This window comes from Haliotis cracherodii, unplaced genomic scaffold (assembly GCF_022045235.1).
Source record: "Haliotis cracherodii isolate W230 unplaced genomic scaffold, xgHalCrac1.p SCAF_2, whole genome shotgun sequence".
NCBI classification, from domain to species: Eukaryota; Metazoa; Mollusca; class Gastropoda; order Lepetellida; family Haliotidae; genus Haliotis; species Haliotis cracherodii.
Window position 1 is genome coordinate 17033097 of NW_027266275.1, and position 259203 is coordinate 17292299.

Below are 259203 nucleotides of genomic sequence, written 5' to 3' on the forward strand. Positions count from 1 at the left end.
AGAGGATCTACATTATCTAATAATTGAGAAAAAAGTTTATAAATTGTCATAAAAGTTATATGATGTATTCATATGAGTTTGAACACGGTTTTGATCATTTCAACAGTTGAAATGCAGATGTAAGAGTAAAATGTGTCAAGGAGCTAATATTTGTATATGAGCTTGTCTTTGACCCAGAAAATGTAGATAAAAACAGTACCGATATGTGGAAGATAATGAACTTACTTATACCTAGATTTTCATTTGAAGTTTAAAACTCAAGAAAGTGTAAGACGGAAACAAAGGTTTGAAGTCAGCCATTTGAAAATGTCTTAAGTTGACATTTTCAGTGAGCAAAAATGACTCTTTTCCTACCCCTTTCTTGGTATCGCTATTTAAATCTATTTATAACTAAAAAATATCAATATATTCCAGATCTGATATACTAATCATAATCCGGTAATGATATGTTTCTTAATCGTGGGGAAATCCAAAATAGCGGACATGTTTTCGAGCGTAAAAAGTTATGAATACATCGAACATATCTCAACAGTCCCTTGGAGTTCGTCATTACAATGTTTGTATGTATATGATTCAATGTATTGACTTTCCATACAGTTAAGTCTGCTGACAATGCAAACAAAGAATTTGGTAAAAATATCCTGTACCAAAAGGATGCACACAAAAGCAACCGGCACATTTGCATCAATAGTCTTCCAAAAGTCGAGGAATACCAGATGCTACAATAGTGCAGGGGCGTTGGGTTAACCTCGTGAGGCATCACAAATAGTCGAAAGTTATACTACCACGAAGGACCATCTATCACACTATTAGAAAACGAAAGACAAAGTATAACAGCGTACGTAGATATTCAAATCAGCAAGGGAAGGCTTACAACATCACGAACGTACGCTATTTATTTGAGAGGGAATGCATAAGCGGTGAAGGAGCACTTTTATGTTGAAAATATATCGGGGGAACGCTGTGTTTTTTCCATCCTGGAAGTCAACTGTTTCCGTCCTCAAGCACATAATTTATCGCCTTCATCACAACAAAATAGACAATTTATGGATAATAACTTCTTTATTTTACTGTAATGGCGACGTGTCAGTATAGATCCTATTCCATATTCACGCCTTCGGCATGCGTTGTCGAAATTGTATCACTGTCGTTTATCTGCACGTTATCTAACAATCAGAAGCAGATCCATCCATCATTCTTCAGTTTCTACAGGCTGCCCTATACACATACGAATTCATGGGAACGGGTGAAAAGGCAATTTAGACAAGGGAGCTTGCACCATCAATATGAAAACTACTCATTTCGAATGTCTTAACGATTTATGTTCCTGTATAAGTTTAAATATGAAGGAATAACAAATGTTCTAATTTACTTCTCCGATATCAAAACAACTGTAGCTAGTTTGTCAGGCAACGTTTTATAGAAAGTAAGAGCATTTAACGGCTAACATAAAGTTGACATCAATATACTTTTAAGAGGCTATTAGGTTTTTAAGCATAAAATATTGTTTTCATTGACACAGCTTTTCACAGATTTTGAACTACAATCGACCATGCTCTTTCTATGATGATTTTGAAGAAAGTCAATCAAGTCCTGCTCAAAGGTTTTTTGATCGGGGTTACAGCATCGATTTACGCAATTGGGATACAATGACTTGCATCAGTCAAGTCAGCGAGCCTGACCACCCGATCCCGTTAGTCGCCTCTTGCGACAAGCATTGTCGCTTTTACGGCAGCCATGGGTTGCTAAAAACCTATTTTAACTCGGATCTTTACGGGAATCACTGAACAACTGACTTGCCTTTACATGTGTTTGTGACTGGTGCTGCACGTGGGGCATACCATCACCTTTTCGCGAACACCTGATATCATCACTATTTGATATGTTCTGAATCGGACAATGGAGACTTTTTATGGTTAATTGGTCCTTCAGGGAAACACATCACATACGTTAATGCAAAAAAACCAACCAGCATTGATAACTAGGAATCATTTAGGGAATTGAGCTACCGCTTTTTAGCCAAGGCAAACACCTTAACTACTGGGCTTCCCAAGTGATGTACGTTATGATAAAGAGCATTACATCGTAATACGTCGGGTTGTAAGATCTCTTTTTAAGATTATGCCAGATCTTGATGTAGTTCTCAACTAATGTAATGGAAATGTGTAACAGAATCCCTCATAGAATACTTCATCTAATACGTCAGTTCCCGATTGTTCATTCCTCTGAATCTACAATATCAAATGACGATGTTCCTTGTGGACGAGATATTCAGTAAAATTTTATTTTGTATTACTATCATGTCATCATATTATACTTGTTAATACCTCATGAATGATACGATGGAATAGGGTTATTTGAATTTATTCTGCCTATAACCCCCCGAAGGAATCAATATTTATTTGTGTTGATTGTAGTGTGTTCCAAATTTAAATGAATGATCGACAATATGATACCATAAGACATGTTCTGCGCGAGATTTATGGAAACATATTTCCGGATTTTCTAGGATTTTCGGTAACTTTGTGCTAACAGTGTCTGGCAGCAACTATTTAGATATTTTTGTCCACATTCTCAATGTTATCAACCATTTGCTTGCCTATTTATTAATATTTTGTCAATTAGAGTTTTGCTAACTCCTTATTCATATAATGCACGATTTACATCAGAACATAAAACGAGGAAGGGTTATGCCTTATCCAAAGGACAGGTCGTTCTGTTTTCTAAGTCAAATCACGGTTATCATCATTACTTTTTGAAATAGAATCAAATTAAAGTACATATTTAACTCATTTGCTGTATCAATGGCTATGAACAAAGATGACTCTTCATTCCCATCATTTCTGGAATTGGAGGACTGTAGGAAGTGTCTGTCGAATTGTATACCGAAAAATGTTTAATTTCTCATTTGACGGCTTATTTTCAGAAAAGATAAATTCCCAATAAATTTGAATAAACAACAACATAAAAACGTTTCGTATTATTGAATTTGTTGCTTTGATTTTTGTATAATATAATATTTAGTGATATAAAATTATGACATTTAGTTTTAAAACATACCATTTCATATAATTAAGTATAATTAATATATCTGTATGATTTTCTCAAAAACTATAATCGTCAGTGAAATTAAATTTTTCACACTGGTGTTACTAGTCACAATGAGTTCGAAAATTAGTGTCTTAAATTATGTTTAGACAGTTACGGCCCTTGCTTCATGCTTTCCAATTTAGTACATAGTGCGTGAAATGGGGAAAAAATTCTTAAAAACTACTGACTTTACGTGATTGAAAGTTTGCATGCTTAGCTAAGAATTACTTGACATGATTGAGTTCGAAAATTGGTCCGTCAATTATGTTTTTACACAGTGAAGGCACTTGATCCAGTGGGGACAATTTTTTTCAGAAACTGAAACGTTGCATGCATACCTAAGGGATACTTGTCAAGACAGTGTTCGAAAAAAGGTGCCATAAATGTTATTTTTGTCCGTCTTTAGATTTGGAGCATCATAGTTACGGCCCTTGATCCATTTATTTTGGTTAATGCTTTCTGTCTGCAATGGGGACTAGTTTTCTCAGAAACTACAGAAGTTGCATGAATGAAACTTTTCAACCTCAATATCTAAGGGATACTCATAAAGATAGATCGAACCTTGGTGTCATTAATTATTTTTTTCCAGGGAAGGGACCTTTTTTTTTTTTTAATTTCACATTTAAATCATTTTTTCTCATAACATAAGCCACCCTAGTGCCTATCACTTCTTAAGCATATATAGGACCCATGGGCGGATACAGAAAAAAATCTTTATTTCTGTATAAATTACCACCAAAGACAATAAATAGATCTTAGTTGTGCACCCCCCACCACCCACCCACCACCCTTTTCAAAAAAGCTGTATCCGCCTCTGGGACCCTTTTTATAGTTTTTCTATTATTAACATCTATGTTATTCACTACTATATGAACAAACAGAATTCTTATGTGCCCCATGGCGGGGGGTAGTGATAACGCTGTCTTCTTGTTTCCTTTTACCTCTGTAATCGACTCCGTGGTGATTAGCCTCTACCCAAAGAGCGGAAGGTTTATGGTTCGATCCCCTGGCCGCGCCACATCAAAAGACGTTGAAATATGGTATTTGTTACTATGGTAATAAAACAAGGGGTGGCTGGCTTAGAGTCAATCTTTGGGTAATATTATATCTGATTTGCACAAATCTGCACTAATATATGCATTTTATGCATAAGCACACACACACACACACGCACGCACGCACGCACGTACACACACAAACAGAGTCATCTTTAGCATAGTCTCATGCGACGCATAACATAAGTATTTGTGTCGTCATAATGCCTGACGTAACGTAGTCATTGGCGACCGCCAAAATTATCATCTTTACTGCGGCAGTTCATGTTGCTTTTGACAGTAATTTTAATTAGCAGTATTCGATTATTATTGGGCACATCGAGGTGTGTGACATTTTGTAACATTGATGGTATTTGTATTTTGTGTGTGTTTAGATATGGACAAGGATTTGTTGGACATTTCTCGTGATGCGTATAAGTTTACGCTTAGATGAACATTTGTTTCAGTTTTACTTTGCTGTATTATTGGAAGGTTGGTTTTAGAAGGGGTATAATTTTACAGTTATTAGGATTGTAGAATGTCCGTGTCTGTATCTGTTTCTTTTGTTTTCATCAGCGTTTCTCGTGGGATTTTCTTTCTTTACAGAGTCTTCAACCACTCCACATTGATATCCTTGTACCTGTAGATAAGCCTTTAATCCTTCTCATTTTAGGTTTCCTATGACTACATCCGAAACAGTGCACACTCTTCTTGCCATCGAATATGGAATATTTATTTAAGTTTATTTAAGACTCCCTTTAAGAAGTCACTACCACAGGAGTAAACGACTTTCCCTGAAGTTTTGGTAGCAATAACAGGTCAATTAATTGGTCAGTGTAGAAGTTAAAACATTCACAAAGTCTCTGTCATTGTGTCCCTTCCACACCGAGTGATACCTGGCTGTTTGGGTCCAGTATACTTGTCTCAAAGTTCAGTGATTTCTTACCACATGTACTTGGTCAATATTCGATTTGTATAGGCCGCCGTCATATGACAGGAGCGCTGCTGTGCGTCCCCAAGCAACAAACAAACACTTACTTTCTTTGCAAATTGTGTGAGTGGCGGGTACTACCGGGAGGGCGGGACATGCTTACCATTTTCACGAAAACCCTTTGACTCACCACTCAATGTCAATGATGTATTTGATTCCGGGGGTAGAATAGGTACTTGCCATAAAAGGCGACTATGCTTGTCGTAAAAGGCGACTAACGGGATCGGGTGGTCAGGCTTGCTGACTTGGTTGATACATGTCATCGATCCCAATCGATGCTCATGATATCAATCACTGGATTGTCTGGTCCAGACTCGATTATTTACAGACCGCCGTCATATAGCTGGAATATTGCTGAATATGTATTCATATATTTTTCACTGATATTTTGCCTTTTACGCACAGTCGTATCTGTTTTGGCAGATAATCGAAACGAGGTATTCCCTGACGTTGACGTTCTATACATATTTGACGGTATACATTTGACGGTCGTGGTCTTTTTTCACTTAGACTTATTGAATTGGTTCCGTCCTTGCGGACGTTTCTCTACGAGTTGGCATTTTGCAAAATATTGTTGTGTATCTCACTTATTGGTGACTGTAGGGTTTTTAATTTCACAGTGTGAATGACTATCTATAATCACCAGAAGTGTATTATGCTGCAAGTTTTACGTGCTTTACACTGTTATCCCAGTTTCCTTTTGCATGCTTTAAACATACTTATAAATACTATGAATAACCCATACATCACTTTACTTCCTCCTAATGTATATGGTACCGGAAATGGTCCACTCAAAACGTCAGAGCACTCGTTGGTCGGTAATTGGATACGTTTAAACTTTACTTCCTGTTTTAGAGTTGTTACACACCCAGCATCCATTACAGGAGAGACTAAATAGTGGGATAATCAAACAAGACTTTACTGAAAGGCAATGATCTTAATGGATGCTTTACGTAGACTGGAAGCCGAGCGAGATCGTCGCGTCGGAAATGTCATCGTACTACCTTTGGGCTGTTCAAATAATGACAGCGTGCCTCGTGGAATGATTCATACTTTCATGTTTCACTTTAACATTAATGAACTCCTTTCAGCACGTTGTGTGAAGTAGAAGCTGGTTGTGCCTGAAGGTGTCTCTGTGTTCTGTAAGTTCTGATGCTATCGGTGGGTGGTATGTTTCATCCAGACGACCTATACGGTTTGATGGCTGTTTTGCCCACAATGTTACATGATGTCTCCCGTCTAAGGTGAGTGGGCATGGAGTGTCCAGGATTGTCGCTGAAAGTTGGTTATAGGTTGACAATAACAAAATATGCATTGTATCTACCAATAGGGACAGAACTAAGTTACCCTTACACTATTCGCGAACACCTGGTTTCATCACTGATTAACGTGATTCATTCCTATCATTTTCACAGCTATCTTATCTTTTGCGTCCAATGCAATCTGTCATATAATTGAGACTGGTTATTCTCTGGAGTTGACAATTTATGTTTTTATTTTACATCAGATGGAAGTCCTTTGCCTGCACATTCTACATCTAGTTTACAACGCCTGTATTATTCCTTTGTTCTGACCTTTCTAACTATTCGTTTTATATAATATTTTTTATTGAAAAAGGTTAATGTTAAAGACGAAAGACTATATTATATATATATTGCCATCCTCAACTCATATCCTGGGACTGGTATTTAACCACAGTTTAACCGTAGCAAATAATAAGGGAAATTCCTGTTTTATTATTTCGCAATCAAAAGAGATAAAATGCTAGAATAAAACATATTCGCATTATGGTGACAAAGTAAGAGGACATGACGAAATCTGTTAACAGAAGTCATAGCATCTTTGTCATCGACCTTCCAAGGATCACTTCCACCAATTACAAAAACAAAACAATATAAAAAACTCACAGATAAACTCACATGCCAAATGCCATCCACGAGAAGAATAACTAATTTGTGTTAGGGGAAGACAAAACTCAGCTGTACTGTTTTTTCTCGACGCGTTGGTATGTCGAACTGGGACAATCAAATGAATAAAACATGGTTGCAGTGATCTCATCTACGGTTTGTTGAGAAAAACAAGACGTATATAAATCAAGGAAGAAGGATATATCAGTGACAGGGGGTGCCCCGGGACAGCCGTGTAATTCTTTCGAAAACAACTATTTTTTGCCTAACCCCTCAATACAATGACCAAAGAGAATGCCAAAATAGTTAATGGTCTGAGTGCTTGGAGTGTGCATATCATAATTAATTAATTTATTCCCTGTTCTTTATTAAGGTTGTTATTCATGTCAAACTTGGATGATTTAGTATCATCACTATTTTATAGGGCGGTCGGGTAGCCTAGTGGTTAAAGCGTTCGCCGTGATATTGCTGGAATATTGCTAAAAGCGGCGTAAAACCATACTCACTCACTCACTCACTCACTCACTCACTCACTCACTATTTTATAAAGATTCATAAGCACATGCTTATGCTATAGTCGGAATCGTACAATCGACACTGTTTTTGGCAGATATTTCTAAGAAAATGAAAAGAGTTTTGTCGCTATCCTTTTAACCACTGTTCGAAATGAAAGTAAATGTGCTAAATATACTCAACAAAGACAGAAACTATACACTGTAGGAATGTTAAATTATTCAATTGTCAATGTATTAGCCGAAAATTATTTTCATGGCAATTTGGAAGATGTCACGCAAGGACACCAGCTACTACTGATAACATCCGAGGTCACGAACATCGGGGCGTGTCGACTCACGTACCCACAGTGACAATTCCACCGAACCTAGCCCTCGATATAGAGTTTCGTCGAATCATGGCGTTCGACCACGAGTGTCTGCTCCGTTTGTCTTGGTGGTTGAATTCCTCTGTACCCACATCGAACATGCTGGCTCTGGCATAGCATTGTCATTGTGGAGGAAAAGAAGCAGGCACAGGGTGTCATCCCAACGAATTTCAGGTTCCTACGCAAATTAAACAATGTTGCCTCAACAACGAATCTACACAATTCCATGATGCAGTAATGAATATACCGACTGCAGACTCTACATTTAATATCGAGTCATTTTCGACATTCAAGTTTCATTGAATTTCTTATCGTTATTGAAAAGCACGCCAGACCACTGCAATCTGGCCTGAGATGTGACTTTTGAAGACGTGTCTCAGGGCGACGTTGGGTCTAACTGGGACACTTTACTTGACGATTAACTCTGATGTGGTCCCGAAATGGGCTCAATATGGTCTTGGAGTCGCTATTGAACTGTCTGGCTAGGGTACTGTTTGGTCAGAACTGTGACGAAAATTATGATGGAGATATAGCGAACTTGCGATGGACCAATCACCCTTGGGTTTGCCATTGCTGAGATGATCACGAATGGTTGTAATTGTGTTCTGTTGATCCTGGGTTGTTGCTGTAAGGAACGTGAAGACGTCGGCTAGTAGTCTGGATCAGCATGCCTGCAAATCTATCACGCTTGAATTGTGTAGAACGTGGCATATGATTGCCCACCGTCTACAGCGTTAGGACGAAGCAGTGGGACTAAATGACAAATGACGTCAGGCAATGCACATGCATGATGATGTGTGACAAGTGTATGTAGACACATGTATGTATATGTGTGACTCACTGAGTGTCAATAGTCGTGAATAAAAGTGAATAGTTTTTGTTGTTGTTGAGAAGTATTTGTTAAATTTCGACCAAAGGCACTGAGGAGCAGCGCTGTTTTCATCACTGAAGTACACAAGTTGAGATCTTTGGGGTTTTCCTAAGCTGGACAACTTGACAAGTTGAAGACAACTGTAATTGGAAGGGATTCAGCGACTGGGCTCCAATGCACAGCAAATTAAAAGTAAACACCCCTTGACAATGTAATTAGGCGGTGATTGTGTAAACTCTCCACGACTCAGTGTGCAATTAGTATTCATATTGCACGTCTGTTAACTGAAATGCTAATTTATTACTGCAACTTTAAGCGTGACAACGGAACTCTCATGGAAGGGAATGACTTGAGTGATAATGGCGTAATTGGAGGGAAACAGTGCTAAGGGCAGTACCTTTCGAGTCAACAAATAATGCCTTCTAAAATAAGTTAAAACCCTTTCCATATTCATGAGAAATATCTGGTGAAAGCAGTCATTTGTACTAGTCCAACTATGTCATATAAGCACGTGTTTATGGGATCACTCTCAAATAGTGTTGATACCAGATGCTGGCGGAAAGGTGATCGATTCCTTCCCTACCCTCACTAGTTTTATGGTTCGCTCGACATGACAAAGGCCCGGGTTCGATTCCTCATATGGGTACAGTGTTAAAAGGGGTTGGTTGTCTGGTTTGTTTACAGGTAAATACTTACTTTTTTATGCAAATTGTGTCAATAGCGGGTGCTACCGGAAGGGAAGGACATGCTTATCCTTTTGCTGGTGTCATCACTGATTTTCAGTGGTATATGATTTTCACAGCCTTTTGCCCTTTACGCCAAATGGAATCTGTTTCGGCAGATAATCTAGACTGGTTACACTCTTGCATTGACAATTTATATTTTGTTGAACTTGGTCGGACTGAAGTCCACGATTTTCATCATAAGCTCAGTCGTATATATTTATGTTGAGTCATCTACAATATAAATGTTTTGGCCGGGACATTAAAAACTACTTTAAAATACAGTAGTGGCGGTTTGAGACGACTTCGATGACAACCAGCGAGAGAAAGTCCACGTACAGCATGCAGACAACTGAAGTAAGGTCAAGTAATATTAAACACCCTTCATCACCCACACGTTTTCTCAGAAACTACTGAAGGTACATGAATGAAAGTCTACAAGCTTATCTAAGAGAAATTTATCAAGAATGAGTTCGAAAATTGGTGCCATAAAATGTGTTTCCCCAGAGCTGTATCACTTGCTGCAAGTTTTTAGATTTTCAGCTTACACAGTTACAGCCCTTGATTCATGTTATTTTACTTGGTGCAATGTGTCTGTAACGTGGACAAATTTACCCAGAAGCTACTGAAGTTACATGAATGACACGTTGCAAGCTTATATAAGAGATAATTATCAAGACTGAGTCGGAAACTTGGTGCTATGAATTATTTTTTCCACAGAAGGGGTCTTATGTGTGCATTAATTTCACATTGAATTGTTTTTACCCGATGACATAAAGCGACCCTAGTGCCTATCTCGCCTTAAGGCTTTATATGACTCTCTTTTCATAGTTAACATTAACATTCTATTATTCACTACTATATGAACAAAGACCATTGTAATGTGCCCTATGGCGGGGGATGGTGATGACGCTGTTTTCTTGTTAAATCGTAACCCACTTCTCTGACAGATAAAAGGGTGCTCAAAGTCGTATACCATTACATTGTGACCATGCAGTGACCATGATGGTGACACAATCCTCTGAACATTTTGACGTTCTGTTATAATGCAGATATCAGAAGAATGTTTACTGTGAGTGGCAAAATAAGTGTTTCGGATCAACACAGAGTGAACTGTTAGCATCTGGTCTGTAAATCAGAGAGACATTATTTGTGTTATTTATGCTAGAAACAGAATTCCACTTTTGGGTTCCAATTATATTATGCATTGCGAAAATAGGTGCTTCCTGAATATATTTGCTATATCTCAGTCGGCATTAACCCCGATATTTACATAAACAGTCAGACGACCACTAGTTAGACCATGGGGAATAACGAACTTACACTGTATACTCTCGTGAACTGTCTCTCATAACCATTCAGCTCAAATTGTGGAGTGCCACCCACTACTGCGAGCAAGTCTAATAGCGAAAAGAGCTACACGACAAATGGCTCCTTTTTCTAATAACCCCCTTCGATCAGAGACCTTATTATCATTCATCAGTCGCAGACCTAGCTAAACTCGTCCGCCACACATAATCCTATACCTTCACACTAACCAAGCTGTAACGATGAATGGTTTTCGTTGTGTTCGCAAATCAGAGAAGCAACAGATAGAGTTAAACGCACTGCACGTACCAAACTGTTTGCTGTGGCCTGAACACATCAGTGTGATACATACAAAGTATGATAAAGATATTCCCATTTGGATGTCCAGTTCAAAGGAACATCTTTCTTTTGCAGTAATATTAACGTTCGCTAGCGCTGGTACTCAACCACACACTTATTATGTATTATGTGTCAGCAACTGAAGCCATGCAACTGTTATTCAATATCCTCCACAAGGCACAGACGTGTAAGTAACTATTTGTCAAGGCTCCAATGCCCTTGATGGAAAGACAAGCGTCTGTGTCTGTCACTTAGGATTGAACGCAGGATCAGAAGTACTTGATTAACTTATGACGCTTTACCCATTGATCAAATGTCTCTTGTAATTGATATAAATTATTGTTATTCATTAAATTTGTGTGTAGTCATCAAAGGGTCAGAATACCTAATTTGGGAGTAATGTAAGAGATTGATTGTTTGATGTTTAACACTCCTCAGCATTATTCCAGCTATATGACGTAGGCCTGTAAATAACCGTATCTGGACCAGACACTACACACGTACACATACGTAGCTATATAAGTGTAATACTTTTGAAATCGACGATAAAACCCCATTTCATCTCACCTCACCCCTTGTCAAAATGAAGGTATATCATCACAGGTAGGTAAATGTTATGTTGCATACGGGTCGCTGAGGCACCACAAAGCGCTGTGAGACTTGCGTCCTATTGTCGTGCCAGATAAGTGTTGTTTTCATTCCACGTTTGCCATGATAATGATTTCATTTGTCAGCGCCATAATCGTGATGAACGTTTAGGATCAGCATGTTCTGAAATACTGTTTAATATGGCTTGAAAAACTCACTCAGTGACTCACTCTTATGTTCAGTTAGGGAAAAAAGACATGCGTGGTTAAGGTATTTTTTACGGACAGTTAACAATTTTTCAACGTGTGCACCGGTTTTATAATAACGGTTTGTTCAGTCTTAAACTTCGTGCAGAGATCGAGGTACATACAAATGACACTTAAGAGTCATATTTGGTTGTTTCCTTGCTTTCCAATTTCGGAGGGGCGGTGGGGTGGCCTAGTGGTTATAGCGTTCGCTAGTCACGCCGAAGACCCGGGTTCGATTCCCAACATGGGTGCAATGTATAGAGCCCATTTCTGGTGTCCACCGCCGTGATATTGCTAACAGCGGTGTACAACCATACTCACTCATTCACTCGAGTTTCAGAACCCGTGGGGAAGAATTTGTACCCATTTGACTGTTTACTTAATTGGCAGAACGTGTGACAGGGGAACATTGCGCATGCGTCAAGGTGTGAAAGTGGTGAAAAGTCAAGTAATACTTAATCAAACTTCATATTATAGCGTGATATGACTTTGTGAGTTGATATTGCCCACTTTGTGTATATAATTCTTTACTACAAGTCGAGATGGTGCTTGTAAGCGCAACTGAAGACAGGTAGACATCGAATTTTGAATTCGTCAGCCGTGCCCCGCCCTTCACGTGCGGTCATGGGAGTCACACTACAGTGTTGGTGTGCTCGCATTGACACATTTTTACCCCAAACCCATCAATCAAAGTTTAAAGTGAGTAAATAGACTTTATCAGGAACATTTTTACAAAGACAATTTTGCTTTGTACTCATCTCTGTTTACTTGTGTACATGAGCGGCCGACTCACACCTGATTGTGGGGACAGGCGTACCGAGCAGTACAGTGAGAAAGTCTTCAAATTCACATGTGACAATTCTGATACAAATTGTGGTAGCTTTGAACATTTATTGCAAGACTGTTAAAAGTTTGTTGCCAAGGCATAGGGTATATAATAGGGTATATAATAGCAATCAACCTTGACTAACGAGGGAGGCTACGATTTGAATGACGATAGTGATCATACCGAGGAAAATGAAGCGGATATTTTGAAAAGTATCAGGTCGGAAATTTCAGGCTTGAACAAAAAGTTTGATAATGTGAAATCTTAATTCAATAAGGAATTTGATCAACTGAAATCTGGAAATAATGAACTGAGGAAACGTGTGACAGAGTTAGAGCATAGTGTTGATAAGGCTGAAGCACAGAGCAGACGCAATAACATTATAATTCAAGGCATTGAAGCGTCTCCGGGTGAAACTTGGGATCAGCCTGAGGAATTAGTGCGAACTTTTGTGAAGGATGATTTAGACATCGAGGATGCAGGTTCAGTTCCTATTGAACGCGTACACCAGTTAAAAAGCCAAAATAAACCAAAACCTATCATATGCAAATTCCTCTCTTACAAAGACAAATCCAGAGTGTTTTCAAGTGCTAGAGATAAGTTAAAGAAGAATGAGACCCTACGAGTGGGAGAAGACTACACGTCGAAGACACGACAGACCAGAGCCGGACTCATCCACCACATGCTGGACACTAGAGGTGAAGACAAGACACCCCACTTATCTTATGACAAGCTCATCATAGGAGATGATATTTTTGTATTAGACAGTAATGGGGGATTACAATGGGTGGGCAGTAAACGAGGTAAAAACCTATCGACCCGTAGCAGACCCCGTCACCATTCTCCTGCGGACAGGGCGGATAGCCCACCCGGCCCCCAGGGGAGTGGTGAAGGGAGACGCGCCGAAGGCCCTTTTTCTCGCCCTTTTCTTTCTTCTCCTTCAGACTAGGCCCACTGAAGTACCAGCCCGAGTCACGTCAACTGCCCCGTCAACAGACAACGCCTCTCAGCTCGACATTGAACATAAATGTCTGCGCTTGGAATGTGCAAGGCATTCGTTTACACATTCAAGACACAGACTTTTTTAACCTTTGTCAGAAATATGAAATATTTTACCTGATAGAGACCATGCAACCTGTTACTGACAGGATAAGAAATATTTTCCCAGACTTAATTTGTTTTGCATCACCTGCCAGGAGATTTTCAGGTGGAGTGGCTGTTAACTCACTGTTAAATTATGTTGAACAAAGTCATCCAGACTTTATATGCATAAACACACCCAGTAAAAGGTTAATCTTAGGCTATTTATATGTCCTCCCAGATAAATCCCCGCTATGCGGATACTGATAATAATGGTATTGATGACTTGGACTTAAAGTTAGCCATCTTCAAATTAGAATCTGACGAAAATGTAGATATCCTGCAGTGTGGAGACTAAAATGCCAGAGTAGGAAATAACGATGATTTTATAGTGGAGGACGAAACCGACTCGGACTATATTCCACTTGGTTATACGTATATATTAGATATATTATATTATATTATATTTTGTCCAAAAGGTCTACGCAAGACAGTATTGTAAACAGCTATGGGTTGTTACTTCTCGAATTATGTAAAAGCTTCTGTATACATATTGTCAATGGGAGATCAGTTAGTGACAAAGAGGGAAGTTTTACATGGGTCAGTAATAGGGGCATAGCCTGGTAGACTACTTTATCGCATCATCAAACATGTTCCAATATATCATAGATCTAGCTGTTCACTCTAGACCAGATTCTGATCATCTACCAGTTTCATGTCAGCTAAAACTTCGATGCATTTCCCATTGTGCGCCATATCACAGGCAGACCGATCTTGATTTCGAAACAATACACAAGTTCAAATGGTATGATTACGGTAATGAAGTGTTTAAAAGTCGATGAAACTCTGATACGACCAACAGTAAACAGTAAATACATACAGTAAATGATTTTCTTGATGTTGTACGTACGAATGTAAATGCAGCGACTGCTAAAATTGTCGAATTACTCCAATATGCTCGTGATCACTTTAAAGTTATAAATAGAAATAGATCATATGATAGAGTAAGACAACCTCCATGGTTTGACTCTGAATGTTTATGTACCAAGAGAAAGAGATATATGTTTAGATTTTCTAAGGAACTACAGATCTGGAGAACATTTTGAAAATTACCTGGCAGCAAAGGAGATATACCGTAAATTGTGTTATGAAAAGAAAAATAGCTTTCAAAATGTCTGTCGTTCACGAGATTGAATCTGCTGTACAGTCAAACGACTGTAAAATGTTCTGGAGAAAGATCAAATCCTTGCTGCGCTCTAACAGTGGTCACAACAGTGTATCAAGTTCTGATTTGTACAACTACTTAACAAATTGCTAAATATTAAAGATACAAAATCACATAGTGATTTTGACATAAATGTGAAAGAGTTTATTATCAAACATGATGATGATAACTGTGACTATTGTAATACTACAGATATACTGCCCGAAGCCATAACTGACGATGAAATAAGGGCAGCTATTAGAAGTTTAAAGTCTGGTAAAGCACCTGGTATTGACGGTGTTCCTTCTGAACTTTATAAGAAAAATGCTCTTTCCATTGTGTCATATTTAAATATACTTTATAATTCTGTAAGGAAAGCGACTTTTCCTGTGTAAAATATGATAAAGAAATTCCCATCTCTCCCATTTTCTATTGCTGCTAAAATATTTGATTCAAAGATTGCTCCTGATCTTTCATATATTGTGTCTAGAAAAATCATTGGAAAGGTTCAGAGTAATTTCTTTACAAGTGTTCATTCCCTTGGTAAAAGAACATCAACAACTGCAATTCTAGGAGAGCTGGGAAGAACATCACTGTGTACACGATTACAGTCGTTGTATTAAGTACTGGTGTAGACTACTTAGACTATATGAAACAAGATAATAGTCAAACTAACTGGGTTTCTTATATAAGACAATTATTGTTTCAAACTGGGTTTTCATATGTGTTGTTGTCTCAGGATTGCGGCGATATGAAATGCTTCATGGTTATATTCAAAGAAATATGTAAAGATATAGAATTTCAAAACTGGCATTACAAAATCACAAATTCTTCTTTCCTTGATATTTATTCATCTTATAAAACACTACTCGAACCAGAAAAATATCTGTCTACTTTAGCATGTGAAAGAGATCTTCTTAGAGCTTTATGCAAATTCCGTTTTATAAGCCATAATCTAAATGTACAGAAGCCCCGATTTAATGCAACCACATAGTCATCGTTTAGTTTATGTATGAAATGTAACGGCTTTGGAATAGAAAATGAATAACATTTTTTGTTAATTTGTCCTTTTTATAAAAGTAGTAGAGAAAATTGTATTCCAAAATGTTATCATGTGCAACCATCTGTCCCAAAATTGATCAGTCTTCTATCAGAAGAAATGATTGTGTTATTAAAAACCTGTCCATATATTTAAAAAAACATTTACCTATGTGAATACAAATGTAAAAAAAATTGAACGTTTGTCGTAAGAAAATTTGTGCATGTGCATAGTATATATTATTCCTATAAATGAACTCTGGGTCATGTGGGCTTCATTCATGAATATACTTCTTCTTCTGAACGTGTGACAGGATCTTAAATACGCCTATGAAATATCTAAGAAAGTCGAAGCCTTAAACTAACACATTATTTGAAGCATAATTTATCCTAAAAGTCAAACGCCGTATCCATCACTTCTTGTTTTTCTACCCTTTACTGTAATACAAGTCGAATTATTTTGATTTCATTATCCACACATAGAAAGTTAAAGTTAGATCACTGACTTATCTTAGTTTTGGAATAAAGAATATCAGCTTCTTAGACTTTGTCTCTCTTAAGGGACTCCGGGTTAGAATTTATTTAAATTCCTAAATCAATACTTTTCGTAAGAAGCGACTAATTGGATCGGATATAGACTCGATGGCTTGGAGTACGGCGTGGTGCGTTGCTCATCGCATCAACTGAAATGAATGGTTAGTATGATCAAGACTCGATTAATTCCTGGCCACCGTGGTACAGCTAGTATAGTGCTTTAAACGACAAATAAAGAAAGTGATACTTAATCGTTTTCCAAAAACCTACGTGTATATAACGTTTCTCGGTAGTAGCTACTCGCCACCAACAAAGAACAAATTAATTGAAATCCTAGCCCACACACCAGGCACTGTAATTACACCGTGTGTGCAGAGGTGATTGTTTGTGCTCTTCCTGGAAGTTCCCACCAATAAAGGATGTCAGATAGTCAAGACGCAATAAGACACTCCAAGATTACAATTTGTTTGTAAACATTAATTGCAATCTGTTTGAATAATACTATAGTCTCTGCCAATTGATTTAGTCGGGGTTTCTGGCTGATCCTCAATAGTTTTGGGTTACTTTGATTGCAGGATTTGTCTGCATAGCACCAGAGTTCAGAGAACTGTAACTGTTCCTTACTAGTGGTAACTTGTGCATTTGAAAAGAGACACTGTGACGTCATTTCGATGTGTGGCGTTACACTAATAGCAGAGATTATCAGATATTAACAACAGGATATGATTTCCTTCAAACTAAATTAAAGACATTTGAAAACAGAGGTCGTTTTTGATGGAAATGCAACGATTGAATAGTCTATATTTGTTTTAGTTTTCAATAGAGCATTGCGTAAAAACGTGTTCTGGGCCAGAGTCTTGACGTCGAGGACAGAAAGATACAACATTTGTGTGCGATAAATGTTTCTATTCCAATGGCACACACACACAGCGAAACTGTAATCTTTAGGCACTTATTCTGAATCTGCCATAAAATACATTCAGCTGGTGCACGATTTTTAAACACAGCAAAATTCAATTACCATGGTAGAACCTTCTGCCCAGAGCCATGCTCTTTTTGTGATATACAATCCTTTGACAATACTATATTATCCATTCCGTGAAGCAAAACATTAATGCCTTTGGGATATTCACTTTTTCTGGTAGTACACGTTGTGAATGACGACTGAGGTGACTTTTCAGTTCGGCCCGGTAAATATCCAATGCCAGGAAATTCTCTCTCAGTTTATTTGAAAAAAAGAATACAAGATCGCAAATTACCACACTTTGGATGTACACTGCAGACACTCATTGAAGGCAATAGGAATTGGCAATCACTGCAAACTCTCTGGAGAGTCGATGATCACCCAGCAGTATATACTCAAAGTCATTCGTAACATGGTCCTATTTATCTTATTTTGTTGTTTTTTTTCAAAATGTTAAATTGGGATGATGGCGGATCTAATAGACTTTCTAAAGTGTTCATTAATTTGTCTTTAAAAGCGTTTAAAGTATGTGTTAGAGGAACACTAGTGTCATAATACCATGTTATTGATGTTACATTTCAGAATAATACAGGAAGAACTACTTCTTTTGATTGAATGAGGGTTGAATGACTACATACAGGATGTAATGTATCTTCACGATGTTGCTGTTGTTGGAAATCAATCTTGTAAAGGCGTGATATTATTTAAGTTAAGTTCAACCATGTACCAAAACAACTTGCCCATTCGACAAAATACATTGCCTAAGCTATAGTAAGTCTGCTGGTGTGATATAGCAAATTTCGGAAAAGCTAGACTCGTCCAGCCTTGTTATGGAAAATTCAGGAAGCTAGTTGGACTACTAGTATATGAGGGGACGAGTGCATACCTATCACATCTCTCATTACACCTAACATTACATCAAGACTAGCGGTTGCGCGAGGATCACTTTTAGCCCCGGATATCTAGTCTAGGCCTATATTGGCAGCTTGACCACCGTTGCTGCGAGGTGAATATTATTTGTCCTTGTCATTATTGTTATAATCACAATCATATATTACATTTGTATTTGTACTACCTTGGAAATTTGTACTTCCGTTCTATTGTCTAATGCCATTGTAATTGCTGTGCAGGTATGAGTATTGACTTGTAAACCTGGCTCATTTTATAATACAATGGTGGATTGTATACCATTTTTTTTATTTTTTTTGAATTTCTGAGTTAACTTATTGTTTCAGTCATGAAATGGACACGTACCAATGTCTACAGCGAAACATTCATCTGTCGGCACGAGTCGGTATTACCCTTGTTTTAAACGTCCATGACCTGTGTAGATAAAATGATAATGGCACCACGTAGGAAGAAGCTCATCAATTTGAGAAATAAGCAAAACAAATAAATTATACGAAAGTGCAAGAACGTCAATGTATTTTTTCCGGCTGTTTTCGCGGAACATTAGAAGAACTACCCTTTTTAATGCTGACAACATGAAGAACAAGTTCTGTGATTAACTCTATAACCGTCATGGTCAGTGGCATGTGATGCGGTGAGTAAGGGCGAAGTACCAATAACCCTGTAGGGCTTACACGAGTATCCAGGACTTGGTAACATAATTATCTTACTTACTTATCTTATCTTACTCCGATCATAAATCGGAACACCGCAACGTCCTTTCACGGAAAGTATATTCCGTTTTGAAGTGTAGAAGTCTTAGGTATCGGACCGGGAACAGTCAAAACATCGTTGGATAAACATTATGCTTAAGAATACGAATTTCCAGGATAATGTAGAGGTCACCGCGTTCTCTATTCCCGTACTATTTGTATAGCCCAGTTGTTGCTCGCTCATTGTGATAGTGCTACATGCGTCATAAAAGTGAATTCTTTCATCACCCACGCTCCTACCCAGGAAGTCACGCCTCTCTGAATGATTGGATATTCCAGTCGCTTAAACTTTTCCTAACCTATTATTTTCGCTTTGAGAACCACATGACAATGTGTGGCAACACCTGGGGATCCGGGGTAAACTAGGTTTTCAGCAACCCATGCTTGCCGTAAAAAGTGACAAACGGGATCGGGTGGTCAGGCTCGCAGACTTGTTTGAATCATGCCATCGTATTCCATGACGACTGCCGTCATATAGCTGGAATTTGTTGCGTTGAACAACAAACAAACACACGAACGTTCAATGTGTGCCCTCAATGAACACAAATGTAGTTTAAAACTAGATTACAATACGCATACAGACGAAGTGTGTTGACTATATGAAGCTACAGTTGTGTATCCAAAGTGATTAAGAGGTTGGGTTTCTAAAAGAAAAATTAATCAGTATTCCAGCAGCTCATCCGCTAAACGGACAGTGCATCAGTACCATCAGTCAGACAGTTAGGAAGAATTAATTTAGATTTGATGGATATATATTAACTCTCTCTCTCTCTCTCTCTCTCTCTCTCTCTCTCTCTCTCTGTTGAGTCTTCTGTAGACACTGTCCTTGGAGACTCAATCTTCATTCAAATTGAGTCTGTAACTCAATTTTGCTTCTTGGCATAGCGCATTAAAAAGAAGTAACTGTCACAGACCCTTGATTTAGTTACACGGTATGTTTGTATATCTTTGGAAATAGTGGTAACAGCTCTATTTGCTTTACAGTCTTGTCGGTTTGAATTGATTTTAGTGGGACACGTGTCAGTTATTGGGCTTAGGTGCCGTCGTGAAATATCTTCTCAATTGCAACCAAACTGACGACTGTGATGAAACCTTGCATGCACGTCCCCAAAATTTATACTTCTTTCTATTTACTACTTTCTGCAATGAAATGAAAAATATTTTCAATTAACAAAACTATTTGAATAGTTTTCCCCTGAAACTTCAGAAAATTAACAAACCTTTTTCCCACAAAGCATTTGACTAACGAAACTGATACCTTGCATGCGTGTTAAGTACACCTCGATTTGTTGGAGATATTCTGGTCAATGTACTAATAATTCTTTTGATTTTTAAAAATCTGTTTAAACGATTATTCTGAAACGTGGCATGCATTTTTATGTTAATGACGGCTCAGATATATTATATTTTCACACAACAGACGCTTGCTTTCGTCAAAAACATAATCTAATGACAAAGATGAATGCCAATTACAGCTATGAAAAAAGTAAGTTCTTTGCTACCTAACGCTGCTCAACTTGCATTACTTTTTCGTCTATGGAAATGGAAAACTCAGCTGCAAATAATTGCAAGATTTAATATCTTATCTGAGGTGTCTCTAGTCCCCTTGGTGGTTTTTCAGCGATTTGTGAACTGTACATTTGAGGATCACTTGTTGAGGATATAAGCACGTGAGGAACAGACATTACATCAACATTGTTATATGGCAGTGAGTGTTAATGATTGTAACTTTGTTACATTGTTTGTGTTGAGATTCGGTAGACGCTCATTACATTGAATTTGGACTTTAATTAGTCGTCAGGAATGTAGTACTATTTGATGTAAGCCGCCGTCGTCGTTTAGATGCTAGTGTGGTGTGTAAACTTCCGGAATATTGCTGGCGGTGATAGTGTGTTATAGAAACACTTGGAATGTTCTTTGTTGTGAGGACGCTTTTTTGTAGAAATTTCCAGAAGCTACCCCTGCTTTTACAGTTTGCACTGGCTCGGGCAACCTGACCATACATATATGATTTCTAAGTTTTACCATGCGGCATAAATGTTTGGTCAATCCTATCCATGTCTTGTACACGCGTGTGTGGTGCTTAACGGTAATAACTATACTTAACATCCATTATCATTTTCTGACTTGAAATCATGCTGCCGTCATGCTTGTTCGCCGAGCAGATCGTCTCTCCGGCTCCCCTACCCCACACTCAACCGAGTTTTAACTGGTGATGTTTAAAATTTGTGGTCAGGCTGTTACGAAAATTGTTTATGTGCATATTATCGTTTCTTATAACGTTTCTCGGTGAAAGCTGCGCCCGTTATTGCTGAACTGAAGAGGTCAGTCTAGGGTCGCATCATCTGCGAATCTTGTATTCATATCCCAGCCTTAAACAAGCGTCGACTTTTTTCAACGTTAGATTGTGTGCAAAGTTTAAATGAATAATAAGTTAGTAATTATGCACTTCCCCGTCAGATACCGTTATAATACAAATCGTGCATTTTATACTTCGCTTGCATTAGTGTATATAGACACACACGCACTTATTCATCGATTATTCAGTCGTGTCATCATGAGACTGAAATGTCTTCATATTTGAAACCGATGCTATTTTTAGGAGTAGGTCAGCATGCCTCTTATGACCTACAATCACTTCATCGATATCGCATCATGGAAGAAACTTTATATAAACGTTTTTGTGGTCCACGGCCTGCAGCTGATCCTGTTATTAAAGTGCAATTATCCACACTGTTCCGTCAGTCTACCCCGCAGTGAATCGTGACTTCCTGTCGTATGAATAATAACACGGAATTTAAGTTAGATGATCCTTTGAGGTCTTCAGTACATTAACAACAGGCACGACTCTGTAGCTCACCTGGTTAGAGTATATTCTTCTATAAATATGGCTTCAGTTATTACACATTATTAAATAAAGCAACTGTGATGAGCCTAAACAATTCCAAAATCATAACGCATGTACCAGCGTTTAACATCAGTCTTATATTTCGGAGCTCAAGAGGTCACATGCCTATAGTATAAAACACATCATACTATTAAAGTTATACATTTCCTAAAGTTTAATATATTTTAATCTAACATTGCATAATACATAAACGTGGACAGAATCTGCTGCGTATCGTGACTGGTACTGCTTAGCAAAGGTGAAAATTATTTATATTGATATGGACATTATAATTTTGATAGATTATCGATTTCTAAAGTTTATAAAAATTGGATACATAAGCAAGAAGTGGAACTCATCTTACACTGCATTTACATAAGTGGCAAATTCTGTTCTCTTTTAATATCTATATTTCTTTTCTTTTTTCAATCAATAAATAAAAACGTGCCAAGTTTTTTTCTGAATTCTTCATATTATCCTCTGTTAATTGAAGTTCTGTAAATATATAACTTTTAAACATTGAATAGAAATTAAATATTTTGCCTGACAGTTCCTGTAGATGTATATCTTTTAATGTTCATGTAAATTCTTTTAGAAATTTTGCATGGATCCTACATTCTGGTTTTGCCAAATAAACCTAAATATATCTGACCTTAAACAATCTATACCAACTTATATATACTACTCAAAACAAGTTTTAAAAAAACTGTGTGTTGCAAAACCCACCAGCCATAACGGAGTGGCTATGGTCATATGAAATGATCGGGTGATCTTTAACTTCTTTTGATTAGTATATGTGTGGAAAGGATCATGTGTTACACATGCTTGTGCATACATGTTTGCTGAAAAATACTTTTCAATCAAGTAAGTGTATATATTGATAAAATCCAAACACGATGTCACTGTAATAGTTTCTTTTGTTAAAGGTTTTGGTGAAATGACAGAATGCCATACCCTCTATAACACAAAATATGTTTTATGTTATTCTAAGCAGGGGCCCTTCAACAGATCATTACAGCGCGCATATGTACGTCATGGACAACACATGTAAGTTAATATGTGACTAATCAATCACATGTTTGTTGCTTTCGGTGTTAATTCCACACTTAAACGTTAACGCCAGAGAATAACCAATCTCTATTTTCCGAATTAACAGATTACATTTGGCATAAAAGGCAAAATATCAGTGAAATATTATGTAAAAGGGTTGCCTGACGCCGCACAGCCGTACTCCTGGAAGTATCGTTTGTTAAAACCCTTTACGGATGTATTGAACATAGGATTTAATTTCTGTGAACACTTTTAAGTGTCATCACTGGCCGAGCATACAAATCAGAGATTCAATCGAGAAATTAGATCAGGGTTTGTCCAATGACAGTAAACATCTGTGAGTTCAACGCACTTGGTCGGTGTCTCCATGCTCTGGTTGTGTCCTGAGAGGGATATTCAAGAAAATATACAAGATATACAAGAAAAGATTGAGACACCTACACATGTACGCACGCTTGTTCGCACGCACACACACAAATATATATATATATATATATATATATGTATGTGTGTGTGTGTGTGTGTGTGTGTGTGTGTGTGTGTGTGTACACACACACACGCAAACACATACATGCATGCACCTGGCAACGTCAGTGTTATAATCTTGAACGCAATGTTTAACCCCATTTTACATCACCCCTCCTAACATGTCAGTTATCTGTTAAATAGAACATCGTTCTATAGCTGTTACTGTGCCAGTAAATGTATCAATGTATAACATGATTAAGAAGTATAAGGTAGCCGCTATGTAAGGACCTGGATAGTATATAGTGCCAGGAAATAGATTTGTTGATGCTTGCGTTGGACATAAAACAATGAGGCAATGCCTCACGGGGAGGTTCGTGAGCGAGCTGGTAATAACATCCAGGTCCCCGGGTCTCGCTCTAATACAGGCAATTATCTCAGCAAGTTAAGCTTGTTATGCCCTAATTGATACTTTCATCTTCAATTTGAATCTGATAACCGTTTTTCTTCCAATCATGAAATAGAATTTGTTGCCTTTCGCGGAAAGTCCCTTCAGGCGCGAGCAATAGTTACTAATCATATGATATAAAATGACATTATTACTTCAAAGTCTGATTCCTGTAATTTTAGTTGTTTAGAACCTTCGATAAGAAAACAAGATCGGAATGAACGTGTGTGTTGTATTCGTGGTGTTCGAAGTTTCTTCGTTCATCGTTTATTACCCTGAGGACTAAAAACTCTGTTGTGCGTCCAGAATCGTGAGGTTTCACAGATCGGGATACATAATATGTTCTAAAATACTTTGTTCGTGTATATAAGAGTTGAAGTAGTGAATCCGAAGTGGGCGACAGGAATATAGTACGACTATTCTAAATCTTACTAAGATCATCTGCGATGAGTTTCCTCTTGAACAAACCAAACTTTTTTGGACGTACATGTATGTTAACAGTGTGGGTGGGTGAGGATGTGATGTCGATGTAGATTCAGGTGTTGTAGAGGCGGATCTACTGGAAATGAGGACGTGGGTGTAACATAACCTATCCATGACTTCTCAATACGCCTGTAACTTCCATATGTGGTCTAAAGGCGAGATAGTTCAACACCATCTTTGATGGTGGCTAAAAATGAAAGAAGAAACATAGTTGTGTTTAGGACCTTAATAAGTGGTTATGCGACTGTTTACAGCTTAGTAACATTTTCATAACGTTTGAATTTTTTATGAAAACTAGTTTCAAATGTATACTTACTTTTGCCCAGCAGTTTATTGCTACAATAAGACAACCAAGTTCCGGTCATTTTCTTACCTGAATAATTTCATAGTGTTCGTACAGGGTGTTATATGGTACGTTCTTGTACACTGTATGTTATTAACACACAGGCAGGTGTTTCTCCTGCCTCCTTCGAAAGAATCCTAGATAATCTAACAATAGTGTGTGAAAGCTGAGATGCTTCAATTAATTATTTTCCTAAAAATACAGATGACTGTATTTTTATCCCACTTTCTTGGGATCTTTTAATATCTAATTCTATCTCTCATTATATAGCATCCGCTTTTATTTCACAAATATACTATTTTCTAAATATTAAGCAGCAATTATAGTTCTTTTCCTAAAGATCACATTTCTCAAACCTACTATAATAGCTAAACATAGTTTCCACATATGTTATAAACGCACTCAAGATGCTTAATGACGAGGATCGTGTGTGTTCCCACTCCTCTGCCCCGTGGTTTGCAAAACGGTCTCATTCCTGTCGAGTCCACTTCGTCTCCACTCTGCTATATTAGGCCTGCAAGGGGAACCACTAGTTTCCATCTTTCCTTACTCCGGCAGTTAAATGCTTATCGTTGGACCTCTATAGAATCGAGAGCATCTCTTATTGATCGCAACGCGGCAAGAAGTAAGAGCGTTCTCCTACTGAGATAAAAGTGGACGTGGACAATCACCTAGACTTCGTTGACGAGTCTTTGGCAGTGAAAAGATCGGAGGATGTGATTTACTATGCCTTCGCACGTGGATCAGTAACCCTAGATTTTGAGAGTGTGAAGCAAGAATCAGTTGGCGCTACCTTTCCATTAGTACTAAACACTTGTGGACATGGAGCTATACTTTGGTGTCCTCTGCCTCCTTTCACTACTTCATATTGCTAAAGGTAAGTTTTCGTTGCAACGTTTAAGAAATTACTGGTTTAATTATTTTCTTGATAATATAAAATTTAATCGTCTGGTGTTGGAGTGACAAAAACTTGATACATGATGCATATGAATCTGTGCATTGATATCTTAACTTATGCCATAAGAGAGAGAGCGGAAGGTCCGGGGTTCGATCCCGCGCCGCGTCTTACTAAAAGACGTTAAAAGATGGTATCTTTTGTTACCCTTTCTGTCGCGCGGAAGTAAGGGGCTAAAACAAGGACTGGTCTGCTCGGAGTCAGTATACTGTGTCTGAGTGGGGTATTCATTTTAAACTGTGGCATGGTATCTCATGCATCAACCAAGTCTGTCAGTGAGCCTGGCCACCCGATCCCGTTAATCGTCTCTTACGACATGCATAGCTGCCTTTCATGGCGAGCATCGGTTGATGAAGACCTATTCTTCCCCGAATCTTCACGGGTCGCCCCATGACTAAAACCATCTATGAGGCGTTAAAGACCTCATCCATGGTCTAGTGGAAAGAGCGTTTGCCCGAAGAGCGGAAGGTCGGTGGTTCGATCCCCTGGCCGCGTCATAAAAGATGGTTCTTTGTTGTTACCCTGTCTGGCGGTAGACACAAAAGGGATAAAACCAGGACTCACAGGCTCGGAATCTGTATAACAAGTCTCAGGGGGTATCTGCGGGATGGTATTTCAGTGGATTAGCACTATAAACCCGGCATTAATCCAGATAGTATATGCAGCCTCACACACGGGCATGCATATAAGTGTAATAATCTTGAACGCGACGTTAAACCCCATTCCACCTAACCTCGCAGGTTGCTCACACGTGACGCTTATGTAACAGGCATCAGTAAGATGGTCGGTGTATACCACACCTAAAGCATATGAAAAATAAAGAAGCTATAAATCCGTATATCGCTTTATGAACTCCAATTACTAAAAGCCTAGACCTACATCTAGTTTATATAACATGACTGCCTGTAAACATATATTTGTATGATTTACAGAACTATTTATAACAGTGTTCAATATATGCATAAATATAAATGTTAATTGGTGTACGATGCTATGTCATCATTACAGATGCCCACGAGAAAGTAGCATTTGTTTGTACATTTTGCGTGAAAAACTATACATCATAAATACAGGCTGTACCCATTGTGGTCAGGATCAATATAGAAGAACAAATATGATCACAGTCCGGACTCACCCTGGTTATGTTTTCAGCCCTATATGACTTAAGAGCTGCATCACTTCTGGCTTTCCTCCCACTTCAAGCTAACAGAACGTGATACTGTTCAAAGCTACTTTAAACCAAACTCACTCAATCACACTTACAGAGAAATGTTCTACTCAGCTTGTTAAATGATGATTTAAAAATTGAAAACGAAAAGTAATTTCACCATTTGACCCTCATTAGAAAACTGAAATCCTGAACGAAATGTTATTATAGCAATATCTTTATATTTCATTTCATCGCACATAACTGACAACTTGTGAAGCCAGAGATTACTCGCTACCGCCCGCTGTGCGGTTCACCGAGATATCTACGATGAATCCGTGCTATAAACATGGAGCCTGAGAAACCAATATACAATCACTGATGTTTATTTGATTACCACCCTAAAGATGTTAAGCTACTAGTCAATGTCAACATGACTGACTCCTCCCAAGTTAATAAGACACCTGGAAGAAATGACATTTAATCAATCGCGGGCTTGTCACAATGACAGGAGGATTCTAAGTCTTCATTAATTTACACATACAGTGCCTGGTAATAAAGGCCTTCGAGAGTGTCACCGTAAAATAGAAATATCGCTTGAAGTACATATTGTAAGAAACAATATTAAACAGATTATTTTCTTTTTGTTTTCTTTAATCGTCAAATTATAAATTACGTGTAGATACGTAACTAACAATACATTAAAGAATCAAATCTAATAAAGGTATTTCATGTGTATGTTTGAGCCTCAATGTAGGATTGGTTTGCAAGTGTTCTATTTTAACTAAAGCAAACTAATACTAAACACTATAGAAAGGATTTTGTGGCTTCAAGTGGCATCTAACCTGAAGCATTTAATCTAATCTGAATCGTATCATCCGACCTGAATCGTATAATGTACGCTGAATTCATGCAACGCTAAACATGATCATACCGCGCCTTGTGGTGTGTTTGCCGATGGAATGTTTTTTCAAATTTAAAACTGCTGATAAACGGAGCTAAAGCGGCGTAACGATAAGCGACAAACCTTTTACATAATCATAAGAAATCCCTGCTAAAAGCGGAGTACATTGTACGATTCCAGTTATTTCATAAGCATGTGTTTATTTATGTCACTATCAAGTATTGTTGATACTAGGTGTTCAGGAAAAGTTGGGCGTATCTCTCTCGTGGAACCGGAACAAACACATGCAAAGGCAAGTCAATTGTTCACCTAAAAAAGGGAATAATATGGTACAGGCCAAAATAGGGAATTGTATCAGACATCATTTTGGTCAGTGATGTACAAAGCTGTACAAAGGTCAAAATTATGGAAACGTTGATCAAACAATGTTTGAGCAAGAGTCGTATGACGTTCTTTGAAATTTTCGTGGAACATAGCCGCTTGTACCTCAAGAGTTGTGAACTGTAGACACTAAAGGCTGCTGGAGCTGCAGGGATGTTGTTCGACATAAAAGAGAAAATTACTTTTGGAAAGTTGAAGTCATCCCTCTTGTCACACAGTCTTGTGAATAGTACTTTATTACTGTCAAACTGTCTGCATAGATCTCAATTTGAAGCAGACGCTTTCACTTGTCTCTTTCATTTCTAGTTCAGGTGGGTAAATCAGTGGACGGGAATTGGCTATTTGACTATTATGGAACGATATCAGATCATCAATGTACCTAATGTTTATGCTAAACGTCTTAGTCAAATTCCCTATTTAGTCTTTGCCAGTCTAAGCAGAAATTCCGATTCGTAATGCATAAAGTAACAGATAAGCCAGAAGGTGAGCTCAGTAGCTGCCCATTGGGATGCCTACTTCTTGCCTTAATGTCCTTGCGACGAATTTCACATAGTTGACTAAAATGAGAAATGAGGAAGTCCAACATCTCACATATTGTTTTCTCAATACAGTGACAAATTGCCCTCAACCATTGGAGATAGAGATGTAACTTTAACTATGGTGACAACATTTAGTGACAAATTGCCCTCAGCCATTGGAGATAGAGATGTAACTATAACTATGGTGACCACATTTAGTGACAAATTGCCCTCAACCATTGGAGATAGATATGTAACTATGACCACATTTAGTGACAAATTACCCTCAACCATTGGAGATAGAGATGTAACTTTAACTATGGTGACCACATTTAGTGACAAATTGCCCTCAACCATTGGAGATAGAGATGTAACTATAACTATAATGACCACATTTAGTGACAAATTGCCCTCAACCATTGGAGATAGAGATATAACTATAACTATGGTGACCACATTTAGTGACAAATTGCCCTCAACCATTGGAGATAGAGATGTAACTATGACTATGGTGACCACATTTAGTGACAAATTGCCCTCAACCATTGGAGATAGAGATGTAACTATGACTATGGGGATCACCTTTAGTGACAAATTGCCCTCAACCATTGGCGACAGAGATGTAACTTTAACTATGGTGACCACATTTAGTGACAAATGGGAGCAAGGAATCAATTTTCCATAAAGTTTGTATTATATAGTGGTATACAAAGTTGAATAATATAATGTTTTGACGTTATTGAACTTCGGTTCTGAGATTGCAAATAGTCAAGCAAATCCTATTAAAATCCGCATGATAATAATTCCACATGTGTCAAGTACTTTCTGTGAATATAAACCAGTGAATATAAAGAAACTCCTTCCTTGTTTGTTTTAAGAAATGACCACGTGACACTCTCGGAGTAGTGCGTTGTACTTTGGTAGGTTCTGCTACTGCCAGGAGTGCATTCAGACCACTGGTTAGAACCACAAGTGCAATATCAATTTTTCTTGTCCTTTCAAAAAAATTCTTGCATGTTCATGGAATAACGCTGGCTTCTTATGCGAACTAATTATAAACTAAATTATGACACAATCGTGAGAGTTGCTGAATATAGCCTCGTGGGGATTTCGGATTAGAATTGGTCTCCAGCAACCTATTTACTCGTCGTATTAGGCGACTGAATGGACCAGGTGGTCAGTCTTGGTGACTTGGTTGATTGTGTTTCTCGTAACCCGCCGACGTCGAGCATTGCTAATAATGCTTAGTCCAGATTCGATTATTTACAGGCCACCGTCGTACCTGATAATAATCGAACGGTAAATAACAAACACTGAACACCTGAGTTCCATTCCATCGGCTACATTTCGATGTCCGATACAAGTCTTACTTGCTTGAGTGTTGGGGTGGATGTTACAACACAACGACAAAATATCTCCCAACCTACATTTATAAGAAGCGTCAACGCCATAAGTTATTCAGTATCGATTATGTGCCGACACAGATTCCACTGGGGGTAAAAAGCAAAATAGAAGTGAAAAAATATATGAATGGATCATTGAAATCAGTGATGACACCAGGTGTTCGAGAAAATCATTAGGATTTTCCCTTCTCTACCGGAAGCACCTGACATTCACACAATTTGCATCAGAATGGAACCGTCATCAGTGTTTTGAACTGCTCACTACATTTATCCAAGCATCTTGTGCAAAGAAAGTTCAAGCTAATGAAGTACAACCTTCACGTCTAATCTTATTATGCCAGTTATTATTAATTATTTTTATCATTGTTAAACTCTTTAACTAAAAAAGACACACCTTTTCATGGTACGTTAATATATACATTACAAAATGTTTTATCTTTTGGTATTAAAGCAAATAAATAATTATATGTTCATACCGTAAAATTTTAACAAGCTTTTCTCACTTTTCTTATACGAAATCTCATCAAATGTTGTTTTTGAGTTTTATTTCTTAATTATTTCATTATTTCAACAATTCTAAAACTGATGCATCTACTGTGTTTTAAATGGAGCATTAAGTCATTAAGAACATGAACTATGTAAGCTCTGGTATGAAATGTTAATAAAATCGACAAAATCCTTTCCCTATTCATAAAAAAAGTTTTGCCAAAAGCAGAGTCGATTGTTCGATACCGATTATATAATAAACATTTTTAAATGGGTCATTATCAAATAGTGATGATACCAACAAGTGAACAATCTGGATGAAATGGTGTTCGTGGAGGAAAATTAAATTGTTGTGGTTCCTGAAATTTGAAATATTGTGGCACGTTTTGGGAAACTGATGTTTGTCTTAGGATGTTACTTAAATTTAAGGCATAAATTCCCTTGTTTGCAATTTTCAAATTCAAAACCATGCGGTTTTTTATTTACTGGATTTAATACAATTTAACGAATTGGGGCCATTTCTTTGGTCGCAATGATATTCAGACATTAAGTTCCGATAACAAATAAATTGCGGTAACTACAAGAATTTGAGCTTTAAAGTGTGTTATATGTGGTCTTAATAAAACATATTACCGCGCTCCTTCATCGTAGCCAATTGGTGTTGCCAGCGTGTGACTGCAAAATGGCTTTCCTTACGTTGACGAGTATTGCACTGTACCAAATGAACTTCCAGATAACCACTTCAGAAAGACTACTCTGAATAATTAATAAATCTTGGTTTATCGGTTAAGGACTGAGAATATTTGTTTTCTTCAATGTTGAATGGATTCCACGCCCTCTGAGGATATCAAACGACAACGAACATGCCACACGGACGCAATGTGGTTGTAAACATAGGTAGTTCCGATAACATGCAACATTAAAATGTCCGCTCGCCTATAAACTTGGCTTAGAAATCGGCTCTCACAAATGTAAAATGGGAAAAGAATGTCTTCTGTTGACTTTTTCACGGAGTTCTTTTTCTCACGGAGTTCTCATTGCCATATAACCGTACGATCGTGAGATCAGCGCTAAAGTTGGCTCAGTTTACGGTCGCCGTAAGTTTGTTTTGAAGAACGGTGTATACTAACGTTAATCTGAGTTCCTCAATTGATCTTAACTTAAATGTTTAGTGTAATGGGTCGAGGAATACTTTCATTAATTTTGTGGAAAATGGTAGAGTATGTTCCAGAGTTCTAGAAAACAACATTAACCCTACAAATTAAACAATTAAGAAAACAACACTTTGAAAATGTACGGGTCATAGATACAGATCAAACCATTTTAGAAAAGACGTTACAGACACATCAAATCTTATACAATGAAATTTTGTTAACTTTATCTCCATTGTCGCGATATGAATTAATATAAGACGAATTCATTCCATAGCCTGGTTGAATGTTATCGACAAGTTTATCAAATATTGGTACTACGTTTGTCACGAGAGACGGATAAATTGACATATAATCGATGGTCCCGTATTATTGTGGTTTTATTACAGCCAAGAGACCGACTCCGTGACATTTCAGAAGTTGTAGTAACAATGGCGGCAATGTTGACTTATGGATTTCATTAAAGAAAAGAAGAAGTTTGAACTCCATACATATGTAGGTTAACATAGAATGCCAGTTCGATAATTATAGACGACATTACCATTAATCTCATAAGGATCTCACGTGGATTACAATGATCCTGGGAAACGCTTAAACATTAGTTTGTCTGTGCATTGCTCGAGGAATGTCGTTCTTTATCGTACAATCAACAGACACAGACATACCACTGGAGCCACTCTTGCAGTATCAGGTTTCACAAGATGTGACAAGCCTGTTTAAAGACGGTGTGGTCTAAGTGCAATTTCAAAACATAAGAATCTTACAACTTTACGCAAATATTATCAACAAGTTACTACTTAGACGGTGTCTTTACAACTGACCCGAATATGGTCACAATCAGTGATCATCTCAGATCCCGAACAATGCAATGGAAGATGTGCGTTGCCACGAGTAAATTTTGACTTGATTGACCACAGAGCATTATTTAACACCAAGATGTTTCCTATTCGATTTATGTCGGACGCCTGGGACTATTTTTACAGCCCACTATCTCTCATCTGCGAGAGTCGATGGATGTGCTCTTCATGGGAAGAGGAACATATCCGCTGAGTCTGACTGTCACACTTAAATTGGTAATACCATCAGATGTAATAATTTTCTGTCCATATGAATATTCATTTGCTATAATTATATCATCTGCATTTCGTCCACGTACACGTATGTATATTCATGTAGCTATGTCTTTACATTTATGCTATAGTCCGGGGCCATGTGCCCCGGAAGCCTCTCCAGAGTACTACTCACTACACAGACTATAACAGCCCAACAAAACTACCTTTTATGAGTACAGAAGCTATGGGGAGTTTTTAACTGAAGTTTTGTTACAGAGCTATGAAATAAAGGATCTTTGTTTAGTGGTAGCGAGAACTAAAATCTGATTTTAATGAGATTGGTTTTATGGTAGACATTTGGAGGACATTTCCAAATGTGATGCATCAGTAGTAGTAATGATGGCTGAGGCAATAATTCAACATATAATCAGTGATGTTTACGTGATTGCTACCCTAAAGATGCGTAGTCAATTTCAACATGATGACTCCTCCTTAGTTACTAAGACACCTGGAATCGTAAATTGTAATATCACTTGAAGTACGTATCGTGAAAACATTTCTATATAAGAGTAATTACTTTTTATGTGTTTTGAAATCTCCAAAATAATGAATAGGTGTTGATATGTAACCAACAATTCTTTCAAAGTGGGAAAGTGTGGACTTGTACGCAGCAGACATAATTCTAAATTCTCAACGTGTCGTTGGATATCTGGTCCATCACCTGCTTATCTGGTTTGTTTACAGGTCGCCGTCGCATGGCAGGAGTACTGACGTTGTATTTAAAGTGCGTCAGTGGCGGGTGCTACTGGTAGGGCACGACATGCTTACTCGTTTAGGGAAAATTATTACTTTTTCTAAATATCCTTCAGCGCTCATAAAATCTAAGTCTCGTTTAATGTACCAGTTTGGTAACAGTGCCTTTGTGATATTTTATGTCAACTTGTTTACAGATTCGCCATCGTTTTTTTGTCATCCTACTGGGAATATTAATCAAATTTAGAAAAAAAAACTCATGGAAGATCAATAGGGAAAGCCTTTGACAAAAAAAACCCATTTTTTTACGTTTCATGTTGTTTTTTTAAATGAGGAAAACATTTTTTTATCCTACATTAATCTGTACTTCCACCATCGAACAATCAATAATAAACAAAAATAGCAATAAGGAATAAAAGCGACAAAATTATTTCCACAACCACAGAAAATATTTGTTAAAGTAGAGCAAAATTTTATGTGTTAATGAATCATTGTCAAAAAGTGATGATTCCATGTGTTAACGAGGTGGTGAGCATATCCTGCACCACCGGTGGTACCCGTTACAAATACATGCAAAGGCAATGTTATTTTATTAAGTTGTCTCATTTCAATACTATTATGGACATTGTTATGGAATATCTGACTTATCATTCTGTCTAATCAATCAATTAAAGACGAAGAATTACACAGCTCATAATGATAATAATAGCTTTACTTACAACCCATTACCATGGCGAATGCTATTACATAGCACGTGAATGTATCTTGATGTATACTTCCTTAGGCTTAAAACAGAGATGCTTCTCGGGCATGAACGTGTCATTTAAAATCCTGCGCGTGGGGAAACATATACAAAGTATTCAAACCGCATCGCTTTTGTTTTCAATCAAATATAAACTCCTACAGCCCTCCCCTCTGTTGAGGAAAATGGACTGGAGAAATATTTTCTTTGAAGTCTGGTTGTTTTGCGCTACTTTTGTAACATAATGAGGTACACGTCTTGTGGCAGTTATACACTGACATGATAACTATTACGCTGACAATTTGACTTATCCAAATTATGACATGACCTTTTAAAATTACATTACCACAGCCAGGTTATCGTCACATTGTTAGATTACAAAATGGTCGGACACAAACCAATACATATGGCTATTAATATCTGTGAGCGATCTGTTCTAAATCCTTGGACCTGCCTGAAGATTCCAGAAAAATAAGAGCACGTCAGCATCCTAGGCCGTAAAACAAGCCAACTATCACCCAATAAACCTCACGGGCAGAAATTGTGCAGCGCCATGGAGAAGTTGGGTCGCCATGCTCAGCACTCTACTTTACTGTAAAAAAAAGATTTCGCCCCATATATTATTGGCCTCAACGCATTAACGTTGATAGTTGGTCTATCAACATCACAGGAAATGAACGTTGTTCTCACTAAATCATATCTTTCCCAATTTGGGTTATCCCGAGGGCATTAGGCGTTTGGAACAGTTCCGTTAATATCTCGTCTTCTGAAGGAAACACACACGATACCAAATCGAAATGAAATTATTGTTCACAAAATCGAGTTCCTAAGTGTAATTATTCTTTCAGTTATGAGATTATTTAAGGGAGCGTTTGCGTATAATGTGACGTTATAGCAAGAACTGAAGATGGAAAATGAACTCCGAGACGAGTTAGGTGATGTCAACAGTTACAACCTGTGTACGTGGTATTGACAACACGAGCACGGGGAGTTGTGAGCAAGATTGAGTCGTGGTGTTCCTCCTGAACTTCTCAGACTTCGCGTAATATATACAGGGAACGGGTCGAAGATTCGTCCTGAACATGTTTCTCAGTTTGTATCACCAAGTCTAGTTCTTTTCTCGTTAATGTCACTGAAGAGGTTAATGTCATAGATTTGCACCACTTACTCCTGGATCCAGCTGCAAAGTCGCGAGTTTACTGAAATACTGTTGAAAGATGCATTAAACGTGATACCCATCTTCCACTAATGTAAAAACACGATTTACTATGTGTTGTGTAGGATTTCGGACAATGAACTATATATCAATTCACAAAAATAAATGTAAACTATCTAATGTCATGTATATATTTGTCTCAGTTTATGAAACAATGATAAAGGTTATTTCATTTCTTCTTCGTCGTTCAAGATGCTACAATGCTAAACGCTGCAGTCAGCACGTTTTCAGTTTTATGACGGCGGTCGGTAAATAATCGAATCTGAACCAGACAAGCCAGTGATAAAATAAATGCACCAAATTTAATCATAGACATCAATACAGGTTGAATGAAGCGTCAGCTCTTTATGAATCCGGTATGTGCCGTGTGTTGTTTAACGCCGCACACGGCATTATTCCAGCTATATGACGGAGGCCTGCAATCGAGTCTGGACCAGACAATCCATCGATTAAATTTATGAGCAACGATCCAGGTATTGGGGTGCGATGACAAGAAGTCAGCCAAGTCTTCTAGTCTGACCACTCAATTCATTTAGTCATCTAGGTTACAAGGGACCTATTCTAACCTGATGTGAAGCACAAAGGACTTATTATTTATGCATGTATACATTCCCATCCTTGAAGCGTACTAAAACACAATCCATCGCTTAAAGGTCCCTCTCTTAAAGATCCTCCTTTATCCACATTTGGAAATGGGGAGCCCAGTATGTGTCTGGTCGGAATCAAGAGAACGCCACACTTAATAAAATCAATTCACAACACCTGTCTTCTATCATCATCAAACCAGCCCTCGCAGCTAGTTTACTCAGAGTATAATGAGGGTTTATCTTAGATGTTTTCAGGTTTCAAGACCCAGGGGAGGGCCGTGATCTATGGCAGTTCTACAGTTGCCGTCCCTCAGATGCTCCTTTTGTCCAAGGGACGACAACACTATCACCAACAATTCTGGTGTCTCTGTGACGATGCTGTACATTAATAAAGATGTAATTTTGGTCGAAGGACCTTTCAGGTTTGAATGAGCAAATGCTGCAATTTCTTATAGAATTTACGGCTGTTTGAGATTGTCTTCATTTAAAGACACTAAATAAAATGTGTAAGTAGCAAGGTTAATAAACGCCACTTTTCCCCTATATTGACCGATGTGACCAACTGAATTTCTGAGGCACTTTGCCTGAATCAACATGCTCAGGTTGCAGTCATTAAATAGCCTCTACAGACCTGTATTCATATGTTGTTTGGTATAATAACATTAAATAAGACACATACACCAGCAACAAGTATTTCTGGTTCGCTATATATGAAAATTCATAATCAAAGTTATTTTGATTTTTGATCTGACATTGAAAGTATGATTGAGTTAAGACACGTCTTGACTGACCATAGATAACACCTCTAACTGAATCTGAAATTGCAATTAATTTGTCAAAATACCAATTGATGCCATTGGCGCCAATCGTTGGCGTGTACATATTTCAGTAATGATGAATGTACTGTGTCAGTTTCTTTTATCAACCATTTCAGTTATTTGCAATTGTCGTATCCACGTGTCATGTAAAATAGTATTTTCACCTATATTGGATAAGTTTCTTGAATCGCCAAGAGATATTCAAATTGCCATGACTAGTCCCAGTAGAAGGCCAGCCCATGTAAGAAGCTGATGAGACCACAACGGTTGACTCGACCCTAATCTCATTTAGTTGGCATTCACCAGAAATAATGACTTCATTTCAAATTAATGCTTTTTCTTAGCCTATTTATGAAATTGCAATTGATTGCGAAATCGTGCAATATTACAAATATGTTTAATAATGAATTTCTCCTGAAACATGACCCTTTTTATACCAATTCATTCTTCAGAGTGAGTGAGTTGGGTTTAACACCGAGTGGAACAAACATGTTTTTCAGTAACGGTTATAAAACGATGCGTTGGCAAAATATGAGTTGAAAGTCCAAAGTGATGGACGTAGTTTGTAGGCGTTTACAACTTTGATGAAACCAAGGAGTGTTATTCCTAGCACGGGATCTGTGATTCACAAGCCCAACCAGCGGATCCTGGTATGGCTAAAGGACGCACCGCTGCATAACTGCAGTGCCTTAAGCCACTGAGCCATTCGTGTCCTTTATTTCGTCAGTTCTGCTGACTTCAGTACAGCTTATTATTATAATAGATGCCGTGGTCCTGTTGGGATTTCGGGGCATGATAGGCCTAATGGTCTAATGGACACAATGTGACACTTTCTGACTGTGCTATCATGTCCCGACGGCATGGGTAATTGCTCAGTCATTTAACCACTGATTTCTTCGACTCAGAGTCGATTGTTTACCGGGTCCTAGGTACAGCTGGAATAATGCTGACTGTGGCGTTTCATAACATCCTCTCATTGCTGCTTAGTGAGTGAGTGAGTGAGTGAGTAAGTATGGTTTTACGCCGCTTTTAGCAATATTCCAGCAATATCACGGCGGGGATTTTTTTACCAGAAATGGGCTTCACACATTGTACCCATGTCGGAAATCGAACTCGGGTCTTCGGCGTGACGAGGGAACGTTTTAACCACTAGGCTACCCGACCGCCCTTGCTACTTAGTTACATGTTCATAATAATAGTAATACTTATAATGATAATTAAAGCCTCGTGAAAATATTTTTAGTCAACATACTGCTTGTTTAATGCCTTGTTTTAGAAATGAATCATATCAAAGAAAGTCTTCATTATTATTGTAGTGTTCAGTGTGGTTGACGTTGACAGATTTGCTCTGATACTTAAGTCAGCTATAGCATTGTCTTCTGGTAGAACTAACAAAGGACCGACAGTATAATCTGTTATGGAGTCCGGACACCAATCACATTATCATATGTCACAAGCATGGTTAAGCACCATGGTAGAGTAGTGGTCAATTGTTGTTGAGGAAAACATGTCGACAATTCCTTGAGGGCATTCACACGATGTCAAGCATCGTTAGGGCAACATCAGTGGGCCATTGATGATTGTAGGCCCAGATATGATGAATTAGATGCATTAAAACTAATATAATTGAATGTTTATACAAACGTAAGCTGAATGGTGTGATACTATCACACACTCCGGCGCACTGGTGACTCAGCATAACACCACTGCCACAGGCTAATTTGCATATCACGTGACCGGATTTTTCTCTTGTTTGTAAACAAACGCGCTTTTTCAGAAATCAGTATAGAATGGACTTATGCAAGTATAATACTGTTATAATAGTTCTATGAGTCACAGCATTTATTGACCACTAATGGTAAAGATCCTGAATTTCACTGATAGTATTGCTCAGGAAGCGGCTCACCAAGCGATTGAATGTCAGCTATTTGAAACACCAATAACATAAATTGAGATTAGCTAGTTTCATTAAACCAATTATTCTGTGGGATGGTAAATAAGGAGATAATTTTACATACAGAATTACTGGTGTAATCTGTGGTGATAATGCTGAAATATTGCTAAAAGCGGCGTCAAGCCATACTCACTCAGTCAATCATATACAGAATTTTGTTTCAACATTACAATCAAAATCATAAAACATACGTGAGCTACCAGCGTTCAGATCCGTATCATGGCTAATGTTCTTGAAGATGTCATATAAATCCCCCGTGGAATCTATTTGATCACCACTTACGACCAGCAGAGGTTTTTGTCAGTTTGCAGTTAGACAATTTAGCTTTCCAAATCGGGGTACAAGGCAAATTGGCGGTGAACATTATACGAATGGATCAAAGAAAATCTGAGCATTACTTTTTACAGATTCATGGAATATATTTGGTTGTTTATCATGAAAGGGTTTGAACTTTTCATATGCCTGACATAAGATGCTTAATTACAGATCAACGAAAGTATTTGGTAATCATGGTTTTCAGTATCAAACATTATCTTAAATACCAAATAGTGGGGATTGTATGTTGCACTGTTTTAACTTTAAACTGTCATTCTTTCTGTTGAGGGATGACTATTGCACTAATTCATATTTATTGTGTATGTATCCAAGTACACTATGTGTTTTATTCTTAATACTAAGAGGCCATACTCCTATAGTATATGTTATATAGTAATGGGTGTTAAACATTTATAAGGTAACACATTTGGAACTTCTTAGCTTCAAAGCATGCTATATGAACATTGACAGCTTTTTCATTTAATTTAATACTACATTGTTACTTGACATTAACGAAACAAATTACTGTAAACTTGGATAACGGAAATAATATTTATCAATGAACTTTTTTCTGAGTTCAGCATACAAGGGACAAAGGAGTAAGAAATGGTATTCACTTTTTACAGTGTTTTTAAATCATTAAACTGACACATTCTGTGTTCTCTCACGATCCCATTTTATCTTCCCGTCTCGATAAAGAGCTCGTGTGAACCACATCTGAATCTTGCAAGTGCAATTCGAAATATTTTAGTGTTACATTTAATAACTATTATTAACTTGATAGTTTCTTGGATACTGATAAGGAAAAATGCCAACTTTGAATGTACATATCTTTCAGATATGTATCATCAGAGGAACAATAAAGTATTTGTGTGTGATATTTTGTGTTTTTCAAACAATGGGTACCAATTGTGCGTACATTCTTGCTGATCTGTTTCTTTATGCATAGAAAATCGGAAGGTAATTTGGCCAAGAAGTTTAACTATATGACAAGAGGGATGATTTCAACTATCCAATAGTCAACTTTCCCTTTATGTCGAGCAATATTCCTGCAGCTCCAGAGTCTACATTTCTCATTTTTTGAGGAACAAAAGTTGAGGTACAAATTTTGTTTGATCAAGGTTACAACATCCAAGACCTCAGTAAAGCTTTCAAAACATGTCATAGTAGACATGTGGAGGAGGCATCATTGACAAAAATAAAGCCTGATGCAATTCCCTATTTTGACTCGTACCATATTTTCCCGTGTTGTTTTTCAGATGAACAATTGCCTTGCATTTGCATGTGTTTGTGAGGGGTGTCATCGTTAGGGCAGGAAACGCTCACCTTTTCGCGGACACCTGGTATCATCACTATTTGATAGTGATACAAAGACACATGCTTATGATATAGTCGGAATCGTACAATCAACCCTGCATTTGGCAGAGATATCTGATGAAAATGGGAATGGGTTTTTTCGCTTTTATTTTTTATTGTGCATATTAAACAATTGTTATATCGTGAAATATTATTTTCAAATAGTTCACACTTCTTTCATTGTTGTTTATTGTGAATCACTGATAAGTGTTAAGAGTAAAATAAAATATATATATTTCATATTATATCCCGACAACAGGAAACTAGCATTATCAGGAAATATGCATAAGCCCTCTTATTGTACGCATACCGGTATATCCCAAAGATATGTCTTTGTTATCCACTGCCAAAACAGCCGGTGTCCTCCAGGCAGTGTGTATGCCTGGCGTCCAACTGACAAATAATCACGGCGTCCCACTGACATAGAATTAAACCTGGAGGTGATGAATGAAAAACACTGGGTGAGTGACAAGTTGCTGATTTAGTAACACACAATATCACCAAGTCATACGCAAAATTTCGTCAGCTATGGACGGGATTATGGAATTTTATTGATTTTACTCCAAGGGAGGATATCGGTTACAAAGACTACGCCTACATCCATAAGGCCAAAGTTTCTTAACGTAGGCATCTATGACTGACACAGTTTCTTAACGTAGGCATCTATGACTGACACAGTTTCTTCACGTAGGCATCTATGACTGACACAGTGCTGCAAGTAGCATCTTCCCGAGGCAAGGGCGTTAATTGAGTGTAAAAGTCAATTTTCCAACCTTTGCCGAACTACGCTGGAATTTCCAGGCTCAATCATAGCGCCACCAGTGGCTATTACATGTTATGTCCCTTCTATGTCCCTCCTATTGACCAATCACATTCCATCTCTCATATCACTTCTTTTTGCTTAGAACAAAATGGCGGCGCCCATTTAAGACGATCTGATCGCTAATCAAGATATGTATTGAACCGGGTCTTAACCCGCGAACTGCATCAGATCACTTGAGCACCTTGATTAAAAACATAAAGAGATTTGCAAAACATATGTCGACGCCCAGATGGCTGTACACATGTTTTGCAAATCCTTAAGTCGACCGAAATCTCCACGTTGAAATCCCCATATCAAAAAATAAAAAAAACATACTCGCTATTTAGCAAATACGAACAGTTGTGTGCAGGTACTGCCGGTAGCTGCTCGGTCTATCATCAGTGAGTGAGTTTGATTTTACGCCGCTTTCAGCAATATTCCAGCCACATCACGGCGGGGGACACCAGAAATGGGCTTCACACATTGTACGCATGTCGGGAATCGAACCCGGGTCTTCGGCGTGACGAGCGAACGCTTTAACCACTAGGCTACCCGACCCGACTGGCGATATTTGGGGGTATATTTTATATCTGTCTAGACACAAGTTAATCATAAGTTACATGAACATGGTATTTGATACTGGCGTTGAAAATATTTGCTTAAAAATATATTTTTTCTTATTTGAGTCAAGAAAACACCATGTCCTATCACGATCATGCTGCAAAAATAATTTAACAGGCTATTTTATTAGCTGTTTCGTCTCATGAACCAGTTAACGTGCTTGGCACACGTCAATAGTAAATGTTGAAATATAATTTTAAAATATCCCCCTTCTTCATCAACATTGATCGAAATTGAGGTTATCAGTAGTAAACTGTCAATTTCAAATGACTTGGGTCATAGCTACCTTTTGTAACTCGGTGATCTCGACTACATGCATAATATGATTTAAATGTAGCAGTATTAAAAATTTTGGCACGATTCTGATAAACATATAAAACTTATGGTTTGACATATCTTGATTATGTTTGAAATAGATTTGAATTACCTATATTCATATTACGTCTATATCACGACGGGCTGAAAATAATCGAATCTGGACCAGACAAATATGATTGTATTTTAACCATGAACACACAGTCACCCAAGTCAATGAGTGAGTGAGTATGGTTTGACGCCGTTTTTAGCAATATTCCAGCAATATCACGACGGGGGACACCAGAAATGGGCTTCGCGTGAAAGTGAGTGAGTGAGTATAGTTTTACGCCGCGTTAAGCAATATTCCAACAATATCACGGCGGGGACACCAGAAATGGGCTTCAAACATTGTACCCATGTCGGGAATCGAACGTCTTCAGCGTGACGAGCGAAATCTTTAACCACTAGGCTACCCGACCGCCCCTCCCAAGTCAATGACCCTGACCATCCTCTCCATTTGAGCTCATCTACAAGAATAGGTTATATGGACCAATGCTAACCAGGAACACCCGCGGAATCATTCATTCTAGATTCTAGGTTTGATTTGGGTTGTTGCTCTGTTTCTTTCATGAAGATAAAAAGTAATAACAGCTTTGTTATTGTGTTGTTTGTTGGGGAAACCAAGAGGTTATAATAAATATATGGATACATATGATTGTTCCGCGCATGTTTGTGCCATAAGTACGGATTTGTAATTGTGGAAGGTACCGACATGAAATCATCCGAACTAAAGTCAGCTCTTTCACAAATCCACTGGTCCATATTGACAACGTCCGACCTCAGCGTACTGGACAATGAATACATTCAAAGGGAAGCCAAGGCCAGAAACGCCGGATTTTAATTGTATTCAACATGCTTATTGAAACATATCATTGATGACACAATATTTCTCAGAGGTGGAAGTGTTCGATGTCCCCCTCAGACTGTTAATCAGACCCCTGTGTAGGGTTTTAAGATATGAAGACACCATATCCCTGAGACCATTTCCATGTCCTTGAACCTTATATATACAATGTCGGATAAATATCTGGTTACTGTTTCTGAAACCACAATCTGCAAATTGTGCAGCAAAAATAAACTTTACCAGCCTCTTCGATTACAGCCCTCAATACACCCTGGCAGAAGGATTAACATCCTGGCCTCGCATCAAAAGTAAATATTTAATCATTGCTATTTAACAGTTAGGATATTATTAGCATCTGGCAAGAGAAAATATTCCGATCATTCAACATTAGAAACATGTCCCTATCGGATCTGTCCCGTTCGCAAACCAATTTAGATAAACACAAACGTTTGATATCTAAACATTAAGCCATCGTGATTTCAAAGTAAACGAAGTCATCGTGAAAAACGATGACTGCGATCTTTTTCGTGGACCAACGTATATTCGGCCTTTCATGAGCGACAACGGGATAATATACAGTGGCGCCGTGTTGGTGAAGGCGAACACGATTTGTTGCCAGTTGTTGTTTTTTTTATGAGAAAATACGTTGTAGAGCTTGTAACGTATCATGTACATTAAGCTTTAACGATTTCTGTAATTACATTCTGAAAGTTTACTGCCGTATGTGTTCTCCTTGCATGCTAAATTTTGCCAGATGGGGAGCGTATCACGTATCTGTCTATATGGCGGCAGTAATGTTAATACATCTTCTCCACAATAGTTTCCACGGATACCTTCCATATAATACGTGTTAATCATTCGTTTCTAACCAATGCTGAGGAACTGACGGCGTTGTATTACTGGTCTCTGACAAGGCTCAGAGCCCATTTACAATCACACAGTGATGTGAATCATTGCTGTTGAAACCTTGATATTACGCGTAGGGGCAGTATGCATGAGAGGCGTATATTGCAGAGGTCAGGGACATTGGTGGTGATTAATTATGGCTTCAGGGAATACCCGTTTGTTCCTGCAAGTGCGTGATCGGTAATTTGTGTAGCATGACGTGCTGAAACAATCAAAGGACAAGAATCCAACGCCACTGAAATCAACTATGCACATCACGAAGCGTCAACAACACGTGAACAGTATCAACACAAGATGTCTTCAATCATCAACCATTATATAAAACAAAATGGCCGAGTCGGATGACAGAATGTCCTCACGTCTTATTTTGACATTGCTTCACCAGGACTACACTGACGGACAAAAGAAACTTCCCACTCATTTGGAATGCCAGGAAAAGAAAAGCAAAGATAAAACCAGTGTATTGGAGTATTTAACTTTTCATAATATCACATAATATAAATAGTAAACAAAACAAACAATGAACCTCTATGAAATGAGGTTTGCACACAGTCGGAGTCCAAAAATAATAGGTTTATTGTAGACCTCCAAGTGTTCTTTTGGGGATTTTCCAGTGCCTAATATCGCGTGTGTCCTCCTTGTGCGTCCATGCATGCTAATACCTGTCGTCGTACGGATGTCGCCAGTCTCCTGATGACGTCATGAGGGATTCTGCGCCATTACTCAAAGAACTTGTTCCAGCTGCTTTCTGTTGGCTGGTGGGAGTTGACGGTTTTTAAGTTGTCTGTCCAAGTGGTCCCAGAAATGGTTCATATGCGAAAAACATGCCGGCCATGGTAGAACATGAACATTGTGGTTGGCAAGGAAATCCTAAGCAAGTCGAGCAATATGTGGCATGGCACTCTCTTGCTGCAGAATGGTTCCCTGTGGCTGTGCACCGGTTGAAGAACCTCGTCTCGATACCCTTGTGCATTAAGGTTACCATTTATGATCACTAGGCGCGTTTTCTGATCACCGAAAATTGATCAGATCAATTATGTCAACCTGATTACAGTTTAAAATATTTGCAAATGGGCCTCATCATGCCCGGGGGATCTCAATAAACCTCGGAATAAGGAATTCCTTTAAAAAATCATCTCTTAATATCCGGCATTAGGGTTGAATTAATGAGATTCGACATGATCATTGTCTAATCATTTACAAAGCAATTTCACATAAATGCGACAAAACCCTTCCCATATTCATAAGAAATCTCACCGGCTGCTAAAGGCAGAGTCGATAGTAGTATTCCGACTTTATCATGAGCATGTTTCTTTGAATCGCTATCAAATGAGATGATACCAGGTGTTCGCAAAAAGGTGAACGCATCTTGACCCACCAGTGTTGCCCGTCACAAACACATGCAAAGGCAAATCAGTTGTCCACCTGAAAAAATATATAATACAAGTCAAAATAGGGAATTGCATCGAACATAATTTTTGTCATTGATGCGTCAAATTTGGAAATGTCTTCCACATGTTTACCATAAAACTGTTTGAATGCATCACTGGGGCCTTGAATGTTGTAACTTGATCAAGCAGCTTCTGAGCAAGAAATGCTTTGAAATCCTGGTTGAGCATGCTGTACCTCAAAATTTGTGAAATGTAAAGACCAAAGGCTGAACTGCTGGAATATTGCTGGACATAAAGGGAATTTTGACTAATGGAAAGTTGAAGTTATCCCTTTTATCACTCTTGTTGGGAGTGTTTTGTCATTTTGAATGTTTATGCTTAGATCTAAATATGAACAGGTGAGGCGGTCTCACTGGTCTCCTTTATTTCTAGTTTAGGTGGGTAAATAAATAGAAGGGAATTAGCTATTTAATGGTTATTGAACGAGATCGGATCATCGAAAAGTCTTGAATGTCAAACCCCAGTAGAATGTGTTATTGGGCAGCAATACTTTGCGGAGAGTCATCACTGCTTGGTAACTGTAACTTTTACTAATGTCCATCGATACGTATTCTATAAAGGTGTATTCTCTGGTATAACTTTGATAATAAAGATACAACCATAAAACCCGTTTCATACTTTTTAAATTCTGAGTGTCTGGAGTACGGTATTAACCCCACAACGACATTAATGACATGATATGCTACAGATGAGTCAATCCGCTATAATTGTTTTCAACCCCAAGGAGGTTAAAAAGTAAATCTACCCTGGCTATGACTGTTCAACTATAGTCATATGAAACATATTGGACGTTCTGATATGTTGCATTAACACACTATACGTGTTAAAGTTGTATACTTTTCGACTGTCAGACTGGCAGTTCGAGTTGAAATTTAGAATCAGTAGGTGTGCGACTGTGAAGTGTATTCTGGCAGTAAATGGTCTAAGGCGTGATGGTATGAGTGTTATTCGGATCCTTTCAAACATTGAGTCAGATATACTCAGGAAACGGCTGATCTGAAATATCATCCGAGAAAGTGTCCCAAAACATCCTTACTCTTTCACGCGAAGAGGGGCGGTCGGGTAGCCTAGTTGTTAAAGCTTTCGCTCGTCATGCCAAAGACCCGGGTTCGATTCCCGACATGGGTACAATGTTTGAAGCCCATTTCTGGTGTCCCCGCCGTGATATTGCTGGAATATTGCTAAAAGCGGCGTAAAACTATACTCACTCACTCACTTTCACGCGAAGAACCGAATGATCCAGTATCGGACGTCTACTATCAAGTGAAGAATGACTTGAGAGCTTTCCAGGAACAACTACGTTTTATTATTTGTAATAATGGTTTCGGGGCCACGTCTTTAAAGGAGAAGAAGTAGTCGCGCTGAATGCACATCTTGACTTGAGAGCATGTGTCTCACATCTGTCACTGTTTGATAATTATTATTATCGATGCTTAATTAATAGGAGGATGCTCACTGGGATACGAAAACACTATTTAATCTCAACCCTGTACTGTGACCAATCTCTTATCCCTCGGCGGTAACAATAAAACTGTACATAATCCCTATAATCTAGAAATTGTATTAGGCGTGCATGGAAGCTCTGGCCGCTTTCTTCCATTATGTGAAATATATTACATGCACGATGAATACGTTTCATATTAATAGTTCCTTTAGCTTGGAAGACACAGAACGAGGACTCCGAGTCATTATGAATCCCTGCAGGATCCAACGATTAATTTCCCTATTGATCTTCCTTTGTTCCTACGACAAGACCCCAGTTCCGACATGTTAACGATGAGCGATAACACTTCAGTTTCATGTTCCTCATATTTACAACTAGTCATACACTGTATGTCCCCCTCTCTAATGTTACCGTATTTCTTTCTAAAAGCGGTATACAACTTACTCACTCATTCCATTTTTGTATCTACGACAAGTAGCCTTCTGTTACAGTGTAGAAATAGTTAATATGGATAAAAACATACGGCGTTTTCAATGTAGAGCAAGGTTGCCTGTAGATTTAACAGCTATCAATTGAATTTGGAACCGAACGAGCAGCGTCTGGTTTCAAATGTTAAATTTCATAAGATGTATTACAGGTAGCCTGTTATGTTCCGTGTGTGACAGTGTGACTGGTAATGATAAGTGTCCATGTGTTACAGGTAGCCTGTTATGTTCCGTGTGTGACAGTGTGACTGGTAATGATAAGTGTCCATGTATTACAGGTAGCCTGTTATGTTCCGTGTGTGACAGTGTGACTGGTAATGATAAGTGTCCATGTGTTACAGGTAGCCTGTTATGTTCCGTGTGTGACAGTGTGACTGGTAATGATAAGGTGTCCATGTGTTACAGGTAGCCTGTTATGTTCCGTGTGTGACAGTGTGACTGGTAATGATAAGGTGTCCATGTGTTACAGGTAGCCTGTTTTGTTCCGTGTGTGACAGTGTGACTGGTAATGATAAGGTGTCCATGTGTTACAGGTAGCCTGTTATGTTCCGTGTGTGACAATGTGACTGGTAATGATAAGGTGTCCATGTGTTACAGGTAGCCTGTTATGTTCCGTGTGTGACAGTGTGACTGGTTATGACAAGGTGTCCATGTGTTACAGGTAGCCTGTTTTGTTCCGTGTGTGACAGTGTGACTGGTAATGACAAGGTGTCCATGTGTTACAGGTAGCATGTTTTGTTCTGTGTGTGACAGTATACTACTGGTAATGACAAGGTGTCCATGTGTTACAGGTAGCCTGTTATGTTCCGTGTGTGACAGTGTACTACTGGTTATGACAAGGCGTCCATGTGTTACAGGTAGCCTGTTTTGTTCTGTGTGTGACAGTGTACTACTGGTTATGACAAGGTGTCCATGTGTTACAGGTAGCCTGTTGTGTTCCGTTTGTGACAGCGTAACGAAGCCCGACTGCGAGGTGAACCCCCCAGCGGCGACGTTGTGTTGGCAGTCTGGACAAGGAGTGAAACAAAGCTGCACTACAATCAGGGAATACAAGATGGATACAGGTAGGCAACTCATGAACATACTCAGCAACAAACGTTACGGTGGTACATAATGGTCATATGAGGACGGCCTCCATGGTCAAGTGGTAGAGCGTCCACCCGGTCGGAGTTCGATCACTGGCCGCGTCATACCAAAAGACCTGAAAAGATTGAACTCGTTGTTACCCTGCTTGACGCTCGGCATTAAGAGCTAAAACAATGACTGGTCGGTTCGGACTCAGTTTACTGAATGGGGTATTCATGTTAAACCGCGGCATGGCATCTCAAGGGTCTAGCACCGTAAAATCGCAATTAGTCCGGACCAGTACAAGCAGACACAAACACGCGCATGTACGTCGCCATATAAGTGCAATAATCTTTGACGCGACGTTAAACCCCCTTTCACCTCACCACATATGAAATCGAACGCAGACGAAATATCCTGGCATGGACGTGGAATATTGTTAGGCAAACAATATAAGCCCGGTTAATGTCTTTCCGTATGGAAATGTAGCGGCCATAAAATTTCCGAGTCCCGTGATGGGATTCGAACCACGGACCTTCTGATCCGAGGTCGGACGCCTTGTCCACATGACCAAAGAGGTTAACCCCGTCAGCAAGCTGATAAGTTTAGGATATCATCCGTGGGATGACTCCACGCCCTGTACAGAAACAGTCCAGCTGTACAGAATTCTAAACTATTCTAAATTTCACTGTTTGCTTTTTACAACTGCATTCGTGTTTGACAAATTGTCCCGGACCCTTGAAGAATGAGATGTAACAATATTTATTGTCATCACGTTTATTGACACAACCCCCTGGAAATAAGGAACGATTTTTTTCCTTCAAGGGTTTATTGGGTGGGATAGTTGTGTACAAGTTTAACAAAATTGAACTTGGTGTCTAATCGGTAAAATGGTTGCTCATTAATGGTTAAGAGACCGAGGTTAACCATTTTAATGATTAGACACCAGGGCCCTATTTAAACCAACATTCAAAGGACCCTACTACCTAAAGCGTTAAACAACATTGTTTTGATTACCGTATTTTAAATTTGTTTTGCGTGATATATATGAAATGTGCTCCCTGTGCCTTGCGCACGTGCCTCTCGTTCTGTGGCGGCTAGGGTTATTACATGAAATCTTTGACACAGGGATTTGGTCGCACATTTGCTAAATCCAGCGATATATATTTACATTGATTTTTATATAGCTTTGGAATCCAATGCAAAAGATGAATAGACATCTTCAGGGTTTTGAGTCAAGTCAAAAATTTACAGCACTGATGCGTGGTTTTGGCAGATATTCCACAGTTTACATATTCACCCCTTACGGGGCATTATTTGATTTTTATGAACGCGGTATTGGTGGTAAATGAACGATGGCCTATCTTTGTGATATTGAGGGGAAAATGTCGACAAGAAGCAGGTGTCCCCAAGTTTTGAAGCCTTTCGTCGACATATTTTCTTGAGCATCTGGATCTAAAAAAATATACAGTTGAGCCACAAACATTACAATGACTTGTTATTATATTCAGTCACATTTAGCGTTCCTATTTTTGTCCTTTGTTCTTGCAAACGAAATGCCAGAACACGACTTGTATTACACATAACATCGCCTGAGTAAACATTTATTCGAATTAAATTGGAACGGTCATACCGAGGAGATGATTATCTTTCTGTGGACGAGTGGACGAGATCCACGTGAACGCACACGTGCATGCATATTCATATGATACGGGTGGAATGTGTCATTTGGCTGTATTTGGCTTCAGGTGTCCCTTATGCTGTCAACCACTGGTTAACCGGGTCCTATTTTGTTTTCAGAAAACTAGGTTTCAGAAAATGTTGATAAAAGAAACATGTGGCCTTAAGATGACACACATAAAAATGTTCACTGTACATTTGGATTTCCTCAACGTGTTTGACTCCTTTCCCTCTAGTCAAAGCTTTCGCTCGTCGCAAGGGTCCGATTCCCCATATGGGTACAATGTGTGAAGCCCACTTCTGGTGTTCCCCGCTGGAATATTGCTACAAGCGGAGTAAAACCATACTCTCACTCTCAAGCAGTGTCAGAAGAACTTTTGTCTCAAACCAAAACAAACCCGCTCAGACGCCCACACAACACGTCCAGTTCTTTCGGCCGATGTGACAGACGTTCATATATTCATATTTGTCAACAATGCCCATATTTGGGTATATATCAATATTCATGCGCATTCAGATTTTGCAACCGGTTTCAGTTTGGTCTGTTAACGAACGAAAGTTGTTTTGTATTTACACTTCAACCGCCGTCTTATAGCTGTAATATTGCTGGGTGCGGCGTTAAACAACAAACAAACAAACAAACAAACATATTTATCGTAGGTAATAAATAACATACCACACTCATTCTCGTTCGATATCATTTTTACGACTCTCGTGGTATCTAACGAGAATAAGTGTAGTATTCTCAATGATTCAAAGGTTGCCTGTGATCGTCTTCCTCAGTGAGCACAGCGACCCGTGAAGATCCGGGGTAGAGCAGGTTTTCAGCAACCCATGCTTGGCGTAACAGGCGACGATGCTTGTCGTAAGAGACGACTAACGGGATCGGATGGTCAGGCTCGCTGTCTTGGTTGAAGCATGTCATCGTATCCCAATTGTGTGGATCGATGCTCATGATGTAAATCACTGGATTGTCTGGTCCAGACTCGATTATTTACAGACCGCCGTCATATAGCTGGAATATTGCTGAGTGCGGCGCTAAACAACAAACAGTGAGCACAGCGTATCCTACCATGCACTTAGTGTACTACTCCTCTTGCACATATCAATCAGTATCGGTGACACTGCAGAAAGAGCGTATCCCACCAGTTAGTGTACTACTCCTCTTGCACATATCAATCAGTATCGGTGACACTGCAGAAAGAGGCCAGACGTGTAAGTGAGCATGTAGACGTTGAATGATGGAGTGCTCATTAAGAAATAGAGCGATAAACGTGATGTCAAACTCGATCGGGAATCTAGATTATAAGTATTGACTGTAACTAATGATACGGCTGAGTCGTGTGAGTCAAATAATCGCTCGATATCATGTAAAATGGCGGGCCAGACTTGGGTCAATTGGCAGACTCAGAAAAAAGTGGATGCAAGACTCTCTAATACAACTTTGTTTATCTGTAAGCTCAAATTATATTATCTGTGTATCAATTTGGCAGATACACTGTTTCAGTTTGACAGAAGGAACTAATCACCCCGTCTAGAAATGGGCGCCAGACCAGGAAGCGTACCCTTCCTTTAAGCAACGTAAACTAACGTTGCAAATAACCTTTTTAGTGTAAAAGATTAACACCAGAGAATTACCAGTCTCGATTATCTACCGACACAGATTCCATTGGGTCTAAATGGCAAAAAAGCGGTGAAAAGTTATAAGAATGGATCACTGAAAATCATGATGACACCAGGTATTTGCCACGCAGCAGAGAGCTGTAATTAACCAGACTATCAATGATGGACCAGAATATCAAGTGACACATTAGCGCATGATTTTGTTGAAACTATGAAAATAAGAGAATAAGGAGAATAAACCATGAGGGCGCAGGTCCTATTTACGACGTCATCAAGTTGCGGACGCATGTTCGAATCTCCAGAAATGACGTCATCATAGAACAGTACTGTTTTACCGTGAAATAAACAAGCCTTAGTTCTTCATAATTCTTGGCGATTTATCGAGTAGCTATCGTATAGTAAGACATAATTGAGTGAGTGTATGGTTGCATTTGGATTGTATGTATTTTTTATATGTCCATGGTCATGTCAAGTTCGACAAGGTTTCTTGATGCTGCATACACGTGGAGATGCGGGGGTAGAATAGGTCTTCAGCAACCCATGCCTGTCGTAAAAGGCGACTATGCTTGTCGTAGAAGGCGACTAACGGGATCGGATGGCCAGGCTCGCTGGCTTGGTTGATGCATATCATCGATCCCAATTGCGTAGATCGATGCTCATGATGTCAATCACTGGATTGTCTGGTCCAGAATCGATTATTTACAGACCGCCGTCATATAGCTTGAATATTGCTGAGTGCGGCGTTAAACAACAAACAAACAAACAAAACTCGCTGTTGTAAAATATCTCAAGTTTTCTGTAATTACCTACATTCTAAACTTCTGCCTGTATAACCAGGTGCTATATGGTGACTCCATGTTTTGTTCTTGGTAAACAATGTGTTATTGTCAATGTTGCAGAAATCCTGCTGATGTTCCGTCGGGATTGTTCCACGATGGACGAAGGCACGTGTTACAACCCTCAGGGTCAAAACAAAACTCTGTGTATTGACGTATGCTTCACCGATAACTGCAATGCCGCTGCCTCATCAGTTTTACCGTCCTACAAGTCGCTGCTGCCTCTGATCACGGCGCTGCTGCTGCTTCCATGCCTTCAATGATTCATACACCTACACGTTATGTTTCATGGGGCGAACCCTCGTATGTCCAGACACCTCATTGACGCTGCGAACTAAATTATCTATATTTTAAATCCATCGTTTCCATAACCAAAGTTTTGTTAAATGAGTAATTATGAGTGAGGATGTGATGTACTGTCACCTAAATACATCTGGACGGTCAATGAAATCGTCCGAAATTATCCTTTGGAGCTAGTAATGTCCCTTGGCACGGGTCGCCCAGTCGTCTAAGGCGCCGCGATTCGCTGTGCAGAGCACCTATGATTGTGGGTTCGAATCCCGGTTCGCCCCGTTTATGTTTCTGTGTTTGTCAGCACCATGCCCGTGCTCTTGGGTTTCACTGAATTCGTAAACGTCTGAGACCTGCATCACTTCGGTCTTTCCTCCCACATTAAGCTGACACGCCGCGATATAACTGTAATACTGTCAAAAGCGGCGTTAAACGCAACTCAATCACTTTACATAAAGGATTTCCTCACGGGACTGGTCCTGAAGACGGGGTTTCCGGGGTAATGCGTTCCGGATTAATCAAGTTTCGCTGTAATACTGGAATCTAAAGTGTTTTGGAACATAGTATGACAATTCAAATATCTCTCACTCAAAAACCCCAAACCCTGATGTGTCTTGTTCTAAGTTCATTATTCAGTGTCTGATAGCTACCTCTCCTGATAACGTGATGATGGTCTGAAGACTGAAATCTGAACTATCAGTTAAACTCAAATGTAGATTGGGTCATGAGTGGCACAGGGGCCTGTTGTCGTCACGTCCCTTAAGTATGCCCAGATCAGTTGGTCGTATTTTCGGATCCCAGATTCACCTCCATGATGACATGGTCTGTCAGCACTGTGGGTGCTTGTGGGTTTCACAACAATGGTAAGGATCTCCGACCTGCCTCCCTTCTAGCTCTCCTCCCACATCAAGCTGACACGCCATCTTATAACTGAAATACTGTTCAAAGCGGCGTTAAATCTACTTGCAACTCACTCATTCAGTTGATTAGTGCGTTTCTGAATAAGTTTGGCCCGGGAAATGCGACACATGACCTGAACCAGACAGGTGACAATCGGAGTACATGGGGTACTCATGGGGTAACAAGAACATCCAGGAGTGAGCCGTATATAACCTTTTCCACGGACTTCTTCAAACCTGTTTTGTGCCAAGCTAATGTCAGTGCTTCCGTACCACGACGTTATCATGGGTTTTGAAACTACAGTAAACTACGTTTATAACGAACACGGTTATAACGAACTGACGGATATAACGAACTGTTTTGGGTCCCGTCTATTTGCTGCATATATGTTGTAAATGTGCTTATAACGAACTACGGTTATAACGAACTAAATTTAGTGGTCCCTTCGAGTTCGTTATAACCGTAGTTTACTGTAGGTAGATCAACTGGGTCGGGTGTAGCTCTATGCCTGTACACGGCGTATGAATGTAACATATTCCGCATCAAATAATTCAGTGTTAGGTGAGCGTGATAGGTATCCCATTCATATGCTATAACCAGGTGTGTAACATACTAGTTGTATTTACTGAAAATGACCGATTATTGTTTGCCGAAAAGTATTATGTGTTAATGACTAAAAGCGATAAAGCATAAGAAATCTCTGCTAAAAGCAACTGAAATTGTCTTTGTAAATAAGAGTTTGGCGACGCATTCCAAATGTGTGTCAACCAAAATGTATTTTTTAATGTATTCCAACAAAGCTTGAAAGAAACTTTTCTGCAGATTCAAGTCCAAAATTGACATATTATGTCCTATCCAAAACAATTTTTTTTGCGAATTTTTTTGACATTTATGCTTGTAAATTAAGATTATCTTATTTCGATTAAGCTCTCCTAAGTTAGATTTCGAGTGTGGCCCATATCGCAACGTATCAAATTACCAATGGAAGTTTAGAAAATGGATAAGTTGATATTTAAACTGCGTAAAAACCGAGTTTCACGTTTTTGGGGTTTATCTCGCTTATGATAATTTGAGGCAATTATACCTAAAACCAAAATGCTATCAATATCCCAACATCCATAAATTCCACATCCCAGATCCACAAATCATCATTAATGTAGGAAAATATTGATTTTATGTTTTGCACATGAAGAAAGAATGCAATTAGCATAATTGACATTTAAACCTGTGCTCAAACCCTCTGTACACAAAGGCCTGTGCCTAAACGTATTTAAACTAAAATTGATCCAGTAGCGTTTTAAGCTGCCTTCAGCAATGTTCCAGCAGAATCACGCTGAGAAACTCCAATTATGTATGGTTCACACATTGTACCTTGTGTGGAATCGAACCAGTTTCGACGCTTTAACCACTATGCTACCCCCGCCGCCCCTATTAGTCAAAGAATGTTGAACAGGAATGGGCATATGATATTCATATTTGCAATGTGTATTATACATCCGACCACATCATATATACAGCCTAAAGTGTCATGATGCGTCTGTTTCTCAGATGCTAATGACATGGAAACACATTCGGTATCTCCGGTTTTCATTGTCCAATTCTGGAAATGATCCTTCAGTAATTGTAGCGGCCACCAGCCTGCCATGCATATATACGGTTAAATGTTGGAAGTTCAGACTCCAATGTCAGATATATGTAGCAGAATGCGCCATGCCATTGTCCAATCCCAACGTCCAGTGCTGATTCCCCGACATGAAGCATCCCCCTGTGTGTGGACATCAGTATAGATAATTAACCAGGAGGAGTTCAAGCTTAAGTTGCATCTTGACGGCCAAACCCTTGGGTGCAGCGCTAACGAGTTCTCGCGTGGCCTTCGTGTATATTTAAGTTGTGTGTCGGTTACTGCCACTGGCTGAAGTGTTTCTGTCGAAATAGAAGAATAGCGACTTCAGCCCACATGTCTACCGGGTGTTATAAATCAGAGGAGCTTGTTGTATAGACAACGACGATAATACCAACACACTTCAAATCATATTGGCCATGCTGTGGGTGTTGTGTCAGGTTCAATGTGGATTTCGCAATATGTCATGTCAACGCTAGAGAATAATCGGTCTCTATTATCTTCCGAAACATATTTCTTTTGGCGTAAAAATTGTGGTGATAATTATATAAATGGATCACTGACTCAAGGTGTTCGCCAAAGAATGATTACTCATGCTCAGTATTGAGAAATGGTTTGATCAAAACAGATGGCCCCTGTGATCTCGAAATTGTTTTGATCAACTTAACTTTTGCATATTTCGAGATTGGTTTGAATCAAAATAAAATGGTCGTGAAAATTATCTCAAGATTAATTACCTAAAAACTATAGTTCCGCTATCTTGACATTGGGTTGATCAAACTGAATACGTACTTTGATACAAATGCTCGTTTTGATACAAAGAAAGTAATTTCGTGTTTAGGGTGTATCACACTTTGATACTTATATGTTTGCAATTTAACATTCAATCGGTTTGTAACAGAAACAACAAAAACAGATGGTCTGCATATATATATCGATGTTGTGTTTCGATTGACAAATTCCTTATATTCATTGATGATTGTTCGGGAAACTATTCGTTGTCCAGCTCTCAGCTGGTATCTCTGTGGAAGTGTTCGGCAGCTATGCTATTATCGTGTTTTGTATCACTGTCGTGTGTGTTCAAACAATTCCACTGTACTGTTGTCAGGTAAATGTTGATCAGGCCAAACAAACTGGCAATTTGTTCGTGGAAAATTTGTTTTCCCCAAGAGGTAACGGAAAATGATTTATTATCAATGGTTTAAGGGCTGATATGTTCTCTTTGATATTGGGATGTAATGTGAAGATATTGAAGAAACTAGAACTAATTTGTTTTTGACGTAAATTACATATAAAAATATGTCACGGGTTATCTCTTATTCCACAGTGATGTATGTGATTGTATTGACTGAGTCTGGGGTATTGAGTAGCAGAGTGCATGCGTATCCCGCTATTTATTACATTGTACGGTTTATGTATTGATCTATCCTATTTTGCCTTGCTAGAATCACAATTATGTATACGTAAAGGCATGGAAACCGGCTGATATTGTGAAAGTCGGTGATGAACATGTTCAGCGCTGTGACAAAAATTTAGATAATATTAGTTCGGGAATTTATGGGTATTTAAAACCTTATAATGTTTCTTCACGTGATGTGATGCTAGTTTATGTACGTCATATGCGGGATGACAATCCCATATTGAACCAGTATTAATGTGTTGTCATTTAAATATGTCCTTGACTAGTACATTCCACATTGATTATCACATTCTAATTGTCAGCTCGAAGTGCATTTTTAATCAGACCATCAGTATTAAAACTCTAGTGTCATTTACTACTCAACAGAAGTTAAAGAACATCCGATTCTTTCATATTACTAAATTTAATGTGTCGTGGTTTGACAGATGAACTATCGTTATATGAAAGAATCGGGTGTTCTTTGACTTCTTTTGAGTATCAGATTATTGGATGTCATTGGTTAAGCAGTCGAAATAAAGTGTGCCTTATTTTGTCTCCTGAGTTCACATTTACGTAAATATATGAATCATGTGAACGTTGACCCATATAGCATTGTGTACAATGAACCTTCATATAGAGTAAGTGTTATTAGGCAGATGTCCCGAAGGCCTTACGCGATGACGTTCCTATGTCAGCTAATTATGTTTGGCAGATTATTTCTTAATAGTAAACGCAACGAACTAAGTGATCGACCAGTTAATATTCTCGGGGGATAATTAAGTCCTGAAATGCTGGAATTAGCCTCTGGTTTTACTCACAGAAACACACACACACACACACACACACACACACACACTCTCTCTCTCTCTCTCTCTCTCTCTGTCTCTCTCTCTCTCTCTCTCTCTCTCTCACACACACACACACTCACACACACACACACACACTAATTGTTCATTGACTCTTCTGAAAACAAGCATGTTGTAGGTAAAAGAAGCATTGGTTGGAAGATCCTTTCAAAGTAAAATGTAGTCATCTTGAAGTAGAATATTCCCAAGAATATGGTCGATCCTTATATTAGATTGCTGGCATGTTCTATTTAAACTTATAAGCTACCCATCCTGAATCAATGCTACTCAGACACTGGTCGATATATGGCCGAAATAATGTCGATGCGACGTCACATCTACTCACTTAGACACTGTATCTGTTAGATAAGGGTATCTTGTTACCGTTAGATCACATAGTCAAAACTTTGTTTTATATGAAAGTCTTCATATTACTGACAGGAACTACTACACATTTGGGTGTGGTATTTGGAAAAGTCGTAAACCTGACAATGATTTATGTTTTGTTAATGACTGCTGGGTTTATAGTTGGTATCTTGTCAGATATAACACGTCATCAATCATCGACAAATGTACTTCATAATCAACTGGGTGCCTAGTTACATTGATAGTGATAAATGTATTTGTGGATGTTTATATAGAAACGTGGATAATTCGGTTAGTAAAAGTTGCCTGAAGAAATTCATTATCAATATGCTTGATTTGTACAATGGCATAATGTTATGACACATGTTTATGATTTAGAGCAGCATAACTTCGTTCGTCGGGGACCCGTTCAACATAGCGATCTTAGCGCTGTATTGTCTAAGTCTAATTTTAAATATGGAGTTACGCTCGTCTTAGCACCAAGATCGCTTTGTGGAATGGGGACCTGGTACTCCATTATCAGGAACCACCTCCCCGGAATCTGGTAATGAGTGTATGAACGCTGTGCCAAGGTTTGTATGTAGGGTCAAACATCATTTTCAACGAATGTGTGTATTATTCCACATTATAGTTTACATAAAAACCTAATGTGTGTATAACAGGTTGAATCATACAAGAGCTGTTGTCTGCTCTAGAATCATGTGATATATAAATTGCTTGTGTTTCTGTTGATTGTTAAATAGCATTTAGCAATATCCGTGATTATTGTGTGTTATCGTTTCTGTTGACATGTCAATAAATCCTTTACAGTGGCTCTCATTCTCTGTTGTTTGTTTGGTGGATTTTGCAACTGTTTCAATCCTGGCCCTTGGCGGCAATAAATCATCGAATGGCGAAACTTAACCCGATGTCTGAAACTGGTGGAAAACAGTATAACGTTTGACTTTAGTAAAAAGGAGACATGTAGCGACACCCACAGGCAAGAAGACCTTAACTACAAAACGAACCCTTTAACATTGGGCTTCGTGCCGTTGAAGGTAGAAGGATCGGAGAAAAGTAAGTGTTTTTTACGCTGTTTTGAACAGTATTTCATTTGTATCATGGTCCGATGTGATGCAGGTCTTAGTCGTTTAGCATTTGAATGAAATCCGCGAATACGGGTATGGATCAGAACTGTGCCAAAGTCGTGAAGCGGGTTCCTGGGTGAGGGGCAAGATAAAGCAATCAGGTGTGAGGTCGTGAGGTCGTGAGTTCGTGCCTTTGTGCCTGTGCTTCTCGTCAGCAGTTTTTTTTCCGATGCCTAGAACACACAGGGTGTCACCTTGAGAACTCCGACACCTAGAACACACACAGTGCATCTAATACAGAACTTTGACACTTACATCACACACAGGGTGTCTCCTTGAGAACTCCGAAACCTAGAACACACACAGTGCATCTAATACAGAACTTTGACACTTACATCACACACAGGGTGTCTCATTGAGAACTCCGACACCTAGAACACACACAGTGCATCTAATACAGAACTTTGACACTTACATCACACACAGGGTGTCTCATTGAGAACTCCGACACCTAGAACACACACAGTGCATCTAATACAGAACTTTGACACTTACATCACACACAGGGTGTCTCATTGAGAACTCCGACACCTAGAACACACACAGTGCATCTAATACAGAACTTTGACACTTACATCACACACAGGGTGTCTCATTAAGAACTCCGACACCTAGAACACACACAGTGCATCTAATACAGAACTTTGACACTAACATCACACACAGGGTGTCTCATTGAGAACTCCGACACCTAGAACACACACAGTGCATCTAATACAGAACTTTGACACTTACATCACACACAGGGTGTCTCACTGAGAACTGCAACGTCTAGAACACACACAGTGCATCTAATACAGAGCTTTGACATTTACATCACACACAGGGTGTCTCATTGAGAACTCCGACACCTAGAACACACACAGTGCATCTAATACAGAACTTTGACACTTACATCACACACAGGGTGTCTCATTGAGAACTGCAACATCTAGAACACACACAGTGCATCTAATACAGAACTTTGACATTTACATCACACACGGGGCGTCTCATTGACAAATGTGTTTTCTCATTTTTATACTGCCTGTCCACATATATGTAGGTCTCCAAACAGTTTTAAGGTCATTCTTCTCGATATTCTAGCCTCGGACCACAATGTCACACAAGCGTATTTTTCCGATATTTCAGACATCATCCGGCTGATTAGGGATCTCGGGCGCAAGGATTATTGGGCAAATCCTTACTTTAATGTTTATGTGAAGCCAACAAAATAAGGCCTCGCTGATATGAACTGAGGTTCAATAAGTTAATCGAATCTTTGATATTGGGTTTCTGGCTAATATCAATTTGTTGGCAGGGAAACTGAATATGATGTCCTTTAGAATGGCTCACACTTTACTTTTTTCCCTATCACACGCACGCACGCTCAGATAATATACAGATAGATCGGCTGTTATATAGACAGATATTGAACACAGATTATAGATGTTGCAGAAATTATTTTGAGTTACGAGTGTCCCGTGATAAATAATTTCAAAGAAATATCAATTTTATCCTCATGTAAAACATTAATTTATTTTACGAGTGCTTCAACTCCTTTATTTTGATCAGATATCTCCATGGAAACACAGGTTTTATTTGTTTGTTGCTTACGCCATGTAATATATTCCAACATTTATGACAGAGGTAAATAGTCGGATGTGGATGAGACAAACCAGGACTGATATGAGAAACAAATTCACATTCCATCGGGTTACGATGACACGAATCAACAAAGTCAGAGAGCCAGACCAACTGACCGCCATGTAGTCGCCACGTGCCACTGGCGCGCGACGAACGATTTGTCAACGTTAGACGAGCATGTTGAGCGTGTGACTAACGTGTGAATAACGACAGAATAGCGTCTTGCTGGCGTGTTATTTTTACGGTGCGCTAGGGGACCGTTCAGCGGTCGTTGACAGGTCGCCAGTGAGTCGTTCAATGCAAAGCAAACGATTAGTAACAATCAAGTAACGCTAGAGTAACGACTGACTAACGATAGCCGAACGCGTGCAACGCTCGGCAAACGTTGGTAAAACGTTCCACGAACGTTCTTAAACGTTCTTCAGCGTTTAAAATTAAACGTTGAAGAACGCTGGTCTCAGTGAGAACTTTTGTGCATGTTCAAAACTTTTTTTCCGGACCAGCGTTCTCCGCCGATTCCCGGCGATCACCGACGTTCACTGGCGTTCACACAACGCTCTTCTGGCGCTATCCCAGCGACCATGGGCTACTACCAACGTTTCCTCAAACGTCATAGAACGCTGACCAGAACGTCATGGTGTGACGGCCCCATAAGAGGCGACTAACGGTATCGGGTGGTCAGGCTCGATGACTTGGTTGATGCATGTCATAGAATCCCAATTGTGTGGATCATGATATTAATCACTGGATGTCTGGTCCAGTCTCGATTATTTACAAACCAACATCATATGCGGCGTTAAACATGAAATAAACAAACAAACAAAGTAAACATGATGATACGCCTCCATCAGGGACAATGTTCCCCTGACGAAGGCTAAAAGCTAGAAGCATTATATATTTTTTATCCACAATTCAAACGGTCAACCAAATCAACAACTTACGAAACGAGGTTACAGACTGGTTTGAATCCATGTATTAATGTACCATAGGGAACAATGTCCAAATAGGAATATACAACAGGTAACACAACAACAAGGGAATCAGTTTCAATATTTATATTCGATAAACCGGAATTTCGTTCATCCGGACGATGTTGCCATGCACAGATAGGTACACGAGTTCACATGTGTAGAGAATAATGAATATGCATACAGAGTAACTCGCTCTGCCAGAAACCCCGCAATCTGGACGAGAATTGATGAGAACGCTTAGATACAATTTTAGGGACATAGCTACGTACTTATTTGGGCGGTGAGATAGCCTAATGGTTAAAGCGTTCCAGTCCTATTGCGGGAATATTGTTAAAAGTGGCGTAACGTTATATTCACTCGCGTACCTACTTTTCGGTTAAAGAGAAATTGGTTAGTTCCAACATTCCAATGGGAACAAGGACCGGATTAATAAGTTTTTGCTGCATAAACTGTTTTTCTCGAAATTGTACACACAAGAAAAATATATGTAGCACAATAGATAAGTAGACAGGTATAGATAAGTAGATAAATATGAGGACATGTGTCATGATCCCACACCATATCTTGTACAGACAGGCTAAACTGTAAGTGATTTACTCCCGTGTTTTGATCTCCGTCTTATTAACCTTGTAAGGAAATAATTGCATTGGATCATGATCATACACAATAAATGATGTTTCAAATTAATAACACCTCCATAAAAATGGTGATCAACGATCAATATTAATTAACCATCGAGCGAACAATGAAATATTAAGCAATATTACACTGATTGTTGGGGAGAAACATAATATTCCTTTACGACTTTCAGGTTGAAAATGAAGGACCTTCTTGTGCTTGCGGTAAGTTTTTTAATATTGAAATAGAAACTGCAAGGATAATAGTGTCAGTCCTAGTTAAATTAAGAATAAATCAATTGTGATGCGTGTTGTGTATTGAATATTGCGAATCTGCAAATGTTGAAGCGCTCGTTAAATCAACAACATTAATAGCTGAGTACACAAAGCAAATAATAATCTATTTCTATTTCTATTTCGAAGCGCTCTCCAAATTAAGCCTAAAAGCCTGTTATCGAATACCTGTTTATGCAAGGGAAGCTGTGTTTGAGAGAGAAGCTAAAATGTGCATACTAAAACCTAAACACATTCCATGTCCCATGATTTAAACATACTGATATCCTAAACACGTTAACAATTGTGTTTAAAATAGAACATGTTTAGGAGAGGCTGGGGGGATGGAGTGGGTGTGTGTGGGGGTGGATTGGTGGGGAATTGTACCTTTTTTTTAGCCTAGCATACATAGAACTGAAGTATCGTTGTGGGGTTTAATCATTTATTCCATAGCCCCATTGCAGATTCATACACTTGTTCCAGCTCTTCTCCATGTCTATATCCATGTGTTGGTCAAATCCTGGTGTGTTAAGCAACCGTCCACAGCAGCAACAAATTTTTGTGTCTCGTCAAATCTCTTACAAAACAAGTGTCTTTTCAAATTTCAAAACAGGCGGTAGTACCCACTAGGGGCAAGATCTGGTGAATAAGGTATATGGGCTAGAAGCTCATATTGACATTCCCGTACAGCAACAATTACAACCTAAGTGGTATGAACTTGATCATTGTCCTGATTGAGGAGAACACCACGTCAAAGTTGGCCGTAGCAGTATTTTTTGCCCGACTCGCGAACAAAGTTTTCAAGATGTGGGCAAAATGATTCTTCATAGTTGTTTCCCATGGTAAAAAGTCTATGTGTATTATGCTTTTGATATCCTCAAAGAAGATAACCATAGATCTGATTGCTGTAAACGTTTCGGGAGACCCGAAGAGTTTCCAAACCATGATTACCTAAAACAACCGTTAACTTTATGGATAACAACTTCTGGTTTATTGCATATAGCGACGTTTCTATGTAGATTCTTACACCGTTATCACCAAGTGTTATCCATAAAGGTGTTAGTTTTTTCTTAATTATTTGCCAACTTCTAGAATGTCAGTCCAACATGATTACCTGTTTGCTCTCGGATCGTAGTGAAGGATCCAGGTCTCATCACCTGTCACTAGCCAAAAATGAAAATCTTATGGGTAACATAGGATATTAGAGGTGACCCGCGAGTCTTTATTTCATGCGCTATAGCATTCATGGAACACACCTTTGATATATGTAGATGTTCCTGCAGGATTGTTTCTATTGAAAAGAAGCATGTGGTTTCATCTAACTCAAAGACTGTCATGCGCCTATTGTTTGGTAGACAGTTGGGCACAGCACCATTTTTTCTTTTGTGGTACTGTGGTGGGCCGAACAGACAAAATATGATGACAGCTATATGCTCAGTTTTGTCCAATGTAATCCTAAGGAGTAGGGTACCTCAGGGTCGAAGTCAAATATCAGCGAGCCACTGGACTGAATCACGCCAAATTATGACAGCTGACTCACCAAACAGGTCAATACTAATATATGTCCCACGTTAGCGTAACAATAATAACAACAACAACAACAACCTAGACATGTCAGACTCAAATCTTTCTCATATCATCTCGTAGACACTTAACACCTGAAGACATGTCCATTCATCTTTTGTACTGGATTCCAAAGCTCAAAACAATCCGTACAAAGAGAGATATATTCCTTGGTCCAGCAAATGTACCACGAAATCCATGTCTCGAAGATTACCCAAAACCCTTAATACAATCAAGGAAGGGCCTTCATTGTACTTTGTACATCACTATCCCACATCACAAACTTAAGGGAAAACTTCATTCCTTTATCCAAAACATGTTGGCCATATCTATCTTCAGGGTTTCAGGTCAATGTGGCAAAAATGAAAGCACATGTCATCAGAAGTTTACTGAGAAAAAAATGTGTGAAAAGCTGGACTTCCTCATTGATAACATCAATGTAAAATTGGGGGCTAAGACATTCAGGCAAAAAGTCGGCATCCCCATCGGCAAAAATTGATCGTCCCTTCCTTGCTGATCTGTTTCTTTATGCATGTGAATTCAGAATTGCTGCTCGGAATGGTCAAAGTCAAAACAAGGTAATGTAGCCAAGAAATAAAACTTAAGCTTCGGGTATATCGATGATCTGATATCGTTTGATAAACATCAAATTCCCATAACAGCCAATTCCCTTCCTCTGATTTACCCACCTGAACTAGAAATAAGAACCAGTGAGACCGTCTTATTTCAAATTTAGATGCCTAAAGATTCAAAGTGACAAAACACTCTCCACAAGACTATGACAAGAGCGTTAAACAGGTTAAAGATATTAGCCAAAGTTAAACCTTCGTTACTTTTGAACACAATCCTAAACAAGCTCAGTGCTAAACATGTGTCTAATACCCAAACACATTTTTTACAGTGTCGACGTTGTCATCACACACAGTGTTTTAACATTCATAATCCTCCTAATCGTCATCACTTATGAGTTCCATTAAGCCAGTGAGGCAATGACTCGTCAATAATGAATAGTAAGTGTTAAAGTAGGTCAATTAACTGTATATATACATATTCATTACTTTCAGACTGTTTTGGTTTTGGCGTCCTCATTGATTGAAGGTAGGGACATTCATACATTTATTGAACAACCTTTTATAATTAAAAAGCATTACTATGACCTTACAGACGAAATTATAACTCCCGAAGTGTTATATAGGTTCATAACGAGACGATTATTGTATGAAAAGAGTTAGACGAGGAAGCGTTTTATGAACTGGTCTAATAAAGGTTCGTTGGAAATGTACTGTGGGTCAGCGAGTTAACATTGATCTATATACTTTTACACTAAATCTTTTCAGAACGTAACATTACTTATTATGTAATTCTTCTTTTATTTCAAATGTTTCGCATTGACGTACATTTTTATTTGTTCTGAGGACGTTCCCATTAACGTTTGTAACTTTTGTTTTTCCAAGGTAGAGCAGCTGACCTTTCCACTCGAGATGGTAAGGCACTATAGACCTCGCCACTTGAGTGAGTGAGTGAGTGAGTGAGTGAGTGAGTGAGTGAGTTGGGTTTAACGCCGCTTTTAACAATATTCCAGTTTTAATGTGGGAGAAAATCCCGAAGTGATGCAGGTCTAAGACGTTTACCACTTCGGTGAAACCCACGAGCACGGGTATGGTGCTGACAAACCTAGAAACATAATTGGGGCGAACCGGGATTCGAACCCACAATCACAGGTTTCTGGCGTGCCCAAGGGACGCAACTCTGCACAGCGAATCGCGGTGCCTTAGACGACTGGGCCACCCGTGCCCCCCTCGCCACTTGAAATGGTATCACGACAGAAAGCTATGATGAATTAACAAAGATAGATTCATGTGTACTGAAACTTATAAAGTAAAAACAAGCCATTCCGCCAATAAAGAATATTATTTACAGTTATGAAAGAAATGCAAAAAAATGTCCATTTTCTTAGTTATAACATAATTGAGTTTTGATCATGAGGTCACAATCCGAGTAGGAATCAATTGTGTATGATTTATATGATTTCTTCTTGTGGTGATAATGAGTTTGTATGCTGATATTACCTTTTGCCTTTATTACCTCTGCGATAATGATTATCCGTGATTTATGCTGGAAATAGATATGATATGATAACTTGACATGATCACTTCAGCTGACAATGGTCCGCTATAATATTTGATAATGTATCGCTGCAGCTGACTGCCAGTCCCCCCTGTGCCCCATGTACCTCCCGGCCTGTGTGAAATATACAAAGGATGCCAACGGCTGCAACACATGTTACTGTGACATTCCCTTTTGAAAGCGGAATTCAATCATCTCAAATGCCAATAAAAACTATAAATAGAGGCCATCAATCGGCTTTATGATATTTGTCATCGTATGGGTGAGTTGTCCAAGCATCAAGAGACAATATGAATATCACGTCAACAGCATCACCTTCGGAATGACAATGGCACTTTAGATTTGTAACTCGTGATGTAGAGTTGATGCACGTTTCACCTGCACTGATTGAACTTATTTCTAGTTTCCTTCTTAAAGGCCGGGTTGTCTGTGCCACAATTTTCTGTGCAGAGTTGCGTCCCTTCGGGCATGTCAGAATACAATGATCGTGTGTTCGAATTCAAGATTCGCCACGATTTTGAGCCTAGTTTCTTTTTTTCAAATTGGTAAACGTCTACAACCTGCACGGCGTCACGTCACATAATGCTGACACACAGTAATATAAATTCTTTAAAGCGGCGTCAAACTCAAATCAAATAACTCACTCACTCAAAAATGTCGGCTCTAAAGACTGATGAAAATCAAGGAAATGCACGTCACCCCAACCCTGTTCCGACATGTACACTTAAATCCATCCTTTACCTTAACATAATCATTTCCATATGTTTTTCCATATTTATTTATTTATTTTTTTTTGGGGGGGAGGTTGGGCATACGAAACGTGACTTTGTTGTCTAAACGATAAAAAAATATGTTTTTATTGCATGTTAGTTCAGCGTCGCAGTAAGCAATGCTCCGTCTATTTCACGGCCGACTTATAATTGTGTCTGAAAGAGACAAATTAGTGATTGATATCAGCAATAATCCAGCTATTTGACAGTTTTCTGTAAATAATAGTGCCTGGACCAGACAATCCAGTGAATGACACCATGAGCATCGATCCACGCATTTGGGATACGATGACATGCATCAACCAAGACAGGCGAACCTGAACACTCGTTGCGAGTTTTTAGCAATAGCCCATCCATATCACGGCGGGACACACCTAGAATGTAAATACACAATTTGTGATAACACTTTAGGTAAACGATGACCAGTTTAATGAACCACACCACCATCGACCGATACACACAATCCTATGAAGACTGAAGTGACAGTACAATGCCACAGGCATTGTGTGTCCCTGTAGTATAATCAGTGTCATATGTCAATAAACGAGTAGTAGTGGATTGATGGCAGGGCATTGAAATCTCCATTCCAACAATCAACAACCACTTTTCTATCATTAATATCCAGGTCGCTAACCATGGTCATTGACAATTTGGTCCTGAATTATTCAATGCGTTTGAAAGCCTAGGATAATAGCACGTGGCTCCTTGATGTGATGCCAGTGATGTACATCATTTACAAACGACTCAACCACCATTCCCGTCATTACCCTGAGGTAGCTAACAAGGTAAGTGTTGTATATTGGTGATGTCACTTTGTTTGTAATACTATGCTATATAGTGGGTCAGATACAATGTACATAGTTGAACTGTGCAAGTGGAGAGACAAACTGGAAATTGTAACCTATTATGGCGATCTTGGGGTTGTTTGCCATATTCTTTACCAAACTGAGACTGATTCTACTGCTTCCAAACGCATGCCAAGATGTCTACCAAACTTATGTTATTGTTTCCAAGAGATATTTCTAAAAATAGAAAGTGTTTCTACATTCTGTTGACACATCATGTCTATTGATGTCACTTTGTATTTAGGATGTTTATGATGGACGTGTGAGTCATATCAATAAATAGGATAATCTGGTGCCTTTCAGTCCTAATCTGATCGTAGCCTAGTGGGTAGAGAATCTGCCCGGAGGTCGGAAGGTCGGTGGTTCGATTCTCTGGCCGCATCATATACCATAATACGTTAGTACTAGTGTCAGCGCGCATGTTGACGGTGAATTAGCTCATTGGGGAAATAAAGGACAAAATAGGCATCGGTGTCCCGTAACATTTTATGCACAACATGTAAACAATAAACAGCAAATACGCAATGAGCGGAATACCTGCTCTGACAACACAAACACAGCAATGAGCGGACCTTCCAGTTCAGGCATACATGAGGTGAGCGGAGCTTCAGCTCATCCTCAGGACGTTTCCTACGAGCGGTACATCCTGATCGTGGTCGGCCCTACACCAGCACTCGGAATAACAAAAACTGACTAACAGTATGATGACAACACATACGAGTATATAGAAACGAACAACAATGGACAGACAAGGAGACAATGACGTTGCTCTGGATATTGGACATATGGGTGTGATGAACCGACACAGTTCAAGGGATGATCAAGTAAGACAATAAATGTCACACTATAAATAACAGTAATAAGTGGGAAGTGATATGGTAGCCCGGGTTGGCTGACAGTCAATAAACAATGAAATGTTGGTGAGGATTAACAACTGGGATTAGCGTCTTTTAAATAATGACAATTAAGTTATGGAGACATATACATGTCATGGCTACAGGGTAATTTGCCTTTGGAATCAAATGTTCTTCAGACAATGGTTGTCCCAAATCAGTCGCTATGGCACCAGCATGTGGAACGGGTTACTAAGCCTGTTACTCATTAAGGGGACAAAACAAACTGATCGGCTCGGAGTCAGTATACTGTGTCTGAGTGGGGTATCCATGGTAAACTGCGGCATGGTATCTCAGTGGGCTACCATTGTAAAAATGGCATTAGTCCGGACTAACACAAGAAGGCACACACACAGGCGAGCATATGGCTATTATAATATTGAACCCGACGTTAAACCCTATTTAACCTCACCTTCAGTCTTGACCAGCGATGATTTCCAGTACCATAATAATATGGGAGTATTAACACATATTTTAAGTTTGAACAATTTATAAATATACTTAGTTTGTGACTGACTAGTATAACAAAACCACCATCACTGAGTTTTGGAGTATATCTGCACAACCGGTTGTATGAATTGGTTAAGGTTTTCTGGGAATAAATGTTTGGCCAAAAAACAATTGAAACTAAAACTACAGATTGAAGTCATATTTTAATTGTGTAAATTATTTCGCTCGAACGAAAATGCACAGACAAAAAAAGTGTGATGTAGGAATCACTAACATTCTGTCCATGTGTTACAGATTGCTTCATCCATTGTGTCGTGGAGATCCAATATGAAGTTTGTGTTGATGCTGCATGGCCTTCTTGTGTGTAACATATGGCTGAGCTTCCGAGTCGCGACGCTTGATTCTATTCGGGCAACAGGGACGAAGAGGGGGGCATCTGAAGACAGGCTTGCTGGAGGCTCCGAGGGTCACGCAGCGACCTCACCGACCAGGATACGTACATCGTCCACAGGCGCACCTGCCGCCTTGATAGCGTCTACGGGACTATCGGCTTCCTCGACAGAACCCATAGCCACGCATGTCTCAGTATTTTATCCCACAGCCGTGCTTGATTTAGCGACAGAAACCAACGCGCTGCCTGTTCCAACGTTAGAACCAACAACTATGTATAATTCAGGGACAGAACGCACCGCCAACCTTGTCGTAGTATCTGAAATCACTGCCATGCTTGATTCATCGACAAAAAACACAGAAACAACAGTCACACCAGTCTCATTGTCAACAACCATAGTTTTGCTTGTCTCAGCTACAGAAACCTTAGACATAAGTGATTCATTTGGATCATCTGCTATTACACCTACAGACGTCATGCATGCATATGCTGCGAATTCGAAAGAAACTTCGTTATCAGAATCCACGGTGATGCCGACATCCGGTTCTGATGTAACTTTATTAACAGACCAGAAGTATCACTCATCTGACAACACGACTAGAAGCATCACATTCTCAAATCACACAATTGATGTAAACACCACTGACGTCCTGACAAACAGTTCATCCAGTGATACCGTATCCGGTACTTCAGACAGCACTGATCTCGTGCCTCAGATAGAAGATACTGATGAGGTTTACTACGAAGAGCAGTGGGATGAGCCAGAGAAGAACTACACCCTAGCCTATCAGGTGGAAGCTTGTGGACGACACTGCAGGAACGGTAGCACCGTGTGGTCTGCACCTCTAGAGTTCTCACCCTTCAGATGCAGCAGCTGCTATTGTGACAACCTCTGCACATCATACGCCGATTGCTGTCCGGACGAAAATGGTACTGTGCCTACCTCCGATTCCGACGACGTCACCTACGTGTGTATCAGGCCTGGTCCAAATAGATTTTCCGATACATTGTATTATATGATAAAGTGGTGCCCGTCCAATGCAACCAATGTAACCAGTATGGTCAGTGAAGAACTGTACCCTGTGACATCCGTCCGTACACGTCAAACGTATTTTAATGAGGCTTTTGCTGCATGCAACAATGACACAGACTTCGTTCATTGGTTGAATGTAACAAAGTGCTCTGATGTCGTTTTACATTATGAAGATGATGATGAGGATGAGGATGACATGACACCAGACGGGGCAACACAAGAACGTGGAGTATCAGAATGCTATGCCTCGTTCATACCAGCCCCAGAGTCGGTTACCCATCGACCATGCAGTTGGCATAAAACAGTGGACTCGGAAAGGATCGTCGACAAATGCAACAGTAGTGGAATACTGTCAAACGTTGACCCAGTCCTAGAGACACTTTGCCAATCGAGCGAATATCTGGTAGATAATTATGATACAGTATACAAGAACGTCTTTTGCTATTTATGCAACACCATTTCTGTCATGCCTGGAGGAGGTGGTGGCTTTCAACAGGATGCTCCAGTATCTTTGAGTGACTTGACTAGCTTCAGGGCTGTCGATGGAGGTGGTCATTCAGGCGAAGATGAGGCTAAAGTAACCTGTGCTGAAAATGAATGGTCAGATCCCGTCACAGTGAGTACCTTTAATCAGCTGCCCCGGTTAAAGACATACATATGTTGTGTCCATACAATATACTCCAAGACAAATGGATCTGTCATCGTGATCTTGTTCCTCATATTATGATATTGAAGAAGCATATAACTCAAATGTCCTCTCATATTCTCTGCAGATTCAAAGTGCACTGTGTTTCAATTGCCTGAAAATTGACCCTAGGCTTTCTACAGATAATTTCGACTAAAACTTAAACGATCAAAGATCTAAAATTACATGTCCTTAAGAATAAACTGTTGCATTACTCATTAACAAAACTGCATCGAAACTCAGTTTTTCATCACAATTTTGTGAAAATGCTTTGTAGAGAAAATAAAAGCAACAAAATCAATGTGAAATGATGGACTTCCTCATTGATAACATCCATGTAAAATCTGTGGAAAAGACATTTAGGCAAGAAGTAGGCATCCCCATCATACCCTTGTTTTCATTTTGCCAATCTGAGCAGAAATTCCGATTCATATGCAGAAATAAACAAATCAGCAAGGCGGGGGAGCACAATTGGTGCCCATGGGGCCTTCTTGTCTCAATGGCTTATCGCAAAGTGTTAACTGTGAAGTCTAGCATTAATAGTGAACGTCAGGAGACATTTGCTTTCATTTTTGACAAATTTTCCTGAGCCTGGGAATAGAGATATAACACGATTTATGGTCGCCACATTGAGTGACAAACGCCCCATGGATCAAGGGAGAAAAAACAGTTTCTTCCATTTGTCGAGTGGGATAGCGGTGTACAAAAAATCATTTTTTTTTAAAAATCCATCACTCTAAATGTGAGGGTTTTTTTCTAATTAAATTAAGACTAACTCATGGAATTTGAAGAAAAATATTTCCAATATTATTTCTTTTTCAGAAAAGATGCAGAAATCTCAACTGTGCAGCCGGCAGACATTTGGAGGTCGGAAACTGTGCCCTTGATGACCTTGACATTCTTAATGTAGAATACTACGCTCTCTTGCAATTCACGTTCACTAAGAACATATCCGGTGTGAAGAACTGGACAGATGTAGTGACCATGTTTCGGAACAGAATCCCTGAGATACTCTCTACGTTTGATGCCCTTGTCTATAGTTTTCATGTTGAAGAACTTATATATCCTGAATCTGATCCTGATGAGGAAACGGATTACAATGTTGGAATATACATTGAGTTCAGATCTCTGAGGAATGATTCACGTTCTGAATACGAGTCTTGCCTCTTGAATAAAACATGGAGCGAGTGGGTGTTTCACCACAATGATATTGTTACAGTTCTTCAACCCGAACAATATGACTTTAGGACTTATCCAGATTACTGGCATATTTTCACATTTGATCCTTTAGCTAGGATATGTTGCTCGGATGAGGCATATGGTACATGGCTGTTTAGGCTCTCTAAATTATTCGATTGGTTTCCGCACAATCCGGATATGAGAATACCTCTTCATTCACCTGTATGTGCCTATATCACGCTGGATGAACGAGAATTCACCATATCTCCTGACCGGTCTCTTCGGCTGTTCTCCGGCAATGCGACCTTGCGAAAGGGAGAGTATTTCCATGCATATTACGAAATCCATGTATGCCTTCATACACTGCTGTTAGCATTGAACGACGAGGATAATATAGAGGAATATGTAAACGAAACCTCAAATAATATGTCGCGTATACAGGGCTATCTGTCACTGGTATGCACTTGCATATCTCTGATCTGTCTCCTTTTAACGTTGATTACTTTCTTTACATTTTCTTCCCTACGGAGCCTCCCCAACAAGAACACCATGTTCCTAGCCATGTCGCTGTTTGTAGCTCAGGCAGCATTCCAGTTCGGTGCTGGAGGTACGGGGAACAAAATGGCATGCCAAATAATTGGTGTTGCCATCCATTTCTTGTGGCTGACGGTGGTGTTCTGGATGAACGTCTGTTGTTTCCATATGTTCAGAGTCTTTGCCTCATCTGCAAAGGGTAGGGTTGCCCATTCCGTTCATTGGAAAACTCTATTGAAGTATGCCTTTTACGTCTATGGATTTGCATCTGCAATTGTTTCAGCAACCATTGGTGCCAACTATGCCATTTCTAACGGTACGTCCATTGGGTATGGAAAACGGTTATGCTACATCAGCGATCCAATGGTCAATGGTCTGGCGTTCGTTCTTCCTCTTGGAATCACTATTGCGGTGAATACGTTCCTATTCGCCTTCACTATCTGTACAATATCCAAGATCAGTAAAATTGAAAAAACATCCTCGCCTGATAGGAGAAACATGTTTGTCTATATCAAACTGTCGACTCTGACGGGAGTGTTTTGGGGGCTGGCTATTTTGGCCGAGGTTACCGCCATCAGCGCTTTATCCTACATCTCAATTGTCCTGAATGGGTGCCAGGGAGCGTTCATCTTCATGTCATACGTGGCCAACCGCCGAGTCTACAGGATGTGGAGGAAGGTGTGTCATCAGCCGAGGGCAGACTTCACTGGGTCCAGATCCAGTCAATACACTGAGAGTTCAAGATTATGATTCACACATATACGTGACCTGTAGAGAAGATTTGCGTTTGACGAAGTCTCGAAGTGTGCATCGTATTCAAACTGGAAGCAATTTGAAACTGAAATGTGATGTAATGTTTTCATATCCCTTTGATAACTTTTCTCATAGATTTACTGTCACTTTGTGAATTATGAATTATGTCGGTGTTTGATTTTTACATGCACAGAAGCTAATGATAGAGTTGAAATGACAATGTGGTGAAATGAAATGGGGTTTAACGTCCAAGATTATTTATACTTATTGCACACACTGTGTGTGTGGATGTGTGTACTCGTCCGGACGAATGTCGGTTTTATACTGCTAGCCCACTGAGATATCATGCTGCAACATAAATAGTAAAATTACTACCTTAAAAAGTGAATTTTACTGTCCAGTCGGACACTAACTTGTTGGTAGACTTTACTAGCCAGATAGTAATTATTTTACTAATTCAACTAATAGGTGGTCTACCGTAGATTAGTCAAGTTTACTAATCACTTAGTCAAGATGACTATCCATATTTCAAAGAACTACTGGTTCAAATAGTGAATTATACTAATTGAATAAGTGGTGTGTATTGAGACCAGATATTATTTTTCAACTAGAGCTGCAAAATGAGAAAAAAAATTCTTAACACTATGAGCCATAATAATAAAATTTAGAAAACACATTGCAACTATGTATTTTTGTGAATGTCAGTTGTCGGACTCTTACTAATTTCCTCGTCGCTGTTACTAATCAAGTCAGTATAATTCACTAGGCCTTTTTCCCAGAGCTAAGTTTAACATGGATACCCAATGGTAACAAGTATCATCTTATAACCTCGTTTGGTATGTCGCGACCGGGTATCGAACAAGCGACCTGCCGTTCACCGGACAGACGCGTTATCCACTAGATCAGTATATATTAACAATGATATATACATGTCCATGGTCATATATTTAAAACACAAACGGATATGAAATCGTTATCCGACCCACCACTCCTACGTATATAGGAACACTCCCCAAAAGAAAGATATTGAGTTTGTATATAATATCTACATTAAAATACAGTGTTGTACGGACATTTTGTCTTGTGCTTTAACAACGTTACTTTGTCTGTGTCGAATGTCACCAGCTCAAAATATTGATGTTGGTACATCTTAGAACATAATAATTCATGGATATTGTCCAACAGAGAAGACTTGTCCCTTTGGAGTGAATGAGTGATTATGAGGTGATTTACACTGTAGCCAGCAACTATGCCGCACCGAAAGCCGATCGAGCCATTTCTACCTACTGGTAGGGGTCAGGCCAAAACGGCACGGGAATTTTGCCTGGAGAACACGACACTGAGCTTGCCCAAAGCGGCACCCTGTATGTGAGTGAGTTGGTTTTGACGCTATGAACAGCATTCTGGTTATATCACGGCGTTTCAGTTTAATGTGGGAGGAAAGCCCGAAGGAATGCAGGCCCCTGACGTTTAACACATTCCTGAAACCCATAAGCACAGATATGTTGCTGGATTCGAACCCACGATCATAAGTTTCTGGCGTGCCCAAGGAACGCAACTCTGCATTGTGAACTGCGGCGCCTTAGACGACTGGCCATCCGTGCCCCTGCTCGATGTGGAATTTTTAATGTAATTGAAAATTGAAAAACTATTGTTAAATTTTATTTTGTCTGTTTAACATCACTCATCCCTGCAACAGTTTGTAAAAGTAATCTTTTGCTGGGTATTTTTGAGTATAACTAGATTGATTCATTGAAGACTGGAGAAATTAATTTGCAACCACATGAGGTCTACCATGTTTGAAATGTAAATTTGTGCCAACAAAAAGCAAATTCATTGATTTTCAAAGATAAGAAGTCTACGATACCCATACACAGTTGTGGATTATGCGGAAAATCTTCTTCTATTTTTAAAGGTTTTAAATCAAATTATATTTTAAATAAAGTAAAACCATGTACAGTCATCTATCCGGAAATCCGGTTTCCAGATCCGTAGAGTGAATTTCAATTACCAACAGTGCACAATACACAGCAATATGTCCTACTTGTAGGATAGAGACCACGCTTAACGACGTTTGTTTCGCAATTCATCCCGCGGCATCCAAAATCAAAGGGCGGGTATCATATGATCGCTGTGTTAATTTAATCATATAATCACACATACTGATTCTAAAAACGTGTTCATATATCTGGACTTATGTTTGTCATCTATTTTATTAATTTCATTCAAAATTTCTATCAATATTGTTTACATTAATTTCGGCGAAGTCTTGAGTGGTCGGTCGCACAAACTCCGACCACGAACAGGTTGTAGAAATAGTGTTGATTATATGAAATATGAAGCATGTGAAATGATTATTGTCTTCAATTGTGCTGATCGTCATACTTCTGTCAAGAATGTGTTGTTTAGTTTCACTATGTGTTTGCTTGGATCTTCCGGGAAGTTGGCAGTGTTTAAATATTTATGATGGATATTAAACAAAGAGTTAGAGATATGTTAAATCAAGAGTGGTTATGTAGTCTACAATCTTGTAGTAGATATGATTTGTATTCGGCATTTGAATTTAAGTTAGAACCTGAGTGTATATTATAGATCTTTCATTTTGGTTTATATCGTTGCGAGCTGACATAATTCCATACAGGTATGTCCAAATGAGCTGTGGAACAAGGACGATATGCCGGTGTGATTAACAGTCAGCGCTTATGTGTCCTATGTGGTTTACATTTGCAAGAGGATGAGATTCATTTTGGTATGATTTGTCCAGTTAATAAAAGTACTCGAGAACAGTATATCCTTGTAAAGTATATCGGAAAGTTCTTTACAGTCGTTCGTAAATCTCATGTCTTCACAAAAGAAATTTATTATTGAAAAGTTACAATTATTTGTCCATAAAGCCCAAAATGTAAGGAAACAACACCTGTCGAAAAAGGATATTTGGAAAAAATTATAATGTCATAAATAACACCCTGCTGTCCTCCCTGAAAGCAATCAGTATATAAGGAGTGTTAACATCACAAACATGTACCAACCCAATCTCTCATTAAAGGATATATTAATGCCCTCATACATGTACCAACCCGATCTCTCATGACAGAATATATTAATGCCCTCATACATGTACCAACCCGATCTCTCATTACAGGATATATTAATGCCCTCATACATGTACCAACCCGATCTCTCATTACAGGATATATTAATGCCCTCATACATGTACCAACCCGATCTCTCATGACAGGATATATTAATGCCCCCATACATGTACCAACCCGATCTCTCATTACAGGATATATTAATGCCCTCATACATGTACCAACCCGATCTCTCATTACAGGATATATTAATGCCCTCATTCATGTACCAACCCGATCTCTCATTACAGGATATATTAATGCCCTCATACATGTACCAACCCGATCTCTCATTACATGATATATTAATGCCCTCATTCATGTACCAACCCGATCTCTCATTACAGGATATATTAATGCCCTCATACATGTACCAACCCGATCTCTCATTACAGGATATATTAATGCCCTCATTCATGTACCAACCCGATCTCTCATTACATCATATATTGATGCCCCCATACATGTACCAACCCGATCTCTCATTACAGGATATATTAATGCCCTCATACATGTACCAACCCGATCTCTCATTACATGATATATTAATGCCCTCATACATGTACCAACCCGATCTCTCATTACAGGATATATTAATGCCCTCATACATGTACCAACCCGATCTCTCATGACAGAATATATTAATGCCCTCATACATGTACCAACCCGATCTCTCATTACATGATATATTAATGCCCTCATACATGTACCAACCCGATCTCTCATGACAGGATATATTAATGCCCTCATACATGTACCAACCCGATCTCTCATTATATGATATATTAATGCCCTCATACATGTACCAACCCGATCTCTCATTTCATGATATATTAATGCCCTCATACATGTACCAACCCGATCTTATTACATGATATATTAATGCCCCCACACATGTACCAACCTGATCTCTCATTACAGGATATATTAATGCCCTCATACATGTACCAACCCGATCTCTCATTTCATGATATATTAATGCCCTCATACATGTACCAACCCGATCTTATTACATGATATATTAATGCCCCCACACATGTACCAACCTGATCTCTCATTACAGGATATATTAATGCCCTCATACATGTACCAACCTGATCTCTCATTACAGGATATATTAATGCCCTCATACATGTACCAACCCGATCTCTCATTACAGGATATATTAATGCCCTCATACATGTACCAACCCGATCTCTCATTACATGATATATTAATGCCCTCATACATGTACCAACCCGATCTCTCATTACATGATATATTAATGCCCTCATACATGTACCAACCCGATCTCTCATTACATGATATATTAATGCCCTCATACATGTACCAACCCGATCTCATTTCATGATATATTAATGCCCCCATACATGTACCAACCTGATCTCTCATGACAGGATATATTAATGCCCCCATACATGTACCAACCCGATCTCTCGTGACAGGATATATTAATGCCCTCATACATGTACCAACCCGATCTCTCATTACAGGATATATTAATGCTCTCATACATGTACCAACCCGATCTCTCATGACAGGATATATTAATGCCCTCATACATGTACCAACCCGATCTCTCATTACAGGATATATTAATGCCCTCATACATGTACCAACCCGATCTCTCATTACATGATATATTAATGCCCTCATACATGTACCAACCCGATCTCTCATTACATGATATATTAATGCCCTCATACATGTATTAACCCGATCTCTCATTACAGGATATATTAATGCGCTCATACATGTACCAACCCGATCTCTCATGACATGATATATTAATGCCCTCATACATGTACCAACCCGATCTCTCATGACAGAATATATTAATGCCCTCATACATGTACCAACCCGATCTCTCATTACATGATATATTAATGCGCTCATACATGTACCAACCCGATCTCTCATGACATGATATATTAATGCCCTCATACATGTACCAACCCGATCTCTCATGACAGGATATATTAATGCCCTCATACATGTACCAACCCGATCTCTCATTATATGATATATTAATGCCCTCATACATGTACCAACCCGATCTCTCATTTCATGATATATTAATGCCCTCATACATGTACCAACCCGATCTTATTACATGATATATTAATGCCCCCACACATGTACCAACCTGATCTCTCATTACAGGATATATTAATGCCCTCATACATGTACCAACCCGATCTCTCATTTCATGATATATTAATGCCCTCATACATGTACCAACCCGATCTCTCATTACATGATATATTAATGCAATCATACATGTACCAACCCGATCTCTCATTACAGGATATATTAATGCCCTCATACATGTACCAACCCGATCTCTCATTACATGATATATTAATGCCCTCATACATGTACCAACCCGATCTCTCATGACGTGATATATTAATGCCCTCATACATGTACCAACCCGATCTCTCATTACATGATATATTAATGCCCTCATACATGTACCAACCCGATCTCATTTCATGATATATTAATGCCCCCATACATGTACCAACCTGATCTCTCGTGACAGGATATATTAATGCCCCCATACATGTACCAACCCGATCTCTCGTGACAGGATATATTAATGCCCTCATACATGTACCAACCCGATCTCTCATTACAGGATATATTAATGCTCTCATACATGTACCAACCCGATCTCTCATTACATGATATATTAATGCCCTCATACATGTACCAACCCGATCTCTCATTACAGGATATATTAATGCCCTCATACATGTACCAACCCGATCTCTCATTACATGATATATTAATGCCCTCATACATGTACCAACCTGATCCCATCGCAGTTATACAATGCAATCTTATTCTTGCTACTGGCCTCAAGTGCAGAAATAAAGAATAGAATTTAGTGCTGATTAATATCGGATTAATATGTGGGTGAATGTCGCCAACTTAAGATATGTTCATTTGAAAATAAAACGATATGATAAAATCAACTGAGAGGCATACTTTCTTTTGCTCCTCAGTTTACATTCATTCATTCATTCATTCATTCATATACATTGATGATTACCTGTACAGCAATTTAAGTCTTTTTTTTATGTTGTCATGTTTAGATTAAATGTATTGAACTGTCACATATTTATGAAAACTTAGATTTGTGCACGAATGTCCATACTGTTACCATGCATGTTCATACCGTTACCAAACACGTCACGAACCGTTACAAAATGAAAATATTAAAATTAAAATCTAAATATTTCTTTTCATAATTTCAAATACTCCAGGGGAATACAATTATGATGTCATATAAATAAATCTTTGACTGTTTTTAGATGGCACCATGGACATTTTCGCATATATGTTATTCGCTGACAAAAAGGTTTATTTGCATTGATTTTAAATAATTATATTTCAATTTGGTAGCAGTGTGCACACTTTTAAGGTTCATTCTTCATTTTTACATATTTAATTACATTATTAATTGTTTAATTGCATTTCTATCAGTGTGTTAAAATCATTGTTCATGCAATGTTCACAAATAAAATAATATCATTAACTATAAAATGTTATTTTCATTTTTCTTGCTTTAAAAATCACACACTTCGTTAGCATTGACTCATTCATGACCAGCGAGTGGGTCCGCGCGTCACTCAACTCGATGCGTCTCTGCTTCTCAGTGCGCATGTGCGGATAAGGCACATGACTTCCGAGATAAACAAGTCAAAGTGTAGCCGCAGTGCAGCTGATAAATACTGTCTGATCAGCTGATGTACGCCAGAACACGCACAGTACAGGTTAGATGCTTTGGCCTTTCTAAATATATGACACTAAGCTGTAAATAAAAAGGCTCGACTGTGATAATCGCGTTGTAGCAATGATGGTTGCAGTTATGAGTCGTTCAGATCCGGTTAGTAAACCCAGGCCTACTGGTGTCGGATAAAGACGACTACACATTTTCCGTTGCATATAGGCGGATCCAGAGTGGTGGTCCGGGAGGTCCTCATCCCCGGCAACAATGCAGTCTGACTGACTGATATAGGAGATTTAACATGCGCTTTCCGACAGTAGCGTATTTCGCACACAATGCAGTACAACGGGCGCAGTTAAAAATTAAATACCGTTTTCGTGGCTCTGGCTTGAATGCACACGCATTCGTCTCAGGGAGCTGACACGCCTTGGCGATCCAATACCCCTTTTCGATCTTATGGAACTGACATGCCTGGGCCAAGGCCGTAGTTAACTCTTTTTGACAGGGGGGGGGGGGCAAATATTTGTACATGTATTACTTGTCCCCAACTTGTATTTTCATGATTCAAATAAAACTGTTTTTCTATAAAAAAAATCCAGGGGGTGCAACTGCGTAATGTGTAATACGGCCTTGTGCATTGCAAAACATTGTGATACACTTTAACCTCTAATACCCATTTCTATTAAACATGTTGAAGAGCATGTCATCACAACTTGTTTCTTGCTTCCAGAATAGAGACACTTATTTCCAAATATGATGAGCAAAATAGACTTTTTCCCAGGGAAAATTATAAATGCACTAGATAAGCATTTTTGAAAAGACATGCAGGGGAAATCACATGGCTAATTCACATAAAAAACACATGCAACTAAGCAATGCTCACTTTGTTCAGTCATTACAATAACAATCGGTCTGTCTGTTTTCCCCAAAAATACAATTTTACAACCAAATTTAGCACTTCTGTGTACACTGTTTTGCTACTCTGTTATCTCGTTATTACAGAAATTGACTCAAACTATATTTAACATATTTACCAGACTTGCACAGAGTGTTGGCTATGGCTTCACCATGTACTCATGTTGCGTGAGTACCTATTCTAGGCCTACCACTTAATTTTCAAGACCGCCTCTGTGGTCTTGTGGTAGAGCGTCCGCCTGGAGAGCGGAAGGTTCGGGGTTCGATCCCCGGCCGTGTCATACCAAAAGACGTTAAAAGATGGTACTTGTTGTTACCCTGTCTGGCGCTCGGCATTTAGGGGCTAAAACAAGGACTGGTCGGCTCGGTGTCAGTATACTGTGTCTGAGTGGGGTATTCATGTTAAACTGTTGCATGGTATCTCAGTGAGATAGCACTATAAATGGGCATCAGTCCGGACTAGTACAATCAGCCACACACACACATGCATGCACGTCGCTATATAAGTGCAATAATCTTGGATGCGACGTTAAACCCAATTTCACCTCACCTTAATTTTCAAGGGTGGTGGGGGAGCTAAGTGGTTAAAGTATTGACCCGTGACACTGAAGACTTGAGTTCAGTACTACAGAATAAGGAGATATTTCTTTTCATACTTGCATTTCAGATGTTTTTCAGAATTCATATTTGGGGTTTTGTTTTTATTACCTTAGAATGTTAAGTGCTCTGAATTGCACTCTGAGTGCTCTGTAGGTTACTCAATAATTCTAAATTCAAGAAAAACTATACATGTATATGTGCTCAGAGAACTGTTATCATGGTAATCAAACAAATTCTTTATTTATGCCTTATTGGAAATATTGGACATTTTGTTTGTATCTTTTCAGAGGTTGATCATCTTAGTTTGTAGCCATGAAGTACAAGAAACTTGAGGAAGAACATGATGACCATGAGAAGAAGCTATCAACTCGGTTCACTCTCCGGGACTGGCTTGAGATTTTTGTTTTGTTACTGACTGTCGGCGGGGGATTTATCGTCATCCTGCATTTCACCTCGCCCCCATTCCTCCACTCACACCTCACTAACTCCACATGGTGGACAAACACTGCATTTGGCTGGACCAAACCGCATACCTCCACATTTGACCAGTTTACCCAGACTGACTTGGACATGACCTTTGATGATATCCGTGAGAATGAAGGCGATTCATTAGAATCTAACCCATACCATGTTCAGTCGCTAGTTCAAAATGAGCAAAATATTCTGTTTGTGAAGAAAACCGATCCGTATTTGAAGGTCAGTGGACAGCATGGTGGAATTGAAGTTAAAAAGATTGTTGCCGATATTCAGAGAGATGTGGACACAATTCTTGACTCTAAATTTATGAAGACTATTGAAGAGGATGTCTCTTCATCAACAAAACAATGTGATGTTCTACCTGAAAATGAGAGATTTGACTGCCATCCCGAAAAGTTGGCCACAGCGGTGTCCTGCACTGCCCGAAGGTGTTGCTGGGGACAAGCTGATGGCAAGCATGAAAACAATTCTTCATCAGGATTCAAAATGAGCGTTCCCTACTGTTATTATCCCAAAAACTATGATGGGTACAAGGTCATCGATCAACACTTGGAATCACCTTCAGAGATGAAGGTATCGCTGAAGAGAACTACTGCCACGTACTACCCAAGAGATGTGTCGGAACTGAGCATGGAGATTAGCTATGAAACCCCTTATAGGCTGCGTATCAAGGTAAGATATCCTTGAAGCAGGCAGGAAAAAATGTTTTACAGTTGTGAACCACATAAGGTTTTAATAAGAAAACATTTTTTAAAAACTTTCAGCATTTTCAATGCTTGGCTCATTTAACATTGTTTAACATGTCTTGATGAGACCCAATGCCCTTGACTTGAAATGACTGCAGAGTTTATTTAAATTTAAGATGACGATGTTAAACTTCTCACTTCACAATGAGTAGCTCATGAACCACTACAATCTCACATAATTGGTCAGGGAAGACTTGTAAATTAGGCAAAATATATGTCAGTGACGGCGGGGGATCAAATATTTGTACAAGTATCACTTGTCCCCAACTTGTATTTTCATGATTCAAATAAAACTGTTTTCTATAAAAAATCCCCCCCACCCCCTGCAAAATTGTCAGTGAAACGGTTTGATAGTTGTTGGATATAGCTGTTCCCGGCTGTTTCACATATTGTAATGTCCCTATCTAGATAAGTGATCCTGCAGAGGCTAGATGGGAGGTACCGATGTCGAGACCGAAGTCAGTGCCTAGAGAGAACACAGACAATAACATGTACAGCGTTCAGGTTGCTGGAAAGAACCAACCGTTCCACCTGACCGTCACGAGGAAGAGTAGTAACACGCCACTGTATGTTGGATGCTATTTCTTAACTACCATTCCCTTTCATGTTCATAATTTGACCCTGTTAAATCAGAAACTCACTTTGATTACCAGTGTTCAAAATTAAGTTAGGTTCCTTGAGGGTTTTGCTCCCTAAATCCTATGTCATTAAGGTTAATTTCGAACACTGGAACGTGACATAACATATGCATGATATATCCTTCATAATACTTAGCATACCTGGCATAGGGCAGTACACCCATGCACTCCCTAACATTTATCGTATTCATGTTATTATTAACAGGTTTGATGATCCAAATCCTTTCACAAGGATCTGTGACATCTGGATTGAAGAAATTGCAGTGTATGAGCAAAAGATCCTTTTTCATTTTACAGTACTGGGTTGTGTTGAAATGCACTTTATTATATTCCACCAACATCCCCACTCAAATTCTTGATCTGCATCTGTGATATACCATCAATTGATCACTCCCTTCTCCCTGCTAGGATGAACACCACCGGAGCGTTCATGTTCACTGACCAGTTTCTCCAGCTGTCCTACTTCCTGCCATCGACATACATCTACGGGCTCGGTGAACATCGCGACACCCTGATGCACAGCGTCAACTGGACCAGCTTTGTCTTCTGGAACAAAGACCAGCCTCCAGCTGTAAGACTCTCCATATTGAAAGAAACGTACCTGTCCTGCATGTAGTAATGCTTTCGGGATCAACTTCAGTAGCTAATTGTCCACTAATTTATCGGTCTTACAGAATGTTTACTTGTTGTCTGCTTTCACAATAGCGAGTTTATTCCAATTACATAAGTAAACATAATTTTATTTCAAATTTAGTCACGTTATTTGGTATGTCAAAAGATTTGTAGTGTGTCATGTTCAAAAGTAAATTTTCCGTTTATGAACATGATTGAGATTCTTTTTCTTTAAAATTTAATCATATTCATTTGAAATCTAAATTGATTTTGTGATGTTTGTTGTCTGCCTGTAGACACAGTAATGTAACTAATGATGCATATAGAATCAATCATGGCACTACACTGTGACCTGATATCCATGATAGCTGCATAGGTCACCTGCAGACAGCAGACATAATGGCGCTGGGGCGGTGAGATTGTTTGTGATGTGGAGTGGTGTAATGATAGGGTGATACAGTATTGTATCCTGATACAAGGCCCATGATACAATACATAAAATTACAATCCCTGTATCAAGATACATATGATACATTACAAGCTATATCGGTTTAAAAACATGTGAATTATTTCAACAACCAGCTTACACAGATTCACTAGTATTTCCCAGTTGGCTGTAAGCAGCATAACATTTACAGATCCATCTAGTCTACATGTTTCTGCCCAACAATATCACATCATCAATATCTGAAATGTAAAAGAAAATGATTCAGGGTTATGATTTGCCTGGGAAAAGAAGGAATATCAATTTATTAAATAACAGTACTGTATACGAATCGTATCGCTCTCTGCAGGAGAACACTAACCTGTACGGGTCCCACCCCTTCTACCTGGTGATGGAGAATGATTCCAGCAGCCATGGAGTCCTGCTGCTCAACAGCAATGCTATGGGTCAGTAACAACACACAACACTTTGATGTTTTTGAGATAGGCTGAGAAGCCCAGATTCACCCCAATCATGCCAGTTCGGACTCTTGATCTGTCATCAGGATATCCATATGATCAGATACGATTCTTGGTTAATCAATCATTTCCATACTCATGGAGTTTGTCAAAGTGGTTACCATATTCGACGTAATAATTAGCACCCTGCTCTAATAAGCGCCCACGGCGATAATTGCTAATATACTGGCTAGTGAACAATCCCAATTAGCACCCCTTCCGATTGATAAATATACTCAGGATTATTTACTCCTGCATAATACGTTTGTTATATGCACCCTTAATTATGGGCAATTAAATTCTGGAAAAATATATCTGTCGTATATAAACATTTCCGGCTGTCAGCATAAACCACGAAATTTACGATCTTTCAACTCTGTTGTTTTTCACCAAAATAATATTCTAATAAGAGCCCCCTCATTCTAATTTTGAGAGCGCCCTGGCCGCTTATCATGCTTATTATGTCGAATACGGTATCATCTATTGCCTGCACTACTTCAGGTTCTCCTCTCATAGTTTTGAGTGAGCTGCAACTGAAATACTGTTAAAAACAGTGTTCAATACAAATCACTCACTCCCAATTTTTTCCATGGTATCTGTGCTTATCATGTGCAGTGATGTGAGCACCCAAAGATGTTTCTATATCCTCATGGTTGTACATGGTCATGCTGGTCACAGTCATCCTGTGCTATATAAATGGCTTGTTGAAGACCTTCTAACATGGAAACTGTAGGGATGTTTTTTGGCTTCTGAAATGATTTTAGTTGACAAAATAAGTGTCAGAATCATAATGTATTTTGATATTGTAAATCAGGCTGAATGAAACAATTCTTGGTTCATTCATACTAACTCAATCAGTGAAAACTTCCATCTTGGTCATTACCATGATTAGTATATTAATTACCATGGCAACATGAAAAAAGAACTTCTTGAAATTTCTGTGTACCTGTTAGCATGGTTAACAGTAGTTAAGACATGTATCAACCAAAACATTGTGTCATTGAATTCCTGTCTCTTTAGCGCTTTACAAGACTAATTTTAACTTTCTGCACAAATTTTCAATGATTGCTGGAGAATTGTATTTTCTTTTCTTAACCTTGTGACCATAAAAAAATATATATTATTTTATTTTTTATTGATGTTTTATTTTAATCTCTCTTATCATATCACCAGAGGCACTTCTACAACCTAGCCCAGCTATCACATGGAGAACTATCGGAGGAATTCTGGACTTCTACATCTTCCTCGGTCCGACACCTGCGGACGTTGTCAGCCAGTACACAGAGGTGATTGGTCGGACATTCATGCCTCCATACTGGAGTCTGGGATTCCATCAGTGCCGATGGGGGTACACCACTGCTCAGAAAACGCTGGACATCGCGAATAAACTCACCAAGGCTGGAATGCCTCAGGTATGTGTTGAAAGGTTGTTGTTGTTTCCACATCAAAGTGACACTACATTTGTCAGTTTGTAATGAATTGCTTCAGTAAGTGCCATTTTACCCTGCTTTCAGCAATACTCCACCAATATCACTGCAAGGGACACCAGAAATGGTCTTCATAGATTGGACGCATGTAGGGAATAGAACCCAGGCTTTCAGTGTGATGAGCAATTGGGTTTTAGTACTTTTACCTTGATTTACAATAGGGGATGTCCATGGGACCCTCATCAACAGATTAAATAATTGTAAGGGTCCCTTCAGGCAATATGAGGGTCCTGTAAAGTAATGAAATGGTGTAGTGTACTGTACATTTAGATAATTACTTAAGAGCCTGGAATGAATCAATGATCGTGTGGACAGTGGTCATGAGTGTTTGATGAAATGACAGATACCCATAACTGCTCTTGATACGCTGGATGTACTATGAATATCATAGTGCATCCCTCGGGACACAGTATATTTTATTTTCTGCAGCCATTCTCTACATTTGTACGTGATGGGCTGCATATTTGTGAAAGATCTGCAAACCCAAAATTCACTCACTCCCTGTTTGTTTTCAGGATGTGCAGTGGAACGACATTGACTACGCGGATGGCAAGCGAGACTTCACAACATCACCAAAGTTTGGGGACCAAAAGGGTTTGATAGACACGCTGCACTCCCAGGGCAAACACTACATCATGATAGTGGTAGGCCATGTCTCCTTGTAGACCTCATACTGTTATCCATGCAAGTTGAGTAATGGAGTTCATTAACAATGATAAACAGGTAAAATGATCTTGCTACATGTTCATGGCGTTTGGGTCGAAATGGTCTAATTGGGGGATTTCTGTTTCTGCTTTTGGCATGTTTCGTACATGTTTTCTTCTCAAGTCGCTCAACTGAACTATTACATTCTGAAAGTTAAATAGTTAGAATATCATAGGCTTTAGGGGCACCCATTGTATTTCTATGGAGCAGGTGGGAAGATTTCAGAAACATGCCCAAAATGAATAGTTTGTTGGCAGTGTTGAGAAGAATGAATAGTTTGTTGGCAGTGTTGAGAAAAATGAATAGTTTGTTGCAGTGTTGAGAAGAATGAATAGTTTCTTGCAGTGTTGAGAAGAATGAATAGTTTCTTGCAGTGTTGAGAAGAATGAATAGTTTGTTGCAATGTTGAGAAGAATGAATATTTTGTTGCAATGTTGAGAAGAATGAATAGTTTGTTTCAGTGTTGAGAAGAATGAATAGTTTGTTTGATTGTGCTCATTACATATAAACAAATCAAATTCACACTTCATACTTAGTCCAGTCCATCATGCCCATATGCAAAATAAAAAATAAAAATTTGGAAGCTGTTAATGTTCTGTGTACAGCTGCTATAAAAATATCACATAGCTGTAATCATGGTAAGTGACATGAATGAGTCCTGAACATTGTGTTCACCAGGACCCTGGGATAAGCAACTCCCAGAAGCCAGGCAGCTACCTTCCCTATGACCTGGGGCTCTCCATGAACATCTACATCAACAACACCGACGACAAACCACTTGTAGGGAAGGTGAGTACAACAGTCACGTCATCGTTATTTCGTCTGATTGTTACTGCTGATTCTGTGAACAAATGGTTTATTTGTCAATCTTTGATGATTTAGAAGCTGCTAAAACAACATTCATTTATTCTGCTGGAATGATTTTGTTCACTTGAAACGCTGTGCACCGAGAGGACAATTTTGATTGATTCTCATTTTAAGAGGTACATCATTATTACCTGTCAATGGAATGCTACTGCATGTAATGTGTTTCTAGGTTAGAGTAGGTCCCCTGTAACCATCACTTGTCATATCATATGAGGCAACTAAATTGATCTGATGTTCAGACTAGGAAGCTTGCTTGATTGTGTGTCATCTAGTCACCTATGCTTGTCGTAAGAGGCGACTAACGGTTTGGGTGGTCAGACTCGCTGAATTGGTTGATGCATGTCATCATATCCCTATTGTGTGGATTGATGCTCGTGATGTCAATCACTGGATTTTCTGGTCCAGACTTGATTATTTACAGACTGCTGTCATATAGCTGGAATGTTGCTGAGTGTGACGTTAAACAACAAATAAACAAATGGACAAAACAAGCATTGGTCATGATTGCTCATAACACCAATCACTGGTTTGTGTGGCCCAGATTCGATTGTATATAGCTGGAATATTGCTATGTACGAGGTTAAACAAGAAATAAATAAAGAGCTTTCTGTGACATAACTAAGTTACTGGTCAAAGCAGCCATAAACCAAACTTGTTGAGTCCAGCTTGAAGTTGTTACGTAGGTCTGGCCTGGTTCGACGGTGTTCCCCGACTTCACCAACCCCCTGTCTGTGGAGTACTGGACCACTGTGGTGAAGACTTTCCAGGATTCCGTCAAGTTTGATGGCATGTGGATTGTAAGTGAACAAATCACATTGTTGATTATGTCGCGAGTGTTTGTTTTCATTAATTTGATTTTTGTGTGAAGTGATCAAAGCAATTTCTTATCACGATAATGTAAGACACTAGGGCAGTTAAAACGATTCACCGTTACCTACGATATCATCGATACTTTGGTACAAATGATACTTGAATCGTCAATTTGTGAGATCACCATACTCTATAACTAGAACAGGAACTAACCAGTTACTTCCCATAAGAAGCAGAAGTAGAAAAGCACCACCTGGACACATGGCAGAACACAAGGATGTGGTTCCTGAGGACTTGCTACTAACTCTTATATTTAATAACCATCCCTTCATATAAAACTGTTTTGTTCTTTTGGTTTCTTCATCAGAGTTTTTCAGATTACAATAAACAGGATAAATAAATGTGTGAAGAAAGAGGTTTTAGAGCTGTATTTCAGTAATTTCATCATTTCCTACAATTTGATGTATATCGTGATACAAATTGTATTGTAAGATACCAGACGATACTCTGTTTGAAGATTTATACTGATATGATAATAGGTCATGTGGCTGCCTCAGTCATTGTCACTCCAACTTGTTATCCACAGGATATGAATGAGATCAGCAACTTTGTAACTGGATCAACCACAGGCTGCTCACTGACAGACAGATATGAACATCCCCCTTACCTGCCGGGTCAGTGTTCTATAGTCAGCTTCACTCTGTGTTTGTATTGGAGAAATCATTGGATTGGTTTTGTTTGTGTTAAATGCTACATTCTGTAATTTTCCATCTATATCATGGCAGTGTTTATATAATCAGATTAACATGCTGTTTTAAAAATCATAATTTGGTCTGATTAGAAACTTAATATTTGTCAATATTTACAGCATGACCTTGGCCTATTATTTCAGGAGTGAAAGGCGGTTCGCTGAGGTTCACTACCATCTGTGCTTCAGCCAAGCAGTATCTGTCCCGCACCTATAATGTCCACAACCTTTACGGCCTGGGGGAAACCTACGCTTCATACCAGTATGTATCTATGTCTGTCACATAATCACAAAACCTCTAGGTGGATCCAGGTGATGGTTCAAGGGATAATTTCATGTCAAATTCATGTCACGATAACATAATTCCTTCAAATACTCTACCTCCATTGCAACATAGCCATAAATTTGTGTTTCGGCTGAGAATCACACTAAAATTTTATAGCTTTTCACCAGGTTACAATGAAATGAGGACTTTCTCATCAATTAGAATCAAGACATTGTGTATATAGGGGCGAGATTCCATCTCAAGAAAGGCACACTAAGGCATCCAGAGGACACATTCGCAAGGGCAAAGGACATGATCTTAAGCACACTCCTCCAGCCCATCAGGTCTCAACAATTTTGGATGCCTTGCCTAGGTCCACTCACATCCATAGGCAGGCTACAGTTACACTACCAGAGAGCAAGACTCAACATATGCACTAACTCAACCTCAACCTCTTCCAGCTCAAGGGGTGGTCGGGTAGCCTAGTGGTAAAAGCGTTCGTTTGTCATGCCGAAGATTCGGGTTCAATTCCTGACATGGGTACAATGTGTGAAGCCCATTTCTGGTGTCCCCCACTGTGGTGTTGCTGGAATATTGCTAAAAGCGGGGTAAAAACATACTCACTTACTTACTAAATTGGTGTCTATTTCGTCAAAACATCATGCCAAGTATACCTCTCATTTTTCGACCCCTTCTGCATTCCCTCTGCAAGGACGCATTAAATGACAGATGGGGCGCTCACATGGACGCCGCCGAAGACAGGGGAAATGGTCTACCCAGAACAGGGAATTACACATCAACCGTACTGAAATGAGTGCGATATTTCTAGCTACCCAAGCATGGCAAGTTCAGCTGCACCATTCATTAGTACTGACGACATTGGTAGCATACATACAGCACCAAGACTACATGAGGTCACAGCCTTTGTTGCAGGAGGTTACATGTTTATATTCCTTGGCAGACACGGTGAGCTGCAGGATGGAAGAACGTCATATACCAGCATGTTAGATATACTTGCAGATTGCCTACCCTGGAAGAACAAGATCGTGCCCACAGAATGGTCACTCCATCCAGGGATATTCAAGTGGATGGCCTCAGTTTGAGATACACATCTCGACCTATTCACCATCTGCCAACAAAGTGCCTTGCACATGCACAGTTGCATTTCCTGTGAAGGATAGGTTTCCCTCACAACTATTAGATATGTTGGCAGTGATATGGACATTGAAAATTTTATAGTGTGATTATTAGCCTAAACAGGAATTTATGGCTATGATGTAATAGAGGTAGTATTCTTAGAATTATACACAATTATTGTTTGATTTCACCTTGCCCAGAAAACTAAATTATCTATTCCAGAGCTCTCCTGGCAGCTAGGCCTGGAAAGAGGCCATTTATAATATCCCGATGTACCTTCCCTGGTCAGGGTCACTTTGGCGGTCACTGGACCGGAGACAATGACGCCACATACTACGACATGTACAAGTCCATCTCGGGTGAGTGGGGTTAAATGGTGGAGCCTGGTATGTTTGCATGCCAGGATAGTCTATACTTGGAGAAATATGAATTTTACTACAGATCTCAAAATGATCAGGGCACAAATGATTGATATGCAAGAAAATTTTGTCAGGACTCAACATGCTCAATAGTATTAATCAACAACAAAATACATCTGTTTCAGGAGTGGTGTGTTTACAATGTCAGTTTTAATGCATAAATTTAATAATAAGTGACAGGCATAAACATGAGCAATTGCACAAATTACAACTAGTGTAGTTATTTTACACATGATTTTACAGAATGATTTGAGTGATCAACAGATTTGGTAATTCATGAAAGATGAAAGATGAAAAAAACATCAAATCAAAGATAAAATTTTAGACCATGATTGGATTGTCTCAATCGCATGTACCAACATGCTATAGTAGTGTACTTACATTGCAGATATCCTGAGTTTTAACATGTTCGGAATACCCATGGTGGGTTCAGACATTTGTGGGTTCAGACATGCAACAAATGAGGCGCTGTGTCAGCGCTGGTACCAGCTGGGAGCTTTCTACCCTTTCTCCAGGAGTCACAATGATCAGCACCAGCCGGTAGGTGCAGGGGTGGGGCCATACAGCTGCCAGTAGGTACAGGGATGGGGCATACAGCTGCCAGTAGGTGCAGGGGAGGGGCCATACAGCTGTTGGTAGGTCAAGGGAAAGGGGGCTATACAGCTGCAGGTAGGTGCAGGGGAGAGGCCATACAGCTGACAGTAAGTATGGGGGAGGGGCCAATCAGCTGGCAGTTGGTGCAGGGAAGGGGCCATACAGCTGCTGGTAGGTGCAGGGGAGGGGCCATACAGCTGGCGGTTGGTGCAGGGGAAGGGCCATACAGCTGCCGACAGGTGCAGGGGAGGGGCCATACAGCTGGCGGTTTGTTGCAGGGGAAGGGCCATACAGCTGCTGGTAGGTGCAGGGGAAGGGCCATACAGCTGCCGGTTGGTGCAGGGGAAGGGCCATACAGCTGCCGACAGGTGCGGGGGAAGGGCCATACAGCTGCTGGTAGGTGCAGGGGAAGGGCCATACAGCTGCCGGTTGGTGCAGGGGAAGGGCCATACAGCTGCCGGTTGGTGCAGGGGAAGGGCCATACAGCTGCCGGTTGGTGCGGGGGAAGGGCCATACAGCTGCCGGTTGGTGCAGGGGAAGGGCCATACAGCTGCCGGTTGGTGCAGGGGAAGGGCCATACAGTTGCCGGTTGGTGCGGGGGAAGGGCCATACAGCTGCCGGTTGGTGCAGGGGAAGGGCCATACAGCTGCCGGTTGGTGCGGGGGAAGGGCCATACAGCTGCCGGTTGGTGCAGGGGAAGGGCCATACAGCTGCCGGTTGGTGCAGGGGAAGGGCCATACAGCTGCCGGTTGGTGCAGGGGAAGGGCCATACAGCTGCCGGTTGGTGCAGGGGAGGGGCCATACAGTTGCCGGTAGGTGCAAGGGAGGGAGCATACAGCTGCAGGGGGAGATAAAGGTGCAGGTAGGTGTGAAGCTCATAGAGCTGCCGGTAGTTGCAGGGGGAACATTGAGGTGCAGATAGGTAGGGGTGGGTTGAGAGGTAGGGGGATACAACTGATGGAAAGTGCAGGGAATAGGGTGGGTTAATTATTTTTTCCAGACAATTCTGAGAACATTTCAATATCCACATATCGACATACTTTAAAAAAGTTGCATTGCTTGAATCATCCAGTTCCTATGGTAGTGAAGAATTCTAACCCAAGCGAAGTCTGGTTAATGTCTCTGACAATAAGACAAAAGTCTTTTAGATAGTGTAATGTTTTTGTTTATGATGCAAAAAAATGGAAAGTTGACGTGTGATTTTAGGACCAAGACCCGACTGCCTTCAGTGAGTCCCTCCTGGACTCGACACGGAGTGCGTACCGGATCCGCTACTCCCTCCTGCCATACCTCTACACGCTGTTCTTCAAGAGTCACACCATGGGGGATACTGTAGCCAGGCCAATCTTTATGGAGTAAGTGACCAATATATGATTCATACAAATATGGTAATCTTCCTGACATCGTGTCCAGTTGCCACAGTGTCAAGAAATTTGTCATCCTTACAATTTTCTTCTTATTACCCTACCCAACATGAAGATCTGGGTTAGAATTGATCTTCAGCAAACCATGCTTGTCATAAGAGACGATTAATGGGATCGGGTGGTCAGACTCGCTGAGTTGTTTGATGCGTGTGATAGATGGATGCTCATAATGTCAACCACTGGATTGTCAGGTCCAGACTCAGTTATTAACAGACCTCCATTATTTATATTTATAGTGTGGCGTTAAAAAACAAGCAAACAAACAAACATTATATTATGCCAATCATATAATTGAGAGATGGCAAGTTGAACACTATTTGTTGCCATGAGAGTAGATTGGTCTGTGAATGGAAACATGGACAAGACAGGTGTCAACAAGTACATGTGTCACCCTCTATTCCCCAGATTCCCGGAGGACAAGTTTTCCTACACTGTTGACAAACAGTTCATGTGGGGGCCAGCTCTCATGATCTCCCCAGCGCTGGAACAGGTGAGATAGAGCAGAACACTGGAAACAAGAGGTGTAACAGTTAATAGTCACCATATGTTGTCAGGCTGATTGTGTGTCATCATTTATTTGTTTTTTATGCCATACTATGCATTATTCCAGCTAAATGATGGCTGCCAGTAAATTTTCGACACTGAACCCAACAAAGTAGAAAGTAATATAATGAGCAGCATCCCAGGCCATGGGGGTGCTATGACATGCGGTCAACCAAATCAACAAGCCTTACCACTCAGTCCATTTCGGGACCACTTACTTGGGGCCAGTTCTACCCTGACGGCATTGATCTTTCTCATGCATTAAAACTGGAACATTGCTGACTGTGGTGTGAACGCAATCTTGATCATTCACTGGCTGTATGTCAAATTGTTGATACATTGAAATTGTACATGGAAATACATCAATGACATGTTATGAAATCAACATTTGACATAATTACCAAGCTTGGCTATTTGTTGTTCCTATAAGCGAATTCCTTATTTCAATCAGTAAATATTTACCGACTATCAGAATGTAGCAGGGTGTGGGGTCATTCCTAAGATGACATCCTTGTCAGCTTGTTAACAGTATTACTTCCTAAACATGTGGACAGGGTGCCTGACCCCGTATCAGAAGGTCCATCTTTCAAATCCCATCACATCTTCCCGAGGCGATGGAGTTAACTGACTATAAAGTCCAGTTTCCACCCTTGCCGAACTAGGCTGGTATTATGGAGTTACATTTTGGCAGGACTAACGAGTCTATGCATAGTCCAATCAAATTCACGCACCGAAATCGAAATCCGGGCCGTAGAGTGTCATGCAGATTTCATTCGACTGCAGGATTTGCAAAGCATGTGCACCGCTAACTCGTTGTCAACAGATATTTTCTAAATTTTTTCATGTTTTTAATCAAGGTGCTCACGTAATTTGATGCATTTCGCGATGTAAGACTCGTTTTATCACAATATAGATCTTGATTATCGATCAGATCGTCTTGACTGGGCGCCACCGTTTTGTTTGAAACAAATGCAAGTGATACAAGAGGTGGAATCTGATTGGTCAATAGGAGACGCATAGAAAGGACATAACTCGTAATAGCCAATATCAGAAGGTCCATGTTCATCCCATCATGAACTATACCTCCTATACCTTCCCAAGAAATCGACTAAATCGCTGTAGTGTAGAGTACTGCAGAAATCAAACTGTCTGAAATCAGAATTCAGAAATGTACCCTAACCATGCTAACTGCACAACACACGAGCAACTGGACAAGTCCATAAGAAGATTCTCAAGACCAGACTTGTGGTGTAATCTATTGACTATGTTCGAATCATGATAAAAAAATACAATTTGCGCTACCCTAATGTGTAGTGTTTTGAAATGTAGTTTGTCCTGAACTGTTGTAGTTAATGTACAAGGGCAATTTATCCAAAATTTGATTAATTTTAATCATGTGACACTAAACATTCTACAAGTGCATTATGGGGCCTAGTTCATGCTGTTACTCATTCATGAGGTGATCCTTTCACTCAGGGAGTTCATGTTGCCAATCTTCCGCCTCCATGGTCTGGTGGTAGATCCCCAGCTGTGTCATACCAAAAGATGTTAAAAGATGGTACATGTTGTTACCCTGCCTGGCAGTCGGCATTACAGGGTTAAAACAAGAACTGGTCGGCTCGGAGTCAGTATACAGTGTCTGAGTGGGGTATTCATGTTAAACTGTAGCATGTTATCTCAGTGGGCTAGCACAATAAAATCAGCATTAGTCTGGCCTAGTACAAGCAGCCACACAACACATGCATGTCAATATATAAGTGCAATAATCTTGAACGTGGTGTTAAACCCCATTTCACCTCACCTCACCCATGACTTGATCCTTTCACTCTCCTGCACCTACATGTTATCTTTTCCATGACTGTATCATTTCTCTCTTCCGTGAGTTCATGTTGTCACTTTCCTATGATTTAATACTTTCAATCTTCCATGAGTTCATGTTGTCACTTTCCTATGATTTAATACTTTCAATCTTCCGTGAGTTCATGTTGTCACTTTCCTATGATTTAATACTTTCAATCTTCCGTGGGTTCATATTGCCACCTTCTTATGATTTAATACTTTCAATTTTCCGTAAGATTTAATGTTGTCACTTTCCTATGATTTAATACTTTCAATCTTCCGTGAGTTCATGTTGTCACTTTCCTATGATTTAATACTTTCAATCTTCCGTGAGTTCATGTTGTCACTTTCCTATGATTTAATACTTTCAATCTTCCGTGAGTTCATGTTGTCACTTTCCTATGATTTAATACTTTCAATCTTCCGTGAGTTCATGTTGTCACTTTCCTATGATTTAATACTTTCAATCTTCCGTGAGTTCATGTTGTCACTTTCCTATGATGTAATACTTTCAATCTTCCGTGAGTTCATGTTGTCACCTTCTTATGATTTAATACTTTCAATCTTCCGTGAGTTCATGTTGTCACATTCCTATGATTTAACACTTTCAATCTTCTGTGAGTTCATGTTGTCACTTTCCTATGATTTAATACTTTCAATCTTCCGTGAGTTCATGTTGTCACTTTCCTATGATTTAATACTTTCAATCTTCCGTGAGTTCATGTTGTCACTTTCCTATGATGTAATACTTTCAATCTTCCGTGAGTTCATGTTGTCACCTTCTTATGATTTAATACTTTCAATCTTCCATGAGTTCATGTTGTCACTTTCCTATGATTTAATACTTTCAATCTTCCGTGAGTTCATGTTGTCACTTTCCTATGATTTAATACTTTCAATCTTCCGTGGGTTCATATTGCCACCTTCTTATGATTTAATACTTTCAATTTTCCGTAAGATTTAATGTTGTCACTTTCCTATGATTTAATACTTTCAATCTTCCGTGAGTTCATGTTGTCACTTTCCTATGATTTAATACTTTCAATCTTCCGTGAGTTCATGTTGTCACTTTCCTATGATTTAATACTTTCAATCTTCCGTGAGTTCATGTTGTCACTTTCCTATGATTTAATACTTTCAATCTTCCGTGAGTTCATGTTGTCACTTTCCTATGATTTAATACTTTCAATCTTCCGTGAGTTCATGTTGTCACTTTCCTATGATGTAATACTTTCAATCTTCCGTGAGTTCATGTTGTCACCTTCTTATGATTTAATACTTTCAATCTTCCGTGAGTTCATGTTGTCACATTCCTATGATTTAACACTTTCAATCTTCTGTGAGTTCATGTTGTCACTTTCCTATGATTTAATACTTTCAATCTTCCGTGAGTTCATGTTGTCACTTTCCTATGATTTAATACTTTCAATCTTCCGTGAGTTCATGTTGTCACTTTCCTATGATGTAATACTTTCAATCTTCCGTGAGTTCATGTTGTCACCTTCTTATGATTTAATACTTTCAATCTTCCGTGAGTTCATGTTGTCACATTCCTATGATTTAACACTTTCAATCTTCTGTGAGTTCATGTTGTCACTTTCCTATGATTTAATACTTTCAATCTTCCGTGAGTTCATGTTGTCACTTTCCTATGATTTAATACTTTCAATCTTCCGTGAGTTCATGTTGTCACTTTCCTATGATTTAATACGTTCAATCTTCCGTGAGTTCATGTTGTCACATTCCTATGATTTAACACTTTCAATCTTCTGTGAGTTCATGTTGTCACTTTCCTATGATTTAATACTTTCAATCTTCCGTGAGTTCATGTTGTCACTTTCCTATGATTTAATACGTTCAATCTTCCGTGAGTTCCTATTGTCACTTTCCTATGATTTAATACGTTCAATCTTCCGTGAGTTCATGTTGTCACTTTCCTATGATGTAATACTTTCAATCTTCCGTGAGTTCATGTTGTCACCTTCTTATGATTTAATACTTTCAATCTTCCGTGAGTTCATGTTGTCACATTCCTATGATTTAACACTTTCAATCTTCTGTGAGTTCATGTTGTCACTTTCCTATGATTTAATACTTTCAATCTTCCGTGAGTTCATGTTGTCACTTTCCTATGATTTAATACTTTCAATCTTCCGTGAGTTCATGTTGTCACTTTCCTATGATGTAATACTTTCAATCTTCCGTGAGTTCATGTTGTCACCTTCTTATGATTTAATACTTTCAATCTTCCGTGAGTTCATGTTGTCACATTCCTATGATTTAACACTTTCAATCTTCTGTGAGTTCATGTTGTCACTTTCCTATGATTTAATACTTTCAATCTTCCGTGAGTTCATGTTGTCACTTTCCTATGATTTAATACTTTCAATCTTCCGTGAGTTCATGTTGTCACTTTCCTATGATTTAATACGTTCAATCTTCCGTGAGTTCATGTTGTCACATTCCTATGATTTAACACTTTCAATCTTCTGTGAGTTCATGTTGTCACTTTCCTATGATTTAATACTTTCAATCTTCCGTGAGTTCATGTTGTCACTTTCCTATGATTTAATACGTTCAATCTTCCGTGAGTTCCTATTGTCACTTTCCTATGATTTAATACGTTCAATCTTCCGTGAGTTCGTGTCATGACTCTCTCCATTCTTCATCTTTTTCCTTCTGCCATGGTTTCAGAATATGACCCGTGTGCCTGCATATTTCCCTCGCTCCACTTGGTTCTACTTCTCCAGTGGGCGTCGGATGACCGACACTGGTGGCACCTTCTACCTCCCTGCACCCATGAACTTCATCAACCTCAACTTCAGGGGCGGCTACATCATCCCCATGCAGGAGCCAGCGCTCACGACAACACAGAGGTACTGGTTTACAGCCAACTGAATTAGTCAAGTTGAGTTTTGAATAATACCTTTAGGATTGGAAAAGAAAATTCCTTCAAGCAGATTGATATGTACCCACGTCATTGATGCGGCAAACCAACCTTGTTCCTTCATTGATGCTGTAGACCATGCTGTTTGGATTAACATGTTACTTGCATGGATGGTCTATATCAATACAGAGGAAATCATACTGGAGTCATTGCATTTAATTACTCATGTTGAAAATGAGCTTTATTGTTTGGTAATGGCATGGGATTATCTACACCAAGTTGAAGTAATACGCAGCACAAAATTTGGAGAATGTTGGATTATCTGTCCAGAGTGAATTAATTTTGTAAGTTTAGATCCATGGCAAGGGAAAGATACTCCAATACTCCTCTTCAGTTATTTGTGACAATGCATTCATATGAAGTTACATTTCAATGAGCCTCTTGAAAGCAATGAAATACGTTTTTATAATCCTCAGTGAGAATTACCTAAAATAATTCCACCTACAGTAAACTATGTTTATAACGAACACGCTTATAACGAACTGACAAATATAACGAACTAATTTTTTGGTCCCAGCCATTGGCTGTATACATGCAAATAACGAACTGCGATTATAACGAACTAAAATTAGTGGTCCCTTTGAGTTTGTTATAACTGTAGTTTACTGTATATCTGTCATATGTTCATGTTAGTAGTGCTAAAAACATCACATATTGTTTAATATTGTATGTAAAGATGCAAGTGATGTCTTGGCATTTGATTGGATTAACATTTTTTGTGGAGTAATGTTTCCATTGACCTAAAACAATGTAGGCCACACCCACTAGCAGATCACTGTTTCCTGATTGGTTGATAATGGAGGGGGCAGAACTTGTGCTGCATTATTTCACTGAACGATGTCACTGATTGTATATTATTTTGTTGTCCAAGTTCTTGTGTTAAGTGATTAAATAAGCAGTTCTGAAGTTATTATTCTAGACTTTATTATTCTTATAAGAATTGACTTCAACATGTTCAATATTCTGTGTTTGTGGAGGTTTTAACCTAAAAATGGTGTGCAAACTTTGAGGAAATCCGTGTGCACACATTTTTTTAAAGATTGTAACTCTATAAACACAATGCATTTTGAAGTAAATTTATTATTATAAAGTTGAACTTCATCCATATATTGTTCTCATTTTCTTTTCACAGTCGAAAAAATAATTTCTGGTTGGTAGTAGCAATGCCTCGCAGCCCCCTGTTTGCCAAGGGTGAGCTGTACTGGGATGATGGAGATTCTGTGGGTAGGTCCTGTCTCTGCTTGGGTGATACATGTAGTCTGATAAATTAGTTACTCATTACTTATGAAAATACTAACCATACTGGCATTGTATATATGGCTAAAGAAAATAATAGTCTTGGTTCTCAGGCACCACCCACATCATCATAAAGTTTGCAGCATGTTCTGTTTTGATTTCCATTTTTTAATTTTTTTATTTATAAATACTTGAATATTCCAAGTCCAACGGTTATCAAATACTCTATTCCAGTATTTTATCCAGTATCCTCATCAAGGAATACATTTATGTAGGAGTTGCTTTCACAGGGTGATTGTACACAATGGTTTATTTGCCTGAGAACCAATGTTTGTATTCTCATCCTTAATCAATGTCAATGTGTACAAATAAAAAGTTTCTTACATTGATAGTAAATATATCTGTGTTTGCTTTGACACTAAATATGTTTTAGTTTGGTTTCTATTTTCAAGTGCTGAGTTTGTATGTAAATATATCATATTGTTGTGACATGACCTCACTATCGGGATATGTGTCATATTGTTGTAACATGACCTCACTATCGGGATATGTGTCATATTGTTGTAACATGACCTCACTATTGGGATAAAAGTCATATTGTTGTAACACGACCTCACTATCGGGATATGTGTCATATTGTTGTAACTTGACCTCACTATTGGGATATAAGTCATATTGTTGTAACATGACCTCACTATCGGGATATGTGTCATATTGTTGTAACATGACCTCACTATTGGGATATAAGTCATATTGTTGTAACATGACCTCACTATCGGGATATGTGTCATATTATTGTAACATGACCACGCCGTCTGGATATGTGTCATATTATTGTAACATGACCTCACTATCGGGATATGTGTCATATTGTTGTAACATGACCTCACTATCGGGATATGTGTCATATTGTTGTAACATGACCTCACTGTCTGGATATGTGTCATATTATTGTAACATGACCTCACTATCGGGATATGTGTCATATTGTTGTAACATGACCTCAATATCGGGATATGTGTCATATTGTTGTAACATGACCTCACTGTCTGGATATGTGTCATATTGTTGTAACATGACCTCACTATCGGGATATGTGTCATATTGTTGTAACATGACCTCACTATTGGGATATAAGTCATATTGTTGTAACATGACCTCACTATCGGGATATGTGTCATATTATTGTAACATGACCTCACTATCGGGATATGTGTCATATTGTTGTAACATGACCTCACTATCGGGATATGTGTCATATTGTTGTAACATGACCTCACTGTCTGGATATGTGTCATATTGTTGTAACATGACCTCACTATCGGGATATGTGTCATATTGTTGTAACATGACCTCACTATCGGGATATGTGTCATATTATTGTAACATGACCTCACTGTCTGGATATGTGTCATATTGTTGTAACATGACCTCACTATCGGGATATGTGTCATATTGTTGTAACATGACCTCACTATCGGGATATGTGTCATATTGTTGTAACATGACCTCACTATTGGGATATGTGTCATATTGTTGTAACATGACCTCACTATCGGGATATGTGTCATATTATTGTAACATGACCTCACTATCAGGATATGTGTCATATTGTTGTAACATGACCTCACTATCGGGATATGTGTCATATTGTTGTAACATGACCTCACTGTCTGGATATGTGTCATATTGTTGTAACATGACCTCACTATCGGGATATGTGTCATATTGTTGTAACATGACCTCACTATCGGGATATGTGTCATATTATTGTAACATGACCTCACTGTCTGGATATGTGTCATATTGTTGTAACATGACCTCACTATCGGGATATGTGTCATATTGTTGTAACATGACCTCACTATCGGGATATGTGTCATATTGTTGTAACATGACCTCACTATTGGGATATAAGTCATATTGTTGTAACATGACCTCACTATCGCGATATGTGTCATATTGTTGTAACATGACCTCACTATGGGGATATGTGTCATATTGTTGTAACATGACCTCACTATCAGGATATGTGTCATATTGTTGTAACATGACCTCACTATCGGGATTTGTGTCATATTGTTGTAACATGACCTCACTATCAGGATATGTGTCATATTGTTGTAACATGACCTCACTATCGGGATATGTGTCATATTGTTGTAACATGACCTCACTGTCTGGATATGTGTCATATTGTTGTAACATGACCTCACTATCGGGATTTGTGTCATATTGCAAAAAGTGTTCCGTTTCAGCCTCAGAATTTATGGCATCAGAACATTTGATTAAACTCCAAGGATGAAATACCTTCTGCCATCTGACTATGAATGCTATGAAAGTACTTTATCATGTTTCTGGGCTGTTTATAGGATATGAAAAGAGATGCCTTATGTATTCCAAATATGGTTATGTATGATTCATAAGGTAACTGTTGTTGCCATAGGCATACATATTACTGTGTTACACATTGTTGTTTTAGAGGGTATTTGATTATGTTTTCTTTCCATTCACAGATGCCTATGAGAAGGGGCAGTGCAATTTGATCCAGTTCTTTGCAAGAAATGTAAGTCTGCCATGTTACCAATGATTGTGGAAACAACTATTGTCAGTTAAACCCCTTGCTTCGGAAAGATGGTTTATTACAGCGACTTTGTTCTTGGTAAACTCACCGTAGTCAACATGTCTTTTACAGCAATAGCAGTGGGGAATACATAACACTGCTCATTTACGTTCAAAGGATGGCTGAAGATCTGGGGTAGGTCTTCAGCATCCATGCTTGCCGTAAAAGGAGACTATGCTTGTCGTTAGGGGTGACTACGGGATCGGGTGGTCAGGCTCGCTGACTTCATTGATACATGTCATCCCAATTGTGTGGATCGATACTCATGATACTAATCACTGAATTGTCTGGTCCAGACTCGATTATTTACAGACCGCCGTCATATAGCTGTGATATTGCTGAGTGCGGCGTTAAACAAACAAACCAACCAAAATCAAAGGATGGCACTAACTGGTGTAACATTACTCGAAGCCTGTGCAATCTTCGTCGGTAACTTGACGTATATCGTTTGGATATGCGCTATTGGAATTTCCTGCTCTTGATTTCTTGTCAAGCAGCTGAAATTAAGTTTGTGAATGTAGCAAGTGATATTATATACTTTGTTGATTAGTTCAAAGGAAGAACCTTTGCATATATTCGTGACACATTTTAGACCAGTCTGCCAGTTGGCGATGCATTCATTTCATGATTTACAGTAGTCCTTATTATCTGAACACAGAAAGGTACTGAATGTGTATGAACTTGTTTTCAGAACACGCTGAAGTCTAACATCGTCAAAGCCGGCTACACAGCGGAGCCCATGATCCTGGGTAATGTCACTGTGCTGGGGGTCACATCCCCACCCAAGGTCGTCACCGTCAACGGAATACGTACTCAGTTTACATATTCCAGCTTCCAAGAGGTATGTGGTGAAGTTCACATTGATGCTCAGTTATCCCCGACCCAGACAAAGTTTTGCTTGGATAAAGAAACATCCATCTGCCGATCATCAGTACTCATAAAAAATGTCCATGGCAACAAGTGGACTTATGTTTACATGAGGGTCGGGTTCATTTCCAGAGAATAACTCATGAACCATTTTATATTTCTTCAGATTAATATGGTAACAAATCAGTCCTGAATACATTTTACATTCAAACAAGGGAAGGCATAACTCATGAACTGTTTCACATTCTATTTGAAACTCTGTATACACACATCAGGCAAGTGCTGAACTTTTGTTATTCTGGTGTATTTTTTTTAATTCATAGATTTTGCATTACCATGATTACTAAGGTGATAACTATTTGGCTAAAGGTTCAAATGAAGGTGTCATTTAGTCACAGCTTAGAGTTGTCTCCCCTTAGCCACACATCCTGGTAGTGTCAGACCTGTTCATATGCTCAGCAGCCATTTTAAATATCCAAGTCATTGTCCGCTGGGCATTCCTTGAGCACTAGGGACCTGCTCTGTGACATCTGTATTATAATCTTAACCTTTTCAAAGTCATAGATGTCATTGTACAAGATGTGAAGTATAGTTGTGACTGCTACAGTTTAGGTGGGCGCAGGTGGGCCCGTCATCTAAGGCACTACAATTGTCAGTGCAGAATTGACTCCCAAAGGTGTGCCTGAAACCTAAAATCATGAAGTCAAATAACAGTTCACCCTGATATGTTTCTTGGTTTGTCAGCACCAGACCCATGCTCATTGGTTTCACCGAGGTTGTACACGACTAAGTTGAGTAATACTTGGATCATGTGCTTTCCTCACCCATCCACCTGACACCTTGATATAACTGAAATACTGTTCAAAGTGGCGATAACCAAACTCACTACAATATATAAATGTTATTAAAAACGATTTATGTTTATTTCAGTTGATATACGTGACAGAGTTCCGAGCCAAGATGCTAGTTCCTTTTACGATGACCTGGACGTTCTAAGGAAGAAAGTTTGAAAATTATGGCACATAGATATATGATTAGGAATCTATTGGTTACGGGAACATGCAATTAGCGTGATGAAGAGGAACACCCGGCATGTATAAATAAATAAATCATTCTGTTTACTGCGAAATCTCACAATGATGCTGAATGTTAATTTTGTTTGCTATGTACACAGTCTTTATTGGGTTGTCATACTGTCTTCTATGTGGACCTCTTTACGCTCCCAGAATGTGTGTGATTGAGGTAATAGGAATAAGAATAATAACTGCATCCATGCACAGAAGCATAGAGCTACAGAAGTATTACCGGTACTCTATTCAATGGATCAGTGTGCACTCAAAGTACATTCTCAGCTCCCTTGGGAGTATAAGTTAACAATTATGGGTCAAAAAGTAGGAAGGTAATAAGAATATTTCTTTCAATATACATGTATGGTAGGCACATAAATCTGTTTAAATATTTTTTTATTGTCACTAATTTTAATGAGTTTTCTTGACAACAAGTTCACGACAAATGTGATAAAAAATATCAGAATTGCAAGTGATGGGTCTTTCATGTCACTGGAAAACATATCATCAATTTATATAATGGTGGATATATTTGTTCTGACATGGGAGAGTGTCATTTTCAAAGAAATTATTTATTTATTTCCGTTCATCATTGTTCATACAGTTGTTATTGTTTATAACAACACAAAAAGATAGGAACTGACTACCAGGAGCCTTACAGATTTGAAAGGAAATCTGATCTCTCAAAAGTCAATGGTGCATTCTCTTAAAATAGGGGGGACTGTTGTTACCATGTGAACATGTGCCCTACGTTATGCCCTGATAGATGTAATACTAGATGTAGCAACCTCATGGCATGTGTCTGATGCATCTGTCTTGTGGAATGATCATGTAATTCTTAGTGATAAAATCAGCATTTTTCATGTTCTACAGTAATATGTTTATAGTTCTTTTTTTTAAATACAAAATATAAGTTATATCATATCATGTATTTTCTGTGCATTGACAAACATAATGCAAACCACAAGATGATAGTATTTTTGACAGTTATAACTGCAAAATGTCAAAGCCAATACTTCCTTTAGTTGGGCGGCATGGATGGCTCAGTTGTCTAAACTACTGTGCAGAGTTGTGTCCCTTGTGAGTTTCAATCGAGGTTCGCCCCAATTCTGTTTCTAGGTTTGTCAGCACCATGCTCATGCTTGTTGGTCTCACCAAAGTGGTAAATGTCTGAGTCCTGCATCACTTTGGGGCTTGACACTGACACACCGTGATATAACTGGAATATTGTTCATAGCAGCATATAAACCAACTCACTCAGTCACTTACCACAGTACAAGTCCAGTTTTACATGTGTTCACATCATGATATAATAAGACAAGATTACACGTCTAGGACCTGTCCTGCCAACTTTCAGCTGCTTAAGGAGGTGACAGAACTAATCGTATTGCCTAAGGATATGAAATATTTTACTAAAATAAGTACTGCTTGGTATGTTAAGCGTTATTTGATATTGTTTTGTTGTTTTTTAGTTTATCACAAATGAATTTATTTTCTGTGATAAAATATTCTTCCATAAAGACATGTCAAATGACTAAATGAGGTATATAATGCGTGAATGTTTATCTTGTGTGGCCATGGAGACTGCCAGGATGGCGGACTCTTCCCCCTTAGTCAACAGTGGTCAGGGGAATAGTATGTGTGAAAAATAGAATAGATACATTATTGAGAAGTTTGAGAGTTAAAAACTGGACCAGGTGTATATTTTTAGAGGACTTTGACATCCATTTTTTATGATTTTGTTTATGATCTTGCATAAATTCAGATTTCAAAATTGTATCAAAAAGTTATTAATGCATTGGTAAATAAGAAAATTACATCTGTTAACAGTAACTGTATTTTGTTGAGTTTCATCAATCAGTGCAATGGGCCAAATGTGTTTTACAAGAAGGCTAAATTGTATATATGTGTGTTTCTGTTTTTGGTACTTGTTTATTGTTTGATATGTACGCTGCAACTGAGCATAAAGTTTTAACCAGATATGTGGTTTTGAATTACCTTGTGATACCTATAAAGAATATGTATGAAAGTTGCTCAGTTGGCACATTTCAGTGGTAATTGATCTTGTGGGATAGAAATAAAAAATATATTTTACATAAAGTAATGGTGTTTGTATTTTTTAGTAGGTGTTATCTGAAAGTAAAAAAGTAAGTAAATTATGTTCAACTGCACACACCTTTTGTCAGAAGTTCTATTCATAACAAGGAGTACACCAACAGGCCATCCACTCACCAGAAGGAATCCACCAACAGGCCTTCCACTCACCACAAGGAGGCCTCCAACAAGCCGTCTACTCTCCACAAGGTGTCCACCAACAGACCATCCACTGACCACAAGGAGGCCACCAACGGACCACCATCCACTCACCAGAAGGAGGCCACCAACAAGCCGTCTACTCTCCACAAGGAGGCCACCAACAGGCAATCCACTGACCACAAGGAGGCCACCAACAGGCAATCCACTGACCACAAGGAGTACACCAACAGGCAATCCACTCACCACAAGGAGTACACCAACAGGCTGTCCACTCACCACAAGGAGGCCACCAACAGGCAATCCACTGACCACAAGGAGGCCACCAACAGGCTGTCCACTCACCACAAGGAGGCCACCAACAGGCCATCCACTCACCACAAGGAGGCCACCAACAGGCCATCCACTCACCACAAGGTGTCAACCAACAGGCAATCCACTCACCACAAGGTGGCATCCAACAGGCCATCCACTCACCACAAGGAGGCCACCAACAGGCCATCCACTCACCACAAGGAGGCCACCAACAGGCAATCCACTGACCACAAGGAGGCCACCAACAGGCAATCCACTGACCACAAGGAGGCCACCAACAGGCCATCCACTCACCACAAGGAGGCCACCAACAGGCCATCCACTCACCACAAGGTGTCAACCAACAGGCAATCCACTCACCACAAGGTGGCATCCCACATGCCATCCACTGACCACAAGGAGGCCACCAACAGGCCATCCACTCACCACAAGGAGGCCACCAACAGGCAATCCACTCACCACAAGGTGTCAACCAACAGGCCATCCACTCACCACAAGGAGGCATCCAACAGGCCATCCACTCACCACAAGGTGTCAACCAACAGGCAATCCACTCACCACAAGGAGGCATCCAACAGGCCATCCACTCACCACAAGGAGGCCACCAACAGGCAATCCACTCACCACAAGGTGGCATCCAACAGGCCATCCACTCACCACAAGGAGGCCTCCAGTTAGCCATCCACTCACCACAAGGAGGCATCCATTTAGCCATCCACTCACCACAAGGTGTCCACCAACAGGCCATCCACTCACCACAAGGAGGCCACCAACAGGCCATCCACTCACCACAAGGAGGCATCCAGTTAGCATCTACTCACCACAAGGAGGTCGCAAACAGGCCATCCACTCACCACAAGGAGGACACCAACAGGCCATCCACTCACCACAAGGAGGCATCCAGTTAGCCATCTACTCACCACAAGGAGGCCACCAACAGGCCATCCACTCACCACAAGGAGGTCACAAACAGGCAATCCACTATCACAAGGTAGCCACCAACAGGCCATCTACTCACCACAAGATGGCCATCAGTTATCCATCCACTCACCACAAGGATCAATGCTCATGGTGTCATGACTGGACTGTCTGGTCCAGACTCGATTATTTACAGACCGCCGTCACACAGCTGAAATATTGCTAAGTGCAGCGTTAAACAACAAACCAACAAACCAACCAACCAACCAACCAGCCAATCTTGGAGTCAAAGGACAAGTCAGCACTTATACACTAAGCTGGAAGATCAACGAGTATCGTCTATTTATAGTGAGTTACATGATCATTGAGTTAATTTACAGTGACAGAAATCTTCCAATATGGATCAGTACATATTGTAACTCTAGCTTGCCCAGCATCTCATCCTTGCAGAATTGCCAAACTGAAAGTAAAAGTAGATCAAATACTGAGTGTTGTTTTATAGTCAGTTTTACTGGATTAGTTATTTCAGGTTGAGTTTTTAGTTCCCTTAACAGTGTGTTTTCCAACATGTTAATCATCTGAACTGCGACTAAAGGTGTCTCAGCGTTTTATCTCATGCCGGCCTAATAAAAGTATATTTGATTATTCCATTACAACCGTAGGTGTCTTACTTGATCACCATTTCCTCTGTGTGACAACTGGCAAAATCGGAGTGTGTGACCAATGGTGTGTATAACTAATGAGAGAACCCTTGCAAATGGCAGTCCGTGATTTTATAACATATTTCCTTATTAGTCGGCAGTGTCAGAATCTACTCCCCTTTGTAGTCCGTGATCTCCTGACGGCATTTCTTTTGTAGCTCGTGGCCCCCAAAACGTCATTCCCCTGGCAGCCCTTGGTCACGTATAAGCTATAAGCTATACTTTCCTTGGGCCCATAATGAAATTTCTTTGACAGTCCATGATCTTATAACGTAATTACGTTTGTAGTTAGTGGTCCCGCACACACGTCGTTGTATACGAGCAATAATCTTGAACGCGACGACAAACCCCATTTCACATCGCCTCACTTTATAACGAATTTCATTGAACTGATGTGTAGGACCCTTGGAGTTCGATGAATCCGAAGATCCTGACATTTTTGTAAAAGGCTGTATAATACTACAGTTGTAATTGTATAACGTTCCAGTTGTCTGTAATTAGGGAGGGTCTCTGAAAGTGGGTGGTCTTAATTCATTCAGTATAGGACACTCGACCTTCGGCAGTGCGATAGAAGGTTGGGTTCAAGCCCGAACACTCTTTGTCAGTTTGCCGACACTGACGATGTAAATCAACATATCAGTTAACGACCACCCTAATTACGATGGGACTGTGTCTCAGTTTCACATCTTGAACTCAGTATTATGTCACCGAGGCTATATGTTTTGTTGACAAGTGGACAATTGCCCAATAGGCCTACAAGTATAAGGCCCACAACCCAGTAGGGTTGTCACATTCAGACAATGAAATGAGGTGAGGTGAAATTGGGTTTAACGTCGCATCCAAGCTTATTGCACTTATATAGCAACGTGCATTCACGTGTGTGTGTGTGTGTGTGTGTGTGTGTGTGGCTGCTTGTACTAGTCCGGACTGATGCCGATTTATAGTGCTAGCCCACTGGGATACCATGCCGCAGTTTAACATGAATACCCCACTAAGACACAGTATACTGACTCCGAGCCGACAAGTCCTTGTTTTAGCCCCTTAATGCCGAGCGCCAGACAGGGTAACAACAAGAACCATCTTTTAATGTCTTTTGGTATGACGCGGCCGGGGATCGAACCCCAGAACTTCCGCTCTTTGGGCGGACGCCCAACCACAAGACCACGGAGGCGGTCTGACAATAAAATGACCACCAGTCTCCAGGCTGTAATATCATAGAAACACTGGACTAACGTTTAGTCTCTGAAAATATATAATTATGATAGTAACAAATAATTCCACTTAATTGAAAAGGAGCCCCAGTGAGTTGGGAGATTAAGACCAGAGGGAAAATCTAGACTTGGTTCATATGGGGCTTTTGCATTACAGAAAGGGTTGGCCGGAAGGGAAAATAATATGGTTCAGAGACTGAGAGACAGACTATAGAAGAATGTGGTGATTATTTGGCTGCAAAAACAGTTGCATGAAATCAAAACTAAACAGGACCCCCTAGACCAGACTCCACTAACTTTACATAAACACCTAGTACGCGAGTTTACCAAAGAGATTGCGAGTTTACCAAGAGATACATGGCTTACAAATGGCTGTGTCACAAATTACCGAAAATTGCAGGTCAGTTGCAAACTTTGTTTTTTCTGTAATTTAGGTTTCTTTGGCTTCAATGATTTAACACAATCAATTCGGCATTCATACAATTTATCATCATCAGCAGCAACAGCATCGTCGTCGTCATTTACATCAAATGCTGCGTTTATTTCAATGTATCCATCACATTTTTAGCAAATGCATCAACTCACGGCCAACATATAGATTGTGAATTGACAATTTCCTTTTTCATACATAATAACATTCATGACTACTCCAGCATGCGAGATTGTGATATAGCAGCAACCTATATAAGGTTTCTGACTACCAACTGGGTGGACTTTCGGAGATCAAATCACATATGAATATGAAGTCAAAGCATTTCTATCTTAAAGAACTTATTGATTCGTTGTTTCAGAGGCTGTATGAAGTAATGGGACTTGTTATACAGGAAATATTAAATCATTCAAAGTTGTGTTCTTTTAAATACGGGAATGTTTCATTCTAATTCCACTTAAGCAATATCACTTTATACATCTATTTAACTTTCTAAATAATTTCTACTTTTGTCGTGAGTGTAAAGACAATCGATGGTGCAGGCTTGTGAGTTACGCGACTGTGCATTAGAAGTGTATATAAAAACGATTTAGGCAACCTTTCTTTGACAATTAAATAATGGGTTATCAAAACGTCATATATTCAAGTGTACAATGCCATCAAACTCGTGTCAGGTTGAAACCCGTTGAGGCCTTTGACCTGTTTGATAATAACTCATCTGGCTGGACGCCTTAACTCTGTTAAACCAGTCTCAAAATACGGATATTCGAGTTCTGCATGTGACGTCACAGAGGGAGAGCAACAAGTGCCATGTGACTAGTCCGGTCACATGATCGACACACTTCGGCTTCAGCAGTCGGAAGGTAGGTGTGGACTGAATTAACTTGTAGTTTCTCACCCATATTTACCAGCAGTTCGTATCATTATATATATTTTCAGTAAACCTAAATGAAATAATATTAATCTCGTTGTTTATTGTAGGTAAATGTACTGCTAAAAAGAAATATTAATAATATCTTCCTTCCTGTCAGCGGGTCGGTAAATGTCACAAGCGTCACAGGAGGCATTGAATAAATACATCTAGTCGGCAATAGGTAAAATCTACTTTCATATTCTACGGGTTCAGTTAAAAGGTCTGTCACGATAAATACAACCAAGACTTTTTGTATGGTAAGTGTGGTATAGCTATGACTGGTCTCTAGGTATTATCCTTATAAAGTTATAAAGATCAATCAGGTGATCATATAAATCCAAACTACAGTAAAAGAAACTTAACACTGTTAATGGCTGGGATCTGAACAGTGTGCAATCCTGGCATGTATTCTCAAGTTAATAGTTATTGGTCTCATATATTCATTTTTATAATCCATTCCAGCTGGGTTATTTTATGGATATTTAAAACTTTGCAGTCTTATAGACTCCCTGACAAGTTTTATGGATAGCAACTTCCTTTTATTGCTATGGCAATGCTTCAGAATAGTTTGTCTGTTGACAAAGATCTAATATCTATGCTGAGATGTTCCAATCTATTGATAGAGTTTGGTTGTCCCTTTGATACAATGGGGTACTTGATTACCCAAACTACATAACAAAAGGCACCCAATAACATATATCAAGACTTGGATTAGACACAGCCACTAGCTAGTGAACATTTTGAGAGGACTCGTACTTGTTGTTTCTCATCCTGTTGTTATTTAACATGAACCACAAAGTTAAAAAATACATTCTGGGCTAGTGGTTATGACCAAAACTGTGTACCTTTTACGTCTGAGTTTACGAACTTCACTGTATAGATCAGATATGTTAAGATGTCATGAAGGTGTATCATGTCAAGTGACACAAATACTTGAAATCAAGGATATGTCATACACCCACTACCCTACATGATAAAAAGAATTTTAATAATTTCCTCCAAATGTATGGTGCTGAGACACATGTAATATATGATTTATCTTGTTTGAAATATCTAAGGCATAATTATTTGTATACTGGTACACTTAATAATCTTCAGTTTTATCATCATGATATTATGAAAGTATGAAAGCTATATTCATCTGATATGGGATCAGATATACCGTATTCGACGTAATAAGTGCCCAGGGCGCTCTCAAAATTAGGAATAGGGGGCTCTTAATAGAATATTTTTTGGTGTAAAAAACAGAGTTGAAAGTTAAATTTTGTGGTTTAAGCTGACAACCTGAAATGTTTTATGTACAAAAGATATATTTTTCCAGGATTAAATTGCCCATAATTAAGGGTGCATATAACACACGAGTGTGTATCATACGCGAATAACTAAGTCTTGTGTACATTGATCAGTTGGAAGGGGCGCTAATTTGGATTGTTCACTTGCCAATATATTAACAAATATCGCCCTGGGTGCTTATTACGTCGAATACGGTATGTTAACTGTGAAATAACTGGAAGTATGCAATCTGACACCACTCTTCTGAAAAGAGTGAGTGGATGTTTTTTTATTTGCTGCAGTCAGCTATATTCCAGTTGTAAGTAATACAATCATGGCCAGGCAGATAACATGAACATAGTCCCACACCCACTTTAGTCAGCTCTATGAAAAGCATGGGTATACCTGATACATACCCTGAATGCCCACGACTCTTTAAAGAAATATATAGTGAGTCATTTTGTCATGATTTACTCTAAAAGAAGTTACAAGGTCAGTCTTTTGATTGAGACATAATTGCATTCTTCAATATATATAAAGTATACCTAGATCAGATAAAAAATCAATTTCTATGAAAGAAAACTGTTTACAGTGACACACTGCTAACATCAAGGAACAGGATGTCTGGTACCCTGTTATGCAATGTAATGCTTACCTAACAGTGTAAACAGAGCCCGCTGTTTGATGGGGCTCTAGAGAAGGGAGTGCAACCTTGTAGGGGTCAGTCTGTCTACCTGCCAAACAGGATCTAGCTGAGTGTGAATAACATTGTAACAAATCACATCAAATCCTGGGTCAGTCTGTAGTCTTACAACATGTAGAGAAAATGTATGAAACTAATATAAAGCAGGATGTCATGTTCTTGTCAGTCTTATAATGAGCTTGTTTTTTTGTCATATAAGGCAAGAGCTTTTACCTCAACAGACCTGAAAGTCAAGTGAAAGTCACAGCTTTTCTGTTCGTCTGTCTGATTTTAGCTCACCTGACCGAAAGTCAACCAATGTTATGTCACAGACCTATATAAAGGTTTATTTATGTCTATTTGTCCACTGATCATTAACTACACCATGTGTACACAGTATTGCATATTCAACATCTCTGAAACTACAACACCTGTTTTGCATGAATAATAGCCAGCTATGCATGTTCCATTGTGTTAGTCAATGAACATGTTGTGATGATGTCTGTTTAGGAGAGAATTCTGTTTTATGTATTTTCCTTGTCCTTCGATCTTTACCCTTGTATGACCTTTCTGACGTCATGTAATAAGGGTGCTCTGTTTTAATTGTGGACACCACAAAAAGTAAAAGTGGGAACAAATAATCTAAAAAACAGTAAATTTATATTCATATATGGCTGAATGTGTTTGGTCCCATATTGACAGGACAAAGAAGGGTGTTTGTTTTCTGTTATTCATAGTGATACAATCAGTTCAGAAACGAGATTGCTCCAACAGAATATGCCAGTGTAATTATGATGTGGCGTGATGTGATTACGCTTTGGTCAAAATTATTCCACTTATATAACGATATAATTATGACATTTATGAGGTTAACAGTATTGTTCTTGGTTGGTTGCCAGCAGCAGTTGTCACATACCCCAGCACTGACATGTTTTTCTGTTGTAAGACCTTGTGACTTTCACAAAGAACACTATTGTATGTTAAGTAGCAACAAAATGTGCCTACTTGTCAGTAATATCAGTAAACTAATTGTACATGTCATGGACCGAGGGAATTGTTTGTTTTTTGGGAGGGTTTATTTTCAGCCCTGTCGCTTTTTGTGATCCTTATTTCAGTATTTCCAGACTTTTCTTTCAGGGCGCACCTTTTTGTTTTGATTCCCGGATTTCTTCCAACTTTTGCACATAAGGTCGGTCAACAAAAAATACCCAGTAGCTATGTCAGTCATGTATAGATGGATGAATTTGAAAGTCATTCTGCCATGGATTTAAAACTGAAGCTGACTTCTTGAATGGTTTGTCTTTTTGTGATTGAAATTCATAGAAGCTGCAGGCCATGACTGAGTACATGATCACAAAGATTGTATTTGCGTGTTATTATAAAGTTAAACATGTTTGGTTACTGCTTGTAGTTTTTTTGGGCTCAGATCAGTGAACTTTGTGAGACATTTACTGACTGTCATTTAAGATGCCCTAAAGAGTTTTATTTTCCAATTTGACACAGAGAAATGCCATCCAAAGTTGATATTATCATGAAAATGTTGTCTTGTCTCTAGAAAAATAACTGGAGATTACTTTACAGTACAATGTCGATTTTAGAGGAAATAACAAGGATGCAATATCATGATACTTCATTGTTATTGCCTGGCCCTGTGTACAGGATGTATACTTCCCCCTTCTCTGGGCACTGCTGTACTCTCTGCCCTAGGCTGTATATAATCTTTCCCATTGTACCTGTCTGTATTGACTCCTGTAAAATTCAATCAAGTGTTTATAGGGCAGGCTGGACTGTTGAACGTGCTCAGATTTAGCTAGTTATCATGGTTATATGAAGATAGTCTGGTCACAGTTGAGTTTCCCCTGTGTTATCAGGGAGTGCTGGCCAGGATTGGTGGTGATGTTTGCTGTGTTATCAAATAGTCTCAAAATGTTAATTTTTTGTTTTTGAGGTTTCACAAGAGCATTGACAGTCTGGTGGTTACATTGTTTTGATCATCATGCAGAAGCTGTAGGCTAGATTGTCCATATAGATCAAGACCCTATAGAATTAATTAAGAAATGAACCCAACTAAAAGTCTAGAATGAAGTCTAGATTCCCTCTAGAAGGATTGCCCCAACTATTAACAATTGTACCATGAATTTGGAAGTTACTCGATTCTGAATTGTCAGTCAGAGGCTATTAAATCACAATAACCCCCCTCTGATTGAAACAGACGTTTTGACGGCCACATCACCACGGAAGCTAATATTCATAGAATAGTACTTTTTTTCAGTCATTGTCGGTAGGCATACCGTATTTGACCTAATAAGCGCCCAGGGCGCTCTCAAAATTAGAAATAGGGGGCTCTTATTTGAATATTATTTTGGTGAAAAAGACAGAGTTGAAAGATAAATTTTGTTGTTTATGCTGACAGCCTGAACTGTTTATATACGAGAGATACATTTTTCCAGAATTTAAATGCCCTTAATTAAGGGTGCATATTACACACGAGTGTGTATTACATGCGAATAAATAAGTCTTGTGTACATTGATCAATCGGAAGGGGTGCTAATTGGTATTGTTCACTAGCCAATATATTAGCAAATATCGCTGTGGGCCCTTATTAGAGCAGGGCGCTTATTACGTCGAATGCGGTATTTAAATAATTATATCTGCAATTACAGGTTACAAAGTGAAAAGTTCCGGTTACTACAATATTCAAAGGATGTGTGACAATACATTTCGTGAACACACAATAAAAATCTTTAAAGAGAATGTATTTAATTTAAGTTTTGGGGACAACAGAGAACTTGGTATTTGGCGCTTCTCTATATACGTCATATTTTTCAAGTCACAATGAGCGATATAAGGCATGCTTAGTTTTCTTAAGGGATGCCCAGCTCATGTTAGCTTACTAAGTTGCCGTGCTTATATGCTTTCAAAGCCTGTCATATGTTCGAGTGAAGTACTACAGTGAACTGCATGAGCATATGCAGCGCCATATTTTTTTTACATGCTGTTGTCGGTGATTCTGTAATTCATATCGACAACCCATTCAAAAGACTGGACTCAACCCATGCCGTTTCACTCAGTATATTTGCTGACATCAAAGAGTTCGCGTTTTATTTAGTCATGGTAGAATGGAGATAAACATACTTTCTTTTCAATGTAGAGCTAGGTCTAACTAATTTAACCGCATTAAATTTAACATTTGAAACCTCACGCTGCCCGTTTGGTACCAAATTCAATTTAGCGCTGTTAAATCTGCAGGTAACCTAGCTCTACATTGAAAACACAGTATGTTTATCTCCTAATTAAGCATTGTTCTGCTTCTGTTCTGGATTCTATATTTTTTATTTTTTTCGGAGACTAAATGTTAGACTAGAATCCAATCTGTGAAACGATCTGTCCCTACCATGACATTTCTGTACTTTTACTTTTTATTAAACCAACATGAAGGAATTAGCATTACTCCAGCCATATCATGGCAGTGGGTATCAAGGATGGATTTCTCATGCTATACTGATTGTACTCAAGTGAGGAATCACACCTGGGGCCCTGGTAGAACGAGTCAACAGTTTCACATGATTAACCAGGCCCCCATCTCCAAGACAAAAGTACTGTCAGTGTTTGACAGTAATAAGTTTTCTTTGGTGGAGACAATGTCATTAGGACAGTGTCATAATCAAATTTTGATAGCACATTCTTCTGTATCATTCACATTTGAATAAACTCTTCAGGACATTTTTGGTTATATTCAGTCAGTGTCCCAAGAAAAAAAACACTCAGAAACACTGTATCCGTTATTGTCTATGATTTTCTAAGATAAATATATCTGAAGATTCAGGGTAGAATAGGTCTTCAGCTACCCATGCTTGCCGTAAAAGGCGACTATGCTTGTCGTAAAAGGCGACTAACGGGATCGGGTGGTCAGGTTCACTGACTTGGTTGAAGCAAGTCATCGATCCCAATTGCGTGGATCGATGCTCATGATGTCAATCACTGGATTGTCTGGTCCAGACTCGATTATTTACAGACAGCCGTCATATAGCTGGAATATTGCTGAGTGCCGCGTTAAACAACAAACCAACCAACCAACCAACTCAATAATGAGCAATACTTCATCAAACTGCTGAACCTGAATGTTTTGTCACCTTGGCATTTCGACTATCAGTAGCGATCATTCATGGGAATAAATCATAGAAAGAATCAATCTCAGATTTTGCAGTGCAAATACAGACAGGAACCATACTTCATTTTGGCCTCAAAACCTAACAAAATTGTGACATTTTCTAGATATCTTCGCGTGGAGCATGGTAAAATCAGTATGCAGGTAAGTCAGGATTGGAAATTAAATGATGATGTGTGTTTGTGTCATATTTCGTCAGAATAATGAACAAAAAAGGCCATGGAAAATTGGTATTCTGGAGGTCCAAACTGATTGTGCACGTTCAAGACAAAGTACATTTCTGGTGTCCCCCACCGTGATATTGCTGAAATATTGCTAAAACCATACTCACTCACTCACTCACTCAAGACAAGTAGCTAAATGGCAGTAAAGAACACATGTTGAAGTACACATGATTTGACCTGCTATCATGGTTATCAGTTTTGTCACTGATTTCTGCACGTGGACACTGCAGTGTCAATTGATTTAGGCTCACGACTTTGATAAGATAATCTCTAAGCATATAATAGCATGATCCTTTAAATACCATAAACCATTCAAAGCAGCCAGTCACATGTCAGGTTCTCCTTCTTTATAAGTAATACCAAATGAAATGTGTCCACAATGTAATAAAGCAAATATATGCAACATGTGTATCAGGAAATTGTTACGGTTTGTTTGCTAGCCGTCATGAGTTTGTGAAAGTTGAATTTACTACTTTCATGTTCGTCATCTGTTTATTATGTAGGTGTTGTTAGACCACAGACTTGGTTCACTAGCCTTGTCAGTTTACCCCCCATCTCACTGGGTGATAGATAAAACTCAGCTGTGAACTTTGGAGTCGCTGACACTGTGATAGTTTGGAGTCGCTGACACTGTGATAGTAAACTTTCATGCAGTTGCTGGGTAAACAACTCCTTCTTGGTGTCTTCTGAAACATGCAGTAAACTACGGTTATAACAAACTGGAAGGGACCAGTAATTGCTCAGAATAATCGTAGTTCGTAATATGCATGTATACATCATATGTACAGCAAATGGTTGGGACAACAAAAAAAAGTTAGTTATATCCGTCAGTTTGTTATAAGCATATTCGTTATAAACGTAGTTTACTGTATTAGGTTTCATCCCTCTAGCATGTGGATTAAATTATTTGCATGAAATCTAAGAGTGATAAGCAGGATAAAGTTCAGAAATAGAAATTGAGGTACAATATACATGATATACAGCTCTCTCAGTGAATTAAGTTTTTTCACACTGCTTGCTGACCATGCTAACTGAAACGTGATATGATTACGGCAATATTGGGTATGGGACAAGATATGGTCATACTCAGTTCCTCATGTTCCTATCTGGAGGAACTTTATGATAGTTTGGGTTGTTAGGACTTAAAGTTAGGAATAATAATGTGCCAATTTTAATAACGATAAAAAACATCTCCAATTTGTCTGAAATAATGCTTATGAATGTACATTGTCAATAAACTTAGATATTAGTTATCACTTCTGCTAAACAAAGATCTGAGGACATCCCATTACAGGTTTATCGTCCAAACAATCTGAGTGTCGGGAGACAATCAGAATGTGTCTTGAAAGGTTAACATTGGTATTCTGAACGAAAGTATCAGGTTATACAACTGATTCCATAAAAATCTTCGTCTTGCTTTAATGGGATAAACATTTGAAATGGAAGAGACTTTCCATTGCCTGTGGGAAGGACTGCCATGCAATCTCTACTATCAGTTGGATATTCCAGAATTTTCTTTCGTTCAGTTTTTGAATTTTCGATCAAACCATAGTCTGGCACAGAAGTCAACAGTTCAAAGCTAGTGTTGTAAGGGTCAAGAAAGCTGCTTTATGATTGGCTAATGTTGGCTTTTTGTTAGTCATTCCATTGGTAGGTCAAAGTGGGTGAAAGGTCGTTCTCACGTGACCAGTAATAGGATGTCCTCGGGTCTTTGTAGTGGGGTAACGAGCACTAAGATCTGATTATAATTGATAAATATCATTTGTGATCTTTACTTTGAAAGAAAAACAGGAAGTAGCTATATAATACATAACACAGGTACAGCAGGATGTGGTTTGCCCTGTCACCATGGTTGACTATCATTGCTCGTCACGAGGCCTCAAATTCCTAAATGTGCTTGTACAATCTACAGCATTGTATAACACAATCTGACAATGGGACGGTACATTAAGTATTGGAAGATAACATCATTGCTTGGCGTACCGTTCATTTGATAATATTTGGTTTCACTGTTTGAGTTTATTAAGGAATACTGGTATGTAGGTGTAGTGTTTATTGCTGCACCACATGTTCACTTAGTCTGATGGTCTTATGAGGTTTGTTTGGTTCCAGCAGAATTTTACAGTGAGTGAGTATGATTTTACGCCGCTTTTAGCAATATTCCAGCAATATCACGGCGAGGGACACCAGAAATGGGCTTCACACATTGTACCCATGTCAGGAATCGAACCCGGGTCTTCTCGTGACGAGCGAACGCTTTAACCACTAGGCTACTCGACCGCCCCTAGAATTTTACAGAATGTGATGATGAAGCAGTTACAGTTATTTTATTAGTCCTCCTCTTTTGTAAAGCTGAAGTTTGGCAACACCATTCTCAGTACTGTCAATGCCTATGACTTGTGACACTTTTGTGTTTTCTACAATATTTAGCTGACACACTAGGGTAAGAGTGACAAACTCACTATCTCACTTCTTTATACTGATGTCATGTGTTTGAACCTCAGACTGCCCCGATAGCTGTCCTTGTAATCACTGTAACACATCAATCCAACTAACTCTGGCTTTGTATGAAAAATCAGAGTTGGGAATTAATATATTTAAACTAGTCCACAAAACTGGCAGGTAGTCCACAAGGAATTATTACTAGTCCTTCCTGAATTTTACTAGTCTCGGACTAGCAGATTTGTGTTAGTTACGAACCCTAGAAATTGGTTACTCTTGCTACACATGAGAAATAAATAATCTGGGTTAATATGAGAAATAAAATACTCTGGTTTAAAATAGAAGAAATATAACTCTCTTTTCAGGCTAACGGGCTATTATGCAGATATTATAATAAGCCTTAGGAGCGATGACGCCCCCCAATGCTATATGTAGATAGAAAGTTAGCAAATATGTTATGTAACTCTGTTGTATATGGGCCTGTTGCCTTTCATCCAATAAAGAATTGAATTGAATTGAATTGAATTGAAGTTAGCAGACTGAAAGGTTGCTGTTGTATTTGGTACAATTTATGCTGCAATGTAAACATAATTCAACAAAACAGCTGTTGTCATTTGAAATTATAAATAATCGTATGCCCTGAATTATGACCCTCAATGATTGTCAGTCAGTTTAATACAATCACCACTGTGTGGCACCAGCGATGTGCTTTGAATGTAAACATGGTATAGGTTCATTGTGACATGCACCAAATATTATCTGTATTAGGAACCGGTCATTTATTTTATTTATTTTTTGGTCCGTCTCATAGCCCCCGAACCATTATTTTCCATTCCGCAAGGGTAAGCCAAAAATATGACAGTCTAAAGGGAAGGGTCATTACCATGATTACTTTCAGTACATTTGTGCATCAAAATCCTCTGACACCCCACCCATGCTGTGTTGAACCCTGGTGTTACAAGTAACTCCTTACTCTATCTCATACACCCTGAACAATTTTTTCCCTTCCACCCAGCTCTTTCTGTAATGCAAAAGCCCTAAATGAAGCAAGTCTAGATTTTCCTCAGGTTCACTGGGGCTCCTTTTCAATTTAAATGGCGTTTTTTGATTCTATCAAAATTATATAGTTTCAGCGAATAAGTGTTAAGTCCTTTTCTTTTCACAAAGCAGTTTCTAACTTTTCCAGTACAATTATGTAAAAGGACATCGGGAGTGACAATTACAAGTGAAAGTAGGCATTAGACCATGACCAGTCTCCAGGCATATAACTGTATTGTGCTCCAGGGACACTAGCTGGTGGCCACTCACTGGTAAAACAGGAAGAGGTGTAGCAGGTTGGTGTGAAGTGAGATCAATCGTCACACCTAGCCCAGGGTGGTACTGCTGACTAATTGAGGTAATCTCATTAGAAATTAGCTGGATATCAATAGGGCAGGGCGTGGAATGTATCAGGGATAGATACTGACTGAGTCTGATCAGTGCAGGAGCACATACTGAGTTTCACCTTGGCTGACTTTCGGTGAGTTTATTTCATTAAAAAGTACTTGATACCTTTTGACATATTAAGCACATAGAGTGCTTTGAAAATTAGCAAAGGGGGTGCGTATTGAAACCATATATATGATGAATTAAAATTTGTTTCAGAGATCAAGCGTTATTGATCACACTTAGTAGAAAGTCTGTGGAACTACAATGTTGCAAGTTACTATGCAGATATAACCATTCTGTGCTGCTGTTTGCTGAAAATATGGACTGTTACAGGAAAGGAAATTAGCGCTAGCCTGCAGCCACTGGACCATTTTTTGTACTGTTAACGTAATCCTAAGGGCTAGGAGAATTTCAAACATTTTTTGGATACAATGTATTTGCTATATGTTATCACTATTGATGCTAGTTGCCGTTCATGGTTAACTTCCATCCCTGCCGTTACGCAGAGTTTGGGTTTTATATTGGTGTGTGCTTAAAAACATTACCTACAGATTGGTGTAGAAATTAGTCAGTGGGTGTTTATACCATGTATACGGAAGATATGGTATGATTATTAAAAGCAAGGTGTGGAATGTGTCACACAGGGAGTCTGTTTGACCTGTACAAGAGTACATAGTTTCCCTGTGGTTCAGTGTCAGTAAGTAGTCTGTTATTTTCAAGCTCTGTGAGACATTCTTGTTAAATTTCTGATGTTTGTATTCATATGAGCACCCTTCAGAAAGACTTACTGTTAGCAAAGAAATTGACAGTTTTATCTTTATAAGGGAGCATCCTTTTGATTTCTTATGGGAGTAGGAAGAATTTTTAAATGAATAGTTTGTTCAGAAGTATGCCCAAAATGAACAGATTGTTGGCAGTGTTAAATAATATAAGTACTTTTTATTGTGGGAAATATGTTAACGTCATTTTTTGTGTGTTACTAGTGAAAATGAATAGATTGTTTGATGGCGTTTACAGCTCAGTGAAATCAATAGTTTTACCCCACTTACAAAATCCAATGGATGCTTCATAACGTGACTATGTTAGAAGAGGGAATTTAATGGTTTGGGTGATAGGCCTTTGAGACTTGATGGATTCAGGGCTTTATCTAGACCTGCTTAGAGTCCCTAAGTCTACAGCAAATGGCATCATAAATTTAGCAATTAATGTCAATATATATGACTAGTAACTAATTTTGTGGCTTTGTAGAGGTAACCAGTGTATTTCACTGATAACAGGACCAATAAATAGAAAGAGGTTTTAATGCTTAGTTTTATGAATTTAAGAAAATAAGAACTTTAAAAAAATCCTAATTTTGAACAAAGTTACAATTTTTCCACCAATCTGCTTGCCAGGTACCCTTTATAATCATGGATAAATCCCTGTGATTGCGTGTCATCAAACCCTGATGATGTGAATCGCTGCTCATAATATAGTCTGTCTCACAGTGCCTGAACCACATTATTTTCCCTTTCGCCAACCCTCTCTGTAATGCAAAAGCCCCAAATGAAGCAAGTGTAGAGTTGATTTTGTGTCTTTTTCCTTTAGTCCATGAGTCATAGTTAGTTATGAGCAATAAATTGAGATCATGTTTAACATCTCTAACATGTTGAAATACCAATAATGTTGGTTGGATGGTTGGTTGGTTGGTTTGGTGTTTTACGTTGCACTCAGCAATATTCCAGCTATATGACGACAGTCTGTAAATAATCGAGTCTGGACCAAACAATCCAGTGCTTGATATCATGAGCATCGATCCTAGCAATTGGGAGCGATGACATGCTTCAACCAAGTCAGTGAGCCTGACCACCCGATCCCGTTAGTCGCCACTCACGACAAGCATAGTCGCCTGTAACGGCAAGCATGGGTTGCTATATGGGTACAACTCGGTGAACTTTTCTTATTACGCTTTCAAAATACTGAAAAGACTCAGAGGTCAATAGACTTTTGGTGTTAAAAATTGGCTAAAACAAATTATATCTTGTTTTTCAAGCTGCGCCAAAACATATTCTTGTATACTTTGAATTTCCAGGAAATTGAATTTACTTTGTTTGATTCACAAACAGTGGAGTCACGGCTAGGTGACAATGGAACTGATATTGTGAAAGAAATGTGAGAGAAATCTATAAGGGTATTTGTTACAATAGTACACTGTGATTGAACTAGCTACTGGAAATACACTGAGCTCATTGTGTTTTCATAATGTTCATGTGCTTGTAAGAATTTCCAGGATTTTCACTGAGAGTGTTTGCACCTTAAACACGTGAAGGCCAAATGTTGCCATGCTAAAATGTCCAAGGTGTGTGATTATGCATGTCTATTGTGTGAACACTATATGGCCCAAGGCTCCAAGGATAATGTGTTACCAGATATGTAAATGAGAATCATGTCTACTGTACATTAGCTTGGGAGGTTTATAGTTGAATTCTTATGTCTATAAACATGATAAAGAGAACAATAAGTCTTTTTCAATGCTCTGAGTTTCTTGAACATGAAATGTGGATATCATTGTTCAGGGGCTTTCAATTGTCTGTGTTGCAGGGACTAGAATGATATTATTTGTATTGTGTGAAAATGATCAGAAAATTATCCAAAATAAGCCAAACAATAGATAAGAGCTAAACTTGTGTCAGTAAAAATCAGTGAAAATGTTTCAACATTTTTTCACAAAACTGTGACTGTGATGTTTAACCTGATATGACCTCCTTAGCCTTGCTCCAAGGTTGCATTGACAGAAAAGTCCATGGATGTGTAGTAATTCTATCCTCCTAATAGGCAAGTCTAAATATGTGGACAGGACTATAGTCTCTTTTAGGGACAATTTGTTCTTATTACTAACATAATCTAGAACTTATGATTTAAACTAATAATTATTGCCTCAGAGACTTGTGGAAGTCTATGATCCCCTATGTTGAGTTTTGAAAGTGGGAGACTGACATTGAGTCATAGTGAAAAATCTGGCTTTAATGAGACTGAGTGACAGCTGCATCTAACACTGACATTGGGCACACTGATGCCACCAACTAGTTAATAGCAACCAGGTTCATGTACACTACAGTCACACAGTGCATGAGTAATTATGGGCCTCCGCTGTTGTCTGTCACCAGTGTTAAGTTGACAGTCAGTGCATGGGACACAGCCATTGCTGTGACCACAGGGAGATTATGCATTGATGCCTGTTAGGTAGGACTGGTGTCAAGACTGATTTCCTTTCTTCAGTGTCATATCATGTTTAAATGTGTATCATTGTAATCATATACTGGGGTAGGGAGATTTTCATACATAATGTTTTGTTGACTTTAAGCCCCTATGAGTCTCTGGTTTCTTGTGGTCAATAGATAGTGTTATGACTTGGTTGTTGGTTGTCTATAGCCTGGTTGCTCACTGGTAATTAGTAATCCTGTTTCACTTTCGATCTGCTTCTTTTTTGTTTCAAATTATGTGATAGTTTTCTGAATGTTTTACCATGTTGACAGGTTCTGTCATATTGTGTGACATGGCCTCATCTTTATATAACTGAGATATGTTGTAACTCAGCTACAATGGCCACTCATTGGAGACATAAGGCATTGGAAAGGGCATCAACAATAAATTTGGCAGTATCAGCAACTGACAACAGATTTTCTTAAGCATCTTAACAGTTGAAGTATGTTTATCATTTTTAGAGACTAAGTCCTCATAATCAATGGAATCTGCTGAATATGGACAGGCGTGTTGTGTTATGTACGATTGAGCAGGAATTGAATATATCATGTTTCATGCTTAGACTATGAATTCAATATGTAGAAGTGTATGGCCAATAATCATAGGATGGGATTGAGGTGGTGGGTGGCTCACACAGAATGGCAGCTGTTGTGGGATTAAGTCTTCTGTCCTAGAAATCAGAAGTGTGATCCGATCCTTGAAGGCTCAGTAGTCTTCAACACTGTAAGTTCCCTGTGCAGAGTTACGTCCCTTAGTTTTTATTGGCATGAATCCCAGATTTGAGGCAGTTGGTCTGTCAGCACCATGCCTGTTCTTTAGGATTTCATTGAACGAAAGTGTTCGCATCTTTTTCTGCTAGCCACCATGAGTACCTTTTATTATCAAGGCATTTAAATACTGAACTGTGCGTGTGCTTGTAGTTTCACTGGCGGATCCAGAGAAGGTGGTGTTTCTTGGGGTGCATGGGTGCCCCCCATTTTGTCAGACACCTAACATGTTAACCTCGCCCTCAGTCAAGTCACCTTATGATTTAGGTATTATGTGCTCTTCCTTTTTTTCAAAATTCTGGATCTGGACCAGACAATCTAGTGTATGTTATTATGAGCAATGAACCCTGCATCGGATACAATGACTCACTATCAACCAAGTCATCAAGTGAGACCATCCTATACATTGTCACCTCTTGCCCCATACATTGGGTTGCTGGGGACTGCTTCTAGCCTGGAATCCCTATGGGAGGTGACGGCCTCCATGGTCTAGTGGTAGAGCTTCCGCTCAGAAAGTGGAAAGTCCGAGGTTCGATCCCCGGCCACGTCATACTAAAAGACATTAAAAGATGGTTCTTGTTGTAACCCTGTCTGGCGCTCGAAATTAATGGGCTAAAACAAGGACTGGTCGGCTCAGAGTCAGTATACTGTGTCTGAGTGGGGTATTCATGTTAAACTGTGTCATGGCACCTCAGTGGGCTAACACTATAAAATCAGCATCAGTCCAGACTAGTACAAGCAGTCATACACACACACATGCATGCACATCGCTATATAAGTGCTATAATCTTGGACGCAAGATTAAACCCCATTTCACCTCACCCCTATGGGAGGGAATTCTGAACTGACAATAATGATCAAATCTTGTATTAACTCTCCCAGTGTATGAAACTGTAAACACAGAATAATATACAGAATGCACTAGCCAAATACTAATGATTACTTTGAGGAATCCTTGTGTATACAATTGTATATCTATGTATCTATATATAAGTGATGACAGCTTGTATATATAATCAATACTGGAATATAGTAAGTAAATGGTATATGCATGGTGACACCTGCATGGTACTCGCACTAGCCAGGCGATCTATAATATCTCACACTGTCAGTCAGATCCGTAGGTGTATGATGAGTGGTTTATTGCAAGAATGTACGCCCAGCCGCCCACATTCTTATGTTTCAGATTACGTGAACATTTCCTTGTAAAACCTTGAACTAAGAATAGAGAATAAGTTCACCTCAAGTTGACTCAAACAGTGTTCAAAGTGGCATTGAAACTCACTCACTAGCACCTTTTTACGCGATGAAATACACAACATAGACATTGTTATGAGTTGATTCCCGAGTTGAAACATGATCATGATGATGGTTAACCCAGAGAATCGGTACAGAACGACATTGTGAAATCAGAAATAACTACAGGAGATCAATAAATAATAAACAAATATTATTGAAACTCACAGGATTAGGTTTCATAAAAGGTAATACAGTCGTCAAATGTGTGGAAACAGCAATAAATACCAGGCCCTATACACAAGTCTGTGCACTCACAAATGTCCAGAATTTGTCAGCCAAATGCGTCATCTCCTCTCCGTGAATCAGGGAAATGTTGGCATCTGTGTTTCATATAAATCACTTTTGTTGACAGATAATATCATGACATGCCTTGGACATTGGACAGTTGTTTTTAAAAAAAAATTATAAAAATTTAAAATATTCCACATATCTCACATTTTTTAACTAATGTTAACATGTTAACTAATTGGATGAAAATATAACAGTTTATTTATTTTGGCCTTAATTCTTTTTCTCTGTATTATACTTAGAGTTGTTGGAATGTAGATTCTGATAACGAAGTCATTCTAGCCAGGCAACAGGTGCCCCATCTAAAACATATGATGTTTGATATATTACTTTATTTAAATTCTTGATTTATTCGAATACCAGCTTGTGTTCAAGAAACCATGACTAACCCTGTAAAATGTAACTTTCCATTATAAATAATTGTTTGTATATATGTGATGAGGAATTGAATATTTGCAAATAAAAGTAATCAATTTTAATCATCAACAAAAAATTCAATGTCAGCCTTTTTCCAATGAACTTAGTCGTTTTGTTAAGTCATGCATTAAACATGCTAATATTTCAGTCAGTTCATGGATTAATACAACAGGAGACAGCATGCTATTCCTTGACAATGTAGTGTATGTACAAGGCATGTAGATATTGTGACACCCAGTGACTTAGCAATGCAAGGATCCTGTCCGGCAATGTTGATTTAGACACCTGTGATCAGTCCGTTGCATGACGGGGTCACCTTGTGAGATTGAAGGACATTAGTTGATAGCTAGGAGGCTGACAGACACACAGGTAGGAGAAAGGATTTTGTGTGTGAAAAGTAATGTGAATTTGTCCAAAGATGTTATTTAGAAGAATAGTCCCATAATTTGTACTTGGAACAGTTTTCATCACATGTAATGGTTGTTATGATTATGTTAATCTGTTAAATCTTGTTAAACATTTCACTGCCTTTTGACAAATGAAAGGGGCGGTCGGGTAGCCTAGTGGTTAAAGCGTTCGCTCGTCACGCCGAAGACCCGGGTTCGATTCCCGACATGGGTACAATGTGTGAAGCCCATTTCTGGTGTCCCCCGCCGTGATATTGCTGAAATATTGCTAAAAGCGGCGTAAAACCATACTCACTCACTCATTGACAAATGAAAAATAAGTTGTTTTGACTGTGTGTTCAATGTTATTTTGAGATGGGTAATACTTAAAAAGGAATAAACATATTTTGGTATGAAGTTACTTTTTTGTAATATTTTTATTTATATGTTCAAGTGTATATTTTCTGTTTCCTTATGTACTCAAGAAGTTATATCATGCGTATCAGAAATTTATTCAGTCTGTTCCATTAAACACTTTCTCTTGCCTAAGTCTATTAAAACAGACATAAAATTGTCAAATGTAGTGCTGTACTCTGTATACGATGTTGAGCTCATTAACATTTGTATGAGTAATGCTGTCATGTGATGCTGCCAACTGATATTGCTGTTACCGTAAATATTTCATTTTCTCACACAAGATGAGACATACATTGTATTCATGAAGTTAGAGATACCATGAATATATTAGGTAATCATTAATATTTACCAGCCTGCTTACAGCACGTACTGTAAGTTGAATGTATTCTTAATCATTGTTAATGTATGACTTCTCGTCACGGTATGGCTGAAATATGGTTGATGTGACGTTAAATATTAACTCACTCGCTCACTAACTACTCACTACCGTATTCGATGTATTAAGCACCCAGGGTGCTCTCAAAATTAGAAATAGGGGTCTCTTATTAGAATATTATTTTGGTGGAAAAAAACATAGTTGAAAGATAAATTTTGTTGTTTATGCTGACAGCCTGAAATGTTCATGTAAAACAGATATATTCTTTCAGAATTTAATTGCCCAAAAATAAGGATTCATATAATACATGTGTGCGTATTATACCTAATAAATAAGTCTTGTGTACATTGATCAATCGGAAGGGATGCAAATTGTGCTTGTTCACTAGCCAATATATCAGCAAATATCGCCGTGGGCGCTTATTAGAGCGGGGCGCTTATTGCGCCGAATACGGTATGTCTGAAACCTGTTCTGTTTGTTTCTCATCGAAATGTGTGATTTCATCCAGTTTTTGATGATGATGCATTCCAAATTCCAGATGGCTCGGTGTACATAGGCTCACATGCAGGGTACATCACACCACATACCATCAAGATCAGTTGCTAACTTATAATGTACATTGTGTACATGTCAAACTTGAGCTTGTATATCATGCTTATAATGACTTAAGAATTGACTTGGAATATACAAATGATATTCAGGGCACAGAAAAGGATTGGATAAGAAACGTTCAGATAATCATATCCATGTTGTATAAAACAAACAATTTAAGAGAATGATTGTATATTTTCAGGAGTTTGTAACAAGTGAAGTTTTAGAAGCGATCCCACGTGGAGCAAGGAATCAAGATGGGGACGATATTCCGCAGCGAGGAGATGTCGCTGTGTCAGCTGTTTCTTCAGTCAGAGGCAGCTTACGCCTGCGTCTCCGAACTCGGGGAGCTCGGACTCATGCAGTTCAAAGACGTAAGTGGGTTCTTATCTTTGATTTTGATTAAAGTCCTTCTGTCCATGCTTATATGTCTCAGCAAAGTGGTAAATGTCTACGATCTGCTTTAGGCTTTCCTCCTATGTTAAGCTGGTATATATCTCAAAGCAGCATTAATCCGTGTGAAATGATTGGGAGTGTATTCTAATTGGTTTAAAACATTATTTATGAGATTCAAACCTAGAAACCTTCACTTTTCAAAATTGCATATGAATACTTTTCTTGACAAGTATCCCATTCCAAATTTGAAAACTATGGCATTTGCCATCCGTAATATATTGCATTTCATTAATATGTATCAGAAAAATCTTTTACTCATTGTCAAATTGCAAAGAACAATAGAAAACAAAGCATGGTTTATTTCACGATGATGACGTCAGAAATTAGACAATGTTATGTTTTAGAGGGAAGTGTCCAGTGAGTTATTCCCCATAAATGTTTCTTAATTGTGTATTTATTTGCGTATTTTCAATTTGCACCTTTCTTGATACACCTAAACAAGGTGTAGATCAGAGGCTTTCTTTTATCATACAGTATTTTATTTCCAGTTGAACCATGGAGTGAATGCCTTCCAGAGGAAGTTTGTCAATGAAGTGAGACGGTGCGAGGAGATGGAGAGGAAGCTGAGTAAGTCTAGGCTGAAGATGTAACAACTAGTGGTACACGCAGAAGTGATGACCAGATCTGTGTTGTGCCCCCAGTCAGTATGAAGGAGGTCCATTCATAACCTTGTTAATATCTCTAAGGTGTATTGACTGATTCAGCCATCAGTATTCAGAGTACCGTATTCAACTTAATAAGCGCCCAGGGCGCTCTCAAAATTAGAAATAGAGGGCTGATACCTTAACATAGACTTAAGACAGTCGTAGCGCTAAGGTGATCGTAACACCCATACCTTTACATAAGCTTAAGACAGTCGTAGCACAAAGGTGATCGTAACACCCATACCTTAACATAGACTTAAGACAGCCGTAGCGCTAAGGTGATCGTAACACCCATACCTTAACATAGACTTAAGACAGTCGTAGCTCTAAGGTGATCGTAACACCCATACCTTAACATAGACTTAAGACAGCCGTAGCGCTAAGGTGATCGTAACACCCATACCTTAACATAGACTTAAGACAGCCGTAGCGCTAAGGTGATCGTAACACCCATACCTTAACATAGACTTAAGACAGTCGTAGCACAAAGGTGATCGTAACACCCATACCTTAACATAGACTTAAGAAAGTCGTAGCGCTAAGGTGATCGTAACACCCATACCTTAACATAGACTTACGAAAGTCGTAGCGCTAAGGTGATCGTAACATCCATACCTTAACATAGACTTAAGACAGTCATAGCGCTTACATTGTTTTGTACAACGGCACATTGGCAATTCTATACATGGCCCTGCATACAAAGGCAAACTATTTGTAACTATTAGTATCTCCCCTAGTATGTGTGGTGCTTCTTCAACACACTGTGTCCACAAGTAGTAGTATACCAATCAGAACTGATCGTATGACAGGTGAGAGTTTACAGTGCTTGAATTTGTCTTTTTATTCCAGTTGTATGATCTATCAACAATATATTCCTTTCAACAAAATATTTATGGTCAAAATAGGGGACCTGTCTGCAGTATTTTGAAATTGCAAAATTATCAATTTAAATGGAAATGTGTGATATGTTTCTATTAAATATATTTTCCCATATGTGGGCGTCAATACATTACCCAAAAAAGTCACAATTTGGGTTGATTCAAATTATCTTTATAGAAGGGGGTTATACAAAAATAAGTAACCAAGAAAGTAGTTTGTATATACATGTATAGGTTATTCATGGCTCATCATAAACCACTCCTCCCCACTCTTTAAGCATATAACACATATGATATGATAAGCATGATAAGCATATGATTTACATGTTTTGGGGTGTTTTAAGTCAGTGATTTAGGTATTATTGTTTCAGTGGTCTGAGGTTCTTTTAAGTGTGTATTTCAGAAAACGTAACCTGCATCTACAAAGAACATAAACTTACAGACCCAGGTTGGGTTTGTTGTATCACTTGGGATTCATGCTGTTTCTTGACCATGGGATGCAAATATGATGGGTGAAAGTGCATGTGTCAATATCTTGCATATGCAGTATGCAGAAAAATGAACAGAACTAATTCACTCCAAGGTTCATTCAGTTGGTTGACAACGTATACGATTCATCCATGTGATGTAGGGCAGATGTTTTTTACAATTGGATTGTAGCCACCATCCAAATAAACAGTGATACATCTGTAAATGTAATTAATATTAATAACAGCTGCAGTATATACAGAAATGTAGGTTGGAGCTGGCAATGCTATAGTAGTAGATGTTGCAGTAGATTGAGTTACCGTATTTCCTTGAATAAATGACTGCTTTGAATAAGTGGATGCCATGGTTAAATAACCCTGTCACAGGAGAAAGAAACAACTACTTTGAACATGTTGAATAAATATGTCTTGTCGAACATTTCAGATGTTACAAGATTACAAAATGCACCCTTTTGAAAACTTGTGATGAAGACTTAGTTTTACTACATACGGATGAAGGAAGTTAGTTTTCGCTTCCAAATTGAACTTTATTAGATGTTGGCCTGTTTCCCCCACAGGATACATTGAGAAGGAGATCAAGAAGGAGAAGCTGAAGATCCCGGACTATGGAGAAAACCCTAAAGCTCCTGCTCCCAAGGAGATGGTAGACCTGGAGGTGAGAACTGGCCATTGTCTGCTGGCTGACTCAAACCTCATCCCTACTATTGCTTAGAATATTCATGACATAGTCAGTGTTGATGGCATATTTCTAAAGTAGTTTTCAATACATTGAAAGACATGTAATTACAACAAGTTTGGTTTTATTCATATATTGAGGGGGAAATTTAACCTTTACAATATGGGGTACACAGTGAGCTATTTAACATCATGTCAGCCTGATAACATGGTTTATAAAGGGGTTATTACTTGGGGTATGTACTATCAGTCTCGAGTGAGTGAGTGAGTTGGGTTTAATGCCACTTTGAACGGTATTCCAGTTATATCATGGTGTGCTTAATGTGGGAGGAAAGCCTGAAATGATGCAGATCTCAGACGTTTTGCACTTTGGTGCAACCAAAAACGGGTATGGTGCTGACAAACCTAGAAACATAATCGGGGCAAATGAGGATTCGAACCCACATTCAAAGGTTTCTGGCTTTCCCAAGGGAAACAACTCTGCACATGCCCCAAGCAGTAGAACAACAGTCTGAACACAAACAAATCCGGGCAAGGTGAACCTGTGATTGTAAAACCAACATCACACTCATCTATAGATGACAGGGCTACCCATGGGTCACTGGATAGACATGTTTTACTGCCAGCTATTATTATGAGAACTGCCTGAATGACTACCTCATGTTGCATGTTATATGAAAACATCCTATGTTTACAATGTGTTGTGTGTATTGTGTATTTAGGCCACCTATGAGAAGATCGAGGGTGAGCTGAGGGAGGTCAACACAAACGCTGAGGCATTGAAGCGGAACTTCCTGGAGCTGACAGAGCTTAGAGAAGTCCTGATCAAGACACAGAACTTCTTCTCTGCTGTAAGTTTAGAGTAATTAATTTAGAGGGCATTGAGTTTCATATCTATCCTTTGCACTGATATTTAATGTTTGGTGGATTGTGTGGATTGTTTGAGAATTGCCCCTTTGTAACATGGCATCATTTCAGTACATTGTGAAAAAATGGAGATTGCATCCTCTGTACTTCATAAAACCCAAACATTAATATGTGATTTGCTTTGGTGATGTAACATTTATATGACTGATACTAGGGCTGGAATGGGTGACTCGGGTGCTCAGGTCGGGTGGTTCCTGAGTAGGACCCGGTTACCCACAGTACTACCTGGACCCGTGGTTAGTCACGTGATATATTGTTTAATGACAAAAAGTCACTTTAGCTCAGTGGTTACACTACAAATTGCTAATTTTCACATTTCTTTCTGATGATGCGCACATTCCTCTTGACTTGTATATGTTTGAGTAAAGATAAAGCTTCAGTCAACTTCAGTGAATGCATGATCAGGTTGTTTTATACATGTATCTAAATAGTTTTTGGCCAGGGCTGCGGTAAAACAATTACCAATCAGACATTTAGCTTCCAACTCTTGAGATCTGCAGTGGGTACACGGGTAGTAAATTTGGACTCGTCCCAGCCCTAACTGATACAAATACATTTCTAGACATTCTTACAAATTTTATTATGGGTAACACATATGTAACACATGTGATATTAATTCATTACTGGGGTAAACCGACTGTACAAATGTTGCTCATAGCATTGAGTGTGCAGGTCTCTGTAAGTTCCTGTTTCCTCACTGTTTCATGTTAACATTGGTTCCATGCGTTCTTCAGCACCGTCATGAGATGGGAAGCCTAGTCCATGATGCACAACAAGCTCTCAGTCAAGATGAGGTTGGCTTTGCTCCACAGCAGTCAGTACAACTGGGGTAAGTTTGAACTAATTCTATTTGCCGTAAATAGTTTCTACAGTTGCCCTGTACCTCTGGGCCCACTTGCACAAAGCAATCTTAGCACTTGGACCATCAGTGAATGTTAAAGCATAAGAGTTATAGTTATAGTCAAAGTGTTAAGATTGCTTTGTGCAAGTGGGCCTGTGTATTCCAAAGAATTACACCATGTTTTAATCAGTATATCAATATTATCATTTCTGTTGGATAGGGATCCTGGGTCATAACAGATCCATACTACAACATGCTCAGCAAAATGATCTGGGCCCTGTCCACAAAGCGGTCTTAACGCTAAGTCTGCATAAATCTGTTAAAGTATGGAAATTACGATCGTCTTAGCGTTATGATTGCTTAATGGAATAGGTCCCAGCAGCTTAAAATGTGTGACCTGGTTGATTAAGTGTCATAATACCTGAACAATTTGATTGCCGCTCAATTGCTCAAACTTCCACATGAGATCACATGACTGGGGCCTTGTTCCTGATTAATGCACACATGGGTAACCATGGTAACATTATGATTCTGTCCCCTAGATTCCTGGCTGGCTGCATCCCAAGAGAGAAGTTGCCTGCCTTTGAGAGGATGCTGTGGTTTGCCTGTCGCGGTAATGTCTTCCTACGATATGAAGAAATCCAACAACCAATGGAGGATCCTGTTACTGTAAGGAATTTCCCGATTTGATTATTTGGTTTGTTCCAAAAATATTTTGTGTTGTAATTTAGATGAGGGAGGGAGGGAATATGTTTATGTCCTATCAATACTTTTTTCAGATGCACAGTAACATGTGTAGATAACTGAATATAGATGTAGATGGTATTACTGATGCACGTTACTAGGGAATCATGGTCCAGACTCTGAAGCTGAATTAACTGTAGTTGTGAGTCAATAGCTATATCAGGATCAGAGATGGGTGAGTAGGGTAGTAGTAAAAATGTTGGTATCCCCCCATTGTGATATAGCTGGAATATTGCTAAAAGCACAATCTTAGTTAAACTTTTGAGTCTACTAGCCTGAACTTGGCTCTTAGCATCATTATCAGTAGATTTTAGTGTTATAATATGGACTATTAGCTGAGCTTACTATAGAAGACCGATCGTAATTTTACTAGACTTGGTCTTCAGACACAATATTCATGTCTCAATTTTTACATTGATGTAGTGTGTGAAGCCCATTTTTTTAACCCAAGACATGACAAGATGAAAGCCGCGCTAAAACATACTCAATTGTTCTCCCCCTTAATCACTGTCCTGTAACTGGTGTAATTCTTCCTCGTTCACCCTGAATGTACCAACAATCCATGCTGTATCCCCAGGGGGATCCCGTCTTCAAGAGTGTCTTCATCATCTTCTTCCAAGGAGAGCAGCTCAAGGCCAGAGTGAAGAAGATCTGTGAAGGGTGCGTGTAATATGTCCCCTGTGTCATCTGTCTGCAGCATTAAACAACAAAGAAACAAACAGAGTTATGGCCCTAGCTCTATGCTGGTCAACTTGTCAGGTGTCTGCAATGGGGACAAGTTTCCCACAAAATTTGAATGTTTATCTAAGAGATATTTGTCAAGACTGAGTTTGAATATTTTTTTTTCCAGAGTTACTTCCCTTGCTACATGTTTTTTAGATTTTGAGCATACACAGTAGGGCCCTCATCCATGTTAGTTTACAAAGTGCATAGTGTCAGCAATGGGCACAAGTTTTCTCAGAACCTACTGAAGCTTATCTAAAAGATACTTAATCGAGACCGAATTCGTGAATCGGTGCTATAAATTATTTTATCCAGAAAAGAGTCCTTTTGTGTGTATTAAGTTCATAATCAATTTTTTCTGATGACGTTAAGTGACCCTAGTGCCTATCTCTTCTTAAGGTTTTATAGGACTCTTTTTTCATAGTTTATATTCACTACTATATGAACAAACAAAATTCTAACGTGCCCCATGGCGAGGAATAGTGATAAGGAGTATTTCTAAAATGAATGTCAAACCCGTCTCGCATATATATCATTATTAACTCCAACATCTTGTATAGCATGACCTCTGTATGTTGTGTGTAGGTTCAAGGCAGCACTGTACCCCTGCCCAGACTCGCCCCAGGAGAGGGAAGAGATGCTGAAGGGTGTGTCCACTCGGCTCGAGGATCTCAAGATGGTCAGTCATGATGGTGTTTCTGTCATTTCCTTATGGTTTTGAAATATTTTCATTTATCAATGACAATTGTGTTTCCCTTTAGTTGTTAGTTTGTCATTCACATTTTCCCTCTCAGAGTCTGACATACTAAAATGGACTGAGAGTTGTTCCTGCCAGGTTATTTTAACAACCTTGTTCATTCGACACACATTCGGATATCACACATGATTTCGTGGTGAAAGTAAGCAGTGTCACTGGTTGTTTGTTTGCACCATCATGAAGTGTCAATCTCTACTTGTTGTTTGCAGGTGTTGAACCAGACTCAGGACCATCGGCACCGTGTTCTGGTGGGGGCGCAGAAGGAGATTCGAACCTGGATCATCAAGGTGGAAAAGATCAAGGCCATCTACCACACCCTCAACATGTTCAATTTTGACGTGTCACACAACTCCCTCATCGCTGAGGGCTGGTGTCCAGTCAGGGCTCTGGAAGATGTGCAGATGGCTCTCAAACAAGGAGAGGTGTGTACAGCTGTGTTGTCGTGTATTTCGAGTTGTGTGTGGTGAATGATGTGTGGAGTTGTGAATGGTGAATGAAGTGTGGAGATGTGAATGGTGAATGAAGTGTGGTGAATGAAGTGTGGAGTTGTGAATGGTGAATGATGTGTGGTGAATGAAGTGTGGAGTTGTGAATGGTGAATGATGTGTGGTGAATGAAGTGTGGAGTTGTGAATGGTGAATGATGTGTGGAGATGTGAATGGTGAATGATGTATGGAGTTGTGTGTTGTTAATAGTGTGTGGGGTTTGAATGGTGAATGATGTGTGGTGAATGAAGTGTGGAGTTGTGAATGGTGAATGATGTGTGGAGTTGTGAATGGTGAATGATGTGTGGAGTTGTGAATGGTGAATGATGTGTGGAGTTGTGTGGTGAATGAAGTGTGGTGAATGATGTGTGGAGTTGTGAATGGTGAATGATGTGTGGTGAATGATGTGTGGAGTTGTGAATGGTGAATGATGTGTGGAGTTGTGTGTTGTTAATAGTGTGTGGAGTTGTGAATGGTGAATGATGTGTGGAGTTGTGAATGGTGAATGATGTGTGGAGTTGTGTGGTGAATGATGTGTGGAGTTGTGTGATGAATGATGTGTGGAGTTGTGAATGGTGAATGATGTGTGGAGTTGTGTGTTGTTAATAGTGTGAGGAGTTGTGAATGGTGAATGATGTGTGGAGTTGTAAATGGTGAATGATGTGTGGAGTAGTGAATGGTGAATGATGTGTGGAGTTGTGAATGGTGAATGATGTGTGGAGTTGTGAATGGTGAATGATGTGTGGAGTTGTGAATGGTGAATGATGTGTGGAGTTGTGAATGGTGAATGATGTGTGGAGTTGTGAATGGTGAATGATGTGTGGAGTTGTGAATGGTGAATGATGTGTGGAGATGTGTGGTGAATGATGTGTGGAGTTGTGAATGGTGAATGATGTGTGGAGTTGTGAATGGTGAATGATGTGTGGTGAATGAGGTGTGGAGTTGTGAATGGTGAATGATGTGTGGTGAATGAGGTGTGAAGTTGTATGTGATGAATGAAGTGTGGAGTTGTGTGTTGTTAATAGTGTGTGGGGTTGTGAATGGTGAATGATGTGTGGAGTTGTGAATGGTGAATGATGTGTAGAGGTGTGTGGAGTTGTGTGGCAAATGATGTGTGGAGGTTTTTGGTGAATGATGCTGGTTGTTGTTCTTCAGAAAACTAGTGGGAGTACAATCCCTACAATCATCCACCCAATGAAGACCCGCGAGACCCCACCCACCTTCTTCCGTACTAACAAGTTCACCAAGGGCTTCCAGAACATTGTAGATGCCTATGGCATTGCCAGCTACCGAGAAGTCAACCCAGGTAAGGACCATGGATTGATGTATTTTCAATTCACAATCACTGTTTTTCTGAATTTCTTTGTTTTTCTGGAAGAAAATTAAGAAAATGTCTTAATTGCCTTGGTTATCAAGCAGTTCCCAAATCATCAAAATACTTCTGTATGTAGACATGTATTGTAGTGTCCGTGTAGGATGGTAGGGAGTGATGAGCTCCTGGATGTATACAGGGGCCAGGCCATTGGGTGCCTTTAAGACCAGTACTAGTAGCTTGCATTTCATGTGACAAGTACTAGTAGCTTGCATGTCATGTGACAAGTACTAGTAGCTTGCATGTCATGTGACAAGTACTAGTAGCTTGCAATTCATGTGACAAGTACCAGTAGCTTACATTTCATGTGACAAGTACCAGTAGCTTACATGTCATGTGACAAGTACCAGTAGCTTACATTTCATGTGACAAGTACCAGTAGCTTGCATGTCATGTGACAAGTACTAGTAGCTTACATGTCATGTGACAAGTACCAGTAGCTTACATTTCATGTGACAAGTACCAGTAGCTTACATGTCATGTGACAAGTACCAGTAGCTTACATTTCATGTGACAAGTACCAGTAGCTTGCATGTCATGTGACAAGTACTAGTAGCTTGCATGTCATGTGACAAGTAGTAGTAGCTTGCATGTCATGTGACAAGTACCAGTGGCTTACATTTCATGTGACAAGTACCAGTAGCTTGCATGTCATGTGACAAGTACTAGTAGCTTGCATTTCATGTGACAAGTACCAGTAGCTTGCATGTCATGTGACAAGTACTAGTAGCTTGCATGTCATGTGACAAGTACTAGTGACTTGCATGTCATGTGACAAGTATTAGTAGCTTGCATGTCATGTGACAAGTACTAGTAGCTTGCATTTCATGTGACAAGTAGTAGAAGCTTGCATGTCATGTGACAGGTACTAGCTAGTCTGTTCAGTTTGATGTGACAAGAACTAGTCGGTTCAGTTTGATGTGACAAGTACTAGTCTGTTCAGTTTGATGTGACAAGTACTAGTAGGTTCAGTTTGATGTGACAAGTACTTGTCCGTTCAGTTTGATGTGACAAGTACTAGTAGGTTCAGTTTCATGTGAGATTGGTGGTGATTTCAGCTCCATATGCTATCATCACCTTCCCGTTCCTGTTTGCCGTGATGTTTGGTGATGCTGGCCATGGAAGCATCATGTTCATGTTCGGGCTGTGGATGATCATCAGTGAGAAGAAGCTCCTGGCCCAGAAGTCCGACAACGAGGTGAGCATCTTATACCATACTTCGCTCATCCACAAGGCTGTTAGCCATGGCTTATAACATTTAAGGAGGTATGGGTTGCTGCACAGGCCTGAGGGCCACACCGCTGGTACAGAGCTACATCCATTAGATCGGCCAGGATCCACTGATACCAGATTCGATGGTTTCTGGTCCTTGCTCGCTTTCTCCCCATGCTTCTGGAAAACATCTATGACCAATTTTTGTTGTTGTTTGTTGTTGCTCCCACACTCCACTCGACTCAAATTCATTACACTAAAATCCACTCCACTGTGCTCCACTCAAATTCATTACACTAATATCCACTCCGCACACATACACTCCACTCCACTCCACTCCACTCCGCTCCACTCCACCTCACTCCACTCCACTCCACTCCACTCCACTCCACTCCACTCCAATTCATTACACTAATGTCCACTCCGCTCCACACCACTCACATTCACTCCACTCACATCCACTCCACTCCACTCCACTCCAATTCATTACACTAATATCCACTCCGCTCCACACCACTCACATTCACTCCACTCCACTCCACTCCACTCCGCTCCACTCCACTCAAATTCATTACACTTAAATTCATAACACTAATATCCAATCCACTCCACTCAAATTCATTACACCTAAATCCACTCCGCTCCACTCAAATTCATTACACTTAAATTCATAACACTAATATCCAATCCACTCCACTCAAATTCATTACACCTAAATCCACTCCACTACACTCATATTCATTGCACCTAAATCCACTCCGCTCCACTCAAATTCATTGCACCTAAATCCACTCCGCTCCACTCAAATTCATTGCACCTAAATCCACTCCACTCCACTCATATTCATTGCACCTAAATCCACTCCGCTCCACTCAAATTCATTGCACCTAAATCCACTCCGCTCCACTCATATTCATTGAACCTAAATCCACTCCGCTCCACTCATATTCATTGCACCTAAATCCACTCCGCTCCACTCATATTCATTGCACCTAAATCCACTCGGCTCCACTCAAATTCATTGCACCTAAATCCACTCCGCTCCACTCCACTCCACTCATATCAAATCCACACAAGTCCTCTCCATTTAAAGCCAGTGTTGTGAACAACTGTGCCATTCATACACTCACTCTTTCAGATTTGGAACACCTTCTTTGGTGGCCGTTACATCATCACTCTGATGGGTCTCTTCTCCACCTACACCGGGGTCATCTACAACGATGCATTCTCTAAGAGCTTCAACATCTTTGGATCAGCATGGCGTCCTCATTATGAGTGAGTTCATTGTATTGTCCGTTGCTGTTACCTGTCTGAGCTAATTACCCCTCGCCTCCCATTTGTCCATTGCTTATTACCAATCATGGTCAACTCCTGGCTTCAACTGTTTATTGCTAATTACCTATCAGGGCTAATTAACTGATTGATTCCCTTGTTAAAATTCCACCTATGTTATGTTATAACTGTTGTTGCTCTTACATGTACAAATATATGCTTTCTGCTTCCTAGGATTCCTTCGCATGATGAAGGTGTAAGCATATGCTCCAAAACGTTGTGTTCTTCATAACAAAGAAGCTGACATCCATAAATTTAATTCCTTAAGAGTTTTACATTGTTGTTTCTTCCCATAAGGTTGTTTCTATGTACTACAATGTTGTTGCAAGGAAGACATAGGGTCAGACTGTCAGGCGCTATATGTCATTCAACCCTGGGAGTGTGAGGTTTGCCTGGCCCAGAGTTCATTGTTTCGAGCTACTGTTATATACTGTCTAAAATGCGCATTTCACTGTGCAGAGTTGTGTCCCTTGGGCACACCAGAAACCTGTGATGATTGGATTCCAATCCTGGTTTTCCCCAATAAAGTTTCTAGGTTTGTCAGAACCATACCTGTCCTCAAGGGTTTGACCAATGTGATAAATGTCTGAGACCTTCATCACATTAAACTGACATGCTGTGATATAACTAGAATACTGTTCAAAGCTGTGTTTAGACCGAACTCACCACTCACTGTTAAATTGCTGGAATAATGTTGACCTCACTGTAAAACAACGAACAAACCCGCTGTGTGCTTGTCTTCCTAAACTTTTTCCACTCTTATCTGTGTTTCCTTCGCATTTAAGATGATACAACTGAAATAATGTTTGTGATAGACACAATTTATCTCACGCTCATTTGCCATTTTTCCGCAGAGAGAGCCTGCTTGAGGTGCCAGACATTGAGCTGACGTTAGACCCAGCCCTGTTCTTCAGGAATAGCACACCCTACCCACTCGGCATTGATCCAGTAAGATCTTATGACATGACTTTCTAGAGCCATTTGATACGCTACCTAATAACATGATACACTGAAACATGACGGTAGTATTCCTTCACCAAAGTTAATGAGCATGATGACACAACCTAAACGTATTTGTACTCTTAGAAAACAAAAACAATGTAAAATACCATGAAGTCTAGGAATCGAAAACATTGATATGATGTCTTGCAACACAATGGGATTCAGATTTGTTCATGCCAGAAAGTTAAGAAACCACAAGAAGCAGAGATGTTAAGAGAAACTTTACCTGATGTAGGACCAAAATACCGCTTTGTTTAGAGTTGACAAAATATCGATTTCAGTTATCCATGACCTAATTATTTTTCTGCTCTTACTGTTTCTTGTTTTCAAATACCAGTACATGTATAAACTTGGTATCTATTAATTTGTTTTGATGTTTTGACAGATTTGGCAGTTATCTGACAACAAGATCACGTTCCTCAACTCCTTTAAGATGAAGACGGCTGTCATCCTGGGCATCTCCCAGATGTTGTTCGGCATCATTCTGGGCATCTTCAACCACATGTGAGTCACATTTATGGGATTAATGTCATTACGAACAAGGCGTCCAGGTGATCCGCTGGTCTCAGCCAATGCATCTCCGGGTCCAGTGTTGCCTCCCTTTGCCATTGCAGGATCTGCTGATATTGCATTCAAGTCCCAGATTGGTCTTAATTATATTTTGTGGTCTGTGAGGACCATATATGTACTCATGGGTTCTTGCCAAAGCGTAAATGCTATCAACCTGTGTAAACTTTGCCTCTTTCCCCACATTATGCTGTGATGTGACTAAAATACTGTTTTAAAGTTGTTTGCTGTTTCCTTCCAATAATTCCCCATGAGAAAATAATTTGATACACCTTTGTGTGTCCATGTGTGTTGCAGCCACTTTAGGAGTGTGTTGAACATCCTGGTGGAGTTCATCCCTGAGGTCATCTTCCTCCTCAGCCTCTTCGGCTACCTCGTCTCCCTCGTCTACTTCAAGTGGATAACGTTTGATGTCAGCCAGGCCAGCTGCGCACCTGCGCTCCTCATCCGTATGTTGGTCATAACTCACTGTGTTTATGTTACAAAAGCAACGTTTTGGGAGTTTTTTTGCCTTTCACAGATTATTCATTAAATATGGGACCTGCATTGATATGGAATGATGTCTTCATAACTTGATCTCATAACTATATGGCTGAGAATTTGCTGATACAACATTCAATTTTGACTCACTCACTCACTCACTCACTCAGCATTTTGTTTGTATTTCAGAGTACATCAACATGTTCATGTTCAAGTACACAGCCGATGGCGGAGACCAGAAATGTAACCCTCAGTTGCCCTTCTACACGGGACAGGTACAGTTTCTAGTTATCACAGCTTATGTCGGCCTCTCCCATACTTTTACATGTATGCTTATTTACAATTAATACATTAAATGACAGAAAGGAAAGAATAGAAGTAGAGAAACGTATGTACATTAACACTGCTCACTCAAACCTTTTTCGTTTTCTTTATATATGTGTGAGTGAGTTATTATGATTTCACGCCGCTTTTAGCAATATTCCAGCAATATCACTGCGGGGGACACCAGAAATGGGCTTCACACATTGTACCCATGTGGGGAATCGAACCCGGGTCTTTGGTGTGACGAGCGAACGCTTTAGCCACTAGGCTACCCCACTGCCCCATTATATATGTATGTACATTCCTAACAATCTTTTCGTTGACATGATTAGGTAAAGTTGTTTTGCCATCTAGCATCAAGTCAATATTAAAGACACAAGTATCTTTCACAATCAACAATAGTGAGTACATCAGTTCATTTCTAGCTAAGTTGAAAAATGGACATTCACTAAAAAATTATATGTAATTTCACATGGGTATCCTATGGTATAACAAATTCTGGTTGGGAATAGGTTATTTAGTGTGAATTTTATTTCAGCAAACTTTGTTTTCAACCAAATAGTTGTTGCTGTATTAATACATACATGTCCCCAGGATGTTTTTCCAGAAAGGCTTGCTCTACATGGTATAGTGATGTTTGTGTTGCAGCAAACTGTCCAGACAATCCTGCTGGTGGCTGCTCTTGCTTGTGTGCCAGTGATGTTGTTAGTCAAACCCTTCGTCCTAAGATCCCGACATAACAAAAAACTGAGGGTGAGTTGTACGAAGACAGTCGCCTACTTTGACAATTTCTTCTTTAGTTTTCTCACATTTGCTGACTGATGGATTGTCAAAGTATCAAGCATCTGATCATTTATACGTTTGTGTGCATTGAAGCCTTGCGGCAAGACACACGACCTTACTGGTTCAATTTGGCAAACTGATTTTGGAACCGAAGGTGCAATTGGAAGATTCAAATGTTGAATCAGCTGGTTTCATTCAGATATGGCTTTTGTGATTTGAAACCTCTGACTGACCAATCAGAATTAAGTATTTGCCAGGTTCATGGTAGAATGATGCATTGGCTCTTCTGATAAATATAAATAGAATTTTCTAGGTGTTCACTGAAAACTCCCCCCCCCCCCCCTGTTCTGTGTTAACATAGTTTACTTGTTGTATTACTATAACTGTCTTTCACAATACTAGAAGTTTAGATCAGTCACTTGTAGCACATAAAATAGAGGGTAACCAAGTAGAAAATCATAAATAAAGTGATCCCTCGCTACAACGCTACCTTGGGGTCCAAATAGTTGATGAGCGTTATGGACAATCAGAGGTTTAACCGTGTCGTAGGGGGTAGATGACCAACACAACATGCTCAGCCTACCTTTCATGATCTATATTACAAACATGAGTCCAGATATACAATGAACACGTTTTTGTAAGCAGATAGTGCAATAATTGGATTAAATAGCGTACTTCAGTTTAGATTTGTTGAGTGGTATTTCCGGGATTACTTGCTCGTGAAGATCAGCTGGTAATGTTTTTTTCGCAATGGGGAAAAAACATTAAGTCAGTGTAAAACTTGAGATTTTTTTAAATGCTCGTAACTTTTGGGAGCCTTGCGTTACCGCCCGCTATAACCGAGTTAGCACTTTATTGAAGAGCGCAGTAGCGAGGGAACAGTGTAACTTTATGTTGTAACATCACATTGGATTGAGTTTTTATTACTTTTTCTATCACACGTTTGGGGCACATTATAACAGAAATATTTTATCTCCACCAAATTCTTATCTATGGAAAAATGTAAGCTTAATTTTCTCTCAAGATATCCACCCTCATTCCTTGATACATGCTGCTGATAGTGACACCACTGTTTCATGTGCGAGCAGATTCCCCACCTAGCACTGTCAGCAGCATCTTAATCAATGTATGATGTGCAACAATACAGCCCTTGCTGTTTTCAAAATGACTTGTCATTGTGCTTTTCCTTTAGTTTGACATGACGTATTTAGATAGAAATATCAACCCGCATGATCCAATCCTTTAGTTTATACTTTAACCTTACATTTACCCTGTGTACTATAGACATGTCATCTTATCTTACTAACATGGAGGTTGTAATTTGTTTCCTGTTGCTAACTTTGTCCATATGTTTTTGCATGGGCATGACAAAGCATATTGTTGGGGTTTGTTTTGCTTTGGGCATGAGTTGACTGGTGAGTTTTGATGTGTTTTAGGCGATTGAAGCTGTAAGTATTACTACTTGTATTGAATGCGTTATACACATAGAAACATTGTGTAGCATCTCAAAACAATTTTAGCTATTTGTTGAAAACCCATTCTTTAGAATACTGAAAAAGCATTTTTAATTCTTGTGAATTTTTTCTTATATTTTAAAAATTAAATTATATGGTACATGACAGTAGCAAGTGAAATATATTTCTCTAGCTTCTGTCAATGTGGAATTGGTATTTTGGAAATCTATTAGACATAAACTTAAAATATTCCTGTATATATGTATATTATACAAGTTCTAAATATATGATTAGCATTTCGATATATTCGAATTTAAATTATTCAGCCATTAACAGTAGTTTTAAGATGCTCATATTATGTATAGTGCTGTTGCTGACGAAAGGTGCTTGTTGGTTGTATATGTATGTATACTCTGCTACTGTATCTAGCCTCCTTAGTAAACAGCTAGCTGCCTTAGAAACTGTTTAACAGCTTTTGTTTCAGGGTCAAAACAAGTCATTTCGTTTTATGTTATGCAAGAGAGACAAACAATTTCATTCAGTGTTGGATCAGTTTTGTGTGAATCATTGAGATGGTTCACTTAGGGAATAAACACACTGTGTTTTCAATGTAGAGCTAAGTTACCTGTAGATTGAGCCGTGCTAAATTGAATTTGGAACCCAACATGCAGTGTGAGGTTTCAAATGTTAAATTAAGCACTTTTAAATCTACAGGTAACCTAGTTCTACATTGAAAAACAGTGTGTTTATCTGCATTCTACCATGATGAAATTTAATGCGAACTCTTTGGTAACAGCAAAGTTATTGAGAAAAGCGGCATTGTGTTTAGTCCATTATTTTCATAGGGTTCATGCTAGCCCCTTAAACAAATAATGCAAAAAATATTAGCTTCCCCAGCGAGTCTGCTGTCAAACCAACTGTTTCAAACAGAGGTGGTACAGGTGTCTTGAAACCTCAGATTATTATGTCTCCCCCAGAATGGAGGGAGACATATTGTTTTTGGCACGGTTCCCGGTGTTGGCGTCGGCGTCGGCGTCGGCGTCGGCGTTCCCACCGTTTCCGGACCATAACTCAGAAACCGTTTAATATTTTTTCGCGAAACTTTGTATACGCATTAACCCAGCACTGAAGTGTTGCCTTTTGCTATTTAGAGATTTTTGACATTTTTATTTTTTCTCGTTTCCATGGAGATAACTTAAACATAGACTCTGAATGGGGGTAAGCTTGGTTTCCGGACCATAACTCGGAAACCGTTTAATATTGTTTCGCGAAACTTTGTATACACATTAACCCAGCACTGAAGTGTTGCCTTTTGCTATTTAGAGATTTTTGACATTTTTATTTTTTCTCGTTTCCATGGAGATAACTTAAACATAGACTCTGAATGGGGGTAAGCTTGGTTTCCGGACCATAACTCAGAAACCGTTTAATATTTTTTCGCGAAACTTTGTATACACATTAACCCAGCACTGAAGTGTTGCCTTTTGCTATTTAGAGATTTTTGACATTTTTATTTTTTCTCGTTTCCATGGAGATAAGTTGAACATAGGCTCTGAATGGGGGTAAGCTTTGTTTCCTGACCATAACTCAGAAACCGTTTAATATTTTTTCGCGAAACTTTGTATACACATTAACCCAGCACTGAAGTGCCTTTTGCTATTTAGAGATTTTTGACATTTTTATTTTTTCTCGTTTCCATGGAGATAAGTTGAACATAGGCTCTGAATGGGGGTAAGCTTTGTTTCCTGACCATAACTCAGAAACCGTTTAATATTTTTTCGCGAAACTTTGTATACACATTAACCCAGCACTGAAGTGCCTTTTGCTATTTAGAGATTTTTGACATTTTTATTTTTTCTCGTTTCCATGGAGATAAGTTGAACATAGGCTCTGAATGGAGGTAAGCTTTGTTTCCGGACCATAACTCAAAAACTGTTCAATATTATTTCATGAAGTTGTAACATATTAACCAAGTCCTGAATTGGTGCCCATTAGTTGTTTGAAATTTCTAGGAGTTCTATTTTTGTCTCTGTTATTTAGTAATGGAGGGTGGGAATGAAGAGATGGGGTTTAACGTGAAGTAAACGAATGAATGGGGGTGTGGGGGGAGACATATGTTTTTACGAGTAAAAACACTTTCTAGTTCAATCTGAATGAAGTATTTTCCATTTCATGGTAGAATAAAGTAAACTTGTTTGGAAATGAATTTGGTCATGCTTATTATGTTCAACCTTAGCTCATCTGTTGCTTCAAGGCTTATAACAACTGAATCCGGCAAATTGTTAGAACATCAGTTTGCAATGGGAACTTGTTCGCTATGAACAGCTGGCATATGTATTCTATGTTACACCACCCAAATGAATATATGTATTTGTTATTTCAGAAAGGTGACTCACCACAACATGAATAATATTGATGCTGATATTTCGTAAAATACATCCACAATAATAAGTATAACAATGAACAATTTTAACAATTGAAACATGCTTGATCAGTTCTAACTGTCATGGTTGACATAAAATAGGTCTACAGCAACCCATGCTTGCCGTAAAAGGTGACTATGCTTGTCATAAAAGGCGACTAACGGGATCGGGTGGTCAGGCTCGCTGACTTGGTTGATGCATGTCATCGATCCCAATTGTGAAGATCGATGCTCATGATATTAATCACTGGATTGTCTGGTCCAGCCTCGATTATTTACAGACCGCCGCCATATAGCTGAAATATTGCTGAGTGCGGCGTTAAACAACCAACCAAACCAAACCAACCAAACCATAATTAGGAACTGAATGCGAGTGCAAGGAGAACCCTTGTTGGGATGCTGTCTTGGATGGGTGCACTTCCAGAGCAGTAATGACCTTGGTGTAACCTTGTAGTTGAAACATTAGCCTTGGTTCCATTCTCCACATACATTACACAGTGATGATCAGCGGTTTAACGAAGGTCGAATCGTAGGTGGTAGATGACCAACAAAACAGTATACGTGCTCTGCCTACCTAATACGACCTACGTTGCACGTTTCAGAGTTTCAAAAAAGATTAGAATAGAAGTTATTTATGATTCAAAGTGTAAAAAATATAATTATCGAGTATTAATATGCACTTTAAAAAAACCCGTCGTATCCGTTCAGCGAATTCAGGTGAATAAACAAGTATAACGAATTTGGACATCACTAGACATGATGATTTACCATTTAAAATGTATTTCCTGGTTTCCAAGGCATTGTTTTATATGCAGAGATTAAGATTACTGTATAGGTGCACTAATAGGAACTGTGAAGATGTGTTGGGTAACCTTATGGTTGAGGCATTGTCTCCTTGCACCAAAGGACCTGGGTTCCATTCTACACATAGGTTCGCTTATAATAACTATGAAGATGTTGGAGTAGCCTTGTCATTAATGCTCAATGCACCAAAGACTGTAGTTTGATTCTCCACATGTGAAGCCTATTCTTGGTGTCGCATGTTATGATATGACTGAAATATTGCAAAGACCAAACTTACCTAGATCAACTATAGAACATTGTGTAAATGCCCATTTTGTGGTTATTTCAAATAAGTAATTTTGTGTTTTCACTTGTATCATCTGTGGATGTCATTATTCCTGCCCAAACTAGCAATAGTAGCATAATAATTGTCAGACACATATTTTTCATTATTAAGTATTATTCTGATAAGTATACAAAGAAAGGAGATGGGCTTGTATTATTTTTATTTTGTTTCATTTTTGTGTGACAGGGGTTCTAGACATGTTGATCACATTTTTTCATATTTTCAGCATAATGTATTAACAATTAACATTCATAAGGACATTGATTTTACAAAAACAGGTATCTGGATAAATGGAGCTCCGCTGAAACATAACACAAGTAATATGTTCATTACTGATTTATTGGGATATCGAAATTTGTATTGTCATCACCTGATATAACAAGTTTTAAGGAAAGTATTACATTTCAGATGAGAGGGCGCCTTGGTGCTCACTCCACAGACGCTCTTATTCCAAATGAAATTATTGGGGAAAATGTAAGTATTTACTCATTCATGTTTTTCTTGTTTAGTTTTTTGCTGTGATATTTTTATCCATGATACTGCCAACATCAACACATGGTTTGGTCGTCTATAAGACAAAAGCCCTCTCTCTACTCTGTCTCTCTGCATGATCATTTCTCAGTGGACAACCAGTAGTCGATGCATCGTCTTATTTATGAATCAGTAGTTCTGTGGTAATATTTTGTGTGGAATGATTAGAACAGTTTGGTGTACACGAACATACCTTGCATGTTAATCGATAACTGTTTTGGCCTGAACAGGGGAAGACATCTTGGGAGAACAACTAGTCCCTTTAGATTTTACTAGACTTGGACTAACAGACTTGTGGCCTTGTTTATCCCTGCCAAATGATATGTACCAAAAAAAAAAGTATTTATTTGAATGCTAGAGAAAGGAGAACTTGTATTAATTATTTGGTGCTTGAGCTTGAAATGTCAGTCACTGTTTGGTTTAAAATCATTAACCAACTGCAGCTAGTATTTAGTTTTGTGTGGCTGTAGAGGTTTGAGTTGCCAAGCTGACACATGAGTTGCATACCTACCTGATGATGGGGCCATCGTTGAGAATCTGAAATGCTGAGTCTTGAGTAGGTGATTTTACATATTACCTATTGTAGATTTTAGAAAAGAAAAAGAATTATATATATTACCTTGAATGGTAATATAAGGCAGGTTGCTATGTCTTGTTTTCTGTGTGGATGGTTACATCTGTCCTGACTAGCTAAGCATGGGTTTAAAATGTTCCTGCGGTGCACGTAAATTGCTTAACTATTAAATTCTGGTACAGTCAGCCGGTAATGGGGTTCCGCGTAAACCGAATGCTGATTTGAAAGCCGATGGCGAAGGTGATATCGAACTTGGGGTAAGTCGGCATGGCTGTGCAATATGTGCATGCTTCAAGTCTGTGCCATCTTTGGGGGCACGATCTGTTCAGCCTCATTCTCAGGTTAAGGTCATGACCTGGGAAGGAGACCAGCAAAGGCAGGAAATACCATGTCAACAGAATTCTGTAAAAAAATATCTTCATGTCATTTAGTCAATATATAAAGATCATAACTTCACCAGGGATGATAAAAAATGGAACATAGAATGTTATGAAAATAGAAATAATTGAAGTTTAATGTAAATCATGAAGATTCCACTGGTTTGATTCTCCCCGAACTGGACAGTATTTCCTGCCATGTCTACAACCTAGAACAGTATAACCATAGCTTGCCAGACCTAGACAGTAGCCAGCCTCCTATATAACCAGTAGTGTAGCTTCCTTATATGGTACACGAGGTCTATGTTGTTAAACGTTCTTTGTGGTCTGTGTTACTAAATATTTGTATTTTTGCTTTAAGGGATGCAATCAAATTCCCCTTAAAGTTATCCTCATTTGTTTCAGTAGCAGTTTGGGTGGTGGTGTATTTAGCTAATATATAATGATGTTTGGCAAATATATTCCCTATACTGTGCATTTCGTTGCAGCAAGAGCTTATTGTGACCTACACAGTTAAAGTGCCCAATGTACAGGACTCACAATGCTATAAGTCTATATGACAGGGTTTGCTAGTTCATTACCATTACAAGACTTATAAAAGACTCAAAAGAAGTTAAACAACACCCAATTCTTTAATATTACTATCTTAATCTGTTGTGGCGAGACAGATTATCTTTCGTAATGTGACAGAATTGGGTGTTCTTTAACTTTTTGAAGTAGTATATAACGTAACAGGTCATTTTGACCTTGATTCACCCCAGAAATTGATCAACGTCCATGCCATTACTGGCTTACTAGGAGATCTTGGCTCAACAGGACTCCTAATTCTGTACATGAATTATTCATGATGAATACCAATGTTGAAACTTTGTAATGATGACAGCTACCATTGAGAAATGTATTCCGCTATTGTTAGTGTCTTTTGGTTACTTTTAGGCTTTAGTGGTATTATCCAAACAGCGTCACCATGTTTGACATACCGTGCCAGCATTCTAGACAATCATTTGTGCTTATAAATAAATAAAGGTGGATACAAGGCTACCATCAATTCAGATTAACAAGTTAAAGGGCAAGTTCACACGGAAATGAACCTATTTTTCTTGTACCTTTTCCACATTAAAAGTGTTAACCTAGTAGTGTCATAGACAAAAATATAAAAATATCACAATTAATTAACATATGTTTTGCATTAAAACGATTTTTATTTTTCACATTTACCAAGTGTTCTATTTTCAAAACAAAAACACCATGGCTTATGCCCCTTGCAATATGATGTCATTGGTGCCAATTGATAAACATTATGACGTCATCATGCTATTTTAGAGCCGCTTCACGTGGTGTAGGTACAGGTGTGTGATTCTAGCGTCTCAGATGCCAGCCAGCATAGTGTTATGCTGAGTCACAACTGCGCCGGAGTGTGTCGTAGGCCATGTTGTTTTACCGAAAACTGGTACTTTATATCTTTTGCGTTGAGAATAGACAGATATCCAGTTGAATTGGCACCAATTACGTCATAATCTAAGGGGGATAACTCAGGCCTGTTTAGCTCGAAAAACGAAGGCCTCATAACGGCATATCATTTCACACAGTGAAAGTGAGCTTCCTACTTTCACTGTTAAAAAAATGAGTTTACATTTTCAAACACAGATATTAACTAATTCTAAAATCGCGTTTTGTTTAGAAAAAGAAAGAAAGTGATTTTTGCGTGTACACTTCCCCTTTAACAAGTATATGTCTTTCTGGTAGGATAGTACCTGAAACAGTCTCTGCCTCATATGTGTTGACAGAGCCACCTTATTAAGAACAAGGTAGTCGCTCTGTGTGAACAGTGGATACTAATATTACCTATAAACTGGTGGTGTTGCAATGCAGTTGCATAGTCAGTGAATCAAAAATTATCAGCACTCAAATTATATTGGACTTTTGCAACCCTTACAACCAAATATTTTCAACTTTCCATGAAAACACAAAACAATTTTTTTTCATTGAATAAAAACTCATAAATTCAGTTGTATTAGCCACCTATGACAAGGAAATGGAGTTTGTATAATGTCTGCATCTTGTAGTATTAAAGGGAAATAGCATTCAGCTGTACACACATTTCTCCCGTGATCTACCAGGGATTCAGTTAAAACATGACCACATAAAAACTTAAGAGAATATTAATGCAGTGATTGGAAGAAATTATGTCTGAAACTAATTATTGTACCAGAAATAATATACTATATTTTCTTGTTATGTTAGTTGCTGCTTTTACTGTAGAAATACATTCAGATTCAGAGTTAGATTTAGCTGCTTTTACTATAGAAATATATTCAGATTTAGATTTAGATTTAGATTCAGACAAATAATCGTTTAAGTAAAGTAGCACTTTGGTATTTTAGCTGTTTTATTTTTATGTATTGATCAGTATGTCAAGTCATCATTTGAGACTTCAGGTTCTCTAAAGGTATCTAAACAGCCAAAGTACTACTGAAGTAGCTCTACATAGTTCGATTATGAGTGATTGGAAGAAATTATGTCTGAAACTATTTATTGTACCAGAAATAATATACTATATTATCTTGTTATGTTAGTTGCTGCTTTTACTGTAGAAATACATTCAGATTCAGAGTTAGATTTAGCTGCTTTTACTATAGAAATATATTCAGATTTAGATTTAGATTTAGATTCGGACAAATAATCGTTTAAATAAAGTAGCACTTTGGTATTTTAGCTGTTTCATTTTTATGTATTGATCAGTATGTCAAGTCATCATTTGAGACTTCAGGTTCTCTAAAGGTATCTAAACAGCCAAAGTACTACTGAAGTAGCTCTACATAGTTTGATTATGCAATGAAATATATGTAGGCAATGACATCACAAGTGAGATTAAACCTTTAGTACAGTGGCACAGGGATGTATCTCACTGTACCGGGATCTATCTCACTGTCTAGGGATGTATCTCACTGTCCAGGGATCTATCTCACTGCCCAGGGATCTATCTCACTGTCCAGGGATCTATCTCACTTTCCAGGGATGTATCTCACTGCCCAGGGATGTATCTCACTGCCCAGGGATCTATCTCACTGTCCAGGGATCTATCTCACTGTCCAGGGATGTATCTCACTGCCCAGGGATGTATCTCACTGTCCAGGGATCTATCTCACTGTCCAGGGATCTATCTCACTTTCCAGGGATGTATCTCACTGCCCAGGGATGTATCTCACTGCCCAGGGATCTATCTCACTGTCCAGGGATCTATCTCACTGTCCAGGGATGTATCTCACTGCCCAGGGATGTATCTCACTGTCCAGGGATCTATCTCACTGTCCAGGGATGTATCTCACTGTCCAGGGATGTATCTCACTGTCCAGGGATGTATCTCACTGCCCAGGGATCTATCTCACTGCCCAGGGATGTATCTCACTGCCAAGGGATCTATCTCACTGTCTGTGGATGTATCCCACTGTCTAGGGATGTATCTCACTGTCCAGGTTTCTATCTCACTGTCTAGGGATCTATCTCACTGCCCAGGGATGTATCTCACTGTCCAGGCCTCTATCTCACTGTCCAGGGCTCTATCTCACTGCCCAGGGATGTATCTCACTGTCTAGGGATGTATCTCACTGTCCAGGGATGTATCTCACTGTCCAGGGATGTATCTCACTGTCCAGGGCTCTATCTCACTGCCCAGGGATGTATCTCACTGTCCAGGGCTCAATCTCACTGTCCAGGGCTCTATCTCACTGTCCAGGGCTCAATCTCACTGTCCAGGTTTCTATCTCACTGTCTAGGGATCTATCTCACTGCCCAGGGATGTATCTCACTGTCCAGGCCTCTATCTCACTGTCCAGGGCTCTATCTCACTGCCCAGGGATGTATCTCACTGTCTAGGGATGTATCTCACTGTCCAGGGATGTATCTCACTGTCCAGGGATGTATCTCACTGCCCAGGGATGTATCTCACTGTCCAGGGCTCAATCTCACTGTCCAGGGCTCTATCTCACTGTCCAGGGCTCAATCTCACTGTCCAGGGATGTATCTCACTGCCCAGGGATGTATCTCACTGTCCAGGGCTCTATCTCACTGCCCAGGGATGTATCTCACTGCCCAGGGATGTATCTCACTGCCCAGGGATGTATCTCACGGTCCAGGGCTCTATCTCACTGTCCAGGGATGTATCTCACTGTCCAGGGATGTATCTCACTGCCCAGGGATGTATCTCACTGCCCAGGGATCTATCTCACTGTCAAGGGCTCAATCTCACTGTCCAGGGCTCTATCTCACTGCCCAGGGATGTATCTCACTGCCCAGGGATGTATCTCACTGCCCAGGGATGTATCTCACGGTCCAGGGCTCTATCTCACTGTCCAGGGATCTATCTCACTGTCCAGGGATGTATCTCACTGCCCAGGGATGTATCTCACTGCCCAGGGATCTATCTCACTGTCCAGGGATCTATCTCACTGTCCAGGGATGTATCTCACTGCCCAAGGATCTATCTCACTGTCCAGGGATCTATCTCACTGTCCAGGGATGTATCTCACTGTCCAGGGATCTATCTCACTGTCCAGGGCTCTATCTCACGGTCCAGGGCTCTATCTCACTGTCTAGGGATGTATCTCACTGTCCAGGGATCTATCTCACTGTTCAGGGATGTATCTCACTGTCCAGGGATGTATCTCTCTGTCCAGGGATCTATCTCACTGTCCAGGTTTCTATCTCACTGTCCAGGGCTCTATCTCACTGCCCAAGGATGTATCTCACTGTCCAGGGATGTATCTCACTGTCCAGGGATGTATCTCACTGCCAAGGGATGTATCTCACTGTCCAGGGATGTATCTCACTGCCCAGGGATGTATCTCACGGTCCAGGGCTCTATCTCACTGTCCAGGGATCTATCTCACTGTCCAGGGATGTATCTCACTGCCCAGGGATATTAATCACTGCCCAGGGATGTATCTCACTGTCCAGGGATCTATCTCACTGTCGAGGGATGTATCTCACTGCCCAGGGATGTATCTCACTGTCCATGGATCTATCTCACTGTCCAGGGATGTATCTCACTGTCCAGGGATCTATCTCACTGTCCAGGGATGTATCTCACTGTCTAGGGATGTATCTCACTGTCCAGGGATGTATCTCACTGTCCAGGGATGTATCTCACTGTCTAGGGATGTATCTCACTGTCCAGGGATCTATCTCACTGTCCAGGGATGTATCTCACTGTCTAGGGATGTATCTCACTGTCCAGGGATGTATCTCACTGCCCAGGGATGTATCTCACTGTCCAGGGATCTATCTCACTGTCCAGGTTTCTCTCACTGTCCAGGGATCTATCTCACTGTCCAGGGATGTATCTCACTGTCTAGGGATGTATCTCACTGTCCAGGGATGTATCTCACTGCCCAGGGATGTATCTCACTGTCCAGGGCTCTATCTCACTGCCCAGGGATGTATCTCACTGTCCAGGGATCTATCTCACTGTCTGTGGATGTATCTCACTGCCCAGGGATGTATCTCACTGTCCAGGGATCTATCTCACTGTCCAGGGATGTATCTCACTGTCTAGGGATGTATCTCACTGTTCAGGGATGTATATCACTGTCCAGGGCTCTTTCTCACTATCCAAGTGTTGAGGCATACATGTGTCAGATGATGAGTATTTACATGTTTCATAAACCCAACATCACTGTATGTGTTTACATATTGATTTATTGGCCTTTCTATTTTCACAGTAAGTTGTAATATTTTCAAGGCTGGGCTGTTGAAATTAGCTGACTCTTCATTGCAGCCAATGCCAGCAGGGGCAGATAACACTGAGGAGTTGGTAGGATGATGCCAGGCATTCTATATGCTTCTAATTGCATACTATTTAACTTGCTTGATGTTCACAAGAAGCACACGTTGCATGAATATACATAGTTGAACATCATTTAAGAGCTATCATGGCTATTTTGAAAAAAAACCCATTAAGATTGCTTTTATCATGTTTTTTTACCAATGCATATGCATCGACATAGATCATTTTGCTTATTAATTTCATTTAAAATCATCAATGTTTATGTGGAAAGGATACAAAAAGTTTTGTCTCCAACAGACCTTTTGTTATATGGAAAGAAATAACATTGATTTCTGATAGTGTCAGGCTCTCATCCCACAGTGTTAAGACAACTATCAATGTAGCTGCTTATTAATATTTATTTATTTAAACACTCCATTTATTCACTGGAGTTATACACTGTCTTAAAACACTACAGAGTTGTGCGGTACAGTTAAACACTCCATTTATTCACTGGAGTTATACACTGTCTTAATACACTACAGAGTTGTGCGGTACAGTTAAACACTCCATTTATTCACTGGAGTTATACACAGTCTTAAAACACTACAGAGTTGTGCGGTACAGTTAAACACTCCATTTATTCACTGGAGTTATACACTGTCTTAATACACTACAGAGTTGTGCGGTACAGTTAAACACTCCATTTATTCACTGGAGTTATACACAGTCTTAAAACACTACAGAGTTGTGCGGTACAGTTAAACACTCCATTTATTCACTGGAGTTATACACTGTCTTAATACACTACAGAGTTGTGCGGTACAGTTAAACACTCCATTAATAAACTAGAGTTATACACTGTCTTATTACACTACAGAGTTGTGCGGTACAGTTAAACACTCCATTTATTCACTGGAGTTATACACAGTCTTAAAAACCTACAGAGTTGTGCGGTACAGTTAAACACTCCATTTATTCACTGGAGTTATACACTGTCTTAATACACTACAGAGTTGTGCGGTACAGTTAAACACTCCATTTATTCACTGGAGTTATACACAGTCTTAAAACACTACAGAGTTGTGCGGTACAGTTAAACACTCCATTTATTCACTGGAGTTATACACAGTCTTAAAACACTACAGAGTTGTGCGGTACAGTTAAACACTCCATTTATTCACTGGAGTTATACACAGTCTTAAAACACTACAGAGTTGTGCGGTACAGTTAAACACTCCATTTATTCTCTGGAGTTATACACAGTCTTAAAACACTACAGAGTTGTGCGGTACAGTTAAACACTCCATTTATTCACTGGAGTTATACACAGTCTTAAAACACTACAGAGTTGTGCGGTACAGTTAAACACTCCATTTATTCACTGGAGTTATACACTGTCTTAATACACTAGAGAGTTGTGCGGTACAGTTAAACACTCCATTTATTCACTGGAGTTATACACAGTCTTAAAACACTACAGAGTTGTGCGGTACAGTTAAACACTCCATTTATTCACTGGAGTTATACACTGTCTTAATACACTACAGAGTTGTGCGGTACAGTTAAACACTCCATTTATTCACTGGAGTTATACACAGTCTTAAAACACTACAGAGTTGTGCGGTACAGTTAAACACTCCATTTATTCACTGGAGTTATACACAGTCTTAAAACACTACAGAGTTGTGCGGTACAGTTAAACACTCCATTTATTCACTGGAGTTATACACTGTCTTAATACACTACAGAGTTGTGCGGTACAGTTAAACACTCCATTAATAAACTAGAGTTATACACTGTCTTATTACACTACAGAGTTGTGCGGTACAGTTAAACACTCCATTTATTCACTGGAGTTATACACAGTCTTAAAACACTACAGAGTTGTGCGGTACAGTTAAACACTCCATTTATTCACTGGAGTTATACACTGTCATAATACACTACAGAGTTGTGCGGTACAGTTAAACACTCCATTTATTCACTGGAGTTATACACTGTCTTAAAACACTACAGAGTTGTGCGGTACAGTTAAACACTCCATTTATTCACTGGAGTTATACACAGTCTTAAAACACTACAGAGTTGTGCGGTACAGTTAAACACTCCATTTATTCACTGGAGTTATACTCTGTCTTAATACACTACAGAGTTGTGCGGTACAGTTAAACACTCCATTTATTCACTGGAGTTATACACAGTCTTAAAACACTACAGAGTTGTGCGGTACAGTTAAACACTCCATTTATTCACTGGAGTTATACTCTGTCTTAATACACTACAGAGTTGTGCGGTACAGTTAAACTGCACTTGGCCAAGCCCGAAAGGCCTGCACTGTCAAGAATCGGGGGTGAAAACACAGACTGGAACCAGAAACATAATACTTTGAGGAATGGGAGGATAGATAGAGCTTTGGTCTTCATTATCACACATATCAGCAGCTGTTTGTGAGTTAATTATAAGAGAATATCAGATGAAGACAGTTATTATATGAATTATTATGTTATCTAGGTAGTGTTTCCTGAAACTTATACAGCGTAGTGATAGAGAACAACTTACTCAGCAGTCTCTCTGTGTCTCGTCTAGGGCTGGGCGATACACCAACTGTGCAATCCGATATGTATCATGATACCTTGCTCACAATCCTATACATATCATGAAACTTGCATGTGCTGCATCTGTGGTGTGTAAGCCATCTTATTCATAGACTGGATGGCCAAATACCTGGCACACTAGCAGTTTACAGTTGGCAGTGTTAAGTATGGCACAATGGATGAAAATATTTACGATTTCACTACTTAATTAGTGTTTGGTGTAACAGTTATTAAAGCAAACATTCAAGGTAAGAATCAATATTTTTAACTTAGTTTGTGACTGTGATCGATACTTGCATTGAGAAGTAAATAAGCACGATCCACCAATGCATCAGTGTATCGTCCCACTACTAGACTTGTCAAACTCAGGTAGTGTGGGATACATGTGTATAATTCCTTTAATACCATCTCAGGATTTTGTTCGAAATAGCTCATGTATCCACAACATAGATCTCTAGCCTGTGACCAATGGAAGATGCTAGGAAGGTATCACCACTGGCATCAAAAGCTGTATTCAGATTGGGGGGCACGGGTGGCCCAGTTGTCTAAGGCGCCGCGATTCGCTGTGCAGAGTTGCATCCCTTGGGCAACCCAGAAACCTATGATTGTGGGTTCGAATCCTGGTTCGCCCCGATTATGTTCTAGGTTTGTCAGTACAATACCTGTGCTCATGGGTTTCACCAAAGTGATAAACGTCTGAAACCTGCATCACTTCAGGCTTTCCTCCTACATCAAGCTGACACCCCGCGATATAACTGGAACACTGTTAAAAGCAGCGTTAAACCCAACTCACTCACTCACTCACTCTATTCAGATTGAAGGGTTGCTTAAATGTCTTGCGTTATACCAACATTATATTAGATTCATTTTCTTTAGTTTTGAATACCAGAGTCAGAAAAATATCCTGACTGACAAAAATAAACAAGACATGGAGATAGAATTGCAAATTGTCTTTAATTATGTAACAAAGTTAAACATCTCTATTAAGCAGAAAGTTGAGATAGGAAACGAGAATAATTGATGGTCCACATGAAATATTTCCTGCCACAGGATAACACGGGTTGCTGTTTTATTCTTACATCTGATGCCTGTTTGGACAGGATACAATATACACAAATAATTGACATAGTCAGGGTTTAAAGGGATGAGAATCTTCCGCAGATCCGCAAATTTTAGTGACCACATGTTTGTTAAAATTTGATGGCTTCCCCCATAAACACACCCAAATTATGGACCACGCTCCATTGCAAAGATGTTTCAGCTGAAAAGGAAATTATCCATTCTCATCCCTGGGTATAGGAGCTGCACTAGGAACTAATCAGTTTCCATATTGTGTCATCTGTGAAAACTTTGCATGCATCACAGGAACTGAGACTGACAAAAGACGAGCATGCTGCCTGTTTCCGTGTGTGTGTGTGTCTGCCAGCATGTTATCTTGGTTCTTACTATTACACACCTAAGCTACAGACCATTGTTCATAGCTGGAACAGGTTTATCATGTGGCCAAATGGCATAGTCATGTGATTTGATCGTGATTCCTTCTCAGAGCTCGTCCGCTATGTGTTGCATGGAGCTCTCCAGGATGTCGTCCGGAAGTTCTGAGAAATTGTCAGTTGAATGCTCTGGGTCACATGACCTCTCTGTAAGTAACAGAGACAACGGCTTGCATCCCTGAGTGTGAGCAGCTTTAGTTTGTTCCCAGCTTTGCTGTTTGTGTGAAGTTATAGTCAGATTCCTGCATGAGAAACCTTTGTTGTCCATGTCCTGCTAAGATTATTATGCTCCAAGTTTATTCTACTGTTCTGACTGGACCGCATGTCCTCATAGGGATGCACAGTTGAAGAACTTTCCTAATGGACAGGGAATGTAAAGGCAGTAGAAATGGTCATCATCTTTAGCTAACATATTGTTTATCATATTGGCCCGCATGGCTGGGTTTGTTTTTTTCCATCTTTGATATCAAATTTCCTTTGGTTGAAATTTGTAACAGCATCATCTATATCATTTGTAAACGTTTCCACCAGCTTTTGTGCACTACATTTTATCCCATTATAATGATATATCATTGTCATCACAATCAAGGTTGTATTGTGCATCTGATTACATGCACTAATATATATCTTCCATTTCTGATACTTATATCCTATGTACAGTAGAACATTGCCACCATATCCCATGTAGAGTAAACCATTGTCACCAGAAACATTGTCACCATATTCCATGTAGAGTGAACCATTGTCACCAGAAACATTGTCACCATATCCCATGTAGAGTGAACCATTGTCACCAGAAACATTGTCACCATATCCCATGTAAAGTGAAACATTGTCACCATATCCCATTTAGAGTGAACCATTGTCACCATATCACATGTAAAGTGAAACATTGTCACCATATCCCATGTGGAGTGAACCATTGTCACCATATCCCATGTAGACTGAAACATTGTCACCATATCCCATGTAAAGTGAAACATTGTCACCATATCCCATAAAGAGTGAACCATTGTCACCATAGCCCATGTAAAGTGAAACATTGTCACCATATCCCATAAAGAGTGAACCATTGTCACCATATCCCATGTCGAGTGAACCATTGTCACCATATCCCATGTCGAGTGAACCATTGTCACCATATCCAATGAAGAGTGAACCATTGTCACCATATCCCATGTAGAGTGACAGTTGTCACCAGAAACATTGTCACCATATCCCATGTAGAGTGGACCATATTGTCACCATATCCCATGTAGAATGTGACATTGTCACCATATCCCATGTAGAATGTGACATTGTCATCATATCCCATGTAAAGCGAAACAATGTCACCATTTCCCATGTAGAGTGAAACATTGTCACCAGAAACATTGTCACCACTTGCCGTGTAGAGTGAAACATTGTCACCATATTCCATGTAGAGAAACATTGTCACCATATTCCATGTAGAGAAACATTGTCAACATATCACATGTACAGTGACAGTTGTCACCAGAAACATTGTTCTCATTTACCATTCAAGTCAAACAGCATCCCCATATACCATGTAAAATCACATTTTGTTGAAACCTTTTTCCATACTAGACTAACAAGATCATCACCACCAAATTCTGATTGATCAACCCTGGATTCACTGAGCACATGTTAACAGAATCACAAATCTTACATTCAGATATGGATAAAATAAATACTAAACTAAGGCAGGTAAAAGCAGAATGAAAGCATTACAATTGGCTCAAGGAGCTCATTTTGACATGGTAATCAGCCAGCCCCAATCACAACAGACAATGACTTGAAGTGTCAGCATCAGTTTGGCGTCAGTCTACTGCATGTGACAGAGATAGGTCTCTTTGGTATTATTGATTCAATATTTCTCTGGACCCCATTGCACAAAGCGACCTTAGCTCTAAGATGATCGTAACTCCCATACTTTAACATAGGCTTACAATAGTCGTAGTGCTAAGATCGCTTTGTGGAAGTTGGCCTTGGACATACTTTGTGGATCCAGGTTGTTTAATTATGACTTTTGTGGGAAAACATTCTATGGTGTGATGGAAATCTTTTGTCAGTCATCATTGTGCATTATGAACTCATGCCGCTTCACTGATCATTCTCTAGAATGTTAGCTCTACTAAAACCCATGGTGTAGTGTTAGCTTTAACCCCTCTTACACAAGTCAGAGAATCAAGTACACTATGTGATCAATGTCAGCTCAAAGTACTACACTTACAGTTTCACTGTAACTAATGAACAATTAATATCTTTTTTAATTGTTATGCTCTTTAACAATATCAACACTGACTGTGTAGTACAGGAAGCTTGTAGAGAAAGAACTGAATAACAGAGACACAATCCATAAATACTAAGTTGTATTTTTATTTTTTGAGCTGTGTGATTGTTTCAGCCATCAACTAGTCAAGCCGGGGATTCAGTACCTGCAGTATGTTTCCATAGTAACAATATCCTCTCATGGAAACCTTGGTTTCCTGCTTAGATAATAGATCTGCACGAATACTGATTTTTGTTTTGATAGTTTACATAACATTTAGAGATTCTTCACTGTTCAGCTCACATATTTCGTTGCTATTAACATTTCTATAATACTCTGCTGACAGTCTTTGAACTTTTGAGGTCTGTATAATATGTATAAGATTATGATATCTTAATTTGTTTTATAGAAATTAGAATGTTGATAGCATAAGGCATTTGTGAACGTCACAAATCCACGTTCTGATCTTGTCAGTATACAGTGATGTACTATGTAGTAATGACATGTAATGTATAAGTAATGTCATCATTACATTCCGCTATTGAATTCATTTAATTCCATCATGTTCATCAATCAAAAAGACACAGTGTTCCAACTGGAAAAGTTGATTACTTGAAACTAGCACCACAATTTTATTGTGGTAGGGAAAATAAAAAATATTTAATTTTATTTTATGATTGTGACTTCTGCCTCCAGTAGGTCGTGAATCAACGAACTGAATTCTTGTTAAAAGTTACCATTTTGTGTGTATATTGAAGGTACATTAACTCAAAGCCATTGAAAACGCAATTCAATGTTCAGATGTTGTGTATTTTATAACAGTGAAAGAAAACCAAATGAAACCCAACAAAAATCACAAACAAAACCATCAAATGGAATGTTTGCAATAAAGTCCATAAAATACACACCTGTGGATGACGTCACAGAGGCTCAGAACAAAGCTGGGGTCACCGAGGATCAGTGCCGGGTATGTCCACCTTGTGCTCTGAAGCATGCCTGTAGTTGCCGAGGCATGGACTTACACAGATGCCTCAGGAAACTTTGTGGGATGTTCTGCCAGTGACTGTGTCAACCCTGCCCCTGTCTGTTGAGTTTGATCCCTCCGCTCAAGCTCGACCCACAAGCGTTGAATTGGATTCATGTCAGGTGACGTGGCAGGCCAGTTAATCACACGCATGTTGTTCTGGGTCAGAAAATCTCCCGTGACCCTTGCAGTGTGTGGACATGCTTTGTCATGTGGGAAGACAAGCTGATGTCGGGCGCCATGTTGAGGATATTGTTCTCATAACCTTGAACATTAAGGTTGCCTTGGATAACCATCAACTGTGACCAGAAACGAGCATTGATGGCACCCAATACCATTACACTGCCTCCTCCAAAGTGATCCCTGTCTCAAACACAGTTGTCAGCGAAGTGGTTTCCCCTACATCAATAGATAAGGCAATGTCCAGCTCGAAAACTGAGTTTGTAATGGGACTCGTCAGAGAAGACCACATATGTCCATGTTGTATTCTGCAGACAGCCCCCACTAGCTGCCCATCGCTGTATGGCAAGCCTGTGTCGGTGTAGCTTGATCTGGCCTTGATAAGGTCGATGGCACAGTATGCCATTTGCAGCCAGTTTGGGGGCTGATGCAGCTGTTGACAGGTCCCAAAAGTCCTCCTGGCTGTATCTACGACTGTTTGGAATTTGTTCCGAAGGTGCAAAAGACGAATGTGACGGTCTTTGCAAGGTGTCGTCACATGTGCTGCACCAGGTCTCGGACGATCTGCCCCTGTTGTGTTGAAACGATGCCACAGTCAAGTTATTGTGCCTGGATGGATGTTTGAATGTCTGGCGATGATCACTTGAGTTGCCCCTTCTTGCAGCATTCGGGGCGGTCGGGTAGCCTAGTGGTTAAAGCGTTCGCTCGTCACGCCGAAGACCCGGGTTCGATTCCCGACATGGGTACAATGTGTGAAGCCCATTTCTGGTGTCCCCTGCCGTGATATTGCTGGAATATTGCTAAAAGTGGCGTAAAACCATACTCCCTCACTCTTGCAGCATTCCGATTGCTTGGTTCCTACTGGCTTGGACGAGTCTTGGCATATTGAACAAGTGACCAATGACCATTTTTCATGTGTGCTTTAAAGGACCTGTGATCTGGCTTTTCACGTGCAGCATTTGTCCAGGAAGAGTAGTTGTGTTTCTGTGAAGTGTAGTGTTCAGTGCGTTTTTCACATTCAGACTCATTGCTCCAAGGTGGTCTGAGGTTTGAACCGAACTGTCACAGGTGGTCACATATCCCTCACAGCACTATCATGATGTTAAAAAAGGTTTGGGCAATTGCTCTTTTCACAAGTGCCCTCATCAAAAGCAGTTGCATTTTCAAGAGCTTTGAGTATAGTTATCTTTGTCTGTCTCTCGATTTCTCTTTCAGGTTATAACCATGCTTTCTTTTTCTAACAATGTAACAATGGAGATATTTCATAGCTAAATGAAACAATTTCTTGAAGTGACAGTTTTGCATGTCTTATGCTTTTAAAACTTGTTTCTGGATTGCCCAACTGAACATATTGAACCTTAACATGCTGTAAAAAGGTTGCATGTATCTGATTTGATTAACAGTTTGATACATCTTATTTGAAGGAATATATTTATTCATTTAGAAGTTTTCGACTAATTATTAGTATGATTTATTTTCATATTTAATTTTTATTATGTGTGAGTGCATAAGTGCATGCATTGTCTATTCTTGATAGAATATATTAATATTCATAAAGATTTGAAAGGGTAGAAATGTTTACAGTTGATTGATGAAGTATTATAAAGTTGCACATGTCATCAGTTATTTACTTCCCCTTACTTGGGGACATGTACTAATCAGATGTACTACTTGTAACTTAAAGTGGTCCAGAGGTTCAATATAGATCTTTTTGCATATTTTTTAAAGACTTTTTATGTTTATCAATCATTTCATTTCCCTGTTAAAATAAGTAATAACACAACATCATTGAAAATGGCTATGACAATTACTGTTTCTATTACAGTCTGTTTCACAGAAAGACATCAGCGTGAATACAGAGGGCACCACAACTTCTCTTCTTCCCGATGACGACTTTGAGGACGATGTAAGCACTAGTACATTTGGAAGGCATTTTGACTAGCCTATAGACTTAACACTTAGATAAAATAAAATACATAATTTTGATAGAAACAAGCGTCTAAAATTAAATTGAAAGTAATATGGTTCAGGGACTGTGAGAAAGACTAATTAGCTTAGTGTACATATACTGACTGGTTGGTTGGTTGGTTGTTTAACGCCGCACTCAGCAATATTCCAGCTATATGACGGCGGTCTGTTAATAATCGAGTCTGGACCAGACAATCCAGTGGTTAATATCATGAGCATCGATCCACGCAATTGGGATCGAGTCTGACCACCCGATCCCGTTAGTCGCCTTTTACGACAAGCATAGTCATCTTTTACGGCAAGCATGGGTTGCTGAAGACCTATTCTACCCCGGAATCTTCACGGGTCGTACATGTACTGATTCCAGCTTGCTATGTCCTGTCCAGCTGCTCTGTATGTAGAGACAGGTTCTCTTCTTCATCTTATATTTAGGTTAATCTTACTTAAGGTGTGATGGGTATGTCCTTTAAGTGCAGTTTGTCACTTACTTATTTCCAAATGTTGACATCTTTCCAATATCTAGCACAGACCTTTATTTTTTGGTTATGTTTGAATGTGCTGTCCTATTTCAGTTTGAGTTTGGCGAGATCTTCATCCACCAAGTGATCCACACAATCGAGTTCTGCCTTGGCTGCATTTCCCACACTGCCTCCTACCTCCGACTGTGGGCTCTCAGTCTGGCTCATGCTCGTGAGTACTGACCCATTAGATCATGGTCTGTGAGACGACATGGGTGCAATGTGCGAAGCCCATTTCTGGTGTCCCCGCCTTGATATTGCTGGAATATTGCTAAATGCGGCTTAAAACCATACTCACTTACTCACTCACTCACTCCACTGTGAGAACTGGTAAACCAGATAAGACCTGTAGTCTAATGCATCACTTCAGTCATTTGATATGGGAGATAACTCTTTACATCAGGGACGGTCGGGTAGCCGAGTGGTTAAAGCGTTTGCTCGTCACGCCGAAGACCCGGGTTCGAATCCCGAAATGGGTACAATGTGTGAAGCCCATTTCTGGTGTCCCCTGCTGTGATATTGCTGGAATATTGCTAAAAGCGGCGTAAAATCATACTCACTCACTCTTTACATCACATCTTTGAGGTATGTGAAGTGGTCAAGTTTTCTGACTTTCCAGTTAATCAAACAATAACTAGTTACACAAATTAACAACAGATTGATACCAATTTTACACAATTATCTAACAAAGCTGTCCTCATGGGGTGGTAACCAACTACAACTGGTGTATTCCACAGAGCTGTCCGAGGTGCTATGGCAGATGGTGTTCAGCCTGGGACTGTCAATGGACATTCCATGGTTCGGTTCAGTCATCGTGTTCGTCTTGTGGATGTTCTGGGCCAATCTGACCATCGCTGTCCTGCTGGTCATGGAGGGGCTGTCTGCTTTCTTGCACACCCTCCGTCTTCACTGGTAAGTTGTTATACCAGGTCAACAACGTATTGAGTGCATTGCTCAATTAAATATTCCTGTTGCATCTGAGCTTAAGTGTCTTATATTTTATTGAATGGGGGAATGGGTGGTCCAGGGTGCCTCATCTAAATATCTAGAATTGCCTCCCTTTGCTAGGCCTGGATCTGCAGTGAGTTCAATTCCCAGCTTTAGTCCCATTGTAATCATTAGTGTCTTACCCATGCTGTATGGTTTAACTGAAATGATCATTGCATACAATCAGCATCACTTTGTTCTGACATTTAGATGACACACAGTTATATAGATCATTGAAATACTATTCAAAATGCACTCAACCCAACTCATCCCCTCATGAATCTACAAACTAGCAACCTCCAAACTGCTTTTCTCGTTTGTCCACAGGGTGGAGTTTCAGAGCAAGTTCTATGTCGGCGATGGCTACAGCTTTAACCCTTTCAGCTTCAAGTTCGTCCTTGACATTGAGTCCCTTGAGGACATCAAATAAGGCTTCCATTGGCCAGTCACGACCTAGTCGTGTTCATGTCTTCCAACTACAATTGTCTCCGATGCTGCTACCATCACTGGTAGTTAAAGACCTTATTTGGTATACACTTATTCTCTAAGATGACTATAATTTGATAGCTGATTACAGAGACCCTCTTAAATTTTAGGGAAATAGTTTTGCTTAAAAATTCATATTTACTGTCCTTGTAGAAGTAAAACAAAAGCTATTTTATTATTTTTTAATATGGCTATTGTTCATAGGTGTTTATTGACATTAGGTAACAGTCTTCCAAAACAGTTGGTATGTTCCAAGTGGAAATGTCAGACTTTGTTTTAGAATGATAGCATTCTCATGAAATGATTATTACTGCAATTCTTAATGTGTTAACGGTGTTTGAAAAACTGTATTTAGTATTCTCATAGAAACAGAGGGGTAAAGTGACTTGCTTCCTGTGCTTGGCTCCTTGTAATTAGAACATCATGTTTATCTTTTCTTGAGTTTTTTTCAAATAATGAAATCTATCAAGGGTAGCTGATTAAACTGTTTATTTAGAACTGTTTGTAAGATTACATCAAGGACATTTTACTGATCACACTCTGAAAAAGGCAATATGGTTTGTACCTGTTTCTGATGACTTTATTGTATTGTTATACTTTGGAAAATATATTTTGTGTGTATACTGGTTACTTCGTCCACTTAAAGTGTAAGACTTTTACTTCTGTCTAAAGAAAAACTATTTCCGAGAAATATTGACACCTGCTTTACGATATGTTATGAATAAAATGAATAAATTTGTCTTCCAATCATGTGTATTGTGTTTATTGAGCTCCAGTATGTGTGATGCAGAAGTTTCCATGCATTCATTCCAGTGTCAAGCCAGTACTCGTGGGTCATGTCCAGGAACTGCGTTACGTGCACATTATTCCATGTCAGTTTGTTGTTTAACACTACGATCAGCAATATTCTAGTTATTCCATGACAGCAGCCTGTAAGCAATCCAGTCTGAGCCAGTCAAACCTAGGATTGATATTAGGAGAAATGTCCCACATTGTCAGGGTTTTATGAGTCACAATCAAGCAAGTTACTGAATCCAAGTTGCCTCTTGCAACCAGCATAATTGCTGTGTTTGTTGTTTAACGACGCACTCAGCAATATTCCAGCCATATGGGGGCAGTCTGTAAATAATCGAGTCTGGACCAGACAATCCAGTGATTGACATCATGTGCATCGATCCAGGCAATTGGAATACGATGACATGCATCAACCAAGTCACCAAGTCTGACCACCCAATCCTGTTAGTCACCTCTTACAACAAGCATAGTCGCCTCTTAAAACAAGCAGTCGCATTTACTGCAAGCAAGGATTGCTGAACACCTATTCCACCCCGGGTCTTCACTGGTGCCACAGGTTGCTCTGGGGACTCCTTCTAACCCACAACTGTAATACTGCTGATGTGATGTTGGATTCCTGCATTCACTTACACCAGTGTGGTGCACACACTGCCTTTGGACTGACTGACTGAGTTGGGTTTAACGCCGCTTTTAACATTATTCGTTGTATCAGGTCTCAGACGTTTACCACTTTGGTGAAACGTATGAGCATGGGTATGGTGCTAACAAACCTAGAAACATAATTGGGGCGAACCGGGATTCAAACCCACAATCTTAGGTTTCTGGCGTGCCCAAGGGACGCAACTCTGCACAGCGAATCACGGCGCCTTAGACGAGTGGGCCACCCGTGCCTCCTCACTGCCTTTGGAGGGAGATTTCCAGGTGCCCTGAGTAAATCTGATTGCTTCATCAGCTAGAGGAAGTGGAATCAGCTAATGTAGGACAAAGCGGAGTGTGTTGTTGCTAGATGGTTTTAACACCCGCAACTCTTTCTGTAACTTGCTTGTCCTCAATATATAATATCTTTTCACAAGGAGAATGTAGAATTATATGCATTATGCCTAGTTCTTTTCAATTTACAATTAATTTACAATCATTGATCAAGTTTCAAAACAACTTTGAAATTTTGACCAATGGACAATTGGTTGTCATGAGTTTAAGTGAGTGAGTGAGTGAGTTGGGTTTTACGCCACCTTTGACAGTATTCCATGTATATCATGGCGTGTCAGCTTAATGTGGGAGGAAAGCCCAAAGTGATGCAGGTCTCAGACGTTTACCACTTCGTTGAAACCCACGAGCACGGGTATGGTGCTGACAAACCTAGAAACATAATCAGGGCGAACCGGGATTCAAACTCACAATCATAGGTTTCTGGCGTGCCCAAAGGACGCAAATCTGCACAGCGACTTGCGGCGCCTTAGACGACTGGGCCACCCGTGCCCCCATGAGTTTAAGGCTTCTTTGAACAGGTCAGTAATATTACAGTTGAGATTAATGTGTGAAGAAAGCCCAAAGCAAGTCTTGGATATTGCTTAAAGAATGTCACTCAAGTTAAACATAGAAATCACACAATTACATTTTCACAGTCCAAAGGCATAATCACAGAATGTGTTGCCTTACACCGCTGGGGCTGCCGCCACCCTCATTAGAGAAATGTTTCAAAAATTTTCATGATATATACTGAACAAAACAAGTTAGAGATCATGAATATTTTTTAGGACAATTTTATGAAATTGTGTCCTCAAGTCTTCTATACAAAAAATATCCCCCAAAATAGTCATGATCCCTAACTCATTTTGAATGAAAGTCCGACAACTGGTAGTCTAGATCACGTACTTTGAGTACCCCCCTGACAAGTGTAAATTGGCACGGCTCCCATGGCCGAAAGCTATGAATACACAATGCCATTTAGAAAGTGGTCAAATGTAACTAATGTTAGACTACCAGTTGTCGGACTTTCATTTTTGTGGAAGCCTCGGTGGCTGAGTGGGTTAGATCGCTGACTTTGTGTGCTGGCGATTAGGTGCCTCACCCTGGCAGGTGTGGGTTCGAATCCCGCACGGGACTCAACCCAAAAAAGTACTAGAATCTGTACTTTACTAAGAAAGTGTTATCCCAAATATAACATAAGTTACATTTGACCTAACTCATTTTGTTCAGTATATTAAGTCAGCCTCTAAATTAGAGTGAGCGAAATAAAACTCATCACCAAGGCATTGTTTGAGCCATAAAAAAAAAAAAGAGTTTGATGAGGCAGATCAGAGATTTTTTTAAACATTCAACCACACTGGGGTGACAACACTATCAGCCATGTGACACTCTGTGAGCGAGTGAGTGAGTTGGGTTTAACGCTGCTTTTATGATTATTCCAGTTATATCACGGCGTGTCAGCTTAATGTGGGAGGAAAGCCTGAAGTGCTGCAGATCTAAGACGTTTACCACTTCGATGAAACCCACGAGCATGGGTATGGTGCTGACAAACCTAGAAACATAATTGGGGCAAACCGGGATTCGAACCCACAATCATAGGTTTCTGGCGTGCCCAAGGGACGCAACTCTGCACAGCTATTTGCGGCGCCTTAGACGACTGGGCCACTCTATGACAATCCAATCCTCATTAGTCTTACCCCAAGTGGGGGATGCATGGGACCTATTCAGCCACTGAATCCTAATCCCCTCTGGAGCAGCTACAGTGAGTGAGTGAGTGAGTGGGTGAGTGAGTATGGTTTTACGCCGCTTTTAGCAATATTCCAGCAATATCACGGCTGGGGACACCAGAAATTGGCTTCACACATTATACCCATGTCGGGAATCGAAACCGGGTTTTCGGCGGGACGAGCGAATGCTTTAACCACTAGGCTACCCAGCCTCCCCGAACAGCTACAGAGCAATAATAACAAAGAACTCGCTGTGCATCCACTGTGTATTTCCCACAGCTACATTTCATATCAAAACATGATCTTCAAATTAACATTTTCATCATGTACATCAAGGTCACTCTTTACTTAAATACAATGAGATTTCTAGTGAAAGATTTGGTGGTGAATAGTATCATTCACATTAACACAAGAATGATAAAATATTTCAGTAAAAGACCTATTACCATATAAGAGCCACAGTAGTATTGTCAATTCAGGAACTGGAGGAAAATTTACAAATGCAACAAATATGGCAACAATTTAAACAGTATACAGAGTAATATGAGTATTGACAGCCATTCCTAACAGGTCAATTTCGGCTTTATTTTGATATAACTTGCATTAAAAACCTGAATGTTCAATCATAGTAACTGGACAATACACATACTGAAATCAAGAAAACCTGTGACTCTTGAACTCTCAAAATACAATAAACAAGAACCATTTTATGTACCATTATGCTGAGGAGTTTGAAGCACTGTTACCATAGTTACCGTATTAAAAATAATACACACTGATCAAGTACATGATGTATTTATATATACTGGTACAAAGAATAACAATGGTTCAAACCCCTCGACCATTCTGTGCCAGGCACAATTGCTCAAATTTGTAAGAAATCCATTAAAATATACATTATCCATAAGCAGAAAACAGTCTTCCCATTCCTTGTTTAGAGTCACAATGACAATCTGGTGAGCTATATTCATAAATGTAGTGTTACTATATTATTTCATATGAAGCGGAGTGTAGACAATATGGCTTGAAGATAAACTTGTACACAGAACAATATTGCTGAAAACTTTCGTTAACTCACAGTATATACACAAGCTGTTCCATCTGCAAGTTGGTAGCTCAACTGTCGTTCAAATTCAAATTAGGATCAATTTTACCAGTTCTGCTTGAGTCTACAAATACCTGTATTCTGGATACTTCACACTCAAACCTCCAAAATTCAGTTGGTTATTTTGAAATCAAATCTGACTATCATCTCTGAGTTAATCCAGCAAATATACTACGTCATTGATATGTTGAATTTAGAAATCTTGAAGGCAAAATAATGAATTATTTCATATTTGTCTACTGAAAATGATTTTGCAGCTTCAATGCTATCAACATTTATTTAACATGTTAAACAGCATCTAACACAAAACAAAAAGAACTAGTCCAAAATGACAATCACGTTATGAAAATAATTTTGGCAAATAGCTTTTAAACTATGTCAGTTTTAGTGATTGATAAGCTGAGAATGAAATAATCTAGTTTCCAAACTACGTGTTTCTGTCACAAAGGAATGTTTTCTCTATTACAGAGGATATTCACACATCTCTTGAATACTTTAAACAGATTAAGGACCAATGCAATATCATATACTAGTACATTTTGGGGACAGGTTTGCCATTACATGTACTTGTAAATCAACACGAATGAATTGGAATTTATGTGAACCATATCCCATGCTATTTTTTAATGATTTGTAAAGTTATTTGTCAAACTGTATATCACACAAATACATTAGTCCCTGGTGGGATACATGGCACAGCAAGGGGAGATAACTGGGTTTGGCATGACAGTAACAACTGGCAAAACGTAACAATCAAGCCAACAATAGCATTTGGAAAAACCTCGTTGCTTTATCAGATACCATATCAGATACGTGGGTACATACAGTTCTTCCAAAATAACATCATAAGATATCTATTGCAGATGTAAGTCAAACCAATTACGATAAGTCTTGGATAGTGAGGAACTGAAGAAGTCCTCTACATGATATTGTAAGTAGCACTAGTTCAAAGTTCTTAGTCTTGAGCACTTTGACATCCATCATTCAGTATCATCAGCTTTGCATATATATTTATAAGGTATGTAAGTAATCCACAACGAAACGCTGTGAACATTTCTGCGATTCTGTACCACTCCCACAGAATCTGTCTATGACTGTGTCTGGTAGAGGTCCAAAGTACAGTGTTTCACTGGGTATCACAGTTTATGACCAAGCAGAGCTGCGTTATGGTACGCCGCTGTGCACGCAAGAGATGCAGCAGGCAGCAGATGCTACTGCTACTGCTGCTGGTGATGATGACAACTCGTGGTGGATCAAATCTGCCACATGTCCAGCAGAATGCTGGGACAAAACAGAACAATTACGAGTTCTTCAAAGTTTAAATCCTGCCTCAGTTCCTTGCTGATGAAGCATTGCCTGGTGCGATGGACATCTCACCTCCTGTACCCCCGTCCCGAGGTGGACTCTGAACAATAGAAGGGAGGAATCATTTTCATCCCTTAAAATAAGTCAACAGAATTAATTTGTGCACATTCAAACCATGTACAATATAGCAGAAAACAGAAAACATATCAGAAAATGTTTTAAGCATAAATACATTGACTTGAAATTACATAATATATTCTTGAGAAAGTAATCAACAGAGTGGTGTTGATATTACAAACAACTGTTGACAACTGCACAAATATGAGAGAGTAAGGAGAATTAGAGAATAACCAATAAACTACGAGGTTCATCTTGACCAAGTGAATGAATGGTGTTAATTCTGATCCTTTGGTGAGGGACTTACAACATTCATTCAGATAATCTGTAATTCTGTGTTCAAACAGGTTATTTTTACTTATTGACTTTTTATCAGAGAAACTGAAAAATAACCCATATGAAATGTCAACCCAGCAGGGAAACTTCACTCTATTGTTCAGATGACATAATGAAAGAAATTTGTGATGTCATGAACTATGGAGGACGTCATTCCGTGTTATTCTCAACAATGAAGCACTGTGACTAAATAACACATGCAAATATCGGAAAGTTATTACACACGATTATTCTAATCTTGGGCATGTTGGGGGTAATATTACTTCTAATAAGAATAAGTGAGAATGGTTTACACTAACTTCAGCATTATTGCTGTCATGTCGTAACAGAGGACAACAAGAATTGTATCCATGTTAGGACTATGTTGTATCATGGAGTGTCACTTAAATATGAGAGAAAACTGCTTACTAATGCAAATTGTGGACATTAACCACTTTGATGGAATCCGTGAGCAGTTGTATGACATTGATCATTCTGACAAACCAAGGACCTTGGATTCAAACCCATATCAGCAGATACCAGCATGACAATTGGGAACATTTTTGCACCACATCTGCATCGGTACAAGGAACAAATGCTTACTTGTGGGTATTTCATGCCTGACATTTCATTGGTTATATTTCTTAAGCTATAAATATTAATATTTTCGTATCATAAGTTCTGGAAGCTGTTGTACAAAACAACCTTAGCACTACGACTGTCGTAAGTCTATGTTTCGGTATGAGAGTTCCGATCACTTTTGTGCTAAGATCGCTTTATGCAATGGCACCCTGTTCAGTCAAGGCCAAAATGATGAAGATATCGTAAAACAGTTACAGACGATAAATATGGTATATGGCTACAGAGGCTTTGAACTACGCAATGGCATGATACAACATGTACAAAGAGATACTAAGGCATACCAGACTATCATCTTAGCTATCTAAGCATCTCAATCTTCACAAAACCTAAAAAGCTGAACTGTGTGACAGTTCATCACACTATGGAAAATGCCAACAGAAACTAACAAAACTACATGAAGCAATAAGGTTCAAAGGTATGTACATAGCCAGCTTATAGCTGTTACGTTCAATGATACAGGCAGGATTGAGAAAACAAAATGTTTACAGCAAAAGCTATCTCTTCCACAACAACACAACAGAAAATCAACAACAGGGAATCTGTCTCACCTTGACATGAATCTGATTTTTTAACACTGCAGATCGAAGTATCAAGGCCTGGAAAAAAATAAATCAAGTTGAATGTTTTGTCATATATTTTCCATCTCTTTTATCATTATTGAACATAAATACTTTGCATTAAATGAGTGAGTGAGCGATATGGGTTTAACGCCGCTTTCAACATTATTCCAGTCATATCACAGCGTGTCAGCTTAATGTGGGAGGAGAGCCCGAAGTGATGCAGGTCTCAGACGTTTACCACTTCGGTGAAACCCACGAGCACGGGTATGGTGCTGACAAACCTTGAAACATAATCGGGGCGAACCGGGATTCGAACCAACAATCATAGGTTTCTGGTGTGCCCAAGTGACGCAACTCTGCACAGCGAATCGTTGCATTAAATGAACAGGCAAAATATGTAAGCGAATTCAACTGACCTTTGTCCGTCTTTGGTACTCTTTCCCCATTGTTATCGCCTTCTGGAAGGTTGTGGCTCTCTGGTCTACATCTTGGGCATACAAGATCTGGAAGGGTCAAGGACAGTATTGACACACAACATAGTTATGTACTCCACTAAAGTTCAGTTCAAAGATTGTTTATACCAGGGAAAATAAAATAGTGAACTTAAACTTGACTTAGGACTGTATCTGATACTGACACTTTCATGACTTTTAACATAACACAATAATGACTGGTGCATTCCACTAATACTAAGGCTAAAAAAAATAAAAGTCTTGGTTCTCTGGCACCGGCCACATTATCATAAAGTCTTCCAGACATTTCGTTTTTTATTTCGATATAAAAAAAATCCTCATACTTAAAAACAATGCGATCCAATATGGCCCGCAGTTACTTCCCCCTACACTTTTCTTTACAGCACATCTCGTGATATGATCATGGTGGCAATAGCAGTTTGCATGCTTGTTTATGTAGGGAGGCCCTTTCCCGGGTTGATGGTACACAACTGTTTATTTGGTTAAACACTGGTTTGAACAAGTAAAAAAAACACACCCACACCACCCACCCACACTATATTTCCAAAAGTCATTGCCTGAGAAATATTTCTAATTTTTTTGAAGCCTAACACAAATACAGTAACACACACACACTGGTATCAATTATACACAGACAGCTGCAAGAAACTACAGCAACAGCTTTCAGAAGACTTTTTCACACAGTAATTGTAATTGACGCAAATCACTGAATATGGACTTACGACAGTCATAGTGCCACACCTTGTGATGAAATAAATCTAAAGTACCTTATTGTGAGAGTCTATGCGAGCGTTGATCTGCCCATCTAAAATCAGTTGCATCAGCTCATCCTCCAAGGCAGGGACGGTCGTATTGAAAGCTTCAGCCATTTTCTTCATGTCCGCAGACAGGTAAGGACTGAAGTACTACACGTAAGAAAAGAAAGTTCTCTATCAATAATAGAACCTTGAAATGATTAATGTAGATGGTAACAGCTATCGTCTTTCACGATTCTTAATTCATGGGCAGTTGCAGCAATCTTTCAGCTGTAACCATGGTAACTCGTAACAGAAGACACACGGGTGAGGGAGTGAATCAATGTAATTAACAGATGGATAGCGGAGAGTTGGTCATGCCTGATGATCTCATGCAAGTTTGTTTGATGTTAACACTATCCTCTAGGCTAGTAGGATTTCCCCTTTAAAAGATAGCATTCCTGAAACTTCTCCTGTAATAAACTCAGCTATTGGGACTACCAACTAGCTGGCTTTTATCAAAGAAAATTGTTTTACAAGGCAGTTAGCAATATTATAACAGTATGAAGAATCAAGGGCCAGGCAAACCAGAGATCAATTGCATGAGTAACAACATCATCATCAGGGTACAATGGCATGTAAGCAACACATGTTATGTTCTCATTAAGTCATCTTTTATAACAAACTTGGCTTAATGAAGGCCTATTCTGCCCTGGAATACCCACTACAGAAGGCATTTGGTAAAACTACTCCTGAATCTCTGTGTTGTAAGATCCAACAGAAGGATGAAATAGCCAAGTGAGGAAGTTTTTGTTGTTTGTTGTTGTTGTTTAATGCCGCACTCAGCAGTTTTCCAGCTATATGACGGTGGTCTGTAAATAATCAAGTCTGGACCAGAAAATCCGGTCATTGATGTCATGAGCATCGATGACATGCATCAACCAAGCCAACAAGCCTGACCACCAGATCCCATTAGTCGCCTTTTACGACAAGCATAGTCGCCTTTTACGGCAAGCATGGGTTGCTGAAGATCTATTCTACCCCGAATCTTCACGGGTCCCAAGTGAGGGAGTATGGCTTTTCATTCCTTTTAAAGATAATACAGCAACAAATGGGCTTCAGACATTGGGGAATGAAACTAGGCCTTTGGTCATGTTGGTGTGATAAGCGAATGCTTTAACCACCCAGAAATGGCTAGGAGGGTAAATGGCAGTGCAGCAGCAACTTACTTGGCACAGAGCTCTGTTCCTTATTTGTGTGTACAGTGTTGTTACATGCTGGGCCAGGTACATGTCTAACAACAAGTTATCCTGTAAGGAAAAATTAAGGTGATTAGGAGATTTCCGACTTAAGAAGAAAAAAATGCCACAATGATTTGTCACCATATTATTTTAATTCTTGATCTTCAGATTTTTTTAAAGAAAGAGATCAATAAAAAAAACATTTCGCTTTAAATATGTTTGTTACCTGAATATGTTGCCATGAGTGCAGCGTTAAGCTATAAACTGGTCTTACCATGTTGTCATGCAGTTTTACGTATAGAAATATTCTGGTGGTACACACCTAAGTGTGCATATGGCAAAAGAAATAGTGCATTTCAGAGTGGATAATTTCCCAGTTTATTTAGGGGTGTCAATTCTGTGAAGCAATCCAAAACAGGTCCTGCCTAATTACACAAAAATGCAGTTAACATTTATTCCTATACACCAAACCCATTTCAAGAACTGCTACTCATTCTACACCTTCTACAAAAGGTAAGTCTTAACCATGTTAACATTAGGGCTGGGATGGGTAACTTGGGTACCCAGGTACCCACAGGACTACCCGGACCTGTGGTTAGTCACGTGATATATTGTTTAATGACAAAAATTATCCAGAACTATATGGTTACACTAGAAGTCACTAATGTTCGCATTTCTTTCTGACTATGCACCCATTCCTTCTGATTTTTCATATGGTTGAATAAAGATGTAACTTAATTCAACTTCAGTGTATGAATGACCAGATTGTTTAATACATGTATCTAAATACGTTTTGTCAGGGCTATGCTAAAATGTTTCTTAATCAGACATTTTGAGACATCTCTTGAGACCTACAGTGGGTACCCAGGTAGGGTCGGGAAATAGGGGGGTGGGTACCAGGGGAGTAAATTTGGGCTTGTAACAGCCCTAGTTAACCATGTTAACATGCATTGATTTGCATGTATTTAAACCAATCAATAAACCAAATTGTAACTGGAAAGGTGTTTACATCAAATACAAATACAGGTGCACCTCCAGCTCCATCTTTTCCTGAATGACCCAAACCATTTCCATCAGAAACGTATGAAGAAATCTACCGACTTTACATCAGCGGACAGTTGACCACTCACATGCCCAATAGAGTGCAACTTTGAAACATTAAGTTCTATCCCCAGTCATAAGCCTTTTGGTTCGATAACATCATTTCAGGTTTGATTAAACGTTCCTAAAGCAGTACAGCGTTGAAACAGAAAATCCTATCCGTCTAGCTACCCTAAAAACACCAACTTTCAATCTCAGCCATGAACTGCTGAGAAATCATGCATATAAACAATGATTACGTTCTGTCAAATTCCAATAATAAATGTTAAGGTATTGAGGGCCCAAACATTCCATACTCCAATCTTACACAGAGTGATCTTAACCTTCAACATCATTCAATCACATGTAACATTGACAAGTAACATATTTACAAGTTATTTTATGAGTGAATTGGTTTTAAGGCTGCTTTGAAAGTATTCCAGTTATATTATGGAGTGTTAGCTCAATGTGCTAGGAAAGCTCAAAGTGATGCATGTCTCACCACTTTGGTGAAACCCATGAGCACGGGTGTTGAAAAACCTAGAAACATAATTGAGGCATTTGAACCCACAATCATAGGTTTTGGGCTTGCCCATTGGATGCACCTCTGCACAGCCAATTGCGGCACATTAGACGACTGGTCCAACCATGCCCCCTCATATCATGAGCCAATGACATTCAAAGTGTCCTTAACATGACACAATGACATATTACAGGTGTTGAGTTAAGTTTTCATTAATTAATTGAAAATTTGAACTGTTTCATAATTTGACCTTGACCTCATATTGTCACCAAAAGGTGGAGATCCCACCTAAGAGATCATGTACACTTAGTTTCATCAAATTCCAATCATAAATAAGTTATCTTTCATACAAGCTTTTTTCACTCCCATCATACATAACTGACCCTGGCCTTCAATATCATGCAATCACAAGAGAAAAGTACTTTTTGCAAACAACCATGATATTTGATAAGTATCAAGTGATTATTGAGAGTATCATAACTGATTAGAAATGCTTAAATATTTCATAAATTAATCTGAAGGTTTGTGAAATTTGAACATTAGCAATTAACGAAAACCACTTAGATAGCAGTCGGATATGAAATTCTATGAGTTTTTAACTGGCAAAGCAATGATTACATAATTTAACCTTTACTGATCTTGACCTTATTCGAAGTTCATGCGACTGAAACCCTGTCTTACAGATAATCTATACTACATGTACTAAGTTTAATCAAATTCCATTCATAAATATTGTGATTTCTTGTTCATCTCAGTGGCCTTGACCTTCAATGTCAATCAATCATTTGTTAGAAAGAGTCTCCAGGAAAAGGAAGAATATCAGGCATGGTTGAGAAAACAAATTGTGGCGGCAGCGGAGCTGAGTTTTGAGCAAGCACATCAACAATCCCTTATAGGGGAATGTTTAGCTAAGAATTAAAATTATGGATGTAGTTGAGACATGTACTGACCTTGATTTCATCCAGCAACTTTAAACAGGAGGCGTACTTGGATTCATAAAATTTGTGTATAATATCCCGCAGCTGTGGTTCCAGCTCCAAGAACTGTTTGAAAGAACTGGAAGACAACATTTCAGTCAGCCACATTGTAATCAAACACAGGTCAAAAACAAAAAAATCACAAAATATATGTAATAATATCAAAATGCTGTTTTAAGAAATTTGATATAAAAGATCCCCATTTCCGTTCTGAAAGGCATGGGTTTTAATGCAGAGATTAAGATAACCGTGGATTTGTCTCGTAAACTAGGCCAAAAATAACAAACAGTTGCACACATATTCTCTAACATCTACCGATGATTCAGCTAAAATTTGTAACAATATGAACAAGAAAATTATGTCCAAACTCAAACGGAATTCGGACACGAAACAAGACTTTGACCCATGACTACATCTTTTCAGGGAAGTTGTTCCATAAAACTCATGAATAATAATGAGCCCACAACCTACTTTTCTGATGTTTGTAGAAGCAAGTTCTGCTTTAGTTTCTACACATTTGTAAACTTCAATCCAAATAAAAAGTTACAAAACTTCCATTATCTTATTGAGACACACAACAACGGAAACAGCATGTCAACCAATCCGTACAGGACACAAGTCTGCCCTGTTATTACACTATCTGGCTATAAAAGGGTTCATTGTGTATTTGGACTGAAGTGATCCATTAGATTACCTTTATCCAAGATTTCATTCAATTTTGTTTACATTAAATTCGACAAAAACATATGTGAACTGATGGGCAAATCACACCACTCAACATTTGTCGCTTGAGATACAAAGTCTTCGATCTTCCAATCACTATTGAAATTTCTTTTCAGCTGTGACATTGGCCAAGTATTGATAAGACTAAATCACCCATAGATCAGGGAGAAAATGTGTGAACAGCTGATTGCTATTTCTGGCTTATATCATGAGACAAATACATGCATAATCTTAATCTCTCCATATGAAACCTTGTCTGGCATACTGTACACAAATAACATTGAAATTGTAAATTATCGAGCTACTGTTTATCTTAAATTTCATGTTTTCATTGACCAAATTTGAAAACGGCAAAACAAGTACACAGACTCCAAAATATATTGCCACCATGACCATAACACCAGATGCGCAGTAAAGCAGTGTGTTTGTAAAGGGAAGCAACTGTTCGAGACGCTGAATTTTTAAGGTTGTTTTTTTGTGAAAATGGAAACAAAATCAAAATGTGCAGTGGACTGTGTGATGATGCGGCGGTGCCTGAGAACTCAAGACTTTTTTTCAGCCTTATACAGTTCCTTTGGACATTGTACATATTCACTACAATTATGTTTAGTTTCGATTGTGTGCCCATGAAGCACTTTCGATTTGGTAAGCTCCCTTATTGAAACCACTGATAATGTGGTTATCAGTGTCTACAGCAAGAAACACAATGGAAGGTTGTATCACATTCCATCAGTCATATCACACATCCTCAGCTGTATACAATCTCCTCAATTGTATCCTACCCCCTAAGTCGTATCCCCTCCCATCTGCTGTATTCAACACACAGTACCATGTACCTTCAACTGTTTGCCCCCTATTTTGTATCCCCTCCCATCTGCTGTATTCAACACACAGTACCATGTACCTTCAACTGTATCCTGGCCTCTAAGTCGTATCCCCTCCCATCTGCTGTATTCAACACACAGTACCATGTACCTTCAACTGTTTGCCCCCTAAGTTGTATCCCTTCCCATCTGCTGTATTCAACACACAGTACCATGTACCTTCAACTGTTTGCCCCCTAAGTCGTATCCCCTCCCATCTGCTGTATTCAACACACAGTACCATGTACCTTCAACTGTTTGCCCCCTATTTTGTATCCCTTCCCATCTGCTGTATTCAACACACAGTACCATGTACCTTCAACTGTATCCTGCCCCCTAAGTAGTTTCCCCTCCCGTCTGCTGTATTCAACACACAGTACCATGTACCTTCAACTGTTTGCCCCCTATTTTGTATCCCTTCCCATCTGCTGTATTCAACACACAGTACCATGTACCTTCAACTGTATCCTGCCCCCTAAGTAGTATCCCCTCCCGTCTGCTGTATTCAACACACAGTACCATGTACCTTCAACTGTTTGCCCCCTATTTTGTATCCCTTCCCATCTGCTGTATTCAACACACAGTACCATGTACCTTCAACTGTATCCTGCCCCCTAAGTAGTATCCCTTCCCGTCTGCTGTATTCAACACACAGTACCATGTACCTTCAACTGTTTGCCCCCTATTTTGTATCCCTTCCCATCTGCTGTATTCAACACACAGTACCATGTACCTTCAACTGTATCCTGCCCCCTAAGTAGTATCCCCTCCCGTCTGCTATATTCCACACGCAGTACCAAGTACCCTCATAGAGAATACTACACTCATTCTCATTAGATACCATTTTTACGAAACAAATGGACTATATATGATCTGAGTGAGCGAGTTTGAGTTTGCAATCAAAATGCTTCGGTTTCTTTGATCTATCAGCTGAATTTATATCAAGTCTGTACCATTTTGGAAGAGGGAAATCAGAGTGTTCGCCAAAGACATTCATGTAAACTGTACCACCCTATACTGAAGACATGAAAATCAACAAACTCAAGTCTGCTTTGCATGTCAGTAACAGCTTCGAACGAAAGGCAAGGTCACCACCGGAATAAGAAAAGACAACCATGATCTACTCACAGCATTTTACGCTAGAGATGGGGAATGTTATTGTTTCGATCAATATTTGGGATATTTTGAGCCACATAATCGGAAATCAGGCACACTTCTACAGAGTTAAGGAATGATTTGCATCGGAAACGTTCACTGTAAGTGATCTGGTCGTGTAGTCGTGAACAAAACAACTCCCGAAACAGTGCCACAAAATACGCTTCGAAGAGGACACTGATGGCATTACCGGATCATCACAAGTAAGTCTAGATATCTGTCCAGATAGTTTAAACTGACTTCATTTCACCACGCTTATCCTTTCACGTTAAAACAAATTGAAAGTTGCGAAAGTGGTCGGGTGCGTCACGCCTATGGGGACCCTCGATCTATTGATCGGTAGTCATACATTGCAAATGGATGTGGCTCGATTATATCATGTCTGTAGAAGCTCTATGCATAACTAATGTAGAATGCAAACCGAATTTGATGCGTGTGACTATCTTGTTTGGTGTGTTGTGTTGAAGTGTTTGTAAATATCACTGGCACTCATGAGATTTCATTCGGTAGTTGCCTTGTAGTTGCAAAATGGAAGACGTCTCGCTATTTTTTATGAATGAAAAAAGTAGTCTATGTGTGAGACGGCTATCCAATCAAAAAAAATAAAACGAAGTCAACCTTGTACGACACACGTAACGTACGGATTTAGTATCTTACCACCTGTATCTTCACCACGTGGGTAATAAAACTGTATCATGCCCCCCTAAGTCATATCCCCTCCCATCTGCGGTATTCAACACACAGTACCATCCATGTACCTTCAACTGCATCCTGCCCCCTAGGTCGTATCCCCTCCTATCTGCTATATTTCACACACAGGACCAAGTACCCTCAACTGTATCCTGCCCCTCAAGTCGTATCCCCTCCCATCTGCTATATTCAACACAGTACCACATACCCTCAACCGTATCATGCCCACTCAGCTGTATCACATCCCAACCCCACAGCTGCATTACATTCCCATCCATATCACATCCCCGCAGCTGCATTACATCCCCATCCATATCACATCCCCACAGCATCATCACATTCCAATCCATATCACATCCCCACAGCTGCATCACATTCCCATCCATATCACATCCCCGCAGCTGCATCACATTCCAATCCATATCACATCCCCACAGCTGCATCACATTCCAATCCATATCACATCCCCACAGCTGCATCACATTCCCATCCATATCACATCCCCACAGCTGCATCACATTCCCATCCACATCACATCCCCACAGCTGCATCACATCCCCACAGCTGCATCACATTCCCATCCACATCACATCACCACAGCTGCATCACATTCCCATCCACATCACATCACATCACCTCAGCCGTATCACACACCTCAGTTATATCATGCCCTCTTGGTTGAAATATACTACTCAAACTAACGAACAAACATCTTTCATATTACTATAGCTACCTTGTCATGCCATGACTGATTAACCATAGCAATATGAAAGAATCAGGTGTTCTTTACCTTCTACTCAGCATACATCCACTCAGTCATATGACGCCCTTCAGTTATCAAGACCCCCACATCAGCCCAAGGGGCAGTAAGGCTGATAAGGGAGTTTAGGGTTAAAATAACATATGTTAAGAAAAGTAACCAACAATAACATCTACACACCTGCTAGAAAGGACGTTTCTCTGTAACTCTTGTCTGTCAAATGAAGCTAGGGCACATAGGGCACCATACGTTGCTACATTGCCGGCGGACAAAAGCTGAAACAACACAGTATTATGGGACTTCATTACAACAATTAACATTACTTTCTAATCATTTATGGCATCTCATATTTTTAATTACGCCAGACCAATTTTTTTTATTGCATAACAGTTTTGTTTGTTGTTTAACGCTGCACTCAGCAATATTCCAGCTATATGACAGCGGTCTGTAAATAATCAAATCTGGACCAGACAGTCCAGTGATTGACACCATGAGCATTGATCCACGCAATTGGGATACGATGACATGCATCAACCAACGGATCCAGTTAGTTGCTTCTTACGACAAGCATAGTCGCCTTTAACGGCAAGCATGGGTTGCTGAAGATCTATTCTACCCCGGATCTTCACGGGTCTCTTTTCTTGTAATACAGATCTGCCAAACTGACTATTTCCTGATCTCAAAAAGGAAAATAATGATAAATGATGTTGCTTTTTTTAATAATCAACTGACAACACTAAAATATCAATTGATTTATCAAAGGAAGGGAAGCAACTCTTTCAAAAGTTTCACTTGCGATAATAGTGTATATGTCATTGGATCACTGCTGCGTCTCTGCCAGTCGAATCACTTGTTATTTGTTGTTTAAGGTTTGTTATTGTTACTATTTCTCGTACTGTTGTGAAAATGGGCTTCAGCACAAGTGTCACAAACCAAACTAGAAAAGCTTTCTAAATAAGGAAAAACTGAAAAGAAGCTTTCTGACGCAGATGGTTATATGTCATCAAATGCCATGGCCACATGCCCTGCTGGGTCTGATTTTTGGCTTCAGGAAGTTTTGCTTCTTGGAGTAGCAGAAATTGATTTCTGAGTAGTTACGTCACAAGTGTGGATTATTTAACACTTTCAAGGTTGCGTTTTTCCTCCTCCATTTAAACATTTGGCCCCATAAATCTGTACCACAAGCATTTTATCTATTGACATAGTCTTATTTTTCCCCCCATGCAACCAATTTGGTCTGTAGAATCCGTAATACAAGACAAAAAATTGGTCTGGTCTTATTAACATGAATAATGGACAATTGCTTTTTATCAAATTGTTCATGTAAGAATTAACTCCCTACCTCTGGAAAATCACAGTGATCAAAGCTAGCTTGAAGAAAATATTTGGCTGCTGATTTGTATTTTTTAGTAGCGAGATCTGCCAATCCTGCTGCACATCTTAACTTTGTCTGGATGAATTGCCCATCTTTTACATGCTGAAAACAAATGTCACAATCATTACAGAATGAAAAGGTCAATACTATAACGGCAAGAACAAGAACCTTGAAAACACTCATATTGTTATTTGAACAATTAGACTTGAACAAGAAAGATTTAATCACTAGACTACCCTGACTACCTCAGTTTTCCTCAAAAAAATTATTTACCATAAATAACATCATTACAATTTTTTTCAACTATCCTTATCACAGCTTATTTCTACCAAATGACATTAACTTTTATGAATGAGTACAAGAAATCTCTAAACCAATGAGCAAAGGAAAAAATCAATTGTAGATAAGTAGTATTGAACCAGTAGAACAGCTGTGCACATAATTACCTCTGTGGCTTCGGGTGTCGCTTCTGCTTTGTTCACGTAACTCTGGACGTGAGACCAGTTCTGAAGGTACACACTAACCTACAAGCAGAACAGAAACTACACATTCACCAAAAATAACAGACATCAAATAGTAATTTTCAACAAATCCATTTTTCTTATTACCATAAAAGAAACAAAGGACAAAGTCATGAATACACAATGTCATTTAGAGAATGTAATAAATGTTGTATTTGGGATAACACTTTCTTTGTAAAGTACAGATTCTAGTACTAGTCTCATCTTCAGAAGAAGATGCATGATCCCGAGGTAGGAGCCGAGAATAGTGGAGACTAAGGGTAGAGTTCGGCGAATAGTAGTGTTCAGGTGCACTAAATCTGTATCGTCCACCGTAGAGCAGGACAACAGACGTTTAGGAGCCAAAATCGTTATGTCACTGTTCATTTCAGGAGCAGAAGTCAATAGGCACTCGCCAACACAAAGCGAGGAGATTAATCAATCAAGTAGACGGCAAAAGGACCCAAAGAATTTATCCAGATTTGTAGCTACATCTGTCTACTAGTCTGAGAGGGAGCGTAATATGTGGTGAAGTTGCAGGGATGACAACAAAAGATGATAAAGTATCTTCGGTCAAAGTACTATTGGGAAGCTGGAGTTTATCCTCAATCCAAATCAAGACCATTGCCAGATCTGCAGTGTCAAAACTGCCTTAGGAAGAAGCAGGGCAATGGATCCACAGAAGGTACGACTGTCGATGTCATAGGCCGCAGAGAAGCGGAACAGACATTACTGTATCCGTAGAACATTGACCTCACGGCTTGTAAGAGACTGAGGTTGCTGCGTCGGGATGGAGGTTAAATCATTAGGATTCCATGAGGAAGGAAGTATCTGTGTGGAAGACTGTAGTGTCTCTGGAGGATCGGGTACAGTCACGATAGGCGGATTTGCACTGAAGGTTGAGATGGGGAACCTGAGCGGGGCATTGGAGGAAGAGTGACATATGTGGCCTTTTGAGAAGGGCATCTGCTGGTAGTGGCCGAATGATGAGGTTTGTCTCCATGCCGATGAAAAGAGGAAAATTCACAGTGAAGAGAGGGATAGTAACTTGGCTGAGGACGGTAATCTGGGTTGTTTTCTTTGTTATTTTCGATTTTTCAGCAGATTTAGAAAGCAGGTCTTGTTCTCTACACAGACACTTGTGAAGATAAATGTTCAAATATTCATCGAGTAAGTCAACACACTGAGAACCATGAGCGACTGCGGCAGTCCGAACGTCATCATGGGGGTCTGAAGGGGAAAAACCTGTCTACAAGTTAGACACGCAGGAAGATGCATGGCCTGTTCATCCATGTTGAAAAAAAAACAACCAAAGAGGAAGAAGTCTTGAAGTCTTCAAAGAGGGAAAATTGGAAAAAGAGATAAACCAAATGGATTCTCTTGTGAGATGCATGTCACCACACAGAGGCGCTTAAAAAGAGAACTAGTTGGCTGGGGAAATCATGTGTTCAGCATGTGTAGGTTGACTGGCATGAAAGCGTGCATGACCCAGATTGTTGGGAGGAGGCCATGGTGATGCTAGTTGCGTTTGTGTGGGTTGTTTTTTCAGAAGTTGGAAACCTTTGTTCATGTTGTTTTGGCATGTTCCCACTTAGGATCGAAAGAAGAATGAGAAATGCACAGTGTGAGATAGGATATTCAGTATTTTATTCAATTTGATTAGAGATAAATTGATATGACTGAAGTATACTGAAAAACAAAAGTTCCTGTGACATTTAATAAGATTTAATGCAAAGTCATGTTTTTTACCAAATCTGAAACAATTTCGGTTTGCATCAGATAAAAGACTCCTGTAAGTGTTCAAATGGTTTAATTTGCCATACTGACTTCAGAAAATGCGTGATTTCATAAAAAACAAACATGCCAAAATGTCAATTTACAAATCAATAGCATGTGTGTCCACCTCTGGCTGCGATGCAAGCAACACATCTTCGTCTCATGGAATGGACCAGGCGTCACAGAGTGTCCTGTGGGATATATGTCCATATCTGGCTCATCCCACGTGTTCTATTGGTGAGAGATCAGGGGAGCGAGCCGGCCAGGGGATGACATTCACGTTGTTTTGTTGAAAAGAATCCTGAACAAGTTGAGCAATATGAGGCAGGGCATTGTCATGTTGAAAGGTAATGCCTGGGCCATGTTGACGCAAAAACGGTAGAACAACAGGGCCGATGATCTCGTCATGGTAGCGCTGTCCATTGAGATTTCCCTCTACCACTATCAAACGGGTCCTCTGTCTTGCTGTAATCCCACCCAATACCAATTAAGCTGCCGCCCCCGAACCGATCTTCTTCCATGACACAATGATTAACTTAACGTTCACCTCGACGTCGGTACACTCGAATCCGTCAATCGCTGTGGCTGAGGTGAAAACGAGACTCGTCAGTGAACTGAACTTGTCCCCACTGCAAGGCCCTCCAGCGTAGACGCTGTCTGCACCACTGTGGACGTGCTTGACGGTGGTTTCCTGTCAAAATGGGATATCTGGCAGGTCTTCTGGCGACAATCCCTGCACATCTGAGGCGGCGACGTACAGTTTGTGAAGATATTCGTCGAAGGCGAGGGATGCTTCTAGCAGTCACTGTTGCTGGCTGGAATCGATTTCGTAGGTGTGTTGTTCGAATCCAGTTGTCTTGTTGATTATTGGTTACGCGTGGCCTGCCACTCCGAGGATGGTCTCTGACTACATTCGTCTGTTGCCAACGTTGACATAAACACCAAATGGTGTTTCTGTGAACGTTAAATTGTCTTGCAACATCACGTTGACTCGATCCTGCTTCAAGCATACCAATGGCTCGCAGACACTCATTTATGGACAGGCGTGGCATTTCGTAATGTTGAGTTATTGCGTGATTTTGTTGTTTTTCTGAGTGGTTGTTGTCAATACGATGCTAAACAATGCATGTGGAATCCAGCTAACGCATGTTTTTGCATAAAAGTCAACTTTTGCATGGAATGCATGCTTTTCTGGAGCAGTTACATTTTTGTGACTTGATTCCATACATGTACTACAATATTGAAAACTAAACTTAACTCGTTTGAAAAATACACTAAAATATTGGTGTCACAGGAACTTTTGTTGTTGAGTATATGTACTTGCCTGTTAGGACAAGCGTTTGTTTCTCGCCCTACACATGCTGCCACTCGTCAATACCAGCAGACAAGTAGATTTTTCGAGACCCAGTTGTACTTACATAATTCACCTGTTCATCATAACCTAGATGCAAAGCCCTTTGACTTTACTGATTATCTAAAATAATCAGAAGAATGATTATTTATGCTCAATATTTTTATTAAAACTAATATTCAAGGGCTTAAATTGTAAATGTATCTGATAAAAAACTTTATTTATTTACACAGGAAGAGATGTTTATTCTTCCAATGCCATACCACTTTCTCCAACTTCACCATCTCAATAAGGACCACCAAATGACAAATATTTTTGAAAGACTATCAAATCTGAAAGTATTACCTTTATAACATTTAAACACATGTTTACAACATGTTTTGGATTTGTACAGTAGTCCCTTGCCCTTGAATAGCACTTCAATGCATTGCTTAAGTCACCACAGTCTAGATAGTGATCTCCAAGGTCATCGTGGCCCCGCCTGAAACAACATAATATTGTCAAAGTCTGCTAACCATGCTAAATACACAGCATTTCCAAATTGTTACTGAATAGTTTTGCAATAACAACAAAAAATTAATAACAATTTTAAATTGAAACTATATATGCAAATTTGTAATTCACTTTGATAGGTACAGATGCACACAAAACATTGGAGTTTGTTACTGAGCAAGCAATCTTATTAAACTCAAATGTTTTACTCCAAAATGACACCTCTCTGTGTGAAGATCTGAGCAGAGGACACTTCCAGAAGAGGTCGTGTCAGGTAAACTTTCTGATCAACCAATCAACCCAATTTATTCAGAAAATAACTCCATCAAAAACAATACATACCGTATACTTTCCTTGATAGAATTACTTTTGTAGTTCTTCAAGTCTGTGTCCAGTTTCTCCAGCTTGAGGGCAGCCTTCTTCGCCGTAGTTTCGATCCACTGAGTGTCTAGCGCCGGCACATTGTGCACAGCTCCCGCCACAGCATCAGGTAGAGTAGATGACCTGTAACACCACATAAAACATATTTCTGAACCGTGAGCATGACAGGGTTTTACCTCGTCTTACAAAAGAAGGGGTCTGGGTACCTCAATATTTCTTTTTAAGGGTCCTTGCAGGAAATATGAGGGTCCTGTAAAGTAATGACATGCTGTACTGTACATCTTTCTAGACCATGAGCATGACAGGGTTTTACCTCGTCTTACAAAAGAAGGGATCCGGGTACCTCAATATTTCTTTTTAAGGGCCCTTGCAGGAAATATGAGGGTCCTGTAAAGTAATGACATGCTGTACTGTACAGTACATTTAGATAATTATTTTAGAGTCTGTAATGAATCGTGGACAGTGGTCATGCTTAATGGATGAAATAACAGACACACGGATTTGATATGCATAATGCTGTAGTTGCAATGAAAATTGTGCATCGCCCAGTACAGTATATTTTGCGCATACTAGATGCACATTTGTGAGTCGCATAAAACAGTTTTGATCTGTCTTTGAATCCATGGATTTTATTTTCAGACAATGGAAGGAAACAAAATTATTAACACTGATAATGTATTAAACTGTTCTATTTCTCAAAACTTCACCAGTGTTTGCAAATGAGCATAAACGTCAAGGGGTACTTGTCATAGATAAAAGTCAAGAGTTTCAGATTTAAGGGATCCCAAGATTCAAATACCCAAAGTTAAAGATAGACTTCAAGGACCTAAGACACCCATTCATTTAGATCATTGCATCACTGGATGTCTTCTTACTAACCAGTGCTCAGAATTAAGTATGAAAGTCAAGGCGACTGATCCCTTATGTTGAAAGTTAAAGATTAAGGGGGATCCCTGGATTTGAACTACAGAGGCAAATCAGAAGAACCCTAGGACTTCATATCGAACACCGGTTACCACTTAATTTGTGTCCTGGTGAACTTCTAACACATTCTATCTTCAACAACTTTCAGTCACACACTCAGGGTTAAACATCAACATAATTATGATAATCCGCTGTTCAAGAATTTCAAACTACTCATTATACATAGTAGTCAATTTGGTTACATGATATATACATTACTAAGTATGATTCATTAAATATAGATATTACTAGTAGTATTATGTTATCTGTGTTTTCAAACTGTGTCATTTACAAGTGTAAACTTGTAAGGCTAAAATACTCAAGCAATAAATGTTTACTAAATAATGCAAAGTTTGTCACTTGTTACGATGCAGTTCTTGCGGAAATCAATAAAATGCTTACGTGGACACAGCTTCTTGCAGCTTCCTATGTACAACTTGATACAGGTTTGTATTGTAGGTCGTCATCACATAGGTGAGAGCCATACGTAGAGCTTCTACTTTGAGTGACGGACAGTGGTCCGATATGAACATCAGCCTGTTGAGTTTGGCCAGCCCAGAGTACTGGGAGGCATATTGTTCTAAATCCTGAGAAAGATATGTAAGACACAAGTTAGACATGTTAGAGGTACTTTGAGAATGGTATTGTGCTCTGTAGCTGTGTATTACCTATCAGTATAGGTCTAGACATGCTAAATGTTGCAGCTAGCACCCTGCATGGACCCGCCACTTTGTCTCTATGCATATCAGGGTAATAACTGACATGATTAACACTAATAACAGTGAGATCAGCATTATAGCCAGTATACACATGATACAAAGTGGTGTATGGACAATGATTAACAACTTGAATCAAGTTTGCTAGGAATGATAATTTGCCTGAGCCATTTATTTTGTTTAACGCTGCACTCAACAATATTCCAGCTATTTTATGGCAGCCTGTAAATAATGGACCAGACAATCCAGTGATTGATATTATGAGCAACCATCCGCATGTTCTGGGTACATTGACATGCAATCAATGAGGTCACCAAGATTCCTGGAGACCAGTTCTAACCTGGAATCCCTACAGGTAGGAAATCTGTTAACAAAAAAATAAAAACAATGTGAGGCCATATGCTTATCCAACTTCCTGTCACTCACCACGGAGGGGTTGTCCACAGTGTAATGTTGTTCCTCCTCAACATTATCATTCTCCTCTGGTGCAGCGTCCACCTGCATGGGCTCCACTGCAGGCTGCTACAAACACACAACACATTAGCACACAGCTATCACAGCTGCTCATAACTAGGTACGCACATACACGACATGCACAAAGAAAATCATAATCATGATAATATAAACTATCACATTATTATTTTTTAGTTTATACCACAGTTTCAAACCAGTGATCAACCATAATAATTCCTTAACTTCTAAAATACCAGCCCTTTTGATCATGCTGGTAAGTGTATGTCCTGACACATCCAATTTTCTTATATATGTGAAACCATGGTAACAAAACATACTAATGACTGACCCATTTTCTAATTTTCACATGATATAGCATGATATAGTATTACAATGGTACCACAATAATGTGTTAGCTTGGCAAAAACCATCATGACAGTAACTATGTTATAACCTTCTGATCGACAACTAATGTTATCAAGCTGTTAACATCTTATAATAATAAACATTTCAAATAACATGTTAAAACTCTAACATTCATCATCATGTCAGTTATGTCATGATCATTGATCAGTAAAAATCATAGTGATGTGATAGAATTTTATATTGTTCACCCTATAAAGCTACGATACAAATATTAACATGGTCAAATACAAGAATACATTTCCTAGACAGACTACGTGACAGTGATAAACTCAGCAAAGGAACCACAGTAGCGAGACAAACGCAACATAAGAGATAATACATCCATACATACAAAACAACCTAATTCTTTTCTATTAATTCTTAACATTCACTTTATTGTTCAAGTAACTAAATCCCCCTTTATCATTTGGATTGTTTTTTCAAAAAGTCCTCCGGTACTTCAGCATGTTCAGTACTTGAACAATGTTCGACAGCTTAAACAGAGACCAGGCTTTATCGCCTGGAATCAATGTATCCATTCTAGACTTAATGAAAGTGCAATGTATCCAACTGACACATTGTCTCTGTGTAAAAAGGGTCATCACATGTTTGTGGCTAGATTGCTCAACATAAACAAATTTGAGTATGCAAATAACATGGGCAAGTTAGTGGTGTTTGAAGCACTAGAATCAAACTTGCTATACACATGACATCAAATTGGCCTCAGTCATTTAGGAATTTACAAGAAAGTAAATGGGTCCTTGACATAACCCCTGTTAAGTAGCCGACTTAATACTGAGTGCTGACATAAAGAAGACCATAAAACAGTACCCTCAAATAGTCACTGTAAGTCATAAGGATCAATTACTCGTATCATGATATATTTATTAGTTTCTACAACTACACTCATATAAAATAGTGAGCACAGTTGACAATCCTGGTAATAATGACAAAAGAAATACATATTTCTTAGAGAAATAATTAATTCTGGTTCCATGTGTTACCAAGCAAGCAATTGTGGCAACTTTATAGTGTTTAGTAGTAATCAGAGTAAAGAGTTTCACAGCCAAAACATGATATTCAATACTAATTACTTCTTAAGCATACTGATCATCCAAATTAGGAAGTAAATATGATGTTTTATTGGGGACACAGGGCATGTACACAGGAAGTTGACATCTACAGGCTGAGCATGCATAGTGGAGCTAATATTTTGTGAATATGCTAAAAGTCTGAAAAGCTACATACGTAAAATATAAATCCTCAATTGTAAGAAATAACATTGTGAATTTTAGCTTTAATTAACTATCCCATTACCATCTAGTAATCATGGTAATATAGTACTGGTATCTTCAATATAAGGCCGATTGTCCATTTGAACAATGAAACATAATATCAAAACATAATAACTTATATTAGGTGCTATCATAAGAAGTCAATATCATCCCAAGCGTGAAATAAATGTTGATAACATAACTCCACGAGCAAGCTAGACAGTCTGCATTCTGAGTAAAAGTGAAACTCAACTTGACAGCAGACTCCACATATGAAAACATGGCAACTCACTCAAATAAAAGCCTGCAGACAATATCAAGGACATCTGACATATCAGTAAACGTACTTTCATACAAATTGTAAACATGTTGAGATAATGACAACGCTGAGTATGATTAATCAGGAAATGAAAATCCCTTCTTCACGAGGCAGTCGACACAGTCTACTGTTCCAACATGCTTTCCGCCATGATGACGAACACCGCTCTCGAATAGGTATCGTCAGAGGTTCAGATCGTCAAGTACATCAACTAAGTAGTAGAGGAAGTTTCTCTGAATTAAGTTTTCAAAATTTCACAACAAAACCTAAGCTAAATATTGTGTTTTAACCTGAAAAATTCCCTGCTGAAGCGGCAGAGGCATCCCTGATTCAACTTCCTGCGATAACCGGAAATCAATAATGCGCATGAAATCTCACGTGACTGTATGTGTATTCTCCGTACAGGGCAGTTCTGAAACAATGTTTGGAGCCCCTTAATCTTAATACCTGGACAAACTATTTCAAGTTCAACTACACGTCATGTCAATAAATGACTCTCGCTGTTTATTAAAATTTAACAACGTATTCGAATTTTGAAATACAATGCATGGCTTATAAATGAAAGCAAATTCTTTGGACAAGGTGAAAAAAAAACCCATTGCAAACTCTTTCGAGGTGTAAATGTAAACGCAAGTAACATATAGATCTCGTGAGTATAAACAAAACACACATTTTCTTCCGAAAAGTAAGGATACGGAAGCCAATTTTAGTAAACATATTTCTTCAGTTGTTTTTTGTTTTGTTTTTTGGTTTATAACGCCGCACTCTGCAATATTCCAGCTTTACGACGGCGGTCTGTAAAATAATCGAGTCTGGACCAGACAATCCAGTGAGTGACTTAATGAGCATAATTGCCATAATTGAGATCGATGACATGCATCAACCAAGTCAGCGAGCCTGACCATCCGATCTAACGAGATCGACAAACATAGTCGCCTTTTACGGCAAGCACCAGAGACCATATAATAATAATATTATATGGTCTCTGGCAAGCACGGGTTGCTGAAGACCTATTCTAACCCGGATCTTCACATGTCCCTTTTCTTTAGAACAGGAGGATGAAGATATTTCAGTGATGGACTATAAATAGTTATTGTTGTTTAATTACATTCTTTTCTCTCTTTACTTTACTGAGACCAGGCAGAAATACTTTATATCAAATTATCGTAGGAGTCCCAGTTCGTGAAAACTCGCAGCTGGACCTAGCTGTTTGCGGTGAGACTAAGATATTGTAACTGTGTAAACAGCATGAACTGCCAGATTGATATGAATTATATATAACATAGGAAGAGCGTGGAATTTAAAAAAATGTAAAAGTATTTTAGAAAAGGCGTCCACCCATATAGTAGGAAGAATCTGTATGGATGACAACTTTATTATGATTTCTAACAAATGCATGGTTGCAAAGTGTTATGTTTGTCCTTCCAAATATTGGATGTGTCCGTGTTCTTCCAAATTTTAAAAAACTATTGTCGCCGGTTCGCACATGCGGTACCGCTGAGAAAGTCTGTCCTGACATTAACTGGAAAAAGAACTATTTAAAAAGAATTATATGTAAAAGAACATTCCAGACACAAACGACAAATACGGTTGTCGCTGTTTTTAAGCACATATTCGGTAATATATATATGTATAAGAACGGTACGCCGACCATTTGTGAATAATATAATACCATATCAGGTTATAGAGCAGATCTTATTTATCTGGGTTCCGTCCGGTTTCAACACGTCCGATTTGCACTGGTTCTCTTATCAAAGAAATAATAAAGTTGTCGCTGGCGGGAAATAACCCGTATACAAACATATACAGAGTAACACAAGTATTTCCCCACGGTGTGCTATATACGAAGATAATCCTGTTCTTCGAGTTTGTATAATTTGTGAGATTTCGGTTTTATAGTAAGGAGTGGCAAATCAACCGTTAACCATTCGTTTTAGCATCTATTTATGACGTCATTAGCATACCCATGTGTTATTGTGCTTGTTTTACGATTTATTAAACCGTGGGATATATTAGTAAATTATCACACGCTATAAACATCCCTTGTGTTGGGAAACAATTGTGGTTTTATCATCGATCATTGGTTATAATCGGCTTGTTTCATCCGATCAATGATCGCAATGTGGTTGGGACATTTTGTCAGTACAACTACAGGACTTCGTAGCTGTACACAAATAAACATATTTTTTTACCCATGTATCCCACGAGGTCTTCGGGGCCTTTGAATGAGCCATTAAAATATATAAATTTGTGTTCAGCTACGGATTCATATACAGTCGAGACATAGTATGATAAAATATTTGATTTTGTGATTTAATAATCTTGTTCCATAAATCTTGATAAAAGACAATCCTCCATTGGTTTAATTTGAAAGCTGAATGGGTTTATTTGAAATTTAGCCTTTCTTTACTTATCGATTAGTTACAGAATTTTTCTCAAACCTTTTGTCTGTGGCTAAAATGAAATTATGATAAGACTGTCCAATTCTCTTTTTTTTTTGATTAAGTAAGAATATAGAGTTGGTAGGACAATAAAAAGATAGTATTTAATTCTCTATGTTCCTTTTTGCAATATTGTCAAATGTGAAGTAAATGTTAATTGTTTGTAGCGTTGTCATGGGAACAAAGCCAAACAATCTTTGAAACATGGGTGAAGCTATTAATAGTATTTGAGCAAACATTTACTGGTCGTTGAGCATGTCCAACTTAATGCATTCAAGCTGGAAACAATTTGTGAGTTGTTCATAAACCTGATTCACAGATTTGGCATTTTTATAAAAAAAGGTTTGAAATGTATTTTTTCTGTCCTGATTTTATTCAATGAAATAAACTACAATCAATCATGTATACATAACTACTTACAATGCATTATTCCTATGCTGTAAAGAGGAACCTAAGTCCTCTTTGTAACTGATATTACTGATACTTAAGTGAGTGAGAACAAGCTCTCTTTCTCCACAGGAAATCATGGTAGCCAACAAGCTCCTCACACTGGTGTTTGTGAGGAAGGAGGCTCAGATTCTTCTGGGGTTGAAGAAGAGAGGGTTTGGTGAAGGTCGCTGGAATGGATTTGGAGGAAAAGTTGAAAAAGGGGAAACAATTCTTGAAGCTGCCAAAAGGTTATTATGAATCAATATTTTAGCATAGAGTGAATAAAACAACATTGTTTCAATCAGCTGTTGGAAATATTCTGCGAAATACGATTTCAGTGATATGCAGGATGTTATTTACAAACCAATCAAACAACAAATAGTATCTTCAACAAAATAATTCTGCACTGTGAGAGAATATGGTTTTACATTTGCACAGCTTGCAGCAATATTCAGCAATATCAGAAATGGGCTCCACTCATTTTCCCCATGTGGAGAATCGAACATGGGCCTTGGGTGTGACAAGGGAACACATTAACAGCAAGGCTGCCCACCTCCAAGTCGCTGTTGTATTTTCGGAATCAGAAACCAAAATAATGAGACGTCTGATTCCATATCTGCATGTGGATGATGAAGTGAAAGAAGAAACAAATGAAAAGTAGTACCGACGACCAATGAAAAGCAGACTTATTTATGGAAAAAATTGTAATTCCCATGAGCATTACAGAACATTTATCCAGCTTCCCTTATGGGTAAGAATGGACAGTATATCATATTTACTTGTGTATAGTGAGCACATCAGTGTTAGAAATTGGCACTAGTCCTATAGTCCTTGCCAAACTGCCCAATAGTTAAGGTATCATAAGGACAAGTAGAAATTCGCCCTTTTTAAGAGTTTTGCGATATGTTATCATTATAAGAACTGGTGAACATGAGTATAATGAGCACCCTCTTAATTCTTTTGGGAAAACTGCTATTTTGTCTATTGTGTGCAGTCAAAAACTACATCATATCAGTGAAGGTAATAGCTTCTGGGTAGTCTTTATCATGTAGGGACTTGGATGACCCAGTTGTTTTCGGCACCGCACCTCAAGTCACTTTGCAGAGTTTTGTCCCTTAGGTAGGCCATAGTACTGTGATTCCATCCGGTTAGGTTCCTCAGAATACTACTTTTCTCACAAGCAAACCACTTATAATTGATCATTGCATCCGACAGATCATATGGTAAGAAAGGTAGAGCATCTTTACATTTGGCTGGCTATCTGCTAGGGCTGGGACGATGCAGCAACTGTGCGATCCGATACGCATAACCATGCATTTTTTCACATTAGATACGTATCACGATATTTGTATATGCTCTTGTCTGTGGTGCGTAAGCCATCTTTTTCAGAGGCAGGATAGTCATATTTGGCAGTGTCAAGATTTAGCAGATTTACAGTTGGCAGTGTCAAGTATGGCTCAATAGATGAAAATATTTACTTTTTCACTACTAAATACTGCTGTTTTGTTTTGTGTAATAGCCATTAAAGTAAACAATTAAGGTTGGTTAGTTTGTTGTTTAACGTCGCATTCATGCATTGGGATCGATGACATGCATCAACCCAGTCAGCAAGCCTTACCACCCGATCCCGCATTGTCGCCTTTTACGGCAAGCATGGGTTGTTGAAGACCTATTCTACCCCGGATCAAAACATTTAAGGTATGAATCAATATTTTTTATTTAGTATGTGACTGTGATCGATACTTGTATCCTGAAGTAAAATATCGCGATACACCTATGTCCCACCACTACTATCTTCAGGAACCAGTCATAGATTTCTTCTAGGCCATGTTATCTAGTTATCCAGTGTTTTTCATTGACTGTGAAAGATGCACAATATGCTGGTTGATGCTCATGATGCTGTGTTAAATTTCAGAGAGCTGAATGAAGAAAGTGGACTGACAGCTCACAGTCTGGAGCAGATCGGTGTGCTCAAGTTTGAGTTTGTTGGCAAGCCACAGTGGCTGGAGGTACATGTGTTCCACACCCGGGACTATGAGGGAGAGCCCACAGAGACCTCAGGTCAGTTGCTGTCAGGTTTACTCACCGGACTGAAAGTGAGCTTCTGTCATTGTCTGTTTGTCAGTCATCATGCAGCATAAACATCTCCCAAACCAGTGCACTGATGATACTGAAACTGGGCATGCCATATTATATCATGTTATTTGTGTCCACTACACACCCATTGCTTTGGGCGGTCAGGTAGTCTAGTGGTTAAAGCGTTCGTTCGTCACGCCGAAGACCCGGGTTCGATTCCCAACATGGGTACAATGTGTGAAGCCCATTTCTGGTGTCCCCCGCCATGATATTGCTGGAATATTCTAAAAGCGGCGTAAAACAGAATTCACTAACTCACCTATTTCTTTTTTAAGAATGTAATGAAAGCTGGTTATGTACAGTTGGAAGTGGGTATATTTGTTCTTTTTTGTGACTTTGATTTTTCCTTTGCATTTTGACCATGATCTCAATTCTTTAAAAATGCATTCATGTTCCCAATCTAAATTTGATTCCTATTTTCAATATAACCGTTATGATGGAGGAAGTTCTTGTATACAAAATGGTGGAGTATTGACAATGGACATCTACATCATGTCAACTATATACATCTATACACAATACATCAGTGTTCACAGGATGTATATACATGTATTTAAGTGTTTAGTTTGCAAAAACAATCCTGATATCTAACATGTTGATTCACATGATTATCCTGCTGTCAGCCAAGAAATGATTTTGGATTTTTTTTCTACCCGCAGAAATGCGTCCCAAGTGGTACAATATTGACTCGATACCGTACGACATAATGTGGCCTGATGACAAGCAGTGGTTCCCCCTCATGTTAAAGGAAGCTAAGTTTAACGGATACTACCTGTTTGAAGGAATGGACATTATACTGAAGGAAGACCTGAAAGAAGTGCAATCATTGGATGTCTGAATGGAATGTGTTTTTTCTACATTGGCATACGTGGACTGAAGATTTTTAAAATCGTACATCGTCAATGGATATTAAAATTGTATGTTTTTTATTTATCTTGCATTACCCATTCACTGCTTACCTTACGACAACAAGAAGGACAGCGCAACAACGATGGTCCTGGGTGAAGAAATAATGTTGTTGTTCTCAAGTCCCACTTTTACTGACCACCGCCGCTGTCCTGTGACCTTGATGACACCTAAGGTCAGCTTCACATCACTGCTTGGCATACTACAGCAAGGACGTGTCCGAGCAGAGCTCTCCTTTTGGATTAATTTAGACCTTCAGTTTTCGTCTACAGTTTTAAAATTGTATGTTCCTGTTGTTGTGTCTTCATAGTTTTAAATTCAATAACAGTTGAAGAGTTGTAAGTGTCTGTTTACATGAACTTGACTGAAATCAAAGTTATCAGGGGAGTAGTAGATATGGCATCTGCCTACAGAGCGGAAGGTTGGTGGTTTGGTCTGTGGCCACATCATACGATCAGACATTAAATGATGGTGTCATGTTACCCTGCCTGGCACTCAGCATAAGGTAGGGGTGACACGATACAACAAGGTCACGATACGATACATATCACGATACATAGGTGTCATGATACGATATGAATATTTACTTCAAATCGGTGGAAACGTCTTTACTACGTATTATGATTCAGAGTAGGTTCAAGAGGAAACCTAGCGGCAGACACATGCTCGCAGCTATTTTTAGTTAAAAAACTAATTACTACACATTTTGCAGTGTTTGACTGACAAAAACACTGGGTGTCATTAAACGAGTAGTAAGTGTATGGTCTTGTATTAATATAGAAAAAAAACTTATTGTGTCTTGTATCATTGCATGAAAACTCATGATGCACTGTGTACCGTTTCACCCCCAACTTGAAGAAAACAGGGACTGGTTGACTCTGAGTCGGTATACAGGTGAGTGGGGTATTCATGAAAAACTATGAAATTGTATCTCAGTGGGCTAATACTATAAAACTGGCATTAGTCTGGACTAGTACAAGCAGCCACACAAACACAGGTGTTCATGTCACTGTTTAAAGTGAAATAATCTTGAATGCGATGTTAAACACCATTTCACCTCATCTCACCTTAGTTATCAGGGAAATATAACTTAATAGTTATTTTGTTCTCGTCAGCTTAGCCAACAAAATAAAAGTTCTTTCGGAAAAAGGTATCACAAAATGTTCACAGAATTTTAAAGAATTAGAAAAATACAATTGCATCCAATTATCAGGTCTTTTATACAAAACAACTTATGCCCCAGAGATGTTGCGAGGGGCGTACAGTTACATCAACCACCCTACAGCCCAGACTTAGCCCCCAGTGACTATTTCCTGTTCTGGCAAATGAAATCTGCCCTACGTGGAAGACGCTTCCAGGATGACGAGGACATAAAGGCTGCCACAGAGGCGTGGTTAGGGGGCCAATCTGCAGATTTCTATAAAAGTGGTATTAAAAGCTTGAAGGACAAATGGAATAAGTGTATTGAGGTGAATGGAGATTATATTGAAAAATGAAAGTGCAAAAGATATTCTGTGACTTGGTCTTATATTGAAGTTGCAAAACTTATTGAATGCCCCTCATATGTCACTGATTGATTATTTAGAGGCTGCAGCCATATTGCTGGAATTTGCCGAGTGGCAACAACATTCACTCACTCAAATGTCTGGATCTCAAGGTCCAAATAGCATCATCGACACTGTTGGCTTACCACAGTTTTGTTGACAATTGCCCTCTAGTTTATTTGTTGTTTAATGCCCACTCAGCAATATTCCTGCTATGTGATGGTTGTCTTTAAGTAATCGAGAATAATAACCAGACAATCAAGTGATTGACATCTACACAATTGGGATACGATGACATGCAATTTCCCTCAAGCTATAAACCTATATGACCAATACTAAATTTTTGTCTATTATGCAAATTAATGAAAAAAGAAGACCATCATAAGGCCCCACCAAAATTCCACAACACTAGTAACTGTTTCAATTATAGAGATATGACCTTTGATGACACCAATTTTTTGATAAGGACAAAATGAAAGAAAATTCCACAGCTTTAAGGACAGGTGCTACTTGACACTATCATCATTGAAACACTGCATCATTTTCGTCAGATTTGAAGTTTGATTCACATTTTATTCAAGATCCTTTCTCTCTCAATATTGTTTTAAAGAAGATTCTTTCTGGGACTTGAATCATGCAATACTATACTAATCAACATGTGATAAGGTTTCTTAGCTATTTTCATACTACTTACATGTTAACACTTATAAGTTTGGTGTTTCATTGAAAAATTGGAAGTATCCCAATCACATGTTGAGTGGTATATGTTTTACAATACTGGCATCACACACTACCTCTGTACAATGTGAAGGAACACCATCTTATTGTAGACAACATGAAACATGGATCCCACAAAGTTTAAGCCACCAAATTTGAGGCCTTACTTATGGCAGTGATCACGCTTTTCAAAGGTACAAATATGAACAAAGTGTGGTTTCAAACAGGTTTATTGGGCCATTCTTACACTGGAAAAGCAGTATAAGATGGTTGCCAAGTTCATGGCCTTTTCAAGGTAGTTTATTGAATTTAAAGGTCTTTTCAAGTGTAGAGCACTGTACAAACTTTGCCAGCCTTAGAAATTGGGACTAGTCCTGTGGTCCTTGCCAAATAGTTAAGGTATCATGAGGACAAGTAGAAATGTACCATTTTTAAGGGTTTTGCTATATGGTATCATTATAAGGACTATAGTGGACCAAAAATGTTAGTTTCTACCCCTGCTTGTGAATATGCAGGATCCTGTTGTTCATTGGAGAACAGACTTAAAACATTAAGTAATATTCTTCCCATCCTAACAGAAACAAGAAAACAGCGTTATCACTATCCCCCATCATGGGCACATCAGAATTTTGTTTGTTCATATAGTAGTGAATATCAGCTGTACAAAAGATTCCTATAAAGTCTTAAAAACTGTACAGCAAATATATGTACAGCAATATCACCCATTACTGTACAGCAATATCACCCAGATCTGATCAGCATTATCACCCAGGAATGTACAGCAATATCACCCAGATATGTACAGCAATATCACCCAGATATAAACAGCAATATCACCAAAATATATGTAAAGCAATATCACCCAGATCTGTTCAGCATTATCACCAGGACTGTACAGCAATAGCACCCAGATATGTACTGCAAAATAACCCATTACTGTACAGCAATATCACCCAGGACTACAACAATATCACCAAGATATGTACAGCAATATCACCAAGATATGTACAGCAATATCACCCAGATATGAACAACAATATCACCAAGATATGTACAACAATATCACCAAGATATGTACAACAATATCACCAAGATATGTACAACAATATCACCCAGATACGTACAACAATATCACCAAGATATGTACAACAATATCACCCAAATATATGTACAGCAATATCACCCAGATATGAACAACAATATCACCCAGGACTACAACAATATCACCAAGATATGTACAACAATATCACCAAGATATGTACAGCAATATCACCAAGATATGTACAACAATATCACCAAGATATGTACAACAATATCACCCAGATACGTACAACAATATCACCAAGATATGTACAGCAATATCACCCAGATATGAACAACAATATCACCCAAATATATGTACAGCAATATCACCCATTACTGTACAGCAATATCTCCCAGATCTATTTAGCATTATCACCCAGGACTGTACAGCAATATCACTCAGATATGAACAGCAATATCACCCATTACTGTACAGCAATATCACCCTTGACTGTACAGCAATATCACCCAGATATGTTCAGCAATAACACCCATTAATGTACAGCAATATCACCCAGATCTGTACAGCAATATAACCCAGATCTGTACAGCAAGATCACCCAGATCTGTACCGCAATATCACCCAGGGCTGTACATCAATATCACCCAGACATGTTCAGCAATATCACCCAGAAATGTACAGCAATATTATCCAGGACTGTACATCAATATCATCCTGATATGTTCAGCAATGTCACCAAGATATGTTCAACAACATCACCCATAACTGTACAGCAATACCACTTAGGACTGTACAGCAATACCACCCAGGACTCTACAGCAATATCACATAAATATGTTCAGGAAGATCACCCAGAACTGTACAGCAATATCACCCAGGACTCTACAGCAATATCACATAAATATGTTCAGGAAGATCACCCAGAACTGTACAGCAATATCACCCAGAACTGTATAGTAGTATCACTTAGGACTGTACAGCAATATCACCCAGGACTCTACAGCAATATCACCCAGAACTGTACAGCAATATCACCCAGAACTGTACAGCAATATCACCAAGGACTCTACAGCAATATCACATAAATATGTTCAGGAAGATCACCTAGATCTGTACAGCAATATCACCCAGAACTGAACAGCAATATCACCCAGAACTGTACAGCAATATCACCCAGAACTGTATAGTAATATCACCCAGGACTCTACAACAGTACCACCCAGAACCATACAGCAACAACAACCAGGCCGGTGCAGCAATAACACCTAGGGGCGTACAGCAATATCACCCAGAACTGTACAGCAATATGACTCAGGGCTGTACAGCAATATCACCCAAATATGTTCAGCAAGATCCCCCAGATCTGTACAGCAATATCACCCAGAACTGTACAGCAATATCACCCAGAACTGTACAGCAATATCACCCTGGAATAATTAGATTATTTGGCAAGAGCAGTCATACCAGGGGTCAGTGACAATGGCATCATCCGAGATGTTCATGATCTGTGCGCACTGATAGAAACTAACATAAGCCAATATCAGCAAAGCAAGTTCTCCAAATCACGCTGATGGTCAAGTAGAATTAGAAATAATTGGTGTTGTTCTCATGTTATCAGTTTGGTATAATGGTCACCCCAGGTTACATTTCAGAGACCCCTCTATTCGGACGGTCCTATTTATTCTCAGATAATTGCAACTTTTCCAAACATAGTGCAGCAATGTGGGGAATCCGAAGCTTGCCATGATGCGCTAACGTTTTGACATCTCTAACAGCAGCCACTCCTCACTTCATACATTGTAAGTTATCGTTAGTCACGGCCTCATCACCCTTAGTCTAAAGCCCCAAAGATAACATGTATATCTAATTAATTCGCATTTGTCATTAGGCCCGTGAAGATCCGGGTAGAATAGGTCTTTAGCAACCCATGCTTGCCGTAAAAGGCGACTATGCTTGTCGTAAGAGGCGTCTAACGGGATCGGGTGGGCAGGCTCACTGACCTGGTTGATGCACGCTCATGGTGTCAATCACTGGATTGTCTGGTCCAGACTCTATTATTTACAGACCTCCGTCATATAGCTGGAATATTATTGAGTGCGGCCTTAAACAACAAATAAACAAACATTTGCCATTAATTAAAATTGAGCCTGGGACTACTTTGTACATTACATGCACCTTAGAAAACAGATCTTCTGACATACCTACATTGCCTTACCAACGTTGCTTGTTGTTAAAGCAGCACTCAGCAACAGTCCAGAGCTATATCACGATGGCCTGTAAATAATCTTGATATTCTCGAGCCAAAATCCATACTAAAAACCCACACACCGAGCCTGACCACCCGTTCATTTGGTGGTTTCTTACGACCTGCATTTATACATTTAACTCATGTACTTCACCATGCGTGTAGATGTGGCATGGGTAGTCAGTTGACAAATGTATAGTTTTCTGTATAAGAAGGGGAGCGGTGGGGTAGCCTAGTGGTCAAAGCGTTCGCTCGTCACGTTGAAGGCCCGGGTTTGATTCCCCACATGGGTACAATGTGTGAAGCCCATTTCGGGTGTCCCCTGCCGTGATATTGCTGGAATATTGCTAAAAGCGATATTTGATCTAGATGCTGCCGGTACAGAGTTGAAAGCCGTTAAATATGTATGTACCCACGGTACCTCCCTGCAACTTAATGTAATAATCTCATCTGCAGCCTCCAAGGGATTCTTACGCTTCTTGTACTCGCCACCAATGTGATATCGGCTGTACCCGGTCTATTATGCCAAACTCAGCTCCGAGATATGTATAATACACCCGGACGATGTGTACATACTGAGTGAAGCTTCAGTAAAATAGCCAACTACTCAGATATTTCAGACAGTTCATCTGTAGACTCGTCAACTCGTCGAGCCAAACCCCGGCGTTAGCTGATCCTGCAGGATCTCTCGTATTGCCTGCAAGGTTCCGGGGCTACTGAACGTTTTAGAGGCCTTGTAAATAGTTATGTCGATGCAATACCCGTGTTAACGCAGTAAACTTGTGACTCACGGGTCGTTGTGCTGTGCAGTCTGCACCTTACTTCCTTGTTGCCGCGATGACCGGTATCAATTCAAGGGACCAGACGTACCAAAGAAAACCAGCAGTGAGCTACCTAACTATGGAATATTTACACACTTTAAATAGAAATAGCCACACAAATTACAGAGACACAATCCCTATAAAGTTTGCATCGTAATGAACCCGGAACATTCTCACCGGAACCAAACACTGTACATCACGCAGATGCGGGTTGTGATCTTTATGTACATATTCCATAGTTTGGTAGCTCTGCTGGTTTTCTTTATTTGGTTGGCCTTGGAGTAGCTGGTGAGACGTCGTGTAGACGCCTCGACTACTTAGTAGCACGGAAGCAGGTCAACGGAAAGAGATAATGTTTGCATACTTTTTAATTTATGTATTAAACTTCAACGCAAGAAAACAAGCAGTATCGATTATCCGCCGAAACAGATTTCATTGGGCGTAAACGGCACAAAATAGGAATGAAATTAAGTGAATGGATCGCTGAAAATCAGTAATGACACTAGGTTTCCCCCAAAAGAGTATAAACATTTTCTGCCCTACCGGTAGCACCTGCCACTCATTCAATTTGCAGAAAATGGTAAGTGTTTGTTTGTTGCCTGACGCCGCCATGCGGCATATAAACAAACCAGACAATCAAGTGATAGATCAGAAAATTCAGTTACAGGATAACGCATTTACTGATTTTGTTGAGTGAGTGAGTATGGTTTGACGCCGCTTTTAGCAATATTCCAGCAATATCACAGCGGGGGACACCAGAAATGGGCTTCACACATTGTACCCATGTCGGGAATCGAACCCGGGTATTCGGCGTGACGAGCGAACGCTTTAACCACCAGGCTACCCGACCGCCCCTCTGATTTTGTTGAAGCTGAACACGAAATGTATATTTATAATGACGTCTGATGTGTAGAGTGCAGAGATTCTGCTGCTATTAAGAAAAGAAACAGTGGCATTATAGCATATTTATGTCAAAATATCTGTCTTAAAAAATTAATAATTCTAGAACATCCGACATAGAAATGGTTCCCTGGGAACCCATGATAACATAGTCACAATTTGTGTTTTCATAAACAGTACCTGGTGTGACGGATGCAGCGCATGTCGCACGTAATGACTTTTATTACTTGCCCGTGAAGAGATCACCCGTTTAATAAACATACAGCTTTATTACACATTGTGTAATACCAAAACAAGTGCTTATGTACTCTCGGAACACGTTTCACGAACAAATATTGAAAGCTCTCAACATCCCTTGGCGTATTCAACGACATTGCGTGTGGAGATGATAGATCACTGGGAGGAGCTTATGGACACTCGATGACCCCAGCAACCTTGTTGCTTGGCTGACGTCACATTGCTTTGACTCGCCGATGGATCTTGCAACAAAATTCAACAAATTACGTCATCGGGTACTGTGACGTGATTGTAAACTTTGAGCTGCAAGGCCCCGTTCCACAAGGCGATCGTACTCTAGCGCAACGAGAGTCTTTAGTCTAAGTTAAATTATGTGAGTTGTGATAGCCTTAGCACTACGATAATTTTGTGGGACGAACGCCTGAATTCTAAAGGTGGACCATTGTATGATATTAAATTCATACGTTTCAACTTTTGACGTGTTTGAAGTATTATTCTGTTAAACTCAATTGGATTATGCCATGGATCGTGTAGGTGTCGGCCTATTTACACTCAACAGTATAATTCTAAAAACATTATAAATGACAAGTAATAAATAAAATACTAAACTCGCTCTCGTGTAAAACCATTTTTATGAAACTCGTGAATAGTTGTGGTATCTGACTCGCTTTCGCTCGTCAGATACCAGAACTATTCACTCGTTTCATAAAATTGGTATTACACGGGAGCTCGTTTAGTATTCTATATGTCTTGCACAGCTGCCTTGTGTGATGTATTTGCCCCACCTTGACCAGGATGGAGAGGCACAGCAGCTGTACTTGGCACCCTCGGCTAAAGTACACAATCTATTGTTGAAAATAATATTAACCCATCTGTCGTTTTCCACAGGTAACTTTTACTAGTTCGGAGCTTAATAACGGGACGGGATACGTTTGGAGGCATAAATATATATTCCCCAAAGCTAATGTTAGGTTTTAAAAATGTAAAGATGAACCTAATGATAAGGTATTTGGCCAGGCTGTCATTATTTTAATACATTGATTCAGACAAACGTTGATAAACTGTGGAAACTAGCGATTGCTGGTCCAATACATGTCAGTTATTCGATTCATTCGACAAACCGCATTCATCTATAATACTCCCCAGTCAAATCTACGACTCTCACTACCTACAACTCTCCTCCACAACACCAACCACTCACTCCTGTCACCACCTACAACTCTCTTCAGTCAAATCTACCACTCACTCCTGTCACACCTACCACTCACTCCTGTCACCACCTACAACTCTCTTCAGTCAAATCTACCAACCACCTGTCACCACCTACCACTCTCCTCTGTCAACACCAACCACTCTCCTCTGTCACCACCAACCACTCTACTCTGTCAACACCTACCACTCTCCTCTGTCAACACCAACCACTCTCCTCTGTCAAAACCCACCACTCTCCTCTGCCAAAACCTACCACTCTCCTCTGTCACCACCAACCACTCTCCTCTGTCAACACCAACCACTCTCCTCTGTCAAAACCTACCACTCTCCTCTGTCAAAACCTACCACTCTCCTCTGTCAACACCAACCACTCTCCTCTGTCACCTCTACCACTCTCCTCTGTCAACACCAACCACTCTCCTCTGTCAAAACCTACCACTCTCCTCTGTCACCACCAACCACTCTCCTCTGTCACCACCTACCACTCTCCTCTGTCAACACCTACCACTCTCCTCTGTCACCCTACCACTCTCCTCTGTCAACACCAACCACTCTCCTCTGTCAACACCAACCACTCTCCTCTGTCAACACCAACCACTCTCCTCTGTCAACACCAACCACTCTCCTCTGCCACCACCAACCACTCTCCTCTGTCACCACCTACCACTCTCCTCTGTCAACACCAACCACTCTCCTCTGTCACCACCTACCACTCTCCTCTGTCAACACCAACCACTCTCCTCTGTTACCACCAACCACTCTCCTCTGTCACCACCTACCACTCTCCTCTGTCAAAACCTACCACTCTCCTCTGTCAAAACCTACCACTCTCCTCTGTCACCACCAACCACTCTCCTCTGTCACCACCTACCACTCTCCTCTGTCAACACCTACCACTCTCCTCTGTCACCCTACCACTCTCCTCTGTCAACACCAACCACTCTCCTCTGTCAACACCAACCACTCTCCTCTGTCACCACCAACCACTCTCCTCTGTCAACACCAACCACTCTCCTCTGTCACCACCAACCACTCTCCTCTGTCAACACCTACCACTCTCCTCTGTCAACACCAACCACTCTCCTCTGTCACCACCAACCACTCTCCTCTGTCAACACCAACCACTCTCCTCTGTCACCACCAACCACTCTCCTCTGTCAACACCAACCACTCTCCTCTGTCAACACCAACCACTCTCCTCTGTCAAAACCCACCACTCTCCTCTGTCAAAACCTACCACACTCCTCTGTCAAAACCTACCACTCTCCTCTGCCACCACCTACCACTCTCCTCTGTCAACACCAACCACTCTCCTCTGTCAAAACCTACTACTCTCCTCTGTCAACACCAACAACTCTCCTGTGTCACCACCTACCACTCTCCTCTGTCAACACCAACCACTCTCCTCTGCCACCACCAACCACTCTCCTCTGTCACCACCTACCACTCTCCTCTGTCAACACCAACCACTCTCCTCTGTCACCACCTACCACTCTCCTCTGTCAAAACCTACCACTCTCCTCTGCCACCACCAACCACTCTCCTCTGTCACCACCAACCACTCTCCTCTGTCACCACCTACCACTCTCCTCTGTCAACACCAACCACTCTCCTCTGTCACCACCAACCACTCTCCTCTGTCACCACCTACCACTCTCCTCTGTCACCACCTACCACTTTCCTCTGTCACCACCAACCACTCTCCTCTGCCACCACCAACCACTCTCCTCTGCCACCACCAACCACTCTCCTCTGTCAACACCAACCACTCTCCTCTGCCACCACCAACCACTCTCCTCTGTCACATCCAACCACTCTCCTCTGCCACCACCAACCACTCTCCTCTGTCACCCCTACCACTCTCCTCTGTCACCACCTACCACTCTCCTCGGTCACCACCTACCACTCTCCTCTGTCACCCCTACCACTCTCCTCTGTCACCACCAACCACTATCCTCTGTCACCACCAACCACTCTCCTCTGTCACCCCTACCACTCTCCTCTGTCACCACCAACCACTCTCCTCTGTCACCCCTACCACTCTCCTCTGTCAACACCAACCACTCTCCTCTGTCACCACCAACCACTCTCCTCTGTCACCCCTGCCACCCCTGCCCCTGTCCATCTCAAGAATGTGATATCTATAACCTTTCAACGATCCTATACCTATGCATTATTCCAGCCGTGTAATAGCCGTGAAATACTACATACATATACTAATAGGAAAAACAACCTGTATAACTGTATAAAGTGATGTAAATGTTATGTTATTGAAAATAACAACATAATATTTGGTATATTTGGTAATATAACCAGTGTTTTATCATAACAAATGCTTTGACAAAACCCATACCTGGTAACAGGAGACACCTTGTCACATGTATGTATATTTCCTGCACCTTGTCACATATGTTATGTATTACCTGCATACTGTCACATGTGTTGTGTATTATCTGCACCTTGTCACGTGTGTTGTGTATTATCTGCACCTTGTCACATGTGTTGTATATTACCTGCAGTTTGTCACATGTGTTGTGTATTATCTGCAACTTGTCACATGTATGTGTATTTCCTCCACCTTGTCACATGTGTTGTATATTTCCTGCACCTTGTCACATGTGTTGTGTATTATCTGCAACATGTCACATGTGTTGTGTATTACCTGCACCTTGTCACATGTGTGTAATATCTGCACCTTGTCACATGTGTTGTGCATTATCTGCACCTTGTCACATGTTTTGCATATTTGCTGCAACTTGTCACATGTGTTGTATATTTCCTGCACCTTGTCACATGTGTGTATTATCTGCACCTTGTCACATGTGTTGTATATTTCCTGCACATTGTCACATGTGTTGTATATTTCCTGCACATTGTCACATGTGTTGTGTATTTCCTGCACCTTGTCACATGTGTTGTGTATTATTTGCAACTTGTCACATGTGTTGTATATTACCTGCATATTGTCACATGTGTTGTGTATTTCCTGCACCTTGTCACATGTGTTGTATATTTCCTGCAGTTTGTTGCATGGCATTTTGTTGTAAAAGTACATGTATATGTTTTGGAACCGGTGCAGTAGGCTCAAACGACTTCCTCTAAATTTGACTCGAGAGTCATATGGGCCTAGGCTCACATGACTCCCCTAGCCAGGCTCAAAACACTCCCTCTAGACTCAGCTAACCCTACTGGGCCCAAATGACTCCCCTTGTTTTGAACTAAAATGATTACAGAAAAGATCAAACATATCTTGTATAATAAAGGCTTTCAACCCTCTTCCTCATTTTCTATTCGGAAATGTCAGGTTAAGAACAATCCCCAATATTGTGTGTCAGATGTTTAAGTATCAGTTATTTTATTACAGTTTTATATTTAACTTTATTTGGAAAAAACTCCAGGTGCCTCTCCTAAAACACTATACGCTTTTTAACCTATTGTTTATTTTCAAAATACTCCCGGAGTCCTGTATCCATTTCTTGAATATCAGGCTCAAACTACTCCCCCTGTTCTATTTCCAACTCTTGAGTATCAGGCTCAAACTACTCCCCCTATTCTATATCCATTTCTTGAGTATCAGACTCAAACTACTCCCCCTGTTCTATACCCAATTCTTTGATATCAGGCTCAAACTACTCCCCCTATTCTATATCCAATTCTTTGATGTAAGGCTCAAACTACTCCCCCTATTCTATATCCAATTCTTTGATATCAGGCTCAAACTACTCCCCCTATTCTATATCCAATTCTTTGATGTAAGGCTCAAACTACTCCCCCTATTCTATATCCAATTCTTTGATATCAGGCTCAAACTACTCCCCCTATTCTATATCCAATTCTTTGATGTAAGGCTCAAACTACTCCCCTTGTTCTATAACCAATTCTGGAGTATCAGACACAAACTATTCCCCCTGTTCTATATCCAATTCTTTGCTATCAGGCTCAAACTACTCCCCCTATTCTATATCCAATTCTTTGATGTAAGGCTCAAACTACTCCCCTTGTTCTATAACCAATTCTGGAGTATCAGACACAAACTATTCCCCCTGTTCTATATCCAATTCTTTGCTATCAGGCTCAAACTACTCCCCCTATTCTATATCCGATTCTTTCATATTAGGATCAACAGTATCCACAACAGACTGTTGCACAATTAGTGTCAAAACATTTGTAACGTTCAAAACAAATGGAGGAGTCATTCGAGGAGCCTGGTTAGTTATCTGGGCCTTCGACAGAGGGGGGAAAGGGGGGGGGGGGGGGGGGGGGGGGGAGTCGTTTCGGGCTAAGGGGAGCCATGGCTCAAATGACTCTAGAGCAGCTGACCTCAGCTTTACTAATTTCATGAGACATATACATCATATGTTATGTTTCTTCAACTTATACATTGATAGAAACTTTAGCTTTACTGTATGTTACAGAGATTTAACCACCATTATAGGTGCCAGCTTTCGTAACGTTGTAAAGGTGTGTATGGAAAAACACGTTCGTTTAGTGAGCATGTTTTGATAATGGAGCAATGGTGAGAAGCCAAGGTGCAGTGTCAACAAAACACCAGTGTATCGGTGATAGGAACCCCCACGGCGACAGCTGCATATATACATGTTCCGGTAAATGTTGCAGCAGCTTACACATTTTCGCGTAGAGTCAAACTATTGATTTGAAGCAATAAGCGTTGACATTGTAATATGAAGTTCATATATAGGACATGCAGTGGTCTGAAGTGAGACGGTCTCATACCGCGCAGCGCAATATTCCAGCATTATTACGACGGTGAACACAAGAAATAGGCTTACACATGTTGGGAATCGAAATCGTTTCGAAAGCGTGTACTCACTTGACCGTGTTGAACGGGATAAACAGGTTTCGAGGGTATGCCTCCATTGTCCAGAATACAACAAAGTTTTAACTCGAGTTTTATACAGCACCTGTGTCTATCAATATCATGCCACCAATGTGAATACTCCCATTATCTTGAATTCTACGAGGAGTCTGGAATATAATAAGTTCTGATTAACCCATGCTATTTATACGACTGTTTGTTTGTTGTGTAACGCCGCACTCAGCAATATTCCAGCTATATGACGACGGTCTGTAAATAATCGAGTCTGAACCAGACAATCCAGCGAGCCTGACCACCCGATCCCGTTAGTCGCCTCTGACGACAAGCATAGTCTCCTTTTACGGCAAGCATGGGTTGCTGAAGACCTATTCTGGACGGATCTTCACGGGTCCTATTTATAAGAATATGAGCAACCTGGCTGATTATGTGTCGTCGTATCTCATGTTATCGTTGCTTATGTTGATAATCACTGGTTTTGCTGATTCAGGTTCAATTGTTGACCGTCAGCGATATTCAAGCTACATCACGGCGGCTTTTTAACCAGACCAGACGAAATGGTGATTGACATTATGAGGAGGGGCCTCACACGTGATACTATTTTGGGGCATCGAAAATGGCCCTTCCTGGTGAGGTGACACTGCTTTGACCTCTCAGAGTACGTCGCCATCTTCCCGAGGCAAGTCAGTTAACTGACTGTAAAGTCCAGTTTCCACCCTTGCCGAACTAGGCTGGAACTTCTGGGCTCGATCGTAGCCTCACCATTGGCTATTACGAGTTATGTCCCTTCTATATACCTCCTACTGACCAATCAAATTCCATTTCTCATATCACTTGCATTTGCTTCACACAAAATGGCGTCGCCAGGTCAAGACGATCTAATCGATAATCAAGATGTATTTTTTAATAAACGGCTCTTACTTCGCAAAGTGCATCAAATCACGTGAGCACCGTGATTAAAAACCTGAAAAGATTGGGAAAACATCTGTTGCGGCCGAGTTGGCGGTATACATGCTTTGCAAATCCTGCAATCGACCAAAATCTGTACGGCAGTTAACGAACCGGATGATCTTTTCGTAACGTGGTTTTGATTGGACTATGCTTAGACTCGTTAGACCAGCCAAAATATAGCTCCATAATTCGAGCCTAGTTAGGCAAGGAAGGAAACTGGATTTTTATAGTCAGTTAACTCCCTTGCCTCGGGAAGATGTACATCGCCGACCCCCAGAACCCAAATGCAATTCCAAGTTTGCGTCTGTATGATGGAATGAATATGACTGTGGCCGTATTTACTTAGTAAAAATATAAGTTAACCTTCATCTTCAGGGACAATACATGAATACTGATATTCAGTCTGGTTAAATAAATTAAATATAACTGATACTCATAGTGACACAATAACACATGGCAAGGTATGGCAATCAGATAATGGTACGTTCGACATCAAATCCCTTTTGCCTCCTCTTTTAGAAAACCATAGTCTTTTAAAGCACTGGCTAATAATATAGCCTGTCTGTAAACACATGCCACCCTCACTACCACAATACCACCCATCCCGACCACCTACCCCTCCCCCCACACACGTCACCACCACAAACACGCACATACACATACAGGGTATTAAATTGTGGGACACTTATGGCATTTTGGCCATATGAATTAATCGTTTACCCTTTTCTATCTATAAGTGTTAAATTCGCTTACATGCACTAAATACAACAAGACGCCATGTTTTAGTTAGCTTGTGGCTTTATTAATACGAGCGTGAAAAACAAACACGTTGTAATTTGAAGCCACTGGACTAGAGTCATCATAGTTTGATGCCCCAGCTCATCCGACATCCCCCAGGCCGTCTATCAGTGTCGTCCCGGTAGTACGTCGTCCACTGGTTGGCCTTGGCGCAGAGATCTTGAGCCACCCCTCCACCACACTGACCACCGTCACCGTCAGCATACCAACTGTAGCACAGCTTGGCATTCTTCAGCCACTTCGGGGATGTGCTGGCAACAGACAGCTTCCAGGACATTCGACATCCACCAGGTCGCCTGTCGGTGTCATCCCTGTATATTCTAGTATATGTTCCAAAGGATGCGCAGTAGGTGTCTCGTGAGTATCCACAACTGCCAGCATCTCCATCAGCATACCATCTGTAGCAGAGTTTTACTGAATGGAACCACAATGGCTGCGTCTTACTTTTCGGAATGAGTCCCCAACTCATTCTACATCCTCCTGCCCTTCTGTCAGTGTCATCTCTGTAGACTTGAGTCATTCGTCCAGGTGGTGCACATAGAAGTCTACCAACCCCTCCACCACACTGGCCAGCATCTCCATCTGCATACCACTTGAAGCATAACTGTAGGTCATCGGTAAACCACGAAGGGACTTGAAAATCCAGTGCAACTTCTTTGCCAAGCTGGTCCACAATGCTCTGGGTTGGCTCAATCTTTTTCAGTTCTGCTCTTACTCGTGTGAGAAGTGATTGTACGCCACTGAATAATGCTGATGCAATCAAAAGTCGCTCGATTTCCCGGAGGTTGGCCTTGTTGATATAGCTACTTACCGCACGCTCGAAAGACTTCTTTTTGGTCGCATCCTCAACAAAGTCACTGAGAGAAGCTATTTCCCCCGAAAAGAGCCATGGGTTTGTTATGACTGTAGGTTGCCAAGTGCTTAGACCTTTTGAAAGTAGATTGACATCACCACCGAAGTACCTTAAAAATGTATTAGATATCGGATATAATTATTATCATATAGGCGAATGGGTAGACTTGTACACCGCTTGTTCAAGCCATATAGCTGCTGAGGATATTAGAACTGGGCTTCGAACATGTACCCACGTAAAGAATCGAACCAGGGTCAACTCTTCTACCATAGGGCTACCCCACCGATCTCATACTTATATGATGCATGACCTTTATCTGTAGTTTTTCAATTGTTACCCCATTTTATTCTGAGTTCTGTTTAAAACCTCCTGAAAATTTGTATGCCCCGTCACAATTTAATTTTTTACGCCCAATGGAATCTGATATCACGACTGGTTATTGTCCAGCGTTGGCGTTCTATATTTACTCAAACTGGTGAACCTTTTGCTGTGGGCGGACGGGTAGCCTAGTGGTTAAAACGTTCGCTCGTCGCGCCGGAAACCCGGGTTCGATTCCCAACATGGGTACAAGTTTTGCAGCCCATATCTGGTGTCCCCCGCCGTGATATTGCTGGAAAATTGCTGAAGGCGGCGTAAAACCATACTCACCCACTCACTCACTCACTTTTTGCTGGAGGACCCCGAGTCCCCTAGTTTCATCCTACGCTCTGGAGCATTTATAAATTATGCAGAGTCAACTACAAAAATATACAAAACGTCGGAGCACAACCAGTCTCTATGATATTGGCGAAAACAGATTCAATTGAGCGTAAAAGGCAAAATAGTGCTGAAAATAAGTTCAAAATTAACATATCGTTTTCAGTTGCAACACAATTAGTAAACACGCTATCATGGCACTGGTTATTCTGGTCGGTTACAGGATTGTCTGGTCAAGACTTGTTTATTTACAGGCTGTCGTCGTGTGGCAGGAGTACTGCTGTGCGGCGTTAGGCTACACCCAACACCTATTCGAATTGTGTGAATGATGGGAAGAGCAGCATCCATTCCTATGGCGTCATCCATTCATATAATTTTCCACTATTTTGCCTTTAGGGGGCACGGGTATCCCAGTCGTCTAAGGTGCTGCGATTCGCTGTTCAGAGTTGCGTCAGAAACCTATGATTGTGGGTTCGAATCCCGGTTCGCCCCGATTATGTTTCAAGGTTTGTCAGCACCATACCCGTGCTCGTGGGTTTCACCGAAGTGGTAAACGTCTGAGACCTGCATCACTTCGGGCTTTCCTCCCACATTAAGCTGACACGCCGTGATATAAGTGTTAAAAGCGGCGTTAAACCCAACTCACTCACTCACTCATTATTTTGCCTTTAACGCCCAATAGAATCTGTTTCGGTATGCGTTGTATGGACGTTTTTGTCTTACAGCATGCTCGTTTTGGGGGTGGGCACATAATGGTGTGCGTAGTGTGAGAAAGGATTAGTTTAAAAATGTATAAAATTTCTAAACAAACCTACTTAAGAGATTCAGTTGAAGATTTCTTGAAGTTTCTATCAATCCGGCTGCTAGAACTGGAACCGCTGCCTCTAATTTTCACCAGACTGAGAAATGATGCCTTGGCTTGAGCTTGTACATCTCTTGTAGTCTTCCCATCGTAGTAGCTTGATTTGGTTTCAATGTGCAGTTTTATGGCTCCACCGAAGTTACCGGACGTAAAATAATGAGTGCCAAAGTAACGAATAAATCTAAAATAAGATGACGGATTACTCGTAAAGCTTGTTGAAAGCCTGTCAATAAAGCGTTTAAAGTACCTACTGGTCTCCAAGTCAAATGCTGGTAGAAAGTCAATCTTCAAGGCCGCGTCGTAAGCTGATACTTCCTCAATATACTGGGATGTACGTGTAAGAGTGTGTTGCATCTTGGTGTACGACCCACTGGCTGAAAACATGCCATACTTAAAACCCACGCTGATTCCAGCACTAGCTGCCATTGTCTTTTTCACTTCATTATAGTTCTTAAAGATCTTCTCGTTAGCATGTGACCAACCTCCCGGCACGCTGAGTATGTCCCATATTTGATCTGGGAGATCGTATGTGTTCTGGAAAATATAGAATTGTTTTGTATTTTTGTGGTTACATCGGAATTGGTTACTTCAAAAGTACAGGAAACGGCCCGATCGATGACAAAAGCTCAAGAAAAGAGTATTGTTTGTCTGAGATAGTAATTAAATATGGAGTTTGATAAATACTATATGTCGTTTCGACAGGTGTTTAAACGTTCGAGTATTTTTATAATGGATTGGGATAGCTAGGCTGTTTGTAAACACAATTTCCATTCATATAGATTTGAAACACACTTTTGCGTCATTCAATTAAATATGCATAAGTACTTATCTTATGAATCCCCATCCTTCTAAAAAACCAAACTCCAATTTAATCAATCAGAGTCAACAATCGTAAGATCATTTAGGATTGTATTTCAATGTATGCAAGAGAAATTATTTCTGTCTATGTCTTGGTCTCAATGCATGTTCTTTTAAAAGAGGGTCGATGGGGAAGGTAGACTATTGTTTAAAGCGTTCGCTCATTTTGCAGAATGACCAGGTTCGATTCCCAACAAGGCCATTTATGGAGCCCCTCGCCGTGATATTGCTGAAATACTTTTAAAAAACCATAATAATTTACTCACACACTCTCTTTGAAAGATGTTAGTTAATATTTAGCCTTTCGTAGACAACTTCACTGCCTACTTCGATCGTAAATGATGTACATTAGAAATTGTAAATCCATCACTTCAGTAAAATAATTCACTAATTATTAGCTTATCGCATCGTTTTACCTTTTTACGATCGGTCCAGGTAAGGTTCAGATTACAGGTGAAGTCAATAATCGGTCTCTTGAATCCATCAGGATTGCTAGTCGTCAGATCAAGCGGCAAAAGATCTAGGGTTGTTACATCCACCCCTCGTCTCATCTTGTTGATGCCCGGGGGTGGGGAGGGACATCTCCTCCCATCCGCAAGGGGAAGGGCGGAGAGAGCAAACACCAGAATAAGACACCCAAACACCATCGCTGTTTAGCTGGCTAATGACGCAGAATACAAAGTTGAGTCTGTATATAGTCAAACGCGTCATCTACTGCACGGTTCATGTAGCTTGGTACTGTTTCCCTATGAACCCTAGCTTATTGGATATGTGTGTTGTGTTGGTTTGTTGTGTACTTTTGCTTGGAGTAAACTATGACAGTGTTGTGTTGCTTGGAGTACATGATTAAAATGTGTGTTCTTTGTATTTCAATGTCATAGTGTTGTGTAAGGAAACAATGTGAAAAGTTTTGTGGTGACTTTAGAATTGCAGTGTTGTGCTTTGAGTACAGGGTGTTAATGTTTTGTTGAGTGAGTGAATGTGTGCAATATGACAGTGTTGTATTTTTAAACCAATGTGACAGTGTTATGTTTTGAAAATACAGAAAACAAGGGTTATAACGAACACGCTTATAACGAACTAACGGATATAACGAACTAACATTTTAGTCCCGACTATTTGCTGTAGTTATACTGTATATATGCTTATAACAAATTAAGGTTATAACGAACTAAAATTAGTAGTCCCTTTTAGTTCGTTATAACCGTAGTTTACCTTAATGTGACAGTGTTGTGCTGACTGCATGGTAGTGTTTGGGTGTTTGGAGTAGTGTTGCATGTTGTTATGCGTGTTGTTATGTAATAAATGTGCGCGGCGAATAATAAGGCAGTGCGATGATGTTCGACTTTTGTTAATACTTTATGGATGGTTTCGGATGTTGATGCATCTAGATTATAGACCACTTCTATAATGACTTGACGGAATATTGTCTTGACAAATGTTTGCAATCTCGCAGTGATTTTAGGCATCTTATGGATGTAGAGAAAGTGCCACACATTCTATCATGTCCAGAATTGTATAAAACCTTCTGCCAAAACTTGCAAACTGAACTTAGGTAAATGATTCAACATAATGCATATTAGTTGATAATTTTATTTTATCTTTACACTTTTTATTTAATTTTATGTAGAATGTACATATTATATATTTCTTTGTACAAGATTTTACATTTGTCCAATGAAAAAATCTCTCGTAGCTCCATTACGGAGGGGCTCAGTTGTGAAACATATTTTCCCGTTTTGTGTGTATTCTATTTAAGGTGAGACTTGAAAAACAATATGTCTGTCTAGAAATACAAAATACTATACATCTTCCTGTAGATTACAACTGCAATTATATTAACCTAAGTGACTTTGGGTTTGCAGTAAACCAGATCCGGGATACCTTGATTGAAATGACACACCTTGGTATACAGTCGTTACAAAGCTTTTAATAGTTTGTTTATTTCTGAACTGTAGGTCATAATACTTACATCACTTCAAGCCATGGGCTGAGAGACAAGCTTTCTCTTCACAATGCATGATTGATGAACAAAGCTAAGTTATGCAATAAATTATAGTTTCTTGTTGATGATAAAATGATGGGCATTTCGATGGGCATTCGGAAACTGTTAACGCATCCGTAGTTCTTTGTTATACCGACAAATAAGCATGACATGATATTCTTCTTCAAGGTTTTTACTATGACAATATTTAGTTCATGTTCAGTTTTGTTACATTTACCTTAATAAAATGAAAGATCATAGTAGCGCAGCATCGAAACTGTGATAATGACGTTCCCTAATATCTACACATCGTAGGTATTTTTCTCATCTAAAATGATGTTTATAAATATATATAATTTACTATTCATAAAATTTTCACTCCAGTTTTGTTGGAAGCAATCTTTGCCCCTTAGGTGTACAAGAGATTAAAGCAAACCATCATTATTCCTAACCCTAACCATGCATTTCCAAGACTAATATGAAAAAGTATAGCTATAATTATCGAAGCCCAGTTCTTTTTATTACGGGAATCACTTGCGGTTTGATCAATGGATAACGGTACGGACGCAAGGAGATTAGTTTAAGCCAAAATGAGACTTGACGTCTTAAGGTAAAAATACGAACAGGATATCGTCCACATTCACCAGGTACAATATCAGTTTGTGCAGAGCTTAGAATACCAAGAAAACGCTTATATGCTTGTAAATGTACCTCTTCTAACAATTGTACTTTCAAACACCCTCAAATCTCCGATCCAAACAAGAAAATAGGCAGGATTTTAGAGTCAAATAGATATCATTATGATACATTTTCAAATTTTAAACCATATGTTTGTACAGTTTATGTACCGTGCCTCCTTTGCTTTTAAATCCGTATATTCTACGGATGATTGTCATGTAGATTTCTCGTAAATAACATACCTTACTCATTTTACGAAGAATAATACCTTGATCTAAGAACGTTTATATATTCATTTTTTTCTGTTTTTGAACGTTTCCCGCCATTTTTATAAAACAAGGTTTGTTTTATTTGAATTGAACTATAATGACCATGGATCACAATTATGGTCGAAAACGTCTATTTCCTTTGGGAGTCCAATGAAAGTATCTGAGAAAAGAACAATATCATTTGCAAACAAATACGAACAAATTATTAACGAAACAGTCAAAATACCAGCCTGTTAGTTTAAAGTATTGGTGTAGAGTTTTTTAAACACTCAAAGAAGTGACATATCACGATATGGTTCTGAACTATTTGTATCTCCTTTCTTGGATGTTATAATGATGGCTTTTGACCAAGTTAGGGGATGGGATTGAATAAAACTTCCGAAAATGGAATGAGAAATTGACTTGACGCTTAAAACATTTACTATATTTAATAATCTTCACCAGCAGCATTATTTACCTTTAATTTGTTATTGCTAGTTTGTATTTGTTATCTACTATTTGACGCATTAAATGTATTATCTGTTGCTCAAATACATTTTTGAGTTTCTGTGGAACATCATGTTCTAATTCTCATTACCCACAGCCACTATATTTCTTTATGAGAAACTCTTTTAAAGGCCTCATTCAAATCATTCAAATATGACCCCATTTAAATCAGATAATGACTTAAACTGAAAGTCACACTTGACAGCACTGCAGCACTGCAGCCTGATTTAAGTGCATTTCCAGATGTTATGTATGCAGAGAGAGACTTTCTGCGCTCGCTACCGGCTTAAAAATAACGTTGTTGTTATAGAGATTGACGAGTGTGATCAAACCAATCAGGTAAGCTGCAGCTGGATATACGCTTTATGCACGCAGCTGACCTTATCAATGTATCCGTGAACATGTTAACAACTTGACTAACATCAAACAATAAAATAAACACGACATCCATGAACAATCAGTTGAACTGACAATAAAAATATATTCAAAATCGCACTTCCAAGCATATTTCATTACATCTGATGGTTAGTAACATTGCCACCGCGTGTTTCATCAACTTTACATTTTTTATCGTCACAGGTAGATGATACAGTACGTGAGTGAAGTTTAAAAGATATCTTACTAAACACAGGCCCTGATCCAATTGCACGATCCCTACATCCGTTTGGACTTTTGTATGTGAAATCTTCGATCCCTTTGTCTTCACCACACAAATCTGCACATCGAGATACCTCCAGCTGCATGGCTAGTACGGTCGTAGTGTCAACACCCCGTCCATGTATATATCATTGTATCCTCTAGGACGAGGTCGTAGCCACGTTGTCCTCGTGCAACTGATATACCATACTGTAAGTAGACCCAGTGCATGTTTTAAAAAATAAGACGCATGCCACCAATAGAAGGTTTACCATTCTATAATTCAGATCTGGGATGTCATAAGGCCATGTCGTTCAAAGAATATTTATGTCTACTACTCCTTTAAGTAGAATATTTGTTATTTTAAGTTTTGTCTAAAATTGCATACAATCGCCAGCGGTTGTCTAAAAATGCATACAATCACCAGCGGCTGAAGGGATGGTGTATATCCTACTGGGGAAGCGTGAAGGTAGCAGAAGTATCGTAAGTCACCACGGTTCCTAGCAAGGTTGCCTGCTGCTGGCGATCTATAGCCCGTTTTGATAATGTATTGTTATGTATCGTGATGTAATTTTATGGTTCCATGGTTGTTTTAAATTTCAATCTGTGTTAGACTTTTCTGGTTTAAATGTATTGATTATGTATACCCTTTGCAAGTCACGATATGGCTGAAATAATGCCGATGTTAAAATTTTATCTAACTCTCGTCTCCAGCCGCGATGTGTGACATGTCTTCAATGCGCTGTCTCCAAGTATCAATCATGACTATAACATTGAAGTGAGGGTGTAGTGAATAATTATATATAACGTTTAACTTATTTACCTCATGTGAGTTTTCCCTTCGTTATATACTCGTCAACTCACATGCAATGAATGTGCAAATAATTCATACATAACCTGTCGCCTATGCATTACCTTATAGTTGAACCTTCATGACGTGAATAGTTTGAGTATACAATCATCTTCAATTTTGTAATTCATGTTTATAATTTTGCTATTTGGTTAAAGTATAATCACCCTTACCAAAAAGACACAAACTCCTTTGTGGATATATTTGTCATAAGGGCCGCCTGATGGGGATGATAACAATGTGTGACTGGGTGACTGTGTGTCATAGTGACCCGACGGCGTAGGTCGTTACTCATGCTATCAACCACTGGATTGCCAAGATCCATGCCGTGACAAAGCTGGAAGAATACTATTCGTCCTCTCATATTTCAAGCATTTCAAAGGATGAGTGTTCACCTGTGTATTCACCTCATTAACGAATGTATCTTTTTTATTTTGATAGAGCGTCCACCCGGAGAACGGAAGATCCGGGGTTCTATCCCCGACCGCATCATACCAAAATACGTTAAAAGCTGGTACTTGTTGTTACTCTCTCTTGCGCTCGACATTAAGGGGCTAAAACAAGGACTGGTCGGTTAGATGGCGCTGCACTGACCCAGACAATGACTGCACAATGGCGGCCTCCATCAGAAAAACAAACATGGCGGACACGACATGTATTTACCATAGGAAAACGCTAGGACGGGTGGTTAAAAAAAATTCTTAGCATTTTCATAAATGCTCTTGCAATTTATACGTCACGAGAATAGCGTCCATTGTTACTTTTAGTGAAGGAAAACATTATTTAAGCTGTTTTGAGACTCGAAAGTGGTCGTCACATCAGTGAAATGTGAACAATGACACACACACCCGTTTCAGCTCACTGTACCAAATTAATTCAAAATTATCAACATATTCTTTATTATTATGCCATTTAGCCCTGATATTTTTACAAGCACACACATAGTTCAGAACCACTAGATTGGAATTAATAAATTATTTTTCCAAAATTATTCCATCTATTTATGATTAAATTCATTGTGTAATAAGAAGACAAATGTCAAATAAATGGCTTTTTATGTGAATAAAATCCAGAGGCCAAACATCGAAACCAGTGAGAGACCCTATCATTGAACACCATTATTACGGATCAAAAGTGTTTGTTTTTTCTAGTTATTATAATTCCGCTAAACCCACCATTTTACAATGGGAGAAAACGGAGCATAATCGGCGACATTTGCGTCATAAAATTTGCTAAAATAAAGATGCTAACGGTATTTCATTAACGTGGTCGTTTAATTCCATGTATTATGTATACGATTTCGAAACAACAATGAGCTGACACGAAATTTTAACTCACATATCACTGTTAAAAACAGCTTAAATATTGTTTTCCTTCACTAAATGTAACAATTGACGTTATTCTCGTGACGTATACATTGCAAGAGCATTTATGAAAATGCTTAGAAAAAAATTTAACCACCCGTTCTAGCGTTTTTCTATAGTAAATACATGACGTGTCTGCCATGTTTGTTTGTCTAGTGGAGACCGCCATTGTGCAGTCATTGCCTGGGTCAGTGTAGCGCCAGCGCCGAGGCGAGCATCCATCTGTAAATGGATGCATCTATACATTTTATAGGGACAGCTCCCTCCATCTCTCGCTTCCGATGGATGTATCTGACCATTCAACGAAGGGGACATCTATTTCCGTCTCTAGTCTCAGTGAATGTATCAAACCATTCAACGAAGGGGACATCTATTAAGGTCTCTTGTTCCAGTGAATGTATCAAAGTATTCAACGAAGGGGACATCTATTTCCGTGTGGCCTGAAATACTAGTCCCATCATAATAGACTTGCTATAGTAAGTTTCATATTAATAACATCAATTATCCTTTATTCGTGCCCAAATACACTGTACGCTATACAATAACAAAATGCAGTATATTCTTTATGCTTATAGGAGATTGACAAAGTACGTTTTTTCATTAACAAAATCAAGAATGAACATCGCACATAATGTCAAATCAATGACCATTATTTGACAAAATCCTGATTCCTAGTCAGTTAAACACGATACGGTTATGGCCTATCCAACAAGCGTGTAGAGAGCATGCCACTTCCCCAGATTATCCTCTGACTATTAAACAGAATATCATAGTGGGACCTCTGCAGTGCGGACACCCATATTGTCCTCAATAAATACAACTGTGTCAGACTGCCAATACGTTGTCATGACTGTGGTTCGGAAAGTGAGGTTTCCGGTTTTATGAGACTTGTGATTTGCAAGGTAGTTGAGGGACATCTGGCAGGACAACATACGATGTTCCTGTTTCACGACACGTGTTTTCCAGTCTTACACCCGTGTTGGTAGTCCATCCTTCCACAGTTGTAGCATGTCTGCAATGGCAATTCATGTGTGTGCAATGCGTACGCTAAGACTTATGGCACTGGTGGCCCAGCCGCCTAAGGCACCGCAATTCGCTATGCAGAGTTGCGTTCCTTCGGCACGCCAGGAATCTATGATTGTAGGTTCGAATCCAAGTTCGCCTCGATAATGTTTCTATGTTTTTCAGCACCATACCCGTGATCTAGGTTTCACCAAAGTAGTAAACGTCTGAGACCTGCATCACTTCGGGTTTTCCTCTCACATCAAGCTGTCACGTCGTGATATAACTGGAATACAGTTTCAAGCGTTAAACCCAACTCACTCACTCACTCACTCACTCACTCACTCACTCACAGTCCACTCACAGTCATGTAGATGCATCCAGAGTAAAGAACTATCCATACCACATAATTTTAATTCGCCAAAAGTTAAAGAATGAATCACAATACAAGTTAAGATTATGATAACAAAACATATTACTTACCCCCTATTTGTCCGCAGGTGGTCGAGATCATGAAAATAAATGAAGACATGCCATCATTCCTTTTGCCATTTGAAAACAATAAAGCTGTAAGTTCTGTATTATCTGTATCGATGAATGTCCGTTAATAGAAATGATACAAATATGGGAACTGTTATCTTATCAAGGACTCGTAAAAAGCTATAAATGTACGTAATACAATTTACTTTTATTATTATAATAATCAATCCATACTTACACCCTGTCGAACACAGTTGTAGGTAGAGCATGAAATACAAACAAGTACCAATTATTATTTGCCATGAAACATGTCACGAAGTGAAGGAACCGACCATATTCCCCCAGAAATGAATAATATGACCCAAAAATACAAATTAAACGTTTCACGAAAAACACACATTAATTGGACGCCTGAATGCAATAATGTTCGTTGGTTGAAAGAAATGGCGAAAATTAAACTTTTCCTAAATAGAAATGTCCAAAAGTTACCTCAAGTTACACACACACCCACAAAGAAGAGAAGAAATTATACTTACAAAAAGCTATCAAGATCGATCAATATGAAAAAGAAACAAAAATACATCTTATTCTAATTTGATTAGGCTGATTAGGTGAGGTGGAATTGCACTCATATAGCGACGCGACGCGACTAATGCCGCAGTTTAACATAAATACCCTACTCAGTATGCTCCGAGCCGACCAGTCCTTGTTTTACCCTTTTAACGCTGAGCGCCAGGCAAGGTAACAACAAGTACCATCTTTTAACGTCTACTGGTATGACGCGGTCGGGGATCAAAAACCCGATCTTCCGCTCTCCGGGCAGACGCTCTATCCACTAGACCAGGGAGTCGGTCGATTGGTGTGATAGTAGAGAAGTACATGAACGCGTCAACTATAATACAACCTCATGTGCATGTCAAAATTGTGCAAACTTTCAACCTTCATTGTACACAAGATTAAGATCGTTAACAATGAGATCTCATTGTTATCTCTTATCAAGGTTTTATGCATGTTATAACTCTTGTAACTTTGTAGTTTACCATTTTATTAATTCCCGAAATGTATACACTTACGTCGATCTGTCCCATCCATATGAAAAAAAGGAAGAAAAAATATTTGTTAGTCTCTCATATGATTCTATATGTTTAGGTACACATATTTATGTGGCGTAAATATACAGATTAAATATGATATAACATATACTCACTAAATATAAATATATTCTTATAAAGTTTACGTATTTAGTAAATAGTTGTGTGCACGTAACATGAAATAGTAATATGTGAAAAGAAAAGGAATGATCTGCGAAAAATATTTAATTGAATTATTTAAAGATGATTTCATGTGTTATTAAGCACATTAACACTTGTTAATAATATCATGTTACCATTAATCATTTGTTTTTAACTGAAATGAAAATTGAAATGGTAGCTCTTTTCTTATAACACAGCATACCTTATAAATTACATACACGTGACATTCACCACTACAGAACGAAAGTGACATTCACCATTACAATTAACATGAAGTAACTCTCATCTGTGCAATAGTGTCTGTCATAGGGAAACGAGCACTTACACATGTGCAGTAGTGTTGTTTATAGACATAATCACCATGACAACGGCAACCATGATTGTGTACACTTCATGCTGTTAGGAAAGTACATCTCAACATCACCATGGAAACGAACAGGCATGTACATGTAGTTTCGATAAATGGAGTGACAGATTGAAATTTATCCATCTTTAAGAAATGTAATTAATTGTTTAAGGTGAAATAGTCTATTGCATCTGTCTTTCCAAGTAGGTGGAAGAATATTATAAATATACACCATTCAACGATTTCCATCGTATATCTCGGAATGTAAGAAAACATTGATACCAATAGTTCACAATTAGTATTACCTTATGGGGTCGCATTTGATTGTGATACTAAATATATACAAAACATGAAAAATAATGTTAAAATACGTGAGGTTTCAAAAGATTCTGTTGAGACATGATAAAACAGACATTGACCAAGAAAACCATAAGTGGCACTGCGAAAAATATATCACAGGTAACGCTATTTACATATTTACATGTACACTCGTACATATCTTTTTCAGCACAGTGGCATGGTTTGACTAAGGCATGTGTGACATTAATAATAATTTACAAAATAACTGATTAGATTTTATGCAGCTTTAATGATTAGCTACACCCCGACGCGAAACAGGCGTGTTTTTGTACCCAAGTGGAGAATCGAACCTGGATGCTAGGAGTGACAAGCGAATGTTTTAACCACTAGGCTACCCCGAAGCACACACGGACATTAAATAAAATACATTCTCATATATATAGACGTCGACATTACCTATATATTAAGATCCGTTTCATGCAAGCCAGATGCCATACATACATGTCAGTGGCTGTACAGTAGATGATATATGCAGCAGTGAGCATAACCGAGTGCGAAGGAAGCTGGTGTACGTGTTTCAAAGGAGGTGTTCGAGGACCACAGAGATAATATTTTCGTCATGTAATGTAATGTTTATGTCTCATACGAGACATATAATAGGAGGAGCAAACTGTGTGAAATAAGTCCCTTTGGATCATAATTTGGGATATATTTGTGGTCGTATGGTGATTCTTGCTGTAAAACTTGAGTGAGTGAGTTGGGTTTAACGCCGATTTTAACAGTATTCCAGTTATATCACGGCGTGTCAGTTTAATGAGGGAGGAAGCCCGAAGTGATGCAGGTCTCAGATGAAATCCACGAGCTAGGGTATGGTGCTGACCGGGATTCGAACCCACAATCATAGGTTTCTGGCGTGCCCAAGGGACGCAACTCTGCACAGCGAATCGCGGCGCCTCAGACGACTGGACCACCCGTGTCCCTGTAATACTTGAGGTAGGGATGGGGGGAGGAGTTTTTAATTCAGATCTACATCTACAACTCAACATATATATCCGTTTTTGAAATGCAATCGTAATAATCATTAGGCTAACCCACCACTCAGTTTACCACAATGAACACAGATATAACAGGTTATTCATGTAGCCAGTTCCATACGCTTAACAAAATGTATGTCTCCTCGAATATCTCCTTCCACATGGGCGCACATCGTATCACACAAGAAGCACACATACACATATACTTACAATCTGCGGATCAAATGAAAAAACAAAGGCTATTAGTTAGAAAAATAAGTTTTTTTATGAACATACAGAATAGAGACTGATGTGATCAAAATGTTAACCCCCAAGTCTTTTGGGGTAGAATTTGAAAAATGAATATTTTACGATTCTTCGGTGGAAAAGCAAATATTCTGTTTATTTCGTAGAGGTGTTATAAAGTCATGTTAAATATTAATGTAAGTAGAAAGAGTATACTTACTGGCTGTTGGCGTTACATGTAATAAAAATAAAGAGTTTAAAGCGATTACGTTTAACAACTGCACCAGGTTACAATAAAAACGACAAAAACACTTTCCATTTTCATATGAAATATGCTAAAAGGAGAGTCCATTTTTCGATGTTTCCGACTACTAGCATGTCATAAAGCATGTGTTTATGAATCACTATCCGATAGTGATGATACTAGGTGGTCAGGAACAGTTTAGCGTATCCTGTCCCACTAGTGGCACCCGTCAGTTTGACAAACACATGCAAAGGCAAGTTAATGTTTCACCTAAAAAAAACATAGGAACTTAGGGTACGAGTCAAAACAAAAAATTGCATCGGACATCATTTTCGTCACTGATGCGTCAAATTTGGAAATGTCCTCCACGTGTCTACCATAAAACAACAAACGCTTTGGGAAAAAAATGGTAAGTAAAACCATTATATCTCCTGATAATTATTTTAAATATAGCTATTGGTCTGGTAAATACACAATGTCAGTGACACTGCAGTGAATGGTTCAGAATCGTTAGGATAAAGACTTAAGTCGTTACACTTAAATCATAATATATACCATTCTACAGAGATACTCAGTGACGGTGACTGTCACTTTTACTTATTTAATTGATGAACTAATTTGTACTCAATACTTTTGCAATCACACACTTTTATAAATGCATTTATGACCTGGTCCACATCCAGATGATATGTATCTCATAGGACCAAACTAATATACTCATGCTCATAATTATAGTCACCCCTATGCCGACGCGCATATATCTATCTACGTGATGACAATAATTATGGGCATGAGATATAAGTAGTTGTAAACTTATATTATCATCCAAAACTGGCTCCCACAGGAGATATCGCTTGGGGGAGATCAAGCGATATCTACATTGTAGATATCGCTGCAGTTAAATTGCATCACAATGCTTTGCAGGCTATCGTGACGTCATTGTTACATGACGTCACAATCAAATGACATCACTAATGGCTCTGCTACTGAAGCTGTAAGCAGTACTTTTTACGCTTAAGACACTGCGTATTACTACCTACAAACTGAAAAGTTGGAAGAATGATGTTGGATGATAAATAAAATCTCACCCTCGTGTCTTTTGATATCAAACATATCAACACTCGTTGATAAAAGTGGAAAAACTTTTTTTGATATATACGATATCAAAAGACATGTGGTGATATTCTCTATTTATTAATATAAAACACGAACAAATAAGTGACTTGAGTAAAGTCATATTTTCAAAGTATAGAAATAGCAATCTTTCGTAAATTGAGTAAAACTTCGAAATACCAAGATCTAAGTTTACCAATAGGGATGAATCAATAAAATATTCACAAACATGACAAGTTATTATTCCTATTACAGGACGTTTTTACTGGAACTGGTAAAGGCGTCATCAATAAATTTCATGTTGTGATATAATTAAACACAACTCACAACTGATATTATTTTTTTACACTCACAGTGCATAAGCGGTGAGAGGATTAAAAGAAATTGTGAAGGTAGGTTTAGTAAAGACTCTCACCCCTGCGTGGTAGGTGCATGCCATGCTATGGTTGCCCGCTTCTCTGAATGGTTTCTTGCAATTCTTACACGTGAAGACATCCTGCCCTGCGTGTGACGGCCTAGGAGATTTGCCAAGACTAAGAACTAGAGACTGGTTCTCTGCAACTGAATCCTTTGACTGTGGAGAGCTGTCGGAGAACATGTCATCGCTGGTGTCGTCATTGTGTTTAGAACGTACACTGTCCAAGTAGCTTTGCTGCTTTGATCTGAAATGGCTCATGACCGCTTGTCGTTGATGTCGTTCAAGTTGAAAATGTTGACGTAGAACGTAGTCTCGGTGACGCCGGACCTCCAGGTTGGTTGATTTCGCTGCCCGCGCAACCTGTTGCCTCAGCTTCTTCTCCAGGCATCGCGTCTTGCTTTGGTGGGTGAAGAGGTCACAGTACTGAACTCGGAACCCACAAGCCTCGCAGTCCACAAATCTGCAGGAAGGGTAACTGTGGTTGAGATTTGTTCACTGAACTGAACAATTTAATGTCACACATTGGTGTGTATGTTTCTTTAAACCCATGATAAATATGCAATGTGTTCGAAGTTTTCACCCGGTGGGAATGGGTGGGCGGTGGTTTAGTAGTAGGGTAAGTGAGCACTATGGCTTTACGCCGCTTTTAGCAATAACCCAGCATTATATCTTTGGGTTAAGCAGTTCGGGGAGAACTAGGAGGCATGATGTTTGGCCCAAGAAAGTTCCATATTTCGTTGTGCAGAGTTATGTCTCTTCCAAGGTTTCGCTTGAAAGTTGGGTCGTGTTCCCAGGTTCGCCCTGTTTATGACCCTTGATCACACCCGTGGTTGATGGTTTCATCAAAATGGTGAACGTGTACATACTGAGCATCTTTGTTTATTCCTCCCACAAAAAGCTGACTTGCGGTATATTAGTTGAATTTCTAGTCAAAGCAGAGTTAAACCAATCTCACTCACTTACTAAAATGTATGTGCGTGATGTCCTAAAGAAAATTGTTACAACATTATAACAATATCATTTCGTTCAAATATATATACAGTAAACTACGGTCAAAACGAACACAAAGGGACCACTTATTTTAGTTCGTAATAACCGTAGCTCGTTATAAACATATATACATCATACATGCAACAAACGGCCGGGACTAAAAAATAAGTTCGTTATATCGTTCAGTTCGTTATAAGCGTGTTCGTTATAAACGTATTTTACTGTATTATCTGGACATATTGAATGCAATGGGTTCAAACACGTACCTGTGATAGCACTCCTCGGCATGAATACTCGCCTCGCACCTCTTCACAGTCTTACAACATCCAACGTTTTTGTAAGGACAAGAAACAGGAGCGTTAGGACACACATCAGCCACGTGGTCGGGAAGATCCGCTAGCTCGCAAACAATGCCACACCCATGGTTACACTTGATTCTCAACCTCAACAGCTTCAGTTTTAGCTCCACCGATACCTCCGAGGACTCTGCGTTGAGCTTGGTTGAGCATTCCGGACAGTATCGAGACGTCCTGGTCTTGCTGCGCCTCCAGATGCACGACTGACAGAAGATGTGATGACAGGAGTTTGACACGGGGTTCACGAACACTTGGCTGCAGATGCTGCAGATGAGGTTCGGGTCTATTGTGCCAACAAATAAAGTCAGATCGAGACCCATAACGCCCTCAGACGCTCTGTTCAGGGTGTTTGTGTTATTGGAGTGTTAAATCTCAGTCCAAGAATTGGGTGTATTGTCAGATGCTACAAATACCACAAATGCCGATTTCGAACCTTTCTGTTTGTCTCGGTATATGTTCAGAAGCAACCGACGTACGTACTTAATTTCAGTATCACTGCATTATATTACATTACGTATACGTACGGTTTGCTGATAGAACATTTCTGAAAATAAAATAATATGGATATGTCACAATTCTAAATTCAGTCAATTTATAAAATGACTCAGTAACAACGTAAATTACCCAAGAAAACGGGTTGATATGGGAGTCTTGGGTTGATATGGTCTAGGGTTGATATGACAGTCTCGGGTTGATATGGCAGTCTCGGGATCATGTGATAGTCTCGGGTTGATACGACAGTCTCGGGTTGATATGGGAGTTTAGGGTTGATATGGGAGTCTAGGGTTGATATGGGAGTCTTAGGTTGATATGGGAGTCTAGGGTTGATATGGGAGTCTTAGGTTGATATGGGAGTCTAGGGTTGATATGGGAGTCTAGGGTTGATATGGGAGTCTTAGGTTGATATGGGAGTCTAGGGTTGATATGGGAGTCTCAGGACAATGTGATAGTCTCGGGTTGATAGGGGAGTCTCGGGTTGATTTGACAGTCTCGGGTTGATATGGGAGTCTAGGGTTGATATAACAGTCTCAGGTTGATATGGGAGTCTAGGGTTGATATGGCAGTCTCGGGATCATGTGATAGTCTAGGGTTGATATGGGAGTCTCGGGTTGATATGACAGTGTCGGGTTGATATGGGAGTCTAGGGTTGATATGACAGTCTCAGGTTGATATGGGAGTCTAGGGTTGATATGGCAGTCTCGGGATCATGTGATAGTCTAGGGTTGATATGGGAGTCTCGGGTTGATATGGGAGTCTAGGGTTGATATAACAGTCTCAGGTTGATATGGGAGTCTCGGGTTGATATGGGAGTCTTGGGATCATGTGATAGTCTCGGGTTGATATGGGAGTCTCGGGTTGATATGGGAGTCTCGGGTCGATATGGGAGTCGTGGGTTGATATGGGAGTCTCGGGTTGATATGGGAGTCTCGGGTTGATATGGGAGTCTAGGGTTGATATGGGAGTCTAGGGTTGATATGACAGTCTCAGGTTGATATGGGAGTCTAGGGTTGATATGGCAGTCTCGGGATCATGTGATAGTCTAGGGTTGATTTGACAGTCTCGGGTTGATATGGGAGTCTAGGGTTGATATAACAGTCTCAGGTTGATATGGGAGTCTCGGGTTGATATGGGAGTCTCGGGTTGATATGGGAGTCTAGGGTTGATATGGGAGTCTCAGGACAATGTGATAGTCTAGGGTTGATATGGGAGTCTCGGGTTGATATGGGAGTCTCGGGTTGATATGGGAGTCTAGGGTTGATATGGGAGTCTCAGGACAATGTGATAGTCTAGGGTTGATATGGGAGTCTCGGGTTGATATGGGAGTCTCGGGTTGATTTGACAGTCTCGGGTTGATATGGGAGTCTCGGGTTGATATGGGAGTCTCGGGTCGATATGGGAATCTCGGGTTGATATGGGAGTCTTCAGTATGCTTTGGAGAGTGTCACACAGTTACCTTTAAATATAAGTACCTAGTTTGAGTTTAAAATGACCTAATCGTTGACTCGTTATTCACCAACCAAGGGAGAAAACCCTTTGTAGTGTAAACCCTGTTTTCAGGAAGGAGTGTACTACCGCTTCTTAAATCACGATTAGTTTGAATACGAAGCAAGATAAATAGCTTAGTTGCAATGTCAATGAAAGGGCTAGTATGTATTGCTGATACAGCGAACAGTGTGTGGGCTTTTGATGAAACACAGGCAGGTCACCATCAGATAACATGGGTCGTTGGATCATGCCAGTGACCTTGAACTGTACATAGATATTCGATTAGACTCCAACTGGTGGCCAGTCGTTATTAATGTGATCGTATCGGGTCTGTTTCACAAGGACATCTGTTACCAACGGGCCTTGCACGATTTCACTTCTATGGCCATACAACTGAAGCATATCTGTAGTAATTTCAAACACAATACAATCGCGAAACAAATATTGATTCATGAAATTGCACAAATGTAACATTTGTTGATGCTGTCCTCATAGTTAAAATACATTCGTGTTTTACCATAATGTGTTTTTAATACAATGCATAGTAGCATCCTTTTGTAATTCATTATTAGTTAAAATACATTCGTACTGTGATATTATGCGTTTCCTTGATATAGTGCATAACAACATTTTTCAGTCATTCATAGTTAGAATACACTCGTATTTTACCACTATTTGGTCTCTTACAGTGCTATTCTGTCCTTTCCTGCTTTTAAATCCATTTATGTTTCAGGTTCAATATGCCTTAACTTCAGGCAAGGGTGTACAGTATATGTAAAAGTAGTTTATCATCCAAAACTGGCTCCCACATGAGATATCGCTTCGGTGAGATCAAGCGATATCTACACTGTAGATATCGCTACAATGAAATTGCATCACAATGCTTTGCAGACCATTGTGAAGTCATTGGTTACCATGACGTCACAATCAAATGACATCACTGATGGCTTTACTACTAAAGCTATTAGCAGTACTTTTTACACTTTAGACACTGCTTATTACTGTCTACAAACTGAAAAAGAATGATGTTGGATGATAAATATAATCTCATCCTCGTGTCTATTGATATCAAATATATCAACACTCGTTGATAAAAGTGAAAAAAATCCTCGGCAAGCCTCGGAGTTTTCCCACTTTTATCAACTCGTGTTGATATATTTGATATCAAAAGACACTCGGGTGAGATTCTCTATATACATCTGGTGTTCTTACGTTTTAAATGATCCTTTTACCTACCTTGCGATCCGCCCTGTCCTCCCAACGTACAGTCTATACCTTACAGTTATGCAGAGAAATGCATTTCAAAGTGGTTCCCAATGATTTGTTCGTTCTACAAAACAATGTTCCTATCGCAGCGTGCAGTAATTTGTCAACCATAACAAACTTTGGAACAGATCTATCTCACTAAATCCGACACCCGCATTGAATCCGTTGACCAGTTGACCTTCTGTGGGGTATTATCTGAGCATGCATTTAAAATCTCGCGTGTGTATTTACTCGATACGGGGCAGAAAACAATACTCATGTCAACAGCTGGTGTATAAGAAAGAAATATATAATACCTACTGTCATAGCACTTGGTTCCGTTCCACTAGACCCTTCATTTGATAGGCTATGCCTGTTCACTATCTATCCTACCATATATCATGTTGGACATTTCGTGCAGTGGGTAAACTACATGCGGTGAATTCCTTTGCCTGTAGGCGCAACGCAAGCGGAATACATCAGTGTGTATCTATTGTATGCTGAGGATAATGTCACAATGACGTGAGGGAAAATTTACCAATACATATATTACTGAAGTAGAGTTTAATATGGTGTCGCATTTTTATTCAAAGTTGACATTGCAAGATAATATATTTTATATGTTTATTGCGTTGTGAAATGTATTCTCACTGGACTCGCCCGATGAAAATACTTACATGTGAAATTATTAATGCCATCTAATATTGTGGTAGGGTTGTGTCATTTTTATCATTATTAATTGATTTTTGACAAGTCAGATTGATTTATGCTAGTGTAACGTATGTTACATCCACTAACGCCAGTGGAACAAGACCTGATAATATTGTGCCGACTGCTATCAGTCTTAACGTTACACCTCCCCACCGCCTATGTGTAACATTGAACGTGGTGTTCAACAAAACAGATTGAAGATCGCCTCATAGCGTTTTGTCAGTGTCATGGCAGGAAACAGTAACATAGTGTACTTGAATAGCACAATGTTGGTATGGACAGGACATGCTGACCCTTTTTGCGAACTCCCTTTTATGCCCAATGGAATCTGCTTCGTCGGATAATCGAGACTGGTTCTTCTCTGGTGTTGGCGTCTTATGGCTATCTGGATGACTATCCCCTTAAAATATTGTAAGGGAATACAGCATTGTCTATGGCAGTCACATTCACAGAGCTATTAGTTGTTGCAGAGACCGATTCTGTATCTTAAACCTGTTCATTTTATGCCTTTTTATTTTCAACTATTGTTTATCACATTCCATTTACCTAAAACCGTTGTTTATCTCTCCAGGAGTTAAGTGAAAGCTATTCTTTATATTCAACCCGTTTATTTCAAACAATTACTTGTTAATTTCACTTCAGTCCCAACACAACCCTTGTACTTTTATTCTGTTCTTTGAGTCACCTGGACCTTGAAATAATTTGTTTACTGTAGGTTGTGATATTGTGTATACCCGGTATATTGTTATACACCATTCTTGTTCTGTAAACGCCAGTTCTCTCACACACGGACTTCAAGTGTTGTGTAATACAGTTTACTGTGCTCATTCAGTACTTATCATAACTAAAGTTATCTTACAAAATGGAACCAAATGCTAGTGTAAAATTTCAAACCACAGGGTTTCGCCTTCAAGTCTAATTTAGAAGCTCTACATAGAGCAATAGCTGTCGAACAGCGTTGTCAAGTAATTAGTGCATTGATCCTCTGTTGGTGTATCGAAAATCTTTGTGAAACTCACTTCTTCGATCTGTCGAGCGATAAGCTAGGTTTACTTAAACAATCTAGAGACCTACGGTTGACTATTCTTTGGCGAGATAGCTACAGGTTTGCTTAGCACGTACACACGCGATCTGGTCCCTGAGTGAAATCGACGTATGTCTGCTTCTCAAGTTGCAGTTTTATGGGGCGATTGCTAAGACAAGGCTCATATCCTTATTCTTTACATTAAAAAACCTAACTAACAGAGCTTAACTCATTACAGAGAACACCTGTTTCTGATAATGTTGATTCTTTCAACAAGTTCTGATTATAATATTCAATCAGATATGAAAGGTCGCTGACAGTAATAAAGTAATAAAGATTGTCAAATCAGTTTGCGATTCCTTTTCCATATATCGTATTCTCACACGTTACTGAGAGAGAGAGAGAGAGAGAGAGAGAGAGAGAGAGAGAGAGAGAGAGAGAGAGAGAGAGAGCGTCGCTCACCCTACAACAGTATTGTGTGTGGCAATTAAGTTATCTGTACCTAGCTTTTCATACCATCATTGAATAACTCATGATTCCGGCTGTATACGTGTATTTGATGTCAGCACAGTTTCAAGAAACTAATAGCTCAATTTTGTGGATAATCTCTCGTTTGAACTGCTGTAGATTGAGGACATTTTGTGTCGAGCTGTAGGAGCTTTGTCTGTGGAATGTAATTGGTTGACACCTGAAGAAATGTATAGCTTGGACCATGTACGGGTTCGGCAGACATATACACACATGCACACATAGACTCTCATGCACGGACACAGCCCTGTCTCCTACGTATTACTGCTGTCCCAAATATCCATGTGTCACTGAAAATGTTGGGGGGGGGGGGGGGGGGGGGGGGGTAATTTCTCAAATGTGTAGATCATTCCGAGTAACAGGTAATAATTGCGCCTGGATGTCCACACAAACAGTGTTTGGATAAGCATATGGACATTACAATACTGAATCCCCTCGTATTTCATACCACCGACGGATTCACTTAGACATGTCTTCCCTGTCTGCAAGCTAAGCCCCCCTGAGTTCAATGTTGACTGACGTGTTTGGGTTTCCCGGGACTGGAGCATCATGAGGTTGGTTGTGTGGCTTTTTGGTTGGTTGCGTGCTCAGCCTGTCGCGTGAGTGGAGTGAGTGAGTGAGAGTTGTTGGTTGGTCGGATGAGTGCGAGTGTGTGTATGTGTGCGAAAGGGACATCATTGGGGTTTAGCTTCACCTCTATAACTGGTGTGGACGATGTTCCCTCTACGCAGGGTGAATGAGTGTGTAAGTAAGTAAGTTGAGAAATACCAACGAGGTGCGAGGAATTAAGAGTTATCCGCCCTCGATATTTTTCGTATAATCGTGATGTCATCAATTTGTGAGGTCGTCAACAGCATTCAGATGCGCTAAATGCACATGCGCAAATATCAGAAAGTTATTACACCAGACACCAAAACAGTAACCCCATACGTGTCTTGGAGGGCCCTCTACACAAAGTGAGTGAGTGACTACGGTTTTATACTGTGGTCCCAAATGGGGAGTATCTGTTCTGCCACGATGCATGTATGCTATAATAGGCATTCCTGTAAAGACAATCCTGTGGTCGATCGCGGGAGCAACGACATACATGTACGTCTACGCGATATAAAGACACACGCCCAGCTGGAACACTGATATATATATGGTTTTCCTTAGTGGTCATCCATTGTTGGCAATTAACCACCAGTTACAAGAAATCGTCAACAACGGATTATCAAGAGAACGAAATGAAGTAAATAAGAACTTGTACAATAATTACCTTTATCACATGAGAGGCAGACAACGTATAACAAAATATATTTACGAGTATATGGAACACGAGCTGTTATATATGACATTTACGAGCAAATCCTTCTCTTTATCGGAGAGAGGTGATTATACTATTCAGTATTAAAAACAGTACTGTTCAAACATATGTCTTATCTAATCAACGTTTTCATTAACACATACATATACAATATTCACAAACATCACTATGAGATGTACAACTATGTCAAAGCAAATCCTGAAATTGTTACAAAATACATTCATGCATACATAAAATCAAATGGTACACAGGAATGTATGTTTAAACAATTCATTTTGCAAGACCATACTCTTGCTGGAGAAACAGTTGTAAGGTAAAATGGGATATTAATACAGGATATGTTAACCACATTTAAAATATATTCCATTAGTTTAATCATGGGGATTTCCTAATATACTGATATAAAATGCAAACACGAGAACATTTTATCCATTTACAATTCGTCTATACATACATGCAATGTATCAACTTACCCGCTTTACAAACGTCCCAACACGAAGCATGAATCCTAAAATGTCACCTTTTGCCTGACACTGACAACGATCCGCCCTTCACCGTCACCCATATTTATGTTCCTTGTGCGGGGAGCGTTAACACGACAATCAATCAAACCCTTATAATAACAGGGGGAAATCTGTGGGACACTCTCACCTAGCGACCCACCACGGCCCTATTGAAGCGTCCCTGGTTACCAACAGGGTGACAGTCAATAGTTTGGATAGTTTCTTTTCTTGTCTCCGTGACTTCTTACACACTTTGTTTATTGATTTAACGCCTCTTTTTAACGTCAGACATTCTCATTTTCCTATATCTTACAGATCATAGCTTGTTGTTGAAAGCTATAAACACAAAACGTACTCGTTTATGAGTATTCAGTAGCTTTAACTAAAGCTCACAATCACATTTTCACGACTGATCAACATTAAGTACGCGAACATATAGATATTTACAGATTTCACGCCAGATCTGTAAACTATAAATATCAACAGTAAATCCTATTTCTTAAGAATCGTGGTACGTATTTACATTTTGATTGATATTGTACTATCAGGGGACACTCAAACGATAAGGGATAGTCATTGGACACGTCAGGAGACAAGCCAGAGGGCAAAGCAGATGACAAGGCACTGGGCATTTCAGATGCTACTTCAGAGGACAAGGCACAATGCACTTAGGAATACAAGGTAGAGGACACCTCAAAAGACAGGGCAGGGACACCTCAAAAGACAAGGCAGAGATCACCTCAAAAGACAAGGTAGGAACACCTCAAAAGACAAGGCAGGGACACCTCATACGACAAGGCAGGGACACCTCAAAAGACAAGGCAGGGACACCTCAAACGACAAGGCAGGAACACCTCAAAAGACAAGGCAGAGACACCTCAAACGACAAGGCAGAGAACACCTCAAAAGACAAGGCAGAGGACACCTCAAAAGACAAGGCAGGGACACCTCATACGACAAGGCAGGGACACCTCAAAAGACAAGGCAGGGACACCTCAAACGACAAGGCAGAGACACCTCAAAAGACAAGGCAGAGGACACCTCAAAAGACAAGGCAGGGACACCTCATACGACAAGGCAGGGACACCTCAAAAGACAAGGCAGGGACATCTCATACGACAAGGCAGGAACACCTCAAAAGACAAGGCAGGGACACCTCATACGACAAGGCAGGGACACCTCAAAAGACAAGGCAGAGGACACCTCAAACGACAAGGCAGGGACACTGTTAATGTTGCAAATGCCATCTTTGACATAAAGGTACACAATTCTGTTGTAAAGTCAAAGTCGGGACCGAGTCCATGGCGCTATGTATTTGTATCTCGAATTCGAGATAAGCGATCAAATCAATATGAAGTTATATAGTGAGGCGATCGGGACCGGAGACTAGGTTCGATTTATCGGTACATTCGAGATAACGGGGTCCGCCTTTACACTCAAATGACTTACACCAAATAATACGACATAAGTAGACGATACCAATTCCTATTCAAAAGAAGCACTATAAATCAGCATCAGTTCGGACTAGTACAAGCTCACACACACACACACACACACACACACACACACACACACACACACACACACACACACACACACACACACACACACACACACACACACACACACACACACACACACACACACACAAACACACAAACACACACACACACGCATACATGCACGTCGCTATATAAGTGCATTAATCTTGGACGCGACGTTAAACCACATTTCACATGACCTCACCTTACCTCACCTTACCTCACCTCTAAACTATACAAACTAACTCTAATTAGTGGCGATACAAACATCTCAGTTCTCAGAGAATCTCCCCTCGTTATTCACAACTGAGTAGTCATCGTTTGATCAGAAGATTGACTGTTAGCAGTAGGTATGTATTTGTTCATTTTGCCTCTCCACAGTTGAAGAACCCTTTTGTTGGCAACATAGGAGATGAAGATGAAGATCCCTTGACCGGCGTTCAGGACGATGGAGATGAAGATGAGGACTTGCTGCTGGAGAACGTCACCGAGGATTGCCAGGATCCAAAAGATCCCTGTCAGTGTGGATAATTTAATGTAGATGTGAACCTGACTCTTCTCAGCCCCAATACTTGCGCTCATTTTATTGATCTTGGCCATCGTCCACACACTGACGCTGAAGAAAATGATGTTCAAGAGGAGGACGACACCTAGTGGAGCCACGAAAGCAACACCGACAAGAAGTGACGTATTCAGGTAGCACGTGGTTACACCATAGCCGATATGGTTTCCTGAAGAAACGCCGAGATTTGAAAATATGGTAATGAGAACAATGATCAGAGACAATCCATTGGCATAGAGGGAGTATTTCAGAAGACGACTTTGGGTACCCATCGGTTTTCCAGCATCGACTACGAAGACATGGAACATGTGATAGGAACAGACGTTCATCCACAATATAACTGTGAGCCACAAGTAATGTATGAGAACTCCAATTATTTTGCAAGCAGTTTCATCTCGGATGGCAACATCCTTAAACAGAAGCAGCAACTGAGCCAAGAAGAGAAACCCCACCAGACACATCGTATTCTTCGTGGGCAGGGTGAGAAGGGAAGGGAATGTGCAGTAGGTGATGAAGGTCAAGGCCAAACAGATCATAGACAAAATGGAGAAGACTAGAGTTAAAATATGTTCAGCCAGTTTGACTGGATCTTGGTAGTTTGAATACAACTCTTTCATCGTGTCCACGCATATAATTATATTTTGTTCGTCCATTTTAATGAATTTGTCGAACTGTATTGTTATACCCACATACTGAAGAGTGATAGACGCATCAGTGTTCCAGTTAAATTCATTCACGGAGAGGTACACATACGAACAAAGTGGCAAAACAGAAGGATAGTAAACATAATCTTCGGGCGTTTCAACATACTCCAACGGAAGGCTGTCAAACATCTCGGCTTTCTGTGGATTAGTGTAGGGAGGATGCATCTTGTATAACTGTCTCTTTGAATAAGTATAAAAATCATCCTTAGACGGCGTGAACTGAAACTCCGAACCATTATACTCCATCGACCAATTATCCTCCAATAACGCCACTATAGTTTCTTCAAATGTATCCCGACAACAGGTTTTGTTTGTCCTGAACGTCAATGTCAGTCCAAAGGATGGCACATTGACAAATCTGGCACTATTGGCAATGTCAGTGTGCACAGGCTTTTCAACAGAAAACATATAATAGGTCATATTGTACTCCTCTGCAACTGATGGTATGTTATGGACAACCAATGACTCTATGAAATTCCAGTCCTGCAGTCTGGTGTCATATGTGTTTTTTTCAGTTGGCCAAAAGTGGAGTGCCAACTGGTACTCAACTCTGGACAATCCGACAGCTGTTAATTGACATTTTTCACCCTTGAGATGGTACCCCGAGCGACAGTACATGGAACGGCACTCGTTCTGAAAAAGTCAAGACAAAACACAATGTTTAGAATATTATCGATTTCTTCAACAGTTAATCCATAGGCTTCAAATATTAGACATAGGTTAGTGTGAAATACAAAAGCACTGTAAATTGCGTATGTGAAACACCACCACATAATTTCAGTCCTTAAGGTGAATAATATAATATTATTCTAATTCCAACTTTGCCACTGACTATGATTGATAATCAGGAGTAAAATTACTAAAACGAACTCGATTACAAAGAAATATCATTGTTTCCTACCTTCAGTGACTTCTGTAACATTATTCTGTAACTACCAGCTGAGGGTTATAACTCGCATATTTCAAAGAGTAATGCTTCTGTCCACACAAAGTCCTTTGAATAATTGGAATAATATCAATTCTATGGCCTCAACAAACCAGTAGCCTTTGGAGAGTTACATAGCAGAATGTTAGCAGTGATGCATAATTTCAACAAAGAACCAACGATGATAGGAGCCCGTGTGGCTCACAGAATAAGAAAAGTTTATTAATGAGCGATATGTCGAAACGAATGTGAAGTAGACTGCAACACTGGCATGTTCATCTGGCATGTTCACACTGTATGTATGTATACGTTAAGTTAAAATGTGTAAAAATTGCTGATGATTTGAGAGAACGTTTCAATGTGCAAATCTGTGACTCAAGCTAATTTTCATTGTAGATCAGTACAGTACAAACACATGTTAAAAAGTAGTCCTAGTGCACGGACTTGTCCATAGGTAGATTAGGCATACTACGATCTCTTGAAAGTTTGAAACACTAGCCCTTTTCGCTCATATTGCTCGTACTTATGTTTTAGACCATGCAAGAAGTCCACAACTTGAAAGGATTGAAAGGATAAAGGGTAACCGTCCACCATTTTACTTTGAAATTTTGAAATTTCCACCTTTGCCCAGCCACCACAGCACTCATCGTGATCTTATAACCACCATTATTGATACCATATACATAGCTGTAAGATATACAAGCTACTGCAAGGTCATACCAACTCCTGGATGTGGTCATACTACCAATCGTAATCAAATCATACCAGCACCTAGATATGGCCACACTGCTCATCGAGACCCAGTCACAGCAGGGCCAAGATAATGTGATACCACTACCTTTGTTGTAAGTTGTATTACTCATCATGACCCAGTCATATCAGCACCTACACATGGTGATACCACTACCTTTGTTGTAAGTTGTATTATTCATCATGACCCAGTCATATCAGCACCTAGATATGGTGATACCACTACCTTTGTTGTAAGTTGTATTACTCATCGTGACCCAGTCATATCAGCACCTAGACATGGTGATACCACTACCTTTGTTGTAAGTTGTATTACTCATCGTGACCCAGTCATATCAGCACCTAGATAATGTGATACCACTACCTTTGTTGTAAGTTGTATTACCCATCGTGACCCAGTCATATCAGCACCTAGATAATGTGATACCACTACCTTCGTTGTAAGTTGTATTACTCATCGTGACCCAGTCATATCAGCACCTAGATATGGTGATACCACTACCTTTGTTGTAAGTGGTATTACTCATCGTGACCCAGTCATATCAGCACCTAGACATGGTGATACCACTACCTTTGTTGTAAGTTGTATTACTCATCGTGACCCAGTCATATCAGCACCTAGATAATGTGATACCACTACCTTCGTTGTAAGTTGTATTACTCATCGTGACCCAGTCATATCAGCACCTAGATATGGTGATACCACTACCTTTGTTGTAAGTTGTATTACTCATCGTGACCCAGTCATATCAGCACCTAGACATGGTGATACCACTACCTTTGTTGTAAGTTGTATTACTCATCGTGACCCAGTCATATCAGCACCTAGATAATCTGATACCACTACCTTTGTTGTAAGTTGTATTACTCATCGTGACCCAGTCATATCAGCACCTAGATATGGTGATACCACTACCTTTGTTGTAAGTTGTATTACTCATCGTGACCCAGTCATATCAGCACCTAGATAATGTCATGCCTCTACATTGCTTGTATGTGATAATTATATATTTTACCTTGACCCAGTCATGCCACTCTTTTGCCTTACACTTTCGCCGATCACAGTTTGTACAAACAAGTGTGCTTATAGAAACAAAAGTTTCTAAGCTTCTGCAGCTTACAATATCTGGTGACAGTCCATTGCACATATAACAGAAGATATTCTTGAACAAGTACGTTCCCCCAGCAACTGGGTAATAGATTCCAACCCTACATTGTTCCTCGGTTATGTCAGAGAAAGAACCATCCCATGACCCGGTCTTGTTGCACGAGTCTATGTACTGTTGATCAGCGAAATCAGTGTCACACGGTCTTGGTAGTATATCAGATGGAGGATGAATAGAAGCTATGCAATCTGTTGAGCTGTCATTGCCGTTTGAATGAGATGAGTTTCTCTTCTTGTGACATACATTTTCCTTTACCCATCTGATGGTAATGTTATCGTCATGACATCTGGCGATTCCTTCATTCAAGTACGTGATATTTGTTGTAATCGAAGTCACTGGAGTGAGGTCGTCTGCTGATATCTGAGAAGCAGACGGCATTTCGAGGTTGGACTCTTCCGGACATGTGGTTATTATGTAGTATCCAGTATGGGGACCAGTGAAGACATATTTTTTATTTGTTCCACTGACACAAACATGCCTGTTTTCCCTTTCCATCGTCACATTCAACCTTTCGTCTGGACAACAGTCGCCATATTCATTACAGTCAGCATCACAACGACATGTTTTGCAGATTGGATTGGCTGACGGGCACCCACGGTCAATGACCTTTGTGACTGTTGTACCGTTGCAGAATACATTGCAGTGGAGAATGGACATGCCTGTAGTCGTATTAAGAACTCCGTTCAAGGACACATCTTTCACAGAGGTCAATAGGTCGTTGAGGTAGAACCCAAACACGTCGTCAGATGAGTCATTGCTTGTCATTTGGGTGTTTATGAAGACAAAATTACACAAGGCGATGTAGAAATGAAACTTCATCCTTGTTGTCTGGAATCTAAAAGAACAAACATCCAATTAAGCCAAGGAAAAGATCAAAAATAGCCATCATTTATGGATTCTTAATAACGGTGTGTGTTGCCAATCTGAACGTCACACGTGACACTTTACATGTTTATCAATGTAGTATCTAAAAGACAACTAATTAAGACAAGGACAAGATCAAAATAGCCATCATTAATTAAATTTTATAATTTCCTAATAACGATGTTTGGTACCAATCTGGATAGAAGACATGACGCCTGACACTTATCCAGCTGACCAAAATGTAATCAAACGAAACACTGTTTTATCAATGACCCGATGGCATATATTTGAGCTAAAGGATTTTCACTTTATATTTAACCTTAGAAAGGTCAGATTGTCATAAAAAAAGTCATAATGTAGAGAGTTTGATTTCTCCAAATACTTTTTGCAATTGCAAGTGGCAAAGTGTGTTCTGGTATTACAGAGCAGCGAATTTTAGAATACTATTTAGTTTACATTTCATTATGCTTATGTTCGGGATCAAAGGCATGTCCTGTACGAAATGCACACATTCACTCCATTTACGGATATTGTCATTGCCATGCAGGGTTTCCAAAGAACAAGAGATTTATCAATTATTTAAGAAACGCAATGTGGTGAAGGTTGTGAACCATAACTGGAATCAGCCCCTTCTCAGTTTTACTTCATAATTAAATAAATTGATTGTGGGACATGTTTAAAAATTGCCTTCCAACATGCACCTTTTCCACATAGTCATCAATATGTTACAACAGTTCAGCAAAACACGTATATATAATAGCCGAGTCACTCATCCTATTGGCAGTCATGTGATCATTTTTCAGTCTGATGCATTGAAAACATTGGCATAGTATACGTGTCCAGTGATGGTATGTTATAAACTGAATTACAGATGTTTACCTATATTACGATGATATTCAACAATAAATCATTAATCATAATTTCACTTTATGTTGTTATCATTAAATCCATGATTTTAAACCATTCACTTAAAACAGTGCTGACATCGAAACACTATCGTTTTTTGTCTTTAAACCCCTACTTGAAAATATTGGAATGCTCTGTTTTAAGACTTTTATTATCCAGATGCTGATCCGCTGAAAATGCTTGACTATACACTTCTGATCGATCGACCAAACTTTTATCATTCTTAACTATATAATCGACCGATCGGAAAAACATACATGTGTTCAGTCGTCATTGCTCAACGCGTGTAGACGCCCAAAGCTAATCATTATAACATAAAATAAATGTCTTTGACAATGTTATACTCTATGAAAGTTAATTCAAATGAACCAAAACTTCTTTACACAAAACTCTAAGCTTTCTTACCTTATTCTACTGCGCTCGTCGCCTCTGCCCGACTTGCAGCTTGCCAGTTCGAATGTTAGGTAGTTGAATTATTCATATCTGAACTCATCACGCCAACAACGTATCAGCATTCAGTGATAATGTCAGTCGCACAATCATTTACATTACCACTTAGTACTTGAATGCTTAATATCTCTCTGTGATGTCCTTTCAATTTCCAAAAAGGTTAGGCAAATATGAGTGAGTGAGTTGGGTTTAACGCCGCTTTTAACAGTATTCCAGTTATATCACTGCGAGTCAGCTTAATGTGGGAGGAAAGGCCGAAGTTATGCAGGTCTCAGACGTTTACCACTTCGTTGAAACCCACGAGCACGGGTATGGTGCTGACAAACCTAGAAACATAATTTGGGCGAACCGGGATTCGAACCCACAATCATATGTTTCTGACGTGCCCAAATGACGCAACTCTGCACAGCGAATCGCAGCGCCTTAGACCCGTGCCCCCTAAGCAGCTATGAGGTTATAACACTAATGATACCAATTGTGGTATAGTGAGTGAGTGAGTGAGTGAGTGAGTGAGTGAGTGAGTGAGTGAGTGAGTATGATTTCACGCCGCTTTTAGCAATATTACGGCGGGGGACACCAGAAATGGGCTTCACACATTGTACCCATGTGGGGAATCGAACCCAGGTCTTCGGCGTGACGAGCGAACGCTTTTATCACTTTTACCACCGCCCCCAAATATGGTATAGAACATCCATACATACATACATACAGATTGAAACAATCGTGTTGGGGTTTTTTTAATTGAAAAACTGTAACTGTTGTTTAGACAGTTAAAGTGTGATTTCACTGATATGCTATAAAGGCTCATAACATACAGTCAAATATCATATAATCTGTATCTTAATTCTAGTATGTGTGTGTGATCTCGGGTGATGAAAGAAAGCTCCAATGTTGAATGTCACATATTTTATTGTCTGGAAAGGGACAAATTCAAACGTTAAGTGCGACTACCTCCTGATATATTTTACGAGGAGATATCATGTTAAAGCCATACCGTTTCATATTTTAGATGCGTAATAACAGTGGCTTCAACATGATTACTTGACCATTATCTTGGTAATGAAGTTTCTCTCATTCACAAGAACATCACAATCTGAAATGTTAATATCTTAATATACAATGTATTATAGTAAAGTGATTCACAGAGATGCTCCCCTAGCCTATTAGCCTGGGCACATATTACACTAGCTAAGTCATAACATGTCGCAAATACACAGAGGTAAAGTCGCTTCCAAGCACAAGATCTTATCTTTCTGATAGCCTCTACATAATAAGGGAACGAGAACTAATATCAATCACAGCAAATACACTAATATATTCGGTAACCATGTGTTATTCAATGATGATATGAATAGCTATGTACAGATAACCTAAACGTGACACACAATACTGTTGTTTAGTGAGTTTATTTCTGGAAAATAAAACAAACCTCGGATATTATGAACTCAATTCTGAACCCCGTGCGATGGTTAAACAAGTTGTTGTTCATGTGAATAGCAAGTTTTGTATTGTACCACCATGTTTCTTCGACACCTTATTTTAATCAGATATATCTCCAGGTTTCACTTTTTCCAGATATTTTGAAATACATGGCTCTGCGACCTAATATACACGTATACAATAACGTGTGTTGCAATAAAGGACTTTCCGCCTCGTTATTCACAACTGAGTGTTCATCGTTTGATTAGGAGATTGACTGCTGGCAGTAGGTATGTATTTGTTCATTTTGCCTCTCCACAGTTGAAGAACCCTTTTGTTGGCAACATAGGAGATGAAGATGAAGATCCCTTGACTGGCGTTCAGGACGATGGAGATGAAGATGAGGACTTGCTGCTGGAGAACATCACCGAGGATTGCCAGGATCCAAAAGATCCCTGTCAGTGTTGATAATTTAATGTAGATGTGAACCTGACTCTTCTCAGCCCCAATACTTGCGCTCATTTTATTGATCTTGGCCATCGTCCACACACTGACGCTGAAGAAAATGATGTTCAAGAGGAGGACGACACCTAGTGGAGCCACGAAAGCAACACCGACAAGAAGTGACGTATTCAGGTAGCACGTGGTTACACCATAGCCGATATGGCTTCCTGAAGAAACGCCGAGATTTGAAAATATGGTAATGAGAACAATGATCAGAGACAATCCATTGGCATAGAGGGAGTATTTCAGAAGACGACTTTGGGTACCCATCGGTTTTCCAGCATCGACTACGAAGACATGGAACATGTGATAGGAACAGACGTTCATCCACAATATAACTGTGAGCCACAAGTAATGTATGAGAACTCCAATTATTTTGCAAGCAGTTTCATCTCGGATGGCAACATCTTTAAACAGAAGCAGCAACTGAGCCAAGAAGAGAAACCCCACCAGACACATCGTATTCTTCGTGGGCAGGGTGAGAAGGGAAGGGAATGTGCAGTAGGTGATGAAGGTCAAGGCCAAACAGATTAAGGACAGAATGGAGAAGACTAGTGTTAAAATATGTTCAGCCAGTTTGACTGGATCTTGGTAGTTTGAATACAACTCTTTCATCGTGTCCACGCATATTATTAAATTTTGTTCGTCTATTTCAATGAATTTATCAAACTGTATTGTAATATCCACATACTGAAGAGAAATAGATGCATCAGTGTTCCAACTAAATTCATTCACGGAGAGATAAACATATGAACATTTTGGCAAAACAGTAGGCAAATACACATAATCTTCGGGCGTTTCAACATACTCCGACGGGAGGCTGTCATATGTCTCAATTTTCTGTGGATTGGTGTACGGGGGATGCATCTTGTATAACTGTCTCTTTGATACGCCATAAGTATAAAAATCATCCTCAGACAGTGTAAACTGAAACTTCGAACCTTTAAACCCCATCGACCAAATATCCCCCAACAAAGCCACCATAGTTTCTTCAAATGTATCCCGACAACAGGTTTGGTTTGTTCGGAACATCAATGTTAATCCAAAAGATGGCTCATTGACAAGTCTGGAACTATTTGCAGTGCCAATGTACACAAGTTTATAAACAGAAAACATATAATAGGTCATATTGTACTCCTCTGCAACTAATGGTATGTTATGGACAACCAATTGTTCTATGAAATTCCAGTCCTGAAGTCTGGGATCCGATGTGTTATTTTCAGTTGGCCTAAAGAGGACCGCAATCGTGTACTCAACTCTGGAGAGTCCGACAGCTGTTAATTGACATGTTTCACCCTTCAGACGGTACCCCGAACGACAGTACATGGCACGGCACTCGTTCTGAAAAAGTCAAGATAAAGCACAACGTCAAGAACTTTAGAGAAGAAGTGATTTCTTCATCATTTAATCTTTATCGACATAAGGTTGGAAAAGTCTGAAACATATTTGTAAATAGCGTATATTAACCTATACCACACAATTTCAGTCCCTAAAATGAATAATACCAATATTCTTATTCAAACTTAGCCGATGACTTCTAATCATGGATATAATTACTAACTCGAACCCGATTACAAATGAATTCAATTGTTGCCGATTATCAAAGGAATGGCTTCTGCAACATTTTCATTCTACCAGACAAATGCCATTACTCTCATATACTAGTGAGTAGGGTACATTCTATAAAGAATTAATGCCGCTGTCAATACACATTACTTTGAGTAAATAGAACATTATCAATGCGATGGTCACGAGCACAAACAACTATGTTGAATAGTATTAAACAGGTCGCCTTTGGAGAACCACATAGCAGAATGGTCGTGATGCATAATTTCAACAAAGAACCGAGGGTGATGGGTGCCCACAGAATCAGAAGGTTTATAAAATCGGAATGAATGAGCAGTAGACTTCAACATTTACATGTTTATCAACACTAAATGTATACGTTAAGTTAAAATGTATCAGAAATACTGATTTAATACTTTTTAATACTTGAACATGTGCAAGTCTTTGACTAAAGCTAATTTGCAAAGTCGAGAAGAACAGTACAAACACTTGTTAAAAATTGATCATGGTTCACGGAATTGTCCAAAGCTTCATTAGGCATACCACTACCTTTTGATGTATGAAACAGAAGCGCTTTTCTCTCATATAACTTGTACTAATGTTGTAAATCATGCCAGAAGTCCACAACTAGCGTATGTTAGGAAGGGAAAAGGATCATCGTCAACCATTTTACTTACATTTTGAAATTATTTTCACAATTCATATGATTTAACTTAAATTTAGCTGTAAATTTGTATGTGGAACTTTATCCCGACAAATAAGAAATTAATTGCTCATGATTATAAATAGATGCCCAGGAGAAGGCAGAATCAACATTAAAGGACCGACTATTTGATATTGGGTTGGGGGTGGGAATGGGGGTCCTGTGATTTTATGGGGGAAAAACAATTGACCCAGATAAATTAAATTCTTAAAGATAAATATCATCTTCATCGATCAGGTGTATTCCTTGTCAAACAGAAAGGATATACGAACTCAGACATATATACATAACTGTAACTACCACTATGAAGTTCTACCATGCCATGATGCTTCAGAGTAAACTGGACATCAACACACAGCTCACATAACAAACTCTGTTTAGTCCGTTAAAAACCTTTAAAGCTTTTGGCCTCTTCCTAATTAAAGTGGCCTTCTACACACACACACACACACACACACACACACACACACACACGCACGCACGCACGCACGCACGCACGCACGCACGCACGCACGCACACACGCACACATACACGCACACACGCACACATACACGCACACATACACGCACACGGATATGGTCAACCCACTTACCTTGATCCGGTCATGCCACTCATTTTCCTTACACTTTCGCCGATCACAGTTTGTACAAACAAGAGTGCTTATAGAATAGCCTGTACTTTGCACCCGCTGTACTGCTCTTAGGCACTTAAAAACAGATGGTAACAGTCCATTGCACATGTAGCAGAAGATATTCTTGAACATGTACGTTCCCCCAACAACTGGGTAATAGATTCCAAGCCTACATTGTTCCTCGGTTATGTCGGAGAAAGAACCATCCCATAACCCTGTCTTGTTGCACGAGTCTACGTACTGTTGATCAGCGAAATCAGTGTCACACGGTCTTGGTAGTATATTAGATGGAGGATGAATAAAAGCTATGCAATCTGTTGAGCTGTCATTCCTGTTTGAATGAGATGAGTTTCTCTTCCTGTGACATACATTTTCCTTTTCCCATCTGATGATAATGTTATCGTCATGACATTCGGCGATTACTTCATTCAAGTACGTGATATTTGTTGTGATCGAAGTCACTGGAGTGAGGTCGTCTGCTGATATCTGAGAAGCAGACGGCATTTCGAGATTGGACTCTTCCGGACATGTGGTTATTATGTAGTATCCAGTATGGGGACCAGTGAAGACATATTTTTTATTTGTTCCACTGACACAAACATGCCTGTTTTCCCTTTCCATCGTCACATTCAACCTTTCGTCTGGACAACAGTCGCCATATTCATTACAGTCAGCATCACAACGACATGTTTTGCAGATTGGGTTGGCTGACGAGCACCCAAGGTCAACGACCTTTGTGACTGTTGTACCGTTGCAGAATACATTGCAGTGGAGAATGGACATGCCTGTAGTCGTATTAAGAACTCCGTTCAATGACACATCTTTCACAGAGGTCAATAGGTCGTTGAGGTAGGAACCAAACACATCTACAGATGAGTCATTGCTTGTCATTTGGGTGTTTATAAAGACAAAATTACACAAGGTGATGTAGAAATGAAACTTCATCCTTGTTGTCTGGAATCTAAAAGAACAAACATCCAATTAAGCCAAGGAAAAGATCAAAATAGCCATCATTTATGGATTCGTAATAACGGGGTGTGTTGCCAATCAGAACATGACACGTGATACTTTTCCTGTTCATCAGTGTATATTCGCACGAAAAACTGTATTATCAATGACTCGATGTCTTATATTTTAATTGAGGGAAATTAAGGTTTTACTACTATTCATTTGGAACTTTAAAAGATAAGATTTTCATAATATAGTCATAATATAGGTTCTTTCATACTTTCAGCAATTCCAACTGGCAAAGTGTGTTCTGTTATTACATTGTCGCGAATTTTATCATTCTATTTGTTTCATATTTCAAATATGCTTATGTTAAGGATCAAACACATCTCCTGTTTGAAATACACACATTCACTCCATTTATGGATATTGTCATTGCAATCCAGGGTTTCCAAAGAACAACAGCAGATATACGAATGGTTTAGCAAAAAGGAAAGTGGAGTAAGGTTGTGAACCATAACTGGAATCACCTCCTACTCAGTTTTACTTCATAATTAAATAAATTTATTGTGGGACATGTTTAACGTTGCTTTCCAACATGCACCTTTTCCCCATAGCCATCAATATGTTACAACAGTTTAGCAACACGTTTATATACAATAGCCGCGTGACTCATCCAATTGGAAGTCATGTGAGCATTTTTCATTCTGATGCCTTGAAAACATTGACATAGTATAATTGAACATTCCAATGATGGTATGTTATAAACTGATATTTCCTCTTTCATAACCATCTTTAACAATAAATAACTGTTTTCCTAACCTATGACAGGCTGTAGGTATTACATATAGTATTACAAGCTGCTTATTTAGCAAATGTACATTTCTCTAACTGAAATTACTTGTACTAGTCCGAGCAAATAGAATATGGTTATAACGTAGTTCGTTTCGCATGGGTGACTACGAGTTTCTGCTACACGTGTTGCCCAGCGTATATAGTTGACCTAGTTTAGGTGCCCTTATAACAAAATGAGATGGATGTCTTTGACAATATTATACTCTATGAAAGTTCAAATGAACAAAAACACTCAACAAAACTGTAATCATTTTTACCTTATTCTGCTGCGCTTGTCGCCTCTGCCCGCCTGCGGCAGCCTGCCAGTTCGACCGTTACACAGTTGAATTATTCATATCTTGCCTCATCACGCCAACAACGCATCAACACTCAGTGATAATGTCAGTCGAAAGGTCATTTACAATTGCCACTCAGTACTTAAATGATAAATATATCTCTTTTATGCCCCTTTTAGTTGGATAAGGAGGGCCGTGGCGTATCTAATAAAGCACTAATAGTATAAAACCATCCACGCATACATACAGATTAAAACGATGGTGCTGTTTTCAAAATCAAAGGCAGTAACGGTGGTTATGTCTGTTAAAATGAAAAATTCAGTAAGGGCTATAAAATACGGTCAAATATTTAAAACTCTTTATAACTTTTATTAACGTAAAATCAATTTGGAGTTGATTCTGACATGAGCGTATGATCTTGGGTGACGAAAGACAGCTCTAGAGTCGAATTTTATATATTTTATTGTCTTAAAACACAGTGACAAATTCAAAAAGTTAAGATCACTTTCCTCCTGGTATATACGAGAAGATATCATGATAAAGTCCAAACCTTCCATCTTTCTAGATACGTCATAACTGAGGATTCAAAATTATCTCTTGTCCTTGAGCCTGTTCGTGGTGATGAATTATCGCTTATTTACAAGAACATAATACAATTAAATGTTGATATCTTAATATGCAATGTATTATGGTCAGGAAATTCACAATGAAGCTTTCCTGGCATTTTAGTCCAGGCGCATATTTCATTAGCCAAGTCATAACCTATCACAAATATACAGAGGTAAAGTCAATTCTAAGCACAAGAATGTAAGTTACATCCTGTACAATAACAGATAATAAAGGTACGATAATAATTATCTAATTATATACTCAATAACAAAAGTTCCCGTGACACCAATATTTAAGTGTATTTTTCAAACAAGTAAAGTTTGGTTTTCAATAGTGTTGTACATGTATGGAATCAAGTCACAAAAATGCAACTGCCACAGAAAAGCATGCATTCCATGCAAAAGTTGACTTTTATGCAAGCCCCATGCATTTCACTACCAAAGAATGGGTATAAAAACATGTGCGTTAACGGGATTCCATATGCATTGTTTAGCATCGTGCTGATAACAACCACTCAGAAAAACAACAAAATTACGCAATTATTCAACATTACGAAATGCCACGCCTGTCCGAAAATGGGAGTCTGCGAGCCATTGGTATGCTTGAAGCGGGCTCGAGTCACAGTGATGTTGCAAGACAGTTATACGTCCACAGAAACATCATTTGGTGTTTATTGCAACATTGGCAACAGACAAATACAGTCAGAGACCATCCTCGGAGTGGCAGGTCACGCGTAACCAATAATCGACAAGACAACTGGATTCGAACGACACACCTACGAAATCGATTCCAACAGTGACTGCAAGAAGCATCCCTTGCCTTCGACGAATATCTTCACAAACCGTACGTCGTCGCCTCAGATGTGCAGGGATTGTCGCCAGTAGACCCTCTAGACGTGCCATTTTGACAGGAAACCACCGTCAAGCACGTTTACAGTGGTGCAGACAGCGTCTACGCTGGACGGCCATGCAGTGGGGACAAGTTCTATTCACTGACGAGTCTCGTTTTTACCTCAGTCACAGCCACAGGATTCGAGTGTACCGATGTCGAGGTGAACGTTAAGTCAATCATTGTGTCATGGAAGAAGATCGGTTCGGGGGCGGCAGCGTTATGATATGGGGTGGGATTACAGCAAGACAGAGGACCCTTTTGATAGTGGTAGAGGGAAATCTCAATGGACAGCGCTACCGCCACGAGATCATTGGCCCTGTTGGTCTGCCGTTGTTGCGTCGTCAAGGCCCAGGTATTACCTTTCAACATGACAACGCGCGGTCTCCTATTGCTCGACTTGTTCAGGACTTTCTTCAACAAAACAACGTGAATGTCATCCCCTGGCCAGCTCGCTCCCCTGATCTCTCACCAATTGAGCACATGTGGGATGAGAGGGATCGGCGCCTTCGACGTCAACCAAGTGTTCCACAGACATTCAAGGAACTTCGAACCATGCTCCAGCAGATATGAACAGATATTCCACAGGACTTTGTGCGACGACTGGTCCATTCCATGAGACGAAGATGTGTTGCTTGCATCGCAACCACACACACGCTACTGATTTGTAACTTGACATTTTGGCATGTTCATGTGTTTTTTTTATGAAATCAGTATGAGTCAGTATGGCAAATTAAACCTTTTAAACACTTACAAGAGTCTTTTATCTGTTGAAAACCGAAATTGTTTCAGATTTGGTAAAAAACATAACTTTGCATTAAATCTTATTCAATGTCACAAGCACTTTTGTTGTTCAGTATATATTTAAGGATTGACTGTGGATTATTTTCGGTTCATTGAGGTATGAATCGAAACACTGATGTGCAAACTGTATGAATCCGCATAGCGGATTCTTATGAAAGTTTGCATGATTATAATTCAATTCGACAACGAAGACATGTGTTATCTACAATAGTTTAACCAAGAAAGTCAGTGGCCAATCAACGGAGAGTAGGATCAAAACAAAGTTCATAGGATCTGTAAATCAAGGCAAGAGGCGAGAAGAACTGCAACAGTCAGACAGTAACAAACCGGAAGAAATATGTCCGGGAGAAGGCGAATGTTTGAAATGACAAGGTTAGTCAACGCCAGATTCAAACATTAGTTCCCTGAGTACGGGAAGACACACTTCGAAAAATACGGGTTAGAAATGAAATCCGAAAGATATGTTAAACCCAGTCGAGTAGGAAACAAACAGGCGAGCGAGCCTGCACGGTTGCTGTAGTATTCCTTCTCGGCCTTCGGTCTCAAAGAGTAGTTTGGACAATGAATATGCACGAGTTTCGTTAAATGCCCTGTGCATGACGATACACGTTAGCAGAAAGGGAATTCCCTCGGCTGTAATATTGGGATTCCCAGACATTCCGTAGTGATAAACGTAGTCCGCTTCGGTGGGCGTGGCCTAATTCTTTACATTCATTGGGAAATGAAAACAGTAACACTTGACCAGTTCACCTAATTAGAATGCAGGAATTCCAATGAACACAACGAAAATTTAATTATTATACACGTAATTGCATAACATAACCCATGAACCATGTTCAGCGCAAAATATTTAGACGTGAAACTAATACAGTAATAAAAATTGACGATTTTTCAACAATAAAC

At 39.4% G+C, this 259203-nt stretch overlaps 11 protein-coding genes, 1 long non-coding RNA gene and 2 pseudogenes across 33 annotated transcripts; 9 read left to right on the forward strand and 5 right to left on the reverse strand.

Moving 5' to 3' along the window:
- The first annotated feature begins 25524 nt into the window (after nucleotides 1-25524).
- LOC139467479 (uncharacterized) lies at nucleotides 25525-53076 on the forward strand. Its single transcript, XM_071249025.1, has 3 exons — nucleotides 25525-25838; nucleotides 48533-48673; nucleotides 52877-53076. Exons 1-3 carry the CDS (start codon nucleotides 25784-25786, stop codon nucleotides 53074-53076), a joined length of 396 nt encoding a protein of 131 aa, XP_071105126.1. The 5' UTR covers nucleotides 25525-25783.
- A 9430-nt stretch (nucleotides 53077-62506) lies between these two features.
- Nucleotides 62507-66759, forward strand: LOC139469839 (uncharacterized). Its single transcript, XR_011653745.1, has 5 exons — nucleotides 62507-62543; nucleotides 62771-62801; nucleotides 65477-65510; nucleotides 65867-65896; nucleotides 66614-66759. It is a non-coding gene; the product is annotated as an uncharacterized lncRNA (long non-coding RNA).
- A 14138-nt stretch (nucleotides 66760-80897) lies between these two features.
- LOC139469897 (lysosomal alpha-glucosidase-like) lies at nucleotides 80898-107515 on the forward strand. The gene is made up of 20 exons (XM_071252225.1): nucleotides 80898-80985; nucleotides 82758-83603; nucleotides 84086-84243; nucleotides 84724-84886; nucleotides 85722-85818; nucleotides 87043-87281; nucleotides 87872-88000; nucleotides 88740-88850; nucleotides 89612-89725; nucleotides 90325-90412; nucleotides 90631-90748; nucleotides 92111-92247; nucleotides 92696-92847; nucleotides 94108-94256; nucleotides 94731-94815; nucleotides 99402-99583; nucleotides 100787-100878; nucleotides 103407-103456; nucleotides 104205-104354; nucleotides 105311-107515. The coding sequence occupies exons 1-20, from the start codon at nucleotides 80959-80961 to the stop codon at nucleotides 105374-105376; spliced, it is 3153 nt and encodes a 1050-aa protein (XP_071108326.1). The 5' UTR covers nucleotides 80898-80958; the 3' UTR covers nucleotides 105377-107515.
- Nucleotides 105760-108693, forward strand: LOC139467480 (uncharacterized). The gene is made up of 2 exons (XM_071249026.1): nucleotides 105760-105779; nucleotides 107634-108693. The coding sequence occupies exons 1-2, from the start codon at nucleotides 105760-105762 to the stop codon at nucleotides 108691-108693; spliced, it is 1080 nt and encodes a 359-aa protein (XP_071105127.1).
- A 3383-nt stretch (nucleotides 108694-112076) lies between these two features.
- On the forward strand, nucleotides 112077-169401 carry LOC139469898 (V-type proton ATPase 116 kDa subunit a1-like). 17 transcript variants are annotated; one of them, XM_071252227.1, is made up of 26 exons: nucleotides 112077-112138; nucleotides 130391-130562; nucleotides 131133-131211; nucleotides 133212-133309; nucleotides 134052-134180; nucleotides 134991-135085; nucleotides 135640-135766; nucleotides 136419-136501; nucleotides 137150-137243; nucleotides 137531-137743; nucleotides 138962-139112; nucleotides 140237-140376; nucleotides 141529-141665; nucleotides 142577-142670; nucleotides 143110-143228; nucleotides 143589-143740; nucleotides 143961-144046; nucleotides 144744-144848; nucleotides 150292-150357; nucleotides 151171-151245; nucleotides 157142-157177; nucleotides 163627-163662; nucleotides 166521-166601; nucleotides 167236-167353; nucleotides 167919-168093; nucleotides 168496-169401. In XM_071252227.1, the coding sequence occupies exons 2-26, from the start codon at nucleotides 130446-130448 to the stop codon at nucleotides 168596-168598; spliced, it is 2709 nt and encodes a 902-aa protein (XP_071108328.1). In that variant the 5' UTR covers nucleotides 112077-112138; nucleotides 130391-130445; the 3' UTR covers nucleotides 168599-169401. The 17 variants fall into 17 exon arrangements, with proteins under 17 accessions (XP_071108328.1, XP_071108333.1, XP_071108334.1 ...); XM_071252232.1 differs by having other exon boundaries at nucleotides 166533-166601; XM_071252230.1 differs by having other exon boundaries at nucleotides 112121-112142.
- Nucleotides 154304-155604, forward strand: LOC139468849 (mucin-19-like; annotated as a pseudogene).
- Nucleotides 155684-157131, forward strand: LOC139469900 (mucin-19-like; annotated as a pseudogene).
- Nucleotides 169402-172404: 3003 nt separating the features above from the next.
- On the reverse strand, nucleotides 172405-195756 carry LOC139469902 (COP9 signalosome complex subunit 1-like). Of its 3 annotated transcripts, none has more exons than XM_071252245.1 (14): nucleotides 195704-195756; nucleotides 193389-193484; nucleotides 192649-192833; nucleotides 191245-191406; nucleotides 190756-190891; nucleotides 187230-187307; nucleotides 186751-186885; nucleotides 185589-185683; nucleotides 181191-181296; nucleotides 178626-178706; nucleotides 177430-177567; nucleotides 176606-176692; nucleotides 176178-176225; nucleotides 172405-174655 (listed from the first exon to the last, which is right to left on the reverse strand). In XM_071252245.1, the coding sequence occupies exons 1-14, from the start codon at nucleotides 195734-195736 to the stop codon at nucleotides 174581-174583; spliced, it is 1455 nt and encodes a 484-aa protein (XP_071108346.1). In that variant the 5' UTR covers nucleotides 195737-195756; the 3' UTR covers nucleotides 172405-174580. The 3 variants fall into 3 exon arrangements, with proteins under 3 accessions (XP_071108346.1, XP_071108347.1, XP_071108348.1); XM_071252246.1 differs by having other exon boundaries at nucleotides 193389-193481; nucleotides 195704-195750; XM_071252247.1 differs by having other exon boundaries at nucleotides 174605-174688.
- Nucleotides 195757-197168: 1412 nt separating this feature from the next.
- Nucleotides 197169-201308, forward strand: LOC139468946 (oxidized purine nucleoside triphosphate hydrolase-like). Of its 4 annotated transcripts, none has more exons than XM_071251091.1 (4): nucleotides 197169-197245; nucleotides 198374-198531; nucleotides 200199-200344; nucleotides 201079-201308. In XM_071251091.1, exons 2-4 carry the CDS (start codon nucleotides 198380-198382, stop codon nucleotides 201255-201257), a joined length of 477 nt encoding a protein of 158 aa, XP_071107192.1. In that variant the 5' UTR covers nucleotides 197169-197245; nucleotides 198374-198379; the 3' UTR covers nucleotides 201258-201308. The 4 variants fall into 4 exon arrangements, with proteins under 4 accessions (XP_071107192.1, XP_071107191.1, XP_071107190.1 ...); XM_071251090.1 differs by having other exon boundaries at nucleotides 197193-197292; XM_071251089.1 differs by having other exon boundaries at nucleotides 197193-197279.
- An 8618-nt stretch (nucleotides 201309-209926) lies between these two features.
- Nucleotides 209927-212236, forward strand: LOC139467481 (uncharacterized). The gene has a single exon (XM_071249027.1). The coding sequence runs from the start codon at nucleotides 209927-209929 to the stop codon at nucleotides 212234-212236; it is 2310 nt and encodes a 769-aa protein (XP_071105128.1).
- A 4393-nt stretch (nucleotides 212237-216629) lies between these two features.
- Nucleotides 216630-220548, reverse strand: LOC139468765 (perivitellin-2 67 kDa subunit-like). The gene is made up of 3 exons (XM_071250898.1): nucleotides 220315-220548; nucleotides 218994-219574; nucleotides 216630-217591 (listed from the first exon to the last, which is right to left on the reverse strand). Exons 1-3 carry the CDS (start codon nucleotides 220543-220545, stop codon nucleotides 216691-216693), a joined length of 1713 nt encoding a protein of 570 aa, XP_071106999.1. The 5' UTR covers nucleotides 220546-220548; the 3' UTR covers nucleotides 216630-216690.
- A 10429-nt stretch (nucleotides 220549-230977) lies between these two features.
- Nucleotides 230978-234246, reverse strand: LOC139469437 (E3 ubiquitin-protein ligase PDZRN3-like). The gene is made up of 3 exons (XM_071251605.1): nucleotides 233837-234246; nucleotides 232578-233040; nucleotides 230978-231028 (listed from the first exon to the last, which is right to left on the reverse strand). The coding sequence occupies exons 1-3, from the start codon at nucleotides 234244-234246 to the stop codon at nucleotides 230978-230980; spliced, it is 924 nt and encodes a 307-aa protein (XP_071107706.1).
- Nucleotides 234247-243057: 8811 nt separating this feature from the next.
- Nucleotides 243058-247696, reverse strand: LOC139469906 (uncharacterized). The gene is made up of 2 exons (XM_071252251.1): nucleotides 246728-247696; nucleotides 243058-244669 (listed from the first exon to the last, which is right to left on the reverse strand). The coding sequence occupies exons 1-2, from the start codon at nucleotides 247694-247696 to the stop codon at nucleotides 243071-243073; spliced, it is 2568 nt and encodes an 855-aa protein (XP_071108352.1). The 3' UTR covers nucleotides 243058-243070.
- Nucleotides 247697-250366: 2670 nt separating this feature from the next.
- Nucleotides 250367-256066, reverse strand: LOC139469905 (uncharacterized). Its single transcript, XM_071252250.1, has 3 exons — nucleotides 255982-256066; nucleotides 253883-254882; nucleotides 250367-252361 (listed from the first exon to the last, which is right to left on the reverse strand). Exons 2-3 carry the CDS (start codon nucleotides 254864-254866, stop codon nucleotides 250757-250759), a joined length of 2589 nt encoding a protein of 862 aa, XP_071108351.1. The 5' UTR covers nucleotides 254867-254882; nucleotides 255982-256066; the 3' UTR covers nucleotides 250367-250756.
- Nucleotides 256067-259203: the final 3137 nt, after the last annotated feature.

Excerpts from the sequence above, each read along its gene's own strand:
- LOC139467479 (XM_071249025.1), top strand. The coding sequence starts at position 25,784 with ATGGAGCTATACTTTGGTGTCCTCTGCCTCCTTTCACTACTTCATATT. Across the intron at positions 25,839-48,532 it reads ACTACTTCATATTGCTAAAG|GTAGCCTGTTGTGTTCCGTT; the intron begins GTAAGTTTTCGT and ends CATGTGTTACAG. Across the intron at positions 48,674-52,876 it reads GGAATACAAGATGGATACAG|AAATCCTGCTGATGTTCCGT; the intron begins GTAGGCAACTCA and ends TCAATGTTGCAG.
- LOC139469897 (XM_071252225.1), top strand. The coding sequence starts at position 80,959 with ATGTACGCCAGAACACGCACAGTACAG. Across the intron at positions 80,986-82,757 it reads CCAGAACACGCACAGTACAG|TTTGTAGCCATGAAGTACAA; the intron begins GTTAGATGCTTT and ends TGATCATCTTAG. Across the intron at positions 99,584-100,786 it reads GCGCTCACGACAACACAGAG|TCGAAAAAATAATTTCTGGT; the intron begins GTACTGGTTTAC and ends TTCTTTTCACAG.
- LOC139467480 (XM_071249026.1), top strand. The coding sequence starts at position 105,760 with ATGGGTCAAAAAGTAGGAAG. Across the intron at positions 105,780-107,633 it reads ATGGGTCAAAAAGTAGGAAG|AAGTTCTATTCATAACAAGG; the intron begins GTAATAAGAATA and ends ACCTTTTGTCAG.
- LOC139469898 (XM_071252227.1), top strand. The coding sequence starts at position 130,446 with ATGGGGACGATATTCCGCAGCGAGGAGATGTCGCTGTGTCAGCTGTTT. Across the intron at positions 133,310-134,051 it reads AGGAGATGGTAGACCTGGAG|GCCACCTATGAGAAGATCGA; the intron begins GTGAGAACTGGC and ends TTGTGTATTTAG. Across the intron at positions 142,671-143,109 it reads ACCCACTCGGCATTGATCCA|ATTTGGCAGTTATCTGACAA; the intron begins GTAAGATCTTAT and ends ATGTTTTGACAG.
- LOC139469902 (XM_071252245.1), bottom strand. The coding sequence starts at position 195,736 with ATGCCTCTGCCGCTTCAGCAGGGAATTTTTCAG. Across the intron at positions 178,707-181,190 it reads AGTTGCTGGATGAAATCAAG|GATAACTTGTTGTTAGACAT; the intron begins GTCAGTACATGT and ends TTTTCCTTACAG. Across the intron at positions 176,693-177,429 it reads GCATAGACTCTCACAATAAG|ATCTTGTATGCCCAAGATGT; the intron begins GTACTTTAGATT and ends TGACCCTTCCAG.
- LOC139468946 (XM_071251091.1), top strand. The coding sequence starts at position 198,380 with ATGGTAGCCAACAAGCTCCTCACACTGGTGTTTGTGAGGAAGGAGGCT. Across the intron at positions 198,532-200,198 it reads ATTCTTGAAGCTGCCAAAAG|AGAGCTGAATGAAGAAAGTG; the intron begins GTTATTATGAAT and ends GTTAAATTTCAG. Across the intron at positions 200,345-201,078 it reads AGAGCCCACAGAGACCTCAG|AAATGCGTCCCAAGTGGTAC; the intron begins GTCAGTTGCTGT and ends TTCTACCCGCAG.
- LOC139467481 (XM_071249027.1), top strand. The coding sequence starts at position 209,927 with ATGTCAGTTATTCGATTCATTCGACAAACCGCATTCATCTATAATACT.
- LOC139468765 (XM_071250898.1), bottom strand. The coding sequence starts at position 220,545 with ATGGTGTTTGGGTGTCTTATTCTGGTGTTTGCTCTCTCCGCCCTTCCC. Across the intron at positions 219,575-220,314 it reads CCTGGACCGATCGTAAAAAG|AACACATACGATCTCCCAGA; the intron begins GTAAAACGATGC and ends TATATTTTCCAG. Across the intron at positions 217,592-218,993 it reads TCTTCAACTGAATCTCTTAA|GTACTTCGGTGGTGATGTCA; the intron begins GTAGGTTTGTTT and ends TACATTTTTAAG.
- LOC139469437 (XM_071251605.1), bottom strand. The coding sequence starts at position 234,246 with ATGGGTCTCGATCTGACTTTATTTGTTGGCACAATAGACCCGAACCTC. Across the intron at positions 233,041-233,836 it reads GCCGAGGAGTGCTATCACAG|ATTTGTGGACTGCGAGGCTT; the intron begins GTACGTGTTTGA and ends CCCTTCCTGCAG. Across the intron at positions 231,029-232,577 it reads CATGCACCTACCACGCAGGG|CCAGTAAGTATACTCTTTCT; the intron begins GTGAGAGTCTTT and ends TAACGCCAACAG.
- LOC139469906 (XM_071252251.1), bottom strand. The coding sequence starts at position 247,696 with ATGAAGTTTCATTTCTACATCGCCTTGTGTAATTTTGTCTTCATAAAC. Across the intron at positions 244,670-246,727 it reads AGTGGCATGACTGGGTCAAG|AACGAGTGCCGTTCCATGTA; the intron begins GTAAAATATATA and ends TGACTTTTTCAG.
- LOC139469905 (XM_071252250.1), bottom strand. The coding sequence starts at position 254,866 with ATGAAGTTTCATTTCTACATCACCTTGTGTAATTTTGTCTTTATAAAC. Across the intron at positions 252,362-253,882 it reads AGTGGCATGACCGGATCAAG|AACGAGTGCCGTGCCATGTA; the intron begins GTAAGTGGGTTG and ends TGACTTTTTCAG.